Source organism: Carcharhinus amblyrhynchos, chromosome 4, assembly GCF_965287045.1.
Source record: "Carcharhinus amblyrhynchos chromosome 4, sCarAmb.v2.hapA, whole genome shotgun sequence".
NCBI classification, from domain to species: Eukaryota; Metazoa; Chordata; class Chondrichthyes; order Carcharhiniformes; family Carcharhinidae; genus Carcharhinus; species Carcharhinus amblyrhynchos.
The window spans coordinates 9,239,332-9,527,689 of NC_137327.1; the positions used below are offsets into that span (position 1 = coordinate 9,239,332).

Sequence of the window (288,358 nt, forward strand, 5' to 3'; positions counted from 1 at the left end):
TGGATAGGATAGAGGTGGAGAGACTCTTCCCGCTCAAAAAAGACAGTAGGACTAGGGGGCACAGCCTCAAGATAAAAGGGGGGCGGTTTAGAACGGAGTTGAGGAGGAACTTCTTCACTCAAAGGGTGGTGAATCTCTGGAATTCTCTGCCCATTGAAGTGGTGGAGGCTGCCTCGCTAAATATTTTTAAGACGCGGGTTGATGGGTTTTTGTTAAGAGAGGGGATTAAGGGTTATGGGGAGAGGGCGGGAAAGTGGAACTGAGCAGCGACAGATCAGCCATGATCTTATTGAATGGCGGGGCAGGCTCGAAGGGCTAGATGGCCTACTCCTGCTCCTATTTCTTATGTTCTTTCACTTTTGTCATGTTAATTTTAAGCTTTGTTCAACAAAAGAGAATCATTTAAAAAATCATAACAAGTGCTGTCCCATCGTCTATTCGAATGAATGAATGCACCCAATACCATCCCTGTATTATGCGGACCAATCAAGGTGGGCTACAAATTTTATGTGCCTCTCCTGCTGAACAGATGCCAAGTGGGTTCAGCAAATTCAAGCCCACTACGTTTATTGCTGGATTATTCACTGCAGCGCACTATTTAACTAAACTTCTGTTGTTTGTTAAGTACATAGATTCATTGTTTTATGCGCTTAGCTGCTGTCAACTCACTGCCTGACACTTTGTGTCAATGTTCACTTTGATATGGTTTCGTACCTGTGTGAAGTGGGGCACTTACTGTGATGTTTTGTGACTATAAAAAAGAGAAGGAATCAGTAACATAGAACATAGAACATAGAACACTACAGCACAAACAGGCCCTTCGGCCCACGAGTTGCGCCGATCACATCAACACCTATCTATAACCCCCAATCCCATAAAACCCCATATACTCATCCAGAAGTCTTTTAAAAGACCCCAGCGAGTTCGCCTCCACCACCACTGACAGCAGCCGATTCCATTCACTCACCACCCTCTGAGTGAAAAACTTACCCCTAACATCACTTCTGTACTTGCCTCCCCGCACCTTAAACCTGTGTCCTCTCGTAGCGACCATTTCAACCCGGGGAAATAGCCTCTGAGAATCCACCCTATCTATTCCTCTCAACATTTTATAAACCTCTATCAGGTCGCCTCTCAACCTACGTCTCTCCAGGGAAAAGAGACCCAGTTCCCTCAACCTAACTTCATAAGGCATGCCTCCCAGTCCAGGCATTTTCCATTCCTGCTGCTTCTGTGTATAGAACACACTGGATCTGAAGATTGCCAACTTGATTGAAGCCCCAGAGGGCTGATAGAATCATTGTCATCATAAGGACCATGAAAAAATAAACTAAGGTATGGAAGTGTTTATTTTTAAATGTTATAACTAGTATAATGTAAGTTACATGGCAGCCAATTTATTTCTCACTAATGTCAATGTGGCAATTAATAAAGTTTATTTATTATTGTCACAAGTAACCATACCTTAACACTGCAATGAAGTTACTGTGAAGGTCCTCTACTCGCCAGACTCCGGCCCCCATTTGGGTACACTGGGGGAGAATTTAGCATGGCCAATGCACCTAACCAGCATGCCTTTTGGATTGTGGCAGGAAACCAGAACACCCGGAAGAAACCCACACAGACACGGAGAGCATTCAGACTCCATACAGACAGTGATCCAAGCCAGAAATTGAACCAGGGTCCCTGGCGCTGTGAGGCAGTAATGCTAACCACTATGCCACCATGCCAAATAGTTTTTAGTGATGTTGGCTGGAGGGTAAGAGGCCAGGACACCAGGGATAAAAAGAACAAGGAACAAAGAACAAAGAACAAAGAAAATTACAGCACAGGAACAGACCCTTCGGCCCTCCAAGACTGCACCAACCATGCTGCCTGGCTTACCTAAAACCCTCTACTCTTCCAGGGGCCATTTCCCTCTATTCCCATCCCATTCATGTACTTGTCAAAACGCCCCTTAAAACTCACTACTGTATCCGCTTCCACTACCTCCCCCAGCAATGAGTTCCAGGCACCCTCTACTCTCTGTGTAAAAAATCTGCCTCGTACATCTCCTTTAAACCTTGCCCCTCACATCTTAAACATATGCCCCCTAGTAATTGACTATTCCACCCTGGGAAAAAGCTGCACTCACTCTGTTACAACAACACACTTCCTTAGATAAGGAGACCAAAACTGCACACAATATTCCAGATGTGACTTCACCAAGCCCCTGTATAGTTGCAGCAAGACAACCCTGCTCCAGTTCCAGGTGAACCCAGGTTAAACTCCTTGGCACTACTGACAGTGTTCAGAATGCAGCTTTTAAATGAAAGGATATTCGATCCAATAGAGTGGCTTATCTTTGATTTTAGCCCGCACTTGACACAGATTCACATCTAAGAAAATCAATTGATACGTATTGCTAGTTTCTGAGCAAGAATGAGATCAAAGTGGAATTGAACCTGTGTCCCTGGCACTGTGAGGCACTGTGCCACCTTAGCTCCCAATTAGTACTTGGTCAGGTTTAAAACAGGAGTTTTTGTTTTGAACGTTATATCAGGGACCTTTCACACTTAGGTGATAGCGTAGATCTAGGTTCGAAGAATTTTGGTATCGGGGCTCCCTAATCTGAGATGGTGGCATCACTGCTAAAATTTGTGAGGTCCTTTTCTGCATGAGGTCCATACAGTTACCTCAAACAGAATTAGGGTTCCCCTTCATTTGTCAATGAGAGGATTACTAACTACTTCAGGGCCATTTGCTGAACGTTAGTTACCAATGAACCAGGCAAGTCCGGGCTCCAGTTCTGAAGCATATCTGACTGAATGCATTAGAACAAAGAAAATTACAGCACAGGAACAGGCCATTTGGCCCTCAAGTCCTGCACCGACCATGTTGTCTATCTGAATTAAAACCCCCTACTCTTCCGGGGACCATATCTCTCCATTCCCATCCTATTCATGTGCTTGTCCAGACACCCCTTAAAACTCACTATTGTATCTGCTTCCACTACCTTCCCCGGCAGCAAGTTCCAGGCACCCATCACTCTCTGTGTAAAAATCTTGCCTCGTACACTCAGTCCGTAAGCACCTGCCTGTTACTTGCCATTTTAACTCAGCACCTTGCCACATGTCCATCCGGGGCCTGCTGCATTGCCCCAGTGAAGCCCAATGCAAACTGGAGAAGCAACATCTCATCTGTTGGTCACCTTACAGCCAGTGGGGCTCAACGTTGAGTTTGGCAACTTTCGACTGTGATCTTTCTTCTCCTTCTTAAACTGTTTTTTTTTAACTCATAAATGTATCGCCTCAATGCTACCAACTCTCCCCCCATAGCAGGTCATCTGTCTTTTGTTCTTAAAGTTGCTACATATTGTTGAAAAACCTACTGAAAACAAATCTGTTAAAAGTTTACAACAACAGTGTAATGCGTGTCAATAGGGCTGGTGGCAAATTCCAATCTACTGACCACAAGCAAACACATGTGTACGTGGACTGCAGTTTGGGAAGTTGGAGCCAGAATCTCTTGATCATGTTACAATCCAATTAAATGCTTATCCTTATCTTCACACAAGTTGCAGAAGCTTTTAAAAGTAGCACCAGACAAGCCATTAATCATTGGCAAGTGTTCTTAGCTGTAGACAACATAAACCATCAAAGGAGACGTGAGCTTCTGCTGCCCGCATACTGTCGTCAAACTTTTAAATCACTTGGGTTAGTGTTTCTATAACGGGAAGTGGTACAGTACTCTGATATCCTTTTTTAATCTGAAGTATGTGTCTTGCACATAAAGTTTACCGTAACATTAGCTGATTGTCAGTTACAAAGTACACTCCGTTGGTAATGATGGTTGCAGCAGGGAGGTTTATGGAGGCGATTCTCCCAAAAGTGCTGAATTAGTGGGAAAACCGTTCCAGATCACAATTGTTCAACTTCCCACTCGAATCTCCCCTATTCTACACAATGCAGAGGTCCCAGTTGTAAATCTCATAAAAAACCTGGGGCAGTGTTTATTCATGCCTGAATTTGACAGTTCTGGAATTCTGCACATGCGTAGTGGCCCCGATCTGTCGGTCTTCCTGTTTGTTGACCAGCTCGATCACTGGCCAGCCGGGGGCCCCGGCAGTGCTGCCCCTCCAGCCTGTCCCCGCCCCCCCCCCCCAACCTCACACAATCGCAGCTCCCACAACAAATCCCGGGCCAGCCTTGGCCCCCGTCTTCCCTGGAGTGCCCCAGTGTCTAGCCCCCTGCACCCAGCAATCGTAATACTTTCCCTCACTCTGCAGATCCCGCCCCTGCCACTAACCCCCTTGGGGTCAGATCCCACCGTCCCCCCAGGAGGCAAGGTTCCCTTCCCGGCAGACCACCCCCCCCAAGCCTGCCCCGATTGCTGTCCTCCATCCATCCCGGACCGACCCCAATGCAGAGGGCCCCCCACCCCCCCACCACCCACCCCTACCGATTATCACTAAGCCTTGCCCAAATAGGCTCTGCCCCCTTGGCAGTGCCTGATGCCCAAGGGGCAATGCCAAGGTGCCCCCTGGGCATGGGCACTGTGGCTCTTGGGCAGTTCCAGGGGCACAGGCTGGCACTGCCAGGGTGCCCATTCCCAGGGGGCACCCCCCCCAACGCCCGACCCCCTAGGGGGCCCTGATTGCCCTCCTTCATCCGGCAGGGTCTCTCACTAGTTCCCCGAATGTGGGGAGCTAATCTAAACTCGGTTGGAATGAAGTATTCCTGGCGGGGTGGGAGATTCAATTGGGCCCGGCAAGTTCCCAATAATCGCAAGTAAACATACTTGAACTACATTAAAAGAAGATTGAAATGTCGTACCTGCCTTCCCGTTGGTTTCCAGCATGGTCTGGACTCCGACTGTTGTCCGGCTCTGGGGGATGTGCATGCATTTCCCGGTGCAAGCGCAAATCCCGGAAAAAGTCCAGTGGCGCGCTTCTCCTAACCTGACTGCCAGAAAGGTTGCAGGTCATGATGTGAGAATCACCCCCTATATTTCTCAGCCAAGCAAAGATCATGGGAATTCCATATTCGAGGCATTGTGCTTTGTTCGAGAATTCCCTCCTTTCAATGTCTCCACTTCTCTGCCTCCATTTCTCCTTTAAGACACTCCTTGAAGCCACCCTTTTTGACCATCCTGTTCTAATATCTTGATTATGTGATTTGGTGTCAATTTTGCTTAAGAATGTTCCTTCCTGTGGAACAACTTAGAGTCATAGCGGTTTACAGCATGGAAACAGGCCCTTCGGCCCAACTTGTCCACGTCCCCCTTTTTCTAACCATTAAGCTAGTCCTGATTGCCCATGTTTGGTCTATGTCCCTCTATACATATCTTACCCATGTAACTCTTCAAAGGCAAAATTATATCTGCTTCTACTACTACCTCTGGCAGCTTGCTCCAGGCACTCACTACCCTCTGTTAAAAAAAATTGCCCTTTTGGACCTTTTTATACCTCTCCCCCCTCACCTTAAACATATGCCCTCTAGTTTTAGATTCCCCTACCTTTGGGAAAAAGTGTTGACTACCTACCTTATCTATGCCCTCATTATTTTATAGACCTCTGTAGGTTCATCCCTAAGCCTCCTACTCTCCAGAGAAAGAAGTCTCAGTCCATCCAACCTCTCCTTATAACTCAAACCATCAAGTCCCAGTAGCATCCTAGTAAATCTTTTCTGCATTCTTTCTGGTTGAATAATATCCTTTCTATAAGAGGGTGACCAGAAATGTATACAGTCCTCCAGTTGTGGTCTTACCAATGACTTGTACAACTTGTGACATTTTGCTACATTGAAGATTCCCTACAGCTGCATATTCTCATTGTTGGTGAATAAACAAAAGAGCAGAGAATTGCATAGTTAACTTATCGAAGACACAGGGGTAGAATAGTGGTAAAGTCACAAGAAGATTGGCCCCGCTTAAAGTGCTGAGGACATGAGTTCCAACCCCAGCAAGGCAGCTGTTGGAAATTTGATCAGATTAATAAAAATCTGGAATAGAAAGCTAGTCTGAGTAGTAATGACTGTGAAACTACCATCAATGTTGTAAAATCCACCTGGTTCACTAATATCCTTCAGGGGAGGAAATCTGTCATCCTTACTTAGTCTGACCTAGAATATAAGAGCAGGGATGTACTTCTGAGGTTGTATAAGGCTCTGGTCAGACCCCATTTGGAGAACTGTGAGCAGTTTTGGGCCCCATATCTAAGGAAGGATGTGCTTGCCTCGCAAAGGATCCAGAGGAGGTTCACAAGAATGATCCCTGGAATGAACAGCTTGTCATATGAGGAAGAGTTGAAGACTCTGGGTCCGTACTCGTTGCAGTTTTGAAAGATGAAGAGGGAATCTTATTGAAACTTACCGGATACTGTGAGGCCTGGGTAGAGTGGACATGGAGAGGATGTTTCCACTAGTAGGAAAAACTAGAAGTAGCGGGCACAACCTCGGGCTAAAGAGACAACCCTTTAAACAGAGATAAGAAAGAATTACTTCATCCAGAGAGTGGTGAATCTGTGGAACTCTTTGCCGTAGAAGGTTGTGGGGACCAGGTCATTGAGTGTCTTTAAAACAAAGATAGATAGGTTCTTGATTAATAAGGGGATCAGGGATTGGGGGAAAAGGTGATGAGAAAAATATCAGCCATGATTGAATGGCGGAGCAGACTCGATGGGCCGAATTGCCACATTCTGCTCCTATGTCTTATGGTCTCACATGTGACTCCAGACCCACAGCAATGTGGTTCATTATTAAATGCCCTCTGCATTTGCCTAATCACTCATTGAGTTACAGGGCAATTGGGAATGGGCAACAAATGCTGGCTTTGTCAATGATGCTCACATCCCATGAAATAATTAACAATTATTGTGGGGAAATTTCTATATTCAGAGGATTGTGAATTTTTGTAACTGTCCATCCTATATATTCTTGTATATCCCATCCTTGTATATTCACTGAGGTTTTTATCAATTTTTGGACTCATATGTGTTGGAATGGGAAAGTAGAGTTGAGGAAGAAGATTGTCGATGATCTTATTAATTGGCAGCGCAGGCTCTCTGGCTTTTATGGCCCCATGTTGTGAGTTCCTATTGAACCAGATTTGTACAAGAAACTTTCAGGAGAGTTGGAAAAGAACATAACAGTCAAGTTATTCCATGTTTATATTTATATGGAGAAAAGTTGAACAAACTTGGATTGTTTTCATTGGAGCATTGGATGACGGAGGTGGGATCTGATAGAGGTTTACAGGATTGCATAAAGTGGGTAGTCAGAGTCTTTTTCCCAGAGTTGAACGGTCAATTACTCTGGGGCAGAGGTTGAGAGGGAGAGGGGGAATGTTTAAAAGAGATGCAAGAGGCAAATTTTTCACACTAAAAGTGGCTAATACCTGGAATGCGCTGCCAGAGGAGGTGTGTAAGCCATTTCTGTAACAACATTCAAGAGACATCTGGTTAGTTGCAAGAGTAAGCAGAATATGGAGGGATATAGGCCACTTAGAGTCAAGAAAATATTAGATTAGAGATGCATCTGTGTTGGCACAGACTGGGAAGTCCCAAGGGCCCATTCCTGTGTTTACTGCTCTTTGTTCCTGTAAAAAAAAGGAAGGATTGTTTCCACCTTACTCATGGTACAGGTAGTATGGTGGCACAGTGGTTAGTACTGCTGCCTCACAGCACCAGGGACCCGGGTTCGATTCCCAGCTTGGGTCACTGTCTGTGTGGAGTCTGTACATCCTCCCCATGTTTCTGTGGGTTTCCTCCAGGTGCTCCAGTTTCCTCCCAGAATCTGACTGGCCATGCTTAATAGCCCCTTAGTGTCCCAGGATGTGTGGGTTAGGGGGAATTAGCAGGATAAATACGTGGGGTTTTGGGGATAAGGCCTGAGTAGTATGCTCTGTAGGAGAGTCGGTGCAAACATGATGGGCCCCCTTCTGCACTGTAGGGATTCTATGGCAGATTTCCTTCCCTTTAAGGACATTAGTGAACCAGATGGGTTTTTCTGACAATCGACAATGGCTTCATGGTCATTAATAGATTCTTAATCCCAGATATTATTTACTGAATTCAAATTGTATCAGCTGCCGTGGCAGGATTTGAACCCAGGTCCCCAGAAAATTAGTTGAGTTTCTGGATTAAGTCTAGCGATAATACCACTAGGCTATCACCTAGTTATTGTGTAGACTCACCCTTTGCACCTGCGGTCCCATGCCAGTCAAATAGTATTTAATGCCCTCCTTTAAGGTTTGGAGGTGGGGGGGGGCATTTAATTGGGCAAAAGTGTGCCAAGTGAGGACCTTTCCCACCTCTACCCCAATTAAGTCCAGGGTGGGAAAGCTCATGGGTAGCCTGCCCACCCTGTTCCCAATTAAGACCTTCACGTTGGCAATTAACGCCTACACAAGGGCCTCACCGGTGCTGCTTGCAGGCTCTCGGGGTGAGCACTTTTCAGCCACTCAGCGCCTGATCAAGGGATAAGGCATTGGCAAGTGGGCACAGACAGGGGGCCGCCCCCTGCCCTTGTTGCCGACACCCCTCCATTTTCTATCTCACAACCCTCACCACGTGACCCCCATCCCATCCTCACTCACATATGGCCTGCGTCCCGTGGTGATCAAGGGCACCTTCAATGGCATTGCCGCTTTTCTGCTGGCTCTGCCTCCAACGTAGCTGCTGGCCTTTGATTGGCTGACAGCTCTTGAGGAGGTGGGATTTCCACCCAGTCAGATTCCAATACCGGAATTTTACCACCTCGCCCGCCCGAGGCTCGTAGAATCCCGCCCGAGGCCAATGGAGAATGCCGCTCTGCGAGCCTCACCCGCCCCGATTCTGGAGCAGGCACGGCGGTGAAATTCCGGCCTATTTTCCTGGGGAAAGCCCACTCGGATCCCTGTCATCGAGCCTACCATGAAAGAGGCGATGGTGGGGTTGTGGGGGGGAGGGGGCCTCTTGTGGCTCTCTGGCTAACAGGCGAAACCTCTGTCATCTGAATTAAAGGTTGCTCTTGAATTTCCGACTTCTGTCTGGCAAAATAATTAAAACAAAATAATTAATTGGTGTGATGATGAAAGAAAGCCTTCACAGATAAATTGGTGCATTATTTCGAATAGTAGCACACTCGTTGACTCATTTATAGAAAAAAAATGTAGTGAATGATTGCAACAGATTCATAGTTCCATTAAATGAGATGTTGGCTAGCGTAATGTAGCCCACAAAGGAATTTTTACACAACAATATCAGTCAATCTTCTCCTGAGGAAAGGAAATCCTGAATGTTATGAAGCTTTTAAACCCTTCTACAGATGGATTCTATTATGAATTCAGACCTATAACCTTCTGACTCAATGATAAGAAGAATGTGTGAAGGCACGGTGGCACAGCACAGTAGTTAGCACTGCTGCCTCACAGTGCCAACGATACTGGATCAATTCCCAGCTTTGGTCTCAAAGGCTTTTAAAGGCTATTTATTAGTCAGAAGTAAGGCCTGCGTTAACACTGCAATGAAGTTACTGTGTAATTCCCCTAGCCGCCGCCTGTTTGGGTACACCGAGGGAGAATTTAGCATGGTCAATGGCCAATGCGCCTAACCAGCATGCCTTTCAGACTGTGGGAAGAAACTAGAGCACCTGGAGGAAACCCACACTGACACGGGGAGAATGTGCAACTCCATACAGACAGTGACCCAAGCTGGTGATCGACCCTGGGTCTCTGGCGCTGTGAGGCAGCAGTGCTAACCACTGTGCCTGGGGAAGGTTACAGAGGTAGGGAGGGAGAGACACGCAAGAACTTGTAAACAAGGATGTCAGAACTGAGGCATTGTCAAAGAAGTGGTGATGGTCAGACAGTACGAGGGGTGAGATTGGAAGAAGTTTGTATGAAGACAGCGGGGCTTTTAATGTCTGCAAAGTTTATATAGAGGGAATATTTACATTTGTTGCATAGAATGCAATGTGGGAACGTCCAGATTGTCCATTTTAGGTTGGGAGATAAATACTGGCCAAGACATTGGGTATCTCTACCTGTGCCTTCTTCAAAATAGTGCTATGGCATCTTTAATGTCCACCTGAGAGGGCCTTAGTTTAACATCTCACCTGGAAGATAGTGCAGCACTTCCTCAGTCATGCGCGGGAAGGCTGGAATTTTCATTGTCGAGGAACCCACAGAGGAGGGGCTGGAAAATCCCAACCAAAATGTCAACTTGAGTTTTGTTCTCAAGTTTCTGGAGTCAAACATGTGAACTGGGTGTTACTGCATTGTATCTTCAGTGGAAGTAAATAACGAAGGTGGACTTTATCCATCTCTTATTGTTTTAGAGTCATAGATGTTTACAGCATGGAAACAGGCTCTTCAGCCCAACTTGTCCATGTCGCCCTTCTTTTTAACCACCAAGCTAGCCCTAATTGCTCGCATTTGGCCCATACCCATCCTACCCATGTAACTGTCTAAATGCTTTTTAAAAGACAAAAATTGTACCTGCTTCTACTCCTAGCTCTGACAGCTTGCACCAGACTCTCACCACCCTTTGCGTGAAAAAATTGCCCCCTAGACCCTTTTGTGTCTCTCCCCTCTCACCCTAAACCTATGCGCTTTAGTTTTAGATTCCCTTATCTCTCTATTGTCCCTTGGTTGTACAATAGAGAGTGATATTGAGAATGGACACTAATAATCATGTTGTCTGCATAATATTATTATTTATCAGTAAACTGCTGAGAAAGAGTACATGCTCACGCTCAAGCTACAGGACTGGAGGCAATATAATCCTCCTAACATAGCGGGAAAGTTATGCAAACATTTTTTCCAGAAATCGTTTTTATTCTGTTACTGCTCTACGTCTCCATGGAGACCTGCTATTTTTGGTCTGACAGTCAACAAGTCTCTCAATTGATGTCATTGGATGGTTGTTACTGAGTCGGCAGTGATTTGAGCCCTGATTAAAACCCAGCTTGCTTGACTGCTGTGGATCCAATAAACCCCAGAACATGGGGTGATTTTCATCATTAATCCTTGTAGCTGCTGTTTGATGTGGTAGAGAATCGTCAGACAGCCTCACGTGGCCTAACCTCCCACTCTCGTTAATATGAGCGTTGAGCGATGGGTGACACGGTGGCACAGTGGTTAGCACTGCTGCCTCCCAACACCAGGGATCAGGGTTTGATTCCTGGCTTGGGTCACTGCCTGTGTGGAGTTTGCACATTCTCCCCGTGTCCGTGCGGGTTTGCTCCGGGTGCTCCGGTTTCCTCCCATGCTTCAAAGGTGTGCGGGTTAAGTTGATTGGCCATGCGAAATTCTCCCTTATAGTCAGGGGGACTGAGAGGATAAATATATGGGGTTACGGGGATAGCACCTTGGTGGGATTGTTGTCGATGCAGGCTTAATGGGCCAAATGGCCTCCTTCTGCATTATAAATTCCATTCTATAATTCATGAACATGCTATCCGTCTAGGGGCAACATGCTGGCAGAGTGGTTAACATTGCTGCCTCACAGCGCCAAGGACCCTTGGTTCGAATCCCAACTCAGGTCACTGCCTGTGCGAAGTTTGCACATTCTCCCCGTGTCTGCGTGGGTTTCTTGCATGTGCTCCAGTTTCCTCTCACAGTCTGCTGGAAAGGTGTATTGGCCACGCTAAATTCTCCCTCCGTGTACCTGAACAAGAATCGGAATATGCCGACTTACGGATTTTCACAGTAACTTCATTGCAGTGTTAATGCAAGCACACTCGTGACACGAATAAACAAACTTTTGAAAAAAAACACCCGCGCCAAGAACAGGTGTTTCTGTAGAATTTAAAAGAAAATCTCTTCTGTGTCAATGAGGAAACTGTTGGCAGGGCTGGGGGAAATGTGTGGGGCTAATGATAGGCTCTTTTAGAAGATCTGGCACAGACAGTGCCACTAGGCTGACACCGGAGATGAGGGGATTGGACTATGAAGAGAGACTAAATAGACTGGGTCTGTACTCGTTAGAGTTCAGAAGGATGAGGGGGGATCTTATAGAGATGTACAAGGTAATGAAGGGGATGGATAGGGTAGAGGTAGAGAGATCCTTCCCGCTCAGAAAGGACAGCAGGACTAGAGGGCACAGCCTCAAGATAAGGGGGGAGGGCAGTTTAGAACGGAGTTGAGGAGGAACTTCTTCACTCAAAGGGTGGTGAATCTCTGGAATTCTCTGCCCGTTGAAGTGGTGGCGGCTGCCTCGCTAAATATATTTAAGTTATGGGTAGATAGGTTTTTGGTAGGCAAGGGGATTAAGGGTTATGGGGAGAAAGCGGGAAAGTGGAACTGAGCCACTTTGGATCAGCCATGATCTTATTGAATGGCGGGGCAGGCTCGAAGGGCTAGATGGCCTACTCCTGCTCCTATTTCTTATGTTCTTATGTTCTGGGTTCTACAGAGCGAAGCTGCCTCTGCCGCCAGCTAAAAAATCGAGGCAGACCCCACCCACGATCCCAGTGAATGCCCCACAATGATTGAACAACGGGAGCAGATTCATCACTTTGAAGCAATACTTTGGCAGAATTTTAGAGCCTTGCTCATCCTAAGACCGTCAAATCCCACCCAAGGCCAATGGATCTTTCCATGGTTTGCCCCCTGCCTGCTTCAATTCCTGCAGTGGGCTAGGCAGTAAAATTTTGGCCTTTGTCTCTTTCTTGGACAATCTCATGGGTGGACTGTAGCTCTATAATCCATGGAACCCCCACTGTTCACCACTGCCGGGAGTGCTAACAATTCCCAACTCTGAGGACACCAGACTGACGGTCCCCGAAGGTGCCTTCCCAACTCTTTATCCATCTCAGTGCCTGATTGAGGAATGTGGCACTGGGATATGGAGTGTGCCTTGAGAGTCACCCCACTGCCCTTGCCACTGACAGCTCCTTTCAAGCACTCGCATTCCACATCCTCACACTTCGGTAGCCTGGGCTCCTTGGTGACCATGATGTGGAGATGCCGGCTTTGGACTGGGGTAAACACAGTAAGAAGTCTCACCACACCAGGTTAAAGTCCAACAGGTTTATTTGGTAACAAAACCCCCTAGCTTTCGGAGCGCTGCCCCTTCATCAGGTGAGTGGGAGTTCTATTCACAAACAGGGTATATAACGACACAAACTCAATTTACAAAATAATGGTTGGAATGCGAGTCTTTACAGGTAATCAAGTCTTAAAGGTACAGACAATGTGAGTGGAGAGAGGGTTAAACACTGGTTAAAAAAATATGCATTGTCTCCAGCTAGGATAGTTAGTGAGATTTTGCAAGCCCAGGCAATTTGTGGGGATTATGGATAGTGTGACATGAACCCAAGAACCCGGTTGAGGCTGTCCACTCACATTGTCTGCATCTTTGAGATTTGATTACTTGTAAAGACTCACATTCACTTTCCATTCACTTTGGGTGGGACTTTACAGCTTTGGGACGAACGAGGCAATAAAATCCCACCCTAGGGTCATATAGCACAGCAAAGGCCCTTTGGCCCTTCGACAATAACTCCCACTAAAGTCACAATCCACCGTCATTTCTCCCTTGTAAATCCAAAAGCTTTTGTCAACACCCCCAATGATATTACAATGTTCTTCAACTAACTCAGCAACAGCAAAAGGAAGTCAAAAGCATCTCACCTGAAAGTTGAATGATCTGTTTAAATAGTGTTAATGGAGGGAGGGGATGCAGGAGAATGGTCCTTAATGTAACAGAACCAATACTCAGCTCGGAGTGTATAACAGGGCTTCCAAAGTTCAGACTGAGGGATCGGGTGCCAGATCAGTGTTCAGCACTGATGGTCTCGGTCATTGCTCACTCTGTGTGTTTCCAGTATACACATGACACGGCCGCACCCTCCACTTTACAGTTATCATATGGCCTAGGCCAGAAGTGACAGGCAGCCTCTCGGCAGGTACTTTGATAGTTTTGGCTTTGTACAGCATCAGCACCAGTGGTAATATCAACCCAAATTTTGCAGTCTGCGAATCTAACAACTTGGAATGAACAAAGAAAATTACAGCACAGGAATAGGCTCTTTGGCTCTCCAAGTCTGAACATGTGAACTAAAACCCCCTATTCTTCTGGGGACCATATCCCTCCATTCCCATCCTATTCCTGTATTTGTCCAAACGCCTTTTAAAAGCCACTGTCATATCCGCTTCCACTACCTCTCCCGACAGTGAGTTCCAAGCACCCACCAAACTGTGTAAAAAACTTGTACTCGTACATCTTCTTTAAACCTTGCCCCTTGCATCTTAAACCTATGCTCCCTAGTAATTGACTCTAACACCCTGAGAAAAAGCTTCTGACTATCCATTCTGTCCATGGCCTTCATCACTTTGTAGACTTCTATCAGGTCGTCCCTCAACCTCCATCATTCCAGTGAGAACAAACTGAGTTTCTCCAATTCCTCCTCATAACTTATGCCCTCCATACCAGGCAACATCCTGGTTAACCTTTTCTGTACCCTCTCCAAAACCTCCACATCCTTCTGGCGGTGACCAGAATTGAACACTATATTCCAAGAATGAGTCGACAAAGAAATAATTTAAGATAGTGACCTTATCATAATGAGTGATTTCTGTTCAAATTTCAAAAAAACCCATATCCAGGGTTACAACATCCAGAACCAGGACAAGACCAGTCAAATAGAAAGAGGTAGACTGCTATCTTTGAACTTAAATGGATTAAGGTCTATTGTGATGCGTAATTTGATATTTTTGGTATGTTATTTTTGAGACAAATAAATTATAGATTGGAAGTCATGATTGGCCACCCGTATAGAAAGGTTACATTTTTCATTAACCGAGACACAGAAACAGTGTCCTAAGTGACACCATTCAATTTACGCAGGCAACAATTGATTTTTATCTTCCTTTGAATGTTATAAAGTACCCCCAAGTGTTTTGAGAAGTGAACAAATAAATAAGTAACCAGGAACTGAGCAGTGGTTGAGGACAGCTCCTGTGACCAAAGGCAAGATCTAAAAGGAATGTTTTAAGGAGAGATTTGATGGGAAGGGAGAGGAGAAGTAGCCAAACTGATGAGTTTAAAATGCACAGAGCCAAGCAGTTTGCTTCTGAACATAGTGCAAGAGATGCAAAGAAGTCCAGAGTTTTATGACAGGTTGTGTCCTACAACTATCCTTCACATCTCAATCTGTAATTATCATGCAATTGTGTCTTTGCCTATATTTGCTGTGTTTGTGAACTAACTTTCACTCATCTGATAAAGGAGCATTGTTCCAAAAGCTCCTGATGCCAAATAAACCTGTTGGACTTTAACCTGGGTGTTGTGAGACATTTTACTGTACCTACAAAGACACTGGGAAGGATTTTCCAGCTGCATTTGCCTTTGGCTGGAAAATCCCACCCAAGGTCAACCGACATTTACATGGCTGTGTCCCACTCACTACGATTCCTGTGGCGAGTGGGACGGGGAAATTCCACCCATTATGCTGGAGAAGTTTCTAAAAAAGTACTAAAATAAGAAGCCAAGGAACAAGATCTTCTGGCTGATCATGCTAGTGGGATCTTCCTGTCCTGGCAATGGTGCAACCCCTCTGCAGTTTCCTGGTGGCGTAGGGTGGATTCACCCTTGGATCACTAACTTACTGTGCATCACTAACCAATCATCTAACCAATTGAGATAACCAGAAGTCATGAGGTGTACCTTGAATAAAGTGATAACAATTCCTTCACTTAAGAAACATGACTTGACTTTTATAATAAAAACCCATAAGGGTTATTGTCAAAAGGGTAGGTTAATTATAAACTTTTGACCAAATTTTTTTTTGGTATTTTTCTGGAAGATGATTTTATCTGCTTAAGCTCCTTTTTCTTTTGAGTTGCACTCATCCAGGTAAGGGGAGAGTTTTACATCATACTCTTGATTGTCCTTTGTCGATGGTGGACAGGCTTTCTGGAGTCAACATGTGAGTTACTCGCTGCTGGATTCCTGTATCTCCTCAGCATGACAGGAACAAAAGTACCCCTCATCCTTCTCGATCTGCCCTCAACCTTTTGAAAGATTGACCTTACCATTCTACGCAGAACCCACTTTCAATGGCTTCTCTGCCTGCTTCCTCACTGTTATCCATAAACTCTTCCAAGAACTTAACCTTGATCCTCTCCTGTTCTCTGAGACACCCAACTCCAACTCACCACCACTTTTCTCACCTCCTCCACTCTCTCTAACTCACTGACTGCTTGAACCACAACCAGTACTGGGTGAGCAGAAAATTGCTCTAATGAAATGTGGGGAAGGGCGCCGCCATCTTTATTGGGCCTACCATAGAGCCTGCCCTCTAGCCTGTGGCTCCAACCTTCTACCTGGCAACTGTGTGAGACCAAACCACATTTTTCACAATATTGGTGTCAATCCAATATCGTATCCCAGCACTGGAGTGTCAGCCTAAGCTTAAGTTTAGTTTAAAGTTTATTTATTAGTGTCACAAGTAGGCTTACATTAACGTTGCAATGAAGTTACTGTGAAAATCCCCTAATCACCGCACTCCAGCACTTGTTCAGATACATTGAGGGAGAAAGCACGGCCAACGCATCTAACCAGCATGTCTTTCGGAAATTGGGAGGAAACCTAGGCATCTGGAGGAAACCCACGGGGAGAACATACAGATTCCACATGGACAGACCCAAGCCAGGAATCGAACCTGGGTCCCCGGCACTGTGAGGCAGCAGTGCTAATCACTGTGCCATCGTGCCTACATTTATGTACTGGGGAGTGATTTGAAACTGCACACCTATGACTCAGAGGTGAGAGAGCTACTAATAAGGACTACAGTCACTTGATGAATTAAAATTTTTGAGTCCCTTAAGTAAAGAATCCAGATCAGTGTAAAGTTTTTAATGAAAGGGATATTTGTCATTTTGCCTCTTCAATCCCTCTTCCACAGAAGCTGTCTCTCATTGCATCTCTCCTTGTGCCAACGGTTACAAGGAAGTTGTTGTGGAAAATTAACTTTGCTGATGCCTAGTAATCCTGTTACCCGTTCTGTTACTAACAGCTCAGTGTTGGCAGGACACCTCCTTGTCAGGCAGGATTCAAAATGATTTGTGTATGTTGATGTAGGGTTTTTGGAACAGAAATTATAAGGTAACAGATGGAATCTGTCACCATAATATTCCAGAGAGAAAAGAAATGAATATCCCTTGAATGAAAAATAATATTTTTAAAAAGTATTAACTTGAAATTTTTAAATGATAAATTATCGGACATTCAAACTTTATTGCTCTTCTTAATATAGAATTTTTGCCTCATTAGGAAGCTTTGAACAGTCTGAGTGCCTCTGGCCATATCGCCATGTTGGTTGCTAGGATTCATGTTGTGGTATGAAGCATAAGGGACTAGGCCCAAAATAAATATCCCTGTTTAATTAAACGGGCTTCCCTTGAAGCTTATTCCACAAATTTCTTACCATGTTGAAATTCTGTCCATTCTCCTCGGGACAAGTTTTAGTTTCAACCCCATTTTTCTAAAAGAATTTGGGAAAAGGAACTATTTTCCTGGTTCAGGTTCGTCCATTCTGACTGAACTGTCTAAAAGCATCAACCTCCCAGGCACTCTTGTGGTCCACCAAGCAGCCAATGACATGGGTGGAATTAGGAATGATGTTCTACTGAGCTTAAAGAGTTAGGGTCCAAAATAGAACACGGGACATCAAAGGCAATCGTCTCTGGATTGTCCCCTAAGCCACATGCCAACTGGCATTGGGTCAAACTGATCACAGAATGCGTGGTTCAAAGAGTGGCATAGGCAAAACGGGGCTTTGAAAAATGGTGCTGCAGAGAAGTACTCTGGAAACAGAGAGCTGTTCCATCGGGATGGGTTCCACGCGGGTTTTGGCCAGTATTCTGCTGAATAGGGCTCTGGAGATGAGTGGCAGGGGTTGGGGGTGGGGGAGTGGAGTGGGGGGCAGTGTGGGTAAAAGGAAATTTAGAGAGATAGAAATGCTGTTAACAGTTGGCTGTCAAAACATGACAATAATTGATGGCTCGGGGCAGGATTCTGAATTGTATGATGGGAACATAGGCTCAGGAATAGGCTACTTGGCTTGTCAAGTTTTCACTGCCATTCAAACAAATCATGCTCATCATCTATCCCCAGGCCATTTTTCACCACCATCCCAACATCCCAATATGTCATTGATATCCAGAAATCCATCGATTTCAGTCTTGAAAAGCTCCGTGCACAATGTTGAGCTTCCATGGCCATCTGGTAGGGATGTCTAAAGATTCACCATCCTCTGAGTGAAGAAATTGCCCCTTATATCAGTCTTAAGTGGCCTGTCCCTTATTCTAAGACAGTGTTCCCTGGTTCTAGACTCAGCAGCCAGGGGAAATATTCTAACTACATCTACCCTGTATGTATTGTGTAAATTTCAATGAGATTACCTCTCATTCTTCAAAACTTCAGAGAATACAGGCCCAGCTCCTTTAATCTCTTTCCAAACGACAATCGCACCAGCTCAGGGGTTAGTCTGATGAACCTCCATTGCACTGCTTCATGGTCAGTGTATCCCTCCTTAAACACAGGAACCAAAGCTGCAATACTCCAGACAGGACCTCACCAAGGCTCTACACAATTGTACAAGATATCCTCATTCCTGCATTCAAATCTTCTTGTGATAAAGGCCAAAGTATTACTTGCCTTTCTAATTGCTTGCTGCAACTGCATGTTAGTTTGTAGTGATTCATGAACAAAGATCAACATTCATTGGAGTGATGTTGAGCTTCAACGAAGCTCAACATTGGACTTTAACACTTCCCAAACTTTCAACATTGAATAAATATTCTGCCTTTTTTTCCACCAAAGTGAATAACTTCACACTTATTGACATTATATTCCATTTGTCTGTTTTTTTGCCCATTCACTTAGCCTGTCAAAATAATCTTTAAGCCTTTTGCATCCACCTCACAACTTACATTCCCACCTTTTGTTGTGTCATCAGCAAATTTCTAATATTGCAATTGGTCCGCACATCTAAATCATCGATATAAATTATGAACAATTATGGCTCTTGCACAGACACTTGTGCTGCCCCACTGGTAACAGTCTACCATCTAGAGAATGATGCGTTTATTCCTACTTTCTAGTTTCTACCTGTTAACCAATCCTCAATCCATACTAAGATATTACTCCCAACCCCATGTGCTCCAATATCTGATGTAGGACTTTATTAAAAGTATTCTGAAAATCCAAATACACCACATCCACTTCTTTATCTATGCAACAAATAACATTCCAAAACAAAACACTCCAACAGCTTTGGCAAACGTGATTTTGTTGACTCTGTCCAACCATTTATTTTTCATGTATCCAATTATCACAGTTTTACAATTGATTCTAACATTTTCCCTACTACTGACATCAAATTTATAAAGCTCCATTTTCTCTCTCCCTCCCTTCTTAAATAATAGGGTTACATTTGCTGCGCTCCAGTCTAAAGGAACCTTTCCAGAATCTACAGAATTTTGAAAGATAGCCATCGATAAATTCGTTGGGTGGAATTTTCCCATCCCGCTTGCCACAGGAATCATAGCAGTCTGGATAGACCATGCAAAGGTCTGTTGACCTCAGCGAGATTTTCCGGCCTGGAGATGAGTGCGGCTGGAAAATCCCACCCAGGTGAGCATGAAACCATTGTCGATTATCAGAAAAACCCACCTGGTTCACTAATGTCCTTTGGGAAAGAAATCTGCCATCCCTACCTGGTCTGGTCTATGTGTGATTCCAGAGCCACACCAATATGGTTGATTTTCAACTGCCCTCCAAGGGCAATTAGGGATGGGCACTAAATGCTGGCCAGGCAGCGATGCTCATGTCCCACAAATAAATAAATAAAATTATCTCAATAGCAACCTCCTTTACTTCTCTGGAATGTATCTCATCTGGTCCAGGAGATTTATCATTCTTCAATCCAATTCATTTTCATTTACTACTTTTTTTTAAAATTCTAATCGCTTTCTGTTCCTCATTTTCACAAGTACCATGGTTCTCTTATCATGCAATTCCATTGTCAAATTGTCGACATTCATGTATAAATGTCTTATGTTTATTAATAATTTACAGAGATTTTAAAAATGTTTTAGATCATCTCAACCGCTTACTTTACTCCAGAGTTTTTATTTGTACATAACCTTGATCTTTTATATCAAAACTAAGTAAGATTTGAACCCCATGGATTGGATTACTTTGGACAAGGAAGAGGAGAAAAGCTTTTAGCAAGTTCAAAAAGATAAATTCAATTGCGACTCTAGAGGAATATTGAAAGTGCAAGTGGGAACTTAAGAAAGCGATTAGAAGAACAAAAAGGGGGCATGAAAAAGGACTTGCTGACAAGAAAAAGGAGAATTCTAAGATTGTATAATTCTATCAAGATTTTATAATTAAGGAGGAAATTGCGAGACATCTTGAAGGGAATTGCTTGATAGGGCGGACGCAACACGGTTTCATTAAAGGGAAGTCGTGTCTGACAAATTTACTGGAGTTCTATGAGGATGTGTCTAGGGCAGTGGATAGAGGAGAGCCGGTGGATGTGGTCTTTCTGGATTTTCAGAGGGCGTTTGACAAGGTACCTCACAAGAGGTTATTGCAGAAGGTCAGGGGACATGGAGTTGGGGGTAGGGTGTTAGCGTGGATAGAGGATTGGTTGTCAAATAGGAGGCAGAGAGTGGGGGTCAATGGGTGCTATTCGGATTGGCGGTTGGTGACTAGTGGGGTGCCCCAGGGGTCGGTGCTGGGGCCTCAGCTATTTACCATTTATATAGATGATCTGGAGGAGGGAACCGAGTGCAGGGTGTCGAAATTTGCTGATGACACCAAGATTGGGGGAAAGGCAAATTGTGCGGAGGGTGTGGAGAGTCTGCAGAAGGATCTAGATAGGCTGGGCGAATGGGCCAGGAAATGGCAAATGGAATTTAATGTTGGCAAGTGTGAGGTGGTCCACTTTGGTAGGAAGAATGGTAGGAAGGACTATTACTTACGTGGCGAAAAACTGCAGCAGGCGACGGTGCAGAGGGACCTCAGGGTCCTTGTGCATGAGTCGCAAAAACCCAGCTTGCAGGTGCAGCAGGTGGTCAGGAAGGCGAATGGGATGCTGGCCTTCATAGCGAGGGGGATTGAATATAAAAGTAGGGAGGTCTTGCTGCAGCTGTATAGGGCATTGGTGAGGCCGCAGCTGGAGTACTGTGTGCAGTTTTGGGCGCCGCACCTGCGCAAGGATATTTTGGCCCTGGAGGGAGTGCAGAGGAGGTTTACTAGGCTGATACCGGAGTTGAGGGGATTGAGCTATGAGGAGAGGCTGAATAAACTAGGCTTGTACTCATTAGAGTTTAGAAGAATGAGGGGAGATCTCATTGAGACGTATAAGATGATGAATGGGATGGATAGGATAGAGGTGGAGAGACTCTTCCCGCTCAAAAAAGACAGTAGGACTAGGGGGCACAGCCTCAAGATAAAGGGGAGGCGGTTTAGAACGGAGTTGAGGAGGAACTTCTTCACTCAAAGGGTGGTGAATCTCTGGAATTCTCTGCCCGTTGAAGTGGTGGAGGCTGCCTCGCTAAATATTTTTAAGAAGCGGGTTGATGGGTTCTTGATAAGAGAGGGGATTAAGGGTTATGGGGAGAGGGCGGGAAAGTGGAACTGAGCCACGACAGATCAGCCATGATCTTATTGAATGGCGGGGCAGGCTCGAAGGGCTAGATGGCCTACTCCTGCTCCTATTTCTTATGTTCTTAATTTTATCAATATATTAAGGGGAAGACATTCACCAGGGAAAGAGAGTAGCCCATTAGAGATTCAGGGGGGCAATCTGTCATTTAAAGCCACAGGACATTGGAAGGATATCAAATGAAGACTTGTCTTCATTCTGGAGAAGGAGGACGGACGTACATCATTCAGGAAAAGGGATTGTGAGGACCTTGAGCACTTTGACATCAGAAGTGAAGAAGTTTTGGAGGCTTTGACCAGTTTCAAAATGGACAAATCTCCAGGCCCAGATGAATTTCACCCCAGGATGCTATGGGAGGCAAGGCAGGAAACTTCAGGAGCTCTAATACAAATCTTTAATATCTTTCCGGCCACAGGGAAGTGCCAGAGGACAATAGTGTGGTTTCATGTTTCACAAAGGGTGTAGCGATGGACCAGGGAATTACAGACTGGTGGATCTTACATCAGCGGTCGGGAAGGTATTGGAGAAAATTCCATGGGAGAGAATTAATCTCTGCTTGAAAAGGCATGAATTGATTTGGGATAGTTAGCGTGGCTTTGTCAGGGGGAGCACACGGCAAACAAATTTGATAGAATTTTTCGAAAAGTCATCAAGTGTGTAGATACAGGGAGTGCAGTTGATGAAGTTTATATGGACTTTAGCAAAGCCTTTCACTAGGTCCCGCATAGGAGACTGATTAAGAAGGTTGAAAGACATGGAATTCAGGAAAATTTGACAATGTTGGACCCAAATCTGACCTAATAATAGGATGCAAAGGGTGATGGTAGAAGGCTGTTTGAATGACTGGAGTCTGGTGTCCAGTGGTGTATCACAAGGTTCATTGTTGAGGCCCTTATTGTTTGTTATATACATAAATTATACAGTTGAGAATATGCGGGAATGATAAGTAAGTTTGCAGATGGCACCAAGATTGGTAATGTGGTTAATATTAAAGAAGCTCATAGGTTACAGGAAGCTGTAGGTGGGTCAGTTACAGCAGTGACAGATGGTATTTAACTCTGATAAGTAGGAGGTGATGGACTTTGGAAGAAGGAACAGGATAATGGAGTATTTAATGAATGGTGGGACACTTGGAAGTTTAGAGGAACAGAGGATTTTAGAGTACTTATTCACAGATTCCCAAAGGCAATCTTATGCCTTTTTAACTAAATATTCTCCCTCCATTCCCATTGCAGAGAGCATAGCATTTCTCTGCCCATCTCCCATTAGACCCTGCCCCTCTCAGGCTACCCTCCCAGGAGTTCCCATCCCCCTCAGGCCTGCCTACTTGGCACTGCCCGGCACCTAGTGGGCACTACCATGTGCCAGGCAGGCAGTGGCAGGGTGTGCAGTGTGCAGTGGCAGGGTGCCAGACTGGCACTGCCCAAATGGTAGCCCCCTGCCCCTGAGATCCCAGAGCGGCCTCAATGACCTCTGGCCCCACCAGCAAGGCCATCACGACAGATCCTCATTGATGGGTCCATACATGATCCTCACCAGTGAGGACCTTCACCAAAGCTGATAAGGCAAGTGAACTCGGCCAATTGCATCCTGGGCTCACTTACAATATTTAAATTAAATGATAAGTGGAATTTAAATATTATACTGAGCCTCAAACCCTTACCCTGCTAATCCCCTTAACCTGCACATCTTTGGACACTAAGAGGCAATTTAGCATTGCCAATTCACCTAACCTGCATATCTTTGGGCTGTGGGCGGAAACCGGAGCACCCGGAGGAAACCCACACAGATATGGGGAGAATGTTCAAACTCCACACAGACAATGACCCGAGGCTGGAATTGAGGCTAGGTTAGCTCTGCTGTGAGGCAGCAGTGCTAACACACATGCCACCCGGCTGCCCATGCCACATTCAACAAAGAGTTTCCTGCTGAACCATGGTGGGAGGGTCTCAGAAAGTAATCAGAAGCTGGAAATTCAGACGAGAAAGCAGATATCTTCACTATAGATTCTTTAGCTTTTTTCTTCTTTCTGTGCTTTCCTTTCTTTCACTTTTCAAGTGATTTAACGCTGTTTTTAGGATGTGATATTAAACCACTGCACTTGTCCAGCCTCTCAGTCTTACATAAAGGATCCCATGACGCTATTTCATCAAAGTGTAGGAGAGTTCTTACTGATTGTAGCAGTGCTGTTGCATGTGGAAAGGCTGCGGTTTACATTCTGTTCAGTACCCGGGGACATTCTTAAAAACCAATATGCATCGTGTTGCACCATTCAATGTAACAGTATCAATTATACAATAACAATTGGTAAAAAAAGAACTGAGTTATACATTTGAAGATAAAACTACACATAGACAGTTAACCCAAAGGCTTATTATATGCATCTAACTCCTCCTGCTGCTACATCTAGATTGAGTAACAAGTCATGATTATTTTAAAAATTTCATTTGTAGGACTTTGGCATTTATTACCCTTCCCCTATTGCTCCAGGAAGGCAGTTGACAGTCAGCCACATTGCTATAGCTCTGGAGTCACATGTTGGCTAGACCAGGTAAGGATGGCAGATTTCCTTCCCGAATGGACGTCAGTTGCTATATCACATCTTGTTGAGGCAATAGCGATCAAAAACAGATTAAGGCATACCTCTCATAAAACCGTAAGATATAGGAGCAGAATTAGGCCACTCGGCCCATCAATTCTGCTCTGCCGTTCAATCATGGCTGATATTTTTCTCATCCCCATTCTCCTGTCTTTTCCCATAACTCCCGATCTCCTTATTAATCAAGAACCTATCTAGCTCTACCTTAAAGACACTCAGTGACCTGGCCTCCACAGCCTTCTGCGGCAAAGAGTTCCACGGATTCACCACTCTCTGGCTGAAGAAATTCCTCCTCATCTCTGTTCTAAAGGATTGTCCCTTTAGCCTGAGATTGTGCCTTTTTGGTTCATAGGCGCACATACATGATATCTCAATTAACAATATACATGATATCTTAATGCTCGATGAAAATTATTAAAAAAAAATTCTTCATTGTCACATTCCTATTTGTGAAAGTTTTATGTGTTTCCGACAGTGATTATTTCAAAAAATAAGAAGTCTCACAACACCAGGTTAAAGTCCAACAGGTTTATGTGGAATTATAAGCTTTCAGAGCGCAGCTCCTTCATCAAAGGAGTCACCTGAGGAAGGAGCAGTGCTTCAAAAGTTTATGATTCCAAATAGGCCTGTTGGACTTTAACCCGGTGTTGTGAGACTTCTTACTGTGCCCACCCCAGTTCAATGCCGGCATCACCACATCATCTCAAAAAATAATGCATCAGCAATGATGTGGTTGGTCTGTCCTGAGAGTGTGAAAAACACTCTAAAAGTGCACATCTTTCTTTGTTTCCTTTTTCTTAACTTTGTCTCTCATGGAATTTTGCTTTGATTCTGTTTTTAACCCGAGCCAGCAAAGTCCTTTCCGACATTACGGCTTCCAGCGGGTTATTCTTGAAACATTCTCTCTTTATTGAGGTTCGTCACCATCTTCTCAACGGCAGCTCAGAGATGGACAATAAATGACAGCCTTGCAGTGATGGCCGTACCCTGAGAATGATGCTTTTTAAAGTCAGGAACTGATACTTGTTTGGAACGTTCTCTGTTTTCGTTTCCAGCACTCGTTTGGCGAATTTTAAAAATAGATTTTGTTAAAATTGAAATGACATCTTGCTTTCACTAAGTATGTCAGTGTGATGAACATGAATTGACATGTAACGTTCACACTGAGTCATCCCTACGTTGGTGTTTCAATCTCCACTGATATTCATTCAGGCCTCTGACTGTCAGCCTTAGTAATTCCTTTAAATCAGTGTTCCAAATGACATCAACTGCATTCATTAGTTCAACAAAACATTTGCTCAAAGCTGGTGCTAATGGGTTGAAAGTGAATGACATTGATGTTGGTACCAGTTTGAATTTTAAAAGAGTACTTGTTTGGGGGACTTATTCTCTTATAAGTAAGAAAAAATGTCCTATCAAAACCAGTTAGTGCTGTATCAAATTATATATTGCACTGTTAAAACTAAACAGGGGTCTAGTCACACTGACAGTCAAACTGCTCAGTGTCCCGGCCAACTTGCATGTGTTTTTTTTGCACATTCTCTCCGTGTCTGTGTGGGTTTCCTCCAGATGCTCTGGTTTCTTCCCACAGCCAGAAAGATGTGCAGGTTGGGTGGACTGGCCATGTTAAATTAAAGAAGAAAGAACATAAACAATTACAGCACGGGAACAGGCCCTTTTGGCCCTCCAAGCCTGCACCAACCATGCTGTCCGACTGAACTAAAACCCCCTATCCTTCCAGTGATCATATCCCTCTATTCCATCCTATTCATGTATTTGCCCCTTAAAACTCATTATCATCTCTGCTTCCACTATCTCCCCCAGGAACGAGTTCCAGGCACCCACCACCCTCTGTGTTAAAAACTTGCCTTGTACATCCCCTTTAAACCTTTTCCCTTGCTCCTTAAACCTGTCCCCTAATAATTGACTCTGCTGCCCCTTCGTGTCAGGGGGACTAGCTAGCATAAATGCAGAGGGTGATGAGGATATGGCCTGAGTGGGATTGTGGTCGGTGCAGACTCAATGGGCTGAATGGTCTCCTTCTGCACTGTAGGATTCTAGGGTCTCGTTTTCCTGTTAGTCATTAGTTGAGAACAGGATTGGGTTTGACTGTGATGCCAAAATAGTTGAATAGCAAACAGACTCACACATGAGGATTCGTTCCTTGAGCAATCATTTGGAGAAGGGCTGATGCCTGTGGCATTATATCGTGCTCATGATTTGTTTCACGTAATACGAACTGGAAGCCCAGATGTGAGTAGCGGTTTTATCTTCATTACAAAGCATTACTCAGTGTTTAGTGGACACAAACAAGTTGTTTGACCCAGTTCATTCATATTGGTGTATATTGCTATGCACAAGCTTCCTCCTGTTCCTTTACAACTAACTGCTTCAATAAATCCTTCTATTCTCTTCTTCCTCATTTATTTAGCTTCTCTTTATTATTCACCTCAAATTCTGTGATGGCGAGTTCAACAGTCAGAGTCTGGGTAAAGACATTTCTTCTGAATTTCCAGTTGGATTTATTTGTGATTCTCTTCTGGCCTCATCCACAAGTGAAAACATCTTCTCTGTGTCTATATCATACATTCGTTTCCTGAATCCAAATCATTTATGTAAATACAAAGCAACGGTACTACTTCTATACTTCAACACAGTAAGTATTTCAGTCTCTGGGACTTTCTTTTACAAATCTCAGGATTATTTGTATTTTGGCCGAACAAAAAAAGTAAGGAGTTTATTTATTAGTCACAAGTAGGCTTACATTCACACTGCAATGAAGTTACTGTGAAGATCCCCTAGTCGCCACACTCCGGCACCTGTTCGGGTACACTGAGGGAGAATTTAAGCATGGCCAATACACCTAAATTGCACATCGTTTAGACTGTGGGAGTAAACGGGAGCACCCAGAGGAAACCCACGCAAATACGGGAAGAATGTGCAATCTCCAGTGACCTGAGGCCGGAATTGAACCCAGGTCCTTGGTGCTTTGAGACAGCAGTGCTAACCACTGTGCCACCATGGTCGCCCTCCTGATGGAAATGGAACCTGTAATTTTTTATCTAAAAAGCCATGATTCATCTTCTAGATTCACTGATGCATGCAGGCTGTAGCCTATTTAATCAAAGTGCACATCCTGTTACCTAATAGCTTCTCAGACTTTCGTGTGGTAACCTGCCAACGCTCCTTTTTGTAACCCAGATACCCTGTTTTAATTAATAATTCAGTGGAACTCTGTCCAACTTTAGTTTAATATATAGAAGCCCTTATCAAGTAGCTGCTGCTAGTTTATTCTTGCATTGCTGCAGCTAAAAGATTTAAGCTGGGTGATTTTCAGTTACCTGATAGTAGCTGATGTGGACAGCCTGTCAGACTATGGTTGCCTATCTGCTCACGGAATAACAAAATATGCTGGAAAACACCCAGCAGGTCTAACAGCTGCGGAGAGTAAAACAATGCTCTGACGAAATGTCATCCAGACTTGAAACATTGCGTCTTTTCTCTCTCCACAGATGCTGTCAGAGCTGCTGAGATTTTACAGAATTTTCTGTTTTGGTTTCCGCTTCCAGCGTCCACTGTATTTTGCTTGTATCTTAGAGAAAAATCTGGTTAAAGTTGATGCCGTTAAACAGAACCTGAAGAGGTTAGAGATTAAACTGTGTATTGGCAGGTGCAGGTAGGCAGGGGAGAAGGAAAAAAGAGATGTGGACGGGCAAGGAAGATATTCAGTAAGGGCAGTGAGAATGTGGAGTCTGTTAGACAACTGGCTGGCATGGTGGCACAGTGGTTAGCGCTGCTACTTCACAGTGCTAGGGACCCAGGTTCAATTCTGGCCTTGGGTCACTGTCTGTGTGGAGTTTGCACATTCTCCCCGTGTCCGTGCGGGTTTCCTCCGGGTGCTCCAGTTTCCTCCTACAGTCCAAAGATGTGCTGGTTTGGATGATTGGCCATGCTAAATTGCCCTTTAATTTCAGAGGGGATTAGCAGGGTAAATATGTGGGGTTACGGGGAAAGGGGTTGGGTAGGATGGTTGGCAGTGCAGACTCGATGGGTCAAATGGCCTCCTTCTACAAGTTTATTTATTTGTCACAAGTAGACTTACATTAACACTGCAGTGAGGTTACTATTTGGCATTGTAGGGATTCTCTGATTCTAACTCTGACATGGTCCCCCAACTACATTCTAAACAAGCTGTCAGGATCTTTTAAAATTCTCCCCATTTCTGCTGGAAAGTTATGAGAAATAATTCACAAGATTACTTACAGATGGGAAAGTCCAATACATCCATTGAATTCAGTCATCCAGCAAAACCCTACACTGCCTCCAAACATTCGGTGTCCTTTTTGAAATGACATTGAGCACACAAAGATGAGACCACACTGAAACAAGATCCTTTTGTCTTTGCCATTCATTTAAATGGAGCAAGGGAATGCAAATATCAATTGGACTTAAAATCTGCTACACAACTGAATACACAAATCTTAGCCCAAATTGACTGGGTAATATCTCAGAGGCTGGGCTTGTCCTTCTTCCCAATCAGTGCACTAAATACCATACAGATTATTTAAGAGCTAGTCTGCAAATGGCACCATTGCTCTTCCAGTGAATAGCACTGCCTAGGGCTAATATATCCACGGCCAGGAATGTTCTCTACAGCAGTCTTTGCGTAACTTGTGGCGTAAATGAATCAGTGGCACAAGAAAGTGACAATTAAAAGGCAGCAGAAAATGTTAATTAAATATCAAATTCAAGGAATTTCTAATTTAAAATTAAACAGAGCTTTGGAAAGCACATGGAGATGATGAAGGCTAGAGCGAATTCTGTTATGTTTTCCAAATGTAAAATCTTTGATTTGATTTATTCTTGTCACACGTATTAATACACAGTGAAAAGTATTCTTTCTTGCATGCTATGTAGACAAAGCATACTGTTCATACAGAAGGAAAGGAGACAGTGCAGGATGTAGTGTTACAGTCATAGCTGAGATGTAGAGAAAGATCAACTTAATATAAGGTAGGTCCGTTCAAAAGTCTGATGGCAGCAAGAAAGAAGCTGTTCTTGAGTCGGTTGGTATGAGTTCTCAGAGTTGTATCATTTTCCCCGATGGAAGAAGGTGGAAGAGAGTATGTCCGGGATGTGTGGGGTTCTTGATTATGCTGGCTGCTTTTTCGAGGCAGCAGGAGGTATAGATGGTGTCAATGGGTGGGAGGCTGGTTTGCGTGACGAATTGGGTTTCTTGCGGTCTGGTTATCCTTTTTAAAGGTCCAGGGAGTCGTCCTGCCTCTGCCAAAATCCAGCCCTGAGAAACACTGGACAGGATTTTGGCACGTCAGCCCGAGATTCATACGATCCCGCGTGAGGCCAATGAAGAATTCTGTTCTCCGAGCCTTGCCTGCCTCCGGAATCAGGGCAGGTGTGCCAGTAAAATTCCGGCCTCTGTTTCTCTCCCATCATTCCACAGTCAGCCCCAACTTTGTCATTTGCTGCAGAACTCCGGGTTTTTATTGTTCCGGACTTGGCTTTTGGATGAGGTGAAGGCCAGTCTACCTCTGTCACACTCTTTCAATATTGAGTATCCTGAAGGCCACACTACACGATAGCGGAAATAAATTCCTTGCACTTGACTTCAATAGCTAATTCCTCGTCACTATTTTCCAATCCTCATATCAAGAGAGTTTTACTATGCTAGTCATTGAGCGACAGGGGAAATGATGAAACAAACAGCAGATGTTAATTATCATTGAGGACAAAAGGAGGCCATTTGGGTCATTATATCTGTACTTTCCTATTCTTCAAAGCCCTAGAAATTTCCCCCTTTCAAATATTTATCCAATTTCCTTTGGAAAGTTACCCTTGAATCTGCTTCCACCTCTTCTTCAGGCACTGCATTCTTGGTCATAATAAATAGTTGCATTAAAAAAATTCTCCCCTTTCTGCCTTGTTTTTTACTAATTATTTTAAATGTGTGTCCTGTGGTTCCTGGCCCAAGGCTGTTAGAGAAATGGGGACAGTTAACAGAGGAAAAAAACAAAGGAGGAAAAATAAGTTTATTTACTTTTTGCCACAAGTAGGCTTACATCAACACTGCAATGAAGTTACTGTGAAAATCCCCTAGTCGCCACACTCCAGCATCTGTTCTGGTACACTGAGGCAAGACTTAACATGGCCAATAACCAGCACATCTTTCGCACTGTGGGAGGAAACCTGGATGAAACCCTCATAGGTACAGGGAGAAGGTGCAGACAGTGACCCAAGCCGGGAATTGAGGTTTGGAAGATCCTGTAGCAGGCAGGGCCAAGACATTCAGTCCAATGTCTTTAACAGAGCATGTGACACAGCAATAGGAGTTGCGTCGATCCTCGGTAGCACAACATGTATGTTGAACTCTCCAGTAATTATCAAGTCTTCAATAAAAAAGCCCAAAGTATTTGTTACCATTCATCAGTATGTTTATAAATTTGTGCAGAGAAGCCAGTCACTTTTTTTTATTCATAAGAACATAGCATAAGAACATGCCGAGATGATTTTGTTCTGAGTGCAAGTCCTCAGTTTCAGAGTTAATTTATATCTGAAGTTCAGTGTCCAGAAACAGTGTTGAAATAAAAAGTTATCATAGCAACGGTTAGATTTTGAAGATTATAATAGTGGGTGGGGGTTACGCTGCCAACATTCATTACCAGAACATATCATTGGCCAACCTAAATGCCAAGGAAACTTGCTCTATATAAAGTCAGGGTACAATTCTATTTTTGGATGTTATTGGATCATGAAATCTATACATTGGGAATTTTGTGGGAATTCCATATTTGGATGAGCTTTTCTGTGGTCACTACAAAAGAGGTTGAATACGTACTTGCATTTTTTTCATTTGCTTTCTCGGTCTCTGCCATCCTTTTTTGGCAAACGTTGATCTTTACTGCTGTGATTACACACACCCCACTAAACACCCTGGCTGAAGGCAACTAACTCAGTGAAGCCTAGCCTGTCTGTAAAATTATCACATCTGCTTGGCTTTGTGCCAGTCCTTTTCTGCCCCTTTTGGCTGGTTAGCTAGGTGCCAGGATGGCATAATAGTGTGCTTGGTCTTCACCCCAACCCACCTGAAATCTGCACCCTGTAAAACATATAGCCCACTCCTGACTTCCTTCTAGCCCAAAAACAAAATAACAGATTTAAAAATAAATGAGTTGATGTCTTAGCTTTGTTTCTTTAAAATGGATATCAGTTGGAAATCAGTTATTTTAACAGAAGGGTTTCATAAAAGCCTCTTTCATTCACAGGCAAACTATTTGTGTATGGCTTAAGATTCATTTAAAGCATCATGAATATCCTCAAAGTTAACACATTTACTAATAATACTATTAGTCATCAGCTTATGGCAATGTGTTCTTTATTACAGCTGTTATTTCAAAAATGTTGGTGTGATTTGATAACTTTCTCCAAGTTTTACATTTTTTTATGCTTCATTCAAAGTGTACAAGAGCTCAGGGAGACTTGGCTGCTTGTTTTTCCTTCCTGTGAGATGCTTAGTCTCAGTCTATGCATTTCCTCCCTCTAGTCTTCAATCCTGTCCGAGTCTAACCCTCCTCTCCTTTCCCCTTCTCCATTACAGTTTCTTTCTTCCTCCCTTTTCCTCTTCTCACTCACTCTTCTCCATCTCTCCTCTTGCTTCCCTTTCTTCTTTTCTCTTCTCCCTCCATCCTACCAATATTACCACAGTTTTTTGCTCCTCTCCTGCTCCCCCTGAGCTCAAGACAGAGTGGCGCAGTGGCACAGTGATTAGCACTGTCTCACAGCACCAGGGACCTGGGTTCAATTCCAGCCTTGGGTTTGCACACTCGCCCCGTGTCTGCATGGGTTTCATGTGGTTTGCTCCCACAGTCCAAAGATGTGCGAGTTAAGGGGAGACACACCAAAATTGCACACAACACTCCAGCTGCGGCCTCACCAACGCCCTACACATGATACATCTGACAATGCAGCAATCCTTCACCACTTGTCTGAAGCGTCAGCGTGCAGTTTGTACTCAGGTTTCTGAAGTAGAATACAGATGTTACCCATTGAGAGACTGCTGTCAGGGTGGTCCAAAGTCTAGCCCTGAGTGAGCTGAACTTTGTAAGACACGACAATTGTTTCATTTTCTTCAGGGTTACAGCAGGGAAAGGTCAGCCAAGGATTCATAATCCTCACCACTGCCTGTTAACGCCTGACGTGAAATATGAGCAGATCAGGTGAAGTTGCGATTTGGGTTCGTTGCAATGCCCTATTCCCCATGTCCTCCAGCGCCACTCCATGTTCCAATTGTACACCCCAGGAAATGACATGAAAAGGGAACAGAAAGGGCGAACAATTATTTTTAGTGGACGTCATTCCATTAAGTATCCAGTTACATTACAGCAAGGGATGGGCAGCTGTGTAAATAACACCTGATCAATTGGGTACGGTAAAAGGCTTGTCCTAATGCAAACTGCTAATGCGAGCTTGCAGCTAAAAAGTAATAATTGTCGAATATAAATGGAGTTTTTTGTCATCACAGACTAACCTCTCTCCATCTTGGAAGTTTGGACTTTGATTCCTTGGTAATTAAGAGAAAGAGTCACACTTGTCCGGTTGCCAGGCATTGCCACACGTATCAGCAAGAACTAATTAGGTGATTTATGCTGCCACTATCCCTCTCACAGGCAGCATTGTTGATCGACATGTGAACAACAAACCAGACACTGTCTATGCAACTGGCCTTCTGTTTATTCTCTTTCACCCTGTGAAGCAAAGATAACTATGTTCATCATCTGGTGTATTGGCTGCGTAAACTTTTGTTTTGTATCCGGCATAGGGCAACACGGTGGCACAGTGGTTAGCACTGCTATTTAACAGTGCCAGGGAACTGTGTTCGATTCCCGGCTTGGGTTGCTGTCTGTGCTAAGTCTGCACGTTCTCCCCTGTCTGTGTGGGTTTCCTCCTGGAGCTCCGGTTTCCTCCCATACTCCAAACACATGCAGGTCAGGTTGATTGGCCATGCTAAGTTGCCGCTTAGTGTTAGGAGGACTAGCAGGGTAAATACATGGGGCTACAGGGATAGGGACTGGGTGGTGTTGTGATCAGCGCAGACTCAAAGGGCTAAATGGCCTTCTTCTGCACTGTAGCAATTCTATGGAGTGACTGCACATCCTCAGTGTATAGTCTAAATGTCGAAATCAGTGGCCTGGACTGAGACTCTTGAGCAAAGTGTATCCAGCAACATTTACATTGAGATGTGTAGGGTCAATACCTATGCATGATAAACAAAGTCATTTTACCCGTGTCATGACAGCAAAGGTATGTCACATTATGAACCTTTGGTCAATACTTCTAAGAATTAGACACAAACAAGATGTTATGATAGCTGCCACAAATTATGTGACTTTTGGCATTTGGACTCTAGGCAGTATCAAGTCTTTTTAAATTAATTCATGGGACGTGGTTGTCGCTGGCTGGACCAGAATTTGTTGCCCATCCCTAATTGCCCTTGAGCTGAGTGGCTTGCTCGGCCATTTCAGAGGGCATTTAAGAGTCAATCATATTGCTGTGGATCTGCAGTCATGAGTAGGCCAGAGCAGGCAAGGACAGCGGATTTCCTTCCCTAACAATATTAGTGAACCAGATGGAGGTTCCAGACTGCCTTTCTCCATGTTTTATATTGGACAAAAAGGAAGAATGAAATGCACACCATCAACTTTCCATTGTATCACAATGGCCTCCTCTATCCAAACTGGACTGGTTGGGCCTCAGAAGCGTTAATCCAGTAGTCTTATGTCTAAAACTGGTTTTGGGGACTGCACCCTTATTACTCCAGGACCATCAGTTGTCAGCTAAACTGAACCAGATACAAGCCAGCAAGCAGCCAGAGTACCCAAATCTATTCCAATTTCAGAAATCATCTGAGAACCTCCTAAGTTTTTGACTATAGGCCATCTTGTGATCTACTATGGAACCTTTGCTTTATAGGATCTTTGCCCTAAATATAAATTCATCCAAGAAGCTACGGGCCTGCAATGTCAGAGACAGGAAATCATAAATCAGAAACTGAATGAACTGTAATCTATTGTCAGTGCACTAACTTTCTCACTATCCAATCTTTGTTGTTCTGCAATAAGATGGTGAATCAGTGGAATTCTGTATCACAGAAGACTGTGGAGGTTAGTTTATTGAGTGTATTTAAAACAGAGGTAGACAGGTTCTTGATTGGTAAGGGGATCAAAGGTTACAGGCAAAAGGCAAGGAAATGGGGTTGAGAAACTTATCAGCCATGACTGAATGGCAGAGCAGACTTGATGGGCTGAATGGCCTACTTCTGCATCTATATCTTATTGGTGTGAGTGTGAGTGTAAGTGAGTGTAAGTGAGTGTGAGTGTGAGTGAGTGTGAGTGAATGTGAGTGTGTGCGTGCGTGTATGCATGTAAGACTGATTGAGTGATGTGTTAATTCATGGGGAGTGTGTGAGGATAAATTGCTTGCTTTATTTTTAACTTACAAAAGCTTGGTATTGAATTATTTGACTGGAATACACCCTCCAAGTTAAGAAAATACACAGTTCTTTCCATACAAAACATACTAATGAAGATCAGCAAGACAGCAGATACACTCTGCCTGTGGCACTAGCCTGGTGACTGTGGGGCAGCACGGTGGCACAGTGGTTAGCGCTGCTGCCTCACAGCACCAGGGACCCGTGTTCAATTCCAGTCTCGGGTCACTGTCTGGGGCGAGTTTGCACATTCTCCCTGTATCTGTGTGGTTTTCTTCGTGTTCTTCAGTTTCCTCCCACTGTCCAAAGATATGCGGGTTAGGTTGATTGGCCATGTTAAATTTTCCCTAGTGTCGGGGGGAATTCTCAGGATAAATATGCGGGATTACAGGAATAGGGCCTGAGTGGGAGTGTGGCCAGTGCAGAGTCAATGGGCTGAATGGACTCCTTCCGCACTGTGGGATTGGATGGACTCAGACAGCCCTTTTTAGTGTTTCCATGCATCACACCATTTGAAATTCGCATTGGTTGGCATGTTGAACTCTGCTGGGAGTAACAAAGGCAATAACAGTCCAAAGACATGCAGGTTAGGTGGATTGGCCGTGCTAAATTACCCCTTAGTGTCTCAGCATTGTGTAGGTTAGGGTGTGAGGTTACAGGGATAAGTCAGGGGGTAAGTGCCTGGGTAAGATACACTGTCGGAGAGTTGGTGCAGACTCGATGGGCCGAATGGCTTCCTTCTGCACTGTAGGGATTCTATATTAAACTTATCCAAACCTAGAAACCACTGATTGAATTATGGAGAAAGACAATTCAAGCCGGTAAAGGTCATCACACAAATAAAGAAAAGACAGAGATAAACAAGGACAAACAGGAAATGTTTTGAATGATTGGAATCCAGGTGACACGATTAGCCAGACTAGCTCAGAACTGGCAACAGTGGAGCAGTGAATTGTCAGTATATTTATGTACAACAGCTGTTGGCCCCCCCAAGTATGAGTTATTTTCTCGGAATGATTGTACTTTGGTTTTTGTGAAGATTTCCACCCTAGGCTGGTAAATCCTGACTGTCTTGAGTGGTTGCCTCCTTAAAGCACTTTTTATTTTGAAATAAGCTTTGCTCCATTTGTAATAAACGCGCCTTTAACATAAGAACATAAGAAATAGGAGCAGGAGTAGGCCATCTAGCCCTTCGAGCCTGCCCCGCCATTCAATAAGATCATGGCTGATCTGTTGTGGCTCAGTTCCACTTTCCCGCCCTCTCCCCATAACCCTTAATCTCCTCTCTTATCAAAAACCCATCAACCCGCTTCTTAAAAATATTTAGCGAGGCAGCCTCCACCACTTCAACGGGCAGAGAATTCCAGAGATTCACCACCCTTTGAGTGAAGAAGTTCCTCCTCAACTCCGTTCTAAACCGCCTCCCCTTTATCTTGAGGCTGTGCCCCCTAGTCCTACTGTCTTTTTTGAGCGGGAAGAGTCTCTCCACCTCTATCCTATCCATCCCATTCATCATCTTATACGTCTCAATGAGATCTCCCCTCATTCTTCTAAACTCTAGCGAGTACAAGCCTAGTTTATTCAGCCTCTCCTCATAGCTCAACCCCCTCAACTCCGGTATCAGCCTAGTAAACCTCCTCTGCACTCCCTCCAGGGCCAAAATATCCTTGCGCAGGTGCGGCGCCCAAAACTGCACACAGTACTCCAGCTGCGGCCTCACCAATGCCCTATACAGCTGCAGCAAGACCTCCCTACTTTTATATTCAATCCCCCTCGCTATGAAGGCCAGCATCCCATTCGCCTTCCTGACCACCTGCTGCACCTGCAGGCTGGGTTTTTGCGACTCATGCACAAGGACCCCGAGGTCCCTCTGCACCGTCGCCTGCTGCAGTTTTTCGCCACGTAAGTAATAGTCCTTCCTACCATTCTTCCTACCAAAGTGGATCTTCAACCTGCTTCACACCAGCTGATGCTATACTTACGTAAAAAGAGGAGGCAGTGGTGTAGTGGTATTAACACTGGACAATGGCATAGTGGTATTATTACTGGACAGTGGTGCAGTGGTATTATTACTGGACTGATAATTCAGCAACTACTAGGTAGTAGCTCTGAGGACCCAGGTTCAAATACCACCATTGGTGAAAATTGAATTCATTGTTTTTATTATTAGAAGTCTATTGGACAAATGTCTTGAAAACCCATCTGGTTCACCAGTATCCTTTAGGGGAGGATATCTACCAGCTTTACCTGGTCTGTTTGACTCCAAAACCCACAGCAATGCAGTTGTGGTTGACTCTTAAATACCCCCTGAATGGTCACTCATGCAATTCGGGATGGGCAATAAATACTGGCCCAGCCAGTGATGCTCACATCTCGTGAACGGTTAGGATTATATTCACTGAAGTTCAGAAGAGTGAGAGGGGATCTCACAGAAACTTGTAAAATTTTAACAGGGATAGACAGGGTAGATTCAGAAAGAATATTCCCAATGGTGGGGGATTCCAGAACTAGGGGGTCATATTTTGAGGATAAGGGGAAAACCTTTTAGAACTGAGGTGAGGAGAAGTTTCTTCACCCAGAGGGTGGAATTCACCACCACAGAAATTAGTTGAAGCCAAAATGTTGTCTGATTTCAAGAAGAAATGAGATATAGCTCTTGATTTTAAAGGAATCAAAGGATATTGGGGGCAGGAGGGGATCAGGATATTGAACTTGATGATCAGCCATGATTGAACGAATGGTGGAGCAGGCATGAAGGACCAAGTGGCCTACTCCGGCTTCTAGTTTCTATGTTTCTAAAAATATTGAGGCAAACTGGAGTTAGGCAGTTTCCCCCAACTCCTGTATTCCACAGTCAGATTAAATTCTGACAGCATGGTTATAATGTGACTTTAGGGTTTCTGCAAAGGAGCTGGAATTAGTTGTGTTCATATGGCATTGTTAATGCTGTCTCCTGAGGGCATCTCTCCCTCTGCACCAGCAATGAGTCTAGTACTACTTCAGGGCCTATGGACTCCTCAATCTGCCCTGTTTCTTTTTATTTGTTCATGCAATTATTGTAATAAAAAGTTCACAATTTATTGGCCATCTCCGATTACCCTTAAGAAGGTTGTGGCGAGGGAGGGAGTTCCAGGATTTTGCCCATTAGCAGTGAAGGAATGGTATTTTTCTTAGTCAGGATGGAGTGTGGCTTGGAGAGAAACTTGCAGGTAATAGTGTCCCCACGCGTGTGTAGTCCTTGTCCTAGAGGTTGTGTGTTTGTGGAAGAAGTGAATATTCAAGGCGGTAGATGGGGCATCAGTCAAGCAGATAGATTCAGTGAGGATAGTGCCAAGCACCACTCTTCCAGACAAGTGGAGAGTACTGCATCATACATGTGGCATTGTCTTCTACATGGTGGACAGGCTTTGGGAGGGCTCAAGGGATATGTTACTCACAGCAAAGTTCCCAGCCTCTGACCTCCTTCTGTAAGCCACAAATTATGATAAACAAATTTTGTGTGATTGGAGACTCAATCAGAATGGGTGCAGACAGGCCATGAATGAAGCTCTCGTACCAAAAATCGGACAACACAATTTCTAGCCCACACAATATTCACCACAGAACGAGGCCATTCAGCCCATCGTATCTGGGGATTGAAAGGGATTGATAAAATAAATGTAGACCAGCTGTTTCCTCCTATGGGCCAATCTGGATCCAGAGGTCACAGGTATAGGTTGAGAGGTGGCCGTATGAAAAATTGAGATGAGGAGGAACGACTTTTCACAGAAGATGGCGAATTTATGGACCTTGCTGCCCCATAGTGCGATGGAGTCTGAATCATTAAATGGTTTCAAGAGAGAGATCGACATATGTCGAATAAAAAAGGGATAAAGAGATATGAGGAATGGGTGGGGAGGTGGATTTGAGGCCAGGAAGAGATTAGCCATGATCTGATTGAATGGCAGAGCAGGCTCGAGGAGTTGAATTTTACAAGGATGTTGCCTGGATTGGGAGGCATGCCTTATGAGGGTAGGTTGAGGGAGATAGGTCTTTTTTCCCTGGAGAGACGAAGGTTAAGAGGCGACCTGATGGAGGGTTATAAGATGTTGAGAGGGATAGATAGGGTGGATTCCCAGAGGCTATTTCCCAGGGCTGAAATGGTCACCAAGAGAGGACACAGGTTTAAGGTGCTGGGGAGCAGGTACAGAGGAGATGTCGGGGTAAGTTTTTCACTCAGAGGGTGGTGAGTGAGTGGAATCGACTGCTGTCAGTGGTGGTGGAGGCGAACTCATTGGGGTCTTATAAGAGACTTCTGGATGAGTACATGGGATTTAATGGGATTGAGAGTTGTAGATAGGCATGGTAGGTAGGGATATGATCGGTGCAACTTGTGGGCCGAAGGGCCTGTTTGTGCTGTAGTGTTCTATGTTCTATGTACTTCTGCTCCTAATTTCTATGTTCTTCTGTTCCTGCTAGCTACTTGAAAGGATTATCCAATTAGAGTGTCTCCCGCTTTGTCGACATGACTCTTTAGGTTTTTGGGGAGAGAGGGGAAGCAAATTTGGCCTCTGTTCATGGGTGGGGAAATTGTTCAAATCAGTCACTCAAATTCTTCTATTTTAATTTTACTGAATTGTTGAGTGGCCAATTAACTCCACTATGAAACAAATGGCTGATTTTTATCTGGAGCTGAATACAGATCCTGAAACATGATGTAATTTATTTCCAGGATAAAAAAAAATATTTTGGCAAACTGCTTCTTGTGTTTATCTGAATTGAACCTTCCCGTGCCAGGATTTCACTGAGGTATTGGGCCACAGAACCAGATACCGGGGAAAGTCACACACCCCTCAGTAAAAAAAAATACACGGAACTATTAACAAAGCAGAAACAGGAGTGGCCATTCAACCTCTCGAGCTCCTTACATTAAAAATGTTGCCTTAGTCCCAGAGGTTGCTGGGAGGCCTATGAGAGGGAGAGCTGACTGGCAGTGATTTAACTTGAGGATCGTCACACCTCAAGATTGAGAACATGGGGTCTTCATAAATAACCTCAGCCAGTACGGGAATTGAAACTGCGCTGTTACTCTGCACCACAACCTAGGCAACTGAGCTAGTGGGCCCCCTTCCTTAGATTATAGCTGATCTGTATCCTTTGATTCGATTTGATTTGATTTATTATTGTCACATGTCTTGGAATGCTATGAAAAGTATTGTTTCTTGTGCACTATACAGACAAAACTTAGTATTCACAGATTTCAAAGGGAAGAAAGAACGGAGATGATATAGGATAAAGGGTGGGATTCTTTGGCCGCAGTGGCCCATTCCGGAGGATTCCTCCTGAGGTCAATGGACCTTTGAGTGGTTCCTCCATCCCCGGTCCATGACGATTCCCATGGTGGGTGGGATGGGAAAATTCCCCCCATAGTGTTGCAGTTACAGAGAGGGTGAAAAGAAAGATCAGCTTAATATATGATAGAACCATTGAAAAGTCTGATGGCAGCATAGAAGAAGTTGTTTTTGAGTCAGTTGGGATGTGTTTTCAGACTCTTGTATCTTTTTCCCAACAGAAGAAGGTGGAAGAGAGTTTGTCCGGGGTTCGTTGTTCTTGATTAAGCTGGCTATTTTTCTGAGGTGAGAAATGGAGACAGAATCAATAGATAAGGAGCTGGTTTGCATGATGGACTGGGTTACATTCACAAGAAAGTAGAGGCTTTCTTAAATATACCATTAACTGTAAGACCATAAAGAAAAAGAGCAGAATTAGGCCATTCAGCCCATCAAGTCTGCTCTATCATTCAATTATGATTGATATGATTCTCAGCCCCATTCTCCTGCTTTCTCCCCGTAACCCTTGATTCCCTTATTGATCAAGAACCTAACTATCTAACGTGTCTTAAAGATACTCAAAGACCTGGCTTCCACAGCCATTGCAGCAATGAGTTCCACAAATTCACCACCCTCTGGCTGCAGAAATTCCTCCTCAGTTCAGTTTTAAAGGAGTGTCCCTTAACTTTGAGGTTGTGCCCTCAAATTCTAGTCTCTGCCACTAATGATAACATGCTCTCCATGCCCACTCTAACTAGGCCTCTCAGTATCCTGTAAATTTCAATTAGATTCTACCCCCCCTTCACCCTCCTAAACTCCATTGAGTATAGACCCAGACTCCTAAGCTGCTTCTCATATGGCAAACCCTTCCTTCCTGGAATCATTCTTGTTAGCCTCCCCTACGTTTCTGCTTTGGTTCCACAATCCTTTACTTGTCTGTCTCAAAGTTACATTTTTAATTGACTTCCAGCCTCCACAGCTTTCCGGGGGAGGGAGTTCCAGATTCCTTCTACCCTCTGTATGAAAAGTTTCTTCCTGACATCTCTGTGGCATGGTCTAGTTCTAATTGTAAGAATTTGCCACCTGGCTCTGGACTCTACTGTAGAATTTGTGCCCATAATACTACGTTGTGTGGACTTGATGGGACAATTTTATTTTCCTGTTTTCCTTGAAGAACCATTGTTTCAACTTTATTCTCATTGAAATAGTATTTACTTTCCAGCCAACTTATTATATTTATGCACTTGTACATACTTCAGTATAGTAAATCAAAGCTTCTGCAAATGTGAAACATCTGTCCCATTATTGCCAGGGACACACTGCCAACCATATGCTCCCAATGAGATATTTCAAAGAAGCTAGCCTGGAAATAGTAATTTTTCAAGGACCCATTGGTGGATGTTGAATTGTACAAGACCCATTATTTGGAATGGGTTAGTTTGTACACTGAACTTGACAAATCCTTGCTGTTGGCACCTTGGGGCTTCTCCTCAGGTCTTTCGTCACAGAAAATGAAATCTCTTCGGGTAAGATGGGTATAAAGGGATATGGGCCAAACCCGGGCAATTGGGACTAACTTAGTGGTTAAAAGAGAAAGGGCGGCATGGACAAGTTGAACCAAAGGGCTTGTTTCCTTGCCGTAAACCTCTATGACTATGACTCACCCGGCAAGAATGAAACAGGAGCAAAAGAATCCTGCCCACACAACTGGAAACTGGATAGGTTGGAGAGAATAGAATAAAAAAAAACAGAAGGTGTCCATTCAACCCTTCAGGCCTGTTCTGCCATCTTATTAATCATGTTTGAGCTGGACCTTAACTCCATCTTTGGTTTGGCCACCCTTCATATCATTTCCTGACAAAAATCGATCAATCTCCATTTTAAAGTGTGCAATTGACCCACGGTTTCAACTTTTCCCCTGGGGCAGGGTGGGGGTGAGGGAGGAAGATTTGAGCAATGGGTCAAGTTTTTCATTGCAGAAGTGTTTCCTGACATGACTCGTACAGTTGCCTGGGTGTGGACCCAGAGAAAAGTAAACAAAGCAGCTGGAAGTAGCTGGAAAATGGAGCTGGAACAAAGAACAAGACAGCACAGGAACAGGCCCTTCAGCCCTCCGTGCCTACACCCTTCATGATGCACGCCTAAACATTTCCACATCCTTCCATTTCCATCACATTCATGTATTGATCAGAATCCCGACGTAGATATTTTAATTCACTGTAAATTAAACTTGTAAACCTAGGAGCTAGTGTGGGACAGGTTTTGCCCAAAGTGCTTTAAAATATCTCCTCTATGTTTCAGCTTCAGCTTTTCTCTGAGTCAATCACCAGACTTGCCAATGAAGCCACAGTGAATCATCTCACAACATCAGGTTGAAGTCCAACAGGTTTATTTTGGGTGTTTTGGAGCTCCACTCCTTCACCAGATGTGCGCACTCACCTGATGAAGGGGCAGCACTCTGAAAGCTCGTGCTACCAAATAAACCTGTTGGACTTTAACCTGGTGTTGTGAGATTACTTACTGTGCTTACCCCAGTCCAACGCTGGCAACTCCACATCATGGTTACAATGAAGCACAGTGAGCAGCAATAGTAAACAGACATGCACAATAAAACGCTGAACAATTAAACACTACACCCTTAAAAGGACTGTCCAATTTTTAGGCTATTAGGACCCACCTGCCAGCAAAAATATTTTCTCTTCATCTGTCCTATTAACTCCTTCTAAAAGATAACAGAAAGATTTGTGGAGCATTCTCAGTGACCTCGGGACATTTGAAAGTGCTTTATAATTGTTGAAGCATGTTTGAAGTGTAGCAACTGTAGCAACATAGAAAACATTTTAAACACCTCGATTAAACATGCTAATGTTTGTTGGCTCAACACTTGGTGGACTAACTCTGTCTCCATCTCCAGGGTAACACACTGTGGGTGGACTCCCAACATTGCAAACCCACGTGATTGAGAATGTTTCCTGAGCCCCATAACTTGGAGCAGTCACTGAGGGTTATTAGAGCAGCATACTAGAAATGCCAATCGATTGGTCACATGTATTTAGTCTGGCCAGCTCTCATTGCACTCCTGTCCATGCCGGAGTGTTTAACATTCCAGTTGCAACTGCACGGAACAGGGGCCTCACCCCTCCCTACCATAATCTCACACTGACTTAACATCCCCTGAAGCCATTGTTTGAAAATATGTAGCCCAGCGTGTCAGCTATTAGCACAGCAGCACACCTGTATTTAACAACCAGCTTGCCCCGAAGACTACAACAAAATCCTTAAGTCCAGAAGCGATGCTGGGGGTAAAAAGCAGACAAAATCACCAAGCATGATTAATCCATAGTCGGTCAAAGAGGAGCAGTGTCCAGAACAGCAATATCCTGTCCTGGTCCCTCCATGCCAATGCTATAATTAAGAAAGCCCACCAATGCCTCTACTTTCTCAGGAGGCTAAGGATATTTAGCATGTCTGCTACAACTCTCATCAACTTTTACAGATGCACCACAGAAAGCATTCTTTCTGGTTGTATCACAGCTTGGAATCTATCCTGCTCTACCCAAGACAGCAAGAAATTGCAAAGGGTCATAAATAAAGCCCAGTCCATTATTCAAACCAGCCTCCCATCCATCGACTCTGTCTACGCTTACCGCTGCCTCGGGAAAGCAGCCGGCATAACCGAGGACCCCACGCACCTCGAACTTAGTAAGATAGAGAGTTATAGGTATGCCTAGTAGGTAGGGACATGTTTGGTGCAGCTTGTGGGCCAAAGGGCCTGTTTGTGCTGTAGTTTTTCTATGTTTCTATATTTCTATACTCTCTTCCACATTCTTCTGCTGGGAAAAAGTTACAAAAGTCTGAGGTCACGTACAAACCGACTCAAGGACAGCTTCTTCCCTGCTACCATCAGACTTTTGAACGGACCTATCTCAAATTAAGTTGATCTTTCTCTGCACCCTAACTATGACTGTAACACTACATTCTGCACTCTCTCCTTGCCTTCCCTATGTATGGTATGCTTTGTCTGTATAGTGCGCAAGAGACAATACTTTTTACTGTATACTAATACATGTGACAATAATAAATCAAATCAAATCAAAAGCAAGTAAACCGTGTGCTGCCTGCTACTTACAGTGACTCATAGAGTCATAGACGTTTACAGCATGGAAACAGGCCCTTCGGCCCAACTTGTCCATGTCACCTTGTCAACTTGTCCATGTTTTTCTTTAAACCCTTAAGTTAATCTCAGTTGCCCACATTTGGCCCATTTCCCTCTATACTCATCATACCCATGTAACTATTTAAATGCTTTTTAAAAGATAAAATTGTACTCATCTCTATTACTACCTCTGGCAGCTTGTTCCAGGCAACCACTACCCTCTGTGTGAAAAAATTGCCCCCTCTGAACACTTTTGTATCTCCCCTCTCTCACCTTAAACCTACGCCCTCCAGTTTTAGACTCCCCTATCTGTGGGAAAAGATATTGACTATATACTTTGTCTATGCACCTCATAATTTTATAAACTTTTATAAGGTCACCCCTCAGTCTCCTACGCTCCAGAGAAAAAAGTTCCAGTCAATTCAGCCTCTCCTTATAACTCAATCCATCAAGCCTCGGTAGCATCCAAGTAAATCCTTTCTGCACTCTTTCTAGTTTAATAATATCCTTTCTATAATAGGGTGACCAGAATTTCGCACAGTATTCCATGTGTGGCCTCAACAAGACATCCCGACTTAGCCCAGCGTCGTTTTATCATGGCTTTTACTTCAGAATTGCAGCCAAGAGGATAAAGATACGTGAAGTCAGTAACAGAAGAATGGTAACATTGGGCACTATTGTCCAATGATCATCAGCAGTTCTATTCATAGGAACCACAAGTTGAATGATGTTCTCACAACAGACAACCCACGCAGAACATGGATGTGTTGGCTGCTCCCACTCTTTCTCCTGCTCTTTCTCTTCTTTTCTCCTCTTCATTTATATGTCACTGCATCTGTTTTTAATTGATGTCCTTAATGTTACAATTGTAAAGTACAGAATGGTAGAATGATGGGACACAGTGACTCAATTTTGTCCAATTCAGCTGGTGCCAGCTCCTCAATCATGTCATTTAATGAATTCCACACCTCCCCTCTTCCCTGTTCACCCTGTAATTTTTGTCCCTTGGAAAATTTATCTAATCTTCTTTTGTTAATTACTACTGAATAAGGTTATTCAAGGGAGTCAGTGGCATAGTGGTATTGTTGCTGGACTAGTAATCCAGGCAGATGCTCCGGGGGCCCGGGTTCAAATCCTGCTACATCAGTTGGTGAAATAAAAATTAAAAGTCTAATGGTGTCCATGAAAGGATTGTCATTAAAAACCTATTTGGTTCATTCATGCACTTTAGGGAAAGAAATCTGTTGTCCTTACCTGGTCTGGCCTACATATGACTCCAGACCTATAGCAATGTGGTTGACGCTTAAAATGTCCTCAGTAATGCCCACATCCCATGAAAGAATAAGATAAAAAATTATACAACAGTGTTCTGAAGTGCAACTTTGATTGGCCTTTTACTTGGAAGATCTTCATGGCAAGATGGATTGAGTTAAAACATTGCATTTGCTGATGGGGATTAAAAATTCAGTTGTATTATCTAGTGCGTAGTCACAAAAGTTAAAAACCCTTTAAGTGGAAGTCTTTCCAACTTGGATAGATGTTATCATAGTGTGAGGAAGGTGAGAACCACATAGGTAGAATTTAACAGCCCATGGACCTGGGGGAAGCATCCCGCTCTGTAAAATTGTCCAGTACCCTCGGACTGATGCCAGCTGTCCAGGAGAATGGGGGGGACATATATATTTGAGCAAAAGCAAAATAGTGTTATGGATTTCTTCTTCACTGATAAACAGCTAATTGGCTTATGTTGCTAACACCCTAAGTGGTAACCTGGAGCAAGCCCAAAGCATGAAAGTACCAGTAACTTTGACAGCATGCAGCTGCAGACAAATGACATAAAAATTGTAACACAGGGAACAGTGAGCAGTTTATTCTCTACATGTAGTCTTCATGTTATGTGCCTTTATTTTCCTTTCTTCTGGCCATCCACTTACAAAAACAACCATTTGTCTTTTTCTAATGCCTTTCACGCAATCAACAAGTGCTTCTCATGTGTGTTAGGGAACAGAAATTCAACACTGATCCACCTAGAGCAAGAAACTTGTTAGAGAGGCTTAACCAGGTAGGCACTGAGAGGTCGTTTTCCTTGGCTGAGGAATCTAGAATATGGGGGCACAGTCTCAGGATACGACGTTGATTATTTCAGACTGAGATGAAGTGAAATGTCTTTACTTAAGGGATTGGAGGCTTATGGTTGCTCTTTCATTGAGTATATTCAAGGTTGAGACAAGCAGATTTTTGGACAGTGAGGGAGTCAAATGATATGGGGAATCAGGAGATGATCATTTGCCACAGATCTCCCAGACTCTAGCCTGGTCTTGCTCCCACAGTATCTATGTGACTGATTAAGTTTCTGGTCAATGGTGACTTCCACATATTGTTAGAGGAGCATTTAATTATGGTAATACAGTTGAATGTCACAGGGAGGTAGTTTGACTCATGCTTGGCAGAGATTATCATTGGTTGGTACTTGTATGGCATAAAAGTTAGTTGACAGTTGTCAGGCCAAGTCCAGACATTGTGCCAGAGCTGCTGCATGCAGGCACAAACTGCTTCATTCTCTGAGGGATTGAAAATGGAACTGAACTTTGCAGCCATCAGTAGACTAACTTTATGATGGAATACAGTTCTGGTTGTCCCACTACCAGAAGGGTGTGGAAACATTGGAGAGAGTACAGGAAATGTTTACCAGGGTATTGCCTGGTGTGGACGGTATTAACTATGAGGAGAGGTTGGACAAACTTGGTTTGTTTTCAACTTCAACATTGGAGGTTGAGGGGCGATCTGATAGAAGTTCACAAAATTAAAAGGAGCATAAAGAGAATGGATAATCAGAGTCCTTTTACAAGGCTAGAAATTTCAATTACTAGGGGGTGTACATTTAAGGTAAAAGGGGGAAAGTTTAAAGGAGATGCATGTGGCAGGTTTTTTTCATAGAGGGTGGAAAGTGCCTGGAATGCGCTACCAGATGAGGTAGTAGAAGTACATACAATAGCAATATTTAAGGGACAGATACATGAATAGTCAGAAAATAGAAGGATACGGGCCCCATAGAGGCAAAAGGTCTTTAGTTTAGAAAGGTGTCATGTGTCGGTGCAGGTTGGTGAGTCAAATGGCCTGTCCCTGTGCTGTGCTGTTCTTTGAAGGTCTTCAATGAAGGAGATTGAGACGGATGCACCAATGACATTGTCCTGAGGAACTCCTGTGGTTTATTATGCTCCACCTCAATCTGTAACCATCTCCAATACGGAAGCTTGTCAAAGACTTGTTAAAAATCCATGTGTACCACTTTTATTGCATTTCAATCATGCCTCTCAACAAGGAATACTCTCAGTTTGTTTTAACACAGTGCTTCTTGCTAAGCTTTGTATTGGCTGCCCCTAATTATTTGTCTCTTCGTTTCGATATTTACTAATTTCATCTTTAGTTTTGTTCCAAGATTTACTCTCCCACAGAATTTAAACAAATTGGCCTGCAATTTCCCAAATTAATCCCCTCTCCTTTCGATAATGAGCCTTTCATTGGCCTGTCTCCAATTTTCTGACACAAATCTATTCTCAGTAAAACCCTGACATATCATTTCTTAGTTCTCCGCTATTTCTTCGTCCATTTCCCTCTGGGCCATTGCTTATATTCCATCACATCTTGGCACTTTGTCCTGCTTTAGGTTAATTTGTTACTCATACTTTCCTGTGATTTATTATAATATCTCCCAACTGGCTTTCAGCCAATTCCAGATTTACCACCTCTTCCATATCCTTTTCTTCTGTAAATGCAAATTAAGTACTTGCTAAGGATGCCCATCAATTCCTGTTTAGCCTCCACTAACTCATCCTCTCAAAGAACAGTACAGTGCTGGAACAGGCACTTAGAGCCCACCGAGCCTGTGCCAATCACTAGACCAACCACCAGTATCCCTCTATTCCCCGCCTGTTCATGTGTCTATCCAGATAAGTCTTAAATGTCACTAACGTGTCTGCCTCAAGCACCTCGCGTGACAGTGCATTCCAGGCACCAACCACCCTCTATGTAAAAAGCTTCCTCTGCACATCTCCACTGAACATCTCCCCCGCTTACCTTGAACTTGTGCCTCCTTGTAATTGTCATTTCTGCCCTAGGAAAAGAGCTTCCAGCTGTTCACCTTATCTCTCCCCTCAAGGGAACAGCATCTTGCAGCTGACAACACTTAGCTTACTGATACATTTGTATAATCTTTGACAGCCCTCAGCTCGGAGAATTAAGCTGAACACAATGGCTAACTAGTGCAGTTTGAGAGTGTGCCACTCTGAAGCAAACACTATCTGACAGGATAATGGAAGCATGGGCTGATGAGGTCTCCTTTTCTCCGTCAACACCTTGCCACTCTGCCTGGGATTATCCTATGCACTTTTTCTTATCACTAATGCGTGACAACATTTGTTTCTCAGACTTTGCATGACCTTTATTACATTTGACTTGTGCTCCCTTGAGTTGAGAGTTGAGATCTTTGAAACATTAAAAGGATTTGATAAAGTAGATACAAAAATCTAAGCCCTATGGTGGGAACGATCGAGAAAGGAGGGTCAGAACAACAGCTCACCAGACATGACTATAGTCCTTGGAGGTGGACAATTTAATTAGACACATGTAACAAGCTAAATGCCTATTTATATCCAATCAGTACAATTATAGATAGTTGGCCGTAACTAATATAGCATTAATACAAAATCCATTGGCATCCTGGGCATTCAGACTGGCTGGCCAATGTGCATACATTCCAGCTGGAGTCCCACCCACTAGAAACATGTAGAGTAACAGGAATTTTTGGAATTGACTTAAAATAAAAACTGGCAATGAGCGCACTCTGATATAACCATCTGTTAATAGTCACAGTGTCAAAATGTAAAGGTTACATTGCGGAATGCATGAGATAGAGTGTTCCTGTCTGGTTACGCAGAGTTGAACCAACCCAAGAAAAGTGTGCCAGGTTGTCTTGCAAGTCTTGGTTAGTGTTGTCACCAGTTGCACCCAACTCAGATATCAGAAATTGACTGCCCAATCCACGACTTGGTAGATATCACTCTAGGTCATGAGTCAGAAAGTTAAGGGTTCATAGTCTAACTCCAGAGACTTGTGCATAAAATCAAGGCTGACTTTGCGATACTGGTCTTCATTGTTACAGATTTGGGTGGCACAGCGGTTAGCATTGCTACCTCACAGTGCCAGGAAACTGGGTTTGATTCCCAGCTTGGGTCACGATCTGTGAGGAGTTTACACATTCTCCCCGTGTCTGTGTGGGTTTCTTCTGGGTGCTCCGGTTTCCTCCCATCCTCCAAAGATGTGTGGGTTAGGTGGATTGGCCATGCTAAATTGCCCCTTAGTGTCAGGGGAACTAGCTAGGATAAATACATAAGGTAATGGGAATAGGCCCTAGGTAGGATTGCAGTCGGTGCAGACTCGATAAGCCGAGTGGCCTCCTTCTGTACTGTAGGGATTCTATGATCTTGGGTGGAGTTTTCCAATGGTCTTTTGTGCCATGATTCATGGCAGTGGAGTCATAAGAACACAAGAAACAGAAGTAGGAGTAGACCACTAGGCCCTCCGAGCCTGCCCATCATTCAGTACGATCAAGGCTGTCCTATTCCAGCCTCAACTCCCTTTCTGTGCCATTTATCCACCTCCAATTTAAGTAAAATTCAGCCCACCCTTTGCTGGCAGTGGGATCTTCTGGTACCAAGGCCATCAGCAGTGTTTCTCAATGTTTACACCCTTGGGGAACTCACAGTGGTGATTCACCATCAGCGGGGCTGGAAGATCTCACTAACAGGAAAACTCTGGCTCTTGCCTTTCAGATGAGATGATTGCCTCCTCGGCTGAATGTAAAAGCTGCCATGAGACTATTTCAAAGATGGGCAGATGAGCTCTCCCCAGTGTTCTGGCCAATATTTACCACTCAACCAACATTACTTAAAAAGGCAGACGATCTGGTGATTGTCGTTTGTGGGATCTTGCTGTGCACAGATTGGCTGCCGCTTTTTCTGCATCGCAGAGGCTACAATACAAAATGCACTCCATTGGGTTTAAAGCAAATTGGGACATTCTGGGGTCATGAAAGGCGCTGTACAAGTCTTTCTTTGTCAATTGTGCTGTTTACATGCAAATTAAATCATTAATTTCTCAGCAGGGTTGTGACTAATCCAGCACGGTCGCAACCCTTCCTAAAATTAATACATCTGTGGGCTTTTTGGCAACAAATTTGTGATGCACAGGACAACATGTTCTGTGCTTGTAAAGCCTTAACAAGGGTTCAAAATCATTATTAGACATTATTGGTTATAGCTTGAATCTTAAGGAGGCTCAGTACCAATACTTGCTGATATTTGCGTTACAGAATCACAAATAGAAACATAGAAAATAGGAGCACGAGGAGGCCATTTTGAGCCAGCTCCACCATTCGGTATGATCATGGCTGATCAGCCCATTCAACAGCACCTTTTTTTAACATAACTGACTATTAAATGTTGTTGTTCAGAGAGATTTGAATATCCTTGTACAAGAAACATCGAAAGCTAACCCAAAGGGAGACCAAGCAAATAGCAAGGTAACCAGCATGTTGTTACACTTGGCATGCCCTGTACGGTTCTGGACTCCATGCCTATATAAATATATATATGTCTTAGATTCACTAGATTGATTTTGATTTGGTTTAATTTGATTTATTATTGTCACATGTATTAGCATACAGTGAAAAGTATTGTTTCTTGCACGCTATACAGACAAAGCATACCATTCATGGAGAAAGAAACGAGACAATGCAGAATGTAATGTTACAGTCATAGCTCAGGTGTTGAGAAAAATCAACTTAATACAAGTTAAATCCCTTAAAGCCTGACAGCAGCAGGGGAAGAAGTTGTTCTTGAGTCGGTTGGTACATGACCTCAGACTTTTGTATCTTTTTCCCGAAGTTTATTGCAAGGTATATCCATTCAGAAGTTTGATAGCAGCAGGGAAAAAGCTGTTCTTGATAGCTTGGCCCATGACTTATGTATCTATTTCCTGATGGAAGAAGGTGGGAGAGAGAATGCCCAGGGTGTGTGGAGTACTTAATTATGCTAGTTGTTTTGCCAAGGCAGCAGGAACTATAGAGAGAGTCAATGGATGGGAGGCTGATTTGCATGATGGCTACATTCACGATCTTCTTCCAGTCTTGGACAGAGCAGGAGCCATTCCAAGCTGTAAGATAAATAGTGCATCTGTAGAAGTTGCTGAGAGGTGTAGTGACATGCCAAATATCCTTAGTCTTCTGAGAAAGTAGAGGTGTTGGTGGGCTTTTGTAACCATAATGTCAGCATGGGGGACTAGGACAGATTGTTAGTGATCTGGATACCTAAAAACTTGAAGTTCTTGACCATTTCACTGGATTGATTACAGGTGTGAGAGGGTTATCCTATGGGGGGAAATTGAATCAAATGGGCTCTCTATAGTTCAGGATAATGAGGGGAGATCTCAGGAGAATAGAGGTGGCACAGTGGCTAGCACTGCTGCCTCACAGTCCCAGAGATCCGGGTTTCATTCCAGCCTTGGGTGACTGTATGGAGTCTGCATGGTCTCTCCATGTCTGCGTGGGTTTCTTCCAAGTGCTCCAGTTGCCTCTCACAGTCCAAAAGACCGATTAAGTGCATTGGCCATGTTAAATTCTCTCTCGGAGTACCTGAATGGGTGCTGAGGTATGGCGATTTGAAGATTTTCACAGTAATTTCATTGCAGTGTTAATGTAGACATACTTGTGACACTAATAAATAAACATTAAATTTTTCTCCCCAAGCCTGCATGGGTTTCTTCCAGGTGCTCGGGTTTCTTCCCACAGTCCAAAGATGTGCAGGTTAAGTGGATTGGCTATGGTAAACTGCTCCTTAGTGTCCCAAGATGTGTTGGTTAGATAAATTACCCATGGTAAATATGCAGGGCTATAGGGATAAAGCGAGGCGGAGGGTCTGGGTAAGATACCCCAAAGAGTTGGTTCAGGATCAATGGGCTGAATGGCTGCTGTGACATTAGTGTACCTTTAAAAAAGGTGTTATTTTGAAAATTATGATTTCTGAAACTTCAGTGATATCACTGTTGCTGCCTTTCTGGGAATACCCTTTTATTGTTCCTTAAGTGGCTTAAATGAAGTTGTTTCTGTTTACTCTGGGATTAGTTTTATAATCTTGCATTGTCAGGAGCACAGTCATGTGTTTTAGGACAGTTTTCCTTTCCTCATTCAGTTTGGGGTTGAGTTTTTAGTTTTAGGAGGATCAGCAAGCTAAAAAGAAGTGCTTTCCCTCTCTCCCTTGTTGTTCTGAAAATTCTGTTGGTTAGCTGAAAATCTGCTGTTGTTGCTGCCTCTGGTGTTTTGGGAAGCTGTCTTGTCTTCAAACTGTTCAGAGTGAATTCAGAGAACTGCAGACTTCAACCAAAGGACCCAATTTCCATAATCACATGAGCAGTGGTCTGTGCTGTGTTAAACCTGTGAAAAGGGTCTTTTGTCTATGGGATTGATTTATTAGAACACTGTAGGTATCTTTGTTAAGGGTTATAATTATCTTGATTGTTTGTTTCTTGTTTGTAATTGATAAAAGTTCTTGCTAATTTTCCTAGTATTCATGTTAACTATATTTTTAAATAAACTTTGTTTGATAATGGTTATAATTATCTTGATTGTTTGTTTCTTGTTTGTAATGAATAAAAGTTCTTGCTAATTTTACTATACATGTTAGCTATATTCTTAAATAAACTTTGTTTGATAAAAGCTCCCTAGTGGGTCCCTTGAATCATACCTGAAGTGAACAATCTCATGCTTATCCTAGCCAAATTCAAGATGCAAAACTTATGATCCAGGTGGGCTCCATAGAACACTTTGGAGTTTCTGACCTGAACTATAAACTGCCTTCTGCACTGTAGAAATCCTATGAATTCAGGACTGTATGAATTGAAACATATAAATTATATAAACATATAAATAGATGGTGAGTGGCTGTTTGGTCTGGGTGGAGATTCTAAAACTATGAAGTGTAACATCAGGGTAAGGAGTTGGCCGTTTAACACAGAGATAAAGAGACATTTTTTTCACTCTCAAGGGTGTAAATCTTTGACTTTTTGACACCAGAGGGCTCTGGATTCCCAGTCACTGAGGATATTCAAGACTGAAATCAATAGCGACTTTAGCTCCAAGGGAATTGAGGGATATGGGGATCACTTTGAAGGTGGAATTGAGATCAAAGATCAGCTATTATCTTCTTGAAAAGAAAAGCAGAATTGAAGCGTTCTATGACCTTCTCATGCTGTGAGTTCTGATGTATTTAATATTTCCCTCACATGTAGCAGCGGGAACTCTGCCAGAAGGCAAGATTTTTAAAAATTCTCCCAAATATAAACCAATCTTAATCCATTTTCATTGCTTGCTTCAATAATTTCAGTTCAATGCAATAATTAAATACATTTCAAAGTTCACTAATCAGCCCATCACAAGCACCTATCACAGAACTAATCACGGCTAAGCAGCGTTCACTTTGTGCTGGAGAATACCTCTAAAGTTGGCTTGGATCCTACAATAAACCAGATCCTGAGCCTGAACCACCTCATGCTAGATTGTGAGGGGACTGCAAAGTGGAACTGGGGAAGGAATACATTTCTGTAAAATTGTTCACAGCCCCTGAATGACACTTAGATGTTACACTGAGTTGCCAATGAAACCCAGTTCACAGTAATTAACTATGGACGCATTGTCATCCAACCAACCATGTAGGGCATGCGAATAGTTTGGATGCATATACTATTTTACATGTGGATTGTAGATTTGCTTTGAGATTACATTATCACCTATCCTGCTATTTCCTTCGTTGACATGTTGTCAGTCCGATGAGGCTGGAGCCCTATTCCTTAGGGGTTTGGGTCCTCAATAAAGATGTTAAATTATGAAATCTATATGTACTTCAGTGCCCGTAATGCAGGAATGGCGTATTTGTTAGTAATTTTAATATAACAAAGGGTCAATATGACAAAGTTTAAGACAAAGCGTCATCTGGACTCGAAACATCGGCTCTTTTCTCCCCTCATGGATGCTGACAGACCTGCTGAGATTTTCCAGCATTTTCTCTTTTGGTTTCAGATTCCAGCATCTGCAATAATTTGCTTTTATTTAATATAATTTAATTCAGTCTTCCTTATTATTATAATATTCTGTCCACCTCTTCCCTGATACTCGTTGATGTTGCTTAGCTATTCTTATTATTATATGATTGCCACATGATGTGAAGGTGTTTTTAACTTGAGTACTTAGTCTGATATGAATCGTGTGAATTTTTCAATTCAAACAACACTGTAATTTAGTGTGAATGAAATAGCAGTGATAAAGGTGCTGTTTTGATATGGCTATCAGTTGCTTCCCTGTTCAGACTTTTTTTTGCAGTGAGATCGTTACAGTCCTTAGCTCTGGAGCAAATATCGGATTGGCTGTACGATTCATAGAGTTATTTTTTTTCCCTCCAGATACATCAGTTGAGTGCACCAGATGATGTTTCTGCCTTTTGTCTGCAGCAAGGCTCAAATTAGCAATTGAGCGAAACTGACGGAAAATTCGCAGGCTTACAAGTCTGTGTTACAGAAGAGAGAGCTAAGTCTTGACTTCCAATGTGAAACCTTACGCCAGGCTCACAACAACAGAGTTTGTGGTCATTTATTACTTTGCTTTTTGTAGGAGGTGTGCAAATTGTCTGCCACTTTTCCTAGATTACAACAGTTTCTGTGTATGGAAAGTAGTGCACCGGTTCTGGATGCTTTCTAATATCCTGAGGTTGTGAAAGATGCAAATGATTTAGCACTTCCAGCACTGGGCCTTTCCTCGAGCTGTTGTGAGCATTTTTATTCCTCTCCAAAGTTAAGCTTCCAACGTTTCTTTTAAGCTTCTTTCTGTCTCCACAATGTGGTTGATGATCTGAGGTTTGAATAGGGAATTCACTGCATTCAGTGAGCTGGAGTATTTTTCTCCAAATAACCAATATAATGGATGAGAGGCAGGACCTCTGCAGTTTCATATTACGTCAGGAGTGAGTGGAAAATCACCACTGAATTCTCTAGATCAATATTGTTTCTTTTTATGTGTTAGTGTTACAAGTAGGCTTACATCAACACTACAATGAAATTACTGTGAAAATTTCTGAGTCGCCACACTCTGGTGCCTGTTTGGGTACTCTCGGAGAATTTAGCATGGCCAATGAGCTTAATTAGCATGTCTTTCAAACTGTGGGACGAAACCAGAGCGCCCGGAGGAAGCCCATGCAGACACGAGGAGAACGTGCAGACTCCACATGACCCAAGCCGTGAATCGAACCCAGGTCCCTGGCGTTGGGAGGCAGCAGTGCTAACCGCTGTGCCGCCCTTAAGGTGAGAGGCAGTCGAAATAAACCTGACTATTTATAGATGCTTTGCAGATTAGAGTACAAACGGGTTGGAAAGGAATTTTGGACTGTAAAGTGCTATAATGATGTGCAAATGATTATTTTGTCCATTGTTTCAATGGTCACAATAATTTATTTTAAATCAGCCTGTGTTTCCATCAAAATAGTGCATAAGGGTATTCTGGATGAACATGTTGGGTGCTCAGGTCAACAAATTATTTTAGGTTGATACTTTGTGCAATTTCATTGCAGTGGGAATTTTTCAGACAAATTTCTTTTCACCAAACACATCTTTTCTTCCACTGAGCCTTGGAGGTTTACAGCTAGGGGAAGGTCATTCGGTCCAATGAGACTATGCTGGATCCTTGCTACAGCAATCAGAAATAATCCCACTGGGCTGCTCTCTCATGCATATCCTTGTAACTTGTCACAGTCAGTGATGTGAGTTATGTGACAGTATGGTATCACCTATATCGCTACAATGCAAAAGCCACAATGTAGTCAATATCTTCCTAAAGCATCAAAAATGAGAGCTATAGTTTTCCAAATCTTCATATTGATGGCAATAGTCTCTTAAATCTTCACAGTCATTGCCTGTTTAAATCTTCACGATAATCACAGTTACTGTTCTAAATTTTCAGTGATAGCAGTGCCCTCTTAAATCTTTGCCAAAATAAAAGTGTTTCTGTCCACACCTTCCCTTCATTTTCTCTGATGTGGAGCCACATCTTAACCCCCAAAGATGAGTCGGTTGTGTTCAGAGGAGTTGTTAATACTTTACAAATCTCAAACCCAAAGCCAGCCCCACCTGCAACCCACTCACCTCTGAGTTTAACACAGATGGGACAAGAGGCAGGTATCTAACCCACTTCTAGCAAGCGCATGAGCCAATTAAATACTTTGATGAAGTTGGCATCTTTTGTCTTAATCTGAGAAGGTAAATGCTTTTCCCAGTTCCCGACATTCAAACTTCCTGGGGGTGATTCTACCAGCCCACTGCGCTGAAAACACCAACGAGATTCATTCCAGTTTTTACACAAATTCAGCACTTTGACTTTTTTTTGGGATAATCCCACCCCTTCTCTTTATCAGGTCCATCATCTGTGGATCAGGGATCAAAACACCTCCCAATCACCCATGCCTGCCTAAACCCATGCACCCCCCCCCCCCCTCCCCACCCACCCCAAGCCCCCGCCACCATCATCTAGTAGCTGTGACCTGTCAGCATCAAGTCCATTGTTTCTGGAAATGACCAAGTATCTCCCGTGATAATAATTAGTGAGTGTGGGCATTAGCTATATTTAAGCTAAGTGCAGTTTTGGAAGGTAGAAAGAATCAAATGAAAGAAAAATGTTGCCAAAAATCAACATGTACATGCTTGGGCTCTGGACCAGAATCAGAAATTACATTAGGAAGGCAGGCTAAACCCAACTACTTTTCTATTTTATCATAAATGTGAGGGAAGGGTGTTTGATTCCAGTAGCAATTCCGCTGACAAATTAAGGATCTTTTATAGTAAAACAAACTTTAGTTAAAAACACCGTTTAACTATAACTCTAACAAGTGAAACAAAATTCTTCTTGAAGACTTAAAAAGCACTTTAAATGCAGTTAGCAACCATAAATATACTTGCTATAAGGTTGTAAAAAGCCTTGAAGCTTTCAGAGAGATTTTGATTGTAGAGGAGCTTGCAAACCTCTATCTTTAAGCAAAGCCTAGCCAGTACTCAAAAGCTGTTTTGTTTTCTCTATTAAAGACTTAGCTTCTCCCATTAACCACATTATCACATGACCCTATATGCCTAAACCTTCCATTCCTTAATCAAAAACTCCATGGGAACTGTTTTTTTTAAGAAAAATCATTTGCTCTCTCCTTAGCAAACACTACATGGCTAAAACAAGTAATTATCCTGCCTTCCCAGCATCTGAGTTGCATGCTTGCAGACACACTGATTGCCTGTATAATAGAGCTGAACCTGTGAACTGTCTCTTAAACATAAAAAATACATATATAGCAACAGCATATTATCGTCACATACATTAAAAACATATACATAAACACCAAAGATCTCAGCATCACAGCCCCTTCTCTTTTAAAAACAGCAATGCTATTAATTTTGATCTCCTTTCGTATACTTTAAATTCATCTCTGTTAACTGTCTTATGATTGTTTGTTCCCTGCTTTTCTTATGCTTAGGCTTGTTTTCCACAGGCCCAGGGAGCCGTTGGTATGATATGGCCTCAGCTGAGATGATAAATGTTGGCAGACTATTTGACCACAGAGGGCATCAGAAAGTCAAGGATCTACTTTCACCTGAATGCATTTTCCAGCTGGAGTCACTGAACAGCATGCCAGAGAGTGGATCAACCTTAGTCCATTTCATCCCAAATTATTTTCCAATGTAACTCCATTTTAACACAAAGGTAAACATGACCCCAAACACTTAATAATGGCAAGAAAGTAAAATTCAGTATATAATCATTAGAGTTTGCATATTATAAAGAAACACATAACACAAATAATACAATAGGATGCATTATATAAATATGAAAACCTGAGCATTTAGAGTATTTTGTAAAAAGATTAATTTATGTACTCAGGTATGTTCTAGCCAAGCTCGCCATATTCCCTATGAAATCTGTCTCTCCCCCACTGTGTACACACACACACACACACACACACACACACACACACACACACACACACACACACACACACACACACACACACACTCCAAATTGTCATATCCATGAGATCTCACTATTGATTTTAATTGATGTTTTTAATTGATGATTGTGTTGCATCTTTCTCTAATTTTAAGTTATTTATTGTAATTTTATGAAGGCAACTTGTGTGAAATAGCCTGCCTACAAGCTGTAATTAAGGTAAATACATAATTGGACAGCTTCTGAATTCAGGGTAGATTAACACTTTGTCAGATAAGATAAAGATGTTGGAATACTTTACAGTGAGGCAGCCTGACCCTAACAAGTAGAGCATAGCTGCTTTAAGGAAATGCGCATAAATGGACCCACATTCTGTGGTTGCCCTTCCCTTGAATTTGCTTGTCCAGACAAGATCAGCTTTGTTCGTTCTCAGCAAGCATATTGCACCATGTTGGCATCAAGACAGCATTTGACTGAGTGTGGCATCAAGGAGCCCTGGCAAAGCTGGGATCAATAGGAATCAGGGGACAAAATCCCATGTACCTGCTGCCCTTCTCCTTCTAGATGGAAGTAGTCGTGGATTTGGAAGGTGCAGTCTAAGGATCTTTGGTGAATTGCTGGAGTGCACCTTGTAGATAGTACACACTGCTGCTACTGAGCGTCAGTGATGGAGGGAGTGGATGTTTGTGGATGTGGTGCCAATCAAGTGGGCTGCTTTGTCCTGGATGGCGTCAAGCTTTTTGAGTTTTGTTGGAATTGCACCATCCAGGCAAATGGGGAGCACTTCATCACACTCCTGACTTGTGCCTTGTAGATGTGCCTTCTTATTGTAGATGATGGACAGACCTTAGGGAGTCAGGAGCTGAATTACTCGCTGCAGTATTTGTAGTCTCTGATCTGCTCTTGTTGCTTGATTGGCACCACATCCACACCTTCCACCACCAACACTCAGTAGCAGCAGTATATACTATCTACAAGATGCACTGCAGCAATTCACCAAAGATCCTTAGACAGCACCTTCCAAACCCATGGCCACCTCCATCTAGAAGGACAATGGCAGCAGATACATAGGAACACTACCACCTGCAAGTTCCCGTCCAAGTCACTCACCATCCTAATTTGGAAATATACTCCTTCACAGTTGCTGAGTCAAAATCCTGGAGTTCCCTCTCTAACGGCATTGTGGATCAACCCACAGCATGTGGACTGCAGCGATTCAAGAATACAGTTCACCACCACCTTCTCAAGGGCAATTAAGGATGGGCAATAAATGCTGCCAGCCAGCGATGCCAATGAATTAATAAAAAGAAACATCCCTTAGATGGTATGGGTTAGGTGGATTGGCCATGGTAAATTGTCACTTTGTGTTCCAAGATGTGTAGATTAGGTGGGTTAGCCGTGGTAAATGCATGAGGCTACAGGGATAGGGTGGGACAGAGGACCTGGGTAAGATGCTCTACCAGAGAGTCAGTACAAACGTGATGGGCCGAATGGCCTCCTTCTGCACTGTAGGGATTCCGTGAGCTACCAGTAAAGGTGAAGAATTGTCATGGGACATGCTTTTTAATTCCCCCCACCCAGTGTTCCCTTCCCGCAATTCCACACACCTGAAAGGCTGGTGGTATAACTCCAATCCGGTTCATGTGAAAGATGAGGAAGGGCATTGAAATGAATGATTAAATCTGCTGCATGCGGGATGAAAGTAGCTGGTGTCTGTGTGTGTGTGTGTGTGTGTCTTCTTGGTCTTTTAGGTCAAACCAAATAGACAAACTCATAATTAAATTAGGGCAAAGTAAAAGGGGCAGCTCCCCAAAAGGAAGGGGAACGGTGTGTCTTCTTAAGAAACAAAGTCCAGCCGAATTCCGCAGCGAATAGTTCCGAAAAGATTTGCGAGAACAGAGGGTCAAAAAAAAATAAAACGACAAGAGTTTTGTTTCTTTAAATATGAAAGGCAGCAGAATGTTGCATCAAGTGGGGTGATGATGGGAAGCAGGAGATGTGATTAACATTTCTGACTGGTCTCTCTCACAGCTGACGTGGATGGAATGAGAGCAAGCAAAAGGCAATTTTGCAAGTTGATTCGACCCTGCCCCATTCATTGGTGGTTTAAAATGTGTGCATTTTGGTGGCCCGAGTTTGAAAGGGAGGAAGCTCTCTGAAAGTTTGTTCGGACAGAATATGCGTCAGCCAGTGTTTTACATCTCTAGCCAGCAGGGTTGACGTTTAAAGGCAGATGGGGAGAGAGAGAGAGAGAGGGAGAGGGTTTACCTAGCTTCTCCAGTCTCTGAGTTACCTTAGCTAGGCGAGAAATTGGAGCAAATTGAGAGATTCCCGAACACACACACACACACACACTCACACAGAGGTTACACACTGGCAGCCCTGGATCCCCTCCTGATATTGACATGCCATTCAGTGAAACTACCCAGGGCTGCTTCAATGTGACAGCACAGCAGGCAATGGAGGAATACGAGACTCTAGCCTACGACACAGCCCTGAGCACCTTGGTGGCCGTCCTGGTGTACGTGCTGCTCAAAGTCAGCGTGGACGGCTACCGGCAGTGGCGAGCCCGGGCCAAGGTGCTGGTGGTGGGCTCGGGTCCCGTGGGGCTGACCGCCGCCCTGATCGCCGCCCGCTCGGGCAAGGTGCAGCGCCTGGTGCTGCTGGAGGAGCGCTGCCGCACCGCGCTGCTGGCCAGACCCCAGCAGATCGCCCTGGACCCCGGCAGCGTCCGCTTCCTCCTGGCCCTCGGCGTGGACTTCGACAACATGGAAGGGTGCTGGCACAACGAGCACTTCTTCACCAAGGTCGGGGTCTTCCAGGAGTACCTGCTGAGCCTGCTGGAGAAGAAGAAGCAGGAGAGGGACATTCAGATCCACCTGGGCACCAAGGTAAGCGGGGGGGGGGGGGGGCGAGGGGCTGCAGGCTCAGCTCTCCAGCGGGGAGAGGCTCTGAATCTGGGGTCAGTCCTGGGATCTTTCATTGGTAACCAATTCGGTGACTTTCTCTCTCTCACACCCTCGTCTCACTCACTCTATCCCTCACACCCTATCTCTCACACACACTCTGTCTTACTGTTACACATCCTCACATACACTCTATCTCACTCACTCAAACACTCTCTCATACTCATACACACACTCACTCTCTTCTCATTCATTCTCACACCCTCGCGTACACTCTATATGTCTTGCACACTTTCTCGCTCTCTCACACGCACACACTCTCTATCGCACACTATCTCTCTATCACTCTTTTTATCTCTCTCTCTATCACACACTATCCCCCCTCTCTATCGCACACTGTCTCTCTTTCTTTCTATCGCACACGCTCTCTCACAGACACACAAAATGTTGCTGGATGTTTCTGAATGAAAATACTTTCTCTTCACCCCTCTTGTGTTTTTAGAGCGTGCTTCGTATTCTCCGTTAGGGAGCCGAGAGAGTGTTAATGTTCACATGGGGGTCGCCCCAGGAATGTGTTAATTAGCTGTGTTTTCCCTACAGAAAAGTTCAGCTGTCAATGTTTAAGCCATGTTGATGTTTTCTGTTAATCTGAAACAGTTGACTCAATTTTAATACCACTGGCTCTGTAATATGACACACTGGTTTCTGACTCTGTTTTGGGTTTAACTTTTTGTTGCGATTATTCTCCCTCTGCTATCAGCAAGTCATATTTTCACACATTGTGTACTCAGGGAAAATGGCAGTGACATGTGGGTCGTTTCAGAGAGTGTGGTTTTGGCTACTATCTTTTGTGTTTTTGAAGTTATATTCTGTACAACTCACACTTGCCTCATTCATTAATCACTGCCACAAAATACAGAGTTAATTAGAAACCTGTTTTTAAACCGGGAGTTGTTGTGGGATCTGTAAATGTAGAAAATGGATTTTGAGTAATATTTGCCACGAAAGACATTCCATCATCAATGAACCAGTCTATTTAGACAATTCCATTTTTAATTAAATCATATAGTTATTTGTAAAAGTGACCGTGCTTCATACATCCGTGTTCAAGAGCTATTGAATGCAGACTTGGATAAGATAAGACTTTTACAACCCTTGCATACTAAAATCCTGATATCCGTAGGACATATGGTGATTGGTTGTGTTTACCCCACCCTCCCGCCTTTTATGTGATCTGGTTTATAACTGTCTTTCCTGTAACACAAACCAAACGCCTTTGATGTCCTGTGACAGTACAAGATTTTCCTGCTGGTAAATATGATGCCCTGCTTTCATGCCGATGTTTCACTTTTTACAACAGCTAATTCCAAGCTTCTCTATGCTACAAGCCCATTTAACACCTACAGTTTTTCTCTGATTATAAGGCTACATTTAAAGCACGGTTTTCTACCTGGTTACAGAGTGACAGTCTGCATTCATCTTGATCTATTCAAATTGCATCACCATATCTTCACCGTCACTGTCTCCCAACCTTAACAACACGGTGGGTGTACTAACACCAGGAAAATGACAGTAGTTCAAGACGTTGGCTACCGATCACCTTCCCAAGGGCAACTAGGGGTGGGCAACAAAAGTTGGCTCTGCCAGAAACATCCATATCCCACAAATGAAGAGTGGCATTATGGTTTGCTGTCTCACAGCGCCAGGGACCCAGTTTCAATTCCAGCCTCGGGTGACTGCCTATCAGGAGTTTGCACTTTCTCTCCATGTCTGAACGGGTTTCCTCCCACACTGTGGGTTAGGCTGATTGGCCATGCTAAATTGCCCCTTAGTGTCAGGGGGCTAGCAGGATAAACACATGGGGTTAAAGGGCTAGGTGGTCGAGTTGTTGTAGGTGCAGGCTCGATGGGCTGAATGGCCTCCTTTAGTACTCTAGGATCTTGATGCATGTGATTCTGAATCAATATGCCTGATTGTATTTGCTGAGGTTTCAGTTTGTGTATTGTTTTTAATGTCACTGCATTCTGGTTGAACAATTTTTGATTGTTTTCATAATCAATTAACCCCTCCGCAGTGGAGAAAACAAAAGATTGTCAGGGAAGAGGAGGACAAATGCTTGAACCATAAGAGAATTGTGATGTAGGAGTTGTTGGGAAAATAATGTGGATTTAGCTGGTGTCAACATGAAAGAAAAACAGCAGTTTGTGATGAGGGTAAATTGACCCAGTGATATACAAATTGCCACAATTTGCTGGACTCCACCATTAGCCTTGCGAAAGGGGGAGCCTTTGTCCACCTCCCCATGTTTTTTGAAAAGTTGCTGCATTGGCAAAGGAAGCGCATTAAACTCATTTCAGAAAGCTAGGTGGCAAGGTGGCACTGTTGCTTCACAACTCCAGGCACCTGGGTTCGATCCCTGGCTGAGGTCACTATCTGTGCGGAGTCTGCACTTTCTCCCTGTGTCTGGGTCGGTTTCCCCTGGGTGCTCCAGTTTCCTCCAAAGATGTGTGGGTCAGGTTGATTAGCCGTGCTATATTGCCCCTTAGTGTCCCAGGATGTGTAGGTTAGAGGGATTAGCAGGATAAATGAGAGAGGTTATGGGGATAGGGCCTGAGTGGGATTGTTGGTGCAGATTTGATGGGCTGAATGGCTTCCTTCTGCACTGTAAGGATTTCGTGATGTGACATTATAAGAATCCTTTTTAATACCATTTGAGTTCCAGCAATGCCACTCAGCTTCCACAGCCTGGATTTTATTTGTATAAAAGCAAAATACTGTGGCTGGAAATCTGGAAAGAAAAACATAAAATGCTGGATAAGCTCAGCAGGTCTGGCAGCATCTGTGGAGAGAGAAAGAGTGGAGTCAAAATGTGAACTTGCTGATGCTGTCAGACCTGTTGAGTTTATCCAGCATTTATTTTCTTTCTCATTCCTTCATGGGATGTGGATGTCACTGACTGGGCCAGCATTTATTGCCCATCACTGAAGGCACTTTTAAGAGTCAACCACATTGCTGTGTCTATGGAGTCACATGTAGACCAGGCCAGGTAAAGGTGACAGATTTCCTTCCCTAAAGGATATTAGTGAATCAGGTGGGTTTTTACTACAAATGACAATGGTTTCATGGCCATTATTTGACTTTTTTTAATTTCAGATTTCATTTACTGCTGTGGTGGGATTTGAACCTGGGTCATAGAATCATAGAAACCCTACAGTGCAGAAGGAGGCCATTTGGCCCATCGAGTCTGCACTGACAACAATCCCACCCAGGCTCTATCCCTGCTTAATTGCCCTGCTAATCCCTCTAACCTATCACATCCTTGAGTTAATTTAGCACGTCCAATCAACCTAATCTGCACATCTTTGGACCGTGGGATGAAACCAGTGCAACAGGAGGAAACTTGCGCAGACACAGGGAGAACATGCAAACTTCACACAGTTACCCAACCTGGGAATCGAACCCAGGTCCCTGGAGCTGTGAGGCAACAGTGCTAAAATCACCAGAGCATTACCCTGGGTCTCTGAATTATTAGTCCAGCGACAATTTCACTATCTTTACCGCAATATTTACATAGTGCCTTTACTACAATAAGCCCCAGACACTCCACAGAAGCACTAATAAACAAAATATGTCACTGAGTCACATAGAGGTCTTTAATCAGTGTAACGATTTTAATCAGGCAATTGAGGTCAGCCTACTTGAATAATAACTCCCTGATTCAAGTCTACAGTTTATTTATTAGTATTACAAGTAGGCTTACATTAACACTACAATGAAGTTGCTGTGAAAATCCCCTTGTCATCACGCTCCGGCACCTGCTCAGGTACACTGAGGGAGAATTTAGTATGGCTAGTGCACCTCACCAGCATGTCTTTCGGACAGTGGGAGGAAACCAGAGCACCCGGAAGAAACCCATGCAGACATGGGGAGAACGTGCAAACTCCGTACAGACAGTCACTCAAGCCAGGAATTCAACCCGGGACTCCTGGCACTGAGAGTCATCAGTGCTAATCACTGTGCCACCGTGCTGTCAATTAAGGGCCAAATGGCGGTTCATTCAGGGAGCCCCATGCTTTATACTTAAACAGGCGTTTCAGTTCTCTTGGCATTCGGGATGGGGACTGCAGATGAGAGCGCTCTGCATAGTGTTGCTGGATTTTGTAAATAAAAGAATTTTGGTGTAGGGACTTCCCGTTCCGAGGATCACAGCCAGATGCTAAATAGCTTGGTCCAAGAGAATAACTTTGAGAAATGTTTAAAGCAGAAATGTTGGGATGGCGATGTGTAAGGAGGGAATTCCAGAGATTAGGACCTTGGCAACTGAGACCATAGCTCCACAGTAGTGGAGATAAAAATTGGGGATGTTCAAGAGACCAGAATTAGATGAGCACAAATATTTTACAGGGATGTGGCCCTGGAAAAGATTAAAAGATAAGGAGGGATGAGGACAGGGAGGAATTTGAAAAATGAATGTGAATTTTGAAATCGGAAAAGGAAACAATTTAATTTCTTGAGTCTTAATTGTATTGTCTTCAGCGTTACAAATTATTCCCTATAATTTCCATTCCCCCTCTTAATTGAATCTATCTTTTCCTTTTTGTAGCTAATTTGAGATTTGATTTGCCCATCCCTTTTTGTTCCTGCGTCTTTTATTCTTAAACCTCGTATTGGTTAAGGAGATCGCCTGTTGATTTGGACATTTGATAAGGTCCCAGAAGACTCATTGAGCTTGCTGTGTTGTTGTCGGGTTGCACTTCCTGCAATTGGTAGTACAGAAACTTTGAGCTGGAGTTTAAGGAAAAATATCTAATGACAAAGGGGTGTGCTGTGAGATGTCCTACTCTAATGCAATGGGCCAGTTTAAGCTTTCATGTTTATGCTGTGACTAAGCATCTCCAGCCATAATATTAGCCACACTTTTTTTTTACTTGCTTTGAACTCCCAATGTTTTGATTGGATAACCCTCAAGTTCTGCCTTGTAAAACAAAAGGGTGCAACTTATCGAGATTGAGCCTCCTGTTATGTTCATTATTAGTTATCAACGCTTCTTTCCAGCACCCAAAACATTTACATTTTATGCAGCTATGATTAACACATCTGAAATGGGCTCCACGAAGGAATTTGCATTTATGTAGTGCCTGCCACATTGTCAGAATGACTGTGAAGCACTGAGACAATGAAATATTGTTGGCGCATAGCTACAGTTACGTTAGCAAGACTTGACAATCAGTAACTGAGATAAAAGGTCGGTTACTATTTGGAAGGCGATGGCTTAGTGATATTATCACTAGACTATTAATCCTGAAACTCAGCTGATGTTTTGGGACCTGGGTTCAAATCCTCGCGTGGTGGCACAATGGTTAGCACTGCTGCCTCAGGGCAGGGATCTGGGTTCGATTGCCAGTTCGGGTCACTGTCTGTGTGGAGTTTGCACATTGCCCTCGTGTCTGTGTGGGTTTCCTCCAGGTGCTCCAGTTTTCTCCTACAGTCCAAAGATGGTGGGTTAGGTGGATTGGCCACGATAAATTGCCCCTAAGTATCAAGGAGACTAGCTGGAGTAAATACACGGGGTTGTGGGGATGGGGCCAGGGTAGGATTATGGTCGGTGCAGACTCGATGGGTTGATTGGCCTCCTTTTTCATGGAGGATTTTCACAATAACTTCATTACAGTGTGAATATTAGCCTACTTGTGACTGATAAATAACTTTCTTCCTGCACTACAGGATTTTATGATTATCGCTAGATTATTAATCCAGAAACTTAATGTTCTGGGGACTCAGGTTCGAATCCTGCCATGGCAGATGGTGGAATTTGAATTCAGTAAAAAAAAAAAAATCTGGAATTAAGAATCACCATGACCATGACCATGGAACCATTGTCAATTGTTGGAAAACACCAACTGGTTCACTAATGTCCTTTAGGGAAGGAAATCTGCCATCCTTACCTAGTCTGGCCTATGCTATGGCTCTGGAGTCACAACGTGGCTGATTCTCAGCTGCCCGCCAAGGGCAACTAGGGATTGTGACGCCCATGCCCCACGAATGAATTAAAAAAAAATGTTACTCCATTTTCTCATTGAGAAGAGGAATGTGGAACAGGTGACTGAGATCTCTGGCCTGCTCCACGTAACATCTTTCTAATCAGACTTTGGTTTAACATCTCATCTTCAGTGCAGTTCCTCTCAACTGATTCAGTGCTTGGTTGATTCTCAAGTGTCTGGTGTTGGATTTGAACCCAGCACCTGCTGACTCAGATACATCCTACCACTCTGCCAAGGCTGACACTTAATACATACATTGGTGTGTATGAAATGCAGCTGAAGTGTTTTGCAACATTTATGTTCTCTTTTTGAATTTCCTTTCTGGGATTTCACAAGAGTGGAACACTTTTTTTTCAACTGTGTTTAGCCTTCTATTCCCATCTAAAATGTACACGCTTCTTAAAATTCCAGCTTTGCAATATTTGGCACCACTTTGTCTGTCCTTGTTAGTATCCCATATCAGTTTCTCAATAATTTAAAGTTGCCTCTGCTAAAATAAGACACTTGGATTCTATTTTTTTCTCAGCATTAGTGCTGGCTTGGAATGTACTATTGAACCTTAACTGTGTGTTTGTTCTAGGAATGTACTGGTTAATAGTTCCCCCCCCCCCCCCCCCCCGCCCCCACCTCCACCTCCAAGGATCAGGAGGAATGACTTAATTAGGATTGACTCAAAACATTGGCTGTATTCTTTCTCCACATATATTGTCAGACTTGCTGAGATTTTCCAGCACTTCTTGTGTTCCTTGAATTAACTATATACTAATGTATTTCTCATGGGCTGAAGATGGAATGTTCATTAATATTTTAATAGACGAGGCAATCATTTTATGTGCAGAGGAAATAACCAGTTTGGGTTTACACAATGTACAATGAAGCTTCCTAAAAAGTTTGGCTCAGTCCGTAGAGAATCTGCTGCACATTTCAACATACTTTCTGGATGCCATCATTTTGACATCGACATATTTTCTGCCGCAGAATTGTGGCTCACTTGGTAGCACTTCATAATCAGAAGTTTGTGGGTTCGCTTCCTCAGCAAGACTTGAGCAAAAACAAAACCCAGGGCTGACACTCGAGTGAGACACTGAAGGAGTGCTGCCTTTTGGAGTGTCCTCCTTTCAGAGAGGCCCTGGCAGTCCTCTCGGGAGAATTTAAAAGATCCAATCTCTCTTTGAGAGAGGAGAATTTTCTCTGGTATCTGGGGCCAATATTTATCTCTCTCAACCAACATCATAAAAACTGATTATCTGAACATGATCACGTTGCTGCTGTGAAAGCTTTCTTTGTCCAAGTTGGCTGCCGTTTCCTATATTAGAAAAGTGAATGTATTTCAAAAGAACTTCATTATCCCTAAAGTACTTTGATAGAGGCTAGGATTGGGATCTGCAAATTCAATGGACTGTAGAAAATTATGAGCCTGTACTTAATCTCTCACCCACTTCTCCTCCCCAATGCTTCACCTCATCCTCTGAAGTAAATTGGTCTCTATTAATAGTTACAGTTCCCTGGTAACTTGTTCAAGCAGATAACAATGATGTGAAAATGCCAGCTTTGGACTGGGGTGGGTACAGTAAGAATCTCACAATGCCAGACTAAAGCCCAACAGGTTTATTAGGAATCACAAACTTTCAGAGCGCTGCTCCTTCATCAGGTGAGTGGAGATTAGTCCGCAAAGACACAATTGCAAGATAATTACAGATTGGATTGTGAAGGATGGTTGGAATATGAGTCTTTACAGGTAATCAGGTCTTTACAAGTACAAACAGTTATCCTGACTTGAGACAATTCACACCTCTAACCTGTGACTATCCCTCTCTACAAGCGCATTGCTTGCACCTGTAAAGACTCTCATTCCAACCATTCTTTACATTCCAGTCTGTAATTATCTTGCAATTGTGTCTTTGCCTATATATGCTGTGTTTGTTAACTAATCTCCACTCACCCAATGAAGGAGCAGTGCTCTGAAAGCTCGTGATTGCAAATAAACCTGTTGGATTTTAACCTGGTGTTGGAGACTCCTTACTGTACTCAAGATGAGGTATGAATTGATGTTCTTTCGTAACATGTAACATTGATAGCATAACCCATAGTAAATTGAAAACTTAACTGAGGGAAGACATGACCCCACTTTTGTCTGTTAAAGGTCCTATGAGAAATAATTTGCAACTTAACACTGACATATTTATTGATAGTGTCTTTATCAGTGAAATATTTCTCAAGCTGCTTCACAGACACTCCAATCCAGTTCTTGGTGATTGGAGTTTGAGTAGGGGAAGTGCTGGCCTAGTGGTATTATTGCTAGTCTATTAATCCAGAAACTTAGCAAATGTTCTGGGACCTGGAACAAATCCTGCCACAGCAGATGGTGGAATTTGAAGTCAATTTTAAAAAAAAAAATCTGGGATTAAGAATCTATTGAAATCATTGTCAGTTGTTAGAAATACCCAGCTGGTTCGCTAATGTCCTTTGGGGGAAGGAAATCTGCTGTCCTTACCTGGTCTGGGCTTGCATGTGACTCCAGAGCCACTGCAATGTGGTTGACTCTCAACTGTCCTCCAAGATGAAGGGACTGGACTTAATTGAATGAGATGTCCACCTATGTTCCCAACACAGTTAAGAGAGCCTGGTAATATTTACAGACTAAGTTCACACATGGACAATTTTTACTTCACTAAGTAGCAGTGGACCATTTTAGATTGTGAAAACACCTCATTGCGTTTGGGGGGGGGGGGGGGTGGGGGGAGGGTGGAATGGTCATTGGGCTCAAAAAGGATTAGGAAGGAAGAAAGGTGGAGGTAAAGAAGCAGAATTGTGTGTTTCCTGATGTGACAAATAAACAATTGTTCAAATGAATAATAGGCCTTTCCTTGACTTTCAAGCAAAATGAAGAGTGATGAATGGACCTCCCAGGGGTGACATTTCAGATAAAAATAGCTCAAACAAAATCGGAAAGTGGACACGCTGGGTCACAAGCAAAGATTCTTGTTTGGAGAAAATATAATTGCTCAGCAGGAATTGACTGTGCAGTAAAGAAATCTCTCAGGCCTGAGAGCAAATTCACAGGGGCGCAGGAGCTAAAAGCTGAAATAGTTGAAGAATACATGAAATATTGACTCCTAAATGTGACATAGGATGTTGCAATACTCCAATCGCAAGATGTTTCCAAGGGAGGGGGATTTTTCTTTTTTTAGATGAGCTGCAGTTGAGGGATGAAATATAAGTTGATCAGTTTTGCCACCCAGTTTTAGCACAAACTAAAATGTAAATGCAGAATGCTGGGATCTGAAACAAAAGCTTCTAAAGAAGAGTCATCCAGACACAAAACATTGGCTCTATTCTCTCCCCACAGATGCTGTCAGACTTGCTGAGACTTTCCAGCATTTTCTGTTTTTGCTTCTGCACTAATTAGTTCAGGCACTAACCCATCCAACAATGTATGTTATTATCAGGGATAATAAATGCTGGCCTGCCAGCGACACCCGTGTCCTATGAATGATTAAATACAAATCTCCATATTCAACCCCAGAGCTGAAAACCCTTGCCATAAAGGATAGGAAAGATTGTGGCTTTCAGAAATGCGGGGAGAAAAATTCCATTGCAGCATGGGGTTGGCCATCTAAGATCAGGACCAAGTGCATTGTTATGTTGAAAACTAACAATTATAATAATAATATACATTGTTGGATGGGTTAGTGCCTGAACCAGTTAGTGTGGAAACAAAGCAGAGAATGCTGGAAAATCTCAGCAGGTTTGACAGCATCTGAGAGGAGAGAATGCAGTAAGAAGTCTCAACACCAGGTTAGAGTCCAACCAATTTATTTGATAGTAATCTTAAGATTACTATCAAATCTTAAGATTACTATCAAATAAATTGGTTGGACTCTAACCTGGTGTGGTGAGACTTCTTACTGTGTTTACCCCAATCCAATGCCAGCATCTCCACATTGGGAGAGAATAGAGCCAACGTTTCATGTCTGGATGGCCCTTCTTTGAGCTTTTGTTTCATATCCCAGCAGCCACAACATTTTGCTTTTACGTCTTAGTTAGTGTTGAAACTGGGTGGCAAAATCGAACAACTTATGTTCCATCCCTCAACTGTCTAAAAGAACAACCCCCTCCCTTGCAAACATCTTAGGATGTTGCGATGCTCCAATCACATGTCACATTTATGAATCAATATTTCATGTATTCTTGAACTAATAAACTGTTAGCTGTTGCCCACCACCATGAATTTTCTCTCGGGCCTGAGAAAGTGAGAGATTTCTTTACTGTACAGTCAAGTCCTGCTAAGTAATCATATTTTCTCCAAACAAGTATCTTTGCTTGTGACCCAGCGTGTCCACTTTTTTTTTTCTGTTTTTGAGCTATTTTTATCTGAAATGTCACCCCAGAGAGGTTCGTTCGTTCATTTTCCTTTGTGCGTGAAAGTCAAGGAGAGATCTATCATTTGTTCAAACAATTGTTTCTTAGTCGCATTGGTAAGCACACAATCCTACTTTGTTACCTCCAACTGTCTTCCTTCTCGATCCTTTTTGAGCCCAATGACCGACTCTGCAACGAGATGGTTTCATAATCTGAAAAGGTCCAGTGCTACTTAGTGAAGTAAAAAATTGCTCCTGTGTGAACTTAGTCTGTACATATTACCAGGCGCTCTCTAAACTAAAAATAGATTAACACCTCACTCAATCAAGCCCAGTCCTTTCGCCTTCTGATGTTCACATCCGCCCAGGCCTTCACTCAGCGTAAACAATCTCTCTGTCTTTTGAATTAGACGTGCATAACCTGGGAAGACAGCAGTGTTGAGGATAAATATCCCACTGCACTATTTTGAAGAGATATTTGAGAGCTCACCCTTGTGTCCTGACCAACATTCATCCCTTGACCAATGTCACTCAGTCAGCTGATCGAGTTGATGGTTTTGGGACCTTGCTGCCTGTAGATTAGCTGCTGGGATTCCTGCATCACAACAGTGACTGCGCTTCAGGCAAAACATTGCAGATGTTGCAATTCAGAAATTAGAAGAAGTGCCTCTGAGAAATAAATGTTTATATCAACCTTTTCTGTTTTGACTATTTAGTTTGCATTAAGACAGCCTGGAGCTTTGAAAGGTATTTACGTTTAAAGTTTATTAGTGTTGCAAGTAGGCTTGCGTTAACACTGCAATGAAGTTATTGTGAAAATCCCCGAGTCGCCACACTCCAGCACCTGTTTGGGCACACCGAGAGAGAATTTTGTTAATGCACTTCCAAAGATGTGCAGGTTAGATTGGCCATGCTAAATTGACCCTTGGGGGAACTCGCTAAGGTAAATGCAGGGGTTATGGGGATAGGGCCTGGGCGGGATTGTGGTTGATGCAGACTTGATGGGCCAAATGGCTTCCTTCTGCACTGCAGGATTCTGTTAGCATAGCCAATGCGCCTAACCAGCACCTCTTTCAGACTGTGGGGGGAAAAAACCGGAGCACCCTGAGGAAATCTACGCAGAGACAGGGAGAACGTGCAATCTCCACAAGACAGTAACTCAAGTCGGGAATCAAATCTGGGTCCCTGGCATTGTGAAGAAGCAGAGCTAACCACTGTGCAGCCTGTAAATGCTGCATAAATGCAATTTTATTTCCTCTTCAGAAATGAGGAGATGGTTGGTCTGGGCTGCAGGGAGGTGTGGGGTGGGTGCAGATTTTCTATGGGTGACAGTGCATAGGAGAGCCTTCTTTCTGAGCCCACCTAGTGCCGCTAGATGGGTCTCCCCATGTGGCAGAAGGCTGACCTGTGAGTGGGAAGTGACCCACTGCTGGTATAATGGCATGGTGGAGGAATGGTAATGGGCACCAGCACTGCCACCCCACCACCCTCTCCCCAACTCTGACCACCTCCATTCCCAGCAGGCTGATGAAATCCAGCCATCATGTCTGATGGATGCATCTTCTGTACGATGGAATATGAGGAAATTGGGTGGAGAATGGATAAGCCACTAGCATTTAACCACCAGGATCTGGGTTCAAGTCAGTCACGTTATGATCTGTCTCCAGTGCCTTTTGCAGAGTGGTGCGAGTGTGATCTGTCTTTAATCCACTTCATGGAGATGCTGCCATTGGACTGGGGTGGACACAGTAAGAAGTCTGTCAACACCAGGTTAAAGTCCAACAGGTTTATTTGGAATGACGAGCTTTCGGAGCATTACCCCTTCATTTGGGTCAGTCCACTCAAGACTCTAAGCTCAAGATTCCAAATAAAACTGTTGGACTTTAACCTGGCGTTAGGAGACTTCTTATTGAATCCATTTCATTCAGATAAATGTGAGGATTATCTGGGTGAGGTTCATGTAGTTATTTGGTTTTGGATGAGCAGATTAGACTGGACCTGGTTGTGATATATCGGAGAGTGCTTGAGGCTGACTGGCAGGAATAGACAAAGACTTTGGAAGATAGATTTTTCTATCAGGAGGTATCCGATGTGTCTCTCCACAATGTCTGTGCATTGATCTTTGTACAACACATTGGGCCAATTCACAGTGATCGACTTTTCGAGGTCCTTACAGATCGTCACATTATTGATCTTAGTTGAGAATATTAAGTGGTCACTATTGAATTAAATGTCTATGTTGATCTTTTTTAAATCACAGATTGTGCTGGATGCGCAAGTACTGATGTTTTTCTTTACTTCCGGCTAGTTAGATTTTCTTGCCTTTTGAAATTAAGGTTCAGGAGCTAATGTTAAAGGAGTAACGAACATTCAATTCTGCCTGCCAGTAGGATGTCGTGTAAAACTGTGCTCCTAATACACTGACTGGGACACATTCATGTGCATGAGTCGCTGTCAGGATGGAATGAGAATACTAACTGTTGCGTGTTGGACTGAGTGTGGAAATGTTCGTGGATTCTGATTCAGCCAGATTTTTCCTTTTATCGTTGAGCATTATCATTTTGGAATTCCTAAGTTTCTACGTAAACAACATTACTTCCTTCTTAGTAATTAAGGTAGATAAGAATCAGGAGCTTTCTGTAGTTTGAATCTGAACAAGCCGCTGACAAGCTTTAACCTTGTTGCTCAGTTGGCTGATGGCTGGTTAGTGATGTAGAGCCAGAAATAGAAAATGCTGGAAAATCTCAGGTCTGACAGTATCTGTGGGGAGACACCACAGCCAACGTTTTGAGTCTAGCTAACCCTTCATCAGAGCTCGGAGGGGCGACCTGATCGAGGTGTGCAAGATTATGGGGAACATGGATGTAGTGGGTATAGAACAGCTGTCCCCCTTAGTTGGAGGGTCAGTCCTGAGAGGATATAGGTTCAGAGTGAGAGGCAGGAGTTTTAGGGGGGATGTGAGGAAGAACTTTGTCAAAGCTCTGAATGGTCATTTAGACTCAACATTGGCTCTATTCTCTCTCCTCAGATGCTGTCAGACCTGCTGAGATTTTCCAGCAATTTCTGTGTTTGTTTCAGATTCCAGCATCCACAGCATTTTGCTTTCTTCATAGTGATGCAGAGCCAACAGCGTGGGTTCAATTCCTGAACCAGCTGAGGTTATTCATGAAGGCACCATCATCTCACCCTTGCCCCTCACCTGAAGTGTGATGATCCTCAGGTTAAATTGCCTGCTGTCAGTCAAAGGGGAAGAGCAGCCTATGGTCCTCTGGGTCTTTGGCGACTTTATTCATTGACTTCATGTAGTAGCTTTAAAGTTTATTTATTTATTAGTGTCACAAGTAGGCTTATGTTAATACTGCAATGAAGTTACTGAGAAAATCCCTGATCGCCACACTCCAGTACTTGTTCGGGTACACGGAGGGAGAATTTAGCATGGTTAATGTACCTAACCAGCACGTGTCTCAGACTGTGTGGGAGGAACCGGAGCACCTGGAGGAAATCCATGCAGACACGGGGAGAATGTGCAAACTTCACAGTGACGCAAGCCAGGAATTGAACCTAGGTTCCTGGTGCTGTGAGGCAGCAGTGCTAGTCACTGTGCCTCCCACGTGGTAGAGGGATGCAGGGGAGATTCACCAGAATGCTGTTTGGGATGGAATATTTAAGTTATGAAGAGGGATGGGATAGGCTTGGTTTATTTCTGTTGAAGTAGAGAAGACTGAGGGGCAACCTGATCGAGGTGTGCAAGACTTTGAGGGACATGGACAGAGTGGATAAGGGGAAGTTGTCCCCATATTTTAAATGGTCAGTCATGAGGGGACTTGGATTCAAGGTGAGGGGCAGGAGGTTTTGGAGATGTGAGGAAAAACCTTTTTACCCCGAGGTTAGTGGACAGTCTGGGAGGTTGGTGGGGGTGGGTTGCCTCACATCCTTTAAAAAATACCTAGATGAGCACTTGATATGCAAAATATTCAGGACTATGGGCCAAGTATTGGCAGATAGGATGAGGTGGGATTTGTGTGTTGGTGCAAACTCAATGGACCAAAGAGCCCCTTCTGCACTGTACGATTCTGAGTGTTGGAACTCTCCACTCACCAAGGAACAACATTCCAAAAGCTTGTGGTGTTTACTATCAAATAAACCTGTTGGACTTAACCTTGGTGTTGTGAGACTTCTTACCCGATTCTGAGTAGGCATGATATGGTTGTATCCTGAAAGACTGTTGTAAGGGGTACAAGTGAGCACCAATATTCCTTTTAAAATTTAGTATGGCTAGCTTTTACCAATGCATCGTACCTTTAAAAAATTCTGCATGACCATAGACATGGTACTTGGCGTGGAACAAGGCATGTTGGTATCTTCCAGGCTGATGCTTATGTGCGCAGCTCAGTGGGAGCTTTGGTGAGCAGCTTAGGAGAAATGTTTGCAGTTGTGGTTGTATTTTAAAATGTACAGTGGTGAAATTTTAGTTTTCCCAGCACACAGTGGGATCACATGCTGCACCCCAGCCTGCCTTTCCCTTCCTGATATTGAATTGTAAATTATGACCTGGGGGGTGCACAGATTCCCAATATGCACACAATTATTTTGTCAGGAGTGGGGAGATGGAAAGTGAGTCCTTTGGTTGACTTGTGTTTTATCTGTCTAATACTGTTCACTCCTGCACTTGTGTTAATAAAATGAATTTTATTCAGAAAATGAATTATTCAACTCCTCCAAAATAAATATTTCTCTCAGAGCACCACATGTCTGGTCAGTTTTCAAAACCCTTATCCAGCTATCAAAATTATTTTGTTTCATCCTTTCAAATTCTATGCATGTTTGACCAGGTTGTTTCCTTGGATTTTTAAACCATTTTCTGTCAGCTTCGGCATGAGTTCATATGCACTTAAAATGGATTTTTTCGCCTCATCATAATCCCTATGTTTTACGATGTACAAATTTGGTTTTTGCATGTCATTCCCCCTGCCCCACTCCAGCCCCAACAATTAATTTGAGATTCCACTAATATGCATTTCACCACAACCTAATCTTTGAGTGTCAACAATGAAGTCTCCCTTGGCAACCCCTTATTCCTAAAATCCCTTTGCTCTGTTGCTGGGGCCCCAATGTTTTACAATTCATATATTTTTCTTATTCGTCCATGGGACATATGCTGGCCAGCCAGTGACACCTTTATTATGGGGAGATGCTGGCATTGGACTGGGGTGAACACAGTAAGAAGTCTCACAACACCAGGTTAAAGTCCAACAGGTTTATTTGGTGGCAAAAGCCACTAGCTTTCGGAGCACTGCTCCTTCATCAGGTAAGTGGGAGTTCTGTTCACAAACAGGGCATATAAAGACACAAACTCAGTTTGTTATCTGTGTTTAAAAACTGTGTTTAAAATTTGTCTTTTTATGCCCTGTTTGTGAACAGAACTCCCACTTACCTGATGAAGGAGCAGAGCTCCGAAAGCTAGTTGCTTTTGCTACCAAATAAACCTGTTGGACTTTAACCTGGTGTTGTGAGGCTTCTTATAGCATTTATTACTCACCCCTTGTTGCCCGACAGCAGCTGAGAGTCAACCACGTTGCTGTGGCTCTGGAGTCATGTGTAGGCCAGACCAGGTAAGGACAGCACATTTCTTTCCCTAAAAGACATTAGTGAACCAAATGGTTTTTCCTGACAATGGTTTCATGGTCATGAGTAGTTTCTTAATTCCAGATATTTTTATTGAGTCTAACTTCCACTATTTACCATGGCAGGATTCGAACCCTGGTCCCCAGAACATTGAGTTTCAGGATTAATAGTCTAGTGGTAATTGTAGAATCCTACAGTGCAGGAGGAGGCTATTTGGTCCATCAAGTCTGCACCATTTGCAGTCCCACCCAGGGCCTACGTATTTACTCTAGCTAGTCCCCCGACACTTAAGGGGCAATTTAGTATGTCCAGTCCACATAACCCGCACATCTTTTGACTGTGGGTGGAAACCAGAGCAGCTGGAGGAAATCCACGCAGACGTGGGGAGATTGTGCAAACTTCACACAGACAGTGACCCAAATTGGAATCAAACCCAGGTCCCTGGCGCTGTAAGGCAGCATTTTTCACTACTGTGCTGCCCCGCTAGGCCATCGCCTCCCCAAATGAAGGGACCAAAGGTATGATTGCAAAATCTGCTCATGATGCAAAGGTGGGTAGGGAAGTTGTGAAGAAAATGAGGCTGCAAAGAGTCACAGGTTAAGGAAGTGGGCTATAAAATGGAGAATAATGTAGCCAAATGTGAAATTCTTCATTTTTTTGCAGGAAAAATAAAAGAGAAGCATAGGATCTTAGGTTTGCAGCATAGAATCAGGCCCTTTGGCCCAACTTGTCAATGCTGCCCTTTTTTTAGAAAACCCCTAAGTTAATCCCATTTGCCCACATCCCTCTACACCCATCATACCCATGTAACTATCTAAATGCTTTTTAAAAAACAAAATTGTATCAGCATGTTATCTAAATGGGGAGAGATTACAGATCTGAGATGCAGAGGGATCCTGGTGGACGAATAACAAAAGGCCAATATTCAGATACAGCCAATAATTAAGAAAACTCAATAAGCATTATTGTTTATTGCAAGGAGAATTAAATATAAAAGCAGGGAAACGAAACTTCCATTTATACAGGTCATCAGTGAAACCACATCCGGAGGACTGTTTTGGTCTCCTTATTTATGAAAAAATGTAATTGGAAGCAATTCAGAAAAGGTTTACCAGACTAATACAAGGAATGGGCATGTTGTCTCCTGAGGAAAGGTTAGATAGACAGGGTATATATCCCCTGCAGTTTAGATGAGTACAAGGTGACTTGATTGAAACATTTAAGCTCCTGAGGGGTCATAAGGGGGTGAATGTGGAAAGGGTGTTTCCTCCTTTTGGGAGAATCTAGAACTATATGTCTCTGTTTACAATATAAAAAAAATTTAAGACAGTGATGGGTGAAATGCTGTTCTGAGGAGAACTCTTGCCCTCAAAGGACAGTGGAAATAGAGCCTTTGAAAGTTTTTAAGGTATAAGGAAATATATTAAGAACGGGATTATTGTGAGTAGGTATGAGGTTATAATCAGATCAGTCGTAATCTTATTGAATGGTGGAGTAAGCTCAAAGGGCTGATTGGGGTGGGCAGTAAATGCTGGCTAGCCAGCAATGTCCATGTCCCACGGATGAATAAAAAAACTCCCTCTAATTTGTTTGTATGTTTTTGAGAATTTTGCCCTATATATGTTGTTTTTTTGTTGCAAATTGTTGTGATTATAATAATGCAATTGATATGGATATATTAGATATATCTTTGTGTGCTTGAGGGGACTGTTTAAAAATTCAGCTTGATGCTATAGGCAGTGGGTATGTTTGGGAGGAATGCAACTCAGGTTTTTGGAAGAGCAGAATAATTATTCATTTTAGTCCAGCAAATTATTACGTTAGGTAGAGTTAATAGACTTTAATCAGAAATCCCAGGGGAACTTAGAGTGATTGACAGGATGATGTGGTGATGTGCAGGTAGGCGTTTCTGTGGACGCGAAAGACGCTCCAGGATGGTATATTTTCTCCTTGTTGCCAGGGTCCTGGATGTCGTTGAATGGGCAGAAAGCATTCTGAAGGGACAAGGTGAGCAGTCAGCAGCCGTGGTACGTATTGGTACACTCAACACAGGTACGAAGAGTGATGAGGCCCTGCAGCAGCAGTTTAGGGAATAAGGTAGAAAGTTAAAAAGCAGAACCTCTTGTGTTGTAATCTCAGGATTAATCCCTGTGTCACATGCCAGTGAGGCTAGAAATAGGGAGATAGTACAGCTCAACATGTGGCTAAGCAGCTAATGTAGGAGGAAAGGTTTCCGACATCTGTTCCATTTGGGATCTCTTCCAGGGCAAGTAGGACCTGTACAAAAAGGGCAGGTTGCATCTAAACTGAAAGGGCATAAATATTCTGGCCAGGAGGTTTGCTAGTGTTACACGGGAAGAATTAAACTAGTTTAATTAGCAGGGAGGTCTTGCTGCAACTGTACAGGGTACTGGTGAGGCCGCAACTGGAGTACTGGGTGCAGTTTTGGTCATCGCATTTGTGGAAGGATATACTGGCCTTGGTTCACTAGGCTGATACCGGAGATGAGGGAGTTAGCCTGTGAGGAGAGATTGAATAGACTGGGTCTGTACTCGTTGGAGTTTAGAAGGCTGAGGGGGGATCTTATAGAGACATAAGACAATGAAGGGGATAGATAGGGTAGAGGTAGAGAGATTCTTCCCGCTTAGAAAGGATAGCAGAACTAGAGGGCACAGCCTCAAAATAATGGGTGTGGGGGGGGTGGCAGTTTAGATTGGAGTTGAGGAGGAACTTCTTCACTCAAAGGGTGGTGAATCTCTGGAATTCTCTGCCCGTTGAAGTGGTGGAGGCTACCTTGTTGGATATATTTGTCACAGGTAGATAGGTTTCTGATAGACAAGGGAATTAAGGGTTATGGGGAGAAAGCGGGAAAGTGGAACGGATCCACTTCGGATCAGCCACGATCTTATTGAATGGGGGGGCAGGCTCGAAGGGCTAGATGGCCTACTCCTGCTCCTATTTCTTGTTTTTGGCAGGTGGATGGGAACCAAAGCAAAGGTGATTTAACTGAAGGGGTATCGGAGAGTAGGGCCAGTAAGACTCAGGGGGAGAGCAGGCAGTGTGTGATTGCTGATCACAGAGGGTCTAGAGAAGTGCATTTGTTTCAATGTGAGAAGTGTACCAGGTAAGGCAGATGAACTTAGAGCTTGAATTATACTTGGAACAATGATGTCATTGCCACTAGAGACTCGGTTAAAGGAAGGACATGATTGACAGCTTAACGTTCCAGGATACAGATGTTTCCAGGCGGGATAGAGGGGGATTAAAAGGGGAGAAGGGAGGGGGTGAAAGTTGCACTACTGGTTAAGGAGAATATCACAGCTGTACTGCAGGAAGATGCCTTGGAGGACTCATACAGTGAAGCAATATGGGTAGAGCTCTGGAATAGGAAGGGTGTAGTCGCAATGTTGGGGGTTTACTATAGGCCACTTAACAGCCAGTGGGAGATACAGGAACAGATATGTAGGCAGATTTTAATAAGATGTAAAAGTAACAGGGCTGTTGTGGTGGGAGATTTTAACTTCCCCTACATTGACTGGGACTCACTAGTGCTATGGATGTAGATGCGGCAGAGTTTGTAGGCAGCAACCAGGAGGACTTCTTGAAGCAGTATGTAGATAGTCCAACTAGGGAAGGGGCCATACTGGACCTGGTATTGGGGAATGAAGCCAGCTTAGGTGGTCGGTGTTTCAGTAGGGGAGCAGTTCAGGAACAGTGACCACAACTTTAGCTTTAAAGTACTAATGATAAAGATAGGTGTTGTTCTCAGGTGAAGGTGCTAAAATTGGGGAAGTCTAATTACAACAATATTAGACAGGAACTGAAAAATATAGATTGGGGCCAGATGTTTGAGGGCAAGTGTAAGTTGACAGGGATTCAGGACAAGCACATTGCTGTAAGGATGAAAGATAAGTATGGCAAGTTTTGGGAACCTTGGATAATGAGATATATTGTGAGAATAGTCAAAGAAAAAGGAAGTATTTGTCAAAGCTAGGAGGCTGAGAACACGGAGCAAATTTGGAGCACAAGGAAAGTAGAGGAAGTACTTGAGCGAGGAGTAAGGAGGGGTAAAAGGGATTATGAAGAGTCATTGGCCAGCAGGATTAAGGAAAATCCCAAGGCTTTTTGTACATACATATAAAGAGGGAGAGGTTGGGCACACTCAAGGACATGGGAGGGGGATCTATGCATGGAACCAGGGGAAATGGGCGAGACTTGATGAGTCTGGGGAAGGGTGTGTAGATAGTTTTGAGTCATGTTGAGATCAAAAAGGAGGTATTGGGGTTCTTGGAAAAACATTAAGGTAGACAAGTTCCCAAGGCTGGTGGGATATATCCCAGAATATTGAAAGAAACAAGGGTGGAAATTATTGGGGCCTTGAGAGAAATCTTTGTATCCTCACTGGCTACAGGGTCGGTCCCAGAGGATTGGAGAATGTTGTTCCTTTATCTAAAAAGAATAGCAAAAACAATCCATGTAATTACAGGCCAGAGAGCCTGATGTCAGTGGTAGGGAAATTATTGGAGAGGATTCTTCGGGGCACAATTTACTCCCATTCAGAAATAACTGGAAGTATTAGCGAGGGGCAACATGGTCTTGCGAAAGAGAGGACGAGCTTCACTAACTTGATTGAGTTTTTTCGAGGAAATGACGAAGATGATTGAGGGTAGGACAGTGGATGTTGTCTACATGGAGTTCATTAAGGCCTTTGACAAGGCCTATCATGGCAGGCTGGTGCAGATGGTGAAGTCACATGGGATCAGAGGTGAGCTGGCAAGGTGGATACAGAACTGGCTTGGTCATAGAAGAGAGAGGATAGCAGTGGAATGGTGCATTTTTGAATGAAGGGCTGTGACAAGTGGTGTTCCTCAGGGATCAGCGCTGGGGCCTTTGCTGTACATAAATGATTTGAAGGAATATAAACTGGTTTGATTAGTAAGTTTGCAGACGAGAAAAAGGTTGGTGGAGTTGCAGATAATGATGAGGACCTTCAGAGGATACAGCAGTTGGAGACTTGGGTGGAGAGATGGAGTTTAATCCAGAACAAATGTGAGGTGATGCATTTTGGAAAGTCTAATACAGATAGGAAATACACAGTAAATGGCAGGACTTTAAGAGTATTGATAGACAAAGAATCTGGGTGTATAGGTACACAGGTCACAAAGTGGCAACAGAGGTGAAAAGGATCATCAAGAAGGCATATGGCATGCTTGTCTTCATCGGCCGGGGCACTGAGTTTAAAAATTGTCAAGTTGCAGCTGTATAGAACCTTAGGCCGCACCTGGAATACAGTGTTCAATTCTGGTCGCCACACTACCAGAAGAATGTGGAGGCCTTGGAGACGGCACAGAAAAGATTTACCAGGATGTTTCCTGGTATGAGGGCATTAGGAGAGGTTGGAGAAACTTTTTGTTCTCACTGGAATGACAGAGGTTGAAGGCGACCTGATAGCCTACAAGATTGAGAGGCATGGACATAGTGGATAGTCAGAAGCTTTTTCCCAGGATGGAAGAGTCAATTACTAGGGGGTATAGGTTTGAGGTGCGAGGGACAAGGTTTAAAGGAGATGTACAAGGCACATTTTTTTTTTTTTACACAGAAGGTGGTGGGTGCCTGGAACTTGTTGATGGGAGATCTAGTCGTAACAGATATGACAGTGAGTTTTAAGGGGCATCTTGACAAATACATGAAAAGGATGGGAATAGAGGGATATGGTCCCTGGAAGGGTAGAGGGTTTTAGTTCAGTCGGGCAGCACTGCAGGCATGGAGGGCCAAAGGGTCTGTTCCTGTGCTGTAATTTTCTTTTGTGCTTTGTTCTTTGTCAGTGAAGTCATTATTGGAATGAAACAACCTTTTCTCCTTTTTATGCCAAAATAGAAAATTTGTTTCAGTCCAGTCTGGTTTCTAAATGTAACTTGGGGCTCTGGCCTGGGACCTGAACACAATACTTTGCCATTTATTTGTTGAGTAATCACATAGCAGTTGTAACCATTTCTGATCCATCTCGTGGCAAGCAAGTTTTAAAAAAAAAAGTGAGATAAAAGGAAAAAGCAGAAAAAGATGCACATTAACCATGATTCCATCAACACCAAGTATTGGCACGCAATGACTTCAGCTGAATGGCGAGGTTGAGCTGAGTCTAGGGTTACAGCTAATCTGATTACATCTCACTGAGCTCTTGAGGATGTTGACATTATTGTGATTTTTCTTTCATTTTGGTCCAAAATAAACTTGTTTACAACACACAAGGCATCTTCAGAATTAGTTGTCTGAAACTCTGAAAGACAAATGTGTTGATGGCACTTTGTGTCCAAGGAGAATATGTGAAAGATGTATGCATTCATCACATTAGCTGTGGCTTCAGAAAGAAATAGTGGTACAGGTGAAGAGGTCAGGACGCAGATCAAATTGTACCACAAAAATGAAACTGAAGAGACATCTGAAGTCAGGGATTAGTGCATCCAATATGAGAGATTGCAGCACTCTGAAGTTTATTTATTAATCACAAGTAGGCTTACATTAACATTACAATGAAGTTACTGTGAAAATCCCCTAGTCACCACACTGCGGTGCCTGTTTGGGTACATTGAGGGAGGATTTAGCACGGTCAATGACTTTACTAACACGTCTTTCAGACTGTGGGAAGAAATCGGAGCATCCGGAGGAAACCCACACAGATACAGGGAGAACATGCAGGCTCCGTGCAGAATGTAACTGAAGCTGGGAATCAAACCTGGGTCCCTGGTGCTGTGGGACAGCAGTGCTGACCACTGTGGCACCATGCCGCCCCACACATGAATCATAAAAAGTTACAAGTACAGTGAACGCTTGCCATTTGTGAGGATTCCCATTAAATCATGAATGGCGAAGTCACACATGCAGAGTTGGCATGCGCTTTCGACATGGGAATGATGTGGGAAGGCAAGAGTTTAACATTCTAAATGAAGTTTACATGTACATCTATATTCATGTGGGTAAACTTGTTAGATGGGCGTCGTAAAGTGTGGGGGTTGACTGTGTATGCAGGCAGAGCAAGGCAAATGGAATGTTGTTGCTGCCTATTACAAAGAGAATGGAATCTAATAGTAGGGAAGTCTTGTTACAGTTGTACAGGGCTTTGGGGCACCCACATCTGGAGTACGGTGTACAGCTTTGGTCTCCTTATTTGAAAAAGTAAATGTTTGCATTAGAAATAGTCCAGAGAAGGTTCAATCGTCTCACCTAGGAAATGAAGGGCACAGATTATGAGGAAAGGTTCGAATGGGTTGGGCCTGTATCAATTCGAGTTTAGAAGAATGAGAGATGATCTGATGGAATCATATAAGACCCTGAGCTGGATTGATAGGATCAATAGAGGGAGGATGTTGCCCATGGTGGGGGCAACTAAAACGAAGGGACAGGGTTTAAGAACAAGCTGTTTCGCTTTTAAGATGAAGATGAGGAAAATTTGTTGTTTTTTCCTGACAGTCATTAGTCTATAGGATTCTTTCCCCAGAAAGGGTGATTGAGTGTTTTTAAGGTTGAATCAGATGGAGTTAAGGGAGTTAAAGTTTAGGCAGAAGACAGGAAAGTAGAGTTCTGGCCACAATTAGATCAGCTAAGATCGTATCAGATGGCAGTGCAGGCTTGAGGGGCCAGATGGCCACCTCCTGCTCTTAGTTCCAACATTTGTATATAATTAACCTCGCTTTATATTGTTTTTTTTTCTTGTTGTTTTGGCTGGATTGGCAGCTTACTTGTCATTTGTTCAGAACACAATGGTTTTGAGCCCCCACACTAGGTTTGAAATGAAACATTGAAGCTAACACAACTTGATAGTTGGCCAAAGCCCCAGCAGTGACAAAAGGAAACTAATATTTCATGTGGTAAGGTGTTGTGGTTTGTAACGCGCCGCCTGAAATTACTTTCAGTCGATAGCTGAGTAAACATTTTTGGAGGCTGAAGGGGAAAGAGGTGAAGGGTGATAATACTTTGATAATTCTATCAAAGATCTGGAACTAGTCTGCCAAGACTCTGGGTGAGCGCTCTGCTGGCTGAGATGCTGTCCTTTGGACCAAGTAACTATTAGCCTATCGATGTGGCATTTGAAGTATTTTGAAGGATGTTTGCCAAAACAACAATGCTGAGTCAGATGCTAGCATTTCATTTTTTTTTAAATGAGCTGGGTGATTTATCTCATTGCTGCTCCAGGGTCTATGTTATATTGAGGGCTGTTATAGTTGACTAAGGTATACTGGACAAAAGTGTCCAATGGGGCAATTTTTTCACACAAAGGGTGGTGAGTGTCTAGAACAAGCTGCCAGAGGTGGTGGTAGAGGCAGGTACAATTTTTGTCTTTTAAAAAGCAGTTACAGTTACATGAGTATGATGGGTGTAGAGGGATAGGGGCAAAATGTGGGCAATTGGGATTAGTTTAGGGGTTTTAAAAAAACAGGTGGCATGGACAAGTTGGGCTGAAGAGTCAGGTTTCCAGCATGGAAACAGGCCCTAAGATATGGAGATGCCAGCGTTGGACTGGGGTGGGCATAGTAAGAAGTCTATCAATATCAGGTTTGTTTAGAATCCCGAGCTTTCAGAGCAGTACTCCTTCATCAGGTAAAGGCTTGACTACCTGTATGGACTCACATTCCAACCATTATCTTGCAATTGTGTCTTTGCCTATATATGCTTCTATATATGACTCTTCCCGCTCAAAAAAGACAATAGGACTAGGGGGCACAGCCTCAAGATAAAAGGGGGGCGGTTTAGAACGGAGTTGAGGAGGAACTTCTTCACTCAAAGGGTGGTGAATCTCTGGAATTCTCTGCCCGTTGAAGTGGTGGAGGCTGCCTCGCTAAATATTTTTAAGACGCGGGTTGATGGGTTTTTGATAGGAGAGGGGATTAAGGGTTATGGGGAGAGGGCGGGAAAGTGGAACTGAGCAGCGACAGATCAGCCATGATCTTATTGAATGGCGGGGCAGGCTCGAAGGGCTGGATGGCCTACTCCTGCTCCTATTTCTTATGTTCTTATGTTCTTATGCTGTGTTTGTGAACCTACCTCTCCACTCACCTGATGAAGGAACAGTACTCTGAAAGCACATGACTCTACATAAACCTGTTGGACTTTAACCTGGAATAATTTGATTAGGGATAGTCAACACAGTTTTGTGAATGGTAGGTTGTACCTCACAAACCTTATTTACCTCTGAGAAGATGACCAAAGAGGTGGATGAGGGTAAAGCAGTTGATGTGGTATATATGGATTTCAGTAAAGTGTTTGATAAGGTTCCCCACGGTAAGCTATTGTAGAAGATACTGAGGCATGGGATTGAGGGCGGTTTAGCAGTTTGGATCAGAAATTAGCTAGTTGTAAGAAGACAGAGGGTGGTGGTTGATGGGAAATGTTCATCCCGGAGTTCAGTAACTAATGGTGTATGGCAAGGATCTGTTTTGGGGCCACTGTGATTTGTCATTTTTATAAATGACCTAGATGAAGGCGTAGAAGGACGGGTTAGTAAATTTACAGATGACACTAAAGTCGGTGGAGTTATGGACAGTGTGGAAGGATGTTGCAGGTTACAGAGGGACATTGATAAATTGCAGAGCTGGGCTGAAAGGTGGCAAATGGAGTTTAATGTGGAAAAGTGTGGAGTGATTCACTTTGGAAGGAGTATCAGGAATACAGAGCACTGGGCTAATGGTAAGATACTTGGTGGTGTGGATGAGCAGAAAGATCTCGGTGTCCATGTGCATAGATCCCTGAAAGTTGGCACCCAGGTTGCTAGGGTTGTTAAGAAGGCATGCAATGTGCTAGCTTTTATTAGTAGAGGGATTGAGTTTCAGAGCCATGAGGTCATGTTGCAGCTGTACAAAATTCTGGTGCGGCCGCACTTGGTATATTGTGTACAGTTCTGGTCACCACGTTATAGGAAGGATGTGGAAGCATTGGAAAGGGTGTGGAGGAGATTTACCAGGATGTTGCTTGGTATGGTGGGAAGTTCTTATGAGGTATGACTGAGGGAATTGTGGTTGTTCTCATTGGAGAGAAGAAGGTTAAGAGGTGACTGAATGGAGCCATTTAAGATGATCAGAGGATTGATAGGGTGGACAGCGAGGGCCTTTTTTCCTCAGATGGAGATAGCTAGCATGAGGGGACATAGCTTTAAATTGAGGGGTGATAGATATAGGACAGATGTCAGAGGTAGGTTCTTTACTCAGAGTAGTAGGGGCATGGAATACCCTGCCTGCAACAGTAGTGGACTTGCCAACATTAAGGGCATTTAATAAATGGTCATTGGATAAGCATACGGATGATATTGGAATATTGTAGGTTAATTAGGCTTTAGATTTGGTTTCACAGGTAGGCACAACATCGAGGGCCGAAGGGCTTGTACAGCGCTGTAATGTTCAATGGTGTTGTGAGACTTCTTGCTATACTTGACTAAATGTCAATTGCTAATAGCAATTCCTTGTACCCACCTCCTGAGTTTTGAGATGGCAAACACATTTCTTGGTACGCTGATTTATTCACGATAACTGGAGATCCCCATTCCTCTCTCCTAGACCCTGGATGGCAGAAGACTGATGGAAAAATTCAAAATAAAATATTTTCTTCTCCAGATGTCCCAAAGTACTTTACAGCTAAACGTGAATGACAAGTTTATCTGTGTTTAAGTGATGCGGCATGTGGGTTTTAAGCCTGTGCAATGATGTGGGTAGAAAGGATAATCGAGTGAGGTGAGGAGATTGACGGAAAGAATGAGTTGGAGTGGGAGACCATGTGACACAGCCCTTAAATCCAAGATGTTACTATGGTTACAAAGGGTCATAATGACAAACACTGTCATTTAATTTTAGTAACTTTGTATTTGCTTCCCCATCAAATCGATCCTTTTGCAGTTTCTAATCCTTGCAAATAAACAGTCGGGAGCTGATGGCATTGTCCAACAAATTGACTTTGAGGTGCTCCAGATTCTGATGGGGAGTTGAAGTGTCAGCTGTGTGTGTGTGTATATAACTCTTAACCCTAATAATGTTTGCTATTTAAACTGCCTGTTAATTCAGGCATCTCCCATCAATAGATTTAGACCGGATATTTCTCCCAACTCTTACCTCCTCCAAAGATAACTTCTATTTGTCTAAACCAAAATCAATTAACCTCCCCTCAATGACTTGGCAAATTTAGTGAGCAGTGAGGGATTAGGAAGCTTTCAAGGTTGCTGCCCGGGTTAGTTGACTCTGAGCCACTCCCCAGCTACAACAATAACCCTGTTCTTGGAATTTGGTAAAAAGTCTCAACACCCGGTTAAAGTCCAACCAATTTATTTGATAGTAAACTCATATGCTTTCGGGGTTTGCCCCTTCGCAGGTGAATGGAGAACATAAGAAATAGGAGCAGGAGTAGGCCATCTAGCCCTTCGAGCCTGTCCCGCCATTCAATAAGATCATGGCTGATCTGTCGTGGCTCAGTTCCACATTCCCGCCCTCTCCCCATAACCCTTAATCCCCTCTCATCAAAAACCCATCAACCCGCGTCTTAAAAATATTTAGCGAGGTAGCCTCCACCACTTCAACGGGCAGAGAATTCCAGAGATTCACCACCCTTTGAGTGAAAAAGTTCTTCCTCAACTCTATTCTAAACCGCCCCCCCTTTATCTTGAGGCTGTGCCCCCTAGTCCCACTGTCCTTTCTGAGCGGGAAGAGTCTCTCCATCTCTATCCTTTCCATCCCATTCATTATCTTATATGTCTCAATGAGATCTCCCCTCATTCTTCTAAACTCTAACGAGTACAGGCCTAGTTTATTCAGCCTCTCCTCGTAGCTCAACCCCTTCAACTCCGGCATCAGCCTAATAAACCTCCTCTGCACTCCCTCCAAGACCAAAATATCCTTGCGTAAGTACGGCGCCCAAAACTGCACACAGTACTCCAACTGTGGCCTCACCAATGCCCTATACAGCCGCAGCAAGACCTCCCTACTTTTATATTCAATCCCCCTCGCGATGAAGGCCAGCATCCCATTCGCCTTCCTGACCACCTGCTGCACCTGCAGGCTGGGTTTTTGCGACTCATGCACAAGGACCCCGAGGTCCCTCTGCACCGTCGCCTGCTGCAGTTTTTCGCCACGTAAGTAATAATCCTTCCTACCGTTATTCCTACCAAAGTGGACCACCTCGCACTTGCCAACATTAAATTCCATTTGCCATTTCCTGGCCCATTCACCCAGCCTATCTAGATCCTTCTGCAGACTCTCCACACCCTCCGCACAATTTGCCGTTCCACCAATCTTGGTGTCATCAGCAAATTTCGCCACCATATACTCGGTTCCCTCCTCCAGGTCATCTATATAAATGGTAAATAGCTGAGGCCCCAGCACCGACCCCTGGGGCACTCCACTAGTCACCAACCGCCAATCTGAATAGCACCCATTGACCCCCACTCTCTGCCTCCTATTTGACAACCAATCCTCTATCCACGCTAACACCCTACCCCCAACTCCATGTCCCCTGACCTTCCGCAATAACCTCTTGAGGTACCTTGTCAAACGCCTTCTGAAAATCAAGAAAGACCACATCCACTGGCTCTCCTCTATCCACCGCCCTAGACACATCCTCATAGAACTCCAGTAAATTTGTCAGACACGACTTCCCCTTAATGAAACCGTGCTGCGTCTGCTCTATCAAGCAATTCCCCTCAAGATGCCTCGCTATTTCCTCCTTGATGACGGATTCTAACATTTTACCTGCAACAGACGTTAAACTAACTGGCCTATAATTCCCCGCCTTTTGCCTGGCACCCTTCTTAAACAACAGCGTAACATTAGCTGTTTTCCAATCTTCCGACACTTCCCCGGAATCCAGCGACGTTTGGAAAATAACCACCAAGGCATCCACTATCACCTCCGCCATTTCTTTCGGAACCCTTGGATGCATTCCATCCGGTCCTGGGGACTTGTCCACAATCAGCCCCTCCAGTCTGTCGAGCACCGCCTCTCTAGTAACAGTAATGTCATTGAGACCCTCCAGTCCTACAACCTTTCCATCTCTAACACCCGGCAAATTATTCACATCCTCCTCCGTGAAGACCGAAACAAAAAAGTTATTCAAGACCTCAGCCATTTCCCCATCCCCTACCACTAAGTCCCCCTTCTCATCCCGTAAGGGTCCAACGTTCACCCTAGCCAGCCTCTTCCTTTTATATTTATAAAAGAGTTCTGGCCTCAGACAGAGCATATAAAAGGCACACATAGGTTACAGAATAGTGATACTCTGAGTATTCTCTACACTGTGTGTGCCTTTTATATACTCTGTCTGAGGCCAGAACTCTCCATTCACCTGATCAAGGGGCAAACCCCGAAAGCTTGTGGGTTTACTATCAAGTTGGTTGGACTTTAAACTGGTGTTGTGAGACTTCTTATTGTTTTTACCCCAGTCCAACGCCGGCATCTCCACATCTTGGAATTTGGAACAGGCCTTCAGCTTGAGACGGGAACAGCTGGGGATTCCGACCCATCACCCCTACAGTGGCAAAAGTGGAGGGGGATTTTAAAAAAAGCCTCTAAGCCTCGGTCTCAATTCAAATTCCCTCATCATTTTCTGGATGTTAAACATGTCATATGATTTTTTAAAAAACTTTATTAGGCTTATATTAACACTGCGATGAAGTCATGGTGAAAATCCTGTAGTTGTCACACTCCGGTACCTGTTTGGGTACACCAAGGGAAAATTTAGCATGGCCAATGCATCTAATCAGCATGGAGGAAGCCAGAGCACCCATAGGAATCCCATGCAGACACAGGGAGAACATGCAAACTCCACACTGATCCAAACCAGGAATTGAACCTGGGTTCTGGTGCTGTGAGGGATTGGCACAGTGCCAACCACTTATGGGCAGGATTCTCCCATCCTGCTCGCGACGGGTTTGGTGGCAAGCAAGTGCAGTGAATCTGGTGGGAGCCAAAATGTCAGCAACTCACCAGCGTAAAATCCCATTGCAATCCTCCCGATGGCTGGCCGATCTTCCCACTGGCAGATAGCACAAACTACATTTCCATTCACTTACATCTCATGAATGCTCATTAAAAGTGCTGCCCGCTGGAATCCTGTCGGGCCTTTCAACCTTGTGCCATGCCAACAGGAAATCATGTTGAAGCCAAACTAGATTGCTGATGTGTGGCGTGTACCAAATGGTACTCAAGTCACCTCCGAGACCTCAGGGTGAGTCGTACAGCTTTGTGCCATAGTGCTGCACTGCTCCTGATGTACTGTTCACCACTCTGCCAGGGCAGTCCAGTTGCTGCGTCCAACTCCATGCTGAGCTGGTATGGTTATGGGACCTTTGAACCTGCTAGCTGAGGACATGTGAATGAAAGTGCCAGGAGAGTCAGAGGGAAAGTCACCACGCCAAATCTGGTGCGGGATCTTGCTATTCTGGTTGGTGCAACAGACCACCACACGCAGTCTCAGAATGGGAGAATACTCCTCTATGTATTTTTTTCCTGTGCCGCCTTATGCCCAAGGTAGGGTGCTGTCATTGATTTTTGGCAGGTGAGTTTCTGCCTTGGTTAAGGTTAGTTAGCTCACCGCAAGCCAAGGATCAGAATGGGCACCTGCTTATCCACATGGTACGGTGGCACAGTGGCTAGCACTGCTGCCTCACAGCTCCAGGGACCCGAGTTCAATTCCCAGCTTGGGTCACCTGTCTGTGAGGAGTCTGCATGTTCTCCCTGTGCCTGCATGGGTTTCCTCTGGGTGCTCTGGTTTCCTCCCATTGCTGAAAGTTGTGTGGGTTAGATGGATTGGCCGTGCTAAATTGACCCTTAGTGTGAGGGGGATTAGCAAGGTGAATATGTGGGGTTACTGGTATAGGGTCTGGGTGAGACTGTTGTCGGTGCAGACGCAATGGTCTGTACCGTAAGGATTCTACGACACACATCTCGGTGCATCATTTACCAGATGAGAATCGCGTCAAAATTTGATTAATAAATAAAATGCTTTGTTTTGGAATGTTCCAGATCCTTCTAGATTTTGCATTGTTCTGTCAGTTCATTTCTGTATCTTTCCAAGTGGAATTTTGGCACCAGTGTGATAAATTTCAACTGATATTTATGAACATTTTTGTTTGAGAAGAAGGGGAAAGGATTTGGCATTCCATCTGGATTCACTTGTGTTAAATCCTAAAAATGTTTACTGCTGTGATCTGATCTCTTGGCTCACCAGTTTATGGACTCCATGAAGGACATTGTTGAGCTTAGTTTTGGTCTTGGCTCAGTGGTAGCACTTTTTTGCCTGGGAGTTGAAGGTGATGGGTTCAAGTCTCACTCCAGGGATCTATCTGCCAACACTCCAGTATAGTATTGAGTAAAAGCGTTGTTTTGGTCCCATTGTATTTTCACAAGGACTGCTAGATGCAAATTAAATCCTCTAAAACATGGTTCTAGTGCTGGGTGTTAATGTTAACAGTGAACTGTGTGATCTCCCACTATGATTTGCCTCGATTATTTGATTTATTACTGTCATGCATTAATACACCATGGAAAATATTGTTTCTTGTGTGCTATACGGAGAAAGATACTGTTCATAGAGAAGGAAAAAAGAGAATGAAGAATATAGTGTTACAGTCATAGCTAGGGTGAAGCGAAAGGTCAACTTAATATAAAGTAGGTCCACTCAAAAGTCTGATGGCAGCAGGGAAGAAGCCGCTCTTGAGTCAGTGAACCTCAGACTTTTGTATTTTTTTTCCTGATGGAAGAAGGTGGAAGAGAGAATGTCCGGGGTGCGTGGGGTCCTCAATTATGCTGGCTGTTTTCCCAAGGCAGCAGGAAGTTTTGATGGAGTCCATGCATGGGAACTGGTTTGCTTGATGGACTGGGCTACATTCACAACCCAAAGTAAAGCAAAGTTTATTTATTAGTCACAAGTAAGGCTTACATTAATAATGCAGTGAAGTTACTGTGATATCCCCCTAGTCGCCACAGTTCCGGCTGTTCAGGTCAATGCAACTATCCAGCACGTCTTTCAGAATGAGTGGAAACCGGAGCATCCAGAGGAAACCCATGCAAACATGGGGAGAACATGCAAATGCCACACAAAGTGACCAAGGCAGGAATCAAACCTAGGTCCCTGGAGTTGTGAAGCAACAGTGCTAACCGTTTTGCTACTGTACCACCTTTGTAGTTTCTTATGGTCTTAGACAGAGCAACAGCCATACCAAGCTGTGATACAATCAGAAACAATGCTTCCTGTGGTGCACCTATAAAAATTGCTGAGTTGTTGCAGGTATGCTTAATTTCCTTAGCCTCCTGTTCCAGCTGCAGGATCCTATTTGGATTTTTTAAGACCTGAAACATTGATTAGCACTGCTGCCTCACAGTGCCAGGGACCCGAGTTCAATTTCCGGCTCGGGTCACTGTCCGTGTGAAGTTTGCACGTTCTCCCCGTGTCTGCATGGGTTTCCTCCGGGTGCTCCGGATTCCTTCCACAGTCCAAAGATGTGCGAATTAGGTGCATTGGCTATGCTAAATTGACCCTTAATGTCAGTGAGGGTAAATACAAGGGGTTATGAGATAGGGGCCTGGGTGGAATTGTAGTTAGTGCAGACTTGATGGGCTGAATGGCCTCCTTCTGCAACTGTAGGGATTCTAGGATGCTGCTCTTCCTGGATTCATGATGTGGAGATGCTGGTGTTGGACTGGGGTAAACACAGTAAGAAGTCTCAGAACACCAGGTTAAAGTCCAACAGGTTTATTTGATAGTAAATGGCATTAACTTTCGGAACACTGTTCCTTTGGCAGGTTAGTGGAGAGTTCTGATCAGAAACCGGGCGTATAAAGGCACACACAGTTTACAGAATACTGATTGCAGCAGGCGACGGTGCAGAGGGACCTCGGGGTCCTTGTGCATGAGTCGCAAAAACCCAGCCTGCAGGTGCAGCAGGTGGTCAGGAAGGCGAATGGGATGCTGGCCTTCATAGCGAGGGGGATTGAATATAAAAGCAGGGAGGTCTTGCTGCAGCTGTATAGGGCATTGGTGAGGCCGCAGCTGGAGTACTGTGTGCAGTTTTGGGCGCCGCACCTGCGCAAGGATATTTTGGCCTTGGAGGGAGTGCAGAGGAGGTTTACTAGGCTGATACCGGAGTTGAGGGGGTTGAGCTATGAGGAGAGGCTGAATAAACTAGGCTTGTACTCGTTAGAGTTTAGAAGAATGAGGGGAGATCTCATTGAGACGTATAAGATGATGAATGGGATGGATAGGATAGAGGTGGAGAGACTCTTCCCGCTCAAAAAAGACAGTAGGACTAGGGGGCACAGCCTCAAGATAAAGGGGGGGCGGTTTATAACGGAGTTGAGGAGGAACTTCTTCACTCAAAGGGTGGTGAATCTCTGGAATTCTCTGCCCGTTGAAGTGGTGGAGGCTGCCTCGCTAAATATTTTTAAGAAGCGGGTTGATGGGTTTTTGATAAGAGAGGGGATTAAGGGTTATGGGGAGAGGGCGGGAAAGTGGAACTGAGCCACGACAGATCAGCCATGATCTTATTGAATGGCGGGGCAGGCTCGAAGGGCCAGATGGCCTACTCCTGCTCCTATTTCTTATGTTCTTATGATTCTCACTACTGACTCGCATTCTAATCAGTATTCTGTAAACTGTGTGTGCCTGACAAAGGAACAGCGTTCTGAAAACTAGTGGTGTTTACTATCAAATAAACCTGTTGGACTTTTAACCTGGTGTTGTGAGACTTCTTCCCGGATTCCCTGTGATCTGGCCTTTGCTCTTGTTGGTTTTCCTTTTACTTTCCAGCATCTGCATTTCTCTTTTGTTTAAAAACACTTTTTTTTTATTGTGTTGTATCTTTTAGTTCACTGTTGCCGGATTAGTGTTCTACCTGGTGTTGAGGCAAGGCTCTGTGGAGTCTAAATGTTCATATTATATTTCTGTAAAAGTCAGCAAGAAGTACCATTTGGAAATGTTTTTGTTTTGGCTGTTAGAAAGTGTTTAGTCCTGTAGAACATTGGTAAAGATAAAGCACTTTTGTATTAGCTCATCATGGCCTGGAGATAGACTGCTGCGTTTTCATTTCTACTGCTGCTTTAATTGCTGTAGTTTTGTCAGGGGCTGGCTGAGGGAGCAGCTCCTTATTTGGGCTAATTAGGTCCCTTTGGAGCCTGACAAATCTTTCTTGTACATGTTGACCAGGAAACAATTCCAGGATGCCAATCCCATTGGCACCTCTACATGAGCTTTCTTGCCTGGGTGTACGTTGCAACCACTCCACCTCAGTGAACACATTCCGCACAATGAGAGTTGAAGTCAACCCAATGAGGATGCAGAGAACAGGCTTTCCTTGTTCTATCTTGCTGGAGCAGGCAGATTTGTTGCCACACAGTTTCAGAATCCAGACTGCCACCAGCTTTCTGTGGGAGTTGTGGCTTATTCTTGGGAGCGATAGTGAGGGCTGGAGCATAGTTTATAAACTCTTTGAGAGCAACACATTCTCCAGCTTTGAAATCCTGAAAGGAATACTCCCTGGGCAGCACTGCTGCCACACACAGCACCAGGGACCTGGGTTTTTGGATGAATGTCTGTGAGTTTGCATGGTCTCTGGACTATGGGAGGGAACCCACACAGACACAAAGATGTGCAGGTTAGGTAGGTTGATTGCCCATACTAAATTGCCCTTTAGTGTTCCACGATGTGTGGGTTAGAGGGGCAACTATATGGGTTTATGGGGATAGAGTGTGGGTGTGAATGCTGTGTTGGAACAGAACAAAGAGGTCTTGGGGTACATGTTCATAGCTCCTTGAAAGTGGAGTCACAGGTGGACAGAATGGCAAAGAAGGCATTCGAATACAGGAGTTGGGACATCTTGTTGAAGTTGTACAAGACATTGGTAAAGCCACACTTGGAATACTGTGTGCAATTCTGGTCACCCTATTATAGAAAGGATATTATTAAACTAGAAAGAGTGCAGAATGCTACCATACAGATATGCCCTGATATCTGTAATTACTGGTGGCAAACGGATCACTCTTAATCTGCTGCCAGTGTTAGAACCAACCTTTAGTGGGACTTGATGGGTTGAGTAATAAGAAGAGGCTGGATAGACTGGGACTTTTTTCTTTGGTGCGTAGGAGGCTGAGGGGTGATCTTAAAGGTCCATAAAATAATCAGGGGCACAGATCAGCTAGATAGTCAATATATTTTCCCAAGGGTAGGGGAGCATAAAACTAGAGGGCATAGGTTTAAGGGGAGAGATACAAAAGTGTCCAGAGGGGCAATTTTTGTCACTCAGAGTGGTGAGTGTCTGGAACAAGCTGCCAGAGGTAGTAGTAGAGGTGGGTACAGTTTTGCCTTTAAAAAGCATTTAGATGGGTATGATGGGCCAAATGTGGGCAATTGGGATTAGCTTATGGGGCTTAAAAGATAAGAACATAAGAAATAGGAGCAGGAGTAGACCATCTAGCCCTTCGAGCCTGCCCCGCCATTCAATAAGATCATGGCTGATCTGTCGTGGCTCAGTTCCACATTCCCGCCCTCTCCCCATAACCCTTAATCCCCTCGCTTATCAAAAACCCATCAACCCCCGTCTTAAAAATATTTAGCGAGGCAGCCTCCACCACTTCAACGGGCAGAGAATTCCAGAGATTCACCACCCTTTGAGTGAAGAAGTTCCTCCTCAACTCTGTTCTAAACCGCCCCCCCCTTTATCTTGAGGCTGTGCCCCCTAGTCCTACTGTCCTTTCTGAGCGGGAAGAGTCTCTCCACCTCTATCCTATCCATCCCATTCATCATATATGTCTCAATGAGATCTCCCCTCATTCTTCTAAACTCTAACGAGTACAAGCCTAGTTTATTCAGCCTCTCCTCATAGCTCAACCCCCTCAACTCCGGTATCAGCCTAGCCTCATTTGGAGTATTGTGCGCAGTTCTGGTCGCCTCACTATAGGAAGGATGTAGAAGCTATTGAAAGGGTGCAGAGGAGATTTACAAGGATGTTGCCTGGACTGGGAGGCATGCCTTATGAAGTTAGGTTGAGGGAGCTGGGACTCTTTTCCCTGGAGAGACGAAGGTTGAGAGGCGACCTGATAGAAGTTTACAAAATGTTGAGAGGAATAGATAGGGTGGACTCTCAGAGGCTATTTCCCCGGTTTGAAATGGTCGCTACGAGAGGACGCAGATTTAAGGTGCGGGGAGGGAGGTTCAGAAGTGATGTTAGGGGTAAGTTTTTCACTCAGAGGGTGGTGAGTGAATGGAATCGGCTGCCGTCAGTGGTGGTGGAGGCGAACTCGCTGGGGTCTTTTAAAAGGCTTCTGGATGAGTATATGGGGTTTAATGAGATTGAGGGTTATAGATAGGTCTGTAGGTTGGTAGGTGATGATGTGATCGGCGCAACTTGTTGGCCGAAGGGCCTGTTTGTGCTGTAGTGTTCTATGTTCTATGTTCTATAAACGAAGAAAGGGCAGAGTAGCCAAGTTGGGCCAAAGGACTGTAAACTCTCGAGTCTGCATTGACTCTCTATAGAGTCAATGGGCTGAATGGCCTCCTTCTGCAATAGGGATTCAAAGACTGGAAACATTTGTGTAATTGGGTTACGAAACAAAGGATAACCAAGATTTTACATGTGACCAAAACAAATCTCCCTCTTTAAGACAGAAGACTTTCTAGTCAACATTTATTAGTGCCAGTATCGTATGTTAGAATTAAATGCTGAAATAGCCAGTCATGCTGTTGAGGGATTTGGGCTGACTAGACATCTTGTAGTTGGATATCTTGTGATGCATGCTGAACTGGAGAATATCTAATAGTTTGTTTTAAGATGCGAGGGGATATAGGAGAATACCTTGGCATTTGTGTGGTGGTAGTTCATTACAGACCTGGACATGATCATTTTGAGTGCCACATCCCTGGGGAGGGGGTGAGAATCTGGGTTGTGTTAAGATGCTGTTTTGGAGAATCAGTGCAGACTCCATTGGTCAAATGGCTGCCTCCTGCACTGTAGAAATTCTATTCTATGGTTTTCTGATTCCTCAACTGATGCCTGTTTACATGAGTTGGAAGAATAAACTTAGCAGAGAACCTGCTTCTGAGTTCTTTCCTCTCCCAAACGTCAAGTCCTTTTTAGCAGCACCCCCCCAACACCCCCCAATTTCCTTCACCACCTCATCCTGAAAAATAGTGAGTTTATAGCATCCAATGGCCCTTTCCCCCAAAGTTAGATTTTTCCTTTACGAAGGTGAAAATGATTGATCTGTTGAATAAGCTATTGACAGACAAATGCATTGTCCAGTTGTTCTCCTCCCATGGCCAAATGCTTGCTTTTGGAATGCAAGTGTCACTGGCAAAGCTATATTTAGTTCCTAACTGTCCTGAAGGCACACTCTGTAGTGTGGGACCAGGGTCTTGTAGGTCACACTGTGTAATGATGGCAGCTTTCCGTCCCTGAAGGACGCAAGTAACGTTCTTTCATAGCTACTTTTACACAACCACTGGTTTCTAATGAATTCAGTTTCCCAATGATCCATGTTTAAGGCAGAGAATTATAGACTTCTGAGTAACAATAACGTAAAAGGTCAGAGGATAGTGGGAAGTATCTAATCAGCCATGGTTATATTGATTGGTGGAACAGGCTTGACGGGCTGAATGTTCTACTCCTGTTTAGAACTCATGACCTTTAAGCTACCAGTCCAATTCAGTCAACACTACATGCACAATGGAGTCCCTACAGTGCAGAAGGAGGCCATTCGACCCATTGAGTCTGCACTGACACTCAGAGCATCTTACCCCCAAGCTATCTCTGTAACCCCATGCATTTAGCATGGCCAATCCACCTAACCCGCACATCTTTGAACTGTGGGAGGAAACTGGAGCAGCCAGAGGAAACCCACGCAGACACAGAGAACATGCAGTCGCTCAAGGCCAGTATCAAACCTGGGTCCCTGCGTTGTGAGGCAGCAGTGTTAACCACTGTGCCACCATGCTGCTCTATTTCCTTATACCCATTTCTGATGCACCGCTTCTCTGGGTATGCAGTTATAGCAGACATTGGAAATCAATGAGGAATCTTAAAGCTATCTGCTGCTGCCCTCCCCTTCTGAACTCATCTGCTCGGATAAGAGACCGATTCCATTTGTAAATTCACGGAGCAGGAGAGCACCTGCTCTACACCCTGAATCTAATCAAAATAAGCACCAGTGGAAAACAATGCAACTGTACTGCTTCTTTCATTTAACAAGCACTCATGATTTGCTAATGACCATGGACAATGCGCTGGTATCTGTAATTACTGCTGGCAAACGGATCACTCTTAATCTGCTGCCAGTGTTAGAACCAACCTTTAGTGGGAACAGCAGAGATGGAGGTCAGAGCTGTGGCGAGAAAAGCAGAGTTAACATTTCTGGGCTGTGACCCTTCGTCAGAGTCGAAAGCTGTCAGTGGAGTGAGAAGCAGTTGACTTTATTCATTCGTGGGACATGGGCGTCGCTGGCTGGGCCAGTGTGTATTGCCCACCCTGGTCACCCTTAAACCGAAAGTGACCAAAGAGGTGGATGGGGGTAAGGCAGTGGACGTGGTGTATATGGATTTTAGTAAGGCGTTTGATAAGGTTCACCATGGTAGGCTTCTGCAGAAAATGCAGATGTATGGGATTGGGGGTGATCTAGGGAATTGGATCAGGAATTGGCTAGCAGATAGGAGACAGAGGGTGGTGGTTGATGGTAAATATTCGTCATGGAGTTCGGTTACGAGTGGTGTGCCTCAGGGATCTGTTTTAGGGCCACTGCTGTTTGTAATTTTTATTAATGATCTGGATGAGGGTACAGTTGGGTGGATTAGTAAATTTGCTGATGACACCAAAGTCGGAGGTGTGGTAGATAGTGATGAAGGCTGTCATAGTTTGCAGGAAGACTTAGACAGGTTGCAGAGCTGGGCCGAGAGGTGGCGGATGGAGTTTAATGCGGAGAAGTGTGAGGTAATTCACTTTGGTAGGAATAACAGATGTGTCGAGTATAGGGCTAACGGGAGGACTTTGAATAGTGTGGATGAGCAGAGGGATCTAGGTGTATGTGTACATAGATCCCTGAAAGTTGGGAGTCAAGTAGATAAGGTTGTTAAGAAGGCATACGGTGTCTTGGCGTTTATTGGCAGGGGGATTGAATTTAGGAGTCGCAGCGTCATGTTGCAACTGTACACAACTCTGGTGCGGCTGCACTTGGAGTACTGTGTGCAGTTCTGGTCCCCACATTACAGGAAGGATGTGGAGGCTTTGGAGAGGGTGCAGAGGAGTTTTACCAGGATGTTGCCTGGTATGGAGGGGAGGTCCTATGAGGAGAGGCTGAGGGATTTGGGGTTGTTTTCGCTGGAAAGAAGGCGGCTAAGAGGGGATCTTATTGAAACATGTAAGATGATTAGAGGTTTAGATAGGGTGGACAGTGATAGCCTTTTTCCTCTGATGGAGAAATCTAGCACGAGGGGGCATGGCTTTAAATTAAGGGGTGGTAGTTATAGGACGGATGTCAGGGGTAGGTTCTTTACCCAGCGGGTGGTGAGGGATTGGAATGCCCTGCCTGCTGCAGTTGTAAATGCGCCTAGTTTGGGGGCGTTTAAGAGATCCGTGGATAGGTTTATGGACGAAAAGGGATTGGTTTAGGTTAGTGGGTCATTGTTTTGTAACTGGTCGGCGCAACATCGTGGGCCGAAGGGCATGTTCTATGTTCTATGTTCTATGTTCTATGTTCTATGTTCTATGTTCTATGTTCTATGTTCTATGTTCTATGTTCTATGTTCTATGTTCTATGTTCTATGTTCTATGTTCTATGTTCTATGTTCTATGTTCTATGTTCTATGTTCTATGTTCTATGTTCTATGTTCTATGTTCTATGTTCTATGTTCTACGCATTGCTGTGGCTCTGGAGTCGCATGTAAGCCAGACCAGGCCGTGTAAGGATGGCAGATTTCCTTCTTAAAAGACATTAGTGAACCTGAAGGGTTTTTCCGACAATCGACAATGGTTTCGTGGTCATTAGTAGATTCTTAATTCCAGATAATTTTATTGAATTCAAAGTCCACCATCTACAGGATTTGAAGACAGGCCCTCAGAACATTAGCTGAGTTTCCAGAAAAATAGCCTAGCAATAAAGCCACTAGGCCATTGCCTCCCCTGCTGAATTTTTTAAACTTGCAGTATGCGAAGACAGTTTTGTTGCACAACTTTGCACGTTCAAAATTTAAGGAGGAAAAACCAGATGTTTCTTTCATTTCATTGCATTTTGGGTGCTTGAGTTTTCAAAGATGGTATCTCCCAACCGTGCTGGGATAGCCTCAAGATGCGCTCTCACTGTGTAACGAGAGCGCAGAGTTGTTCAAAGGTTAGTGGCAATGTGTAAATGTGCATTCAGTTGAGATCTTCTGGTCAGAAGCAAATTGCAATTGCATCTTTGGGTCTCCTGCCAAATGCAGCAGGTAGCTGAGTGCTGAACCTGTACACCTGAACCGTAAGGTGAGGCTGGACAAACTAGGACTGTTTTCTCTGGAGTGGTGGAGGCTGAGAGGAGGCCTGATAGAAGTCTATAAAATTATGAGAGGCTCAGATAGTATTGTCTGTCAGAATCTCTTTTTCCACCCCAGAGTCTAATACTGGGGGCATGCACTTAAGGTGACGGTGGAGTGGGGGGGGGAGATCAAAGGAGATGTAAGGGGCAATTTTTTTTTGAAGAGTGTGGTAGGTAGAATTAAGAATCTACTGATGACCATGAAACCATTGATTGTTGTAAAAGCCCATCTGGTTCACTAATGTCCTTTTAAGGGGGGGGAAATCTGCCGTCCTTAGCTGGTCTGGCCTTCATGTGACTCCAGAGCCACAGCAATGTGGTTGACTCTCAAATGCTCTTGAGTAACTAGGGATAGGCAATAAATGCTGGCCAGCCAGTGATGCCCATGTCCCTTGACTGAATGTAAAAAATGTGTGGAATACACTGCCATGGGTGGAGGTGCAGCCAGATATGATGGGGGAAGCTGTTTGATAAGCATATGAATATGCAAGGAATGAAGGATATGGACCAAGGGCAGGCAGAAGGGACTAGTTTAATTTGGCATCCTGTTTGGCACAACATCATAGGCTGAAGGGCTGTCCCTGTGCTGTACTGTTCTATGTACTTCACAGTGGAAGATGGTCGCATGCATGGTGTTGAGCAAAAATACCTAAAACGCAGAGGTTTCTATATTTAAAACTGTATGGGTCCCTAATCATGCTGGGGAAATGGAGCTGCAGCATCTGAGAATGAAATGTACAAGAATCTAAATTAGTGCAGCTTTATTAACCCTGGATTCTGGCTTTAATGTTGCCAGCTGTTTGAAATTCACCAAGTTCAAGATGAGAGCACAGCAGAGATTGATGGGGCTGAGTAATTAACAGACTGGAACACTGCTAAATACAGAGCAATGACAGCTGCTGCTTTTCTTAAGTGAACGGTTTTGGCTCAGTGGACTGATTCTGAGCATGGGTTTTCACTTTTCTGGAAGTGATCTCCAACACTTTGGGTATCATTTCTGTTTACTTTCCAGCTCTCTCTTGCTTTCAGAAGCACTGGAGAAACTAATTAATCTCCATCTCGAACCTCTGTAAAGGAGCAGAAACACCAGGAGCCATCATCTTGGGCACCTACTGTGCTACAGGCTAGAAGATGATACCCCAACTCGGGGCATACACATGGAGGATCTCTGGACATGGTTGCACACCAGTGCTGAGGAATTCTTATCGGGTCATAGAGGTTTACAGCATGGAAACAGGCCCTTTGGCCCAACTTATTCAACAAGACCTTCTTCCAAGGTGGACACAATAGGAACATGAGAACTAGGAGCAGGAGTAGGCCCCTCGCGTCTGCTCTGTCATTCAATAGGTCCATGCCTGATCTTTTCATGGACTCAGTTCCACCGTTCATCATAACCCTGAATTCTTTTACTGTTCAAAAATCTATCTTTGCCTTATAAACACTCAATGAGGTAGCTTCAACTGATTCGCCTGGCAAGAAATTCGAGATTCACAAATCTTTGGGTGAAGAAGTTCCTCCTCCACTCAGTCCTAAATTTGCCCCCCTCACTTTTAGGCCATGCCCCCTAGTCCTAGTCTCGCCTGCCAATGGAAACAACCACCCCTGCTTTTATCTTATCTAATGCCTTCATAATTTAATGTTTCTATAAGATTCCCCTCTCATTCATCTAAATTCCAATGATAGTCTCAGTCTCTCGAATTAGCAACAACAACAATGGCTGTCAAGCTCATCGTAGCCCTGGAGTGTTCAATCTCCTGGCTGTGAGAATCATAGAAGCCCTACAGAGCACAAGGAGTCCATTTGGCCCATCGAGCCTTCAACGACAACAATCCCACCCAGTAACCTTACATATTTACCCCGCTAATTCTTCTAACCTATACTTCCCAAAACACTAATGGGCCATTTAGCATGGCCAGTGCACCTCACCTACATATCTTTGGATGGTCTTTCCACGGATTTGCCGGTGGCATTTTCAGGCTTTTACCATCTGCTGTGGAAATGCAAATTTCCCAGTAATGTGTCCATTGCCATGACTGTCAGTCACATTTTGATGTGATTTGATTTATTATTGGTACATGTATTAACATACAGTGAAAAGTATTATTTGCGCACTATACAGACAAAGCATACCATTCATAGAGGAGGAAACGAGAGTGCAGAATGTAGTGTTACAGTCATAGCTAGGGTGCAGAGAAAGATCAACTTAATGCAAGGCAGGTTCATTCAAAAGTCTGACAGCAGCAGGGAAGAAACTGTCCTTGACTTGCTGGGTATGTGACCTTAGACTTTTGTATCTTTTCCCTGATGGAAGAAGGTGGAAGAGAGAATGTCCAGGGTGCATGGGATCCTTAATTATGCTGGCTGCCTTTGTAGAGGCGGTGGGAAGTGTAGACCGTCAATGGATGGGAGGCTGGTTTGCGTGATGGATTGGGCTACGTTCACGACCTTTTGTAGTTTCTTGTGGAATTGGGCAGAGCAGGAGCCATTGCAGGCTGTGATACAACCAGAAAGAATGCTTTCTATTGTACATCTATAAAAGATGGTGAGAGTCGTAGCTGACATGCCAAATTTCCTTAATTACCTGAGAAAGTAGAGGCATTGGTGGGCTTTCTTAATTATAGCGTCGGTATGGGGGGACCAGGACAGGTTGTTGATCTAGGTACCTAAAAACTTGAGGCTCTCGACCATTTCTACTTCATCTCCATTGATGTAGACAGGCATGTTTTCCTTAATGCTTCCTGAAGTCGATGACAATCTCCTTTGTTTTGTGACATTGAGGGAGAGATTATTGTTATCGCACCAGTTCACCAGATTCTCTAACTCATACACCCACCTTGTTGCTGGTAAGGTCAGTCAGAATGACAGGGGCTCTGAGTTGCTGCAGTAGCTGAATTCACCCAGACCCAGAGAGTCATTGATCGCCACGTGAGTGCTTTCTATGTGATCTCTAGTCACCTGGCAACATTTGTCACTGAGAAAGGATTCCACTGCGGCCCTGTCCAGCTGGCACCATAAGATGCTCCAAAATCAGGAGGGAGGACTGAACAGGGTAGACAGGGAGAAACCCTGGTCCCACTCGTCAAAGGATCAAGAACGAGAGGGCACAGATTTTAGGTGGCTTTCAAAAGAAGCAAATGTGATGCGAGGAAAAAGCTCATTCACGCAGTGGGTGGGATTTTATGACCTCGCTCGAGCAAGACAGGAAATTTCTGGCCAAGTTTTAACAGGGATCTGCATTGTTGGACCCTCGCCTGCTCCGATTCTGTGGCAAGTGAGGTGGTAGAGATCTGGCCGGTGAATATTTCGGGTCTGGAGTGCACTCCCTGGAAGGGTGGTGGAGGCAGATTCAATTGATGCATTCAAGAGGGCATTGGATGATTACTTGAGCTGAAACAATACTCAGGGTACGGGAGAAAGGCGGAAAAACAACACAGCCATGATGCGCATTTGGAGAGACAGTGCAGACACAATGGGCCAAATGGCCTCCTTCTGCACCGTAACTATTCTGTGAGACTATTACACATTGTAAGCAAGATACCCTGGAATTTGCTTTGGTGTCTTCATACTGTGCCAGTTAAGCCCACCACAGATCTTTGTACCTGCCACAGCATCCATAGATCGTTCCTCTAAGTATTCTCCCCATGTCTGTGTGGGTTTCCTCCCACAGCCCAACAATGTGCAGGTTAGGTTGATTGGCCATACTAAATTGATCCTAGTGTCAGGGGGATTAGCAGGATTAATATGTGGCGTTATAGGAATGGGGCCTGGATGGGATTGTGGTTGGTGCAGACTCGATGGGCTGAATGGCCTCCTGCACTGTAGGGATTCTATGTGGTGGATGACACCCCTGGGAATTTTTGTCACAAATGTGCAGGAAGTGTACAATATTTGTGGAACTCCAATTGAAGGGCTTTGAAGGGAGAAGTGGGTACACCTTGAATAGTGACAAAATGGAGAAAGGCCACATGGAATTGGCCTTTCTCCATTATGCCCCACTCACACTTCTCTCTCAATTTTGGAGAGCTTTCTGATGCAGTTCAATGAAGTGCTAAACACTTGAGTGAGGTCTTCCTTCATCCTCAATAAGGTGACAAGTTTTGAGTAGGCAGGTCCTAAGTAAAGGCCAGCAGGTTCAGTTGGCAGCTCCATTTGAAGCTTCAAGCAAGTAATCACTCTTTCCATGGACAAAGACATCAACATGAAGACCCGAGACATTATGGCACTCGAGTTAGAGACAGACTCCTCCAGCTGTGTGCAGTACCTCTGAAAATGACACAATATTCTATTTTCTGCTGTTTCCCAAGAACATTCTGCTCTGTCAATGACGCCTGAAGCAGTGTGCAGCTGAACAGAGGCTTCTGCATCCTCCAATGGTGGGGTCTCTGCGTTGATGTCCCTATTTCCAGCACCTACTCTCGCTTGCTTGTCACGTGTAGCTCATGTGACAGCCCCACTACATGTACGGGTGTGCAGAATCATGAGGGGTGTGTGACCTCCTCTGAGCAGAGTACCTGTTTCTGCGGCGCTAGTCAGTGTCTCTCTGACGCTCGAGGGACCTGTGGGAGATGCAAGACATGAATTAAAACTGACAAGGTGGAAGCGTTCAACGCTCTCATCATCGAGAGGAAAGCCATCTTGGGCAACAACTCAATTGCGTGTAAAATTGGTTCAATTGTAAATGAATATTTAAGTATAGAGCATAATCCTAGGTTTCATTGACTCAAGACTCCAGGAGCCAATATCTGTAAACTGGGCAGGAAAGAGGTTGACTCAACTACATTGGTGACTGATATGGGGGATGTAAGCTCTGAGTGTTAATAATCATACACAGCCAGGCTTTTTAATACAGCTTAATATTCAAAGCTCTCAACTTGTCAGTTACTTCTAAGGAATAATATCACATTTTACAGCCTCAGTGACACGGGCTGCCGCTGATGTTCAAGCCTAGCATTTGTTAATGTTGATTTGCAATGGTATTCTGAATTGCTCATGTTACCATTGCTGCTCTGTTTAAATTGCTTGCTCAGTTATTCGATTTTTATGCAGCACTAAAGCCTTACCTATAAATTACAAATTGCAACCAATAAATAGTGCTTAATGTAGGACTTGCGCCTGGCTTTTTCCTTGAAAACTTGGCAAGAAAATTTACTGAGCAGTTTGAGGGTAACCCGATTGGTAAATTTCAGTTAATTAATTTTGATATAAATTGGATCAAGTTTTATAAAACTATTTAGGAGTCAAGTCAGGGTGATCATTTATCTATTTCATAGAAACTCTACAGTGCAGAAGGAGAGCATTTGGCCCATTTGAATCCGCACCGACTCTCTGGGGGGGAAAAAAAACATCTTGTCCAGCCCCAACTCCCCCCCAATCCTTTGTAATCCTCAGCATTTACCAGGCCTAATCCAACCTACCAACTTTCAACGCTAAGGGGCAATTTAATATGGCCAATCCGCCTAACTTGCACATCTTTGCAGTCTGGGAGGAGACTGGAGCACCCGGAGGAAACCCACATGGACACGGGGAGAACATGCAGACTCCTCACAGACGGTAACCCAAAGCCAGAATCAAACTTGCGTTCCTGGTGCCATGAGGCAGCCATGCTAATCACTGTGCCACCATGTTGTCCTTGCACTCATTAGGAAAATCAGCTGAAGGAGTTATTTGGTTCGAGGGTTCATATTCATGGGGTGGGATGGGGATGTCTGGCCTCCTACAATCCTGAGAGTGGAAGATCTGGAACACAGAGTTTGTGAAAGTTATCTTTTAAAGATTATTTTTGACACAGTTGGGAACAATTTTTTCATGGACAGCTAGTGTGTGTTGGCATTTGTTTTTTTAGTTAACATGACCTTCATTATTTAACTAGAGACTCAAAATGATTTAGTTGAAGTTTAATAAATTTCATCAGCTCTTCATTCTTTTGAAGCTGTGAAGATTGCACATTCTGAAAGGTACAAACCCAGCTAGAATTCATTCAGAGTTCATGGGCATTGATCCCAGGTGTCTGATTCACAAAAGTGCATTCATGCCCATTGTAATGGAAATACGTAGCAGCTTCTGAATGACGCAACTGCTCTGAATGCAGTTATGTGAGCAATATGTGGACAGAATCAATAAGTCGCCCTTCTGACGTTGCAGCACTTTACTGCAGTCTGTTTTCGGAAGTGAGTGTAAGAGTGGATGGTACGCAGAAGGAGGTAGATCATGTTAGACCTCCAACAAACTCACAGGATTGCAGCAGGCAGAACTCAACTGTGGTTCTAAAAGCTACAAATTCTAGTTCTGACAGAAGGGTGCAGACCAGACTGTTCCATCCTCCATCCCCTACAGGACCAGTAACTTGGATAGTCTCTCTGTGTCCAACCCTGTCGCTCTCTAGAGTCATTTCAGGGTTGGTGTTGACAGAGGGTGAGAATGAAACATTTGTCAGACCCCGCTGAGTCAGATTAAACTGTACGAGGTGGGGTGACACAGCACACCTGGTATTAGGTTAAAAGGAGCTATATATTACATCCCAATGTGTCAGAGAGTCAAAGAACTTTACAGTACAGAAAGAGGCCCTTCAGCCCATCATTTCTGCACTTGGCCATCAAGGACCGATCTATCCTAATCTCATTTTCCAGCAGTCAGTCCATAGTCTTGTATGCTATTTTGTTTCGAGTGATTTTGCTACAGAGGGAGTGCAGCAAAAGGTTTACCAGACTGATTCCTGGGATGGCAGGACTGACTAGTTGGTTAGGATTGTACTCATTGGAGTTCAGAAGAATGAGTTCAGAATTAGAAACCCATAAGGTTTTACCAAAACTGGACAGTGTAAATGCACAAAGGATGTTCCTGATGGTCAGGGGGTCCAGAACCAAGGGTCACAGTTGAAGGATATGGGGTAAACCTTTTAAGACTGAGATGAAAATTTATTCATCCAGAGAATGATAGAATTCACTACCACATCAAGCGCTCAGTTCGAAGTCAATAAGGATGGCAATAAGTACTGGCCCAGTCAGCAACATCCACGTCCCATAAACAAATTTAAAAAAAAACCTCCCTGTTTTGGAGCTTGTTCATAAAAATGCACATTTTTTTGACTAACAGTGAAGAGACATTTCTAATGCCCTAAGTGAGTGCCCACACAAATGTTGGGCACCCCTTGTGTCAAACTTTCATTATAATGTGGGAGCTGGTCCAGCTGCTGAACGCAACATAAGAACTAAGAGCAGGAGTAGGCCATTTGGTTCCTCGAGCCTGCCCCACCATTCAATAAGATCATGGCTGATCTTTTTGCGGGTCTTTTTATGGTCGCTCATCATAACCCTTAATGCCTTTACTGTTCAAAAATTTATCTACCCTTGCCTTAAAAACATTCAATGAGGTAGCCTCAATTGCTTCAGTGAACAAGGAATTCCACAGATTCACAACACTTTGGGTGAAGAAGTTTCTCCTCAATTCAATCCTCAATCTGCTCCCCCTTATTTTGAGGCCATGCCTCCTAATTCTAGTTTCACCTGCCAATGGAAACCACCTCCCTGTTTCTATCTTATCTATTCCCTGCATAATCTTGTATGTTTCTAGAAGATCTCCTCTGATTCTTCCAAATGCCAATGAGTATAGCCCGTCTATTCAGTCTCTCCTCACAAGCCAACCCTCTCAACTCTGGAATCGATCTAACAAATCTCCTCTGCACCCCCTCCAGTGCCAGAGTATCTTTTCTCAGGTAAGGAGACCAAAACTGTACACCACACTCCAGGTGTGGCCTCACCAGCACCTTTATATAGATGCAACATGATCTCACTGTTTTTAAAGTCCATCCCTCTAGCAATGAAGGACAAAATTCCATTTGCCGCCTTAATTATCTACTGCACCTGCAAACCAGCTTTGTGTGATTCATGCACAAGGACACCCAGATCCCTCTGCACAGCTGCATGCTGCAATTTTTTACCATTTAAATAACAGTTCATTTTGCTGTTATTCCTACCAAAATGGATGACCTCACATTTACCAACATGGTACTCCATCTGCTGAACCCTTGCCCCACTCACTTAGACTATCTATATCCCTTTGCAGACTTTCAACATCCTCTGCACACTTTGCCACTCATCTTAGGGTCATCTGCGAATTTTGACACACTACACTTGGTCCCCAGCTCCAAATAATCTATGTAAATCGTAAACAATTGCGGTCCCAACACTGATACCTGAGGCACACCATTAGTCTTAGCCTCCGTTGAAAGCTGGAAAAGCAAAGATAATTATTCCGTGGCTTGGTGTGTACCTATGGGTTACACCAGTGGGATTTATTTGATTTTGCTTCAAATTTGGGAGAGATGTTTGAAGGATTTGGAGGTGAATCTAAATGAGAATTGTGGCTCAGATGACCAATATGCAATATATATATTTATCAATGAATTATAAATCAGAACATTGCAAAAAAAGATGGCTGGTCAGTTCTGCCATGTTATCAACCGGGACGTCTGATCTCTGTCGCCTGTGGACTCCACCCCCACCCTCTCACACCATGTCTCTGTTTACCCTCCGAATCGGCCTTTTCAATTATCACCTTTCATTTCATCCCTGTCCTCTTGTACTCTTTGCAAAACAGGCCTAGTGCTGTTGGGTGAGCCTGCTATACTCAGTGAAAAGCAGTGACATCTCCACAGGATACCAAAAGAGCAAGTGTTACTTTAAAAAAAATCCTCAGAAGATTGAATTGAGCGCTGTATGAAGCCATGGAAAAATGAATAAAGTAAGGAAATCAATGTTAAACTTGTGTACATGAACGAGGAAAAAATTAAATACTCTTAATATATCATGAAACATATAAGATGATTAGAGGTTTAGATAGGGTGGATAGTAATAGCCTTTTTCCTCTGATGGAGAAATCTAGCACGAGGGGGCATGGCTTTAAATTAAGGGGTGGTAGTTATAGGACAGATGTCAGGGGTAGGTTCTTTACCCAGAGGGTGGTGAGGGATTGGAATGCCCTGCCTGCTGCAGTTGTAAATGCGCCTAGTTTGGGGGCGTTTAAGAGATCCGTGGATAGGTTTATGGACGAGAAGGGATTGGTTTAGGTTAGTGGGTCATTGTTTTGTAACTGGTCGGCGCAACATCGTGGGCCGAAGGGCCTGTTCTGCGCTGTAATGTTCTATGTTCTATATCAGTCAATCTTTCCTTCACAAAAACATTAAATGAAGACTAAAATCACCTTTTCTAGGCTAATTTCCCTAATCCGACCCTGCCCCTGCGCAGATGTTTCAAACATTGCGAGTTATTGAAGTCATTGTCAGATGTTGTGCCTTTAGTAACACCCACTTTTCTATGTCAGAAGTTTGTTGATTCAAGTCCCACTCCAGATGCTGGAGTACAAAATGGGGGCTGGCCCTCCTGTGTTGCACTGATGGGACGCTGCACTGTTGGAGATGCTGCTGCCTTTCAGATGCAGCATGAAGTTGTGTAGAGCCTCAACAAGTGGTTTGGGGACTGGAATGTACTGCCTGGAGGTGTGGTCGAGGCAGTCTAACTGAGGCTGCCTGATTACTTGAATAACAACAAAGTGCAGGGGCCCGGGGAAAAGCAAGGGTTGGAGAGCCAGTACAGATATATTGTGCTGAACATGTCCCTACCTAATAGGCTTACCTATAACCCTCTATTTTACTAATCCAGAAGTCTCTTGAAAGACCCTATCAAGTCTGCCTCCACCACCACTGCCAGCAGCTGATTCCACACACCCACCACCCTCTGAATGAAAAACCTAACCCTGACATTCCTCTGTACCTACTCTCCAGCACCTTAAACCCGTGTCCTCTTGTGGCAGCCATTTCAGCCCTGGGAAAAAGCCTCTGAGAATCCACTCAATCAATACCTGTCAACATCTTGTACACCTCTATCAGGTCATCTCTCATCCTTCGTCTCTCTAAGAAGAAAAGACCGAGCTCTCTCAACCTATCCTCATAAGGCATGCCACCTAATCCAGCAAACATCCTTGTAAATCTCCTCTGCACCCTTTCTATGGCTTCCACATCCTTCCTGTAATGAGGTGACCAGAACTGAGCACAGTATGGCCTCTTTCGGCGCTGTAACAGTTCTGTGATTCAGCTCTTTTAAGTGGATGTAAATCCTGTCTCCTGGGCACAGTGCATCTTTTGGTTTCAACTCTGAGCACGTAATAACCCACGCAAGTTGAGGGAAAAATAGGCAAAATTCTCCCACTAATGCGCTTTAAGCATCTGAATGCTAGGATAATAATAAGTCAAATCAATGTGAGATCGTCAGTTGTGGCGCATTGTAATGGACTCCACTTCTGACGATCTCACTTTAATGGGATTCATTATTGTCACAATTATTGCAATTCAGTGAAAAAATATTGTGTCTTGCGGTATTCAGGCAAAACATACTGCTCCTAAAATACATAGGGGAGAAGGAAAAGATCGGGTGTGGAATATGGTGTTGCAGTCACAAGTAGGGTAAAGAGAGAAATCAGCTTAATATATGTTCGGACCATTCAAAAATTTGGCAGCAGGGAAGAAGCTGTTCTTGAGTTGGTTGGTACATGATCTCAGACTTTTCCATATTTTTCTTGATAGAAGGAAGAGTATTTCATTTAATTTATTATTGTCACATATTAGTATACAATGAAAAGTATTCTTGTGCATTATACAGGCAAAGCATACTGTTCGAAGAGTAGAACATGGAACACTACAGCACAAACAGGCCCTTCGGCCCACAAGTTGCGCCGATCATATCCCTACCTACCAGGCCTATCTATACCTCTCAATCCCACTAAATCCCATATACTCATCCAGAAGTCTCTTAAAAGACCCCAGCGAGTTCACCTCTACCACCACTGACGGCAGCTGATTCCACTCACTCACCACTCTGAGTGAAAAACTTACGCCTGACGTCTCCTCTGTACCAGCTCCCCAGCACCTTAAACCTGTGTCCTCTTGTAGCGACCATGTCAGCCCTAGGAAATAGCCTCTGAGAATCCACCCTATCTGTACCTCTCAACATTTTATAAACCTCTATCAGGTCGCCTCTCAATCTCCGTCTCTCCAGGGAGAGGAGAGCTAGCTCCCTCAACCTATCCTCATAAGGCATGCCACCCAATCCAGGCAACATCCCTTGTAAATCTCCTCTGCACCCTCTCAATAGCTTCCACATCCTCCTTATAGTGAGGCGACCAGAACTGCGCACAGTAGTCCAAGGAAAGAAGAGTGCAGAATATAATGTAATAGTTATAGCTAGAGTGCATAGAAAGAAGATCAACTTGATACAAGTTAGGTCCATTCAAAAGTCTGATAGCAGCAGGGAAGAAGCTGTTCTTGAGTTGGATCGTACGTGACCTCAGACTTTTGTATTGTTTTTTCCCGACAGAAAAAGACGGGAGAGAGAATGTCCAGAGTGCGAGGGGTCCTTGATTATGATTGCTACTCTTCCAAAGCAGCAGGAAGTGTGGGCAGAGTCAATAGATGGGTGGCTGGTTTGCGTGATGGACTGGGCTTTGTTCACTACCCGTTGTAGTTTCTTGTGGTTTTGTTCATAACAGGAGCCATACCAAGCTGGTATGGGAAAAGAAAATCTAGGGTAATAGTTTTAATACTTCAATAGACTGGCTTGGATCTCACACTCACACTTCCTGGTGTTTTGAAGATGTTTGTGATATGAGTGTTGCTGACATTTTGCTAACTATTCAGGGTCAAGGACTAGGAGCAAGCACATTGTAGCAATTCCACTTAAATTCCCTCCTGTATCAATTCGTTACACGTTGACAGGAATGTTCCAGAGGGTCTGGAGATGAAGACTATTAGTTATCAACTCAGCAGTACGGGTACTTATCTAGAGATAGGGTTTTGCACGTGTTATCAGTCCCTCTCAGAGGGAGGTTTGAGACGATGTCGAGGCAGCGGGATTTTAACAAACATTAAATGAGAGTTGGAAGGGCCCATATCCTGCGTTTACTCTGAAGGCAATTTATTGGCAAAGAAAAGTTGTTCTCTTCTCAAATGAGGTGAACCACTGCAGACTGTTTTCAGCTGAATAAACAAACAAGGGGGCATGGCTGAGGTTCAACAATGTCAGCCTGGCTCCACTGGTAACTTGTGTTTCTGACCAAGCAGGGTGAGCACTTCATTTTAATCTTGGTGAATGTTGTCATTCAAAGAGAGAGAATTGTGTTTCTGACCAGCACCCCATCCTCGGGAAATATTGCTTTAAGTGCTCGCTTGTCTCATTGCTTATTCTCAGATCTTGCTGGGCACAAACTAGCAACTGTTTCCTTTAACAGAATAGGCAATACAGTCCAGTGATAAGTGCAGTGCAGTAGGAGGCCATTCAGCCCATCATGTCTGCACTGGCTCACTGGGGCAGCATGTTGGCGCAATGGCTGGCACTGCTGCCTCACTGCGCCAGGGAACTGGATTCAATTCTGGCCTCAGGTCACTGTATGTGTGGAGCTTACCTGTTCTCCCTGTGTCTACATGGGTTTCTTCTGGGTGTGCCAGTTCCCTTCCACAGTCTGGAAGATGTGTGCTAGGTGCATTGGCCATGCTAAATTCTTCCTCCAGTGTACCTGAAGGGTGTCACAGTGGTTAACACCGCAGCTTCACGGTGCCAGGGACCTGGGCTTGATTCCCGACTTCAGTCCCTGTCTGTGTGGAGTCTGCACGTTCTCTCTGTGTCTGAGTGGCTTTCCTCTGGGTGCTCTGGTTTCCTCCCACTGTCTGAAAGACGTACTGCTTAGGTGCATTGGCCATGCTAAATTCTCCCCCAGTGTACCCGAACAGGCGCTGAGAGTGTGGCGACATTGCAGTGTTAATGTAAGCCTATTTGTGACAATAAATAAACTTTAAAACTTTGCACATTATTTCTGCTCAAACAGAAATCCAGTTCCTCTCTGAATACCTCAATTGAACCTGCCTTCATCGCCCTCTCAGGAAGTTTGTTCAAGGCTCCAACCACACTCTGGGTCAAAATATATTTCGTTCCATCACTTCTACTCCATTTGCCCATTATTTTGAGTCTGTGTCCTCTGGCTCTGGATTTATTTCTCAGACAGAGCAGTTTCCAGCTATTTACCCTGTCCACACTCTATCAGTCCTGAATACCTCTATCAAACCTCCTCTCACACAGGAAAACAAACCCAACCTCCCAAACCTATCCCCATAGTTACAGTTCTTCCCCTGAATCATACTTGTGAATCTCTGTACTCTCTCCAGTGCTTTCCTCAAGCCCAGAATTGTGCAGTACTTCAGATGAGGCTTATACAAGTTCAACTTGTATAAGTTACTCTTGTATTAATGCCCCTAATAATAAAACCTAGGACATGTTTTCTTAACTGCTGTCTCAAACTGCCTTTCATGGTGGCCCATTGGTTAGCACTGCTGTCTTACAGGGATGCGGGTTCAATTCTGACCTCAGGTCATTGTCTGTGTGGAGTTTGCACATTCTTCTTGTATCTGTGTGGGTTTTCTTTGAATGCTCCTGTTTCCCGTGGTCCAAAGATATGTAGGTTAGGTTGATTGGCCCGTGTGAAATTGACCCAAGTGTCAGAGGGATTAGCAGGGTGAATAGGTGGGGTTATGGGCATAGGGCTTGGGTATGATTGGTGCAGACTCAATGGACTGAATGGCCTCCTTCTGCACTGTAGGATTTTATGATTCAAAAATCCATTTATATCATATCAACAGCATTTCCATTATCAACTTTTTCTGTTACCGTCACAAAAAAAAGCCAATGACTTGAGCATGACTTTCCTCTTTTTTTTTTGGGCTGCACTGAGCAATTCGTGACAACTCATTTTGGAAAGCTAAGAAATATAAACAGAAATACAACAACATTATTGAGGCTGGAGTGGGCCTGGGAGTGTTGTCACTCAGCCTCATGCCAGGCTGGACGTGGCTGTCATCCACAATTGCAGGAGCATAACTGATCAATTGCTAAAATGTTTGTTTTTAATCTGGACTAAAGCAGGTTTGCATAACCAGCGGTGTATCTTGCATTGTGTCTGAACCTGCTGTAGACTCATTGATTTAGGGATTTGTTGCCATTAAGTCAACAATTCCATAATCACTGCACAGATACGAAACACAGTGGACGGCTGTAGTAGCGAAGATCCTCTTAGGCACGTGGTTTTCATAGAATCCCTACAGCACGGAAGGAGTCCATTCAGCACATCAAGCCTGCACCAACAACAATCCCACCCTATCCCTGTAAACCCACATATTTACCCTGCTAATTCCCCTGAAACTAGGGTCAATTTAGCATGGCCAATGCACCTAACCCACACATCTTGGGACTGTGGGAGGAAACTGGAGCACCCAGAGGAAACCCATGCAGACACAATGTGCAAGCTCCACACAGTCAGTGACTGAAGCTCAGGATCGAACCTGGGTCCCTGGAGCTGTGAGACAGCAATGCTAACCACTGTGGCGTGTAGATGAGGTAGTGCTCATTCTGTCCTTGGCCTGTGGTGAGTGTCCAACACTCCTGTGCCTGTTCAGGGTACACTGAGGGAGGATTTAGCATGACCAATGCACCGAGCCGCGTCTTTTGGACTGTGGGAGGAAACCAGAGCACTTGGAGCAAACCCATGCAAACATGGGGAGAACGTGCAAACGTCACATAGTCAGTGACCTGAGGCTGGAATTGAACCTGGGTCCCTGGTGCTAATAGCCAAAAATGGGAAACTTACTCTATATTGTCCAATTTTTATTGTTGGATGGCTAGGTTATTCAGTGATTGATCACATTAATCTGGAAAGACTTGACATTTAATGGAGAAATGTGAGAAGCTGCCAGCAAAACTGTGCTGATGAGGATGGTTCCTCCTTCATATTTCAGAATGCTTTTTTTAAACAAACGATTGGTTTCACTCACTGAGAGAAATATTTTAAACACAGCTATCCTAATGTAAATCATCCTCAGAAGATAAATTTGCATTTGCTGGGGAAGAGTTGCTTTTCATGTTTTCAGTAACAAAATTATAAATCCTTAAACAAAGCACTTTTCTGCTACATAACACTGAGCTAATTTCTTCCTGTGATTTTTGAATGACATATCCTGGCTTTTGCTGAAATCTCACTCCTTCCCTGCACTATGCAGTAAACTTCCACTTTTCTTCTGAGACTGTTTTAATTTCATTTTCTCTGTCCTCCTTTCTCGCTAGAAAGCATAAAAGATTTAAATGTTGCCATTTACAACCTTGAGCCATCCAAAAGAGATTAACAAATAACAACGTCCTATTGAAGCTTTGTTCTTTGGCGAACACTCGCTAACAAGGATATTTGTTCATTTAAGAAACTGTGTCACTGGTCATGGGTTCTGTGAGCCCGATCCTAAAATCATAGAATCTCACAGTGCAGAAGGAGGCCATTTGGCCCATCGAGTTTGCACCAACAACAATCCCACCCAAATTCTATCACCATAACCCCACACATTTACCCTCCTAGTCCCCTGACACTAAAGGTCAATTTAGCATGGCCAATCAACCTAACCACCACGTCTTTGGAGTGTGGGAGGAAACCCATGCAGACACAGGGAGAATGTGCAGACTCCACACAGGCAGTGACCCGAGGCTGGAACCGAACCAGAGTCCCTGGCTCTGTGAAGCAGCAGTGCTAACCACTTTGCCATTGTGCTGCTCTGAAGCCACTCTAGAGCCCTATCTCTCCCCACATGCTTGGCAGCTGTTTCTGGGAGGTGAGTTCGCTCCTTGAGCTCTAGTCCTCTGTTGCTTTCTCCTATTCCCAGCCTTCTCTTGCCGTCAGGTGTTCTCGAAGACTTGTGTCCCTTCAAATTGGGAAGTTTCTCCAAGTAGCTCTCTGCTGAGTATGGATCTCTCGGGCATTGATATCTATGTTGAATTTCTTGCTGTGAGCCTTCAGGGCAACAAAGATTTGCTTGGGCAGTTGGGCTTCTGACATTCTAAGCTGACCTAAGGGTTAGTGTCAGATGATCATGGTGTCCTTGGCTCCTTCAGAGAGGCTGATGTTAGTCTGTCTGTCCTCCCAGCTGATGCAGAAAGTCCATCTCAGCTAGCTTTCATGGTACGTCCTCAAAGCCCCGAGGTGGTGGCTGTATGTAGTCCAAGTTTCTGCACCATGTTGAAGAGATATGGACATCTACCTTGTAACAGCATGAATGTCACTGTTTTCATTGACCCCTGTCCTTGGGCATTACAAACCCCCACAAAGAGCAATGCGATAATCAGTTTTCTTTACTGATATTAGTTGAGGGATAACTAGTGATCAGTACATGGGAGGGAAAAGCTGCCCTGCTCTCTAAATAGTGTCATTTTTTTTTATAGTTGATCTGAGACTCGTTTTCGACTTTTAACTCGGGTGCAAAAGATGGAGACATTTATAAAATTGCTTAGTTTTAAGAACGTCTTCAAACCCAGATTAGTTTTTCTGATTCTAAACCTAATCCCCTTTAAGTGATGGGCCGGCCTTGTTTGAGATGGTAACCCCGATGGTAAAAGACAATGCTAAATTTCTTTGCTTGTCCTCCTTTTATTACCACAACAAATTAATTTTTAATAATACATGTCTCCGGTATGGTTGCCACGGCAATTTGGATCCAAATTTGACCGCCAATTTCAAGAGGCTGCGGTGAAGTCTGATGATTTTAATTCATTTTGATGGCTAACTAGATCGTAAAGCATTTCTACATTTTGTTAACAGATCGGCACATTTTAATCCAGTTGGTTTGGTGGAACAGTGCAGGTAACATCTATCTTTTCCTTTCTTCCCCCCTCCCCTCCCCAGTTCACTGAGGAATACCTGAAGAAGATCCCAGCCTGTGACTTGCCCCGTGTGATCGTAGTTTGTGACGGTTCGTGTGGTGGGTCGAGTTCTGTGCTTGGAGTCAGCTCAGACTACATTGTGGAGTCCTGCAATGCTTATGGTGCTAACGCTGCCATAGAACGAGCAGACCAGCGACAGGTACTGTTTAATTTTCTTACCATTTTATTTGCACCTCGTTCGTATGAACTTCTGCCTTCTGCACAGATTGTCACTCACACAGATGTCCCTTGATGTTTTTTGGCTATTGTCTGATGTATTGGATCACCCATGGCATTGCTCAGCTTGTCAGAAGAGACAATGATAAAGCGTGCTGTCAATAAAGTGTGAAGATGCAAGGGTTGCAGAAATTAAAGGGTGGCACAGTGGTTAGCATTGCTTTACAGCGCAAGAGACCCGGGTTCAATTCCAGCCTCACGTCACTGCCTGTATGGAGTCTGCACATTCTCCCATGTGTCTGTGTACGCTTCCTCCCACAGCCCAAAGATGTGTGGGTTAGGTTGATTGGCCATGCTAAATTGACGCTAGTGTCAGGGGGATTAGCAGGGTAAATATGTAGGGTTACGGGAATGGGGCCTGGGTGGGATTGTGGCTGATGCAGACTTGATGGGCCAAATGGCAGCCTCCTGTACTGTAGGGATTCTATGATTAAGTGGTAGCTAGCTCTAAAGGATGGAAGATTCAGAGGTGATTTGAGAAATAACACGTTCATTCACAGGGTGGTGAGAATCTGGAACACATTGCCTGGGAAGGTAGTGGAGGCAGGAAATCTTACAACCTTTAAAAAGTATTTGGATGAGCACTTCAAATATCAGAATATTGATAGATATGGGACAAGTGCTGGAAATTGAGATTAGCATGATTTTAATTGTCGGTGCAGACTCGATGGGCCAAAGGCCCTTTTTATGTGCAGTATGCTTCTGTTACAAGGCACTTCTGAAATGGCTTGTACTCTTTCCCTGATCCATTCATTCGCCTTATTTTTAAATAAACTGAAGCCACTTGTTTGCAAATGAGGCAGCTTCTGCAAGCAAGCACAAGCTCTGCCTCTCTTTTAAATGCTGTGGAGATGCTGGCGTTGGACTGGGGTGGGCACGATAAGAAGCGAATGTCACTGCTCTCTCTCTGCAGCCCCTTTTTGACATGCCAAGAAACAGGCCATCTGGTTCTGGGGACTTGTTAGCCTTTGAGTCTAATCGTTTTTCCAGTGTTTTGTTCCTGGAGATGTTGAATGTTTTAAGCTCCTCCTGCCCTCTCACCTCCTTGATTTTCAAATATCTTTGAGAAGTTTTCTAAATCCAGTGCAGACACAACCCGTTCAACACATCTGTCATTTCCTTGTTTTCCATTATTAATTATCCATACTCACTCCTGAGGATTAACACTCAGTTGGGTTACCCCTTTTTATACTTGTTGAAACACTTTTTTTATTTTCTGTTTTTCTATTTCTAGCTAGCTTTCTCCACATGCTGTAAGATAATAAAATATTTCCTTGAATATTGAGTGACCCAAAAGAACTGGGAGAGTTGTGCATTCCTTCTGGAACAGCAATGCTGACTATGTGTATTCCTTTGTCTAAATCTATCTCCTCCCCCGCTTCATTTTTTTAAAATCTTCTTCTTTGAAACTGAACACTTGAGCAAGGTTTTGGTGGAAAACTCTTCCAAATGCCTTCCTTTTTTTTTCCACAGAATCATAGAAACCCTACAGTGCAGAAGGAGGCTGTTCAGCCCATCGAGCCTGCACTGACAACAATCCCACCCCAGCCCTATCCCGCAACCCCACATATTTACCCTGCTTGTCCCACTGACATGAAGGGATAATTTAGCATGGCTGATCATCCCAACCCGCACGTCTTTGGACTGTGCGAAGAAACCAGAGCCCGAGAAGGAAACCCATGCAGACACGGGGAGAACATGCAACTCCACACAGACAGTCATCTGCGGGCATAGTTGAACCCAGTCCCTGGCGCTGTGAGGCAGCAGTGCTAACCACTATGCCACCATGTCACCCCGTGCGGAGATTTTTTGGGAAATGTGAATGCCCTATGCATCATATTGAATAAAAGTGAAGTGAATCATAACAATAAATGTGATTTTCATTATAGCTTCAAATATTTTTAAACCAATGAATAAAAATGTAGCTTACGCAATTTTTTTTTTGCGAGATGACTGTTACCCTTTAAGGAAAAGCTTGGCTCTTAAGTTTATCCTGGGTAACATTTAATATTATTATTGATATTGGCAGATGCTGTAACTTCACATGTATTTATATAGCCCGGGTCTGCATGCTAAATTCTATTTGAGCTAGCTGTGCCCACCCCAGCCTGTGTTTCTCCTCTACACGAGCCTCTTCCCAGCCTCCTTCATTAAGTTTTTAAAGTTTATTTTATTAGTGTCACAAGTAAGTTTACATTAACACTGCAATGAAATTAATGTGAAAAATCCCCTAGTTGCTACACTCCAGCACCTGTTCAGGTACACTGAGAGAATTTAGCATGACCACTGCACCAAACCAGTTCATCTTTTGGACTGTGGGAGGAAATCGGAGCACCTGGAGGATTCCCATGAAGACACGGAGAACATGCGAACTCCACACACGATGTGGAGATGTCGGTGTTGGACTGGGGTAGGCACCTAATGAAGGAGCAGTGCCCCGAAAGTTTGCGCTACCAAACAAACCTGTTGGACTTTAAGCTGGTGTTGTGTGGAGTTTCACAGTGACCCAAGGCTGGAATTGAACCTGGGTCCTTGGCACTGCAAGGCAGCAGTGCTAACCATTGTGCCATCCCCATCTGATATTATTGGCATTTTGTTTCTTTTCTCTTACTCATAAATTAGATCCTTAATTGCATTTATGCCAATTGTCTCAACTATCCCTTGTGGTCTTTGTAGGGAAATAGGATCTGGCCTAACTGGTGACACCTTTAGCCTGGGAAATAATGAGTTTGACGCAAGTTGATAGTCAGTGGTTGTGTAGTAATGAAATGTTATCTGCTACTTAAATGTTTTTTTGCTGTACCTATTAATCATTTGAAACTAAAATACAAATCTAGATCAGTATAGCATGGAGTCATGCAGTGTGGAAAAGTCCCTTTGGCCCATCGAGTCTGCGCTGACAAATACTATCTCTCAAACCATAGACTACAGTACAGAAAGAGGCCAGTCAGCCCATCGAATCTGCACAGACCACAATCCCAGCCAGGCCCCACCCCCATATCTACCCACTAATCCCTCTAACCTACGCCACTCAGATAACTAAAGGGCAATTTTAGCATGGCCAATCAACCTAACCCGCACATCTTTGGACTGTGGGAGGAAACCAGAGTACCTGACGGAAACCCATGCGGACACAAGAGGAACGTGCAAAGTCCACACAGACAGTGACTCGAGCCAGGAATCGAACCCAGGTCCCTGGAGCTCTGAAGCAGCAGTGCTAATCACTGTGCTACCGTGCCACCCCTTTTTGTTTGTCTCACTATTTTTAGAAACCCTACAGTACAGGAGGAGGCCATTTGGCCCATCGACTAAAAGTGACTAAAATTCCATTTTCCAGCAATTGTTCCATATCCTTGAATGTTATGATATTTCAAGTGCTCATCCAAATGTTTTTGTTAAAGATTGTAAGGCTTCCAACTTTCTTTATTTTCCCAGGCAGTGCATTCCAGATTCCCAACACTGAGTGAAAAAGTTTTTTTCTCAAATCCCCTCTGAATCTCCTGCCCCTCGCTCTAAAACTATATCCTTTCGTGATCGACCCCCTCAACCAAAGGGAACAGCTGCTCCCTACTCTCTCTCTTTTTGGAAAAAGCTCCAAAAGCTTGTGATAACAAATAAACCTGTTGCACTTCAACCTTGTCTTGTAAGATTTCTTACTGTGCCCACCCCAGTCCAACACCGACATCTCCACATCCTGAAGAAAATAGTCCAAGCCTATCTAGTCTCTCTCGTATCTCAATGCAATGATGTAATTGATGTCAGTTTCAATGTAGGGGTAGAGAAAAAATTGCCCAAGGATCCACTTCCCTGCTGTGCTGGGATCTTGGCTGCAAAATACAGCAAACTGCATGTTAAGGCCAGGATGGGCCTCCTTGTTGATGGCAACCCATTGACATGGTGTTGGACCATGGGAGGATATTATGGTGAGTTGCCATTTGGGTAAGATCCAGTATAGTGGCTGACAGCTGTGGAATTATAAACCCAGTTAGCTAGAGAGAATATTAAATGAAGAGAAAGGAATGTAATGAGAGAATCTGCGATATATTTTTTTAAAATCTGCATTGCTGCTCTTTACTGCTAATCCCCTAATTGTTCCAAGAAGATTGGTTCAGTATTAAAGGGAGGAATCAATGTTTTATTATAACCATCACCACTCCCTGTGGCTTTTGTTCCAGGATGTTTAATCTCTCTAACCCACTAGTGTGCACCCTGCGGCCCAGAGTCCACATGTGGTCCATCAGGGTTCTGCCCGCAAAACATTTTGTTGATTGTTGCCACATTCTGCTGGTTTCCTGCCGCACACTACTTTCCCTATCAATATGACTGAAGTAATACACACAAAGCGAGGGCAAGCGAAATGAGATGCACGCTGACGGCTCACAACATTGACTGTGAAAGCCGTGCACTCCCTCTGTGTCTGTTCTTTTGTCTCATCATTCAATGTTAATAGTTCACGGTGGCACAGTGGTTAGCACCGCTGCCTCCACAGTGTCAGGGACCTGGGTTCAATTCTGGTCTGGGGTGACTGTGTCTGTCTGTGTGGAGTTTGCATATTCTCCGTGTCTGTGTGGGTTTTCTCGGGTTCTCCCCCCCCGCCCCCAACCACAGTCCAAAGATGTGCGGGTTAGGTTGATTGACCATGTTAGATTGCCCCTATGTGTCAGAGAGATAAGCAGGCTAAATATATGGAGTGACAGGGTCCGGGTGGAACTGTTGTCGTTGCAGACTGAATGGTCTGGTCTCTTTCTGGACAATAGGGTTTCTATCTGGCCTTCATTAATCGAGGGATTGAGTTGAGGAATCGGGAGGTAATGCTGCAACTTTATAAGACCCTTGTCAGGCCCCACTTGGAGTACTGTGCGCAGTTCTGGTTGCCTCACTATAGGAAGGACGTAGAAGCTATTGAAAGGGTACAGAGGAGATTTACAAGGATGTTGCCTGGACTGGGAGGCATGCCTTATGAAGTTAGGTTGAGGGAGCTGGGTCTCTTTTCCCTGGAGAGACGAAGGTTGAGAGGCGACGTGATAGAGGTTTATAAAATGTTGAGAGGAATAGATAGGGCGGATTCTCAGAGGCTATTTCCCTGGGTTGAAATGGTCACTACAAGAGGACACAGATTGAAGGTGCGGGGAGGCAAGTACAGAAGTGATGTTAGGGGTAAGTTTTTCACTCAGAGGGTGGTGAGTGAATGGAATCGGCTGCCATCAGTAGTGGTGGAGGCGAACTCGCTGGGGTCTTTTAAAAGACTTCTGGATGAGTATATGGGATTGGGGGTTATAGATAGGTCTATGGATTGGTAGGTGTTGATGTGATCGGCGCAACTTGTGGGCCGAAGGGCCTGTTTGTGCTGTAGTGTTCTATGTTCTATGACACTTCTATATAAATTGAGCATTTTCTACAACTTGTAATGAAATATTTGGCCCGTATTAAATGCATTTCATCTTATTCATGGGGTCACAGTTAGTGAACAAACCTGATTTCAATCTTGCGGTACACTGAGATGGAGGAGGGCCACTCATGCCCATTCACCAGCCTCAGTTACCCATCGCCGCTCTAACCTATCCTAAACCTACCTTTTTTTGTTCCACTTCCCCCATTCGGCAGCATTAAAACCCATCACATTTTCTCCTTCGGTTCCGAAGGAGAGTCATTTTGACTCAGAACATTAGCTAACTCTGCTTTGTTCTGTCACGGAGGCTGCCAGATCTGTCTGGGTTTCTCAAACGCTTTGTTTTTATTTCAGATTTCCTATACCTGCAGGAAATCTAATAATTTGACTGACCAGTTATTAAAATTTGATCACGTGACCAAAAGCAAAATACTGCAGATGCTGAATAATGGAAATAAAGGCAGAAAATGCAACAGATTGTCAGCAAATGTGACAGTATTGTTGAGAGAGGGATATGGTGAACGTTTCAAGTCATTGACCTTTCATCTGAACTATTCTAGACAAATAAGGTTGATACAAGACTATATGGAGGTGGGAGCTGCACTGCCAGAGGTGCTGTCTCTTGGGGTGAAATGCAAACCTAGCCTTGGCATGCTGGGATGATCATAAAGAAATTACTTGACACTATCTCACTTAAGAAGCAAGTTCCTTCCTTAATATTATTAAAATGGGTTGTTATCACATTGCTCTTTGCAGATCTTTGGGCTGGGTTATACACTGAGCCCCCCCACCAATATAAATGTTGGGACAAAACTGCCTCTGGTTGGCTGGCTCATCCCTGCTTTAGTACACCAGCCAATGAGGTTTCCTCTCCAGGAGGAAGTCCTGTCTTGTAGAGCTGTTGGCCAATTAGAGACCAGCAAGTCTGCCATACTGATAGCACCACAGTGGACACTGCCGGTACTGCAGCTAGGCCAAGGCAGAGACCCTCAGCGATGAACCCTGGCCAACACACAAGTCTGGGATCTTGCTGCAGCCAAAATGACAAGTCCCAGAAAGGGTGTTTTGGGCAAGGGGAGGGGAGGGGTTGGATGTGGAGAAGGGAAACTTTCAGGGGAATGCAAAATTGCAATCTGGAATTATTTTGGTCTCTCTCATAGCTGGTCTGTAGTTTCTTAAATAAATTTAGTTGGAGTGGGGTAAAAGCAACAAATTCAATTTGCTGCAGGGTTTACAGCAGTTAAATGGCCAGGAAGTCAGCTAGGTGAACTTGAAGTTGGCACAGTTTGAAGTGGTGGGAAGAGTCCTCCTTCCATTTTCAAGTTGTAGCAATGCATTACTTTGGCTGCATAGTTGGGTTGCAGCTGGTTTGATGGTGGTGTTTCTGATGGTATCTCAGAACAGCTTCTGCTGTTATTTTTAAAAGTGGGTAACAAACGTGGTGGCCTTGTGACCTGTTCCTCCTTCAGATATGGATAGTGTGTAATGCCAGTTAACATCCTGCGTATTGGCTTTTTGCATTGAGAGCTTGAGACATTCAAGTTTTTTTTGTGTTTGGGATGTGAAGCCATCTCAATGCAATTAACGATCATTGGAATTCATCTTATTATTACACACAAACAGGCAGGGGATAGAGGGATGCAGGCGCTTGGTCTAGATCGGACAATGTGATCGGCATAGGCTTAGCCAAAGGGCCTGTATCTATGCTGTAGTGTTCCTTGGTTGTTTTTATCTCCAAGTTGTCTGCCACCCATGAAATTTGTGTCTTTTTGGCCATGGTGAACAATGGAGATGGATTTTCTACAAACTTCATTTGTCTGTAGGTTTTGACCTATTTTTAAACAAAAGGGTGTGTGAATTTCACACGTGCTTGTGAGGTTCCTTTGTTCAGGTCCATACTCAATCAGGTATTGGCTACCGGCATGTGTTGTCTATAGTTCAAATGCCAAGGATGTCACATGATACGCCAAAGTCATTTTGTAATTTATAGCTGTAAAATTTCTTCCCGCCTTTATCGGGCATAGTAAGAAGTCTCTCAACCCCAGGTTAAACTACAACAGGTTTATTTGGTAGCACAAGCCACTAGCTTTCGGAGCGCAGCTCCTTCATCAGGTGAATGGGATACCAGTTCACAAACAGGGCATACTGAAATCCCATTCACCTGATGAAGGAGCAGCGCTCTGAAAGCTCATGGCTTGTGCTACCAAATAAATCTGTTGGACTTTAACCTGGTGTTGTGAGAGTTCTTACTGTGTTCACCCCAGTCCAACGCCGACATCTCCACTTTATTGGGCATGACGCATGGATCTTTAAGTTGTCTCCTGGTGAGCAATGCTCTGATGGCAGATGCTGGTTGAATGGGGCTGGTGCAGGAGAAGGTGGTGCAGTAGAATTTTGGAAGTGTTCACATTTGAGTGGGAAATGGGAGGTTGACCAGGAGAGCATTGGAGTAAGTTACGTCTCGAGGTAACAAAGGCATGGCTGAGAGTATTCAAGGAATTAATGTTTTCCTTGGTGGTGCACGTGAACATATAATTAGTCTTTCAGCCCTTTTTGAGCCAAACATGCCATTTAGTAAGATCATGGCTTGTCTGATTATAGCTTCATCTCTATTTGCCTTTCCAGCCCATGTAACTTTGATTGGCAAGGGAACCTTACAAATAGCCAATGATCCAGCCTCTACTGCTCTCCTACAGTGTCATTCCCCTTAGCTCTATAAACTACTCCCTCAGACTTCTCCCTTGGGCTAGTTATCACATCATTATCCAAACTGATTTGTCATCTTGACACCCAGAAGGACAATGGTAGCAGACACATGGAAACACCAGCAATTGCAAACTTGCCTCTAGGCAACACACACCATTCTGATTTGGAACTATATCGTTGCCCCTTCACTGTCTCTGGGTTAAAACCCTAAAGTAGTCATGATGTAGAATTCCTACAGTGCTGAAGGAAGTCAATTGGCCGATGAGTTTGCACCAACTGTCCGAAGGAACATCTTTCCTGGACCCGTGCTCCAGGCTTATCCCTGTAACCCTGCACATTTACCACAACTAATCACTTAGAACCAAAGATAATTCTCCACTGTTGTATTAATGGCATCCTGCACCACACGCAAGTTGACCATGTTCAGACTAGATTTGCTTTTAATGCAGCTATTAACTGAAGAAAAATGGAATTCTCCCAGAGCCCACATGCAGAGCATTACAATTAAAGCGCAGCAGCGTCACACTGATGTGAACTTGGCAGAACTTTGGGCGGTTTTGAGTAATGTAAAATCAGACTCTGCGGCAAATCTAAGATTGTTTGCTTTGCTGAGTTTGAATTGAATGGTTGACGCATTAGAAACTGTCCATGAAGCTTAATTTGTGTGACAGGAGTTCAAGTTTACTTAACTTGTTGGAAATGGATATAGACCAATGACTAAATATAAACTGAAACATTCTTATCCTTCCCTGGTACTGAATTACAAAGTAGTTTCATTTAGATTTTTGTTACTTAATTTCTACGTATTTTTTCAATTATTGAATAGTCTGAAATTTTCAGAAGGTACTACACAACAATTGCTTTCCAGTTCAATATATAATCTAGCTAATCTGACATCAACATTGAAGAAGCTTGATACCATCCAAGAAGATGAACCATGTTTGACTGGCACCCCATACACCACCACCACTGTCGATGCACATCGATAGTGTATACTGTCGACACGAGGCACTGCAACAATTCTGCAAACCTGCAGCCACCCAGAAGGACAATGGTAGCAGACACATGGAAACACCAGCAATTGCAAACTTGCCTCTAGGCAACACACACCATTCTGATTTGGAACTATATCGTTGCCCCTTCACTGTCTCTGGGTTAAAACCCTAAAGTAGTCATGATGTGGAGATGCTGGTGTTGGACTGGGGTAAACAAAGTAAGAAGTCTGACAACACCAGGTTTAAGTCCAACCAATTTATTTGATAGTTAAACTCATAAGCTTTCGGGGTTTGCCCTTCATCAGGTGAATGGAGAGTTCTGGCCTCAGGAGTTGTATGCTCTGTCTGAGGCCAGAACACTCCATTCACCTGATGAAGGGGCAAACCCCGAAAGCTTGTGAGTTTACTATCAAATAAATCAGTTGGACTTAAACCTGGAGTTGTCAGACTTCTTACTGTGTTAAAACCCGAAAAACATTGTGGGTACACTACACCACATGGACAGCAATGATTAAGGGTGTCACAGTGGCACAGCATTTAGCACTGTTGTCTCAGCACCAGGGACCTGGGTTCAATTCCTGTCTCAGATCCCTGTCTGTGGAGTTTGCACTTCCACCGCCACCCCTGCCCCCCCCCCGCCCCCCAAGCATGGGTTTCCTCCCACAGTCCAAAGATTAGGTTGGATTGGCCATGCTAAATTGACTCTAGTGTCAGGGGGATCAGCAGGGTAAATGCGTGGGGTTACAGGAATGGGGGGCTTGGGTGGGATTGTGGTCGGTACAGACTCGATGGGCTGAATGGCCTCCTCCTGTTCTGTAGGGGTTCTATGATTCTATGAAGATGGCTCAGTACCACCTTGAGGGCAATTAGGGATGGGCAATAAAAACACTGGCCTAACCACTGACACTCGCGTCCTATGAATTTTCTTTTAAAGTTTGCTTTGAAATATTTGGCCAGAATTTTCCACACCCGCCCGCCACTGGAATTTTAGTGGGGGAGTTGCGGAGAATCTGAAACACCATTGACAATAGGCTGGGAATTTTTGGCTTTTAGGCCAGTGCAGCCGGAGAATTCCACCCTTGGATTTGATTTGATTTGATTTTATTATTGTCACAGGAATTAACATACAGTGAACACTATACAGACAAAACATACTGTTCATAGAGAAGGAAATGAGAGTGTGCAGAATGTAGTGTTACAATCATAGCTAGGGTGTAGAGAAAAATCAACTTAATACAAGGTAAATCCCTTAAAGTCTGACAGCAGCAGGGGAAGAAGTTGTTCTTGAGTCGGTTGGTACGTGACCTCAGACTTTTGTATCTTTTTCCCGAAGGAAAAAAGAATGTCTGGGGTGCGTGGGGTCCTTTTAATTATGGTGGCTGCTTTACCGAGGCAGCAGGAAGTGTAGACAGAGTCAATGGATAGAAGGCTGGTTTGCCTGATGGACTGGGCTACATTTCATGACCTTCTGTAGTCCTAGTTTCTATTTTTGTGTGATTATTTCTGATTTGGAGATGTTCTATATAGCTGTCAGCAATGACTAATTGGTAGCTCTTCTTCTTTGAGTTCATGTTCAAGGGCTTGAGCACAAAATCTAGGCTTAAAATATATTTCCATTTCTATTGTACTTCAGATGACTACAGGGTATTGCAAATGTTTTGCAACCAATGCAGTACACTCAGTGTGATTGCTCTTGCAATGACAGCCAATTTGTTCACAGGAAACTCCTAAAAATAACTCCTACTTGATCAGGTAATCTGTTGATTGAAGGACAGAACTGAGCATGGCACCATTAAGAATATTGCTGCTTGTCTTTGAAATAGTGTCATGGGACCTTTTGCATCCACCAAGGATGGGGCTTCTATTTAACATCTCAACTGAAGAACAGCAACAGGGCAGCATTCCCTCGGTATGACATTGGAGTGTTGGCTTTGATTTTGGTACAAACCCTATGGAGGGGAACTCGAGCCCAGAGCTTTGTGGCTCCAGAGACAAGTAAGCAACCAACAAAGCCACCCCATTGCCATGCTGAGTGAATGCTGCATGATCAGATGTGCTGTCTTTTCAACGAGAGATTAATCTGAAGTCCCTTTATCTTTTTCGGGTGACATTAAATAAGGTTCCATAACACTACTTCAAAGAGCAGGGGAGTTCTTAATGTCCTGGCCAATGTTTCTCCCGCAAGCAATATCATTTAAAAACCGATTACCTAGTCAGTGTATCATTGTTGTTTCTGGGAGCTTCCTGTGTACACTCTGACTGTCATTTTGCTCTGTTATAACAATGACTTCATTGGCAGTTAATGGATTTGGGATCTCAGAAGAGAAACTCACCAATCCAACATCATTAATTTTATGTTGCGCAAAATTAAACTTGCTTGTTTCTCCATCAAAACTTTGTGTAGCTATTAGAAGATGTGTTTATTATTAAATTAAACTTTAGAGTACAGGGATTTCAGAGAGGGGGGAATAAAGGAGCAGCTCACTTGAAAGGTAGATTTTGTCTCTATTAATACAGCAGTGAGGGGTTAATGAATTGTGTGACATTGGCAAACAAACCAGTCAGATTTAGGTTGGGTGCTTGTGCTATTCGGTTATGATTTGTGGCCTCCCCAGCATTGATTTGGGGGGCTACTCGAGGGAAAATCCCTCTTGGATATTCCCAGGTAAGGACTTGCATTGCAATTATCCAGATGTGTTAACTTCCTCTGGGCAATTATGCTGTCCTGGGAACCATCTGAAAAGGCAATATAAATCGTTAACTTCAGATGGTTCCACCAGTGTTATACTAAAAGTTACTTCCGAGAAAAGTTAGAAGAAACAAAACCTCTTCTGATTTCTGCATAACTACAAATACCCAAACCAATTCTTAGAAACCTTCTTCCCATGAGAGTATCCCCAGTCCTTGGTCCCCCACGTACATGGGACTCCCAACCCACAGACCTGACTTTCACCCGACTGGACACCTTAATCCCAATGTCTCACCCTTGCAAACTCCTATCTGCCTATCCACTTAATTTTGAAAATGATAGGCCAGGGAGGAGAAAGTTTCAATCAGACCTTTAAACTGACCTGCTTTGTGACAGCTCGGCAGTAAAAGAGGGACATGTCCTTCACTTCAACTTTGGGCTTCAAGAATAGGTGCACTGCCTGGATCTCACCTGGCCTGAATCAGGTCGAGACAGGCACCAAAGAAATTTGTTCAGGTGACTACAGCACTGATTGCCACTTTGAGGCTGTCATGGCCCTGTTGTGTACACTCCCATCTCTGAAGGGATGGCTGGAATGTTACTTTGGGATAAAGAAGGATAATGAATAAATGGACACTTGGCCTCACTGCCACTATTGTTTGAAGAAGCTGGGATTGGTAACGGTCTTTGAGAGAGAGGCTATGGGGAAAGGATCCGATTAAAACAGGGCGGCATGGTAGCACAGTGGTTAGCACTGCTGCTTCCCAGCTCCAGGGACCTGGGTTCGATTCCCGGCTTGGGTCACTGTCTGTGTGGAGTTTGCACGTTCTCCTCGTGTCTGCGTGGGTTTCCTCCTGGTGTGGGTTAGATTGATTGGCCATACTAAAATTGCCCCTTAGTGTGCTAGGATGCTTAGGTTAGAGGGATTAGTGGGTAAAATATATTAGGGATATGAGGGTAGGGCCTGGGTAGGATTGTGGTCGGTGCAGACTCGATGGGCCGAAAGGCCTCTTTTTGCACTGTAGGGTTCTATGATAGATAAAAGGATAAGAACTGCTGGAGGGAATCAACCTTATCGGAGAATCTGAATCAGAAAGAGGCATTAGTTTTGAGCTGTGTATACACATTCCTTCAGATAGGAATAATGGCCAGAGGCTAATTCATCTTTAGTGTGCATCTATGATGCTTGTTTCAAGGACTCAGACTGCAGCTGATCTTGATTGAGTTGAAAGATTAGTGTTTATAATTAGAATCGCGTTCTGAGCCTGACTGGAGCTGAAAGATTATTGTTTGCAATCAGCCGAATCTCTCAGTTTATTTAGGGCTTTTACACACAACTGCCCTCCCCTCTGCACCACCCCCAACCCCCTGCCACCACTGCTCTAGAAAAGCTGGATAGTTCATTGGGATGCACTGTTCCATATTGCAAATTAGAACAATGAAGAGAAGTTGAAGCTTTTCGTCTTCCACACATCAGAGTTTCAGGGATGTCAGCAAGATATCTTTAAAAGGCAGTTGTCATGTGATGCAGTCTTTGTTTCACTTTTGCTTTAAGCATAGCATGCTCACATAGCTCTAAACCAATGTATAGCAGTTCCTTTTGTGCCTGAATCTTAATAATTGAACCAACAACCTGTTTACCCAATTGCTTTTCAGCGATTAACATCTGGCAGAGTAAATAAGCTCAAGGTGTTAGATAATAACATGACAAACTCCAAAATGGAAAATTTCAAATGATCACAATGTATACTGTCCAGCAGCATAAATTGTTGTGATTGTTTGTAAGTTATAAGACGAAAAGCTTTGGCTGTAATAGTCAAGTTCTGTAAAAACAAGCAACTGAACAAGTTACAACATGTTACCACTGAAGGCATGAACTCAAAGGCCTATTATTGAAAATTTCTTCCATTACAACAGGGAAGCGCACTTCAAAAATAGAAGTACTTAAATTGGATGGAAAGTACTTTGGGACACCACAATGTTTTGAAAGTATAAGCTTAAGACCTTCCAATCTTTTCAGTTTTGATCAACCATCACAATGTCAACTAAAGTCTCCTGCCGTCATGTATTCTGACTACCAAAGTTTAATTGAAATCTACAGTGATTTCTTCAGGATATTGTGTTGGAAGTTTCTGCTTCTGGTACCCCCTGTTAATTTGATTTGGCAGTATTCTATTCTGACTTTTTTAATCATTCAATTTAAGACTGAGATAAGGATAAATTTCTTGAAGGGTTGTGAGCCTTGTTTGGAACTCCTTGTCACAGAGAATAGTGGGGGCAGAGTCATTGAGCATACGAAAGGCTGAGATAGATCAATTTTTGATCTTATGGGGAAAGGGCAGAAGAGTGGACTTGAGGAATGATAGATTAGCCAAGATCCTATTGAATGATGGAAAGGCTCGAAGAACTGAATGGCCTACCCCTGTTCCTGTTTCTTCTGGTCTTATAGGACCTGTAGCTTGTTTTTTTTTTTGATACCTTTCTTCAAGTTCAAATAGAGCTTATGGGGTCTGACACAAACTGTTTTCTTCACCATTATTTTCTGCGTAACATCTGGATTCTGAGAGTTGTGCTTTGTACCAGGGTGTGGCTATAATCTGTGTCCCTGGAAATGCTAGTCTCCACTTTGGGTAACAAAGTAAGTAGTCTCTCAACATCAGGTTAAAGTCCAACAGGTTTATTTGGTAGCACGAGCTTTTGGAACGCTGCTCCGTCAAGTGATGAAGCAGTAGCGCTCCGAAAGATTGTGCTACCAAATAAACCTATTGGACTTTAAACTATTGTTGTGAGACTACTTACTGTGCCCACCCCAGTCTAACATCAGCAACTCCACATCTTGGGTAACAAAGTATCTGTTTCACCTTACTAATGTCCATCTCGAGTATTCAGTGCAGCTGAATCCCTATCAATTTATTTTGCATCTTCCTAACTAACATACTGGATCAAAATATTTCCATTCCTTAATAGCACTGTGGGTCTACCTGGGCCGCATGATGTGGCTTAAGAAAATGGCTTGCCACAAGCTTCTCAAAGGAAATTAAGGATGAGCAGCAAGTGTTGGCTTTGTCTGTGATGCCTCCATCCCATGAATGAGCTTTAAACAAAAGAGCAGCATGTCATTTCCAACATTTTACGCGCTGGCGACCCGGGTTTGATTTTGGCCTTCGGTGACCGAATGGAGTTTGCATGTTTTGAAGTTTTTGAGAAGTTTATTTATTAGCGTCATGAGTAGGCTTATATTAACACTGCAATGAAGTTACTGTGAAAATCCCCTAGTCGCCACACTCTAGTGCCTGTGTGGACACAGTGAGGGAGAATTTACCAGAGTCAGTGCGTGTAACCAGCACATCTTTTGGACGGTTGGAGGAAACCCATACAGACATAGGGAGGATGTGCAGATTCCTCACAGACAGTGACCCAAGCTGGGAATTGAACCTGGGTCCCTGGCGCAGTGAGGCAACAGTGCTAACCACCGTGCCACTGAGTACCAATTTAGAGCAGCATTTCTTCCATTACAACAGTGAAGTGCTGTTCAAAAATAGAAGTACTTAAATTGGATGGAAAGTGCTTTGGGACACCACAACGTTTTGAAGTATAACTTAAGACCTTCCAATCTTTTCAGTTTTGATCAACCATCTCAATGTCAACCGAACTCTCCTGCCGTCATACGTTCTGACTACCAAAGTTTAATTGAAATCTACAGTGATTTCTTCAGGATTTTTTTTGTTGGAAGTTTCTGCTTCCATGGGCCCCTGGCAGAACTGAGGTGAAAAGCAAACCATTTAGCTCCCAAGATTCAATTAAGAATAAATGATTACCCACCATCCATTCATGCCAGCTGCTGCTACTGTAACCTTTTCAAAGTGCACATGAATCGGGCAATGGTAACCAGAGGAACCCAGCCTTTTAATAAAAGTATAAACTTTAGTCTAACTTTAGCAAACCACTTGGTATTCATATTGCCCTTTCTCTTGGCTGATTACTGCTGTGTTTCAGGGGAGCATCAGACAGTGGCGTATGTCAAAGTATCCAGAGTTCTCTAATACTGGGGTGGGCACGGTAAAAAGTCTCAATGCCAGGTTCAAGTCCAACAGGTTTATTTGGAATCAGGAGCTTTCGGAGAGCTGCTCCTTCATCAGTTGAGTGGAGAGGTAGGTTTCACAAACACAACGTATGTAGTCTTGGTGGTACTACTCTACTGTGCGAAACTCCACATCCCTAATACAAGACCCATGGGGAGATCTATTGATCATTTCCCCATGGCCGTCATAATATCATTATCTGATGACTCTCTGGCAAATAGAGATCAAGTTGCCAGCCAACCCTCAGCGCTAAAGCTATATATTTGGATTTGTTGCTGGACTTTCCCATAACCCCTGACTGAAATTGACCCACAGTCTGGCGATTCCTTAGCTGTTCTTGTATTTTCATCCTTGTTTTCAAATCCCTCCATGGCTTTGCTTTCATTAACTCTAATCTCCTCCAGCACCAACTCTGAGTTCTGCACTCCTTCCAGAACTGGCTTGCCTGCAGAAGGCAGAGAATGGTTGTGGATGGGTCTTTTTCTGCATGGAGGTCGGTCACCAGTGGAGTGCCCCAGGGATCTGTTCTAGGACCCTTGCTGTTTGTCATTTTCATAAATGACCTGGATGAGGAAGTGGAGGGATGGGTTAGTAAGTTCGCCAACAATACAAAGGTTGGTGGTATTGTGGATAGTCTGGAGGGATGTCAGAAGTTGCAGCGTGACATAGATAGGATGCAAGACTGGGCGGAGAAGTGGCAGATGGACTTCAACACGGATAAATGTGTAGTGGTCCATTTTGTCAGGACCAATGGTGTGAAGGAGTACAGTATCAAGGGTAGGAGTCTTAGCAGTGTTGAGGAGCAGAAGGATCTTGGGGTCCGGGTCCATCTGACTCTCAAATCAGCCTTGCAAGTGGAGGATGTGGTCAAGAAGGTGTATGGTGTACTGGCCTTCATTAATCAAGGGATTGAGTTTAGGAGTCGGGAGCTAATGCTGCAACTTTGTAAGACCCTTGTCAGACCCCACTTGGAGTACTGTGTGTAGTTCTGATCGCGTCTCTACAGGAAGGATGTGGAAGCTATTGAGAGGGTGCAGAGGAGATTTACAAGGATGTTGCCTGGATTGGGAGGTATGCCATAGTTTGAGGGAGCTAGGTCTCTTTCCCCTGGACAGACAAAGGTTGAGAGGCGACCTGATAAAGGATTATAAAATGTTGAGAGGAATAGATGGGGTGGATTCTCAGACCCCATTTCCCAAGGCTGAAATGGTCGCTATGAGAGGACACAAGTTTAAGGTGCTGGGAAGCAAGTACAGAGGAGATGTTAGGGGTAAGTTTTTCACTCAGAGGGTGGTGAGTGAGTGAAATAAGCTGCCGTCAGTGGTGGTAGAGGCGAACTCACTGGGGTCTTTTAAAAGACTTCTGGATGAGTATATGGGATTGGGAGTTACAGATAGTTCTATATCCTGGTCGATATGGATGTGATCGGTGCAACTTGTGGGCCGAAGGTCCTGTTTGTGCTGTAGTGTTCTATGTTCAATTCTAGTCTCTTGGCACTTCTGATTTTAATTGTTTCACCTTCAATGACCATGCCTTCAATTCTTGGGTCCCAAATTCAGGGTGACTTTTCCATGTACTTCTGAGACTTTTCTCTCTCCTTAAAACTTACATCTTTGACTAAGTTTTTACAAGACTTTGGACTTTACCGTTTAACGGCATTGGGCTTTAACCTGGTATTGTGAGACTTCTTATTGTGCCCATCCCAGTCCAACGCCGGCACCTCCGCACACAGTTTTTAGTCGCTTGTCCTGATGGTCCCTTTAGGTGGCACAGTGTAATTATAACCCTCATGACAACGCTCTATGAAGCATTAAAAGTATTACGTATAAGCACATCGTTGATGGCAATGCCTAGGGGACACTCCTTTTCGAGAGCTGTTAGCTTTGGAAGAGCAAGAGAGAGCAGCTGGGGAGAGAAACTTGTCAGACTGCTTCCTCAGTGGACTGTGCAAAAAGTATAATGACCAAGAGTGTCTTTAAGTTTGAAGCAACTTGCTCTTTTGCCAAAACTGTAACATTTTGCCCTGCTGAAATGGGTCAGGCAGTTCTGACTGAAATCCGTCGAGTACTTTGCGTCCTCTGCAGCTTCCAACATTATGCTTTCGCACTCAGTCCCGTGACACGCCTGTCACTGGAGGTTGGACGGTGATGCTTGGAGAACAACGTAGCTGTCCTTACGGTTCATGGAATTCTTGTGACAAACAGAAGGGGACCTAGTCACAGTCTGCTTTCAGCACTTGAGACTGATGCTAACACTCCCAGCGAAGTGGATTGCAGTCCCTTTGATCTTCCACCACAGCTGCTGCAAGATCAAAGACAACATGGGATATTAACCAGCTAGCAACACTGAGTCATGTTTCCGAGCTGTCTCGGCAATTAACTCTCTCTACGCACAGATACTCACATGGACACTTCTTTCTGCAATGCACAAAAGTGGCTTGTGTATGAAAGCTTTTATTTTTGTGAATTCTTTTTTCTCTAATGCATACCATCAATCTTTGAAATATTTTCTGACCCTTTCTTCAATATCAAACTCCCAGGCCATTGTCAAACATACTAGTTACCCCCTTCTAGTACAATTGACCATATTTTCGGTATTGTTAGACCAATGTAAAGTACTTGAGTGTGTAGCTGCTGTCAATTTGCACCCAGCCAGGTGCACATTCCAATATATTTTTTTAAATCTTAGCTTAGGTTTAAGTTTGTTTGTTTATTAGTGTCACAAGTAGACTTGCATTAACAATGAAGTCATTGTGAAAATTCCCCAGTCATCACACTCCGGCACCTGTTTGGGTACACCGAGGGAGATTTTGGCATAGCCAATGCACCTAACCAGCATGTCTTTTGGGCTGTGGGAGGAAACCGGAGCACCCGGAGAAAACCCACGCAGACATGGGGAGAATGTGCAGACTCCACACGGGGCAGTGACCCAAACCGGGAATCGAACCTCGGCCCTCCGACGCTGTGTAAGCAGCAGTGCTAACCACTGTGCCACCCGTTGTTAGTAGCAGTGATCAAAGGTCTAATTTTCAGAAGACATAATAATAAATCTTACTGTTTGGTAATGATCTTGGAGGTACAGGAGCCATCAGTTATATCAGTAATCGTCTACCCTCGCTTTACAGAAACATTTTTGTCCTTTTTCCAGTATAGTGCACACTGCACCATTGGTTGGGAATATTACATACCTCCTGCCTGTCACGTTGTGGGTTTAACAAACCTGTTAGCCACCTGGAAGCCATGAAGCTGGAGTTATAAGGTGGAATTTTCCAGCCACGCATGCCCCAAAACTGGAAAATCCTGCCCGAGGTCAACCTTTGCATGGACCACCTCTTATCCACTCCAATTCCCACGGTGGCTGGGATGGTAAAATTCCAATCTTAGTGTTTTTTAATTTTAATTTGCAATTTTCTGATGTGCGAGACCAACTCTGAAAATGCGCTTCCTTGGGATAGATAATCAGTTGGGGTGAATATGTGCTACACAAGGTTGACCAGCATTGTGAGAGTTAACGTGACCCAACTGATGCTATATGAAGGTATGACATGGAAGTTCAAGAGAAAGTTGGTCAAAACTGGAGCAAATCTGACATGGGCAGCACGGTGGCACAGTGGTTAGCACTACTGCTTCACAGCTCCAGGGACCTGGGTTTGATTCCTGGCTTGGGTCACTGTCTGTGTGGAATTTATAAGTTCTCTCGTGTCTGCGTGGGTTTGCTCTGGTTTCCTCCCATAGTCTGAAAGATGTGCTGGTTAGGTGCATTGACTCGAATCGGTGCCAGAGTGTGGCGACTAGGGGAATTTCACAGTAACTTCATTGCAGTGTTAATATAAGCCTTACTTGTGGCTAATAAAAACTTTTTTTAAATTTTTAAATTAAAGCACACCTGTCCACAACCCCAAACCTCTAAGTTGTTGACTGTGGCGGAGAAAGGTGGGATACAATTATGCTTTGAAAAGGTATTTTAATTTAAGCATGTGATTGTTTTGGCTGGTTTCTCAGCTGTCAAGTCCCGCTTCGAGCCACACACCATCCCAATTTGGAAATACATCGCAGTTGCTTTGGTTGTCGATGGGTCAAAATCCGGTAGCTCCCTCCCTAACTGTACCCACAACTGCAGTGGTTCTAGAAGTCAGTTCGCCATCGTCTTCTTGAGGGCAATTAGCAATGGGCAATTAGGCCTAGACGGTGATGCCCACATGCTGCAGAAGAATGAAAAGTTAATCATAGAAAAAGGTCACAAACAAGAACAAATTGACCATGATTAATCCTGAGCATTTTGATTTGCGTCAAATGACTATACTCTCTCTTGACTGAGAATTAATGGTGCCTTTACCCTGAGTGGAGACTCATCTTCATTGACGTAATGAGCATCACATAATCAATTCCGTCATTTGGTGGAAGCAGGGACAATGCAAATTGATGAATAATAAACTCCAAAAGATATCATGCACTGTCTGGAAAAAAAAAGTATTAATAGTCAGAAGGAATAGAGAGAGAGAGAGAGATTTCAGTAACCTGACGGTCAGAATTCACAGAGACTGGAGACTGTAGAAGAATGAAAGAGTTTTTTTTAAATCATCACCCATTGTGGTAGCAAAATAATGCGAGACATTTGACATGCGTGCAGAGTGAAGATAGTGCTCAACACAAGTTATCTCAAATGAACAGTTTGTGTTCTTGGTCCAAAGCAAAATTTTGAATGCGGGAGTTTGGGGGGAAAATATAGAAACTGGTGTTGACCATTCGGCTCCTTAAGATTGCTTTGACATTTAATTAGACCATGGCTGATCTATAACCTAACTCCATCTATTTGCCTTTGTACCATATCACTTAAAAAGAACTATCACTTGCCCATTTTGAAATTTTCAATTGATATCCATCTCAATACTTTCTTGGAGGGGGAAAAGGTCCCAAAATTCCACTCAGTAAAGGTATGCTTCTTAAGGTGTGGATGTGAGGCGGCAGATAACTGCAGGAAGGGATGATGGTGATACATGACAGTATATGATGGTGATACAAGATCAGATCCACCTTTATTACATCCATGGATATTTTAAGGATATGTGCAGCAGGAATTTAGCACTGGGTAGACCCCATGGGACTTGGACATTCAGAGATCCGAAGGCACTCCCATATTGTTGGAGAGGGTCAAATTCCAAGGGACAAACTTCCATTGAACATACAATGGGACGGCACAGCGGTTAGCACTGCTGCTTCACAGTGCCAGGGATCCGGGTTCAATTCTCGGTTTGGGTCCCTGCCTGTGTGCAGTTTGCACATTCTCCATGTGCCTGCATGGATTTCCTCCCACAGTCCAAAGATGTGCAGGTTAGGTTGATTGGCCTTGCTAAATTGCCCCTTGGTGTCAAGGGGAATTAGCCAGGGTAAATGCTTGGCGTTATGGAGATGGGGTGGGATTGTGGTCGGTGTAGACTCGATGGGCCGAATGGCCTCTTTCTGCACTGTAGGATTTTATGATTCAATGAAATGATCTATTTTGGTGTAAATATCTCTGCTGGTTTTCCATGTTCAGACTCCACCTGGGTTTGCCTTCCAGAGCCACATTTAGGTGTGCAGCTCTCAAATGTCTACCCCTCCTCAGCAGAATGGACGACACATATATGGTACTGATTGCTTAAATAACCTCCATCTCCGACATTTGGAAAAGGATCACAAGCCGGTCAGTGTTGTTTTGCATTACCATTCCAACAAAAGAGCCCTTTTATTTAAATTAACGTTCACTATTCTTCTCATGGATTCCTTGGGGAAGGTGCTACATTAGTTCAGAAACTCCTCCAGTTTGGCCACCGGTCTGTTCTGAGAAAAGTACCTTCAGCTTTGCCCTAACAATGGCCGCATCTTCTCAGCAGCATCCTGTGCTATCGCCGTGTGGCGCATCCATTTCCCACATCAGCCACCCTGAATGTTTGAATTCACCAGTTTTGCTCTAGGAGTGGACTGGTTAGCTCAGTTTGTTTATTTATTATTGTCGCAAGTAGGCTTACATGGACACTGCAATGAAGTTACTGTGGAAAATCCACTAGTTGCCACACTCTGGTGCCTGTTCAGGTTCACTGAGGGAGAATTTAGCATGGTCAATGCACCTAGCCAGCACGTCTTTCAGATTGTGGGAAGAAACCAGAGCACCCGGAGGAAACCCGCATAGACACGGGGAGTATGTGCAGACTCTGCACAGATAGTGATGCAAGCTGGGAATCGAACTCAGGTCCCTGGTGCTGTGAGGCAGCAGTGCTAATCACTGTGCAACCACGCTACCCCTAGATGGACAGCATGTTCATGAATTATAGAATCATAGGATCTATAGTGCAGAAGAAGGCCATTTTGCCCATTGAGCCTGCACTGATAACAATCCCACCCAGACCCAATCCTTGTAATCCTGCATATTTACACTCCTAGTCCCCTTGACACTAAGGGGCAATTTAGCATAGCCAATCAACCTAACCCACGTATCTTTGGAGTGTGGGAGGAAACCGGAGGAAACCCATGCAGACACAGCAAGAACGTGCAAACTCCATACAGACAGTGACCCGAGGCTGGAATTGAACCCAGGTCCCTGGCACTGTGAGGCAGCAGTGCTAACCACTGTGAATCAAATTAATGCCAAAAGCAAGGAATTTGGTCCTTGTTCATGCTGAAGAATACTCCAGTCCTGCTTCTTCACCCTATCCAGAGTGAAAACAAATCACACACAGCTCTGCCATTGTTCGGTGAATCATCCTCAAAGGACGTGCCTTGAGGCAGAGAGCTGACAAAGAAGTAAGTTTGTGTTTTGGACCAATGTTTTCAACAACTAAACATTGAGTCAGGCAGAGGAATTCAAAAGATGATGTTCTTCTCTCCCCACTCACTGCTGTGCTTGCTGCCAGATCGGTGCAGCATTTGCCAATGGTACTTAAATTGTGAAGAGTACAAATTGCCCAGTTTCTTGTCCAGTTGTGTGGAATTGCATTGAGAATTGGGTCATGGAACAGGAGCTCACCTGGAGGCCCGAGTGAGCAGCGACTGAGAAGACCCGCTGCTAACAGCTCGTGGCGGTAATATATACGGTCAAATAATCTGTAACGATGACCTCTGTGGTTTGCCATAGGCCCAATTAGTATGGCTTGCTCAGTCAAATATCTCACTGTCAGCTTTCATCCTCACAGAGCCAGGGGACTGAGGACAGTACTGAATGATTTACCTGGTTAACGCTTGATGATAAGGTCTGACAACTTATCAATGTTCACCGTGTTGACTGGTTAACCACAGTTTCAGCAAAGTAAATAGACTCCACAGAGTGTATGAGAAACTAAGCTGTAAGCGTGAGGCCAACATTTTCTGACTGAAGCGATATTTTAAATTCTTTTTGCACAATTAGAAACTACAAATTGAATTTGATGATCAGCCATGACTAAAATGAATGGTATAGCAGGCTCAAAGGGCTGAATGGCCTACTCCTATTTTCTATGTTTCTAGTGTTATCTCTATACTCAAAACTGAGCAAACCTTAAATATCGGAGAGAGAGAGAGACGTCCATCTCATCATTAAGAACTGGGTAATAAGATCTTTCCTCCATGTGTTTTCTCGTTGCTGACCTCAGTTGCTCCTGGAGCCATCGCTGGCCCCAACTCAGTGTTGCAGAGTATTTTTGATCAATGGTATGGAATTAATTGAAGCAGAATAAAGTACAGGGCTGTGGCTGAGAGAGCAAGAATGTGAAATTATCGCTGAAAAGCGGGACACGTGACCAAAGATCTTCCCCTTGCACGCATCAGGACAAATGCAAGAATACCAAATTTCAAATGGTGGCAACAACTTTTAAGGCAAGAGAAAACTATGCTGATTGGTAAGCAAGTGAACCCTGATTTGTGAAGACATTGCTAAAGAGGAAGCAACAGAAGCTAACAGCCTCTCCAATTTCCCCGTTAATTCAAAATTGCAGGTCACTTCCAGCAAGTTTAAATGGACCATGTTATGAGCCCAACTGATTGCTTAAATTAAATCTTTGCATCACTATCTAAATATTTTTTACTGTAGCTGTTTACACATTCAGGATTGTTCAGCAGGTGCTACCTATACAGTTTTGTATTGTTGTAAACATAAAGCATAGAAAATAGGAGTAGGCCATTCGGCCCTTTGAGCTTGCACCATCACTCAATATGATCATGGGCTGATCGTGCACTTTCAGTATCCCACTCCTGCTTTCTCTCCATACCCCTTGACCCTTTTAGCCCCAAGAGCCATGTCCAGTTCCCTTTTGAGCATATCTAATGAACTGGCCCCAAAAGTTTTCTGTGGTACAGAGTTCCACAGGTTCACAACTGAGTGAAGGAGTTATTCCTCATCTTAGTCTTGAATGGCTTACCTCTTATTCTTAGACTGTGACCCTTAGTTCTGAACTTCCCCAACGTGGGAACATTCTTCCCACATCTAGCCTGCTCAGTCCCATCAGGATTTTATATGTTTCTATGAGATCTCCTCTCGTTCTCCTAAATTCCAGTGAACACAAGCCCAGTCGATTCAGATTCTCTTCCTATATCAGTCCTGCCGTTCTAGGGATCAGTCTTTGCTGGATTCTCTCAATAGCAAGAATGTCCTTCGTCAGACCAAAATTACACCAATACTCCAAGATGTGGCCTCACCAAGGCCTGTCTAACTGCAGCAAGACATCTTTACTCCTGTACTCGAATCCTCTTGCTGTGAAGGCCAGCATGCCATCAGCTTTCCCCACCACCTGCTGTACCTGGCACGCCAACTTTCAGGGACTGTTCCATGATGACACCCAGGTCATGTTGCTTTTCCCTTTTCCTAAACTGCCACCATTCAGATAATCTTCTTTCCTGCTTTTATCACCAAAGTGGATAACCACCCGTTAATCCACATTATGTTGTATTTGCCCACTCTGCCAGCCTGTCCAAGTCACCCTGCCATTTTTTAGCATCCTCCTCACAGCACATACTGCCACCCAACTTAAACGTCATCTGCAAATTTGGAGATATTGCATTCAATCCCTTCATCGAGATCATTAATGTGTATTGTGAACAGTTGGGGTCCCAGCACTGAAACCTGCGGTACCTCACTAGTCACTGCCTGCCACACTCTGCTTTCTGTCTACCAATAGTTCTCTATCCATGAGCTTTAGTTTTGCTCACTAATCTCTGGTGTGGGACATTATCAAAAGCCTTTTAAAAGCCCAAATACACAACATCCACTGGTTCACCCTTGTCCGCTCCACTGGTCACATCTTCAAAAAATTCCGGAAGATGTAACCAGCATGATTTCCCTTTAGTGAATCCATAGGCAGGATCAGTCTGGCAGTCAGAATGGGCCAAAATACCTTTTGTGTTGGAAAATTCTGCTGCTCCCCTCTTCCTAACAAGTAATAGTTTATCCAGCTACACTTAAGAGCATTTAACCAATATAGCAATCATTATGTGGGGGGAAAAATACTTGGAATCTTTAATTACATTTGAAGCTCGCCAATTTTGCTTTCAGCCAAATTTAAGTAACCTCTTGTATCCCAAAAATAAATATCCATTTTTTAAATCCTGCAAAAATTTGCATTACAAGATCTTTTCCATGCTTATTCCCTCTTTGGCTTAATTAGACTGTTTCCCAAATGCACACGCTTGCTGGTGCTCCCTATATCATTCCTTTGACGTTATTTCGTATTATTGTCTCTTCTCCACACCTGCAACTGCTTGACTCAATATATCTTCTGCATCCCAGTCAATGCTGTGATAATCTTGGCAACCCATTCGTTCACATGTGCCAAACAAGATAGCGCTTGTAAGAGGAGACATTATTACTTGTTTCTGATCTATAAATAGTCCTCGCGACAAATAGATCCTACTTATGGAACATTGCACAGACCTGAAAGCAACATAATATTTACACAAAGAGCCAACTGTTGATCTTGCCAAGTCCCATTTGTAACGATGATCACTTTAAACTCGTGATACCCTGTGCTTCTGAATGGGCCGATTTCTTTGACACAAGTGGTGCATTGTTTCCCTTATCAGAAATCTTCAAAAGTAACATGGCTACGGACATTCTAACTGAATAACTGACAATGGCCCCAATCAGTTGTTTGGGACTACGTCTCCTGCTGGCTTTAATTCATCCATGGGATGTGGTCATTGCAGGCAAGTCCAATGTCTATTGTCCCATGAGGAGAGGTTGGGTTAACAGAACCTGTCTTAACTGGGATTTAGAAGAGCGAGAGGAAATCTCAAAAACATATAAAATTCTGGCAAGACTGGCCAGACTGGATGGAGGGATATTGTTTCCTCTGGCTGGAGGGATGGTGGGGAGTGGGGTGCTAGAACAAGGTGTCAGGTTATGGAGTAGACTACTTAGGACAGAGATTTGTATTGCCAATCACTAATTGCTCTTTGCAATCATGCCTTTGAGCCATTTTCTTCAGCCACTGCCCTCCCGCGTGAAGCCACTCCCGTGGCGGTGTTAGGTAGAAGTCTTCCAAGACTTCAACCCAGTGACTATGACAAATGGTGTGTGACTTGGAGAGGAACTTGGAGGGGATGGCACATTAGCACTGCTACTTCACACCGCCAGGGACCTGGGTTCGACTCCCGGCTTGGGTTACTGTCTGTGTGGAGTTTGCACGTTCTCCCTGTGTCTGCATGGGTTTCCTCCAGGTGCTCCGGTTTCCTCTACATTCTGAAAGACGTACTGATTAAGTTCATTGACCCGAATAGGTACCAGACTGTGGCGAGTTAGGGGAATTTCACAGTAACGTCACTGCAGTGTTAATGTAAACCTTACTTGTGATTAATAAGTAAACTTTAACTTGCTGGTGTTCCCATGCACATGCAACCCCATTTAAGGTAGTAGAGGTCGCAGGCTTGTGTTGCAAGAACACAGTAAGAAGTCTCACAACATCCGGTTAAAATCCAACAGGTTTATTTGGTAGCAAGAGTCACTAACTTTTGGAGTGCTGCCCCTTCGTCAGGTGAGTGGAGTTCTATTCAGAAACAGGACATAGAGACAAAATCAATTTACGAAATAATGACTGGAATGTGAGTCTTTACAGGTAATCAAGTCTTAAAAGTACAGACAATGTGAGTGGAGAGAGTGTTATTTACCTGGCTTTTGCTACCAAATAAATCTGTTGGACTTCAACCCGGTGTTGTGAGACTTCTTACTGTGTTTATCCCAGTCCAATGCCGGCATCTCCATGTCTTGGAAGAAAATGGCAGACAACATTTTAGTCATCCTTTTCCTGATCTGGCTGGACCACATAGACTATAACGGGGTCCTGCTTTTGTTTGCTAAAACTGCTCATTATTCCAGGTGCTTCCTGGAATGCAAAGATAACCAGTTACAGCCAACCCCTGTCTCCTCCACCTTCACTTTTATTTCATTCTTTCATGTGATCTGGATGTCACTGGCTAGGCCAGCATTTATTGCCCCTGAAATGTTGGTGATGGGCTGACTTGAACCGCTACAGTCCGTGTGTTGTAGGTTAGGGATGGATTTTGACCCAGAGATGGTGAAGGACCAGTGCAAACTCCACACAGACGGTGACCCAAGCTAGGAATCGAACCTGGGCCCCTGGCGCTGTGAGGCAGCAGTGCTAACCACTGTGCCGTCTTGTAGCTATGGTATTTAAATGGCTGGTGCAGATCAAATTATGGCCCATGGAAGCTCCAAACATGAACGAGCTGTGTGGAGTTTGCCATCTTGTCCACCTGGCTGGAATAAGATGTACAGCAGTGAATGAGAGTTGAAACCTATTCTTTCAAATGTAAGAGCTCAAGAGTGATCCTTGATGAAGATAATTCATCAGCTGGATTTGATTTCATGTCTGGTTCAGATGGAGTAAATATTCCTATCGGTTTTTAGAGGTGTACTGATAGTTTAGAGGTTTTGTAAGGTACAGTAGTCAGCATCCATGCCTCTGAGCCAAATTATCTGGGGTCGACTCCCACCCCAGGAAGTGATGGCCATGGAAGGTGGGTTCATAATGCAGCCAATGGAGTTGAGTATTGAATCAAATGTTTTTCAACATATGCAAGCTTAAAGTTTTGAAGTTTATTTATTATTATCATAAGCAGGCTTACATTAACACTACAATGAAGTTACTGTGAAAATCCCCTAGTCGCCACACCCCGGCACCTGCTCTGGGACGCTGAGAGAGAATTTAACATGGGCAATGCACCGAACCAGCACTTTTTTTTTGGACGGTGGGTAAAAATCGGAGCATGGGGAGAATGTGCAGAGTCTGCACAGACAATGACCCAAGCCAGAAATCAAACACAGGTCCCTGGCACTGTGAAGCAGCAGTGCTGCCCACTGTGCCACCATGCGGTAAGAGTGGGAGGGATTCCAAATCAGCCCTATGATGGAGAGGAAGCTGGACTCAGTATCCATAGCTCCAGAGTAAACATGCATGTAAAAAGTGCAAGTTGCTACAGCAACCCTGACTCCCGGAATAAACTGTAACACAACCGCTGGCAATTCAGTTGGGAGAGACAGTTATTCATATATTGCGGAATAAATGGGTAAGTTAATGGACCAGATTACACAATTTGTGCATATTATGTCAATGTTATCAGAAGACATTTACTCAGGGAGGTTTATTATTTTGCTAGCAATGCTTCTACCATGTTTTCACGTTCAATAAGTACTTCATGATATTTTAATGCCGATATTATCCAGTTTGCCGCCTTAATAGATTCAGCTCAATCACTTGATCGCTTCATAAAGAGCGAGTATAAAAAGTACCAAGTCTGTAAATAACTCTCATCTGAACATCTGCGATTAAGACATGGAGGAAAACTAAATGTAACTCGTGAAGCAGATTGTGATCATGACACTTTGGTGTTTTAGTGCAAAAGTACAATTTTCAGTGATTAAGATGTGGAGCTTTACTAGTCATAGGAACAGAAGTTGGCCATTCAGCCCCTTGTGCCTATCCCATCATTCAAGACCCAATCAATGCTACGTGGGCTGAAGTTCATATTGACCTCTGTTGACACTCACCCTTTGGCACTCACCTGATGAAGGAGCAACACTCCGAAAGCTCGTGCTTCCAAATAAACCTGTTGGACTTTAATCTGATGGTGTGAGACTTCTTACTGTGCCCACCCCAGTCCAACGCTGGCATTTCCAAATCATATTGACTTCTGCTCAACCCAAAATGAGATATGGAGCTGAACTTCTAGACACTGACACTGTTGGGTGGCTGCATAATTCTGTTCTGCCAATTAGCTTGTCAGGCTTCCAGTGCCATCCTGCACCAGACCTTTTCCTGGAAGTTGGGGATTGAGAAGCATTTGGAGATTTTGGGGGTGGGGGGGTGGTGCTGAGGGGTGGGCTTGGTGGCAGCCAGGGTACGAGCCCACAAGTGACAGGTAGTTAATTTATTTAAGATCTGTTGCCATGGGTTCACAGAGACAGTGGAAAAAAAAGTGTAGCTGCCTGGAAGCGGCCTCTGAGATAGGCCAACACTCCAGGCCTACCTAATGGCTTCAGTGAAGCCACAGACCCCACTGTGGGGGGACTTTGCTTCCACGTGGCATGGTTGCTAAAGGGATTTTTAAAAAATTTTAAACTTAAAGTGGTTTGAGAGAACACTTCCATCACGGGGTGCCCTCTCCCTCACTTACCCGCAGAGATGGCTGACTGCTGCTTCTGATCTGTAACGCCTCCGACAGATCAGAAGCAGCAGTCGGCCATCTTTGTGAGTAAGTGAGGGAGAGGGCACCCCAAGACGGCTTTCTCACTTCAAGATCCATCCGCCATTCTTAATTGGATAGGGACCCTACCCTGTGGGCACTAATTGGTCAATTCCGAGAAAACCACAGCCAGGTGAGTGTTCGGTTTGATCTTGATGACAGAGTCTTGGAGCCAGTGTGCCTGTGATTCCTGGCCCTCATTACCATCGAGTAACTCACTGTTGGAAAGTACACATGTATCGGTGTTAAAGAATTTATAGAATTGTTCGACAGCCTCAAGATTTCTCAAAGGACTTTTTGAGTCTCTTGTTATAATGTTGGAAGTGCAGCAGCTAATTTTCATACAGCAAAGCTCCACAAATGTGATGAGATATTGTTCAGAATATCTTTATTTTTCAGTGCAGATTGAGGGATTAAAATTGGCCAAAAGGAAACTCCTTTGATCTGCTGTGGAAGAGTGCTATAGCTACGGTGGCATGGTGGTTAGCACTGCTGCCTCACAGCACCAGGGACTCGAGTTAGATTCCATGCTTGGGTCACTGTCTGCGTGGAGTCTGCACATTCTCCCTGTGTCTGTGTGGGTTTCCTCTGGGTGCTCTGGTTTCCTCCTCCATTTCTGGTTAGGAGCATTGACCATGCTAAATTCTCCCTCAGTATACCTGAACAGATGCCAGAGTGTGGTGACTAAGGGATTTTCACAATAACTTCATTACAGTGATGATGTAAGCCGACTTGTGACACTAATAAATAAACTTAAAGAGTCTTTTATATGCATCTGAGGACATAAACAGGACCTCATTTTAACTTCTCATCTGACGGCACGCTACAGCATTCCTACAGTAATGCATTAAAGTATCAGTTTAAATTTTGCGCCCAAATCTCTAGAGTGAGACTTTAACCTTTTGACCTTTTTACTCTGAGGTGAGTGTGCTACCTGGTTTAAGGCTAGTGGAATGGCGATTTGAACTTAGCCATGATGTCTCTCTCCTGTCTTATTGACCCAGCAGTTCACTGACACGTTCCAGCAGGCATTTACACATCGAGGTGAGGAAACTTCGGAAATAATTTATGGAGGAACTCCTGAGGCATAGTACGTGTTAATCAATCCTTCTCAAAGATTTCCAAGAGCTTAATGGTTCACATTCAAAACTGGGAAAGAAAAGTTGTGTATGATTATTCTATCATGGTTTTCCATCTCTATCACCTGTTGGTCAAATACCTTAAAGTCACTAAGTTCCTGCCCACCCCTCCCTCTGAGAAAGATTAAGCTGACAGATTGTGGGTGGCAGAGTGACACAGTATTAGCACTGCTGCCTCTCTTTACCAGGGACCCAGGTTCAATTCAGACCTTGGGTCAGCATCTGTGTAGAGTTTGTGCTTCCACCCCCCCTCTGTCTACGTGGGTTTGCTCCAGTTTCCTCCCACTCCAAAGATGTGTGGGTTAGGTTGATTGACCGTGCTAAATTACCCCTTAGTATCAGGATAAATACATGGGCTACGGGAACAGGGCCTGGGTGGGATTGTGGTCGGTGCAGACTCGATGGGCCAAATGGCTGCCTTCTGTGCTGGAGGGATTCTACGATTAAGAATCCATTATTCCTTCGTCTGCCTCAACAGATATTGATCCACTCCAGATGTTATCCCGATCTCTTTACAAGATGCAAATGTTATATCTATTTCATTATAGTTCACATTGTTGTAATAGAGCAGACCTTTTGTCTGGCAAATAAACATAGTGAACTGATTCAATTTTGCAGATGTCTGGAGCACAAAATGTCACTGAGTAGACTTGGAGAAAGCTGAGGGCAACAATATGTGTGCTTACAACATTCTTTTGAAGAGACAGAAATCTTGGACTAAAACATTATTTTTGTACAAAAGTGCTGCAAGAAACTTCCACAAGCGAATCGCAGTTCTAACGTTATTTTTCTTTGTTATGCAGGTTCCCACACCGGAAATCCGTGCTCACAGCTTGTACTTTGACCTTTCCGCTTACGGGATCGAGTTCTCCTCCACCAACAAGGAAAGCTCGGAGCCCTCGGCCTTGAGACCAGGATCACACTTAAAGATTTATGGTACTTTCCGCAACCGTTACATGGCTCTCGCTTGCCCAATGTCCGACTCCAAAGTGGTCAAGTTTCTCCGTCATACACCTAACTCATCGGTGAGTGGAATGCCAAAAAGCTCATTTCAAACTTGGCCAAACCTTTGCACAAGTCTCCTCGTTTGTTCATTCTGCTACTTTGTGTCTTCCAAAAGCCTTTTGCCAACCCTTTATTTTGTGTTAATCAATTTTTTCAGTTTGTGTTTCCTATGTCCAAATCTGAATTGCGTGTCTGTATTGAACTAAAGTCAATTATGGCATTAATCCAGGCTGCACCATTTGCAACCCTTCTCCAGTTTGACCACTGGCAATTTATCCTAACGCTGGCTTTCCGTTGCATACTGTTACAACCCACGTAATACCATATACTTGAAGATTCCCGAAGTATTTTTGTAACACAGAATACACTAACTCTACACTGTGCTAGCTACCCTTGATTATCCATTCAACTCCAAATATTCACCACAAGTAATTCTCTCTTTGCTTCCCTCTTTCCCTCCCGCTCGCTGGAAAAATTGAGGCCACAACCTGCTACTATTTCTTTTGTTGAAAGTGTGTTTAAAAAGGTTCACTTGAAGTTTGAGTTGCTGTTGCAATGTGCATTGTTTGATGCCAAATGGACAATCTGAAATCAGTCAGAATAATCCTGTACAATTTTGGCAACTGGGAGAAACAATGGTGTTCCTGTGGCCTGAAAGAAGATCGATGATGGCCATGGAATTTAAGCTCCATTTTTCAATTAAAGGAGGCAAAATGGGGAAGGTTGTTTGAATGGAAATTACTGGGGATAATTCAAAATGATGGACAGCAGGAAGCCTAAGTTCGAATCCCACCATTCTATCCATGCTGCCTCGACAACGTTAATGGGAAGCTGGAAGTAAGATGTTACTTCCTTGTCTACAGAAATATATATCATTGCACCAACCCTCTTCTCTGTTTCCTTCACTGCAACACTCAACTCCAGCAAATTAGAACAGAAAGGGGACCTCACTCTGCCTTCAATCCAAAATCCCTCCAACCTCAGTCACTGAGCTTCAATGTGCCGATGACATTTGTGGGTGTGTGCTCAAACCTCATCCGCAGGTCACTGTGTCTTCCAAAAGAAAGTGGGCTTTTCACTGAACAACCAGAAAACTAAGGTCCCTTTCCTACCAGCTCCTGCTGCATAAGAACCACCTGTCCCACCCAATCGATTAAGATCAGTGACAAGTTCCTGGAAAATGCATATCTTTTGCCATATCTTGAGAGCCTCCTCTTGACAAAGGTAAAGATGTACAGTGAAATTCACCATTGTCTTCAGTGTGTTGGCTCAGCCTTTCAGCCAGCTGAAGAATAGAATATTGGAGCGATTTGGCCAGAAGAAAAGAAAACTTAAACACACAATATTACACTTACATTCTGTAAGACTAATTTTAATGTAATCTCTGCCAGGCTTGCAAATAAACCCCCTTTAAGATATTTAATTTATAAATAATATTACCACAAATACTTTAAAAGAAAACCCTGCTTTCTGAAAGCATCAACACTTTTCTGTGTTGATTTTTGGTTCTTCATAGTTCTGACCCAGCACGGAGCACACTCCAGGGGGTCTTACCTGGCCTCCCCTCAAACACAATTAAACTAACATTTAATGACATTGATTTATTTATTTATGATCTTTTCCTAGTTGTAAACCCTTTTTACTTCATTTTTAAACTGAACACAACAAACTCTCATTATCTCTTAATGCAAATGTCTTCCCGTATGTTATTTACTTAGAGAAAATTTGGCTTGGCTGTAGCTATATGTCTTCGACACCTACACACACACACACACACACACACACACACACACACACACACACACACACACACACACACACACACACAATGGGCTGCAAATCCCCACAACTCTGAGTCAACCATGTTGGACTCCACATGTAGCACCTTGAAAATGATGGAAATCTTGCCCAGCATTTCCATTAATGAAGAGAATCATTGGCAAAATTGTACAGTCGGTGGAATCATTGTCAAGGCTTGTAACATTCTGGCTGCTATATCCTTCTATTTTCGGAAGAATATAAAGACTTTAGAGAGGGTGCAGACTTGGATGTATACGACACAATTTCAGTTTTACGACATGAAACCTGGAGAGTGGTGACAGACAATAAGAGAATAGAAACTAGAGGAATAGTTGAAATGGTGGCAGATCATGTTTCATACAAGGAATGACCAAATTATATATCTTGGGAGGGAGAATGGGGAGAGGCAATGTAAAATTATGGGTACAATTCTGAAGGAGGTGCATGAACAGTGACAATGGAGATGTATATGCATGATGTGGACAAGCATTGGACTGGGGTAATCACAGTAAGAAGTCTCTCAACACCAGATTAAAGTCCAACAAGTTTTTGGTTGCACAAGCTTTGAGTGCTGCTCCTTCGTCAGGTGAGTTGTGTTCACAAACAGGGCATACAAAGACACAAACTCAATTTACAAGATAATGGTTGGAATGCAAGTCCTTTCCTGTAGCGCATCAGGTAGGCTGAGTTGCAGGAGTATGTACTGTGTACCTAGTGGATGGTGTTCTCATGTGAGATGATAGTATGCGGGTCGATGATCTGGCACTTCTTGCTGAGGTTACTATGGCAGGGTTGTGTGGTGTCGTGGTGACCATTCTCCTGAAAGCTGGGTAGTTTGCTGTGGACAGTGGTCTTGGGCAACTCAGCCAACGTTGTCTATCTGATACACTGCAGGAAAGGATGTCCCGAGGCATGGTACATTGTGGAGACCATGCAGACTCTACGACAACGGATGAATGAACGCCCCTTGACAATCACCAGGCAAGAGTGTTCTCTTCCTGTTGGGGAACACTTCAGCAGTCATGGGCATTTAGCCTCTGACCTTTGGGTAAGCATTCTCCAAGGCAGCCTTCATGACAGCACAGAATCACTGAGCAGAAACTAAAAGTCAGGTTCCACACACATGAGGACGGCCTCAACCGGGATCTTGGGTTCATGTCAGACTATCTGTAACCCCCACGAGTTGCCTGGGCTTGCAAAATCTCACTAACTGTCCTGGCTGGAGACAATGCACATCTCTTTAACCTGTGCTTAACCCTCCCTCCACTCACGTTATCTGTACCTTTAAGACTTGATTACCTGTAAAGATTTGCGTTCCAACCATTATTTTGTAAATTGAGTTTGTATCTTTATATGTCCTGTTTGTGAACACAACTCCACTTACCTGATGAAGGAGCAGTGCTCTGAAAGCTTGTGGCTTGTGCTACCAAATAAACCTGTTGGACTTTAACCTGCTGTTGTGAGACTTCTTACTGAAATATATGCACACATTGGAGGTGATGGCTGGGCACACTTATAGCTCTAAAGCAGCTTAAAAAGCATAAAAGTTCCTGGGCTTTATAAATAGTGGCACGGTACTCAACAACAAGGCCGTTAAGTTCAACATGGATAGAATACCTGTTCAGCCTCAACTAGACTATTATGTCCAGTTTTCAATATTACTCTTCAAGAAAGATGTGAAGGATATATAATATATTTCTGATTATGGTTCCAGGGATGAGTTATGTGGATTGGAGATGGACAGCATTGTTCTCATTAGAGTAGAGAAGGTTAGGAAGAGTAAAATCAGAGCAGAAAATGCTGGGATTATTGAATTACCCTAACTGGAGTACTTGTAAGTGATGGCCTGGTGATATTGTTGCTGGACTATTAATCCAGAAACTAAGCTAATGTCCTGGGGACCCGGGTTTGAATCCCACCACAGCAGGTGGTGGAATTTGAATTCCATATAAAAAATCCGAAATTAAGAACCATTGTTGATTGTTGGAAAAACCTATTTGGTTCACTAATGTCCTTTTTAGGGAAGAAAATCTGGCCTACATGTGGGGCAGCACAGTGGTTAGCTCCTCTCAGCGCCAGGGACCCAGGTTCAATTCCAGACTCAGGTCACTGTCTGTGTAGAGTTTGCACATTCTCCCTGTGTCTGCCTGAGTTTCCTCTGGGTGCTCCGATTTCCTCCCACAGTCCAAAGATGTGCGAGTTAGGTTGATTGGCCATGCTAAATTGCCCCTCAGTGTCAGTGGATTAGCAAGGTAAATATAAGGAGTTGAGAGTGGGGCCAGGGTGGGATTGTGGTTGCTGCAGACTCGATGGGCCGAATGGCTTCCTTTTTGCTCTGTAGGGATTCTGTGACTCCAGAGCCACAGCAGTGTAGTTGATGCTCAACTGCCATTGGGCAACTAGGGATGGGTAATAAATGCACAAAAAAAAAACCTTACAAAGAGAGGATCAGAGTTCTGATGAAATTTCAGGTCTGTGATCTGTGAACTCTTTTTCTCTCTCTCTCCACGGATACTGCCAGACCTGCAGAGTACATTATTTTTGTCTTACCCGTTTCCAGCGACTGCAATAAGGTTGAGAGAGGATTTGAAAGAGGTGTTCAAAATCACGAGGGGTTGGGACAGATTAGAGGGAGAGATGCTGTTCTCACTGGTGGAAGGGTAGTGGTCAGATAATATTGATTCAAGGTGTTTAGCAAAAAGCTCAAAGGTAACATAGGGAAAATCTTTGAAGTTGTTATTGATCTCGATTTGGAAGGCACGACTTGAGAGACCTGGTGGGGGGAAGGCAGTTTCAATCATGGCTTTCTATCGGGAATTGGATAAGCACGTGAAGGGATAGGCTTTGCAAGTTTACATGGTAAAGGATAAGGAAGTGGAACTGGCCAAATCTTGCCGAGAGCCAGCACAGGTTTGGTGGGCTGAATGGCCTTGTTCTGTGTTTGTATGATTCTGTTCTAAGCTATTCTAAGCAACCGGTCTGTGTAAAAATCAGTAAGATGTTTGAAGTTTTACTCCATACCTTCCATTGTGTTCATAACTAGAACATATTAATGATGAGGGAGTGCAATTGTTGATTGTTTTGTCTTATGTGCCTTTCTGTGAATGAGAATCATCTACCCCAGTATGAATATAAACAGGTCAGGCAGTAGTTAAATGGTTGACTTATGCTTGTGTCAACTTTTTGTGCTTCTTTGCCCTTGAGCATATATTAATCTGGAGACAGTTATAGGTGAAGGTCTATTCATTATACACTATTGTGTTCCCTGTCCTTTCGATCCACAAGGCTATTTTTCATTCTGTTCTCCAAGGACTTTGGTGCATATCTTGAATTTGAAGGTAGAAGCAATTTAATGAGAGCATAACACTGCAGATATACTCCATTCAATAAACCAGAATATTGATGCTGGCGATCAGGTGAAGCTTGTCTGACTTTGTAGTTGAGATAGAACATAGAACATTACAGCACAGTTCAGGCCCTTCGGCCCTCAATGTTGTGCCGAGCTATGTCCAATCCCAAGATCAAGCTATCCTCTCCCTATCATTCTGGAGATGCTCTCTTTAGTAGAAAAAAATCACTTGTTACTAAACGTCAGATTATTTTGCCCAGTTGCTCTTTGTATTACAAGTAAGAGCTGATGATAGAGTCATAGAGGTTTACAGCATGGAAATGGGACCCTCGGCCCAACTTGTCCATGCTGCCCAGTTTTTATCACTAAGCTAGTCCCAACTGCCCACATTTGGCCTCTGTATCCCTCTATTCCCATTGTACCCATGTCTATATGGTTTTTAAAAGGTACTACTACCTCTGACAGCTCATTCCACACACTCACCACTCTGTATGAAAAATTTGCCTTTTGTATCTCTCCTCTCTCACCTTAAATCTATGCCCTCTAGTTTTAGACTCCCCTCCTTTGATAATGTTGACTATCTACTTATCTTTTATTCATTCATGGGACATGGGTTTTGCTGGCTGCCCATCCCTAGTTACCCAAGGGCAGTTGAGAGTCAACCACATTGCTGTGGCTCTGGAGTCACATGTAGGCCAGACCAGATCAGGACAGCAGATTCCTTTCCGTACAGGGCATTAGTGAATCAGATGGGTTTTTCCAAAAATCGACAATGGTTTCATGGTCATCAGTAGATTCTTAATTCCAGGTTTTTTTTTATTGAATTCAAATTCCATCATTTGCCGTGGCAGGATTTGAACCCTGATTCCCAGGGCATTAGCTGAGTTTCTGGATTAATAGCCTAGTGGTAATAACACTAGGCCACCGCCTCCCCATCTATGCCCCTTGTTATTTTATAGACCCTATAAGATCATCCCTAAGCCTCCTATGCTCCAGGGAGAAAAGTCCCAGTCTATCCAGTCTCTCCTTATAACTCAAACCATCAAGTTCTGGTGGCATCCTAGTAAATCCTTTCTGCACTCTTTCTGGTTTCATAATATCACCCTATTATGACCAGAACTGTTCACAGTATTTCAAGTGTGGCCTTACCTATGTCTTGTACAACTTCAGCAAGACATCCCAACTCCTGTATTCAATGTTCTGACCAATGATACTAAGCATACTGAATGCCCTCTTCACCACTTTGTCCAAATGTGACTCCACTTTCAAGGAGCTGTGATTCTGTGTTCCTAGATCTCTTTGTTCTGTAACTCTCCCCAACACCCTACCATTAACTGAGTAGTCCTGCCCTGGTTCGATCTACCAAAATGTATCATCTCACATTTATTTGTTGGCCCAATTGATCAAGATCCCTTTGCAATCTTTATAACCTTCTTCACTGTCTACTATGTAACTATATCTTGGATACCATCCCCTGAGTTTTCCCAACATTGTCCTCTATGAATTGCCATTTTATAGTTGAGTTGGTACTAAGATGGAGTCAGCAGCATAATGTTTAATATCAGCTGAAATGCTCTTCTAGAATAAAGATTCTATCATTCTATGGTACTACACCCGAAAAGGGGATTGCCAACCATAGACTTCCAGTAGGTTGGTCCATGATTCTGCTTGGCAAAGGATTGCGGTGGTTTGCAGTTGCCTTCTGCAATATGGCTGAGCAGGACACACTCCCACTCTTATTGTCTGCCATCAGGCACGCTGGAAAGATGTACAAGTTGAGAATCAACCTATTTGGCAATATTATGAACGCATCTTCCGTGGCCATCAAATCCTGAAGTGGGACTTGAACCTGGAGCTTCTGACCCAGATGTGGGGGAATACTACCACTGCATCACAAGACTTACATTTGGTCTGTCCACTTTGAGATGTAGAAAAAGCAGATCAGAGAGAGAGAGACTAAGTTTTCGTTTTAGGTAAATCAAAATCAAAAGATTTTGGATTTTCTAATTTTCACTCCATCAGCTCATCAATTAATCCAAAAAGTCACATCCCAAGTCCTCTCTTGTACACCCATCAGCTCTGTTGTTCTTGACTTCCATTGCTCGGTGGATCAAGTCTAGATTTTTATCTCCACTCTCTACCCCGGCCTCCATTCACTTTGGCACTGGACGATGGCTGAGCCAGTCTGCTGCCCCTACTCTAGCATTTCTGGTTTCTGCCTCATCTACACTCCCAACTCAATGTTTCATCTCGCTGCCTTTCTTTCCTGCAAAAACAACTTTGCATGTCGCTTTCTTTGACCCTGCACCATCGAGCACACCCTATCCCCTGCCTTACCCTGGCCTCGCTCTCTTCTAGAACACTTGAAGCGAAGGGGTGCCATAAAACAGTAGCAGTTGTTGTTGTCACTGCAAGGTGGATATTGTCTTCACATAAGTTTAACACTACTTTCCTGCTGCCTTTCTCTATTTATGTGTTGAAAATTGAACTGCTGCACCCACTGCCATAGAAACAGCTTGGTGTCTGGTGTTGTAATACCAATGTCATAGAGATTTACAGCATGGAAACAGGACCTTTGACTCAACTTGTCCGTGCTGCCCTTTTCTTTTAACCACTAAGCTAGTCCCAATTGCCTGCATTTGGCCCATATCCCTCTGTACCCATCTTACCCATGTAACTGTGGAAATGCTTTTTAAAAGGCAAAATTGTACCCGCCTCTACCACTACCTCTGGCAGCTTGTTCCAGACACACTCCACCTCCTGGGCAGAAAAAATTACCCCACTAGACCCTTATGTATCTCTCCCCTCTCACCTTAAACCTAAGCCCTTGTGTCAAGCTTTGATGTGGTTTGGAGAATACTTAGTTCTTGTGGGCAATCGCAGGAACAGAAAGTGACTGACGGGAACTAACAGAATATCTCCTTTCCGCACAATAAACACGACAGCCGCAACTGGGTTTCCGTTGGATGCGTGCCTAATTTTAATTTAATTTCGCTACTGAACTAATGTGATGCTAATGCATAATGAATTGATTAAAGACTGGATCCTTTTCATTTTACTCATTGATGCACATAAAAGCTAAACTCAGCTTATCTCCATCCATCCAATTTGACAAAGTTGCTATTTATTTGAAGTATTGATGATGATACCTTTCAGCCTATTCAGTGCTAAGTTATTGATACATCAGTTACCGCTCAGCAATTAATCATCGGAAAATGATCCTGCCAGCGAAGGGTGAAGCAATCAATGGTCAAAATGTTGGTGGGCTTTGTCCTGTTGCAAACGATGAGAATTGTCTTTCATTTGATCGACTGCTCCAAAAACCCATTCTCAGTCACCTTCAGAGAGGGGCTCGGTGCTTTATGATACAGCCCTTTAGGCATCTGAGATATACCCAATAAATTAACCACTGGCCTTCCATTCCAAAGGTGTGTGCTGTGATCCCAACATTGATATTGTTCCCAGTCTTCTCTCAAGAGCGTCAGTGATTGATGTTCTTCATGTCCCACGCTGGTTTATTTTCTACGTGCTTGAGTCTAAGCTTGACAGCAAGGGGGAGTGACGTACATGGCTTAGCGATCACAGTGCTCAAGTTCAAACAAGCAGTCCGCAATGGTTTTATGCATCATGTGAGCATGTTACACCGCGGTAATTCCATTAATTGCAATGAGCAACGCCAGTGAAGGGGTAGTAATGCAGGTCATAAAATTAAAGTTTATTTATTTGAACACAAGTAGGCTTACATTTACACTGCAATGAATTTACTGTGAAAATCTCCGAGTCACCTCACTCTGGTGCCTCTTCGGGTACACTGAGGGAGATTTTACCATGATCAATTCACCTAACCTGCATATCTTTGGGCTGTGGGGAGAAACCAGAGCACCCAGAGGAAATCTGTGCAGACATGGGAAGAATGTGCAGACTCCACACAGACAGTGATCCAAGCCGGGAATCGAACCCGGATCCATGGCATTGTGAGGCAACAGTGCTAGCCACTGTGCCACCTTGTCGCTCCATAAAAATATTGAAAGCAGGAGTAGGCCATTCAGACCTTCGAGCCTGCTCCACCATTCATTTTGATCATGGCTGATATACCTTGATCCATTTAGCCCCAAGAGCAATGTCTAATTTTCTCTTGAAATCGCACAACGTTTTGGCCTCCACTACATTTTGTGGGAGTGAATGCCATACATTCACCAACCTCTGGGTGAAGAAATTTCTCCCCACCTCAGCTCTAAAAGGTTTACCCCTTACCCTCAAATTATGATCCCTAGAGAGGAAACCCGCACAGACACAGGGAGAATGTGCAAATTCCACACAGACAATCATCTGAGGCTGGAATTGAACCTGGCACTGAGGCAGCAGTGCTAAGCACTGGGCTACCCTATTTTACTGAATTCAAATTCCACCAACTGCTGTGGTGGGATTGGAACCTGGGTCCCCAGAGCATTAGCTGTGTTTCTCGATTAATAGGTTAGCAACAATACCACTGGGCTACCGCCTCCTGCACACGATGCCTAGATCTTAAAAGACCTTTTTTGCGTAGGGTGAAAGGTCAGGAACAAATGCCTGGTCCACAAATAGTTGTGTAAATCCTAAGGGTCATAAAATTTGGAGGACAGCTACCCATGTGGAAAATATGTTATATGATCCTTCATTGCAGGCCCTGTTAATTTAGTGATTGAACTCCTCTCGGCCTTTATCCCAGATCATGTGGTTTCAGCCTCATTTGAGTTAATTATTTGATCCTAATGAGTTGTAACATCCAGTTTTGGCCTCCTTAGTTAGGAAGGGATACACTTGCACTGGAGAAAGTTCAAAGAAAGTTCTCAAGGCTGATTCCTGAGATGAAGGGACAGTCTTGTTTTCAGGGCTCCGTAGAATCCCATAGGGCGTAAGGAGGCCATTCAGCCCATCGGGTCTGCACCTATCGCAATCTCATCCAGGCCCTACCCCCATGCATTTACCCTGGCTAGTCCCCCTAAGGGGCAATTTAGCGCGGCCAATCCACCTAACCTGCAGACCTTAGGACATCATCTTGTGATGAAAGGTTGACCAGATCTGTCTAATCCCTCCCTGCTAGGTCATGATGTTCAGTTTATGCCTGGGCCTAACTGACTTGATCTGACAGCAGAGAGGATTGTACAGAGGATTTTCTTGAACTGGCTAATGATCATAGAATCCCTGCAGTGTAGAAGGAGACCATTTGGCCCAGCAAGCCCACACTGACAATAATCCCACACTGGCTTGAGCAGGGTGGCATGATGACAGTGGTTGGTGCTGCTGCCTCACAGCAATGTTGTATTCCAGATAGTTCCATTGTACGCTGGCATAATGAATTCAGTGTGACCCATGAGGTTGGGCTGGTGGGACCTCCTCGTGAACCTGCTCCTGGGCTTGCAAAGTTTGCCAGAAACAGGTCCAGGCGACCGAGGGGGTCATCAGACCTGACTGTCTGCCCCTCTACTGTGGCCATAATAGCGGCCGGGTGCTCCTGGGGAGGGAGTATGCGGTGTCCGAGGGCACAGTTGATGCCTTCCATGCCTGCTGGGCATCGCAGAGATGGGGTGCATTATTAACCCTTTTAATCACGTTTTGATTTGATGTTTTAAGTTTGCTTTCCACTTTGTCCTTTGTTCCAGGTGGTTCCTTTCCTTTTGGGAGCTGCCCCTTTTGAGTTGTACCTAAGTTAATTTGATATAGTTGACTTGTTTGGCCAAAAAGCTTGGTCATTATTGCCTGTCCAATCAGGGAGCCTCATCTCTATAGAAATATGGGAGTGTCAGGCCCCCTGGCATTCCTGAGTCTGACTTTGTACCAGACATGTTCTTGGTATAGAATATAGTTTGTAAATAAAGGGAATCTGGCCTCTAAGGAGTTATTTCAGTTGGGAAAGAAGACCTCCCTGTTTCCAATTTATTTCTAATATTACACAGTTTGAATTAGTGTCCTTTTTAACTGCTGAACTGGATTAATCTATCAACTGACACACTTCTTATGGAGACCACTATCAGGTAACCTCTCACTGTGCTTCACAATGAATAGAAGAAATAAAGAAACTTTAAATACCAATGGAAAGGTTGAAATTTAAGAGGAGCCATGGGTAGCATAGAAGTGGCATAATATACTATTAGTCTTAACACACTGTGCAATTCTCATGTGAATTAACTTATCAATTAATTAGTGCATTTTCCTGATCTGGAGCTATATGAGGTAGAGGACCAGAAACCAGTCTTCTGATTCCCTCCACTAGAACGACGTGATTATATCAGGGGTTACGGGGAAAAGGCAGGAGAATGGGGATGAGAAAAATATCAGCTGTGATTGAATGGTGGAGCAGACTCGATGGGCCGAGTGGCCTAATCCTATGTCACCTGGTCTTACAGACATGACAATGAGAAGACTAGGGAAGAGCTTTATTTGCTAAAAGATTCCTTCTGTTATTGAACAAGCAATGCTAGTTTCATCATCACTGAGATACCACGAGATAATCTATCACATAACACATGGCCTGAGGCCATTGCAATAAATAGATACTGCCTATTAAATATTGCAGACCTATTTTTATCACTGTGCTTGCTACATAGTTCAGCCATGAAATAACCCATCCATGAACATTGACTAGTCAATCCATTGTAAATACTTTTATATTAGAAACAGGAATGGATTATGAAGCCTAATCTTAATAGGATAGTTGTCACATATCCCCTCCCCCTTTTTGTCAGGATTTTATTGGCTTCAATCTGCTCTCCTTGGTTCAAAGCAACCACAAAGATTTCTTGTATTAACCAGACACCTTTTAATTCTCAACACAGCTTTTATACTTGATATTACACAGAAATGCTTAGCAATTTCAACACAGAAATGGGTGGCACAGTGGTTAGCACTGCTGCTTCATTGTGACAGGGACCCAGGTTCAACTCCAGCTTTGGGTCATTGTCTGTGTGGAGTTTGCACATTCTGCGTGGGTTTCCTCCGGGTGCTCTGGTTTTCTCCCACAGTCCAAAGATGTACAGGTTAGGTGTGTTGACCACGCTAAATTGTCCCTTAATGTCCCGGGATGTGTAGGTTAGAGGGATTAGCGGGCTAAATATGTGGGGTTATGGGGATAGGGCTGAGATGGCATTGTTCTCGATACAGACTTGATGGGCTGAATGGCCTCCTTCTCCTTCATGATTCTATGAAACAGGCCATTTGACCCAACTGGTTTTGGGCTTAGTTTTATACTTGACATCAGCCTCATCCTACCATACTTCATCACAGTCTATCAGTGCAGACTCGATGGGCCAAAGGGCATTGTCTGTTGCCATGATCCTTCTGTTCATTTCTCCATCGTATTTACCGAGCCTTCCTTTGAATGCATTTATTCTGTTCCCCTCAACTGGTTCATCTGGTGGCATTTTCAACATTCGAACTGCCCTGGAGACAAAAAGGTTTCTTTTGAATTTCCTGCTGGGTTTAATAGTGAGTGCTTTCGAATTGTGACTCCCAAGTTTTGATCTCTTGCATGTGAGGAGACATCACCTCCCTCTCACTTCTTGTTGCGCCACTTCATAATTCCATCTTCATCTCAAAAGATACTTCAAATTTTCATTTCACTGAGTCTTTAATCGTGCACTGTGACTTTTCCCAGGCCACCCACTCGCGTGATTGTGTATCGATGTGTGTGCATGCGTGCACATGTATAATTTAGAAAATCAACAGTGGAGTGAAAAAAGGTCATGAGAAAATTTATTCCCCAAATATTTTGGAACTTTGGGAAAACATTCAACAAAGTGTCACAGAAAAGACTTATTGAGATGGTAGCCCATGCCATTAAGCGGAAAGTGGCAGCAGAGATAACAAAATTGGGTCTGCGATTAGAAGGAAAGACCATAAGGTATAGGAGCAAAATTAGGCCACTCGGGCCATCGAGTCTGTTCTGCCATGCAATCGTGGCTGATATTTTTCTCATCTCCATACTCTTGTCTTTTCCCCATAACCCCTGGTCCCCTTATTAATCAAGAACCTATCTATCTCTGTCTTAAAGACACTCAATGATTTGGCCTCCACAGTCTTCTGCAGTAAAGAATTCCACAGATTCACCAATCTCTGGCTAAAGAAATTACTCCTCATCTCTGTTCTAAAGGATCGTCACTTTAGCCTGAGTTTGTGCCTTCTGGTTCTAGTTTCTCCTACTTGTAGAAACATCCTCTTCACGTCTACTCTATCCAGGCCTCGCAGGGTCCTGTAAGTTTCAATAAGATTCCTCATCCTTCTGAACTCCAATGAATACAGACTGAGTATCCTCATCCATCCCTCATACGACAAGCTCTTCATTCCAGGGATCATTCTTGCGAACCTCCTTTGGACCCTTTCCAAGGCCAGCACATCCTCCCGTAGATACAGGGCCAAAACTGCTCAAAATACCCCAAATGAGATCTGACCAGAGCCTTATACAGCCTCAGAAGAGTATCCCTGCTCTTGTATTCTAGCCCTCGTGACATGAATACTAACATTGCATTCGCCTTCCTGACTGTCGACTGAACCTGCACGTTAATCTTAAGAGAATCTTGAACAAGGACTCCCAAGTCCATTTGTGCTTCTGATTTCCTAAGCGTTTCCCCATTTAGAAAATAGTTTATGCATAACCTCACACTTTTCCACATTGTATTCCATCCGCCACTACTTTGCCCACCCTCCTAACCCGTCCAATTCCTTCTGCAGCCCCTCTGCTTCCCCGCTACCTGTCCCTCTACATATCTTTGTATCATCTCCAAACTTAGCAACAGTGTCTCCAGTTCCTTTTTCCAAATCATCAATGTATATTGTGAAAAGCTGTGGTCCCAGCACTGACCCCTGAGGCACACCACTAGTCATTGGCTGCCATCCTGAAACCGACCCCTTTATCCCCCCCTTCTGCCAGTCAGCCAATCCTCTACCCATGTCAAGATCTTACCCTTAACACCATGGGCTCTTAACTTATTTAATAGTCTCCTATGCGGCATCTTGTCAAAGGCCTTTTGGAAATTTAACTAAATCATGTCCACTGGTTCTCCTTTATCTAACTTTCTTGTTACCTTCTCAAAGAACTCTAACAGGTTTATTTGACATGACCTCCCCTTGACGAAGCCATGCTGACTCAGTCCTATTTTATCATGCACTTCCAAGTACTCCACGATTTCACCTTTAATAATGGACTGTAAAATCTTGCCACTGACTAAAGCCTGGCTAACTGGCCAATAATTTCCCATCCGTTGCCTCCCTCCCTCCTTAAACAGTGGTGTTACTTTCCAATCCTCTGGGACCTCCCTACCTCCAGTGATTCCTGAAAGATCACCACCAATGCCTCCACAATCTCCTCTTTTAGCTATCTCTTTTAAAGTCTTTTAAAGATGTAGTCCATCTGGTCCAGGTGATTTATCCACCTTTAAACCTTTTAGCTTCCCCAGAAATTTCTCTGGCCATGACACACACTTGTACCCCTTGATTCTCCTGGAGCTCTGGTATCCCACTGATGTCTTCACTGTGAAGACTGATGCAAAGTAACTATTCAGTTCCTCTGCTATTTCTTTGTTTCCTATTGTTATTGCTCCAGCCTCATTTTCCAGTGGTCCAATGTCTATTTTTGCCCCTCTCTTACCTTTTATCTATTGAAAAAAACTTCCTATCTTTTATATTACTAGCTAGCATACAATCATATTTCATCTTCTCCTTCCTTATTGCTTTTTTAGTTGCCCTTTTCTCATTTTTAAAGGCTTCCCAATCCTTTGGCTTCCCACTAATCCTTGCCACTTTGTATGCTTTTTCTTTTGCTTTTATGCTGTCCTTGACTTCCCTCATCAGCCATGGATGCTTCATCCTCCCCTTGGTATGTTTCCTCCTCCTCCTTGGGATGACTTTCTGTTGTGCCTCCTGAATAACCTTCCAAAAACTCCTGCTGTCCCACTGTCCTGCTAGGCTCCCTTTCCAATCAACTCTGGCCAGTTCCTCCCTCATGTCTTTGTAGTTATCTTTATTTAATTGTAATACAGTCACATCTGATTCCAGCTTCTCCCTCTCAAACTGCAGGGTAAATTCTATCATATTGTGGTCCCTGCTCCCTAAGGGTTCCTTCACCTTGAGTTCCCTAATCAAGTCTGAAAGGGTGGGAGTGTATAGAAACGCTTCAGACTTGGAAGTGGTTTGCAGTTTTTTTAGTCCCACCCAGGCACTGTGAGGCAGCAGGGCTAAACCCTGTGCCATCATGCTGCCTGCCAGATGTTCCCTGATGTTTGGTTCACCACCTGCCAGTTGTGTTCCCTAAGGTTTGGTTCATTGTTCTTTGCAATTATTATGAATGGCCTGTACTCTGGTGCAGGAACCAACATGATAAATATTGCAGATGATACAAAAGTGCAGCAGATGTATATTTATAGCCTTTAGAATGACTGATGAACATATAGATCTTCTTGTTCATATCCTTATTGGGAAACACCCAGCTGGTTAAAAAGGCATTTTAACTGCTTTGGACAATGGAGTCATATTAACATTTTCTCAAAGACTGAATGTCCTCAGCTGGTGTAATACCGAAAATTCTGGGCACCAGGGTTTTTATATTTGTTCACAGGTTGTGGGCTTTGCTAGCTAGGTCAACGTTTATAATCCATCCTGAATTGCCCTCGAGAAGATAGCTACCTTCTTGCTGGAGTCAGTGTGGTGTAGGTATACCTACAGTGCTGTTAGGAGGGAAATTGCAGGCTTTTGACCCAGCGACCGAAATAGTGATATAATTCCAACTCAGAGTGGTGAGTGGCCTGCAGGGGATGTTGAAGGTGATGATGTTGTCATCTTGTCATTCTAGGTAGTAGAGGTTGTGGGTTTGGAAGGTGCTGTTGAAGGAGCCTTGTTGAATTGCTGCAGTGTATCATGTGTGATACACATTACTGCCACTGTGTGCCAGTGATGGAAGGGAATGGGGGGGGCACTGAATGAGGGGTAGATGTGAGTGCCAATCAAGTGTCCTAGATTGGGTGGTGTTGGAGCTGCGCACGTAAACATAGAACGTTACAGCGCAGTACAGGCCCTTCGGCCCTCGATGTTGCGCCGACCAGTGGAACCAATCTAATGACCGTCTAACCTAAACTATTCCAATGTTATCCTTATGCCTATCCACTGACCATTTGAACACCCTTAAAGTTGGTGAGTCCACAACTGCTGCAGGCAGGGCATTCCACGGCCTTACTAAAGGCAATTGGAGAGTATTCCATGCCACTCCTGACTTGTCTTGTTGATGGCGAACAGGCTTTAGAGAGTCTGGAGATTACTTCCCCTCCCCAGCATTCACAGAAATGACTCTGGAGAAAGATGCCCTGTTATAATTTGCAACAAGTGCTGTTAGGGAAAGAATTGCTGGATTTTGACCTAGGAATGATCAAGGAATGGCAATCAATGTTCAAGTCAAAGTGACTTTTGTCTTGGAAAGAAACGTAGAGGTGCTGTTTGAGTCCTGAAGAAGAGTCAGTAAGGACACAACGTTAACTGTTCCTTTCACCAAAGGTGCTACCAGACCCGCTGAACTCTTTCCAGCATTTTGCTTTTATTCCAGATTTCCAGCATTTTCTTTTGAGATGTCCTTCTAGATGACAGTGCTTTCCGCTGGCATCACGTTTTAAAAGGACACCTTTAACCTGTTCTGCAAAGTATAACATTTGTTCAAAAGATGACAGTGATGAAAACTGAAATACTATACATGATTCACCCATTGTCATGGCAACTCGCCAAATCAAGTAGCAGCTTTTGACCTATGAGTGAAATGTTAGGTTTTCCATCCAGCAATGTGCTGGACTTCGGTTATACAATTGGTGCCTGTTTATTTATTAGTTAGCTACTCATTAGAATCTCCATATTATGCCATAACTATCTTCCATTACAGCCCCATTTCAATAAAATTCCTTGGCTATAGCTGAGGAGTGCTAAGTTGCCCAAGTGTGATAATATTGCTGCTCTAAGATTTGGGGTAATATGATTGTGCACAGGGTGATTCAGAAATTCTTTGAGACCATTTATAGGAAGCAAACTTTTTAAAGCAATTTCGTGTCATTTGCTTGGTTGGGTCTTTGGAATACTTTTTTAGATGAAGATCATTCATTATGAAACACTTCCTCTGTACGGGTAATTGACATTAAGTCTTAAATTCATCCCTTTCTCTCTCTCTCTCTCTCAAAATATTTGCTTGCCAATCCAAAGAGGATGTTGCAATCTGACCTTAATCTGAACTGTGTTTGACAAGTTACTTTACGATCCCAGGATTGAGAGATGGATTGCTTCCTCTACCTAATTAAATACCCGCAGCTAACCACAGGGACAAGTAGCTTGCCTGCGGGGTGCCAATCAGTTTATTCATCTGTTGAGACACAGGCACAATGGGCTGAATGGCCTCCCTCTATTGCTATATCATGCTGTGATTTTACCATCTGTTACTTGTTTGATGTGCAAAAAAAAAACAATGTTTGACTTGGTCACGGTGACCATGTCAAACTTCAGGTCTATGAGTTCCAAGCACGCAGTTTGTTTGGTGCTAGAGTTAGTATGATATTCCTGTAATAACTTAATGTTTCATGAAGTGCATTCAGGTGAATTGACGCATCAAATGGTGAAAATGTTTAATGAGGAAAGCAATGTTAGTAAAGGGCTGACTTGATACACCATGGCATGGTTACAGTACAGCAAGTGGCCATTCAACCTGTATTGTCAAAGCTGTCTCTCTGAAGGAACAGTTCACCCAGTAACTTACTGCCTATGAGTAAGAAGTCTCACAATCCCAAGGTAAAGTCCAACAGGTTTATTTGGAATCACGAGCTTCCAGAATGCTGCTCCTTCATCAGGTGAGTAGAGATTAGTTCACAAACATGTCATACATAGATAAAAGTACAACTGCAAGATAATTACAGATTAGAATTGCAATTGTCATTGCCTACGTATGCCGTGTTTGTGAACTAACCTCCACTCACCTGATGAAGGAACAGCAATCTAAAAGCTTGTGATTCCAAATAAATCTGTTGGGCTTTAACCTGGTGTTGTGAGACTTTTTGCTGTGCCCACCCCAGTCCAACACCGGCACCTCCACATCATGGCCACTGAGGAAATGATTGCTCAGAGGGTCATGAGTTTTTGGAACTCTCTTCCTGAAAGGGTAGTAGAAGGTGAGTCTTTGAATGTTTTTTAAGGCAGTGCTAAATAGATCCTTAATTAACAAAGGTTCGGGGGGGGGTGGGGGTGGACGTGGACAATGATTATCGAGGTTAGGTGAAAATGTGGAGTTGAGGTTAGAATCAGGTTAGCCATGACCTTATCGAGTGACAGTGCAGGCTCAAGAGGCTGAATGGCCTCCTACTGCTTCCAATTCATTTGTTTTTGATCTGGGAAAGTAGGCTGGCTCTCATTAGCTTCGCATCTTTACAGTGACATGTCAATGAGGGGAATAAGTGACCAATTAATATAAGTCATGTGGAAAAAGTAATTTGTTGAGGTGCTCACATGTGAAACGAAGCACAGCTCTCGTCCTCAACAAAAGTTGGCTAAGTACGTTTTAGTGAAAACACTGCACCTTCAATAAATGAAATAGCAGGAACTCTATTTACATTCAGAAGATAAATGACAAAGTAATGGTGATAACTGAAGCTGGGGCTCATTTTTCACTGCACAATGACAAAAGCTCAGCTTCACTAATGAGGTTTGTTGAATCTAGATGATTTTTCAGTCTGACCTGTTCCAGGACAGGAGTGCATGTTGCCTGCCATGTGAGGTTAATGTACTTCTCATTATGGAGAGACACTAAACATGATTGATTGCGTGATTATATTGTCACTGCAAGTTATCATTGACACCATTTGTTTAGTCATTATGTAGAAGTGATGAGTTGCAGAGGATGTGCTCGCATGAATATCTGATACTTACTTACAAATTTGACTTTTCCTTCCTAGAGCATTTCATGTTGCCACAGTTGCGGCTTTTTACAATAGCATTTGCCTGCTGTCAGTTTCTGTAAGAGCATTTCATCCTGTATGATCTCAAATTGATGCCTTTTGCTCCTTTTAAAATTCTGCTGCAGAACCAAAAGTAATTAATTCCCATTGCTATTATAACTTGCAATTTTCTCTGGGATTCCAATTTCAATTTCCAATCCAAAAGTACAGAACTTGAATATTGCTAAAAAAATTTTGTCTTGCCCTAGAGTACCAGATATAAAGAAATAACATGTACACATACTCTGCTTGTTTCAGTTGAATAATCCAGGCCATGTTCTGCTTCATTTCCCACAGCAATGCATTGACCAATCATAGTCAGCCCGTTTGATTTGAATCGAAACAAAGCTTGGCAGTTAACTGATTGTCAATTAACTGGTGCATTCTTCACAGCAATGCCTCTACCAATTTGAGTCCACTTGACAACTAATTAGTACTCTTTTCTCTTGAAATACAAGTTGTTGTTTCCTTTGCATTTGGTATTCCTGCAAATGTTCTGATGAGTGCAAAACAAAAAGCTTCGACATGTCTTTTTTTTCTTAACACTGTTTGACATCCCTCCTAAATATTTATTCCAGTTAACAGGCTGTGAACTCATTTGTTGTCTGTTTGACATGACCTCAATCGTTAAGATCTACCCCTCTCAATGGCCCTTTGAGCTGGACGTATGGTTCTTCCTTACAAACCCAGCAGCAAGGTTTAATAAAACCAAGTGCAAGATTTGTATTCTATTAAAAAATAGCATGTAAATACCTGCTTTACAAACAAAATTGGAGTTACTTTCTCCATTTTAGTTTTGAAAGCTCCAGTGTAGGATTTTTAATCAGGTTTCATACTTGCCATCGCTGCGGTCTGCTTGAGTGGATCTGCCACTTGGAGGTAACTTTATGCAGTGAGCCCATTGCACGCAAGGAACTGCATTAAGAATGTAAAGTGCTTCATGATCATACTAAATAATCTTTCACTCCACTTGATGTGCTAAAGAACAAGCTTGGCATATTGAAGAGTCTGCAGTTTGAACTGGAATGGTGATTGTCCCTGCAGTGCGTGGCACAGTGGTTAGCACTGCTACCTCGCAGCGCCAGGGACCCAGGTTCAATTCCCGGCTTGGGTCACTGTCTGTGCGGAGTCTGCACCTTCTTCCCGTGTCCACGTGGGTTTCCTCCGGGCGCTCCGGTTTCCTCCCACAGTCTGAAAGACGTGCTGGTTGGGTGCATTGGCCAGGTTAAATTCTCCCTCAGTGTACCCGAACAGGAGCCGGAGTTGGTAACTGGGGGATTTTCACAGTAACTTCTTTGCAGTGTTAATGTAAGCTGACTTAAAATCATAGAATCCCTACAGTGCAGAAGGAGGCCATTCAGCCCATCGAGTCTGTCCTGAACTCAATCCCACCCAGACTCTATTCCCGTAACCTCTCATATTTACCCTGCTAATTCCCCTGACACTTGGGTCAATTTAACATGGCCAGCCAACCAACCTAACCCACACATCTTTGGACTGTGGAAGGAAATCGGAGCACCCAGAGGAAACTCACGCGGACACAGGGAGAATGTTCAAATTCCACACAGACATTCACCTGGGTCCTTGGCACTGTGAGGCAGCAGTGCCAACGACTGTGTCACCATGCCACCCCGACTTGTGATAATAAATAAACTTAAATTCATAATTGCTGGCTTATCTCGATTAGTTCCAGTTTAAGCAATATTCCTCAACAAATGTAAACTCCTCGCCAATATTAGTTAGCAAAAATTGGGAATCGGTGGGGGGGAATCCTTCAACTAGTTGGTGCTATACCTGGCTCAAAGAAGGATTGTTGTTGTTGGAGGCTAATCATCTCAGCATCAGAACATCACTGCAGGACTCCCTCGGAGTAGCATCCTCGGTCTAACCATTTTCAGCTGCTTCATCAATTGCCTTCCATCCATCAGGTCAGAAATGGGGATGTTCCCTGATAATTGTTTCATTCCATTAGCAATTCCTCAGATACTGACCATGACCATATGTAACAAGACCGGGACCATACTCGGGCTTGAGCTGATAAGTGGCAAGTGACATACATGCCATATAAGTACTGGGCAATGATCATTATAACAAGAGAGAATCCAATCATCTCCTCTTGGGATTCAATAGCATTTCCTTTTACTGAACCCTCACTATCAACAACCTGGGGAGGGGTGAACAATTGAGCAGAAACTGAAATGGACTAGCTATATAAATGCTGTGGTGACAGGAACAGGATCAGAAACTGGGAATTCTGCAGAGGGTAACTCACCTCCCATCTCACCATCTACTTGTCACACTGTGTGTCTACCATCTACGAGGCATAAGTGAGGAATTGATGGAATACTCACCATTTGCCTGGGTCATAAATGACTACAGCATGGAAAAAGACCCTTTGGCCCAACTTGTCCGTGTCGCCCTTTCTGTTTTTAAACCCCTAAGCTAATCCTAATTGCCCGCATTTGGCCCATATCCCTCCACACACATCGTACCCATGTAACTATCTAAATGCTTTTTAAAAGACAAAATTGTACCCCTTCTACAACAACTGCTGGCAGCTTGTGCCAGACACTCACCACCCTCTGTGTGAAAAAATTGCCCCTCTGGACTCTTTTGTATCTCTTCCCTCTCACCTTAAATCTATGCCCTCTAGTTTTAGACTCCCTACCTTTGGGAAAAGATATTGACTATCTAGATGATCTATGCCCCTCATTATTTTATAGACCTCTTATGATCACCCCTCAGATCCCAAAACTCCAGAGGAAAAAAATCCTAGTCTACGCAGCCTCTCCTTATAACTCAATCCATCAAGTCTCGATAACATCCTAGTAAATCTTTTCTGCACTCCTTCTAGTTTAATAATATCTTTTCTATGATAGGGTGACCAGAATTGCAGTATTCTAAGTGTGGCCTTACTAATGTCTTGTACAACTTCAACAAGACATTCCAACTGGGTGAGTGTAGTCAAGTTTGAAGTTTATTTATTAGTCACAAGTAAGGCTTGCATTAACACTGCAATGAAGTTACTGTGAAAATCCTCTAGTCACCACACTCCGGCACCTGTTCAGTCAATGCACTTAATGAGCATGTCTTTCGGAATGTGGCAGGAAACCGGAGTACCCGGAGAAAACCCACACGGATACAGGGCAGACATGCAAACTCCACACAGAAAGTGACCCAGGCCGGAATTGAACCTGGGCCCCGGCGCTGAGAGGCAGCAATGCTAACCACTATGCCACCCACAGTTCCAACAAACTCAAGAGGCTCAACATCATCCAGGACAAAGCAGCCTGCTTGGTTGGCACCCTGACCACCACATTAAGCACTCGTTCCCTCCACCATCGACGCAAGATGCACTGCAAACTCCTTCAACATCACCTTCCATATCCACTACCTATACCAGCTAGAAGCAGCAGCTGCACGGGAACACCACCATGTTCCATCTGTGGTCACTGCCCCTTTAACACCCAATCTGCACAGTAATAATGTACTGGGGAACCAATCAGGGAGTGGGATGGTGGAATCACACAGGTAAACACTTGTTTCTATAGATACAGCTCTTGGGAGTAAAGGGATATGGGAGGAAGGGTGGGAATCAGGATACTGAATTCGATGATCAGCCATGATCATGATGAATGGCTTAGCAGGCGCAAAGGACCGAATGGCCTACTCCTGCTTCTAGTTTCTATGTAAACACGGGCTCCTGTGCTCAGAAGCCTCTGTATAGTTTTAAATAAACATGTTGTTTCCCTAAACTGCTGAATGAGCATTTTTACGCCCTCCAAGCCACCTGCCATCCTGACTTGGAAGTATATCGGCAGTTCCTTCACTATCACTGTGTAAAAATCCTGGAACTATCTCCCCAGCAGTACTGGCGATGTACCTACACCTCGTGAACTGAGCAGTTCAAGAAGGCAGCATACCCCCACCTTCTCGAGGGCAGCTGGAGGTGGGCAGGAAAAGTGCTGGCCTAGCCCGCAGTACCCACATCCTGTGAAAGAATTTTTAAAAAGACCCAAAGTGTACTGAGGCTAAGCGTGGTGGTGTTCGAGGGTGAAAGTTCAATGCTGGTGCAAACCAGCTACTGTTGAGTCTGGAAGAGTGTTTAGGCCCAGCAATGTGCTCACTCAATTGTCACATGGCTATATTGGATTTGGATTAGCATTAGGCAAAGCATGTCTTGTAAATTAAAATATAAAGCTGCATCCTTCTGAAAAATGACTGTGCTTAAAATTCATACCTTCATTTTGCGAAATAATTAATCTTCATAGTTTCCTTTCAGAATTTGATTAATTACTTTAGTCTTGAGGTTTGCAAATTTTAATCTGGTAATGGATTGCTTAAGTGAGCCATTATTCAGCCATGGTTAATATTGAAGCATTTAAAGGAATTGTTTTGTAAAATGGGCAGGAATAGTAATCAAAATTAATTTTCCAGCTCCTTTTTTAAATTTGTAGGAGCATGCCCAGACAATTGCAAAGACCACAAGGGATTTCCTTATGGGAAGGACATTTCATTCGGCAGGGTCACTTTAACCCCACTGCTTTCCCGTCTCCGCCAGAGTTGAGTACTAGGTAGGGAGTTGACCTTCGCCCCACTGCCAACTGAGGCATTTGGAGGCCAATTATTGACCGGTTAAGGGCCTCATTCCACTATCACTGGTATTAACTCAGCTCCAGGTGGGCCTGTCCTCATGCATGAGAAAAAATTGGCCAGACTTCTCTTCCCTAGTTAATTATACTTTCTGATCCTCGTGAATACTAAAAAAAATTATTCATTAGCGTACCTTATTCCATCAACGATCATCTTACCCAGGCCTTATTCCCATAACATTTACCCCATTATCTCCCCTAACCTATAAGCTTGGGACACTAAGGGACAGTTCAACTAACCTGCACATCTTTGGACTGTGGATAGCTTTGAACCAGAGCACCCAGAGAAAACCCATGCAGACAAAGGGAGAACGTGTAAACTCCACACAAACAGTGACCCAAGGCTGACTTGAACTGGGGTCCCTGGTGCTGGGAGGCAGCAGTGCTAACCACTGTGCCACTGTTAGCACAGTGTGCTATCTGTACACCATATTGTGTTCTTTTTGGCTTCTAGGTATGTAACAAAGAGCGATCCTAAGTTAAATATTCCTCCTCTTGTTCCTACTGCAGAGCCTAAATCAGTCCACAGTTTACCAATTTCTGCTTCAAATACATTATTATTTCTTTCTATTGTGTTTTACAAGATCCATTAAATGTGACGACTTGTTAAGCTCAAAATTCTAAATGGATGCACTCCATTACTTAAGTTTACTTAAGAAACTTCAATAATGAATTTCTGTTGCTTGGAATGTATCCTTTGGTATATATTTGATTGCAAATTTCTGATATCACCTCAAATTCTGTTTCTCCAAAGGCATTTAGTAGTTGTGTTGTTCATCAATGAAGGTTTTCCTGTACTCATAAACTTGATAGCATTTTTCACCTCTAATATCAAAATGTTTGGCCCATCATTTGCCTCTGTATTTTGAGGACTCCCTCAGTTTGGATCATTATGCAATTCACCAATATATTCTCTCGATCCATTTGCTACTGTATCCCTTTCAAACAATTTTGACAAAGGGTCATCCAGACTCAAAACATTGGCTCTACTCTCTCTCCACAGGTGCTACCAGACCTGCTGAGATTTTGCAGCTTTTTCTGTTTCAGATTCCAACATCTGCAGTAATTTGCTTTTAATTTTTTTTTTAACCAGTGTTATCTTTCAAATGACAACAGGAAGTAGAGAGTAGGCATAAATGGGTCTTTTTCTGTTTGGCAGGATGTGCTGAGTGGTGTGTCACAGGGATCAGTGCTGGGTTCTCAAGTTTTTACAGTTTACATAAGTGACTTGGATAAAGGGATTGCTAAATTTGCTGACGACACAAAAATAAATTGTGAAAAAGATGCAAGCGAGGCTACAAAAGAACATGGGTTAAGTGAGTGACCAAAATTTGACAATTGGAGTATAATATGGGCAAATGTGAAATTGTTCATTTTGGCAGGAAGTATAAAAGAGGACAGTTATTATCTGAATAGTGATCATCTCTATTCATGAATCTCAAAACCTGGTTTTCAGGTAGTAAGGGAAATGAATAGAATGTTATCTTTTACTGTGAGGGGAATTGGTTACAAAAGTTGAGAGGTTTTGTTTCAGTGTACAGAGTATTGGTGAGACCACATTTGGCGTTTTGCATACACTATGGGCATTTTCATTTAAGGAAAGATGCGAATGCTCGGGAGAATTTCAAAGACCGTATGTAGACTAATTCCGGGAAATGGTGGGTTGCCTTATGAGGAAAGATTGCAGAGATTAGATTTGTATCCACTGGAGTTTAGAAAACTAAGGGTGACTTGGTCAAAACCTTTAAGATCGTGTGGGGTATTGACAGGGTAGATGTGAAGAGGATGTTCCCTCTTGTCAGAAAATCTAGAACTGGGGGTCATGTTTTAAAAATAAGGAGTCGCTCATTTAAGAAAGATGACAAGAAATGTTTTTTTCTGAGGGCTGAGTGTCTCTGGAACTCCCTTCCAAAAAAGACCATAGGAACAGAATTTTTGAATATTTTTAAGGCAGAGCAAGATAGATTGTTGATTAACAAGGGGGTAAAAGGTTATCGGGGTAGGCAGGAATTTAGAGTTGAAGTTACAAGCAAATCAAACATTATCTTATTGAATGGCGGAGCAGGCCCAAGGGGCCAAGTGGCCTTTGCCTGCTCTTAGTAACTGTCATTGCAGATAGCCCTTACTTCAGTGTCAGTTTTACTCGGTACAGATATTTGCACCAGCTTCAATACAACTTATTAATTAAACATTGTTTTAACCAATTGTTTTTGGCAGATTGTTCTAGGCTAATACAGAGAGGATGAAGCTGATTGGCTGAACAACTGCATACGATGGTTTTTAAGATCAACTTTTCCATCCAACATTTCTACAAGTATTATACAAAGAACACCAAACTAATAGCTTTAATCTTGCAAGCTTTCATGCAACAAAGAAAGCCTTGCACTTGTACTGCACTTTTGTGACCCTGAGCAGTTCCAAAGTGCTTTGCAGACAATGAAGCACTTCTGAAGTGTAACAATTGTCGTTCAGTAGAGAAATGTGACCACAGCATGGTCCCAGAAAACTGCAGTATGAAAAGATCTGTTTGTGATGTTGATTGATTGAAGGATAAATGTTGGTGAGAACACCCAGGGATCAACCTCCCCCCAACTCCTCCCTGCTAGCCAACACCACCCACCCCCACCCCCCCATCCCCTGCCCCCCGCCAACCTTCCACCTGCACTTGGCAACTTTCCAGCAACGCTGTCTACATTGGAGATGCCATATTGGACTGGGGTGAACATAGTAAGAAGCCTCACAACACCAGATTAAAGTCCAACAGGTTTATGTGAAATCACAAGCTTTTGGAATGCTGCTCCTCCTCACCTGATGAAGGAACAGCACTTTGAAAGATCGTGATTACAGAAATAAACCTGTTGGACTTTAGCCTGGTCTTGTGAGAGTTCTGACTGATTAAATTGATTTTCTTCCTCCCACTACCTCCCTCCCTCGGCACCTTTCTCTGGCATGTGGACACTGAGACCAGTTCCTGCACCTCTACTGCCACTCTGTCCATTGACTTCAGTAAAACCCAGAAACTTAGACTGGGGTCTTCCTGATTTATAGAGTCATTGTGCTATAGAGGTTTAGATGTTTACAACATGTAAACAGGCCCTTCAGACCAACTTGTCCATGCCACCCCTTTTTTTTAAACCCCTAAGCTAATCCCAATTGCCCACATTTGGCCCATATCCCTTTATACCACCTTATTCATGTAACTGTCTAAATGCTTTTTTAAGGACAAAATTATACCTGCCTTTACTACCTCTGGTAGCTTGTTCCAGACACTCACCCCCCTCTGTGTGAAAAAATTACCCCTCTGAATACTTTTGCATCTCTCCCCTCTCAGCTTAAACCTATGCCCTCTAGTTTTCGACTCCCCTAACTATTTATTATTTTATAGACCTCTATAAGATCACCCCTTAGCCTTCTAAGGTCCAGAGGAAAAAGTCCCAGTCTATCCAACCCCTCCCTGTAACTCAAACTTTCAAACCCTGATAGTATTCCAGTAAATATTTTCTGCACTCTTTCTAGTTTAATAACATCCTTTTTATAATAGGGTGACCAGAACTGTAAACAGTATTCCAGGTGTGGCCTTATCAATGTCTTGTACAACTTCAACAAGATGTCCCAATTCCTGTATTCAGTGTTCTGACCAATGAAACCAAGCATGCCTTCTTCACCATTCTGTCCACCTGTGACTCCACTTTCAAGGAGCTATGAACTGGTACCCCTTTTTGTTCTGTAACTCTCCCCAGTGCCCTACCATTAACTGACTAAGTCTGCCCTGGTTCAATCTACTAAAATGCATCACCTCGCATTTATCTAAATTAAACTCCACCTGCCATTTGTCAGCTCACTGGTCCAATTGATCAAGATCCTGTTGCAATCAGAGAGAGCTTTCTTCATTGTCCACTATGCCACCAATCTTGGTGTCGTCTGCAAACTTACTAACCATGCCTCCTAAATTCTCATCAAATCATTCATATAAATGATAAATAACAGTCTCAGCACTGATCCCTGAGGCACACCGTTGGTCACAGGCCTCAGGTTGAAAAACAATCCTCTACAACCACCTGTCAAGAAGTCAATTTTGTATCCACTTAGATATCTCACCCTGGATCCTATGAGATTTAACCTTATGCAACAATCTACCATGCGGTACCTTGTCAAGGGCCTTGCTATAGTCCATGTAGACAACATCAACTGCACTGCCCTCATCTACCTTCTTGGTTATCTCTTCAACAAAACTATATTCAGAGGGAGACAGTGGCACAGTGATACTGGCATTGGACTAGTAATCCAGAGATTCAGGGTATTGCCTCATGGGCTCTGGTTCGAATACCACCATGGCCGATGGTGAAATTTGAATTAAAAGTCTCATGATGACCATGAAACCATTGTCAATTGTCATAGAATTCCATCTGGCTCACTAATGTCCTGTGAGGATAATGTCCACATGTGACTCCAGATCTCTTAAAATGCCCTTTGAAATGGCCTAGCAAGCCACTCAGTCTGAGGGCAATTGGGGACAGACAACAAGTTCTGGCCCAATCAGTGATGCCTACATCCCATGAACGAATTTAAAAAAAAGTGTCAATGTGCGTGTTTGCCTGCAGAGTAAATTTAAATTTATTTTTCAAAGGTGTCTCTTAAATGGCCATTATTGTTAAATATGCTGGTAATCTGTTTAATGGTCATTGGGATAAAGCAGAAATATTCACTGCTGAAGTTTTCTCTGTAGAAATAACCTGATGATGCACTAAATGAAATGTCCCAGTTACAGTGACTTCCATTTCATTAGAGGACAAGTATTAAATCACCTTAGTGATAGTTTTACAACACAGAAAAAGGTCTTTGACCCATTGTGTCTGCACCCTGACCTTCAACTAATGTATCAAACCATCTTCATGTCTTCCCAGAAGATGCTACTTGATGAGGAGCTGGGTAGTTCTCTGTTGTGTTTTTCCAGTAGTTATCCCTCTATCAGAATGGGACCAAATGACTAAGTTTATCCGTTAATGGCCAATTTATCCAGTCGTTACCTTGTTGCTGTGTGTGACAGCCTGCTGTGCTCAAATTGTCTCCCACTTTTCCTACTTTATAACAATGCCTACACTTCAAAAAAATATTGATTATATAGGCTGTAAAAATGCTTTGGTGTATCCAGAAATTAGGAAGGGAGCCTTGCAAACACAAGTTATTTATCGTCAATTCCGATGATATTTCACTAAAGGCCTGCATTTTGTCACCAGCGTGAATATCATTAAATTTCAGGGGCTGGGGCCTATCATCGCTCGATTGCTGGCCAGACCCCTGACGTTCCCCTCCCTCCACCCCCCCCTGTCCACAGTGCTGGCTCTCACCTCACTATCACAGCTCATTCTCTAGCCCCCCCCAACCATTCCTGGGCCCAACCCCATGCACCCGCCCCCCCCCCCGGATCACTGCTTCCCCTGCCAATCCCTACACAGAGTGGCAGCGGGCACCCCACCCTCACCTATCGCCCCCAAGACCTTGCCTCTCCCATACGCTCCACCCCTTTGCACTGACTCATACCTGATGGGCAGTGCCAAGGAGGCACAGGCTGGCACTTCCACTGGCCAGGGTGGTTTCCTCCCACAGTCCAAAAGATGTGCTGGTTAGGTGCATTGGCATTGCTAACATAGTCTTCTTCTGCATTCTTCTCCAGCATTGGCACAAATTGCCAAAAGCAGGAATGGTGGTGAGGATCCTGGAATAGTGATCCCCTTTCAATTTTTTCCAAGGGCCCCCCACATCAGCCCAAATTAGCAAACAGTCTGGCCATAACATGATACCTGCATCACAAATCTTAAACACCGCTGTTGGCCCAAGTTGAGGGTCCACAAGGGCTGGGAGTGACCTGGAAGTGTACCTTGAGGCATTCTATGAGAGTCAGTACTGTGAACATCTACTGCTGGGGAAATCATGCAAGTTGGCCTCGTGGTACCATCACTGGACTATTAATCCAGAAACTCAGCTAATATTTTGGGGACTTGGTTTCAAATCCCGCCACAGCAGATGGTGGAATTTGAATTCATTAAATAGAAGTCTGGAATTAAGAATCTATTGATGAGCAGGAATCCATTGTCAATTGTCAGAAAAAACCTATCTGGTTCATTAATTCCCTTCAGGGAAAGAAAGACACTGTCCTAACCTGGTCTGGCCTACATGTGACTCCAGAGCCACAGCAATGTGGTCGATTCTCAACTATCCTCTGAAACAGTCTAGCGAGCTACTCAGTTATATCACCACTACCTGGTCAAGGGCAACCAGGGATGAGCAATAAATGTGGGCCAGCCAGCCACATCCATGTCCCACAAATGAATAAGTTCATCAGCTTTGGGAACAGAATTAGGCCATTCGGCCCATTTGTGTTTGCTCCACCATTCGATCATGGCTGATATGCCTCTGCCTTCTCCCCATAACCCTTCAACCCATTACCAATTAAAAATCAGCCTAACTGCTCTTTAAATTTACTCACTGTCGCAACATCCATTCTACTTTGGGATAGCAAATTCCACAGATTCACAACCCTTTGGGAGAAGTAGCTTCTTCTCATCTCAGTTTTAAATTTGCTACCCCTTATCCTAAGACCATGATCTCTCGTTCTAGAATGCCCCATAAGAGGAAGCATCCGCTCCACGTCTGCTATATCCATACCTTTTATCATCTTGTATACCTCGATTTGGTCTCTCCTCATTCCTCTCAATTTCAGAGAGTGTAGGCCTAAACTGTTCAATCTCTCTTCATATGACAAAAGTTGTCCTGGTATGGACTCACATTATCACTTGTGGATCTATGAAAGGTGCTAGTGAGAGATGATCTCACAAACAAAATGTTCTTTTCCTTCATGCAGATAATGAAGAATATATTCCATCAATCTTTCAATGCATACAAAACAGATATCGAGCCCAGGATGAATGACCTGACAGTCCACCTCCTGCAATGCAGCCGAAGACTCTTCGAGATCATGCTGTCACATAGAAGGGTCACAGCAGCTTACATCGAAGGGGACAATATTGCGGTCACCATAGAGGGAGAGGCAGCAAGAGTGTTAAACTTTGACACAGGTAAGGAGATAACTGTCCAATGAATGGAGAAACATAATTTTCCTGTCATGTTTTCCCAAAAATCCTGCTGATAAACACAGAGCCAAAATATTCCAGGAACAATCCAGGAGTCTCTGAGTTAATGTACCTCAGCTAGAGATGGAATTCTATAGTTAGCTCAGGTAACGGATAATTTAAACCCCTCCCCACCACCCCAGTCCCCCCACCCCACCCCACCCAACCTTCTACTGTCCAGGTTTCATTTAGTTATTCTTCTTTTTGGGAACTGTGGATCTTACTTTGGCTTTTTTCTCAAAAAATCAAAGAGTGCAAATGACTTGCAGCAGCCTTGATCCGCACATGAAGAGAACAAAAAAATTCTATTTGAGTACAAGGAGTCGGTGGGGACATTTTTTTTAATTTAAAGTTTATTTATGAGTGTCATAAGTAGACTTGCATTAACACTGCAGTGAAGTTGCTGTGAAAATCCCCTGGTCGCCACGCTCCACCGCCTGGCTGGGTACACTGAAGGAGGGAGGTTTCAGGGCGTCTGGGAAGCTTATACTTCTGAGTTTTCAGTTCTGAATTCCTCCCTCCACGCAGATCTGTGGTCTACAGCACCTAAGTATGAGATGGTTAGCTCCTTAACAGTGGAGGATGTGTTTGTGTTACAGAGATAATTAGGAACAGTGCATTGAGACGACGACAAAATAAAAACCCAACCCATTTTTAAGCTGTGTTGTTGGACTGACATCTCATTAGGTGTTCCAAATAACCCTGTGAGCACCCATTGTGATTTGTGAAGGAGATCAGGGATTTTCCCTTGGGTTCTTGGCTAATAGTTAGGTAACATCACTAAAGCAGATCGCTTGGACATTTATTTCACCGCTGTTAATGGGACTTTACTTAGCAGATGTTGTCCACCACACTTCAACTCATACCCGTGACCATACATTTAAAACAGCAATTGGGGTGATTCTCCCATTCCGACTGCTAATTTTTTGGCAGATTGGGTGGGGAGATGTGTGCGTTTGCCGATTCACAGAATTCATGCATGCGTTCCTGTCACACGCGCATCTCCCACCTCCAGATATCTGGTGTGGTCGGGATCACACAGAAAACTGGCAGAAGCACCAGGTAAGTCATTTTAATATATTTTTAATGTAATTTAAATGTGATTATCGGGCCCAGAACTGAATTCATTGGGCTTGATAGCATCTCCCACCCCGCCAGTACAATTTCACTCTGTGGGGGTTCAGCCGAGCTCCCCACTTTCAGAGAACCACTGGGCGACCCTGCTGGAGTGAAGGGGGGTCAATTAGAGCCTCACAGGGAGTCGGGGGATACACTGGCAGTGCCAGCCGGTGCCCCTGGCACTGCCCAAGAGACAGTGGCCATGCCTGGGGGTAGCTTGGCACTGCCCACCAGACATCAGACAGTGCCAAGGGGGTGGGGCTTAGGGGGGGTTGCAAGGGGGCTTAGGTGCAGTGCCAAGGGGGTAGGGCCAATTGGGGGCGAGACCTAAGAGGTGATGGGTGGGGGCTGCTACTGCCACTGGGCATTGGGTTGAGGCTGGAGGGAGTGGGGAGGTCTGCTGGTGGGGGGAAATCATCGCTGCTGGGGGAATGGGGGCTGGAATTTGGGGCTGGTCGTGGGGGCCGCAATTGGGCCATGGGGGAGTGGGGGACAGCACTGGGGGGGTCCTGGGCTGGCTAGTGATCAAGCTGGCCAGCAAGCTGACAGCTCGGGGCCATTGCACATGTGTGGAGTTCCAGAACTGTCAGACGCCCTTCCTAAGCTTTTAATGATTTGTGCACAAAGTGTGAGAGCTTCTAGTTTGAACTCCCACTGAAAAGATAATTTTGATTTATGCCATTTTTTCTGGGAATTCAGCACTTTGAACTTTTTTGGGAGAATTGCCCCCACTGTGAAGTAAATTGGGCCTTTCCTAAGGATAAGTCAGGGCTATATTAATTTTACAGAATGCAATGAATAAAATCTGGATTAAAATAAAGTTTTGATCTAAACATCTTGATGAATTGTCTTTATGCTCCTGGATATTGCCATGAACTTCATGTACCTGATTGTTAACTGGTGTTATTTTGGTTTTGATTCGATGTAGACATGCATCTTTCTGTTTTCTTGCAGGTTGTGGGGTTAACCTTGGGCTGAAAGGCCTGGAGTCCTTGGATGAATTTATTTACAAAATGGCTACAGCAGTTGACCAAAGTGATGTTTTTGAAGCACTTTCTGAAAAGATAAGACACTCGAAGCAAATTGCGGAGGATTTCCGCCTGAATGGATTGACTATGACCATGTTCCAATGAGACTGCAGGGAGTGAAATGTCTCTGGAAATATCGCGCTGACTCAGACGGACCAAGAATGAGTGACACACAAGAATCCTTCGAGCTTGTTGCCGGGTGGCACGTGCCGGACTGTTGGTAGAGGGCATTCGCTCCATCAACAGAGGTGGTTACAGTAGAGTGGGCAGGGTTTGGTTAAAAAGAAGTTTGGAGATTTCATTTTGGGTAAAGAACACCAAACTGAGGAAATAATCATTGGAAACCCAAATAATTATTCACATCTATAATCGGTCGCAGTAGAGTATTCGTCATCAAGTGCTTGAGCTTGAAAAAAATTCAGTTTACGTTATAACTCCACTTGCCAATAAAATAGATTCTTCAGACACAGGGATCGGTTCCCAATGATTAGTTCATGAAATATCTGTCCACAGTGTTTGAGAATTTCTGAATCATCATTTCTGATGTTCATCAGTCAGTGATAGCCGCTAGCTCTCACTCTAACCATCTGTACATCTGTGTATTTATCGTGTGGTCCTGTCAACCATGTGTAAGGCACTGATGTAAAAGGAACGTAAACATTCCAAGATGTAGATCTGTAGTATATGCAAGCAAATCTAACTCATAGTCTAGCCAGTGTGAATTGAGGCTAAAGAGTTGTGTGGTGTATTGATCAAACTCAAGGGTAGGGATAAGCATTGTGGGGCTAAGGTGTGGACAAGAACATGGAGTTTACAGTGCCATAAGACCACAAGATATAGGAGCCAAATTAGGTCACGCAGCCCATCGAATCTGCTCTGCCACTCAATCATGGCTGATATTTTTCTCATCCCCTTTCTCCTGTCTTTTCCCCATAACCCCTAATCCCCTTATTAATCAAGAACCTATCCATCTCTGTATAAAGTTATGGATCAGGGTACACTAGTTCCTGAGATTCTACGCTTATTCAAGTGGTCCCCTATATGCTTGTCTATGGAGGTTGCTCATTCAGAATGTGTGATATTTTTCTATTTCACAAATGCTGCACAGCACAAATATAGTTTGCATTTATGTAGCACCAGTCAAAGGAGAAATTGGGAGCCATACAGTCACATGGGAAATAGGAGCAGAATTGGCCATTTGACTCTTCCACCATGCTCCATTTAATTAGATCATTTTGATTTGATTTTGATTTCTTGACACATTAGTGTGCAGTGAAAAGTATTGTTTTTTGTGTGCTATACAGGCAAAGCATAACATTCATAGAGAAGGAAAGGAGAGAGTGAAGAATGTAGTGTTACATCATAGCTGGGGTGTAGAGAAAGAACAACTTAGTGTGAGGTAGTTCCATTCAAAAGTCTGATGGCAGCAGGGAAGAAGCTGTTCTTCAGTTGGTTGGTATGTGACCTCAAACTTCTGTACTTTTTTTCCTGGTGGAAGAAGGTGGAATAGAGCATATGCGTGGAGTCCTTAATTATGCTGGCTTTTCCCAAGGCAGTGGGAAATGTAGACAGAATCAATGGTTGGGAGGCTGGTTTCTGTGATGGACTGGGCTACATTCACAACTCTTTGTAGTTCCTTGTGGTCTTGGGCAGAACAGGAACCATACTGAGCTGTGATACAACCAGATGCTTTCTATGGTGCATCTGTAAAACTTGGTGAGAGTCGTAGCTGACGTGCCAAATTTCCTTTGTCTTCTGAGAAAGTAGAGACATTGTGGGCTTTCTTAACTATAGTGTTGGCATGGAGGCTGATTTTTTTTTTCGTCCTCCAATGCCATTTTTCTGCACTATCTCCAAAATATCTTTTAAAAAAAAGTATTGATCCCTACCTTGAATATACTCAATGACTGAGCCTCCACATCTCTCCTGGTGGGATAATCTCACCACACCAGGAATATGTCTGGTGAACCTTCATTGCACTCCCTCTATGGCAAGTACATCTTGCCTTGGATAAGGAGACCAAAACTGTACTCAATGCTCCATATATGGTCTCAACAGGGCTCTTTATTATTGCTTCTTGTTTAAATTTGTAATTAATTACTAAGAAATCTCTGTTTAGAATAGGATTTCAAGATTTCAGCAATATAAAAAAAATTAGGTAGTCACTGCCATAACATCACCGTCAGCAGTATGTCAATATTTGGTTTAATTCCGATCATTTGTACCTTTTCAACATTTAACATTCAGTTCTCAACTCCATCTGCACTCTCGCTCTGAAAATAAGCAACAGCTTAAATTCACTCTAATACCTCCTTTTCACTTCATATCATGATCACATGAAATGAGTAAGATTTATTATAAATCATTTAGAGTCTAGTTTATTTTGTGGGAATGCTTCTGGCTTAATGTTTGCTTAGCTAAGAAAAGGTCAGACCACACCCACTTTTAAAGTATGCTCTATATTTGTAGATGAACTTCATCCAACGTGCATTTCAGTGGCTCTTTTTGTTGGATCTGTGTCTAGCTTTTGACCCTCCATTCACCACAGGAATGCTGCATCTACTCACCAACCCCTGCAGCTCCACTTACGTGCTCTTAAACATCTCCCAGCCGAGCCAATCACCCTGGGATGGCCCCTGTTTCCGCTCCTTCAATTTCAGTGTGTTTAGACTTGTGTATATCTGATGCTCAATGTAGCTCACCCATCTCCAGGTCAGATGCTCCACGCACCATTATGCGTTCCTCTCCCCTGCTGTTATTCCAAGATTATCCCTCTGGGTTCTGAATCCAGCGATCCAAATTCAAATATTGGTGGATCATTGGTTTTCTTTTCGGGCGGCGCAGTAGTTAGCACTGCTGCCTTACTGTGTCAAGGACCCGAGTTCAATTCCGGCCTCGGGTCATTGTCTATGTGGAGTTTTCTCTCCTTGTTTGTGTGCGTTTCCTCTGGATGCTCCGGTTTCCTTCCACAGTCCAAAGATGTGCGGGCTAGGTTGAGTGGCTATGGTAATTTGACCTTGTGTCAGGGGATTAGCAGGGTAAATATGTGGGATTATGGGAATGGACTTGGGTGGGATCAGTCAGACTCAATGGGCCAAATGGCCTCCTTCTGCACTGTAGGGATTCTAAGATTCTATCCTGGAAAGCAAAGGTAACCAAATGTGGTATGAATGTTGCTTGCTACTTGTCAGCCCATGTCTGGATATTGTTCGGGTCTTGTTGCATTTGAACATGTACTGATTCGGTATCTGAGGAGTCGCGAATGGTGCTGAACATTGTGCAATCATCAGCAAATATCCCCACTTACATCCTTATAATGGAAGGAAAGTCATTAATGAAGCAGCTGAAGCTGGTTGTGCCAAGGACACTCTCCTGAGGAGCTCCTGTAGTGATTCCTAGAACTGAGATGATTGACCTCCAACCTTGACAACCATCTTCTTCTGTGCCAGGTATGACTTCAACCTGTGGAGGTTTTCCCCTGATGCCCATTGAGTTTTGCTAGGGGTTGCTTGATGCAACACTTGGTCAAATGCTGTATTGATGTCAAGGGCAGTTACTGTCAGCTCCGGAGTTTAACTCTTTTGTCCACGTTTTAACCAACTCGGGAGCTGAATGACCTGGTAGAACTCAAACTGAGTGTCGTGAGCAGGTTATTCCTGAGTAAGTGCTGCTTGGTAACACTGTTGATGACTCCTTCCACCACTTTACTGATGATTGAAAGTAGATTAATGGGGCGGCAATTGGTTGGATTGGATTTGCTCTGTTTCTTGTTTACAGGACATACCTGGGTAATTTTTCACACTGCCGGGAGATACCAGCATTGTAGCTGTATTAGAACAGCTTGGCAAGTTGTGGGGCACAAGTACTATTGCCAGAACATTGTCGAGGCGCATAGCCTTACAATATCCAGTGCTTTCAGCCCTTTGTTGATATCACGTGTCGTGAACCGAATTGGCCGCAAGTTGACATCTTGATGCTGGTGACCTCCAGAGATGGATCATCCACTCAACACTTCTCGCTGAAGGTTGCTGCGAATGCTTCATTCTTATCTTTTGCACTGATGTGTTGGTCTCCTCCATCATGACTTGATAGTGATAGGGTAGTTGCTTAAATAAAAATCAACTTTTATGATGTGATTATGGAATTTTTACTTGGCATCTTGTGAATTCTTCCTTTGCTGTGAATCACTGACCTGTTGCATGACCTTCCTTCACTAGGGAATCACTTGGTTCTGAGTTTTGAGACATCAGTTAACATGCGCGTGACACAATATATTAATCAGCATTTCCTGGCTAACAGCACTGTGGGTGTACCTACATCACATGGACTTCAGTGGTTCAAGAAGGTGGCTCACCATCACCATCTCGAGGTTGGTCATGCCAGTGATGCCCACATCTCGTGAAGAAAACAAAAATATACAGATCACTCATTGCTGCTTAACAAAACCTCCAGGTGTCTTTGAGTGCCTTTTATGTTTTAGATCTGGACGTGGGTAAAGAGCTAAATGTAGGATATTCTTATAAAATAAAAAAAAGACGAGAAAATAGAAAGAAAAATCGGGTGGCACGGTGGTTAGCACAGCTGCCTCACAGTGCCAGGGACCCGGGTTCAATTCCAGGTCACTGTCTGTGTGGAGTCTGCACCTCCTCCCAGTGTCTGCGTGGGTTTCCCCAGGTGCTCTGATTTCCTCTGACAGCCCAAAGATGGGCTAGGTTGTTTGGCCATGTTAAATTGACCCTTGTGTCAGGGGAGTTAGCAAGGTAGATATGAGGTGTTACGGGAATAGAGCCTGGGTGGGATGGTGGTCGTTGCATACATGATGGGCCGAATGGCCTCCTTCTGCACTGTAGGGATTCTATGACATTCTGGCTAGCTTTCACTGGCAGATTGTAGTCATAAATGTAGATATAAATTGGCCTTTATGTCTTTGCCATAGAAGTTTTTAAGATGATCCAGGATGTTTCTGTACGGAGTTAAATGTTGCTGTGTTAGGAAAGAAAACATTTTCCAGCATTACTGATCACGAGTCAGGATTTCCTGCTCCAAATACAAACAGGAAGGCATCCGAAATGGGCTCGGTTAGCAGGCCCCACAGAGTTGAATATCCTTATCGGTGCTCGCTTGCGAGGCTTGCATCAGCACAAAAGCCATGGGCGTAGATGAAAGACGGTGACAACTGACGATAGCACTGCGCTTTGGAAAAGGACAGTAAGTAGTCTCAAAGCACCAGGTTAAAGTCCAACAGGTTTATTTGGAAGCAAACACCACAAAAAGGAGTCAAGCTCTTTGGGTATTCACAAGGTCATTGACTCTTAACGAAGCTATACATTCACTCGGCTTACATGGCAAGGTTCACTTGTCAGATGATACATCAAAGAATTCCTGAAATATCCAATTGAAATACTAGTGCATAATAAGCCTACATCAAAGCACTTTGGTTATATTTTCCTAGTTACACTTCATGCTGTATTATCAGCTGCAACTATATTCCAATGAGAACTGGTTCAATATTAGTCATCAGCACATGGCAATTTTTAAGCAAAGTTTCTTTTGCATGGGCCTTTCTCCTGCTATGCGGTGGTTGAGTTTTATTACCAGCTGGGTGGGTGGTCATTTAGTTTCCAGTTGTCGGGTATCCGTAATTCACTTGAGTGGGGACTGAAAAAGTGAGATGTCTAACCCATGGCAATTTGAAAGTGTTTTTTGCAAAATTTATGACATTAATAATGTTGCCTTTTGCTTATTTATTCATGATACAAGTAAGCTTACATTAACACTGCAATGAAGTTATTGTGCAAATCCCCTCGTCCCCACACTCAATGCATGTTTGGGTACACTGAGGGAGAATTTAGCATAGCTAATGCGCCAAACCAGCACATCTTTTGGAGTGTAGGAGGAAACTCATGCAGACACAGGGAGAATGTCAGTGCAGACTCTGCACAATGACCCAAGCCTGGAATCGAACCCAGGTCCTTGTTTCTATGAGGCAGCAGAGCCAGCTGTCAATTTATCATTTATACTGTTATTGAAATTAAAGGGTTAAATATAATAGCTTTCCAGTTAACAGTTATCCATTCTCGAGAACATTTGTTTCCTTTTTATTTGGATCAGTGGTAGATTAAGTAACCAAAATTGTGTTGTCCAATAGCAATGGCTACCTAGTGCTTTGGGTGAAGAGTGGTAGAACCGTTCCCCTCTTCTCCCTCTCCTCGTTTCACCACAACAGATTTTTCTTTTGGAAATAATATACTTTCCACTTCAGTGAGTGTTGAAATACTGAGACTGTAAAAGGTACACACACACACATTTCATTGTGACTTTTTTTTAGAAGATAAGAGAATGGTAAGTATTGTACCTAACACCTTGTCTAAATAAGAATAATAACACTTGCTGCAACTCAGCTGCATTTAAGGGTACTCACGCACATGTATCAGTTACAAAGTGGGAGGATAGATTAAGCAGCTTTTTAAAAGTCTAATGAAAGTCAGCTTTGTTTTTATTGTAGATTGATGTCATGGCTAGGTTTGAGGCTAGGTTTGATGGTCCCTCTGGATTTGGCATCAAAATGCTTAAATGTTTTGATAGATGATTGACCAATTCTTGCAGCCAACAGCTGCTGAGTTGATTCTTAAAAAGTGAGTAATCAAAAAATAGGGAGGATTACAGCTTGCGGGATGGATGGGAAGAGAAAGATTTTGTGTACTACTACTACTTCAGTGTCACTGTACTCTTGGGTGGAGAAAAATCAGTGTCTTAAAGCAATTAGAGCACTGGGCGGCACAGTATCAATGTTGCTTCGCAGCTCCAGGGTCCTGGGTTCGATTCCTGACTCGGGTCACTGTCTGTGTGGAGTTTGCACATTCTCCTCATGTCTGCGTTGGTTTCTTCCGGGTGCTCTGGTTCCTCCCACAGTCCAAAGATGTGCAGGTTAGGTTGACTGGCCATGCTAAGAAATTGCCCCTTAGCGTCCAGGGATGCGTAGGTTAGAGGGATTAGTGGTATGATATGGGGGTAGGGCCTGGGTGGGATTGTTTTCGGTGCAGACTCGATGGGCCGAAGGGCCTCTTTCTGCACTGTAGGGTTCTATGATTCTAATTAAGAGGGTTACTTGGCTCATCACATGACCTCCTCTCAACCGCCTGACCAATTACTCAAATATGGTCCCAGTAATTTAATTGCAGGCTTAGACATAATTTAGATTATGTCTGAACATGTTCCTTTCTCGGCCAGAGTTCATTGTCCAAAATGGTTATGTCTAAAGGTTTATTCCCTATCTAGCTGGGATGTTTTGCAAATGGGTCAGTAGATATGATCACTAACATCAACAGAAAATGCTGGAAAATCTCAGCAGGTCTGACAGTATCTGTGGATGATGTGGAGATGCTGGCGTTGGACTGGGGTAAACACAGTAAGAAGGCTCACAACACCAGGTTAAAATCCAACAGGTTTATTTGGTAGCAAAAAGCACTAGCTTTTGGAGCGCTGCTCCTTCATCAGGTAAGCAGAAGCATTCCACAAGCATCTGTGGAGGCAGAATAGAGCCAATGTTTTGAATCAGGATGACCCTTTGTCAGAGCTGATTCAGATTCTAGCATCCACAGTATTTTGCCTTTATCTTATGATCTGATCATTAACATTCCTCCAAGGTGATTATCTTTGATAGTCTGATTCTATTTTAATGGCTTTGAAACGTAAGGTACAATAATGCAAATATTCAGCCATTTTGGAAGCTATTGATTTCAGTCTCTGGAATGCTGTTTCAAAAGTCTCTGTGGTTCCATCCCAATAGTTAAATAAAGTCATATCCACCATAAAGCATAGCTTTATAACACCAGCCTCAGATGTGGCTACATCAATAGTGCTTTAGCCACACATAGGGGAAGCCATCTTGCACTCCCACACAATATGAGCAACTGTGGTTCGCATGCCACCATTTAGTAACCAAGTAAAACAGTTGCAATGATCAAATAAATATTCCCACTCTGCTTTGTGCCTAATTATACCAACAAACACACAAACTGTTAACGTGTGTGTGTGCATATAACATTTAAATGAGTCATGAAACCACAGGTCCAATAACGGTTACTCATCTTTTTAGTGGCTAATCAGGAATGTACTTAACCATATATGGCTAGTAGCTGAGGCAGCCAGAAAATAACTCTCATAGTGCAGAAGGTCACTCAGCCCATTGTGCTTGTGCTAACCCTTCCACAGAGCTATCCAATGGACCTCACTCTTCTGCTCTTTCTTCATTCTTTTCAATTTGACTTTTGAACTTGCTCCCACGATTCTTTCTGTTAATGCAATCCAGGTCATGATTAGCCGTGCAAAAAAATAAATTTCTTCCTGTTGTCTCGGGTTCTTATCTCCATCACCTGGGATTTGAGCCCCCTCTGATCACGGAGCCTCCTTACACTGGAGGCAGTTCCTCCTTATTTATTCTATCAAGAGTTTTCATGATTTTGAAAATCTCCATTGAGCTGCTTCTTAACCTTCTCTAAGGAGAACGAGTCGACCACTTTGAATTAAACAGAGATTTCGTTACAGCCTTATGGCTGCTAAAACACATGTAGATTGCCAAACGACTGAGTGTGGGACACATTGGCCAAGTACTGCTCTGCAAATTGCAAACCCAGAAACTAGACTGAGCAGCCAGCTGCTAATGACATTAGCATAGTGTAAAAGGACATATCTCATCAACAGTTACCATGCACAGGTATAGCCCCAACAATGCATTCACCAAACATGGAGGAATACGTATTTTCAACCAAATAATTGGACAGGTAAGATCCTTTGACATTTAAAAGGTTGAGATTGATCTTATTGAAATATATATCCTGATGGACTTGACTGGGTTGATTGGGGTGGAGACTAGAATTAAGGGACAGAACTATAAAAATAAGGGGTTTCCCATTTAAGTTCAAGATGAGTGTTAGCCTGTGGAATTCTTTCCCCCAGAGAACACTGGAGGCTTGTTCATTGAATATTTTTTAAGTTCGATTATTAATTGACGAGGGAGTCAAACATAAGAAATAGGAGCAGGAGTAGGCCATCTAGTTCTTCAAGCCTGCCCCGCCATTCGATAAGATTATGACTGATCTGAAGTAGATCAGTTCCACTTTCCCCCCATAACCCTTAATTCCCTTGTCTATCAGAAATCTATCTACCCGTGACTTAAATATATTCAGCGAGGTAGCTTCCACCACTTCAATGGGCAGAGGATTCCAGAGATTCACCACCCTTTGAGTGAAGAAGTTCCTCCTCAACTCTGTTCTAAACTGCCCCCCCCCCCCCCCCTTATGTTGAGGCTGTGCCTCAAAAGGGAATAGGGAGTACACAAGGAAGTAGTGTTGAGGCCGCAATCAGATTAAGCATGATGTGCAGTCCAAAGATATGCGGGTTAGCTGTCTAAATTGCCCATTGGTGACCCGGGATGCGTAGATTAGAGGGATTAGCAGGGCAAATATGTGGGGTTACGGGGATAGGGACTAGGGATGGGACTGTTGTTGGTGCATACATGATGGACTGAATAGCTTCCTTCTGCACTGTCGGGTTTCTATGATCTTATCAAATGGCCTATACCCACTCTGAATTTGTATGTTCATATGCATCACAAATGTACATAGTTCAGAAAACGTTATTAAAAAACAAACTTTCTACAAGCCAAGGAGACAATTGAGGCTTTGGCCTTTTACCCAAAAAAACAGTTCTAAATGAAGTTCAGGAAACCTTAAAAATGCCAAATAGGATTGACATTGTTCAACTTGGGAGGAGGAGGAATGGTGGGAACGGGCCGAATAAACCTAATCTTCATGAGAAAAAAATTGAGGTTATTCAAATGGAATTCCATGAGAGGCATATAATACCACTGAATGTCAACGTACATTGTTTATACCAAGGACTCTGCTTGATTTCTCACTACCTTAAACTGGCCTAATGTATCCAAAATTTGACTGTTCACTCTGGAGAGATGTCAAATTGTGGTTAGAACTCTCATGGTTGACATAAAATGAGTGAACTTTTCAAGACCTTCCAGTAAAGAAAGAAAATAATATTTGGACATTATGAATGTTCATGGAGGTCAGCATGTTCTCAATGGTGTCTACAAAGCTTTGTCAGTTTTACAGTTGACATGTGATGTGTGTTCTACATCGGTCAATTGGTACCGTGTTAGCAATGTTTTTGATGAAACTCGAATAAATAGTATGGATTTCTCTTTTTTGTCTTTGAGGTCCAAAATCCTTTTCACTTCCAAACAAGAATGAAATAAAAACAGTCCCACTTATTTTGGACTAACCTCCTGTTCAGAATTTAATGGTTCAGAGATGATCTTTGTGTTCATCATTGTTTTCTCAGGTTCTCCAAACACAGGAGCTGGAATCAAACCTGGTTAAGTCATAGAGCAGAATCTTGTGGCTCTCTGTGGTGAGTTTGATGGGACGGTGGGGGAGGGGAGGGTGGTTTGTAGTGCATTTAATCAAGTGGGAGGGTGACAGCTGATGACCACCCCCAAGCTTCCCGCCTCAAACCCGCTTCAGTTTGTGGTGGACAAGGCCCATGGACAGCCTTCCCATTCTGCCGTCAATTGAGGTGTTTAAATGGAGACTTAATGTCCAACTTAAGCACCCGGTGTCCTGCCGCCACTGACATTAACCCAGTGGTGGGCCAGGGACTCTCCTCGAGCAAATCCTGGTGGGTGAGGCTCCTGTGATGGAGGACAGGTGGTGGGGAACCCTCATTTTAACGGCTCTAAGTGCATGATCAAAGGACTGAGCGTTGGAAAGGGGAGTCTGAAAAACGATGCCCCTACCTGTGCTGGCAAACCTCTCCGCCCACCCTGTGACCGTCACCCCATGACTCTCATTCCACAACCACTCACACATGGGTTTCTTCCTCCATCCAAACGCTCGGGTGGGTATAGCATCTACAGTAGCCGTCACTTCTCCCATGGCATTGCTAAGTACAGAAGAACTGTTGGCCTCTGATTGACCAGTCCCTCTTGGCTCAGGGAAATTTATCTTGATGTCTTTGATGCAAGGGGAAGACCTGCCTTGGGCATAGGATGTAACATGCCTTCCCAGAGGAACCTTCTCCTGCTGATGGCAGTAACTCCTGTAACATTCGCAAAATTTCTCCCATTTATAATAGGCCATCTGTCAACCATATCAACACAGACAGATGGCCAGACATCTGTCTCTGCAGGTGGCCTTATTATGAATGATTGGCTGAGCTGTATGACTCACTGTTTGATTAGCTCAACATGGATCTGTTTTCACAGGTGGAAGTGGAGAGTTGATCGGTTCTATACCGGATAAGTGGGACTGGAGAATGCAGGGGTATTAATGCCCAGGGAAACCAAGGAGGGAGCAGCAGAGTTATCAAGGAGCCAGGTGGGAGGCATGGGTGGGGCATGAGTAAGACATTTTAAACATAAATGTCAAAAGATTTCCAAACCCAAACTATAGCTCGGAATTGCCTGAAGGGCCTTGAACTTCATGTCCTCAAGAAGTTGGGACAATTCCATTAAAATCCCAATCGGATGAGGAGTGGCAGGAGAGTGGTTGGGGGAAGGGGTTTCAGACGCTTATCCTCTAGAATGAGGGTGCAGTTTTGCTACCCACACCTCATATCCTCCACCAGAAAATGTTGCCAGTGCCACGAATTGGGTGCGGGGATCCCAGGGTCGGGTTTCACCTTCCTTTCAAAAGGTTTCTGGAATCTGCCTGACTCCCAGTAAATGCGGCCCTCACACAATTTAAACAACATTATTCCAATGTTTCACTGATGGCCAATCGGGACTATGCAGCTGGCTTTTAACCTTCCTCAGGTACAACAAGTCACACTGATATTGCTCTAAGTGTTCCAGTCGTCTACAATGACACACAGCTGTTTGTCCTCACACTGATCTCAGTAAAAACACACAGCCACATTGAATCAATTTGTGTTTTTTTTTCCCAGGGTATACACTGAGGACTGTGCAGATAGCTCACACTAACAGCTGCTTTTCCGACTCAGTCCTGTCTTGGCAATTCTTCATGTCTCCCCACTCCACAAGGCACCAATGCCTGGGCCGAGAATAAAAACAGAGGCAGGCTCACTGAGGGTGAACTTAAATTTGATGAATGTAATAACGTGAGAGCAACTCATAAGAACATAAGAAATAGGAGCAGGAGTAGGCCATCTAGCCCTTCGAGCCTGCCCCGCCATTCAATAAGATCATGGCTGATCTGTCGTGGCTCAGTTCCACATTCCCTCCCTCTCCCCATAACTCTTAATCCCCTCGCTTATCAAAAACCCATCAACTCGCGTCTTAAAAATATTTAGCGAGGTAGCCTCCACCACTTCAATGGGCAGAGAATTCTAGAGATTCACCACCCCTTGAGTGAAGAAGTTCTTCCCCAACTCCGTTCTAAACCGCACCCCCCCCCCCCCCCTTATCTTGAGGCTGTGCCCCCTAGTCCTACTGTCCTTTCTGAGCGGGAAGAGTCTCTCCACCTCTATCCTATCCATCCCATTCATCATCTTATATGTCTCAATGAGATCTCCCCTCATTCTTCTAAACTCTAACGAGTACAAGCCTAGTTTATTCAACCTCTCCTCATAGCTCAACCCCCTCAACTCCGGTATCAGCCTAGTAAACCTCCTCTGCACTCCCTCCAAGGCCAAAATATCCTTGCGTAAGTGCGGCGACCAAAACTGCACACAGTACTCCATCTGCGGCCTCACCAATGCCCTATACAGCCGCAGCAAGACCTCCCTACTTTTATATTCAATCCCCCTCGCTATGAAGGCCAGCATCCCATTCGCCTTCCTGACCACCTGCTGCACCTGCAGGCTGGGTTTTTGCGACTCATGCACAAGGACCCCGAGGTCCCTCTGCACCGTCGCCTGCTGCAGTTTTTCGCCACGTAAGTAATAATCCTTCCTACCATTATTCCGACCAAAGTGGACCACCTCGCTACCCGATGAGACTTCAGAACAAAAAGGCTTGAGATATAGGAGTAGAATTAGGCCGTTCGGCCCAGTGAGTCTGCTCTGCCATTCAATCATGGCTGATACGATTTTGATCTCCATTCACCCGCCTTTTCCTGTAACTCTTGATTCCACTATTGATCAAGGACATAACTATCTATCTTAAAGACACTCAATGACCCGGCCTCCACTGCCTTCTGTGGTAATGAATTCCACAGATTCACCACCCTCTAGCTGAAGAACCTTCTCCAGTTTTAAAGGAGCATCCCTTTATTCTGAGGTTGTGCCCTCGAGTTTTAGTCTCTCCCACTAGTGGAAACATCCTTTCCACGTCCACTCTATCTAGGCCTCTCAGTATTTTGTAAGCTTCAGTTAGATTCCCCCTCACCCTTCCAGACTCCATTGAGTACAGACCCAGACTCCTCAACTGCTCCTCAAATGACAAGTTTAAAATTTATTTGTTAGTCACAACTAGGCTTACATTCACTCTGCAATGAAGTTAGTGTGAAAATCCCTTAGTCGCTGCACTCCGGTGCCTGTTCGGTACACTGAGGTAGAATTTAGCATGGCCAATTCACCTAGCCTGCACATCTTTGGACTGTGGGAGGAAACTGGAGCACCCAGAGGAAACTCACGCAAGCACAGGGAGAACGTGCAAACTCCGCACAAACAGTGACCCAAACTAGGATTCGAATCTGGTGCCTGGGTGCTGAAAAGCAGCCGTGCTAACCACTGTGCCACCATGCAGCCCAACGTCCTTCACTCCTAGAATCATTCTTATGAATCTCCACTGGACCCCCTCCAAGGCCAGCACATCTTTGTTTAGGTATGGAGCCCAAAACTGCCCTTAATATGCCAAATGGGGCCTGAGCAGAGCCTTATACAGCGTCAGCAATACATCTCTGCTCGTGTATTCTAGCCCTCTAGAAGTGAATGCCAATACAACAATTAACTATTACGTACAATAGTGTCTGACAGAATAACTAAGTGACTGTATACTGCTCTTCTCTGGCTTCAACTGCTGATCCTTCCTGACCCAGGATACCTGCCCTCTCACTTGATTGGCTCAGTTTCCCTCCTTGATGCTCAAAGAATGGAATTTTCCCATCCTGCCCACCATGGGAATCATCGCAGGCAGGACACGGACCATGCTAAGGTCTGTTGACCTGGGGCAAATGCAGCCGGAAAATCCGGAATATCCCCTTAAAAGGATCATCACAATGAATTGTGTAAAATTTGCAAATTCCAAACAGCTGCCTATCTCTCCCGATTTTAAATATCCAATAAAGTCAATGGAAAAATTTCCAGGAAAGGTGCATCAAGGGGGAATAGTGAAGTAGTTGTATTGTCACTGGACTAGTAATCTAGAGACCTCGGGAATGGAGCTTAGGGCACTGAATTGTATCATAAATGGCAAATGGAATTTAATGTTGGCAAGTGCGAGGTGGTCCACTTTGGTAGGAATAATGGTAGGAAGGATTATTACTTGCGTGGAGAAAAACTGCAGCAGGCGACGATGCAGAGGGACCTCGGGGTCCTTGTGCATGAGTCGCAAAAACCCAGCTTGCAGGTGCAGCAGGTGGTCAGGAAGGCGAATGGGATGCTGGCCTTCATAGTGAGGGGGATTGAATATAAAAGTAGGGAGGTCTTGCCGCAGCTGTATAGGGCATTGGTGAGGCCGCAGCTGGAGTACTGTGTGCAGTTTTGGTCGCCGTACTTACGCAAGGATATTTTGGCCTTGGAGGGAGTGCAGAGGAGGTTTACTAGGATGATGCCGGAGTTGAGGGGGTTGAGCTATGAGGAGAGGCTGAATAAATTAGGCTTGTACTCGTTAGAGTTTAGAAGAATGAGGGGAGATCTCATTGAGACGTATAAGATGATGAATGGGATGGATAGGATAGAGGTGGAGAGACTCTTCCCGCTCAGAAAGGATAGTAGGACTAGGGGGCACAGCCTCAAGATAGAGGGGGGGGGGCGGTTTAGAACGGAGTTGAGGAGGAACTTCTTCACTCAAAGGGTGGTGAATCTCTGGAATTCTCTACCCGTTGAAGTGGTGGAGGCTACCTCGCTAAATATTTTTAAGACGCGGGTTGATGGGTTTTTGATGAGAGAGGGGATTAAGGGTTATGGGGAGAGGGCGGGAATGTGGAACTGAGCCACGACAGATCAGCCATGATCTTATTGAATGGCGGGGCAGGCTCGAAGGGCTAGTTGGCCTACTCCTGCTCCTATTTCTCATGTTCTTATGTTCTTAGATGGTGAAATAAAAATCTGAAATTTAGTATCTACGGATGACCATGAAACCATCGTCTATTATAAAAACCCATCTGGTTCACTAATGTCCTATAGGAAGGGGAATCTGCCAGGCCTTACCCGGTCTGGCCTACATGCGACTCCAAAGCCACAGCATTGTGGTTAACTCCTAAATGCCCTCTGAAATGGCTTGATAAGCCAAGCCACTCAGTTCAAGGGCAATGAGGGGTGGGCAACAAATGCGCAACTTGTTAGCAATGCCCATATCCCTTGAAAGAATAAGGAAAACGGGTTATATTGTATTGATGGTGCTAAATACTTAGATCCCAGTTAGCTAGACAGCTAATGTGTGGGTCAAAATAATGCTAACATTGTGTGGAGTTTTCCATTCTGTGTGCTTGCTGTCACTTGGAAACCCATAATGTGGCTTCACTGTCCAATGGACCAGAAGATCCCACTGGCACGAATGACCAGAAAAGTCTGGCCCTGGTCTCTATTGGAATTTGGAAGATGTGTTGTAAATTGTGCAGCCAGTTTTGTCTGCGAGCTCAAGTCACTTGAAATGTGTTTGTTTTAAAAAGTTTCCACCCATAGACTCAACAATCATTATTCGGTATAAAGCATGTTTCATGACAACTTTATTGTTACTTGAATGGGTGTAAATTGAGAGAGGTGGAGTCCTCGTGCATCAGTTGCTGGAAGTAAGTGTGCCCGTATAACAGGCAGTAAAGAAGGCAAATGGATGTTGGCTTCACAACGAGAGGATTTGAGCACAGAGATAGGGATGTTTTGCTGCAATTGTATAGGAGATTGGTGAGGCCACACCTGGAGCATTGTATGCAGTTTTATCTGAGGAAGGATGTCCTTGCTATAGAGGGAATACAGCGATGGTTTACCAGGCTGATTCTTGGGATGGCAGATCTGTCATATGACGAGAGACTAAGGCAGCAAGCATTATATTCATTGGCGTTTTGAAGAGGAGGAGATCTCATACAAACTTATAAAATTCTAACAGGGTTAGACAGGGTAGATTCAGAAAGAATGGTCCCAGTGGTGGGGGAGTCCAGAACTAGGGGTCATAGTTTGAGGATAAGGGGTAAACCTTTTCGACCTGAGGTGAGGAGAAATTTCTTCACCCAGAGGGTGGTGAATGTGTGGAATTCACTGCCACAGAAAGTAGTTGAGGCCAAAACGTTGTCTGATTTCAAGAAGAAATTAGATATCGCTCTGGGGCTAAAGGGATCAAGAGATGTGGAGGGAAGGGGGGATCAGGATATTGAATTTGATGATCAGCCATGATCAAAATGAATAGCGGAGCAGGCTCGAAGGGCCGAATGATCTCCTCCTGCTTCTAGTTTCTATGTTTCTGTTTTACGATTAGTGCAGCATTTATTGGAAAGATTTCCTCACAAAAGTGATCTCTACTTTTTATATTTAGTTGCCAAATAGGCAGTTGGTGACTTGGAATTAATTTAGGTCTGGTTTGAACAACCCTTTCAAAACTCACCCATTACTTTGTTCCTCGATTATAATCATTAAAATGTCATGACTTTCTTAATTTCCCTTTAATGATTTAATCCATCGTGATTTCTTCAAAGGGACTTTTCTAACAGCTAAAGCATGGAACTAACCGCAAGAGGTTCTAGAAAAGCCAATTTGTGTCCCAGATATTTGTTTCATGCTGGCTTGTTACCATGGGGATAATTTTACTGGTTCTTGGAAGTGGATTTGGAGGGTGAACAAAATGCGAGAGTGAGCGGCTGGGCTAGTTTGCCGATGTAATCCAGCCTGGCTCCAGTTCTCCCAGGATGGGGAAGCCCGAGGTGGATCATCTGGTAATTAATTGCAATCTTTCACTCACAATGCAATTCTCCTCACGTGCTCTGTCAGCCTATCCACAGCTTAGAAGGGCCAGTATCACTACAGCAGATCAGAGATTTCAAGAGTTTAATGGAAAACAATAGCAATACTGATGCCTTCTGCTGGCAGAGGCTTGTTCCCGGAGACTGATGCCTCTGATAATGCTGCAGTGGCAATGGCTCCCATCATACTGATGATTCTACCTTGCTCTTGTTACACACCCCATGGCTGCCCGTCACCCTTGAAATGAGATGCGCTGAACCAAACTCAATGTGGAGCAAAGACTTGGTAGCTAAATTTATAGATAACAGAAAAATAGTCAGGAAAGTATGTTGTGATGAAGACATTGAATCATAGAGTCATAGAGGTTTATAGCATGGAAACAGGACCTTCGGCCTAACTTGTCTATGCTGCCCTTTTTTTGAAGCCCATAAGTTAACCCCAATAGCCCGCATTTGGCCCATATCCCTCTTTATCCATCTTAGCCATGTAACTGTCTAAATGCTTTTTAAAAGACAACATTGTACCTGCCTCTATTACTATCTCTGGCAGCTTGTTCTAGACACTCACCACCCTCTGAGTGAAAAAATTGTCCCTCTGGACTCTTTGTATCTCTCCCCTCTCACCTTAAACCTATGCTCCCTAGTTTTAGACTCTCCTACCTTTGGGAAAAGATATTGACTATCTAGCTGATCTGTGCTCCTCATTATTTTATAGACCTCTATAAGTTCACCCCTCAGCCTCCTAAGCTCCAGAGAAAAAAGTCCCAGTCTATCTAGCCTGTCCTTAAAGCTCAAACCATCAAATCCCAGTAGCATTGTAGTAAATCTTTTCTGCTCTCTTTCTCATTTAATAATATCGTTTCTATAATAGACGACCAGAACCGCACACAGTATTCCAGGCGTGGCCTTACCAATGTCTTGTACAACTTCAACAAAACGTTCCAATCCTGTATTCAATGTCTGGCCGATGAAACCAAGCATGCCTTCTTCACCACTCTGTCCACCTGTGACTCCACTTTCAAGGAGATATGAACATTTAGCCCTAGATCTCTTTGTTCTGTAACTCTCCCCAACGCCCCACCATTAACTAAGTCCTGCCCTGGTTCAATCTACAAAAATGCATCACCTCGCATTTGTCTAAGCTAAACTCCATCTGCCATTCCTCAGCCCACTGGCCCAATTGATCGAGATCCTGTTGCAATCGGAGATAACTTTCTTTACTGTCCAGTATGCCACCAATCGTGGTGTCATCTGCAGACTTACTAACCATGCCTCCTATATTCTCATCCAAATCATTAATATAAATGACAAATAATAATGGACCCAGCACTGATCCCTGAGGCACACCGCTGGTCATATATGAAGTTTGTAGATGGATATAAATAATACAATCATAGAATCCCTATAGTACAGAAGGAGGTCATTCGGCCCATCGAGCTGCAGCTTTCTGACAGAGTATCTTACCCAGGACCCCCACCCTATCCCCATAATATCGAATCATAGATTCATAGAATTCCATTTGGCCCATTGAGTCTGCATCGACCACAATCCCACCCAGGCCCTATTTCCACAACCACATGCACTTACCTTAGCTAGCCCCCCTGACACTAAGGGCAAGTTCAAAGATGTGCTGGTTGGGTGGATTGGCCATGGTGAATTGCCCCTTAGTGTCAGGGAGACTAACCAGGGTGGATGTATGAGTTTATGGGGATAAGGTCTGGGTGGGATTGTGGTCGGTGCTGTCTCAATGGGCCGATTGGCCTCCTTCGGCACTGTAGGGTTCTATGATTCTCTGATACTATAATTTAGCATGGCCAAACCACCTAACACCCGCACACTTTTGGACTGTGGGAGGAAACCGGTACACCCGAAGAAAACCCACGCAGATACGGGGAAAACATGCAAACATCACACAGGCAGTGACCCAAGTCAGGAATCGAACCTAGGTCCTTGGCGCTGTGAGGCAGCAGTGCTAACCATTGTGCCACCATGTTGAGTGAGTGGGTAAAAATCTGGCAGATGGAATACAATGTAGGAAAATGAGAAGTTGTTGACTTTGGCACAAAGGATAAAAAAAAAACTGAGTATTACTGAGAATGGCTGCAGAATTCCAAGGTGCAGAGGGATTTAGGCAGATTTGTGCTTGAGTCAGAAAAGGTTAATATGTAGGTGTAGCAAATAATCAGGAAGGTGATTGGAATGACATTTTTTTTTCCCCAGAGTAATTGAACATAAAAAAAAGGATGTTATGCTCCAGTTAGCACAATAAGAAGTCCCGCAACACCAGATTCAACAGGTATATTTGGTAGTAAATGCCACTAGCTTTTGGAGCGCTAGTGACTCACCTGACGAAGGAACAGTGTTCCAAAAGCTGGTGGCGTTTACTACTAAATAAACCTGTTGGACTTTAACCTGGTGTCGTGGGACTTCTTACTATGTTTACCCCAGTCCAATGCCGGCATCTCCACATCATGCTTCAGTTACACAGGGCATTAGTGAGACCACATCACGAATACCGTGTGCTGTTTTGGTCTCCTTACAGAGGAAAGGATGTAAATGTGTTTGAGACGTTAAGAGGAGTTTACTGTATTGATACCTGGAGTAAGTGGGTTACCTTTTGAGGGAAGGTTGGACAGACTGGGCGTGTTTCCATTGGAGTTCAGATGAGTGAGGGGTGACTTGTTTGAAATATATAAGATCCGGAATGATCTTTACAAGGTGAATGTGGAAAGCATGTTTCCACATGCTGATGAGTCCAGAGCAAGAGGGCACTGTTTTAAAATTAGGGGTGGCTCTTGTTGGACAAGTTGGGCCAAAGGGCCTGTTTCCATGCTATAAACCTCTATGACAGGGATGAGGAGGTTTTCTTTTGTCTCAGAGGATTGTGAGATTGTGATTTGATTGTAATTTGCTTTGATTTACCATTGTCACATGACATGCACTAGACAGACAAAGCATACCATACATAGAGAAGGAAAGGAGAGAGTGCAGAATGTAGTGTTACAGTCATAGCTAGGGTGTAGAGAAAGATCAACTTAGTATGAGGTAGGCCTATTCAAAAGCCTGACTGCAGCAGGGAAGAAGCTGTTCTTGAGTCGGTTGCTATGTGACCTCAGAATTTTTATATCTATTTCCTAACGAAAGAAGGTGAAAGAGGGAATATCCGGGGTACGTGGAGTCTTTGATTGTGCTGACTGCTTATTCGAAGAAGTGGGAAGTGCAGAGGAAAGGCTGAGGGACTTGAGGTTATTTTCATTAGAGAGAAGAAGGTTAAGAGGTGACCTAATTGAGGCATACAAGATGATCAGAGGGTTAGATAGGGTGGACAGTGAGAGCCTTTTTCCTTGGATGGTGATGGCTAACACGAGAGGACATAGCTTTAAATTAGGGGGTGGTAATTATAGGACGGATGTTAGAGGTAGGTTCTTTACTGAGGGTAGTAAGGGCATGGAATGCCCTGCCTGCAGCAGTTGAGGACTCGCCAACTTTAAGGGCGTTCAAATGGTCAGTGGATAGACGTATGGATAACATTGGAATAGTTTAGGTTGGAGGGTCATTAGATTGGTTCCACTAGTCGGCGTAACATCGAGGGCCGAAGTGCCTATACTGCGCTGTAATGTTCTATGTTCTAAGTGTAGACAGCGTCAATGGATGGGAGGCTGGTTTGCGTGATGGACTGGGCTTTGTTCATGACCCTTTGTAGTTCCTTGCAGTCTTGGACAGAGCAGGAGCCATACCAAACTGTGATACAACCAGAAAGGTTGCATTCTGAGGTACATCTGTAAAAATTGGTAAAAGTCATAGCAGTCATGCCAAATTTCCTTCGTCTCGTGAGAAAGTAGAGGCCCTGGTGGGCTTTCAGGGTCACTGAATATTTTTAAGGCAGAGGTAGATAGATTCTTGATAAGTAAGGGAATCAAAAGTCATCAGGGGTAGATGGGAATGAGGAACTGAAAATACGAAGAGATCTTAATGAATGGATGAACAGGCTCACGGGGCTGAGTAGCCTACCAATTTCATATGCTCATACATTCGTACTGTTCAGCTGGTAGAGTGAGATGAAGTTGGGTAAGAGGAGGCTGGCATGGAACGTAAACATCAACAAAGGTTAGTTGGGCCGAATGGCCTGTTTCTGCTCTAGTTTTGGAGTTTTGAGTGATGTAACAAATCCAGTAACCCAAGTCCATGTCAGCTGAACCACAGAGCTAACTGCAAACTGGGCCAGATAGATCATCCAAGTTAATATTGCAGAACCAACCACGGGCTGAACCTTATTTCAGCTAATTTAATGGAGCCAGCTGTAGGTTAGGCCAGCGTGTGAGGAATAAATGCACAGAGCCAAGTGCAGACATCTGTGTTTGTCAATTTAGCGTGGCATGGGTGTATCATGAAGCACTTTCAACACGTTCTACAGCCCACAGTATTTTAAACACTGATTTAGTTTTGAAGATATGCACTGCTGGCCTGATCATCGAATTGTAAAATAGTCTAGAGTTTCATTTTGGCTGTGACACCAATCGGCTATTTAGAATCCTACAACACTGAAGATTTCTGATAGACAGGGGAATTAAGGTTTATGGGGAGCAGGCAGGAAAGTGGAACTGATTCACTTCAGATCAGCCATGGTCTTATTGAATGGCGGGGCAGGCTCGAAGGGCTAGATGGCCTACTCCTGCTCCTATTTCTTATGTTCTTAAGCCATTTGGCCTATTTTTGAAAGAGCTATGAAAACTCACCTCCTCTTTCGAATCATAGAATCCTACAGTGGAGAAAGAGACCATTCAGTCCATCGGGTCTGCACCAATCACACCCAAGCCCCTATCCCCGTAACCCCATGTATTTATCCCACTAATCCTGACACTAATGGTCAATTTAGCATGACCAATCCAACTTCCGTGCACATCTTTGGACTGGAGCATCCAGAGGAAGCCCACGTGGACACACATGCAGACTCCACACAGTCACCCAAGGCCTGAATTCAACCCGGGTCCCTGGCGCTGTGAGGCAGCAGTGCTAACCACTGTGCCACCGTGCCACCCTCTTTAGTGTTCTATAAAATAATTTCTTCTCAAGTACATATCTAATTCCCTTTTGAAAGTTATCCAATTGACTTTTGCCACCATTTCACATTAAGAAGTCCCACAACACCAGGTTAAAGTCCAACAGGTTTGTTTGGAATCACGAGCTTTCGGAGTGCTGCTCCTTCCTCACCTAATGAGGGAGCAGTGCTCCGAAAGCTGGTGATTCCAAATTAACCTGTTGGACTTTAATCTGGGGTTGTGAGACTTCTTACTGTGCCCACCCCAGTCCAACGCTGGCATCTCCACATCATGGCTAACACCATTTCAGACAGTGGGCGAGATTCTCTGGCCTTCCTTCAATGTTTTTCTTGGCGGCGCTGGTGATGGGTTCTGGTGACGGCGCTGTGTGCTGGTGATGGGATCCTCTGGTCCCTCTGCTGTCGATGGGAACTCCCATTGAAACCTTCCCTCTTTGTAGGGAAACAGGTGACCTTTTAGAAAGCTGCAGGACCAGAGAATCCCACTTGGGGGAATGGCCGGAGAATTCCAGCGGTGTATTTCCAGATCTTAATGATTCACTCTGTGACAAATACTTTCCCCACCTCCCCTCTGCCACATTTGCTTATTATTTTATCGCATCCCCCCCCACCATACCGCCCCCCCCCCGCCAATCTAAACAGTTTCTCCATATTGATTCGTAATGGTGACAGCCTCTATATAAATCTCCCCTTATCCTCCTTTTCTCCAGATAACTCCCTCAAGATTTGGGATTATTCCTGTAAATCCTCTTTGTTTTATGGTGACCAGTGTCAATTCTGGGAAAACCGTGAAATGGTTCCTAAAGTGGGAGCATGGACAGTGGATGGGGAATTAATGTTACAGACACATTTCTGTTGGCTAATAGTCACTGCGTCTCCTACCAATGCGAGATGGCCATGCAAGGTGACCACTGGTGCCTGTTTGCAAATGCACACTTGTCCCATGATATAAGTTGATGTCTTATTGAAGTTGTATAAGACATTGGTAAGGCCACACTTGGAAATGCTGTGTACAGATCTGGTGACCCTATTATAGAGAAGATATTATTAAGCTAGAAAGAATGCAGAACGCAGCTCTCATTATACACTGACAATGGCTGTTTGACAGCGGGTACACGCAAGTGCATGACTTGTTCCACCTGCTTGTTTCAGCAATTGTGAATGACTATCAGGAAAATAACAATTTAGGGAAAAAATATTTGAGAAGTCATTCCAAGAATTTACAACCGAATGGATTTTTCAATTGGCTGTACTCACAATCCCATGTAAAAGCTCCCTGTTGTCATTATATCTATTTTTATATTTGAGCAATAGCATTAGACCAAAAGTACAAAGCACAGTGTGTAATGTTGGGTTCCCTGCGTAGTTTTTGTCCTATTGAATTTGCGTAAGAGATCTGAAATTGCTGAAGGTGTACAGATATATATGAGTTTATTTATGAGTCATAAATAGGCTTACATTAACACTGTAATGAAGCTACTGTGAAAATCCCTGGATCTCCACACTCTGGTGCCTATTCGGGTACACTAAGGGAGAAGTTAGCGTGGCCAATTCATCTAACCAGCATGTATTTCAGACGGTGGGAGGAAACTGGAGCACCCGGAGGAAACCCACGCAGACACGGGCAGAATGTGCAAACTCCACACAGACAGTGGCCCGAACCAGGAATCGAACCTGGGTCTCTGGTTCAGTGAAGCAGCAGTGCTAACCACTTAGATTCTCCTAAGTCCATCCTCCAACCCCCCTCCCTCCCAACCAGAGATCCATCTGAGCCTGCCCACCCCCCCTCCTCCGGCAGATGCCAGCGGAAGGCCTGGAAGGTGCTGCAGGCTGTCCAAAAACTGCAGGTCAGAAGGATGGCAGAGGGAGAGCAGCGATTGAGGTAGGTTGGGGATGTGCTCTGCCAAGGGGGCCTGCCTCCTGGGGGTGTCTAATCGCAGCGTGGGGAGGGGGTGGGGGGGGTTGCCTCCCGGGTGGTCTGTCCCCTGGGGGTGTCTATTCACGACAAGGGGGAGGGGCTGCCTCCTGGGGGGTCTGACCAGTGGGTGGTCTGCCGGGGGTGCCTGCCTCCCAGGGGTGGGTCCGATCCGGGACACGGTGGGGGGGGGTGGGTGGGGAGCGGTCTGCCAGGGTGGTGAGCGAGGGTTCTGCGAAGGACGTTCGAGGAGGATGGGCTTCGGAGTTCCCCTGCAGAATAGGAATCAGCTTTGGAATTTTATTCTCCGGGTTGATAAGAGTGCGGATCCGGAACGGATCCGAAGATGGTAAAGTGGGATTTGATGTTAGAGTTGGGTGCGCGGTTCATTAAGTCGATTTAAATGCATGCTAAATGTATTTAAATCATCGGACCGCCCGATTGGGGTGCGGACTGGATCCACGCCCAAATCGGGTGTCGGTAAAGGTACGATCTGCTCGGATTCGGGTGCAGATCGCGTTACAGGCCCGACGCCTGAATTTACCACAATTTAGTGCCCATCGTTTGGTAAAATCGGGCCCTGATGTCTGACCGTTGGTGCATCTGTTTCTCAAAGTTCCAGAGACGGTGTGAAAGGAGAAGAAGTTGTAACACCTAGACACTTCACTCCCTCAATTAACGTCATACAAACAGATTAGCCAGTCATGTCCCAGTGCTCTTCCCAATAAGAAGTCAGCTCAGCCCTTTCCAGAGAAGACCAGATCTTGAGAATGTGTAACATGGACGCATGCACTTTGTCCCTTGCTTCCTGCCTTAGACCAACTGATCACATTACCATAACGGGCAGGGTTCTGATGACTGACCTCTCTCTTGTGATTACTTCAATGTCATTATTGTTATTTGCCCAGCTCAGTGGTCAGCACAGCTGCCTCTCACCGCCAGGGACCCGGGTTCGATTCCGATCTTGGGTGACTGTGTGGAGTTTGCATGTTCATAGAATAGAACCGTGGGGTGGGATTTTAGGGCCTCGCTCGCCCCAAAACTGTAAAATCCCACCCGAGGTCAATAGATCTTCCCATTGCCCCCTGTTTGCCTGCTCCTTTCCCGAGGCGGGCAAGATGGTAAATTTCTGGCCATAGAATCCATAGTGTGCAGAAGGAATGCGTTTGGCCCATTGAGCCTGCACCAACAATCTCACCTCAGTCCTATCAATATGCCACAATGTATTTACCCTGCTAATCCCCCTGTTACCAAGGGGCAATTTTGCTTGGTTAATCAACCTAAACCGCACGTCTTTGGAGTGTGGGAGGAAATCGCATCCCCCAAAGGAAACCCATGCAGACAAGGGAGAATGTGCAAACTCCACACAGATAGTGACCCATGGCTGGAACTGAACCCAGTCCCTGGCGCAGTGAGGCAGCAGTGCTAATCACTATGCCACCATGCCACTCTTGTCTCTGCGAGTTTCCTCCCACAGTCCAAAGATGTGCAGGTTAGGTAGATTGCCCATGCTAAATTGCCCCTTAGTGTCCCGAGATGTTGTAGGTCTGGAGGATTAGCGGGGTAAATACATGGGGTTACAGTAATAGGATGTGGGTAAGTAAAAAGATGGGAATTGCTAACTTGATGGGCTGAATGGCTTCCTTCTGCATTAAAGAGATTCTATGATTCTATAAGTATTACAGGAGCAAGACATTGCATTTGAAAAGGCAGCTTCCTGTTGTTGGAAAATTAATTTGCAGTAACCACAGGCACCTGGATGATTTGAAGCTCTTAACAATAAGATAATCAATAGATTTGCAAAGCTCAAAAAACCTAGTGTTCAGCTTGGACAAAAATCTAACAGGAATTTCAGTTAAGGGTTACCAAGAGGAATAATACAATGTAATGGTTATTTTACTAGAAATATAATGCCAAACATAAGAGTTCAAATCCCATCATGATAGTTTTGGGATTTGAATTTAGCTTAATAAAAGAATCCAGAATTAAAATGTGGTTTCAGTTAAAACAAAACATGCAGCTATGCAATTGTTGTAAGAGGAAACATAATACTTCACTCATTGCACCAGGGAAGGAAATCTACTGCCTTTACGACAAAAGACTGACAAGCACGTATCCTAAGCAATGTTCCCTCTAAGTTGTGTTGGTATATCACTGTGCAGCAGTTTGGAATGTCCCATTCAGTGCAAGAAACAAACCACACACAACCACCATCGCCTCTCAGATGTGTGAGGCCGTGTAGTGATCTTGAATGTGTTGTACCATGCCACTACAACGGAGAAAAATGAGAAGGAACGTTGCTCTCAATTGTGCAAATAATTAACTCGTTGCAAGCTATAGTTAAGAAAGCCCACCAACATCACTACTTTCTCAGGAGGCAAAGGAAATTTGGCATGTCCGCTACAATTCTTACCAATTTTTACAGATGCACCATAGAAAGCATTCTTTATGAATGTATCACAACTTGGTATGGCTCCAGCTCTGACCAAGACCAGAAGAAACTACAAAGGGTCGTGAACGAAGCCCAGTCCATCACACAAACCAACTTCCCATCCGTTGACTCTGTCTAAACTTCTCAGAGAAACAGCCAGCAGAATCAAGGGCCCCATGCACTCTGGACATATCCTCTTCCACCTTCTTCCATTGGGAAATAGTCTGACGTCATGCACCAACCAACTGACCCCAGAACAGCTTCTTCCCTGTTGCCATCAGACCTTTGAATGGACCTACTTTAGATTAAGCTGATCTTTCCCTACACCCTAGCTATGACTGTAACACTACATTCTGCACTCTCTCCTTTCCTTCTCTATGAACAGTATGCTTTGTCTGTATAGTGCACAAGAAACAATACTTTTCACTGTATATTAATATATGTGACAATAATAAATCAAATCAAAACAAGGAATTTTCAAGACATGGGAGTTTGGTTTTGTATAAGTCAACTAAAATTCAGTTGGTCATGTCCCAATTTAGTGTTTTGATCTTGTAGCTGAAATGGTTCCCTGGATGTGAGGCTCCTGTTAGGATTTACCTGCAGTCGGTTCCGATATTTGACTTCAAATTGATATCATCATCAGTGGCCAGGTCTTTGAGTCAAGAAGAACAACCAGATTAACAAAGCATAAATTAGGTTATGTTAGAATTCAGTGTACTATTTTCAGTGTTCCTGTGTTAAAGGCACAGAGAACATATGTCAAAGATTCACCAGGGTGATGCCAAGGTTAAGAAGCTACGCTGTTGAGGAATTACATGGGGGAATTGGTGGAGGCGAAGAGGGTTGAACTGAAACAAAGATTCAGAAGGGATTTAATGCTGCTATTTTCTCAGGAAGCTAAGGAAATTTGGCATGTTTTGAGGCTGGGGCAGTGATTGGCCGGGTTGGATTTGTCCTTTTTTTTTGTGGGCAGTATATGCCCGGGCAGGGTTCCACATTGCCAGGTAGATGCCAGTGTTGTCGCTGTATAGGAACAGTTTGGTTAAGGGCACAGCTAGTTCTGGAGCACAAGTCTTCTGTATTTTTGCTGTAATAGTGTCAGAGCCTACAGCCTTTGCGGTATCTAATGCCTTTAGCCATATCACGTGGAGTGAATCAAGTTGGCTGAAGACTGGAAGGGGAGGAAATCATGAAATAAATTATATAAATGCAAGATTTGTTTTATTCATATCTCAAGTTACTGACCCGTCTTGTTATGCTGGTCAGGAATTGTGCTGAATGACCATACTCAAGGGAAGATATTCAAGTGGAGAAACTAACAAATAAGAAATCTAGGCCCACATGTATTCAATTATCTAAGCTTCGACCAGGGCCTGGGAGTGCACATGGCCAGACCTTGCAATCCCACATTAGCTGATTTTAAAACATCCTTCCTTGTGTTAAAATCCCTCATGGCCTCATTTCTCACCTTCACGCTGGAACTTCCAAGCTTCCACGATCTCCCCATTTCTCCAACTCTGGCTTCCAGTGTGGCCCTGATTTCTTTCGCTTCACCATTGGTGGCCGTGCCTTCAGCTGCCTGGGTCCCAAGCTCTGGAAGTCCCTCCTTAAACCTTTCCGCCTCTTTCTCTGTCTTTTAAGCTGTTTCTTAAAATGTATCTCCTGGAAAATGTTGGTCCCCTGTCGTATTAGCATGGTTTACAATGTTAAAGGTGCTATCTAGATGCAATTTGTTGTTGCTTGGAACTGAGTTGCAAGAAAATTGGATTTTTATTGCACTACAAGAAAGAGAAGGAACAGCCCAGGTATGGTTTATGTTTGTTACTTGAATCCATTTGCCTTGCCTGAGTGAACAAGTCAATGATACAGCAGGACATAATATTCCTTTTTTGAGGTATTAAAACACTACATTGATGGGAATAGTATGCTAATTATATTGTTAAAGATACACAGGTAAAGAACATTGTTTAATTAATTACCTAGAGTTTTTATAAAACGATATTGCTGAGAAATGTGTTAGCGATAGAAGGTATACATACATTATGCTGCATTCTGTGAATAAACCTATTATCAAGAAAAACATTGGTGTCCAGTACATCATGTACCAGCTGATTTTGGATCAAATCAACATTGTTCTTTATATTTCACCGTTGTTAAACTGTAAATCTAAAAAAAAATGATGCGGAGATGTCGATATTGGACTGGGGTGGGCACAGTAAGAAGTCTCACAACGCCAAGTTAAAGTTCAACAGGTTTATTTATTTATTTACCTCTCTATTCACCTGATGAAGGAGCGGCACTCCGAAAGCTCGTAATTCCAAACAAACCTGTTGGACTTTAACCTGGTGTTGTGAGGCTTCTTACTAAAAAAATTGGAAAAGGTGACATTCGAATTTCAACAGATCAAGGAGAAAATTACATCCTCCAGTGACACTCTCACTATTCCCACACAGCTGAAAAATAAACTTCCCTTACAGCTTACCCCCTCCCTTTCTCTGTGTTCATCTTTCTCTTCCTCTCCCCACTCTTTCTCTCTCCAAGTCTACCTCAGCTGACCACTAAGTTCTTTCGCTCCTGAAGATCACGTTTGAATTAGTCCTCTCCCCGCTATCTCCATCCTTCGTTTTCCTTCTCACACCCAGTTTCACGTTAGCAGAATCTTCAATTTCTTCCTTAGTGCTGTTCCCACCATAGGCTGAACAGAAGTTCCGAGCTCCTGTCTTGGGCATAGTTGCATAGAATCATAGAAACTAGGAGCGAGAGTAGGCCACTCAGCCCCTCGAGCCTGCTTTGCTGTTCATTTTGACCTTGACTGACCATCAAATTCAATATCTTGATCCGCACTTCCCTCCATATCCCTTGATTCCTTTAGCCCCAGGAGTTATATCTAATTTCTGCTTGTATTCACACAACATTATGGCCTCAACTACATTTGGTGATAATGAATTCCACACATTCATCACTCTCTGGGTGAAGAAATTTCTCCTCACTTCAGCCCTAAAAGGTTGACCACTTATCCTCAAACCCGTAGTTCTGGACTCCAACACCATTAAGTCAGTAGTTCTCCGATCCACTTCCGTGTTCAGCCTCCTTCCTCCTGTACCTTCTCCAAGAGACTGAAACTCTCGACAAAACAGGAATAAAATTCTGGAGTGAAAAGGAATTTTTTCTCATGGGGGCAGGTGTGGCCAACAGTGTAAAATGGGCAGCATCGATTTGATCGGGAGAGAATTGTGAAGCTGACTGTTCCAGCATTGCTTTTTGTTCAGTGTTCGGCATAATTACAATTACCCCCCCAGTGGGTAATGAAAAAGATTGAATTATTTATTAGTTACAAGTAGGCTTCCATGAACACTGCAATGAACTTACTGTGCAAATCCCCTAGTCGCCACACTCTGGCACCTGTTTGGGTACACTGAGGAGAATGTAGCTTGGCCAATGCACCTAACCAGCACGTCTTTCGGGCTGTGGGAGGAAATCTGAGCACCTGGAGGAAACCCACGCAGATACGGGGAGAACGTGTAACGTCCACACAGCCAGTGAGTGACCCAAGCCAGGAATCGAACCTGGGTTCCTGGCGCTGTGAGGCAGCAGTGGGGCCAGGGGGGAGATCTTCCCCCATATCTTCATTTTTCACACCTTACCCTCCGATTTTAGTTTCTCTGCTGTTTGGCCATTCACATCTTCTATTCTATCTATGGACTGCCATCAGCAGCCTTTTTCCTTGCTTCAATGGCTATGACTCATCTTTCATTCCCTCATCCTGCAGTATAAATATCTCCCACCTTCTTTGACAAAGTGTCACCTGGACTCGAAATGTCAGCTTTTTTTCTCTCCTTACAGAAGTTGCCAAGCCTGCCGAGGCTTTCTAGCATTTTCTCTTTTGGTTTCAGACTCCAGCATCCACAGTAATTTGATTTCATCAAGGATTCTGGAATGGTCTGTTGGGGAAGGTTAGAGGCAAGGAAGGAATGTAATGTTTTGTAAAAGTTGTAGACCAACAGTTAGAGGTGATTCAGAGGAGCAAGCCTGGTTTATGGCACAGTGATTAGCAGCACCAGGGACGCGGGTTCAATTCCTGGTTTGGGTCACTGTCTGTAAGGAGTTTGCATGTTCTCCGTGTCTGCATGGGTTTCCTCCGGGTGCTCCGGTTTCCTCCCACAGTCCGAAAGACGTGCTGTTTAGGTGCATTGGGCTAAATTCTCTCTGTGTACCTGAACAGGCACCGGAGTGTGGCGACTAGGGGATTTTCACAGTAACTTCTTTGCGGTGTTAATGTAAGCCTACTTGTGACACTAATAAATAAACTTTAAACTTTGTACATAGTTTCTTCATTGACCAAGCGTGATTAGCCAGCAGAGGGGCAATGGGTCAAATGGCCTCCGGTGATGCAGCACTTTCCCTCCACACTTTTCCATCTTCACATACGAATAAAAACGTTTCTATTGCAGCCTACAGAATCAATCCAAAAGAAATGCAAGATAATTTGCTCCGGACCCGATTACAGGCCAGATGGGTCATCCTAGGTGATTTGCAACTTGGTTCACGGGCAGTCAATGGAACATGCAAAGGGTTAAAATAAAAATGCATTGCTCTGACACACAATGGGTTATTTGAATAGTCTGCCAGAATTTCATGCATTCAAAAAATAAAGTCAACTTCTCCAAGCAATTTAAGTTCACATTAATTTGTAATATTCAATACACGGTGGACTACTTCAAGCACTAATTAAGGTAAGGAGAAAGAGTCAAACGTGATGGAGCAATTTAGCAGCAAGGTAATTTATAGGCAACATTTTAGTACATAATCAGTCCTTAATGTAACACCGGCAATCTCTAGTGTGTCACTGTTTGATGTCAACTGCATCAGGCGAGGCCACTCCAAGCGTACGCTAAGGGATTGAAAAGTGCTGCTGACTTAACTAGACTCAAAATCGTGGATGAGTGGAAACATATTTGCTGAAGTGTTTTCAGTGTCACGGGGAAATGTGTGCCAGCTGTGATTAATGTATATTTCCTTAATCCACTGTTAAGGCTCTTCCTACTCACTTGGTGGTGGGGGTGGGGGTGGGAGTGGGGGTGGGGGGAGGGGGTGAATGTGAGGTGGAGGAGGGGATGATGGGGTGTTCCGAATGAGAGATCCAGGCTAAACAACCAGGAGCTTCTGTTAACGTGCACTATGCACAGCACATTCCTTTCTGTCTGACGGCAGATCCACAGAAAGAAAGGACAAAGAGGAACAAAGAACAGTGCAGGACAGGAACAGGCCCTTCAGCCCTCCTGCGCCAATCATGATGCCTGCCTAACCTAAAACCGCATGCACTTAACGAGGTCTGTACCCTTCCATTCCCGTCCTATTCATGTATTCATCTAGATGCCCCTTAAATGCCACTATTATACCTACTCCAACCACCTCCCTGGGCAACGCCAGACATTCATCCACCCTCTTTGTAAAAAGACCTGCCTCTCACATCTCCTCTAAATTTTTCCCCACGCACCTTAAACCTATGCCTCCTAGTGCTTGATCTTTCTACCCTAGGAAAGAGCATCTGACTATCCACTCTGTCCATGCTACTTGAAGACAAACAGAGAGGGTCTCGGGCCTTTTCTCAAAGTCAACCTCTTTGTAAACCTGCTATCATTTTCAAAATAAAAGAGACGTCCCTCTGATGAGTAGACTTTTCCAACAGCTGTTCAGCCTGTCTCTTGACCAGAGTGAATTGTGCCTTGTGTTTAATTCCAATCTAATGAGGTCCAGCTGACATAATCATAATATCTTGTTAGATCTCTGTGCAGTCAGTCAGAATGTGTTAGCTCTATGTTGTTAATTCTGGAATAAAGTGGGGAAATTGATGATGCCTTATGGATACGTGGCACACACAACACCCGAATCTGCAGTTTCTGCAACATTTGGTTTATCCTGCTTGAACTATCCTACTCCTCGATCTTTTGAGGAAGACATTCTAAACCACCAGCCAACTCAATGAATTCTCAAGCCGATTTCTCAGCAGTCACCTACATTTCCGTCTGTTGCTGTCTCTCGTGTTCTGGTCTGATAAAAGACACACCGGGTGGGATTTCACGGCCTCGCTCATCCCAAAACCGTAAATCCCACCCAAGGTCATTGTCCATTGTCCAACCCTCGCCTGCTCCGATTCCCGTGACAGGTGGGGCAGTAAAATTCCAGCCACCTTTTTTCAGGCGAAAGAGCGGCATTAGCTTCCCTGAGCTCACTCGCCCAATTCTTCCAATATCCCCTCATCACAGCCAACAGAATGCCCATAAGGTATAGGAGCAGAATTAGGCCATTCAGCCCATCGGGTCTGCTTCGTCATTCAACCATGGCTGATATATTTCTCAACCCCATTCTCCTGCCTTTTCCCCGTAACCTTTGATGCCCTAACCAATCAAGAACCGATCTATCTCTGTCTTAAGGACATTGGGTGACCTGGCCTCCATAGTCTTCTGTGGCAACGAATCCATAGATTCACCACTCTCTGGCTGAAGAAATTCCTCCTCATCTCGATTCTAAAGGGTTGTCCCTTTACTGTGATGTAATGAAAGTCAAAGATATCACTGATCGACTGCAGAGAACCCTGAGGGAGGACGGTGAACAGCCAGTGTCACAGTCTAGATTGGTACCAATGAGATAGGTAGGTTGAGCGATGAGGTCCTTTACACAGTATTTCAGATAGCAGAGGAAATTAATTCAAGCAGCCCTGATTTCTCCTCACACTACCAGTGTATCAACAGAAAGGTATTTGATTTGTTTCCCCCTTTTACTAGAAGTGATATATTTCCCCAACTTCTCAGCTTTGGCATGATCCAATTCATGTTAAATATCCTACAGCAAACTCATTCTAGGACAAATGCAAAGGGTTAGTTTAATTGCACACACTCAAAATGCAGGAGCAGGACTCACATAGCCCTTGTGCAACCATTTGGTAAAAGAAGGATAATGAAACAAATGATATACAGGACAAAGACAATGGCAAAAAGACCAATTATGTCACATGAGCCTAGAGTTCAGAATCAAAGTCCAATGAGGTATTCCTTCATGGAGGTTGGTAGGTTGAAAACTGATGCTGTATATTTTTTCTAGTGGAGTTGAAGCCAGGAGGTAGGCATGTAGAGATGGACTGGTTTTATAGGTGATGGCGCAAAAGTTCCAGTAGGAACAGTATAGATGGGATCTGGTATTCAGTATGGGCGATCCACATTCCTGTGCTGATGCTTGAAGATGTTAAAATAACAAACTGAGCTTTGCAATATTGCTAGTTCCATTAGTGTGGTCTATGTCACATGACTGCATGCTTACCAATCTGGCTTTGACATAGGATGTGTATACTTTGTCTGAGTCCCAGACATTGTGACCTGAAAGGGAGGTTAGTGGGGGTCTTTGACCTAGCATGTGAATAGGCTCCAGTCGGCTGGACATAGCTGATTGAGTACAAATGGCTTTTGTATAGTTCTCTATGAATTTGGTTTCTGCATCCCACAGGGATCCTTCAGAGATAATGAAATATAAGTTTCTATGATTCATGCTAGCTTCTTTAGTTCAGGGTTACAGGGAAACATAGCTTCAGCCATTTTAAATCTGTCCCATTTCTAAAATTTTAGAAATTAGTCAAGAGGATTTTTTTTTAGATTATTATAAGAGATGTGAAGATTGCTGATTAGGCCAGAATTTATTCCCCATGCCTAATTGTCTTTACAAAGGTGGAGTTGAGCTGCATTCTTCAACTGCTGCTGTCCCTGTGGTGTAGGTGCACACATTGTGAAGTTAGGGAGGGAGTTCCAAAGCTCTGATCCGGCGAAGGGGAAAGAATGGCAATATATATTCAACTCAGGATAGTTTGTGACATGGAGGGGAATCGGCAGATAGTGGTGTCCCCATGCATCAGCTGCCCTTGTCCTTCCAGATGGTAGTGGTTGTAGAGGTTAGAAGAAGCTGCCTAAGGATCTTTGGTGAGTTGTTATGATGCATTTTCTAAATAATTCACACTGCTGCTGCAGTTTGTCAGTGGTGGAGGAAATGAATGTTTCTGGAGAGGATGTCAATCATGCTAGCTGCTTTGTCCTGGATAGTGTCAAGCTTCTTAAGTGTTGTTGTAGCTTCACTCATGCAGGCAAGGAGTAAGTAATCTATCAAACTCCTGATTTGTGCCTTAGGTGGACAGGCTTTGGAGAGCCAGGAGCTGAGTTAGTCTCTGCAGAATTCTCAGCCTCTGACCAGCTTTTGTAGCCACAGTATTTATATGGCTGGTCTCTTCAGTTTCTGGTCAATGGTAGCCCCCCAAGATGTTCATAATTGGAGGATTCAGCGGCGATAATATCAGACCACGATCAGTAAGGATAGGCAGCAACACCCCCTCCATGATCATCCTCAACACCGCTGCCCCACAAGGCTGTGCCCTTAGCCCCCTACTATACTCATTAAAGACCTACATGTGAGCAAATTCCACTCCAATTTGATTTTCAAGTTTGTTGACGACATCATCCTAGTGGGTCAGATCTCAAACAATGATGAGATGGAGTACAGGAAAGAGATAGAGAATCTGATGAACTGGTGTGATGACAATAATCTTTCCCTCAATGTCACTAAAACGAAAGAGATAATCATCGACTTCAGGAAGTGTAGTGGAGAACATGCCCCTGTCTACATCAATGGGGTTGAAGGGGAAATGGTTGAGGGCTTCAAGTTTCTAGGTGTCAACATCACCAACAATAATATGATCTCCATATAAATGTTAAGTCCTTTGTTAGAATGTAACCAGTGACAACTTTGTATTGGATGTAATGTGACCAATGGTAACAAGCTGTAAGGGTCAGCTGATCTAGTAAACCATGGAACCAATTACAGAATGATGTGATGGTCAGCTGACTCACTATAAATAAGAACCTGTTGGGAATTGTGGGGAGCTTGGATTGGCTCAGGGTAAGGCCCCAGTTTAGAGTAATTAGGTTTATTTATTAAACCCTTTCTTTGATTTATAAGTTAAACTAAATTTTGTTTTGTTTTTATTGTCTGCATTTGAAGAGTTCCTCCTGAAGAAACATTCTTATCTTTCCTTTATAACTCAGTCAGTGGGTGTGGTGCTATAGCCATAGTGCCCTGTCTACAACCTGCAAGTAAAAGGTTAACCTGAAAAGAAAGATATGAAATGAAATGTAGTTTGTTATGAACTGGAATCTATGAATCTCTTGTTATATAATGTTACAAGTGCATAATATAGTTTTGTAAAATTTATTGCTTAGCAAAGCCACAACAAATGTTGACAGATGTTCCTGGCAAAGGGAGATTTAGTGCAAACATATAATGTCAAAAATAGATATTGGAATATAGGTTCAAGTTGTAATCCAATTTAGTCTCATGGTTTTGATAAACCACTTTAGTTCTTTCTCATGTTTGCTCATCACATTACCTAATCTTCTTCAGGTAGATTACAACCTTGGAATACAGCCCTGTTGATTAGTCCCGTAATGAGCTCCATCAATCTGCTTTTCTTTAGCCCAATCAAACTGTGTTAAATTCTTAACACTCTGGAAAAATGTAATAATTTTTTCAAAAATAAAATAAGTCATGATGAACAGGGAGAAGAAGTATCATTTTTGTCTGAACTTGCGTCGGAGGTGCTTTTGAAAAGCTTTTGAATACTGCCACCTTGTGATCACATAGATACAACAGCAATAACTGTACTGTAGCTTTTTACAAAACACATAGGAACAAATCACAGAATTGTTACACTGCAGAAGGAGGCCATTTGGCCCATCATGTCTGCACTGGCTTCCCCCAATGAGCAATTCACTCTGTGCCATCCCCTTGCTTTCTCCCCTTAACCCCGCACACTCTTCCTTTCCAACAGTCCAATTCCTTCTTGAATGCCCCAATTGATCCACCACACTCCCGTAGCACATTCCCTACCCCAACCACTTGCTGCACAAAAATATTTCTTCTCACATTGCTCCCACCACCCCTCCTGTCAACTACTTCAAATTGGGTCACAATCCTTTAATGAGTGTGAGTAGTTCTCCAGTATTTACTCTGCTCAGAATCTTGAACGCCACCACCACCAACAATCCTGCACCTCAGGAACCCCCCCTCCCAACATCTCCTCCAAGGAAAACAGTCTCAATCCCTCCAATCCATTCCCACAAGTGAAGGTCCCCCTCCCCAGAACCATATCCAGAAACCCTCTCTGTATTCTGGGCAATGCCTACACACTTCTCCGAAGGTTTGGCATCCAGGACCCAACACAACATCTTAGCTGAGGCCAAACCAGCGTCTGACTTAAGTTCAACATAACATCCCTGCTTCTGTACCCCAGTCCCCCGTTAACAAATTCTGTTTTAAAATTTGAATCCCAATATTCATAGTGATTTCAGGATTGTCTCGAATGTTGGCTTATTGATGGGTTAATTCTATATTGCTTTGGACATTGAGTTTGATAACATTACGGCTTCAGAATAAGTGGAAAGAGGTTTCATTGGAATGATACTCTGGATGAGCACCTTTAGAGAGATTGTGGAAGACAAGGTTTGTCTCTTTAAATTGGTGTAATTTCAGGGGTGATTTAATATAAGGATTGAAAATTATGAAGTATTTTGATACAGTAATTAGATTACAAGGATTGAAAATTATGAAGTATTTTGATACCGTAATTAGGGTCATGGTGATTCCACCCTGGCTGGTCATCAGAGGACATAATTAGGCAAAGAACCAGGGGAGGAGACATTTTTATGCAGCAAATTAATCTGATCCAGAAAGTTCCGAAATGTCTGAAAGTGAAGTAGAACCAGATTGAACAGCAACTTTCAAAAAGGAATTTGATACATGTTTGTAAATAAAGAACATAAGAAAAGTACAAAGGTAGACGGGGGGGAGCGAGCAGCAGAAGGGGGCTAAATGGACAAATCTTTCAAACAACAGGTACAGGGCTGAATGGCCACTTTCCAATGCTGTGAGACGCTAAGATGATTTTCGACTGCTTTGCTGATTGATTTACTGGCGTTTTTCTGCTGGAAGGACTGGTTTGAGTGTAATATCGAAACATATAAACTAGAAGCAAAAGTAGGCCACATTGTCCCTTCAAACCTGCTCCGCCATTCATTTTGATCATGGCTAATCATAGAATTCAATATCCTGAAGCCCCCCTCCAATGCCCATCACCCTACCCCGCCGCCCCCACCCCCCACCCGCCATATCCCTTGATCCCTTTAGCTCCAAGAGCTATATCTAATTTCTTCTTGAAATCAGACAATGTTTTGGCCTCAACTACTTTCTGTGGTAGTGAATTCCACCACCAACTGGGTGAAGAAATTTCTCCTCACCTCAGTTCTAAAGCATTTACCCCCTTATCCTCAAACTATGACCCCTAGTTCTGGACTCCCCCACCATTGGGAACATTCTTTCTGAATCTACCCTGTCTAACCTGTTAGAATTGTATGAGTTTCTATGAGATCCCGTCTCACTCTTCTAAACTCCAGTGAACATAGCCCTAACTGATTTAGTCTCTTCTCATATGACAGACCTGCCATCCCAGGAGTCAGCCTGGTAAGCCTTCACTGTTCTCCCTCTATAACAAGGGCATCCTTCTTCAGATAAGGGCACCAAAACTGCACACAATACTCCAGATGTGATCTCACCAACACCCTATACAATTGCAGCAAAACATCTCTATGTGTATATATTCAACAGGATAAGCGTATACCAGTGTATATTGTCAGTCTGTCATTGCTCCTGCTCATTACATCCAGGAATTTTAAATCTAACATCATCAAAGGAGCAAGATCACCACAAGGAATTTGAGGGTTCACCACCTACCACCTTCTCAGGAGATAAGAGATCTAAGGGATCATATCATTTCTATTATCGCTTTGAATCTCTCATGTTCCTCCCCCTTCACACCTGCACCACCCCCAAACAGGATGAAATTTACCCAATCCACCTCCAAGAGCTTTCAACAAGGTGTTGCTACCAGATTTCCAGAGTGGGGATGGAAGGATGTGGGTGTGGGTAGTAGGGGTGAGAGTCTAGAGTGTGATGGTGTATAGGAGGGGATTGGCTAAGTCAAATGATTTGATTTGATTTATAATTGTCAGACGTATCAGTATACAGTGAGAAGTATTGTTTCCTGTGTGCTATACAGACAAAGCATACTGTTCATAGAGAAGGAAAGGAGAGGGCGCAGAATGTAGCGTTACAGTCATAGCTAGGGTGTAGAGAAAGGTCAACTTAATGCAAGGTAAGTACAATCAAAAACCTGACAGCAGCAGGGAAGAAGCTGTTCTTCAGTCAGTTAGTACGTGACCTCAGACTCCTCTTTCTTTTTCCTGATGGAAGAAGGTAGGAGAGAGTAAGTCCGGGCTGTGTGGGATCCTTAATTATGCTGGCTGCTTTCCCGAGGTAGTGGGAAGTGTGGACAGAGTTAATGGATGGGAAGCTGGTTTGTGTGATGGATTGGGCTACATTAACAACCATTTGTAGTTTTTTTGCGGTGTTGGGCAGAGCAGGAGCCATACCCAGCTGTGATACAAACAGAAAAAAATGCTTTCTATGGTGCACCTTTAAAAGTTGGTGAGAGCTTGTAGCTGACATACCAAATTTCCTTAGTCTCCTGAGAAAGTTGAGACGTTGGTGGGCTTTCTTAACTATAGTGTCAGCATGGGGGTACCAGGACAGTTGTTGGTGATCTGGACACCAGTTTGTGGGGTGGTAGGGAGAGATGGGTTAAAGGGCAAGGCGGGGGTTGGAAGGTAGAGGGATAGCTTTTGTGTTGGGGGGTTGGATGGAGGTAGAGGCAGGGGGTAGGCAGGCAGAGAGGATAGATAGTTAGGGTAAGGAGTAATTTGGTGGGTCAGGAGGATAATCACCAGTTGAGATCTACTCCAAGGTAGTATCACTGACAACTTTACTCGATCCCGATGTTTAAAATCTGCGAAGTTACAATGCATTATGGACACAAAAGGTTGCCCGGTTAGAACACCAAGTGTATGTTGCCATATCACCAGACAGGACCTTGCTGTAAAGCTAATTTAATTGTTGACACAACCCTAGAATCTATAAATTATTTATGGAACACTATTATACCAGATAATCTATTAACTGTAAATAGAACACAAGCCAAACAGTAAAATTACTTATTTACAACTTCATTTCACCACTAAGCTCATTTACAGTTTCTGGTATTTGCCCAGTAATTGGGAATTGTTAATAATTGATCAAAGTATTTCAATATCTTTTCCACTCTACTAATATTAAATAAGGTTTGAGTACAGTGTGGAACATTAATAAGCACCTAATTGGTGATTAAAGGGGCAATAGCATGTGCAGAAGGGATCTGAAGGCACATTGACAAGAGGTTGGGTTTACATATCCTTCATTGTCAATGTGCTAAAGTAACGATATCATGGACAAAAGTTGAAGAGACAGATGAGATGAAAATACGCTACACTGTGGGAAAGTGTGCAGATACTCACTTTGGAAGGAGAATGGACAAGTAGAGCACTTGTGAATGGATGAGAAATGAGGAAATGTTGGTATTCCAGCGAGAATTGGGTGTCATTATTTAACAGATAGGCACAGCAAACAGTAAAACATAGAAACTAGAAGCAGCAGTAGGCCATTCAGCTCTTAGCCTGCTCCACCATTCATTTTGATCATGGCTGATCATATTCAATACTCTGATTCCCCCTTTCCCCACATATCCCTCGATCCCTTTAGCAGCTAAACCTATATCTAATTTCTTCTTGAAATGAGACAACCTTCTGGCCCCAACCACGTTTTGTGATAGTGAATTCCACAAATGGATGTTAACCTTTATTGCAAACAGATTGGTGTATAGAATCCATAGGATCCCAACAGTTCAGAAGGAGGCCATTCAGCCCATTGAACCTGCACTGACAACAACCCCACCCAGGGTCTATTCCTGTAAACCCACATATGTACCCTGCTTATCCCCCTGAAATTAAGGGGCAATATAGCATGGCCAATTCACCTGACCTGCACATCTTTGGAGAGTCTTATAAGAATACTCCCTGCAATTGTACAAGACCATGGTGATGGATTAATTTGTAACATTTTGGTCTACTTATCTAAAGAAAGATGTACAAGACCAATGAAAGTCCACTTGAATAATTGTTGGGATAATGGGATTGTTTTACGGAGAGAGTTTATGTCAACTTAGGTCTGTATTCCCTAGAATTTTGAAGAATGAGAGATGATGCCATTGAAAGGTGAATCTTTTCAGGTGCTTCTTAAAGCTTTTAAAGTTTATTTATTAGTGTCACAAATAGGCTTACCTTAACACTGCAGTGAAGTTACTGTGAAAATCCCCTAGTCGCCACACTCCAGCACCTGTTTGGGTACGCTGAGGGAGAATTTAGCCTGGCCAATGCACCTAACCAGCACACTTTTGGACTGTGGGAGGAAACTGGAGCACCTGGAGGAAACGCACACAGACACAGGAAGAAAGTGTAAGGAATGTGTAAAAATTTATTTTGAATTTTCTATTTGAAGTTGATGATAGTTCTATTAATATATGAATGATTAAACATTTTTTATAACTCGTTATGAAATATTTGGAGTGTATTAAATGCATTTAATCTTATTCATGGGGTCAAAATTCCTGTCTGCCTCAGGAGAAAGTGCTCACAACGACAGGGTGTTTATGGCCAGGGACCAGGTTTGGGCTTCAATTGAGCCAACTGATCTGGGTGCTGAGGGGGGGCTGTTTAAAAGTTAAACAATTAAAATTAAAACAGAAAGACTCTGCAGCCCTCAAACACCTCACCCTGCACACTCTCCATACCCTATCCATGTCACGTCATGCCTTCCACCGACTCCCGTTGGCTCCTCATACCCTGCATGCTAAGCTCTGCTCCTCCACCCCTCATGACTTCATTGCTGAAGTATACACCCTTCAGCTACTCCCATCGGTCACTAATGCCTCACTATCAAGATATGTTCCCCCACCCTCTTCCTATGGCCCCTCATGTCACCGTGAGAAAAAATGGCATTTTCCGTCCACCCACTGCGCGCTGTATAGAACCAATGGAACCTATACATGAGGAATAAAAAGAGCAGAGTTTTCTGTTGATGATTTTCCATTTTCCTAAAAAAAAACTCTTTTTAACTACAGGCCAATACAAGTGTCAAACATCCACAATCTTTAAAGTATCAATAGCAGGAATTGCAAGCACTTGAAATCCTCTTGCGTAAATAAATATTGTGCAATTGACAGCATAGATCAGGGTGCCAGAAGCAATGTTTTCCTTATGCATAATGAGTTCAAAGTGAGGTTTTCTTGAGAGCCCAGAAATTCATTCGAGTAGAGAAACAGCGCAGCCCCAGAGACTGAAGGGCATACCTTGGCATGGGAGGCACACGGAGGACTTTTAAACTTAATTTTCAAAAGGATCTTTGATGCAAACTATACTTCATGTCACCACTATAAACCGTGATTCGTTGAAAAGCTGGCCCGTCTCCATGAAAGTTGTAGGGGTCCAAGGAACATATGCATACCCTGCGACGGAGCTAGCGAGGCCAGGAGTGCGGGGGGTTGGCTCATGACCTGAACCTGAAACATGGGAATGAGGTTGGGAATCCAGGAATGTGGTCACAGTTGCCATTTTTAAAGGTCAATGGAATTTCACCAACTCTAGGATAAGTCAGCCTATAATACGTGACTATAACTGTTGTCAACGCTGTCATTACTTCCGAGGACTTCCGTCAGGAAAAAGATACAAAAGTCTGAGGTCACGTACCAACCAACTCAAGAACAGCTTCTTCCCTGCTGCCATCAGACTTTTGAATGGACCCACCTTATAATAAGCTGATTGTTCTCTACACCCTAGCTATGTCTGTAATACTACATTCTGTACTCTCTCGTTTCCTTCTCCCCTTTGTACTCCATGTACGGTATGCTTTATCCGTATAGTGTGCAGAAACAATACTTTTCACTGTGTCCTAATACTTGTGACAATAATAAATCAAATCAAAAGATTTCAGCAACAGTGCCTTTCCATATTTCCTTTCTTTTACAACTTAAAACCCAAATTTGATGCCACTTGTGCACCCAGTGTCCTGATTCACTGTGTTCCCTTTATTTGAGCTTTGGGAGTGTTTTGCACAATCAGCTTTTGCCGTTCACCCAAATTTCTTCAGTCAAATGCTACCTTTTACGAAAACCAATTTTTTCAGCATTCCAGTGTTGCCGAGAGGACGGGAGTGTTCCTGAGAGACACACTGAGGCATTATGCATCCACAAGTCTGTCTTTCCAGTTCAGTATAGAGTGGTGAAGACAGGACAGGCTTTACCAAAAGAGATTTCCTGCCCCGTAAAATAAATTAGCAAAAAAAACCTGTGGATTTGTAGACACCAAAACAAACAGTACCTCTTCAGGAGAGACACAGGATTTGAATCACCTGTTTCATTTGCATAAAGATCAGAAGATGTTTTACATCAAAGCAGTTCTTGGCTTATTCCTGAGAATTAATTAGCCACGATATTCCTTTGAAAAGAAAAGTATCTTTAACGTGCCTTTTTTCTTATATCTCCCATGATGACCCTGATGTTTGGGATTGATATCTGATTTCCAATTTTAATGAATTAATGTGTGTGGTTTGTGTCGTTTACCACAAGGAGTTAATGCAACTGTTATTTTTAACAGCTAAGGTGATCATTTTTAACAGCAAAGGAGCTACTTTCGAAAGGCCTGACCGCATTGAGGGAGGTCAATCTGCCCATTGTGTCTGTACTGGCCCTTTTAAAAGTGCTATCCACTTAGACCCACCCCACCTCTTTACCTATCACCCTGCACGATTTTCTTTTTGAAACGCATATCCAGTTTTCATTTGAGCTTTCACATGAATCTTCTTCCGCCGTTCTTTTATCAATAAATCACAGATTAGAAACGTAGAAAATGGGTAGGCCATTCAGCCCTTCAAGCCTGTTCCACCATTCATTTTGATCATTGCGGATTATCAGATTTAATATCCCGATCCAGCCTTCCCCTCTTTAGCCCCAAGAGCTATTTCTAATTTCCTCTTGAAATTACATAGCATTTTGGCATCAACTACTTTCTGTCGTAGTGAATTCCAGCGATTCACCGTCCTCTCAGATTATTAGGACTTACTGCGTAAAAACACATTCTCACCTCCCTCTTATTCTTTTCTCAATTCTCTGGGAAGCAGGAGGCACAGTTACCAGCGAGCTCCTTTTACGTGGAAGTAACTCCACGTGGTAATTCAGGTATTTGCGATTGGTCATTTTACTATGTTCTAATTAGTAAAACATCGTTTCGGGGATAAAACCTTCTCTGTTTGGAAAGTGATCATTTGAACTGTCCAAGAATTCTGTTTGAAGCAAGAATGAGGCCAAGACTGCTGAAACCAACTGACCCAGCTTCCTCAGGGTAGTGACCTACGCCCAACTGTCTTTTGATTTGATTTGATTTATTATTGTCACATGTATTAACATCCAGTGAAAGGTATTGTTTCTTGCGCGCTATACAGATAAAACATACCGTTCGTAGAGAAGGAAACGAGAGAGAGTGCAGAATGTAGTGTTACAGTCAGGGTGTAGAAAAAGATCAACTTAATGCAAGGTAAATCCATTCAAATGTCTGACAGCAGCAGGGAAGAAGCTTGGTGCGTGCCCTCAGACTTTTGTATCTTTTTCCCGAAGGAAGAAGGTGGAAGAGAATATCAGGAGTACATGGGGTCCTTAATTATGCTGGCTGCTTCACCGAGGCAGCAGGAAGTGTAGACAGAGTCAATGGATGGGAGGCTGGTTTGCCTGATGGATTGGGCTACATTCACGACCTTTTGTAGTTCCTTGTGGTCTTGGGCAGAGCAGAAGCCATACCAAGCTGTGATACAACCAGAAAGAATGCTTTCTATGGTGCATCTGTAAAAGTTGGTGAGAGTTGTAGCTAACATGCTAAATTTCCTTAGTCGTCTGAGAAAGTAGAGAAATGGTGATAATAGAGAAATTTAAAAAAATGGTGTTTTTAAAAGAGATGTCGGTACAAAAATGCAAGTACACAGAGAGCATAGAGTGAAACATTGCATCACGAGGCTAGACAATGGTACTGCCAAGACAACAGGTTGTTTTTGAATTTTAACCAATTGGTTTAAACTATGCATTTGAATAACAGCAGACTATCAGATTTGAATTTGATGTTTTGGCAACCTCTAAACCAATCCTATTGTGGAAATTTTGGTAGGTTATCAGGGATATAAGAGCTCCAGAGAGCTAGACATCAGCTGCCTCTGCCAGCCAGCCTCTGCCATAGCTCACTGCTAGAGAGAGAGAGAGAGCCACATTTATGTCTTAAAAGAAAGACTCATCTCGATAGTGAAAACAGAAGAAATCAGCAAAGAGGACAAAAGATTCCAGAAGACAACAAACCTGGCTGAAATTTGAGAGTGAATAAAAAAATCTTTTTTTTCTGAATAAGTGGGAATTATAATTATCTAAACAGCATTCCTTTAGAATAGTGCTTTATTCAGTTTGTTAATAGTTTAGTAAATCCATTCAGTGCTGGTTAAATAAATGAAGTGTTTCTTGTTGTTTTTACAGAGAGAGTCTCAGATAGTGGGGCAGCATGGTGGTACTATGGTTAGCACTGCTGCTTCACAATGCCAGGGACCCGGGTTCAATTCCCAGCTTGGTCACTGTTTATGTGGAGTCTGCACATTCTCCATGTCTCTGCATGGGTTTCCTCCCACAGTCCAAAAGACATGCTGGTTAGGTGCATTGATCCAAACAGGTGCCAGAGTGTGGCAACTATGGGAATTTCACAGAAACTTCAATGCGGTGATAATGTAAGCCTTACTTGTGACTAATAAATAAACTTTAACTTTAGTTATTTTGATTTAACCACTCAAAGTTGCTGAAGTGTAGATAATCCTCCTTCTCACACACTCTTTAACAGATTACAAAGGGAGATGCTTCTTTTTGAATGTTAGTTCTCAGAGAAGAGATCAACCTCCCTCTTCATAACAATTGTCCATCTCTAGTTAGCCTTGAGAAGATGAAAAAGCCACCTTTCTGAACTGTCATTTTTGCGGGTGAAGGTATTTCCACATTGCCATTACAGAGAGAGATCTAGGTTTGTGACCAATGTATATGTTTCTATGTCAGGATGGGGTGTGACGTGACTTGGAGGGGATCTGGGAGATGATACCTCCTTGGACCTGTTGCTCTTGTCTTTCTAAGTGATACGGGGGTTGCTGGTGAAGGAATCCCAGTGACTTTCTGTAGATAAATAATATGATGTGAAACAATCGTATAAAGTGGCTGTGGTGTATAAATGGTGCGGCGTATACTTTGCTCAAAGTGTCATGCTCACTGGAGATGGAGTCAGTGGCTCATGTGTTTGAACCTGGGGCAAAACGCTGCTGGAACGTGTCATCACTGGTGGTGGATATAATGTCGCATTGCCCCGACAAATAGACTCAAAATTCACATCAGAACAGCACGCTGCAACATTGCTAATGCCCATGACTCTATATTTCATCAAGTGATCTCAGGGTAGGAGCTGCCAACCCTCATAGAAAATAAGAGTAAGAGTAGGCCATTCGGCCCTTCGAGTCTGCACCACCATTCATTATGATTATGGCTGACCATTCAACTCAATAGCTTGATCCCATTTCCCCCCTGCCCGATATCCTTTGCTCCCTTTCACCCCGTGTTCTTGAAAACATGCAATGTTTTGGCCTCAACTGCTTTCTGTGGTAAAGAATTCCACACATTCACCACTCTCAGGGTGAAGACATCTCTCCTCATCTCAATCCTAAAACTTTACCACATATCCTCAGACTCGTTATTCTCAGTGACTCCAGGAACAAGTGGTTAATCTCCAGGAATCAAAGATTAATATCCAAGACATTACGACAAGCAATCCAAGCACAAATGTCTTGGAGACATTGAAATAATTTGTGTGCGTGTTTGTGTACTTTTTAATTTCTCATGGGATATGGGTTTCACTGGCCAGGCTAGCATTTATTGCCCATCCTTAATTGCCCTTGAGAAGGTGGGCCACTGCCTTGAAACGCTAGTCCATGTGGTGTAGGTACATCCACAGTGCTGTTAGGAGGGGGATTCCAGGATTTTGGCCCAGTGAAAGAATGGTGATATAGTTTTGCATCAGGATGGTGTGTGGCTTTGGGGGAAACTTGCAGATTGTGGATTCCCACACATCACTCTTGATTGTCGAGATGATCGATATCGTGGGTTTGGAAGGTGCCATCAAAGGAGCCTCATTGAATTTATTTAAATTGATTTTACATGGCCTGTATTTAGCACCCGTCTCGAACTGCCCTCCATTTTCAGAGGCCATTTTGTATCAGGCATGCTGCTATAGCCCTGGAGTCACATGTAGGCCACACCAGGTAAGGACAGCAGATTTCCTTCCCGAAACGACAGACGTGGTGAACCAAATGGGCTTTTACAACAATAGTTTCATTCTCTTTTTTAATTGAATTCATATTTTGCCATCTGCTGTGACAGGATTTGAACCCACATCCCTGGATAGAGGTTTACAGCATGGAAACAGGCCCTTTGGCCCAACTTGCCCATGCTGCCTTTTTTTTTGAAACCTCTAAGCTAATCCCAATTGCCTGCATTTGGCCCATATCCCTCTATGCCCATCATACCCGTGTAGCAGTCTAAAAGGTTTTCAAAAGACAAAATTGCTCCCGCCTCTACTACTACCTCTGGCAGCTTGTTCCAGACACTCTCCACACTCTGTGTGAAATCTGTGTGGGATCTTGCTTTGGGTCTCTAGATTACTAGCCCAGTGACAATACCACTGTGCCACTGCTCCCCCCATTGCAGCAACACATATTGTCCATGGTACATGCTGATTCCATGTGCGCCAGGGTTGTACGGAGTGAATGTTGCTGATGATGGGTGAGGTGTCGATCAAATGGAATTCTTTGCCCCGCTCTTGAATGCTGTTGCGTGTCTTTATTTAAATTATCTTTGAACATTTGTTTGTTTATTCATGAGAAAAAATATTGGAGTGAGGGGAAAAGGCGAGTTGGATGACCCTGGACTCTCAATCCAGTAATGAAAAATCTGCACAGGCAGACAATTCACCACAATGCTGGAATTAGCAGGTAGCCAAGGCTGTGGGAAGAGAGGAGGAGGCGGCACGGGGGCTGGGGGAGTGGGGAGCGTTGATTTGGGAGATCACGCAATGAATCCCCATGGATTGCACTGAAACAGAATGGCTAATTCTTAATCAGGACATGATTAAGCAACAAAGATCACTTCTTTGTGAAGTTTTGTGGTAGAGCTCTAGAAGCATAGAAACTAGAAGCAAGAGTGGGCCATTTGGCCCTTCTACCCTGCCCTCCCATTCAGTATGGTGATGGATGATCCTCTATCTCAATACCATGTCCTTGCTTTCTCCTCACACCCTTTGATGCCGTTAAAACTAAAAAAAAAACTCTTTCTTCAATGTATCCAGTGACTTGACCTCCAGTTTTCTGTGGTAGAGAATTCCACAGTTTCACCACCTTGTCAGTGAAGAAATTTCCCTCCTCTCAGTCCTAAATAGTCTATCCCATATTCTGAAACTATGTCCCTTGGCTCTAGATTCCCCAACCAGGGAAGACATCCTCTCTCTATCTAGTCTGTCCAGCCCTGTTAGAATTTTATTCATTTCAATCAGATCTTCTCATAGAATCATAGAAACCCTACAGTGCAGAAAGAGGCCATTGGGCCCATCATGTCTGCACCAATCACAATCTCATCCAGGCACTACCCCCATATCCCTACATATTTACCCACTAATCCCAACGCATCTTGGGACACTAAGGGGCAATTTAACCTGGCCAATCAACCTAACCCGCACATCTTTGGGCTGTGGGAGGAAAGCGGAACATCTGGAGAAAACCCACACAGACACAAGGAGAATGTGCAAACTCCACACAGACAGTGACCCAAGCCGGGAATTGAACCCAGGTCCCTGGAGCTGTGAGGCAGCAGTGCTAGCCACTGTGTTACCGTGCCGCCCTCTGTTCCTTCTAAATTCGAGAGGGATGGCACAATGGATGGCACTGCTGTCTCACAGTGCCAGGGACCTGGGTTCAGTTCCCGACTTGGGTCACTCTCTGCTTGGAGTTTGCATGTCCTCCCTCATGTCTGCCTGGGTTTCCTCCAGATGCTCCGGTTTCCTCCCACAGTCCAAAAGGCGCACTGGTTAAGTGCATTGGCCGTGCTAAATGTTCCCTCAGTGTACCCAAAAAGGCACCAGAATGTGGCAACTAGGGGATTTTCACAGTGACTTCTTCGTAACGTTATTGTGAGCCGACAAAATAAAATTGAACACAGAATTCAGTGCATTATGCACTAACAGTAGGAAGGTGGATTGGCCACTAGAGGGGAGCATAGGCCCATTATTACCAGACAATGGTGTTGGCCTTATCAAATTTACTGACAATACGGAGATAACTCACCTCAGAATTTTAGTGAGGAATAAGTATCTTTCAAGAATGATTGAATTTCTCATTTAATTAATTTATTCTGTGAATTATAGGTCTGCTTTTGTGGTGTTGCTTCTGCTCAAAGATTGTCCATTTTGTTTTAATTCATGCTGTGGATGAACTAAACTGGATAAGTTTTAACACTGAGACTCCTGCAGTAAGCAAAATCTATTAAAAGCATCATGCCAAAATAAAATCCAGATTTTTAATGGTGTAGCTTTAAGTCTTCCTTATTTCCAGTTGTGACTGTAGCATTAGTCACTCAAACCAGCCTCCCATCCATTGACTCTGTCTGCACCTCCCGCACTTAACAGGTCAGAGTTTATACAGCAATTGTCCCCCATCCTCTGACCCAATCCGACCTTCACCTTCTGAACTGACCCAACCTGACCCCCACCCCCAAAGTCCGACCTGTCTGTTCTCCCCCAGCAACCCAAATCCATATCTGACCCTGCCTGATGTCCGCACCCCTGCCAAAACGTTCAACATCCCACCCCCCAATGTCTGACCACCCCTCTATGTCCGACTCCCCCCTCGCAGCCCATCCTCATGTCCAACCTTGCCCAATGTCTGCCTCCCCAACCCCCTCCAATGATTGACCTCTGCCCCAATGTTCAACCTCCCACTACCCGCCATAGAACATAGAACATTACAGCGCAGAACAGGCCCTTCGGCCCACGATATTGCGCCGACCAGCTTTTAAAAAAAAAACAACACTAACCCACTAATCTAAACCAATCCCATTTCGTCCATAAACCTATCCACAGATCTCTTAAACGCCCCCAAACTAGGCGCATTTACAACTGCAGCTGGCAGGGCATTCCAGTCCCTCACCACCCTCTGGGTAAAGAACCTACCCCTGACATCAGTCCTATAACTACCCCCCCTTAATTTAAAGCCGTGCCCCCTCGTGCTAGCTTTCTCCATCCTAGGAAAAAGGCTATCACTATCCACCCTGTCTAAACCTCTAATCATCTTATATGTTTCAATAAGGTCCCCTCTTAGCCGCCTTCTTTCCAGCGAAAACAACCCCAAATCTCTCAGTCTTTCCTCATAGGATCTCCCCTCCATACCAGGCAACATCCTGGTAAACCTCCTCTGCACCCTCTCCAAAGCCTCTACATCCTTCCTGTAATGTGGGGACCAGAACTGCACACAATACTCCAAGTGCGGCCGCACCAGAGTTGTGTACAGTTGCATCATGACGCTGCGACTCCTAAATTCAATCCCCCTACCAATAAACGCCAAGACACCGTATGCCTTCTTAACAACCTTATCTACTTGATTCCCAACTTTCAGGGATCTATGTACACATACACCTAGATCCCTCTGCTCCTCCACACTATTCAAAGTCCTCCTGTTAGCCCTATACTCAACACATCTGTTATTCCTACCAAAATGAATTACCTCACACTTCTCCAAATTAAACTCCATCCGCCACCTCGCGGCCCAGCTCTGCAACCTTTCTAAGTCACCCTGCAAACTATGACACCCTTCCTCACAATCTACCACACCTCCGACTTTGGTGTCATCAGCAAACTTACTAATCCACCCAACTATACCCTCATCCAGATCATTAATAAAAATTACAAACAGCAGTGGCCCCAAAACCTGAGGCACACCACTCGTAACCGAACTCCATGATGAATATTTACCATCAACCACCACCCTCTGTCTCCTATCTGCTAGCCAATTCCTGATCCAATTACCTAGATCACCCCCAATCCCATACATCTGCATTTTCTGCAGAAGCCTACCATGGTGAACCTTATCAAACGCCTTACTAAAATCCATATACACCACGTCAACTGCCTTACCCCTATCCACCTCTTTGGTCACTTTCTCAAAGAACTCGATAAGGTTAGTAAGGCATGACCTACCCGCTACAAAACCATGCTGACTGTCTCTAATCAATTCATTACTCTCCAAATAACTATAAATCCTGTCTCTAATAATCCTTTCCAAAACCTTACCCACCACAGAAGTAAGACTCACCGGTCTATAATTCCCAGGGAAGTCTCTGCTCCCCTTCTTAAACAATGGGACAACATTTGCTGTCCTCCAATCTTCCGGTACTATACCAGAGACCAACGACGACCTGAAGATCAGAGCCAGAGGCTCCGCAATCACCTCTCTTGCCTCCCAGAGAATCCTAGGGTAAATCCCATCCGGACCAGGGGACTTATCTATTTTCAAACCCTCTAGAATATCCAGCCATGTCTGATCCTCCCCCGCAACGTACCCCATGTCTCCCCCCCAACCCCTGATGTCTGCCCTGCCCCTCCAATCCCCCTTCTCCCTGATGTCTGACATTCCCCCAAACACAAAATCCCATCCAATGATCTTCTCATTGGCCTGCTATTTTCAATGGGACATTTAAACACGCCTGCTTTATTACAGATAGCGCCATAACAAAGGGAGCATGTCCTCCTCCGCTCCAGTAGGACCTTAGCACCGGATCCAGGGGTGCGCTGCTTGAATCCCACCCAGCCTGAGTCGGGAAGGTCAGGCGAGACAGGCACTTTCAACACAGGTAACTGGAGAAGGACCAGCAATGCGCCCGCCTGCCGCTGATTGCCACTCCCAAGAAGTTATGGTCCACATTATGGTTTTCATAATTTCACAAGGTCTTGAAGCACTTCAGAGTCAATGAAGTGCTTTGGATCCTGATCCATGTCCCTCTATCTTAGCATATTCATGCGCTTATCTAAAAGCCCCTCGAATGCCCCTGGCTGTGTATGAGAATCAAGTCAACATTCATCCCTCAACATCACTCAAACAGATTATGTGATTTGATTTGATTTATTATCACATGTATTACTATGTAGTGAAAAGTATTGTTTCTTGCGCGCTATATAGACAAAGCATTCTGTACAAAGAGGAGGAAAGGAGAGAGTACAGAATGTAGTGTTAAAATCATAGCTAGGGTATAGAGAAAGATCAGCTTAATTCGAGGCAGGTCTATTCAAAAGTCTGATGGCAGCAGGGAAGAAGGTGTTCTTGAGTCGGCTGGTATGTGACTCAGATTTTTGTATCTTTATCCTGGCGGAAGAAGGCGCGAGAGAGAATGTCCGGGGTACATGGGGTTCTTGATTCTGCTGGCTGCTTTTCCAAGGCAACAGGAAGTGTAGATAGAGTCAATGGGTGGGAGACTGGTTTGTGTGATGGATTGGGCTACATTTATGACTTTTTGTAGTTCCTTGCAGTCGTGGTCAGAGCAGGAGCCATATCAAGCTGTGATACAACCAGAAAGGATGCTTTCTATGGTGCATCTGTAAAAGTTGGTGAGAGCCATAGCTGAAATGCCAAATTTCCTTTGCCTTCTGAGAAAGTAGAGGCGTTGGTGGGCTTTCTTAACTATAATGTTGGCATGGGGGGACCAGGACAGGTTGTTGGTGACCTAAAAACTTGAAGATCTTCAAGAAGCTGTTGATGATCTTCATTGTGGTGCTATTTGTGGGAGCTTGCTGTGCACATGTTGGCTGCCATACTTCCTGCAGGGTCTACTTAAAATTAAGTTAATTTACATTAGTATTTAATTGGATTCGAAGTGCGTTAGGCTGTTCTGAGGTCATGAAAGATGCTGTGGGAATGCAAGGTGTTTACTTTATCTCATTCCTTCGATAAGTGCCAGATATAAATGGTACTTGATCTGAAGCTGTTTACGACGATGATGCTCTGACTTGTTTTTCATGGGCTTTTGCCGGTGTCACTTGTCAGACTTGGTGCCTGTAAATTTACTTGCCCTGTGCTTCTTTACTTCGCGCCATCCACTTGACAGGTGAAGGCTTTCCAATCATAACTGCTGGAAGGGAAAGGCACCAGTCATCCGACGGGAGCTCCTAAATCAGGCAACAGCCCTCTCTTTGACAGGGGCCCGGCTATTTTTAAAGGGCCGTCCCCTCCACTAGTTCGAACCCGAGGCAGAGGCTCAAGGCATAGTCGGCATTCCGGGGGATTTGTAAGACTGCCCACTAACAGGTGCAGCGTGAAGGGAGAGCGGATTGCTTGCGGGTCAGAGCAAACTACTTGTGTTCAAGATGTCTAATACAGGCTTGTGGAGAGGCCCAATGCACCCTCCGATATTCAATTGCAGCATGCCTTCTGGCCTCTTCATCAATTACTGAGCGGACAGCTTTCGTCTCTTACAGAAGTAGATGCTACAGTGCTCTAAATCCTTTCCTAAGAGTCCAGAGTCACAACCTATCCACTTTGCAGTCAAGGCCTGTTGGTCAATTTGACAAATTCATCCACAACATTGAAATCATATGGTCTTAAAAATTTAGATCGTAAGTCACCTGATACACCGGCAATCTCTGAACATTATTTTCAACTCTAAACACACCCAAAAGTTTTGGATCACCTTAAATCTGTGAAATGTCGCTTGCTGTGTAGTTTGTTGTTTCTTTTTGTTCTTCTGGATCTTGGGCTTTCACTGGATTTATTTTCCCTGTACCTAATTGCCCTTGAGAATGGGGTGTAGAGTTGCTTTCTCTGATATAACTTGAGTGTTTTGTTAAGCCATTTGAGAGGACAGTTAAAAGTCTATAACCTAGGTCTGGAGTCACATATACCAGGCTTGAACTCAATGGGAATCGGGGGGAAAACTCTCTGCCTGGTACGATGGGAGATGGTTGGAGATGTTGAGAGCCAATCACCTCAGGCCTGGAACATCACATGATAGTGACCAAGGCCCAGTCAGTTCAGCTACTTTCTCAGTGACCTCCCCTCCAACAGAGTCAGAAGTGGGGGGTGTTCACTAATGTTCACACAACATTCACCATCATTTGTGCCTCCTCAGACACGAAAGCAACCCATGTCTTTCTACGCAGCAAAGCTTGAAAAACATTCAGGCTGGAGCTGAGAAGTGCCAAATAACGTCTGTCCCACAAACGGGATGTTCCAAGAGACATATATAAAGGTCTATAAAATAATGAGAGGCATAGATCAGTTAGATAGGCAACATCTTAAAGGTAAGGGGATGTAAAACTAGAGGGCATAGGTTTAAGGTGAGAGAAGAGAGATACAAAAGGGTCCCAAGGGGCCATTTTTTCACAGAGAGCGTGGCGAGTGTCTGGAATGAGCTGCCAGAGGTAATAATAGAGGTGGGTACAATTTTGTCTTTTAAAAAGCATCTAGACATTAGATGGGTAAGATGATTATAGAAGGATTTGGGCCAAACGAGGGCAAGTGGGACTAGCCTAGTGGTTAAAAAAAAGAGTGGCATTGGCAAGTTGGGCCGAAGGATCTGTTTCCGTGCTGTAAACCTCTATAAGAGACAACGTAACCATCTCCCGTTGAATTTCAATGGCATTACCGTCACTCAGCCCAATTAACATTTGAGGAGCCGCCCCTGTACAGAAATTGAACTGCACCAGCATAACAAAACTATAGCTACACGAGGGTCAGAGACTGGGAATTCTGTGAAGAATTACTCACCTCCTGAATCCTCAAAATCTGTCCACCATCTACAAGGCAAAGGTCAGGATTGTGATAGGATAGTCTCCACTTGCCTGGATGAGTGCAGCTCCAAAAGGTCTCAATGAGCTTGACACCAAGAAGGACAAGCTTTCACCACCTTCAACATTTACTCCCTCCACACTGACACACAGTGGCAACAGTGAGCATCACTTACAAAATGCCTGGAAGCAATTGGCTGTTTTGGCAGCACCTTCCAAAGCCTGTGATCTCTACCATCTAGAAGGACAAGGGCAGCGGACACATGGGAGCACCACCACCTGCAAGTTCCCCTCCAAGCCATTCACTTATACGGACTTGGAAATATATCAACAGTCCCTTCACTGTTGCTGAATCAAGATCCTGGAACTCCCTTCCTAAAATCGTTGTGAATGTACCTACACCACATGCTCTGTAGCAGTTCAAGGGGGCAGCTTAACTCTACCTTAAGGACAGATAGCGAGGGAAAACAATCATTGGCCTTGCCCGCCACACTCATATGGCAAAAATGAATAAAAAAGTAAAGAGGTCAGGTGAGACAAAGGTAAGAGGCTTCTTTCATAGAACCATAGAATCCCTACAGTGCAGAAGGAGGCCATTCGGCCCATCAGTCTATACCAACAACAATCCCACCTCGGCCCTATCCCTGTAACCTTAAACATTTACCCAGCTAATCTCTCTAACCTATGCATTCCAGACACTAAGGGCCAATTTAACACGGCCAATGCACCTAAGCTGCACATTTTTGGACGGTGGGAGGAAACCAGAGCACCTGGAAGAAACCACACAGACACGAGGAGAATGTCTGCACAGACAGTGACCTGAGACAGGAATCAAACCCAGGTTCCTGGAGCTGTGAGGGAGCAGTGCTAACCACTGTGCCACCCTAAAAGGCATTAGTGAACCAGATGGGGTTTTACAACAACTTGTTAATTTGATTGAGTCCATTACCGCTACTCACTTCTTATTCAATTAATTAAATATAAATTTCCCAGCTGCCACATTGGGATTTGTAACCACATGTCCAATCATTAGTTTAGACCTTTGGATTATTAGTCCAAAAACCTAATCACTACATTACTGCACCCTATAAGTGTTTAGTTTATGATTCCCTGGCTATTAGACTGACTGAATGAGCTATTCCTTTCCTTAACTGCATGTTTAAATGTTCCTGCTCAGGAACTGCGACTCTCACCAATTTTTACACATGCATCATAGAAAGCATTCTTTCTGGTTGTATTACAGCTTGGTCTGGCTCCTGCTCTGCCCAAGACCGCAAGAAACTACAAAGAGTCGTGAACAATGCCCAGTCCGTCGCTCAAACCAGCCTCCCACCATCTACATTTCCCTCTGCCTTGGAAACGCAGCCAGCATAATTAAGAACCCCGTGTACCCCGGACATGCTCTCTTCCACCTTCTTCAGTCAGGAAAAGGATACAAAGGTCTGAGGTCACGAACCAACCGACTCAAGAACAGCCTCTTCCCTGCTGCTGTCAGGCCTCTGAATGGACCTACTTTGCATTAAGTTGATCTTTCCCTACACCCTACTATGAATGTAACGTTACATTCTGCACTCTCTCCTTCCTTTCTCTATGAACGGCATGCTTCTTCTGGATAGTGAGCAAGAAACATTTTTCATCTTACACCAATACAAGTGACAATAATAAATCAATGAAATAAAAAAGAAAATGGAACTTGGGGAGTCTGTGTCGTGAAAACAGGGAATGCATTTAGTTCCTTACCAGTGTTTCCATAACCAAGATCCAGTCGGGTATTTTTTAAAAAAGAGGGAGGGAGAAAGCAGGGAATTACAGACCAATTAGCCTAACATCAGTAGCAGGGAAAATGCTCAAGTCTACTATCAAAGGATGTGGCAACCGAATACTTCAAAAATATCAATGGTTGCAACTGCCATGTAATTGCCCACTTGTTCAAAATGATAGACGTCATTTTGACGCACTGACAGGCGAGAAACACCTGAACTCCTACCTAATCCCATTTACCAGGAGTTGGCCCATTGCCCTGAATGTCACGCCAAGTGCAGGTACTTTTTAAAGGGTGCGAGGCATTCAACCTCTATTTCCCTCCCAGACAGCGCATTCCAGACTGTCACCACCCTCTGGGCAAAAAGGTTTTTCCTCTCAATCCCTCTTAAACCCCGTGCCCCTCACCTTGAACCTTTGTCCCCTCGTGACTGACCCTTCAACTAAAGGGAACAGCTGCTCCCTGGCTTTTGTGTTGCTGGAGATGATGGAGGTGTAGAGGCAAATAGAGGGTTGGCCAAATCGATTTTTCTGCAATGGTAACAAGGACCAGTAGCAGCCAGAGAGATGACCGTTTTTGGCCTGGAGCCGCCGGTATCATCTGCATTCTTCATTATTACAGGGGCCTTGCCAGCATTGTAAGATGACCCCCTCGTAACACGAGTCCAACCACTCATGATGTCACTTTGACTCTGATTGGGTGTCCTGGTACTAAAATAAGGAATTCACACGAAGGGAATAAGCTGTAAGTGATACGATCAGGATTCACATCGCAATCAGTACAACATCCACCGCAAAGCAAGCTCTGTCTTTCTCACTTTGAGTGACCAGTTTTAGAGTTTCAGAGTTCTCCATCTAGATCAGTTTGCCCTGGGATTCGAACCAATCCGAACATTTCACTGGAGGTGATGATGGCCCTTTATACAAAGCAGAGAACCAATTGATTCGAAGACTGAGGGCCATGTGGAACCCCTGGAGTTGAGGTTCAAATTGTGACTAATCAAACTCAATCATAGAATCCCTACAGTGCAGAAGGAGACCATTCAGCCCATCGATTCTGCACTGATTCTCTGTAAGAGCATTCCGCCCAGGTCCTCTCCTCCAGCCTATCCCCACTACCCCATGCATTTACCATGGGTAATCCAACTAACCTGCACATCTTTGGATTGTGGGAGGAAACCGGAACACCCGGAGGAGCAGACACAGGGAGAATTATAGAATCCCTACAGTGTAGAAGGAGGCCATTCAGCCCATCAAATCTACACCGACAAGAACTCCCCCCAGGCCCTAACCTTGTAACCCCACGTAATCCCCCTGACACGAAGGGGCATTCCACCCAGACCTGTTCCCCGCAACCCCAAATAGTTACCCTATTAATCCCCCTAACCTGCACATCTTTGGACACTAAAGGTTAATTTAGTACGGCCAATCCACCTAACCTGCACATCTTTGGGCTGCGGGAGGAAACCTGAGTACCCGGAGGAAACCCACACAGTCACGGGGAGAATGTGCAGACTCCGCACTTCCAGACAGGTGGTTGAGTGGCAAGGTACCCTTGCTGTGTCCTGGGATGAAGTCTGTGAGATGTCTGGTTGGTGCCCTCCTCCCGTGGGTGCTGAATGGCACCTCTCACACTCATTTCGGAGAAGGGGTACAGGGAGGGAGGTTGAGTTGCCCTGTCCTCCTGCTGGACAGCACCCATTGCTGGTGCCATGAATTGCAGGTTTGAGTCCATATCCAGCAAGCATTGATTTGATGTGATTTAATTTATTATTATCACATGTATTAGTACAAGTGAGAAGTATTGTTTCTTGTGGGCAATGCAGACATAGCAAAGCATTCATAGAGAAGGAAACGAGAGAGCACAGAATGTAGCGTTGCTGTTGCAAGTAGGGTGAAGAGAAAGTTCAGATTAATATGTGGTAGTCCATTCAAAAGTCTGATGGCAGCAGGGAAGAAGTTGTTTTCAAGTTGGTTGATACATGACCTCAGATTTTGCACATTTTTCTCAATGGAAGAAGATGGAAGAGAGAATTTCCAGGGTGTGTTGGGGTCCTTAATCATGCTGGCTGCTTTGCCGAGGCAGCGGAAATTATCGCCAGAGTCAATGGATGGGAGGCTGGTTTGAAAGGCTAAGCAGGCTGCTTAGTGTAACTTTGTGGGTGCAGCTGACAATCGCAGGCTGGATGCATCCTTACTGGTTTCCTGGAATAGGCAGTGTAAAAAGTCTCATAACATCAGGTTAAAGTCCGACAGATTAATCACCTGATGAAGGAGCAGCGCTCTGAAAGCTCATGGTACCAAATAAACCTGTTGGACTTTAACCTGGTGTTGTGAGACTTCAGTCCAGCACCATCATCTCTATTCCTGGGTTAGGAGCTAGGATTCCTACCTCGCCGTCAGCACAGGCACAGCCTTGCTCCTCTCCCGCTATCTCAGCGGCCTGCTTCTCCAAAGGGGTGAGAACTTGAATATCTGAATGCTGCCTCTGGTCTTGGCCCCACTCCTGTTTATTGGGAGTGTTTTTATCATGATGTGGAGATGCTGGCGTTGGACTGGGGTGAACACAGTAAGAAGTCCCACAACACCAGGTTAAAGTCCAACAGGTTTATTTGGTAGCGAAAGCCACTAGTTTTTGGAGCGCTCGCTGCTCCTTTGTCAGGTGAGTGGGATTTCAGTTCACAAACAGGGCATATAAAGCACCTGATTACCTGTAAAGACTCACATTCCAACCGTTGTTTTGCAAGTTGAGTTTGTGTCTTTGTATGCCCTGTTTGTGGACTGAAATCCCACTCACCTGAGAAAGGAGCAGCGAGGGCTCTGAAAGCTAGTGGTGTTTGCTACCAAATAAACCTGTTGGGCTTTAACCTGGTGTTGTGAGATTTCTTACTGTGTTTTCATCAGGCAGGCAGACAGAAGGATTGGTTCTCATTCTGGTGGTTAGTTCAGCAGTTCAGGGGCACGCGTGCCCATGGCAGCTGCTGAGCCCTCCCCGCTAGGAGACTTCTAAAAATCTTTTAATGGGGTGTAGACATCGCTAGCTAAGCCAACACTTATTGCCTATCCCTAATTGCCCTTGAAATGGTGAACAAGCAGGGTACCCTGCATCTAATAAAAGGTTGAGAAGGTGAAATGGCCACCATACATTGAGTTCACATGTCCCGTCCGCTCGTGAGTCCTGCAACCCAACACCGGTCTGATATCCCCATGTACTCGCACACTTAGCTTCCCCGATGCCCTGTTCACAGTGAGTGAGATGCTTCCATTTAAATTGACAGGGTTTAGCAGATTATTCATCCTCTTCCTGCACTGCTGGCCATTTTTTTGGTGGATCCCACAAGTGCTAACCTCCACCATGACCTCCGCCCAGGTCACTTGTGCACAGACAGGAGCACCTCCTGCTGCCATCTCGAGGAAACAGCGTCTCTCGCCTTTCCTGGACAGCCTGGAGGAGAGTTTCCAGGGAATCTTTGCTGAATCATGGGGGGGGGACATATGTCTCCTCTGGGACATGTTGTTGATGCAGAGTCAGGAGCGAGCACCAGTCTGAACCTCCAGGCCTGCAGTGACTGAATGGCTACCCACGTGCTCCGAACTTTGACCCCCTGTGGCAACAGTGCCGATAGCAACTTCCTGCCTGTTTCCACCATGAGATGAGCCAAACTCCTCATAGACGTATAATTAATGAGCTGAACAGTCCCGCTCCCATTCTCACCCCCCAACTCATCCCCACCCCAGTGAATATCATTCCCACTTCTGCTCCCACCAGAAAACTTTGACTCCACAATGGAAGATTTTGCCTTCAGGCTCCACGTCTCTTGCTCTCTGTTTCTCTTTCTTCCTCTCTATCTCACTCTCTTGGTGGGGTACTCCAGAAGCACTCGTCTCAAAACCAGAAAATCCCACCCAAGGTCAACAGACCTTTGCATGCTTCCCCTCCCACCCTCTCCACCCCGCCCGCTACAATTCCCGTGGCAGGTGGGATGGGAAAATTCCGTCCTCTCTCTCTCTCTACCTTCCTATCTCTCTCTCTATCTCTTTCTGTTTCTGTTTCTCTCTCTGTTTTTCTCTCCCTCTCTCTATCTATCTCTCTCCCTCTTTCTCTCTCTACCTCTCTCTCTCCATCTCTTTCTCTCTCTCTCACTCTCTCTGTCTCTATCTCTCTTTCTCTGTCTTTCTCTGTCTTTCTCTGTCTGTCTGTCTCTCCCTCTATCTCTCTCTCTATCTATCTCTCTGCCTCTCTCTCTCTCCCTTTCTCTGTCTCTCTCTGTCTCCCTCTCTGTCTCTCTCTCTCTGTCTCTCTCTCTATCTATCTATCTCTGTATCTCACTCTCTCTGTATCTCTCTGTCTCTCTCTCTCTGTCTCTTTCTCTCTCTCTGTCTCAGTCTTTTTCTCTCTCTACAATTCTCTCTCTCTCATTATTCTTCAATAAAAGTATGAAGTGTCCCCTTTTCAATTCTCAATAACATTCAGAGTCAATTTTAGATGATGTCTATCCTTATAATAAGGACAGGTACCTGGTAATAATAGGACCTTAAAATAGCAGACAAAGAAATTTCCTACCTAAGTGTTAATATCGTATGAACAATGTGCAGCAAAATTTCAACCGATGCCTGCCTCACAGGTTAGGTTCACTAATGAAACTCTAATGCTGCTGATTAGCCTTTTAGTGCGTGACTTTTACACAGCAGTTAGGCTGACCTTTCTACTTAATCAAAGGCCTGGACTAAGTTACCCACTGAATCTCACCAGTAACACTGTATGATATCTGGATTTAGATATTGAATGTTGTTGCAAGCACTCACTTGTTTTCCAACTGTTTTTATGTGCTGCTGGGAGATTGGCCTACAGTGTGAAGGCAAGTGTACAGGGGTGGCATGGTAGCACAGTGGTTAGCACTGCTGCTTCACAGCTCCAGGGTCCTGGGTTCGACTCAGGTCACTGTCTCTGTGGAGTTTGCACATTCTCCTTGTGTCTGTGTGGGTTTCCTCCAGGTACTCTGGTTTCCTCCCACAGTCCAAAGATGTGTAGGTTAGGTTGATTGGCCATGCTAAAATTGCCCCTTAGTGTCCAGGGATACGTAGGTTAGAGGGATTAAAAGGGATAATATATGGGGGTAGGGCATGGGTGGAATTGTTTTCAGTGCAGACTCGATGGGTTGAAGGGCCTCTTTCTGCACTGTAGGGTTCTATGAAAAGTCGCTACCATTTAAACCAAAACAGTATCTGTTTTACAGTTGCTGCATTGTTAAATATATCCATGGTTTGTACTGGCTGTGATAGTTCATGGAGGCCCGACCTTCTCATCTTGTTCCACATTCGCAGAGAGTCCTTTGTGGATTATTGCTAATTGCTCAGTCTCTCCATATTTGGACAGGGTTCCCGGTCTTAACACGTGCCCTTGTACATGGAGTCTGCCCTGGGTCAATGACACACAACAGGGATAACATTGCAAGCACCATCCAGAAGCAGAACACTGAAGATCCTGGAAATACCCAGGCAATGTCACTGAAGAGAAGCAGAGAGAGAATCTGGTGAACTGGTATGATGACAATAATCTCTCCCTTAATATCAACAAAACAAAGAAAGTAGTCATCAACTTCAGGAAGTGTAGCAGAGCTCATGCCCCTGACTATACCTACGGGGGATAAAGTAGACATGGTCGAGAGCTTTAAGTTCTTGGGTATCCAGGTCACCAACAACCTGTCCTGGTCTTCTCAAGCTGACATTATAGTTAAGAAAGTCCACCAATGCCTCTACTTTCTCAGAAGGCTAAGGAAATTTGGTATGTAAGAACATAAGAAATAGGAGCAGGAGTAGGCCATCTAGCCCTTCGAGCCTGCCCTGCCATTCAATAAGATCATGGCTGATCTGAAGTGGATCAGTTCCACTTTCCCGCTTTCTCCCCATAACTCTTAATCCCCCTGTCTATCAGAAACCTATCTACCCGTGGCTTAAATATATTTAGCGAGGCAGCCTCCACCACTTCAACAGGCAGAGAATTCCAGAGATTCACCACCCTTTGGGTGAAGCCATTCCTCCTCAACTCCGATCTAAACTGCCTCCCCCCCTTATCTTGAGGCTGTGCCCTCTAGTCCACTACGTCCGCAATGAATCTCACCACATTTTACAGATGCAGCATAAGAAGCATTCTTTCTAGTTGTATCACAGCTTGGTGTGGCTCCTGCTCTGTCCAAGATCGCAAGACACTACAAAGGGTCGTGAATGAAGCCCAGTCCATCACTCAAACCAGCCTCCCACCCATTGACACTATCTACATTTCTCACTGCCTCGGAAAAGCAGCCAGCATAATCAAGGACCCACACACCTCGGACATTTTCTCTTCCATCTTCTTCTGTCAGGAAAAAAATGCAGAACTCTGAGATCACATACCAACTGACTCAAGAACAGCTTCTTCTCTGTTGCTGTCAGACTTCTGAATGGACCTACCTCACATTAAGTCGATCTTTCTCTACACCCTGACAGTAACACAACATTCTGCACTGTCTCCTTTCCTTATCTATGAACGGTGTGCTTTGTCTGTATAGTGCACAAGAAACAGTACTTTTCACTGTATACCACAACATATGACAGTAAATGAAATGACATTAAAATCAGAGTTAACATTCCAAGCCAATACTTCTTCAACCTGATCATAAGCCAACATCCCCACATCTGACCTTACAATAGCAGGGAAGTCATTGATGAAGCAGTTGGAGATGGGGCTTGGACACTATTCAGTGGAAATCTTGCAGTGATGTCATGTGACTGAGATAATTAGCATCCAACAACCTCAGCCATCTTCCTTTGTGCCAGGTATGACTGCAGCCAGTGGGGAGGTTTCCTCCTGATACCCGTTTTCTCGAAGTCTGCCTAAGAAGGGGATAAGTCTCTCACCGAGAGGCTTCTATGGCGCTGGGTTTCTGAGCAAGCCTGATAAGTAACTCAATGGAGTTGGCCATCGAATAGCAATTAAAGTCTAACAAACACATTCATTGTCTCAGTCAGAATATTATTCAGACTCAATAAGCAGGGGTGGTGAAAGACAACAATCACTGCCTGATCAGTTAGAGTATAATTATATTAAAAGGTTATTGACTCATCCAATGTTTGACCACAGAAACATGGTAGGTCTATGCTCAAGGTCCATTGATTTTGTTAATTCAGTAATCATTAAACTATCAGGCCTGCAGCAAAACTCTGCACCAAATCAGAAAAGGTTCCTTTTCTGTTGAGTCAAATACAAAGACAAGAGGTTCTTCAATGAGGTCTATCTGTTGACAATTATGTCATAACTAATCATTGTTTCTGTACCTATCTACCTGGTAACTCGTCAATATTAGAGTATGGGATTTTCATTTTGTTCCCAGTAGCAGCATTGAGCAAGGTGGTTGAGCTAAATAGAACAGTCTGTAATCTCTTCCATTTCAATGAGATTTGAGTCTAGATCTTGGTGTTCTGAGCCACCTTATTTTTCATCAAGTCTCTTCCCTTATGGACTCCAAACAAACTCAAAGCAGTTTGATCCCACTATGAGGTTTCAGGTAAAGATTGCTGAGGTGAGAAGATGTCACATTGAGTTGGGTGGAATTTCTCAATTTTCCACCAAGTGGCGAAGGCGCAAAAGCCAACGTGCAGCTCACCTGGCCAGGTAATGGAACAGTGGGAAACACGGCTGGCTGCTTCTCAAGCCCCAGATCCTTTGGGCACATTGAGCAGGATGTTCAATGAGGTAGTGGGATCCAGCGTGCAGGATTTGCTTCCTTTGCGGCTGTTACTGCTGTGACTCATGGTTAAGGTGTTTGGATTGGAAGTGTGGAGCAGCTTGATGGGCAAGTTGCCGCCGTTTTGAAAGTCTAAGCTCAGAATAGTTACAATTTCCACATTCCTGAAGTTGTGGGAGTTTTTTTTTCCCCTGGCAAGAGTGGAAGAAAGAAATGGTTGAGTTATTGCTGAACAATGGGTGGGGGGGACAATTCTCCCAGCTCTAGAAGCATAACGGGATGGGAGACATCAGCAGAGGTCGTTTAGCAGACTTCCTGTTGGACGCCTCTGGCTCCAAGTATTTTGGAGTCATCAACTCCAAGCTGGAAAACAACGTGATTCAGAGGGCCTGAGAGATTCAGTGTGAATCTCGCTCGGGTACTCTGCAGTGCTCAGAGTGTGGGATGTTCATTCTGAAAATCATGCGAAAAAATCAGTAGGAGTTAACTCCAGTTTTTATGCGAATTCGGTACTTGGAATTTTTTGGGAGAAAATCGCCCCCAGAGTTTGTTGAAAAGGATTACACAGTACCCCAACTGCACGTCAGTATAGAATGCACATTCTCTTCATGTCTGCATGGGTTTCCTCCGGGTGCTCCGGTTTCCTCCCACAGTCCAAAGACGTGCGGGTTAGGTTGATTGCTAAATTGACTTTAGTGTCAGAGGGTTTAGCAGGGTAAATATGTAGGGTTGTGGGAATAGGGCCTGGGTGGATTGTGGTCGGTGCAGACTCGATGGGCCGAATTGCCTCCTTCTACACTAGGGATTCTATGAATGAAAAGATTCATAATCTTGTAAAATGATTTGAAAACAATAAAGCAAACAAATATTTGACTGCGATAGTGAAGGGGTGCAAATGAAGGTTCCATTTGCGCAATGTATACGCCCAATGAAAACATGAGAAACACCACAGAAAGAGGAAATTTAAGTCTACTCTTGGAATGAGTGGAATGTATATTCCCTTTGGAAGGAACAAGGCAAGCCCACAATGTCTGGGGAAAAAAGAAGACAAGTTGTTAACAAAGAGGAATGTAACTTGATGGAGCGCAAAAGGTGAATCAAATGGAGATAGCCAAGTACCAGGAACACAGGTTACTGTTACCATTCCTCCAAATGTGGAAGGACAAGATGTGGAAGAGCTGTAAAGCCACAAGACCATCTGAATTCATAAAATGAAAGTCTTGAGGTGGGAGGGTGGGCAGGGGGGCAGGTGGGAGGTGGCGGAAGGGATAGCAAATAAAGATTGCATTGCATTAGCCCATTGGAAGGGGAAAAAAGTTTCCGATTGTGAAGAAAGAGGAAGTTTTATGTGCCTGCAGGCCACGGTAATGAAAAGGTGCTCAGCAGAGCAAGAGTTAATGTGGGACTGGAGAATAGCACCATCCAGTGTATGATGTATGGAGTCACATGGTAATAGACACAGGAAAAACACTCTGGAAGCATACCTGCATGGGAAAGGCAATTCCATGTATGACGGTAGCCTGGGAGCTGTAACTTGTTAAAAATTAACAACAAATGGCTCATTTTCAAACATACTAGTCTTAAGCTTGTCAAAACTGAGACACCACAGGTGAACCTGTAAAGACGTGATGCACAGCAGTGACACAATATATTACGACAGTCTTGGCTAATATTTATCCATAAACCAACACTATTAAAAGAGATTACTAGGTCATTTTTCATTGCTGTTGGTGTGAAAATTGCCTGCTGCGTTTCCTACATAAGAAGGAAGGGGCAACACAGTGGAACAGTGGTTAGCACTGCTGTCTCACAGCACCAGAGACCTGGATTCAATTCACAGCTTGGGTCACTGTCTGTGTGGAGTCTGTCCATTCTCCCCATGTCCGCGTGGGTTTCCTCTGGATGGCCCGGTTTCCTTCCACAGTATGATTTAACATGCTAAATTGCCTCTTAGAGTCAGGGGGGTTAGCAGGGTAAATATGTGGGGCTATGGGGATAGGGCTTGGGTGGATTGTAGTCAGTGCAGACGCAGTGGGCCAAATGGCCTCTTGCACTGTAAAGATTCTATGTGTGGGTTAGATTCATTGGCCATGCTAAATTGTCCCTTACTGTCAGGTGGATTAGTAAGGTAAGTGCATAGGGATAGGGCATTGTTGGGGTTGTTGTCAGTGCAGACTTGATGGGCCAAATGGCCTCTATCTGTACCATAGGGATTCTATGAATAGGGGCTTTCAAAAGCACTTCTAGATCTTTGGCACGTCCCGAGTTTGTGAAAAATACGATATAATTGCAAATGTTTCTTATTTTAGTTTTTCAGCAGATCAGTTCAGTGTTCCATTTCGTTCCAGGTATTTAATGTGCTTGAGAAATAGAAGGAGTCCAAAGTCAATATGTGTAAAATAGCAATTAGTTGGCAGCCAGTAATTATTGAAGATCCTTTTTCATGACTGCATTGTTTACAGAAAGGACCTTTCATTGATACTTTGATTTGGTTTTTAAAAAAAGAATCAGCTGCATTTGACAAATAATTCAATGGTGCTGTGCGGAACAGGCCACCCAGCTGGAGACAGTGTCAGGTTCAGTCGCTAGTGACTGCTGAGCTCACAGAGTTCGGCAACAGTAAGGGCTGGGCCACTGCAATTTGTTCCAACACTTGAAATTGGACAACGAGGGGACAAATGTTTCCAGCTCCGATTACTGGTCAATCCACTCAACTGGAATGTATGTCTCAGTAAGGAGAGAATCAAACTCAGCTTTGATTTTTTACCCCTGCGCCTCATCTCAACCCACTTTGCCATTGTGATGGAGCCATGAGTATTGGCATGGTCCTAACATAGCCGTAATGTCTCTGGACTAGCAATCCAAAGGATCCAGCTGTCAGGAACCATGTCGATCTTACCAGTGAGAGTATTTCTTTTTGGAATATTATGAGGACTCATAATAAACCCAGCGAGGAACTGTTCTAGTCATCTTCTAAACAATTACTAAATAATATTTCACAACACCAGGTTAAAAGCCCACCAGGTTTATTTGGAATCACGAGCTCTCAGAGCACTGTTCCTTCATCAGATGAGAAAGCCAATGAAGGAGCAGTGCTCCGAAAGCTCGTGATTACACTGTAACCTGGTGTTGTGAGACTTCTTACTGTGCCCACCCCAGTCCAATGCTGGCATCTCCAAATTAAAGAATATTTATTAACTCAAAAGAAAGGAGAAATACACAATGAAAAAGGATCATAATACTCTAAGACATACCTAAGCACAGGAATAACTCAACAAACACACACTGTTTATATCGAAATTACCCCTTATTCCAAAAGATATCCATGAACTCACTAAGATTTCCCTTCCCCAAACAACATCGAAATTAAATAACCCAATAAGTCAAATTCAGCTTATAGTTACCACACAATACAGAGCTGATGATTAAATCTTAGAAATGTCTATTCACAGTCTGGTAAAGATATCTAAACTACCTTTATAAAGGTTTCCCGAAATGCCTTGGCTCTAAGACTTCGACACAATGCTATAGCATCTCTGGGAAGTATGTGTTGTTACAGGACCCCTTGGCTGTGAAATGGGTCTTAGCCTCCTGGCTGCGAGTTGTGGATTGGCTTCTGGGTGTGAGTTATGGACTGGCCTGTCTGCTTCTGAGGGTGAGGCGGTTAATAGTTATCCTGTTTGCCCTTTTGTTATTTCAAACTCAAGAGTGGCTGTCTACAGAACTTGAGTTCTTTCCTTTTGTGGGGCTTAGCATTGATATACAATACAATATACAATCCCGATCTGCAAAAGGAGGCCATTTGGCCCATTGACCCTGCACCAATCACAATCCCACCCAAGTCCTTTCCCTATAACCCTACATATTTACCCTGCTAGTCCCCCTGACACTAAGGGTCAAATTAGCATGAAAATCCACTTAACATGCACATCTTTGGACTATAGTCTAATGTATTTTTATAGTCCTGAATCACCCAGTCATTTAGATAAACTGTCTCTGCTTGTGAAACTTAACATTTCCATAGCAGTCATCGAAGTCAGTAATGTACTACTAGACCTGGGTTTAGTACGTAACTTTGGTCACCTTTAGATGCCCTCATGCCTTTGGAATGCCCTAATAACTTTTAGAGGCAAATCTACCCCTGGAAATGTTGGCTGCCACTGTTGCTAGGCAGATTTCTAACTTTGAGGCCTTTAAGAATTCTTGTGATTGTTGCATGCACAGCAAACACAGCATGCACTGGCTAATTCGCAGGGGGTACAGATTCGAATCCTACCATAGCGATTAGTGAAATTCAGATGCAATTAATTAGTAAATCTGGAAGTTAGTCTCAGTAATGATCACTATGGAATTGCTATTAATGGTTGTAAAGACCCCTTTGTTCATTAACATCCTTTTGGGAAAGAAGTTGTGGGGCAGCACAGTGGCACAGTGGTTAGCACTGCTGCCTCACAATGCCAGAGGCACAGGTTCAATTCTCAGCTTGGATCACTGTCTGTGTGGAGTTTGCACTTTCTCTCCGTGTCTGACTGGGTTTCCTCCAGGTGCTCCGGCTTCCTCTCAGAGCCTGAAAGACGTGCTGGTTAGGGGTATTGGTCATGCTAGATTCCCCCCCAGTGTACCCAGAATGTGGTGATTAGGTAATTTTCACAGTAACTTCATTGCAGTTTTAATGTAAGCCTACTAGTGGCACTAATAAAAAAACTATAAAAACTTTAAATCTGCTATCCTTACTTAACCTGGCCTACACGTGACTCCAGTCCCACAGAAATGTGGTTGAGTTTTGACTGCCCTCTAAGATGGCCCAGCAAACGAGTCAGTTCAAGATCAATTAGGCATGGACAATACATACTTCCCTTGCTGGTGACATGCACATCCCATGACAGTACTGTTTTAAAAATTCCACAATATTCCACTTTCAAACCACTGCTCATGCCTCTTTATTTCATGCCACTTGCCCGCATCTTCTTCAGATAAACTGTTAAACCTCTAATGGCACTTAGCTCAGACTCAGAGTAACACAGTGGCATAGTGGTTAGCGTTGCTGCTTCACAGCGCCAGGGACCCGGGTTGAATTCTGGCCTCGGCAAAGATAAAGACCCCTTTGGTTCACTAACATCCTTTTGGGGAAGCAATCATGGGGTGGCACGGTGGTGCAGTGGTTAGCACTGCTGCCTCACAATGGCAGGAAACCAGGTTCGATTCCCAGCTTGGGTCACTGCCTGTGTGGAGTTTGCACACTCTCCCTGTGTCTGTGCGGATTTCCTCCGGGTGCTCCGGTTTCCTCCCACAGTCCAAAAGATGAGCGGGTTGGGTGGATTGGCCATGCTAAATTGACCCGAGTGTTAGGACATTAGCAGGGTAAATGTGTGGGGATTGGGCTTGGGTGGGATTGTGTTCAGTGCGGACTCGATGGGCTGAGTGGCCTTCTTCTGCACAGTAGGGATCCTATGAAAAGTCAGGTCCCGAAATTGAAACTTTAACTACCTTTCTCCGCATTTACTGCCTGACCTTCTGAGTATCTGCGTCATTTTTTATTTCAGATTTCTGCAATATTTTGCCTTTGCTCCAGTCAGCCGGCAGGTTGAAAATCTGAGCGGAGGAATCTCTCTCTCTCTCTCAGCGTCAGCACCTTTACAAGAGGAGGAGTGAAATCTGTACAGTGCAAATCAATCAGTCTCTTTTTTATCCTTCTTTTATCCATCAACTGTATATAAAAAAGCTCATCATTTAATTCTCTTAGGCTTTGAAATTACACTGCAGGATTCTAGTGAATGCACACTTAGTGATTGCCTGAATTTCTTTCCTGCTGTTTCAGCAAAGGCATTAGCCCATTTAAAATTAATAGGTCTAGTTTGTCTGCTAAAATAGCAGACAAAGGAATTTTGAACAAATGTGATATGCATTTGTATACAATTACTTCAAAGTATCATTCCAAGGCCTTTTATTTAAAACAATGTTAAAGGAGATTTGAAATTCCCTGCTGGGAACCCATTGCTAAATGCTGTGTTTCTTATTTTTGTCTTTTACTGAGGCTAAATGGGTTTGTAATTTGTTTACCCCTTAAGGGAAGAAAGGGAGACCTCATGTTCATATAATACCTCACAAGACATCACAAATCATTTTATAAGGAATTAAGTGAATCATAGAATCCCTACAGTGGCCATTCAGCCCAGGTCAACCTAGTCCCTATTTCCGTAACCTCTCATATTTGCCCTGCTCGTCCGCCTGACACTAAGGGCCAGTTTAGCATGGCCAATCAACCTAACTCGTACATCTTTGGACACTGAGGGGCAATTTAACATGGCCAATCAACCTAACTCACACATCTTTGGACTGTGGGAGGAAACCGGAGCACCCAGACAAAACCCACACAGACACGGGGAAAACATGCAGACTCCGCGTGGAAAGCGACCCAAGCCAGGAACTGAACCCAGGTCCCTGGCGCTATGAGATGCAGTGCTAACCACTGTGTTATCGTGCCACCTCCGCTTGAGTGCTTTTAATTTGTACCACTGGGTGTACTGTCATAGTAAGAAGTCTCACGACACCAGGTTAAAGTCCAACAGGTTTATTTGGTAGCAAACGCCACTGGCTTTCAGGGCTCTGCCCCTTTGTCAGTGAGGAGCTCACCTGACGAAGGGGCAAAGCCCTGAAAGTTGTGACGTTTGCTACCAAATAAACCTGTTGGACTTATGTTGTGAGACTTCTTTCTGTGTTTACCCCAGTCCAACGCCGGCATCTCCACATCATGTACTCTGGTAAACATGGTAGCCAATTTGTGCACAGCAAGCTCCTACAAATAGCAATGTGACAATTGTTATAACATAGCCAATGGTAACATGCTGTGGTGGTCAGCTGACCACCGGTATAACTAAAAAGCAGGTGAGGATTGTGGGAAACATTTGTGACCCAGGATGCGACCCAAGTGGTGGTGTAATGCATTTTCTTTATTAAACCTCTACTTGGAGTTGCTTTGTGAAGTTGATTTTTTTATTGCTTGCTACTGAGGCATCCCTGACTGCTGGATGAATAATAATAAGTCTGATAATCTGTTTCGTTAATGGTGGTTGAGGAATAAAAAGTGGCCAGAAAGCCAGGTGAACTCTTGTATGCACTTTCGAAAGAGTGGCCTCCTTCAGTGCTGCGCTGGAGTGTTGGAGGGAATGTTGAGCCATATTTCTGGAGCAGTCTTGCAACCCACAACCTCCTGCCTTAGACACAAATAGGTAACAACTGAACTGACGCTTGCAAATTGCCATGATGGTGCCATTGAATTCAGGAATTTTGACTGTCCCTTTGAAGATGCTTTTCACATATATGGGTGGCATGGTGGCACTGCTGCCTCACAGCACCAAGGATCCTGGTTCAATTCCCGGCTTGGGCCACTGTCTATATGGAGTTTGCACATTCTTACTGTGTGTGTGTGAGTTTCCTCCGGTTCCCTCCAACAGTCCAAACATGTATGGGTAAGGTTGATTGGATATAGTAAATTGCCCCTTTGTGTCGGGGGGGACCAGCAGGGTAAATAAGTGGGGTTATGGGGATAGAGTCTGGGTGGGATTGTGGTTGTGCAGACTCGATGGGCCAAATGGCCTCCTTCTGCATTGTAGGGATTCTATGACCAACAAAAAAAATACTGTTACGCTCTTGTCAAGGGCATTGCTACAGGATTTGCTTAGAAAACAGACATTATTGCAGAATGTAAGGGTAAAATACTGTGGATGCTGGAAGCTGAAACAAAAACAGAAAAAGCTGGGGGAACTCAGCAGGCCTGACAACATCTGTGGGGACAGAATAAAGCTAATCCTGACTTGAAACATTGGCTCCATTCTCTCTGCACAGATGCTGTCCGACCTGCTGAGTTTCTCTTGCTTTTTCTGTTATTATTACAGAAAGTGATCTTTGAGGTGCTGCGAACATTCCCCTCAACAACAAAAGCAGGATTTGACTTGCTTGGCCACTGCTGCAGACTGTTACATAGCACTTTCATCTGATTCTAAGCTAGTTAAATTTCAGTTATTTCCACTGACATCTATTGTGTTCTTTCTGTGAGTTATTGCAGCTACATTCTAAGAGTTCAGTGTGTTAAAAAGAACGGATTTATTTTTCTGGCTTTACCATTTATCAAATTCTGAAGGCTTTGACTTCTTCCGCTGTTGCATTGGTTAGCTCCAGACTCCTTCGGGCATTATCTTAACATAGACATTAACCTGTTTACTTTATTTCAAGTGGGTTAATGACTGTTAAAGTAGTGCACAGTAAAATCCTGCGCAGATGTCTCTGTTAATGAGTGTGTTACCAGCAGAAGTTAAGCCTTCCTTCCAAATCTCCTTGAACTCCATTCATGATCTCTGAATAGTGGGTGAAAGGAAATCCTCAGTAAGCGGTTACTTCAGGGTCAATGTTAGCTTTTTTTAAATTCGTTTGTGTGGACATGAGCGTCGATGGCTGGCCAGCATTTATTGCCCATCCCCAGTTGTCCTTGGAGAGCAATTGAGAGTCAACCACATTGCTGTGTTCCCGGTGTCACATGTAAGCCAGATCAGGGAAGACAGCATTTTCTTCCCTGAAGGATATTGGTGAACCAGATGGGTTTTTTGAACAATCAACAATGGTTTCATGGTCATCAGAAGAATCATAATTCCAGATTTTTATTTATTGAATTCAAATTCCACCATCTGTTATGGCAGGACTTGAACTCAGGTCCCCAAAATAATAGCTGAGTTTCTGGATTGCTAGTCTCGTTATAATATCACTAGGAAATCGCCTAGGCTATTTAGTGCTCTCAGAATATCTGGGGTAGATCTTCAGCCCATTTTCAAGGTTTCAAGCAGGCACAATGATTTCCAATTTCAGGAGCTGTCATAAGTCCCCAGAGGCAGAATTCCGTTCACAAAAATCCTTTTATTTACAAGTCTGACGACAGCATACAGAGTGTTTTCAGTTAACAGTCTACACTCAGTGTCCCAGAGGAACTGACATGCCTGGTTAAATACAAAGCAAGAGGATCCCTGATTGACTCATCAATTTGGCCCTTAACCAAGGAGTTAAAGTCATTACGGGAGCCAAAACGAATGCCTAGGGAATCAACGATCCCCAAATTGGGTTCAGGTTGTACTCAGGCACCAGTGACAGGCACCTAAAACCGATGTTAGGTCCCTCATTTGCCACATCAGGGACCTAGTGCCTGGTTTTGTTTTCTCAGCTGAAATAAATCTAGAATTAGCTGGGTAGCTGTTGGATTTTCCATATCAGGATTGCTTCACCCTTGCTGCAGTGATTATGGTAAAAATCCTTCTGGTTCACTCAGCCTTTTAAGCAGGAGAAACTGTCATCCTTCACTACTCTGGCCTACACATGATTCCACACCCACAGCAATCTGGGTTGACAGCCCTCTAAATTACCTAAGCAGAGCTATACCACACTGCTGGAAAAAACTCAGAAAGGAATAAAACTGGACAGACCACCTGGCATCGACTGAGACCCAAAAATGCCAACAGTGTACCCAGTCCTGTCAGCTCTGCAATATTTTTGTTACTAATGCTTGGTGGTTTGTGCCAAAATTGGGGGAAAGGTTCGACAAACTAGCCAAGTACCAGCCAGTACATGGTCATACATATGAAACCCTATCTTATCAGGAGAGGCGACGGCCTAATGGTATTGTCACTGGACTTTTAACCCAGAAACTCAGCTAATGTTCTGGGGACCTGGGTTCAAGTCCTGCCACAGCAGATGGTGGAATTTCAATTCAATAAAAATTACTTGCAATTAAGAATCTGCTGACGAACATGGGAAAAATCCATCTGGTTCACGATGCCCTTCAGGGAAGGAAATCTGCAGTTCTTACCCGGTCTGGCCTACATGTGACTCCAGACCCACAGCAATGTGGTTGACTCTCAACTACCCTCCATTGGCAAAAAAATGTTGGCCCAACCAATGATGCCCATGTCCCATGAATGAACAAAAAACACAACCAATGACCTAGACAGCGCCATCATCATTTCTTGGTATAGCCTGCCATGCTGGCAAGATAGACACATCAGATGTGGCAGTAGCATGTTGAAAGACGTGACATAGGAGTCCTCAACATTCACTCCAGGTCCTATGAAGGATCGAGCTATCTGATCCAGCATGGGCGAGGAACATCTACCATCCTCACTCGGCTGGTGGATCAGTACTTCATTTGGAAGGAGCATTGAGAGTGCCTCTTACTGCCTGCTACTTGCAAATGTTGGAAGTCTTACAGATTGACCACCTATTTGGCCACATTATGAATGCATCTTCCATGGCCATCAAGTCCTGGAGCAGGATTTAAATCCAACGGTTTAAGGTTTGAACTCTGGCAATGAGGTTGTGTTGTCACTCTCTGTGCTACAATATGACCACAATTCTAACATTTTTCCTGACCGGAACCTTCTGGCTATTTAGGCTGACAGGGTCTTCTGGTGTCGCTGAAGGCACCAGGGTGGATTTCCCAGCAGTGAAGGGTGGAGTCAATAGGAAATCTCATTGACAGCAACAGGACCATAATGTCCCACCACTTGCCAACAGCAAGCCGTCTCTCACTACCGAGAAACATCCCATGGGGAAGCCAGAGAATCCTGTAGAAGCCAAATATATGTAAATAAACAAAATGTTAACATTATATATTGCCAAATGTATATTTTGTATTCAAGATCCTACACATAAATCTAGCCATTGAAAGTAATTTGTTGCAATATGCACATTACTGATGGATGTGGTAAATGTTTATTACTAGAGTCATATGTTTTGCATCATGTAGTCCTGAAAGAAAGTCAAAGGGTGATAGCGGAGGATTTTTTCACAGATATCTCCTGCTATCTCTGTAGAATACTTGTCTGAAAAAGATTAGAACCATACACTGATGGAGTTAAATCGATTATAAAATAAAATTCTAAGTATCTATCAAAGTCTTCGCTCTATAAAGACTAATTTGATAAAAATCCATTCAATACATTTAACTCCCTTCAAGTACGTAATCCATTACATAAGCAAACATTTGTACTCATAACCGCCATATAAACGACAGCCAATTCCTTCATAATCACTTGGAGCTGTCAATAAAACTGTGAACTTACAAGCCCCAGAAGCACTAATACTGTAATGATAACCCGCAGGTTTATATGAACAAATATTTGGTGAAATAGCAAGCACTGATTTTTTTTCTCTGTTTTTCTTTCAAAGTGTAAGAATTCAATGACTTTACAGCTTGACAACTCGGAAGATCTTATCCATTTTTGATGTACATCATGTCTACTGTTAACAATCCCAAAGGGATACATGATCTCTAAAAGGGTACATAACCTTTCCAAAGAGCTTCAACAAGTTTAGACCTTTTCCTTCAACTGGTAAATCTTATAGATTCTGTTTTGATGGCAGGAATTGCTTCCGAACAAAGCAGCTGAAATTTGAAATAGATCACTGCCTCTGTGAACAGCAGATGTGTGGAGTGAATCCAGGCCCCCATTACCTTGAGTCTAACAGCAGGGTGGGTGCTGGGTTCGGGGGATGGGACTTCTGGAATTGGGTCTCCAGGGTAATTTTGCTAAAGTGTGGAGGCCTACAATCTTTGTGAAAATCTGAGGCCTCTTCATTCCGTGAACAAGATCCATAACTGGTGCATGAGAATGCAGTGGAGCTTTTGCATAAGACTTCAGTAAGGGATGGGAGTATGGGAGTAACAAGCCCACACGTGTGAATAATCTGGGTCGCCTGTTGGGGCAGCACGGTGGCACAGTGGTTAGCACTGCTGCCTCCCAGCATCAGGGACCCGAATTCAATTCCCGGCTTGGGTCACTGTCTGTGTGGAGTCTGCACATTCTCCTCATGTTTGCGTAGGTTTCCTGCGGGAGCTCCAATTTCCTCCCACAGTCCAAAGATGCGCAGGTTAGATTGATTGGACATGCTAGATTGACACTTAATGTCAGGGGGACTAAGTAGGGTAAATGTGTGGGGTTACAGGGATAGGGGCTGGGAGGGATTGCGAGACTGGAAAATCCTGGGTGAGGTCATTTCCATTGTTGGATCCTTGCCTGCTCCATTCCATGGCAGGCAAGCTGGTAGAGTTCTGGTCAAAGTATTTGGATTTTGAGATTAGCCATGATAATTTAGTTAGGGGGATAGAGCAGAGGGGAAGGAGGAGGCAAGTTGCTCTTTTGGAGAGTCAGTGCAGACTTGATGGGCTGAATAGCCTCTTCCTGCACCTTCGGGATTCTATGATTCTCCCAACACTTTATTGTCAATAGAACATTCCTTTATTGTTCAAACATTGATGGAAAAAGACTACAGATCATTGGCAGGAATCATTTTGGTTGGTAATTGTTAACTTTTCTTGCAGCTGAGAAGCACAATGTAATCCCTCACTCCTTGAGGTTCTTGGAAGTAAAAGCTTTAATGCGAGGATTTCAATAACATTTTCTTTTGCCAACGCACGCATGAAATCGTTTACCACTCTTTTTCTTTCCTGCTTCGCCCGATGAATAGCTGGCACCATTTGAACAAACCACTGCAGTTCTTTTTATGACAGATGCGATTCATTATTGAGGCAGCCAAGATAATCCAGGCGATAGTGGATTCGCGCAAGATTTATAGCTAAATTGATCAGTCCTACAACTGCATCCCATTTACAAGATATCTCGCTAATCAGGAAAGTGGAGACGTAAATTTAATATGACGGTCGCCTTTGCAGTGAGGGAAGTAGAAGGGTGGCCTCGTGAAGGATGTTCCCACAACTTTCCTGCCCAAATATTTTAAAGTGTCAAACAGCAGCCGATTAGTTAGCACATATTTCAGTTAAAGTTTTTTTTTAGATGAGATGAAGAATTCGGAAGTTTCTCCCTGGTGTTTCCTTGGTCAATCCCTATCCTGGAACAAACATCACTCAAACATATAACTTGGTCATTTATCTCACTGGTGGCATGGTGGCACAGTGGGTTAGCACTGCTACCTCACAGCAACAGGGACCTGGGTGCAATTCCCAATTTCGGTCCCTGCCTGTGTGGAATCTGCACGTTCTTCCCATGTCTGCATGGGTTTTCTCCAGTTGCTCCCATCTAAAAGACATGCTGGTTAGGTGCATTGGCCATGCTAAATTCTCCCTCAGTGTAACCGAACAGGTGTTGGACTGTGGCGACAAGGGGATTTTCACAGTAGCTTCATTGCAGTGTTAATGTAAGCCTACTTGTGCCACTAGTCAAATAAACTTCAAACACTGCTGTTTGAGGGAGCTTGCTGTGCGTAACTTGGCTGCCACACTTCCCACATTACATCAGTGACTTCAGGCGGGTTTATCCAGCCCCCTCATGGTGAGTTCACTCACAGTGGGCCAGGCAAAAGCCCATTGATATCAACGGGACGCAGTGGGTGGAGTTGTACTGGTATGTCCATCCGACGACATTCATACAATCCCACCCGAGGCTAACAGAGAATGCTGCTCTGCAATTTCGGGGGCAGACTTGCTGGTTAAATTCCAGCCAATATCTCCAGTCTTCAGTTCAAAAGGTATTTCATTAGCTTTGCAAAAAACACTTTGCTGAAATAAATAGGACTCATGCTTTCCAATCAGAAGGTTGCGTTTGAAGTTCTTCTCCAGAGACCTTAATATAAAAAAGACAGAGGGAATCAGTGGAAGGGTGCATTTCTGAATGGAGGGCTGTGACAAATGGTATTCCGCAGAGATCAGAGCTGGGACCTTTGCTGTTTGTCATATATATAAATGATTTGGAGGAAAATGTAACTGGATTGATTAGTAAGTTTGCAGATGTCACAAAGGTTGGTGGATTTGCAGATAGCAATGAGGACCATCAGAGGGTACAGCAGGATATACATCAGTTGGAGACTTGGGTGGAGAGATGGCAGATAGAGTTTAATCTGGACAAATGTGAGTAATGCATTTTGTAAGGTTTAATAAAGATAAGAAATATACAGTAAATGGCAGAACCCTTTAGAGTATTGATAGGCAGGTACACAGGTCACTGAAAGTGGCAATGCAGGTGGAGAAGTAGTCAAGAAGGCATAAGGCATTCTTACCTTCATCAGCCAGGGTATTGAGTCTAAAAATTGACAAGTCATGTTGCAGTTCCAAGGCCACACTTGGAATATAGTGTTCAATTCTGGTTGCCGCACTACCAGAAAGATGTGGAGGCTTTGGAGAAGGTACAGAAAAGACTTACCAGGATGTTGCCTGGTACGGAGGGCATTAGCTATGAGGAGAGGTTGGAGAAACTTGGTTTGTTCTCACTGGAGTGACAGAGGTTGAGGGGAGACCTGATAGAAGTCTGCAAGATTATGAGAGGCATGGTCAGAGTGGATAGTCAGAAGCTTTTTCCCAGGGTGGAAGAGTCAATTACAAGGGGGCTTAGGTTGAAGCTGCAAGGGGCAAGGTTTAAAGGTGATGTATGAGGCAGATTTTTTAGTAAGAAGTCTGACAACACCAGGTTTAAGTCCAACCGATTTATTTGATCGTAAACTCATAAGCTTTCTTACAGTGTTTACCCCAGTCCAACGCCGGCATCTCCACAGCAGATTTTTTTTACACAAAGAGTAATGGGTGCCTGGAACTCGTTGCCAGGGGAGGTAGTGGAAGTGGATAAGGGGTATCCTGACAAGTACATGAATAGGATGAGAATAGAGAGATATGGTCCCTGGAAGGGTAGGGGTTTTAGTTAAGTCGGGCAGCATGGTTGGTGCAGGCCTGGAAGGCCAAAGGGCCTGTTCCTGGGCTGTAATTTTCTTTGCCCTTTGTCCTTCATATCAGCACTCTTAGAACTACTATCTTTCAGATTAACTGTTAAAACTCGCTGCTCTCTCTGGGGTGGATGTAAATGATCTCATTTTCTTTATCAAAGAGGAGGAACAGAATTCTCCCCATTCACCTGGTCAATACTGATCCCTCAACCAGTTAGCATGGCTTCGATTTCAGCCTTGGGTGACTGTCTGTTAGGAGTTTGCACATTCTCCCCATGTCTGCGTGGGTTTCCTTCAGGTGCTCCGGTTCCCTTCCACACTCCAAAGTTGTGCAGATTAGTTGGATTGGCCGTGGCAAGTAGCTCCTTAGCGTCCCAAGATGTGTAGGTTATATGTAATTAGGTGGGATTACGGGCATAGGGCCAGAATAAGTTGCTCTGCTGCAGAGTCAGTGCAGACTCAATGGGCCGAATGGCCTCCTTCTGCACTTTAGTGATTCTATAACATCACTAAAACTCATGATCAAATCTTTATCAAATTGCCATTTCAAGGAGCTTTCCATATACAAACTGCCTGCTCTGATTCCTACTTTACAAAGTACATAAGAACATAAGAAATAGGAGCAGGAGTAGGCCATCTAGCCCTTCGAGCCTGCCCCGCCATTCAATAAGATCATGGCTGATCTGTCGTGGCTCAGTTCCACTTTCCCGCCCTCTCCCCATAACCCTTAATCCCTTCTCTTATCAAAAACCCATCAACCCGCTTCTTAAAAATATTTAGCGAGGCAGCCTCCACCACTTCAACGGGCAGAGAATTCCAGAGATTCACCACCCTTTGAGTGAAGAAGTTCCTCCTCAACTCCGTTCTAAACCGCCTCCCCTTTATCTTGAGGCTGTGCCCCCTAGTCCTACTGTCTTTTTTGAGCGGGAAGAGTCTCTCCACCTCTATCCTATCCATCCCATTCATCATCTTATACGTCCCAATGAGATCTCCCCTCATTCTTCTAAACTCTAACGAGTACAAGCCTAGTTTATTCAGCCTCTCCTCATAGCTCAATCCCCTCAACTCCGGTATCAGCCTAGTAAACCTCCTCTGCACTCCCTCCAGGGCCAAAATATCCTTGCGCAGGACTGTTTAAAGCATTTATTTATTGTATTTACTGCTTTAAGAATTCTGAGGGTGTGGTGAAAAGGCATTTGTGGACCAGCCTGCTTAATTATCAAGGGGCCACACGGTGAAGCCTTCCATTGTTTGCTGGAGCTGAGAGAGAGAGAGACAGAGCTAAGATTTTACCTGTTAAAAACCTGTTTAAAATAAGTTTAAAGCACTTTACTCTTTGTAGAACTGTTTAAAGCATTTATTTATTGTATTTACTGCTTTAAGAATTCTGAGGGTGTGGTGAAAAGGCATTTGTGGACCAGCCTGCTTAATTATCAAGGGGCCACACGGTGAAGCCTTCCATTGTTTGCTGGAGCTGAGAGAGAGAGAGACAGAGCTAAGATTTTACCTGTTAAAAACCTGTTTAAAATAAGTTTAAAGCACTTTACTCTTTGTAGAACTGTTTAAAGCATTTATTTATTGTATTTACTGCTTTAAGAATTCTGAGGGTGTGGTGAAAAGGCATTTGTGGACCAGCCTGCTTAATTATCAAGGGGCCACACGGTGAAGCCTTCCATTGTTTGCTGGAGCTGAGAGAGAGAGAGACAGAGCTAAGATTTTACCTGTTAAAAACCTGTTTAAAATAAGTTTAAAGCACTTTACTCTTTGTAGAACTGTTTAAAGCATTTATTTATTGTATTTACTGCTTTAAGAATTCTGAGGGTGTGGTGAAAAGGCATTTGTGGACCAGCCTGCTTAATTATCAAGGGGCCACACGGTGAAGCCTTCCATTGTTTGCTGGAGCTGAGAGAGAGAGAGACAGAGCTAAGATTTTACCTGTTAAAAACCTGTTTAAAATAAGTTTAAAGCACTTTACTCTTTGTAGAACTGTTTAAAGCATTTATTTATTGTATTTACTGCTTTAAGAATTCTGAGGGTGTGGTGAAAAGGCATTTGTGGACCAGCCTGCTTTAAATCAGCGCCAGGTTTAAAAGGAGGCCTGGTGTAGACAGCGGGCAGCGTCTGAGCGGGCAGCGGAGTGAGGGGGAAGCAGAGTGAGTTAATAGGGCTTAATATCAAAAAGGGCTGGAGGGAAAAAAGGCCAGGTGAGTTTGTTTGAAAAAAAACAAGGAGAAAAAAAATTTTTCAAAACTACTACAGCAAGAAACAAGGAAAAAAAATTTTTCCCCATAAAAAATTACAGTGAATAATGGAGGGGCATGTGATGTGTGGTTTGTGTATGATGTGGGAACTGGCAGACCCCAGGGTCCTTCCCAGTGACCATGTCTGCAGTAAGTGCAGGTTGCTGGAGGAGCTCCAGCTCAAGGTGGATGAGCTGGCCTCTGAGCTACAGACACTGAGGCTCATCAGGGGGAGAGAGGGTGCCCCTAGACTGGCTAAATCTAAGGGTCAGGGACAAAAGGGGGCTGCTGGGAGGAGGAGGAAGGGGGGTGAGGAGCGGAGGCCTCAGCCTCTTAATCTGCATAACAGGTTTGAGGTTCTTGCTTCCAGTCTGGAAGAGGACGAGGCAGGTGAGGTTGGTGAGCAAACTGCACACGGTACAGTGATGCAGCAGGACATAGGCAAAGAGAAGGGGAAAAGGAACGTAGTAGTGATTGGAGATAGTGGGGTGAAGAGTATTGACACTGTCCTTTGTCACAATGACAAAGTGCACAGAAGGGTGTGTTGTCTGCCTGGTGCTCGGGTACAGGATGTCACAGCTGGGCTGCAGAGGAACCTGGAGTGGGAGGGTGAGAACCCGGTCGTTGTAGTACATGTGGGTGCCGGCGACGTAGGCAAAGTGCGGACTGAGGATCTGCGGAGGGAGTATGAGAAGCTGGGAATGGAATTAAAAAGTAGAACCGACAAGGTGGTCGTCTCTGGGCTACTGCCTGAACTGAGTGCAGACGGGCGTAGGGTTGACAGGATAAAGGAAGTGAATGGGTGGCTCAGGGATTGGTGTGGGAGGAATAGGTTCGAATTTATGGGGCATTGGCACCAGTATTGGGGTAGGTGGGACTTGTTCGGGCGGGATGGGGTTGGTCTGAATCGTGCTGGGACCAGAGTGTTGGCGAATCGAGTAAAGAGGACTGTAGACAGGGCTTTAAACTAATTAGGGGGGGGGAGGGTGCGAGGGTAGGTGACGCTACGAGGTCTAAAGTTAAGGATAGGGTACAGGTAAGGGAAGAGGCCGAGGATGTCCCAATTGGTGGCGTTACGGCAAATAGGGTCCAGGTGAAGGCTGGGATGAAAGCGCTTTATCTGAATGCACGAAGCATTCGGAATAAAGTGGATGAGCTGGTGGCGCAGATCGACACAAATGGATACGATCTGGTGGCCATTACAGAGACGTGGCTGCAAGGTGACAGGGACTGGGAGATGAATGTACAGGGCTATCAAGTGTTTAGGAAGGATAGGCAGGAGGAAAGAGGGGGTGGCGTAGCTCTGCTGATTAAGGATAGTATCAAGGTGGTAGCAAGGGATGATATCGGAGCCAAAGAGCAGAACGTGGAATCGTTGTGGGTGGAGATTAGGAACAGCAAAGGGAGGAAGACGCTGGTGGGTGTCGTCTATAGGCCCCCGAATAATGATCTGGAGGTGGGGCGGGCTGTTAACACGCAAATAAGTGCGGCGTGCAGGAATGGGACGGCAGTAGTTATGGGAGATTTCAATCTGCATATTGATTGGTCGACCCATGTTGGACGAGGTGGGCTCGAGGAGGAGTTCTTGGAATGCTGCCGGGATAATTTCCTTGAACAGTGTGTGTTGGAGCCGACGAGGGAGCAAGCTATCTTGGATCTGGTGCTATGTAATGAGGCGGGTAGAATTAGGGACCTTGCGGTGAAGGATCCTCTTGGAGAGAGTGATCATTGTATGGTGGAGTTTCTGGTGCAGATGGAGGAGGAGAAAGTGGGTTCCCGGACACGCGTCCTTTGTTTGAATAGAGGGGAGTATGGTAGGATGAGAGAAGAATTGGCGAATGTGGACTGGGGGAATGTGTTGGAAGGTAGGTCTGCTGAGGAGCAGTGGAGGATCTTTAAGGAGATCTTTCTTGGTGCTCAGCAGAAATTTATTCCGATGGTTAAAAAGGACAGTAGGAAGAGAGGTAATAAGCCGTGGATAACGAAGGAGGTGAAGGGAAGTGTTAAATTAAAAGCGGAGGAATTTAGAGTAGCTAAGAGCAGTGGGCGAGAAGAGGATTGGGAAAGGTTTAAATGTCAACAAAGATTGACAAAGTAACCACATATCAAACTTATTTCATTAGTTTGGAGGCAGTGGTGTAGTGGTATTGTTATTGGGCTACTAATTCAGCGAGCCACGGTAACACCCAAGGGATCCCGGTTCAATTCCCTCCGTGACAGATTGTGAAATTGAAATTCGGGGAAAAAAATCTGGAATTCTAAGTCCAATGAAACCATAGTCGATTGTTATAAAAACCCATCTGGTCATTAATGTTCTTCAGGGAAGGAAAGGTGCTGTCCTTACCTGCTTGGGCCTGCAAGTGACTTCAGAGCCACAACAACGTGGTAGACTCTTCCCTGTCCTCTGAAATGGCCAAGCAAACCATTCAGTTCAAGGACAATGAGGAATGGGCAATAAATACTGACTGAGCCAGTGACTTATATTTCCCATGAGTAAATAAAACGCAGAGTTTTGGAACATCCCAAAAAATTTTTGAAAGGCACTATGTAAATGCAAGTTTTTCTTTTTTCCTTGCAACAAATTGCACCCAAAGGTGTTGGGGCTCCCACTGGCCAGGTGTTGTGTACACTCTTAGGATATGGATGTTCAAGAAGGTGTCACATTTCTCACAAACTTTGTGTTGAGTTAGAAAATCTCTTGTCGCTATGGTAGGTCAGGGTTCTGTATTTGATCTCTTGATTTCCAGTGAGTCCTGCTGCATATGAGGGCACCTCTGACAATGCAGCACACCCTCACTACTAAGCAGGGTGCGTTTAGATTTTACTGTTCAATCCTCTGGAGTGGGATTATGACCAAAATTCTAAAGCCATTAATTGTATGTGAAGTACTCTGGGATAACTTGTGGACTCGATAAAATATTAGATAAATGTTAAAGGGGGTTGGTTATTTCAGTTGGCTGGAGGGCTGGTTTGTGATGCAGAGCGAGGGCAACAGCGTGGGTTCATTTCCCGTACTAGCTGATGTTATTCATGAAGGTCCTCCCTTCTCATCCTTGCCCCTCACGAAGGTGTGGTGATCCTCAGGTTAAATCACCACCAGTTACCTCTCCCACTCAAAGGGGAGAACAGCCTATGGTTATCTGGCATAATGACAACTTTACCTTACCGAGATAAACGTAAGTTCACTCTGATTTCAGTTTCTCCTTGAGTCACAGTAGAGCTAAATTTAGTCTAATATGAACTTTTACATCTCAATCTATAATCCTCTGAGAATTACTACACTTCCTTGCCATGATACTTTATGAAGCCAAAGAGTATCTTGTGTGTGCATACAAATGTAATTTAATTACCAAAGTTTGACAAGCTGTCGAATAACATATGCCTTGTGGGTTCCAAGATTAGAAATTATCTAATGCAGTACACAGGAGCATAGTGCTTTACATCATTAGCAAATTATATTAAGCTTTCTGCACAATACCGAGTTTGCATCAGGGAACGACTACCGTACCATGTTGGTCCAGCAAGCTCATGCTTAAGTCCTGGGTGATTGTCTTCAACTGCGAGTCATAAAATTCAACTTGGCAGACGCTTTCCAGTGTGTGTGTCCAGAAACACTTGAAGGAAGAAGCAAAATGAAAGAAGGAATGACTCAGTTATTTTTTTGCTCAAGAGCGCCTCATCTTGATGCTGTTGAAAAGCAACGGCCTTCCTGGCCATGTCTCATCGTTGGGCCATCCTGCCCTACATTGCAAGCATATTCATGGAGAACTAGTTTGGAGGATGTCAGTGACTAAAGAAGAGTGAGAGAGAGAGGTCAGTGAGGTAAGATTAACTCTTAACTCTATACTCTATCATGTGATTGTACTTTTAAAGAGAGGATCACAGAAAGTAGGCAGATGTATGTCGATTTTCCAGAATGTAAAGCTTCTCAGTCCTGCCTCTGCAGTGCAAGAAGGTGATGGCCAAGTGATTTTATCACCAGGCTCTTTATTCAGAAACTCAATTAATGTCCTGGGGCCTTGGGTTCGAATCCCACCATGACAGGCGGTGGAATTTGAGTTCAATTAAAAATATTTGGAATTAAGAATCAACTGATGACCATGAAACCATTGTCAATTGTCCAAAAAACCCATCTAATTCACTAATGTCTTTTGTGGAAGTAAATCTACCATTCTTCCTGGTCTGGCCTACATGTGAGTCCAGAGCCACAGCAATGTGGTTGACTCTGAAGTGCCCTTGGGTACTTACGGATGGACAATAAATGCTGGCCAGCCAGTGACATCCATGACCCACGAATGAAAGAAAAAGGCTTATCTGAACTTCCAAATGGTCTGGGAAATATCCCTGATCTCTAATGCCTTCCCTTACAAACTGTAGTTACTTAAGAATTCCAACGCCATATCAAATTCGATTGCTGATGCCCAATAAACCAAATTCAAGAGTCTCCTCCTCATTTTTAAATGTTTTCCAATCTATTTAGCAAATCTTCTCTGGCTGTGTGTCCCAACCTGTGTGCTCTATCTCTGGATTACCGCTTATCAATATCACACCATGTGCTCCAACACCAGAAATCCGTGGTTAACCATTGTGTCCTTGCCCTCTGGAGAATTTATCCAAAACCCCATCATCATGCTACCTCTCTATCCACATTCACAAAGTGGGAAAAAGTGTGAGGGAAGTTATGGTGGAGTGACCATAACTTCTTGATAGGTCTCTCTCCTTAATTGCTTTGCAACATTCCTCATGAGAAAGAACTTTGAGACGTTCTGGAAGAATAAGGTGGATCGAATCCTTTGTCACTGCCATTTGTCTTCAATTTTTCTTTTGGCTCTTCTCTATCTTCACTTCTGTAAAAGCGAGGGTATCTTTCCTTCAGTTACACTCACAACATTGACACTTCTTCAGAAAGAACAGAATGTCTATGGTTGTGCACAGAAGATCATTGCTACTTTTCATAGAATCATAGAATAGAGACAGATAATCCCTCCAGTGCAGAAGGAGGCCATTTGGCCCATCAAGCCCGCACAGACAGCAATCCTACCAGGACCCCATCTCCATAACCTCAGATATATGCCCTGCTAACCCCCTTAACACTAAGGGACAATTTATCATGGCTAATTAACCTAACCTGCACACCTTTGGAGCATGGGAGGAAACCAGAGCACCCGGAAGAAACCGTGCAGAGACGGGGAGAATGTGCAAACTCCACAAGGTCACCCAAGACTGGAATCGAACCTGGGTCACTGGCACTGTGAGGCAGCAGTACTAACCATTGTGCACCGTGCCACTCATTGTGAATGCAGCTCAATGTCAGCATCCTTTTCAATGGGATTTGATCTTGACTTAGTGGGAGAGGGAAGGGGGGGTTATGGCAAATGGTGGGTGGCGTCAAGAATCTGAACTCTTGCCTTTAATGTTTTGTTTAAGGCAAGACTCTGGGATTAAATATTTATGTTCTTGCTTTCTGCATTTGTTGGAGATAGCTATTCTGCAGTAGATGGGTTAAGCTGACATTGTGACCCTGGAGTTCAGACCATAGCCCCAGGCTAAGTTGACCCTGATGCTCGGACCTGGAAGTCACATTTTCAGCTGCGTTCTTGAGTTCCTGACCAAGCCATTTGGCTTGTTGCCAGGGCTTAGCTGCACATCACACTTCAAGCACATTATGCGCTTCATCCAACACCCAAGGGCATGCATGCTTATTAAGGTTAGACAAATGGCAACTGTGATATCTTCAGCGAAAGACTGCGATTAAAATGAATGGAGCTGCTTCTATTTCTAGTGAACATTAAAACCAGTCACTTTGGCTCAGCAGAAATCAGTGCATCTCACTGAAAAGAATCATAGAATCCCCACAGTGCAGAAGCAGGCCATTTGGCCCATTGAGTCTGTACCGACTCTCTGAAGGAACATCCCACCCAGACCCTATTCCTGTAACCCCGCATGTTTACCCCAATTTTCCTGTCTAACCGACATTAAAGGTCAATTTAGCATGGCCAATCTACCTAACTTGCACATCTTTGGGCTGTGGGAAGAAGCTGGAGCACCCGGAGGAAACCCACGTAGACACGGGGAGAACATGCAAACTCCCCACGGACAGTCATCCAAGGACAGAATTGAACCCGGGTCCCTGGCACTTTGAGGCAGCAGTGCTAGCCATTGTGCCACTGTGCCACTTGCTGCCATCAAAGCTAAGAATGTTGTCGCTGTTGGATGAGGAGATATCTGCCCCAGTAGACCCTCACTGTACCACATTGTGTTGACACAAGTCTCACAGTCCTGACTTCTTTGGACATTTACCGTTCTTTTTCAAGGTGATTACCTAACTTTGACCCAGTGAATGGTATTTTGTGTCAGTTTTGTCTCAGTGGGGAGCACCCACATGTCTGAGTCAGGAGGTTGAGGGTTCAAGTCCCACTTCAGAAGCTTCAACGCATAAACCTAGGCCAACATTTTGGTGCAGTGTCGAGAGAGTGCTGCACTGTCTCTGGCATTGAGGATACCACAGCTCTCTGCAGCGGCAGAACAGGGGACTTCTCCCTGTGATCAGACGAATACTTATCCCTCAAACAACATCAGTTATGAATCGGGTTATCTGGTCATTGACACTCATTGTTTTCAATGCAGCTCCGCAATTCATTGTCAGCATCCTTATCAATGGGATTTGAGCTTGACGTGTTAGAGGAGGAAAGGACAGGTGGTGGGTGGTGTCAAGAATCTGAACTCTTGTCTTTAATGTTTTGTTTCAGGCAAGACTCTGTGATTAAATATTTCTGTTCACACTTTCTGCATTTGTTGAATCAGGTGTAGAAATCATAGAAACCCTATAGTACAGAAAGAGGCCATTCAGCCCATCGAGTCTACACTGACCACAAACCCATCCAGGCCATACCCCCATATCCCTACATATATTTTGCCCATTAACCCTCTAACTTACGTATCTCAGCTCACTAAGGGGCAATCTTAGCATGGCCAATCAACTTAACCGCACATCTTTGGAATGTGGGAGGAAATCGGAACATCCAGAGGAAACCCACACAAACATGAGGAGAATGTGCAAACTCCACACAGACTGTGACCCTAGCTGGGAATCGAACTCAGGTCCCTGGAGCTGTGAAGCAGCAGTGCTAACCACTGCGCTACCGTGCTGCCCAATGAATCAGGTTACCTGGTCATTGACACATGGGGTGCAATTTTCCTGTCCTGTCCGCCACGGGAATTGGAGCGGGGGTGACGGGGGGACCATGCAAAGCTCTGTTGACCTCGGACAGGATTTCCGGTCTCGGGGTGAGCACAACCGGAAAATCCTGCTTTTTGGAACTTGCTTTGTGTAAATTTGCTTCTCCATTGCAATAATGATTGCATCTCTAAAAAGCTCCATTGGCTACAAAACATTTTGGGACCGTACCAGGCTATAGATGGTGCCATAGAGAGGCAAGTTCACCTTATTCATCATGATATTTAGTGCGGGTGTTCAGAAGGGATGAATTATCCTTAATTGTAATTGTAGAAGGGAACCTAAAAGTTGACACTGCTGCAAATTGCCCCAGAAGTGACCTCCTAAAGATCCCAATACAATGATGGTACAAAGCGAAACAGGAGACATTGCAACCCCCCGCCCCACCCCTCTCCACAACCCCATGCCGCAACAGCAGAAGTATTGCAAGATATGAAATCAATGACCTCTAGCTCCATCCTAATGTTATCTGTCAATATTCTCTGTGATTTGCTTTAAATTCTTTGAATCATAGAACCCTACAGTACAGAAAGAGGCCCTTCGGCTCATCGAGTCTGCACCGAACACAATCCCACCCAGGCCCTACACACTACACCCACTAATCCCTCCTGCCTATGCATCCCTGGACACTAAGAAGCAATTTCTTGGCATGGCCAATCAACCTAACCCGCACACCTTTGGACTGTGGGAGGAAACCAGAGCACCCAGAGGAAACCCACGCAGATACGAGGATAACGTGCAAACTTCACACAGACAGCAACCCGAGCCGGGAATCGAACCCAGGACCCTGGAGCTGTGAAGCAACAGTGCTAACCACGGTGCTACCATGCTGCCCATGCTGTGCTGTACCCTGTGCTTTGACCTGGACAAGCAGCCTCTCATGAATGCATTAAGGTGCAGAGGAGGTGTGAGACCTGCACTATAATATATAATGTACAACTTGTGTATGTCTGCACTCCCTGTCCAATTTCCTGTGGTCGCAATTTTTAATCATTTGTCAACATTTAACTTGCTTGCCTGTGTAAACAGCTTGAATGGAAATTCTGTATGTAAACTCCAGTGTGTAACATATTGCAAGCTCTGTTTAACGTGTGCTGCTCTATTGCATCTTGCACATAAGGGCATTCATATTAATCAACTGACTGAAGACCAAGCCAATTTACTGACAATGTATTAACATTGCGATAGTTAATATCACAACTATTGTTGATAGTATAGCTCTGTGTGCCTATGATGCATAGATATCAGTGAGTGATGCTTATTCCATTGAAATACTCTATTGGTGATGCATGCCACCAAACGTACTCCAGAGATATTGCTGTCATGTTTTCCCTGAAAGAGAAACAATATTACAAGGGTAAAATCAGAAAATACTGAAACACTCAGCAAGCCAGGCAGCACCTGTGGACAGGGGAACAGATTTCATGTTTCAGATCGATCTCCACAGGAGACTCCTGAAATTCTGAGCGTTTCCCACATTTCATTTGCATTTCCGATTTCTAGCATATAGAGCCATAACGTGGGATTTTCCAGCCACGTCTTCCCCAAAACCACAAAAGGTCAAGGGACATTTGCATTGTCCACTACACATCCCCCCCTCCCCTGCTATAATTTCCGTGGCAGGTGGGACGGAAAAACACCAGTCGTAGAGTCACAAAGCAATACAGCATGGAAACAGGCCCTTCGGCCCAACCAACCCATGCTGACCATGGTGCCCTACCAGCTTGTCCCAATTGCCCACGTTTGGCCCAAATCCCTCTAATCCTTTCCCATCCATGTACTTGAAATGCTTTTTAAATGTTGCTATTGAACCTGCCTCAACTACTTCCTCTGGCAGCTCACTCCATATCCGCACCACACTCTGCATGAAGAGGTTGCTCCTCAGGTTCCTTTTAACTCTTTCCTTTCTCACTTTAAACCTATGCCTTCTAATTTTCAATTCCCCTTTCCTGGGAAAAAATATGTGTGTTCATCCTATCTATGTCCCTCACGATTTTACACACCTCATTAAGGTCACCTCATTCTCCTATGTTCCTTGAAGAACAAAACCCTAGCCTGGGCAAACTCTCCCTATAATGCAGATCCACTAGTCTTAGCAACATCCTCGTAGATATTCTTCGCATTCTTTCCAGTTTTTCAATGTCTTTCCTATAACAGGGTGAGCAAAACTGTGCACAATACTCCAAACGCAGCCTCTCCAATAACCCATACAACTGTAACATAATGTCCTGACTCCTACACTCAATGTCCTGATTGATGAAAGCCAGTGTGCTAAATGCCTTCTTCACCACCCTGTCTACTGTGACCTATCTTCCTCGGCCATCTAATATGTATTATCTTGCTTTAGTAGAACAGGAATTCTTGAAAAGAAAATGTTAGTGACTCACAAAGTGTCTGTGGACAGAAGAAGATCAGTTAATCATTGCATTTTCAGTTCATAATAATTTATCTGCTCTCTCTCAATAGGCATTTACTGTCTTGCTAAGTATCTCCGTCCTTTTACGATTTTGCATCAGATTTAGAGCAATTTCTGTGCTTTTTATTATTTTTACTCCTGGTATGGTCTGCCGTTCTGGCCTGCTCCAGAGGCAGTGCTGTAACATTTTTCAACACACCTCCTACTTGTTATAGGAAAATGAAAAAAAGCACCCTTTCTTTGATCCATTTGTTCAGGGAATCTGGTCATTTTTATCAAGGCCATTGTTTATTGCTTATCCCTAATTGCCCTTGACTCTGATCGCCAGCCATTGAAAATGCAATCATTCAGGTAAAGTGCTGAATGGGGGAAAAAGATTTGGACATTACAGAGCAGTACCCACATGTACCAGCAGAGTGAGTCTGCTAAGAAAAGAATAATAATAAAGAGGGAGTCATGCTTAAAGAAAATGTAATTCTAATTTTAAATGTCCTAACAACTTCACAATTGTGAGCCAGAACAAACATTTTGGTATTCCAGCCAAAACATCATTAACTTACAGTGGCACTGGAAAATCCCAATTATGAATAAGGATGGAAGATTGGGTGGAATCTTGCAATCTGTGCTGGGGCGAGAAAACTGATGTGTATCTCTCCAGCTGTACAACTGAGTTTTCTCTTCAGATTCTCTGGCACACTGCACAGAGCATTTGGGGTGTGGTTTGCGCCATTACAATGGAGGGGCGAGGCCTGACAGAGCTGGCATCCACAGAGATTGGGGAATCATCTGCAAATTGTGCAAATCTGCCTTAGAAAGAAACTTATCCCAAGCACCAAGTACATAGCTGAACCCTCCACAAGCAACAGGGCAATTTCGTCCCCAGCACACAAGCACTGGAGCATGGCATCCCCCCACACTCCCACTCCTCCAGACAAGCATCGAGGCATCACTACTCCTACATGAGAACTGGGGCAACCCTCTGCTCCATATAAACATCAAGGAAACCCCATGCCACACATGCACTGGAGAACTCTCTCCATCGGGGCTCTCCGGAGAGCCTGACACTGGCACAGCCCTCCTAGCGCAGCCCTCTGGCAATGCCATCCAGGCAGTGCTAACTTGACTGTGCCATGGATCTGGTGGGCAGGGCCAGGGCACTGTCGGGCATGTCTCTTCCCCAGCCAGGGGCTACACTTACCATTGTGCCCCTGGTAGTTCTCCCTTGACATTCTCATATTGTTCAGTAATCATAGTATCTACGGCACAGGGAGAGGCCCTTCAGCCCAAACTGCTCCATGACAACCAAAATGCCCATCTGAGCTAACCCCAAATTGCCCTGTTGCTTGTGAAGGAATTCTCCATGTCCTTGGGGCTTGAGGGGAGCTTCTTTATAACGCAAATCGGAGCATCTTTCAAAGATAGTGCCCCAATCTCTGTGGATGCCAGTTCTGATGTAGAACATAGAACATTACAACGCAGTACAGGCCCTTCGGCCCTTGATGTTGCACCGACCTGTGAAACCTATCTAAAGTTCATCTAACCTATGCTATTCCAATATCATCCATATGTTTATCAAATGACCATTTAAATGCCCTAAATGTTGACAAATCCACTATTGTTGATGGCAGGGCATTCCATGCTCTTACTACTTTCTGAGTAAAGATCTACTCTCTGTGGAGATGTTTGCTACCAAATAAACCTGTTGGACTTTAACCTGGTGTTGTAAGACTTCTTACTGTGGATACCAGCTCTGTCAGGCCCTATTACACCAGGACCAGTGTAATGGTGCAAACCACACCCCAAAGTTTCTGTTGTAAATCTCACTGAGTTGAGGGAATTCCTTAGCTTGGGGGATGATATTGTGGGGAAGTTCTCTAAATAAATGTAAATTTATTTAAATGTATTTAAATGTAGTTCCCTCAGTCTCTGGTCAAATGCCCTGTTTGAAAGGGTGCCACATCACTGAAACAAAACTAAAACAAATAAAAAGTAAGGAAATTTTAAAAATCACAACTTAAAATGGCATTTTTTATTCCCTAATGTAGGTAGGATGTGACAGCCTCAATGTTGATAAGACACACTAGTGCACCTCCAGCCATCATCCATCTCCCTCTCTATTCCTACCTATTGTGGAAGATTGCTCCTATATATAGAATCATAAGTGAATTTCTGGTTTGTGACCAACATGTGAATATAATTAACATCCTGCATTTGCTGGAGTTGAGGGTGTAGGGCAGAGGTAAGTAGAACATTAAAAATAAAATTTATTAGTGTCACTAGTAGGCTTACATTAACACTGCAATGAAGTTACTATGAAAATCCCGAATTCGCCACTCTCCGGCACCTGTTCGGGTACACTGAGGAAGAATTGAACATGGCCAATGTACCTAACCAGCATGTCTTTCAGCCTGAGGGAGGAAACCAGAGCACCTGGAGGAAAACCACACAGACACAGGGAGAATGCTTGATTCTAAACAGACAGTCACTCAAGCCAGGAATCAAATTCGGGTCCCTGGCGCTGTGAGTGCCTTTGCCACTGTGCCACCCTGGGGAAGGGGTTCAAAGAGATGTTTGCTTTAGAGTGAAAGGAGCTGTAGCCTATCATTCTTCTCTGGGATGGCCCTGGAGCAATGTGCAAGAAAGTAAAGTAATTTTTACTTATTAGTGTCGCAAGTAAACTTACATTAACAATGTAATTATTGTGAAAATCCCCTAGTTGCCACACTCCGGCACCTGTTTGGGTACGCTGAGGCGGAATTTAGCATGGCCAATGCACGTAACCAGCACACCTTTCAGACTGTGGGAAGAAACCGCAGCACCCAGAGGAAACTCACGCAGACACGGGGAGAACGGACAGTGAGCCAAACCGGGAATCGAACCCAGGTCCCTGGCACTGTGAAGCAGTAATGCTTGCCACTGTGTGCCACCCTGGGAAAAAGGTTCAAAGTGTGTTGCTTTGGAGTAAAAGAATTCTGGCCTATCACTCATCTCTGGGATGGCCCTGGAGCAGTGTGCAACATTGGGGAGGGAAGAGTTGATCATGTCAAATAAAGGTAGATATGGTTCAGCAAAGAATTGTATGAGGATATAAATTATCTGGGTGCAGGGTAAAGTGTAGCACCAGCGAGTGGAAGCAGCGAGTAGGTTGGGCACAGAGAAATATTCCCTCTTCGTTATTGCTACAAAGTGCCTTTTTCCTTGTAAGTTATATGAGTGAAACTCTGCCAAACTAAACAGTTTTCCCCGAGGAATCGCACAGACTGGGAACTGAACTCGGGCCATCCAAGCTCGGTTCACTTATAAGTGTGAGAGAGAGGAGACTTTCATTCAAATATTCTGGGTAGGAGTCAAACCAGAATCCCTGAGGTGAAAGTGGGGTGGGTTTAAAATCTATTGCATCACTCAGTGCCCACACATTTACGCTCAACGACCAATGTTATTCCAGGTTAAATGTGATTCATTCCCAGTGCAAATATTTATTAAAAGAAATGTTCTGTTAATAACATGGGAAAGGTTAAAAAAAATCGCCTCATTGATTTTGGTCGCTTTGCTGTCCCGGAGCAAACTGGTTTGTTGGTCGTCATGAGAGTGACTTGCAGATGGCGTGAAAGAAAGGTGTCACGGCTGAAGTATTGGACTGGATGGCAGTACAGAGTGTACAACCTTAAAACACTTAATTCTCCGTGTCAATAAACATGTTTGGCTAAAATTTAGGAGCAGGGACTGCGTTTCAGCTTGATATCAGGGCAATCCAAGCTAGGTTGAGTCAGGGTAGGAAGATTACAAAATTTTAAATACGAGCCATTAGCACTGAAACCAAAAGAGAAAATACTGGAAAATCTCAGCAGATCTGGTAGCGTTTGTAAGGAGAGAAAAGAGCTGATGTTTCGAGTCCATATTTTCCAGCATTTTCTCTTTTTGTTTAAGGTCCCAGTATCCGCAGTAATTTGCTTTTAACCATTAGCACTGAAAACCAGTTAAGTTTGCCTAAGTTTTGGTGATGGGGGGAGATGGAGGCGTAGTGGGAATGCCATTGGACTCCTAATCCAGAAACACGGGTTCAAATCCACCCCAGCAGCTGTGGGGAATTTAAATTCCATTAACACAATCCAGAATTGAAAACTGGTTTTAGTAACCATGACAACTGTCATCGATTGTCATATTTGAGAAAAAACATCTGGTTCACTAATGTCTTTTAGGGAAGGAAACCTGACCTCCTTTTACATCTGGCCTGCACGTGACTCCAGACCCACAGCAACATGGTTGACTCTTAATTACCTTCTGAAACGGCCCAGCAACCACTCAGCTCAAGGGCAATTAGAGATGGGCAACACATGCTGGCCTTTCTGGTGATGCCCTCATCCCTGCCCAGAAACTAACCCTACAACCCACAACTTCCTCTCACCTCCCAATACCATCACCTACAGTAAAATGTAAGAGTGAAAGGTCAGGGTGCCCTTTGCCATGTAGCATTATGCCTGTGCACTGCTCCGCCTGTCAGATAGAAACATAGAAACCCCACAGAACCGAAAAACGCCATTTGGCCCATCAAGTCTACACCGGCCACGATCCCACCCAGGCCCGACCCCCAATCCATACATATTTTACCCACTAATCCTCTCTATCCTACGCATCTACAGTCAATTTAGTATGGCCAATCAACGTAACCCGCATATCTTTGGACTGTGGGAGAAAACCGGAGCACCCAGAGGAAACCCACGCAGGCACGAGGAGAATGTGCAAACTCCACACAGACAGTGACCCAAGCCGGGAATTGAACCCAGGTCCCTGGAGCTGTGAAGCAGCAGTGCTATCCACTGTGCTACTGTGCCGCCCCCTTGCTGTGATGGCATGGCAACAAAAGCATAGAATTCATAGAATCCCTTAAGTGCAGAAGGAGGCCATTTAGCCCATCAAGTCTACACTGACTCTCCGAAAGAGCAACTTATTTAGACTCTCCCCTCCAGTCTATTCCCCTGACCCTGTGCATTTACCATGGTTAAACTGTAAATCCAAATACATTGGCCGGAACTCTACTGTCTCACCTGCTATAGATTCGGAACGGGCAAGGGTCCAACAACAGAAATGTCCGTTGACCTCGAGTGGGAATTTTTTGCCTGAACAAGACTGTAAAATCCTGCCCTTTATCATCCATTGGTGCCCCCTTACCTATTCTGCTAGTTATATCCTCAAGAAACTCCAATAGGTTTACCAATAATGATTTCCCTTTCATAAATCCATGTTAACTTTATCTAATCCCGTTGATGTATTCTAATTGTTTTGTTATCACATCCTTTGTAATAGATTCTAGCTTTTTCCCTACTACTGAAGTTAGGCTAAACACTGTTATCTGTGTTACCCTGTTTTTCTTCCTCCTACATTTTGTAAATAGTGGGGTTATATCCTCAATCCTCCAATCTGCCAAGACCGTTCCAGAATCAAAGTGTGGTTCAGAAGGAGAAACGAGGTGCGTGTGGGAGAGTGACACAAGGAAATGATCAGAGATGTGATTCCGTGATGTTGTGATTACAACAGAAAAGAAGATGGTGGGAAAATAAGGGAAGCAGCTAGAAAGAAGAAAAATACATATTTTTATTGAACTCTATCACAACATTGGCATGTCCTAAACATAGCTTTGCAGTCAATGACATACCTTTTGAAGTGTAGTCATTGTAATAATGCAAGGAATTTGGCAACCAATTTATACACAGCAAGGGCCCATAAACAGCAACTAGATAAACAGACTAATTAAGGATAACAAGGAAGGAGGGAGGAACAGGTCAGAGATCATAGACAACCTATTTTTACAAGGAGACAACTGGCTGATTAGATAGCCTATAACTAGATTTTAATCTGTTGAGTAATAGAACAAAGGGTCAGACAAAACAGATTATCTCCGTATTTCCAGAATATTTTTCCTTTTATCTTTTACTCTAATCTTTTTAAAAAATTTCTTACTTTGATTTCTATGATAATATTTTTGAATTTATTTTCTCCCAAAAACATGAGTTTTTATTAAACACAAGTGTTGTCATATCAAGAACCTAGCTCACTCCTTTAAAAGAAATTCTCATAAATTTACAGCTCCTTTTGAAGATTTCTGGATTATCTCATCTAAAATCAAAGTTTTAAAGTTCATTTATTAGTGTCACAAGTAGCATGCATTAACACTGCAATGAAGTTACTGTGAAAATCCCCTAGGAGCCACACTCCGGTGCCTGCTCAGGTACATTGAGGGAGACTTTAGCATGACCAATGCACTTAACCTGCATGCTTTTTGGAGTGTGGAAGGAAACTGGAGCACCCAGAGAAAACCCACATAGACACGGGGAGGAGTTGCAGACTCCACATAGACAGTGACCCAATCTAGGAATCAAATCCGGATCCCTGACTCTGTGAGGCAGCAGTGCAAACCGCTGTGTCACCGTGACATCCCTTTCAATTATAACAGCAAATGTAAACTTGCCTGATGTAAAAGAGTCTGCAAGAATTTGTGAAGTCTTTGTGAGGGATCTAGAACCCCTTCTTCAGCAAGATGATCTGAGGTTAGAATTTATTTTTTTGAGCAGGATCCGAAAATTGCACCTAAATAGTTTTGGTTAGATCAGATTTGTAGTTTCTGACAAAATTAGTCCACACGATCACAAATGGAGAACTTCCTATGTCCCAACACAATTGGATAGCACAATAAAATGTCATTGTTTCTCTATTTATTTCCTTTAAGAGGTATTCCTTGGTCTCTTAACCAAATGCATTTTTATTAACATGACTGAAAACTAGCAAGGCTAGTATTAGTTACCCATTCCTGATTGCCTTGATCTGAGTGGTGTGCTGGGCCATTTTCAGGGGGAGTTAGGAGACCATCACATTGCTGTGGATCTGGAGTCACATGTAGGCCTGACTGCGTAAGGATTGAAGATTTCCTCCCCTAAAGGACATTAGGGTACAAGATGGATTTTTATCACAATTGACAATGGTTCCATAGTCGCTATTACTGATTCTAATCTTTAACCCTCAAGCTATCTCCTGAGCTGGTTCCTTGTAGGCCCCGGACATCAGAGCTTAGAAGTGCCAATCTGGTACCAAATCTTTAAACGTAACAGGAGGCCAACCCCATCTCAAAAGAAGGAGAATGGGGTCACAATGAATGTGCCATGTAGTTTACTGGAGTGGGCAGTCAGACCTGGCATAGGTTTTCAATTTGTCTCCCAGGCGCGCAAGTGCCATTACTGACTGGCAAGGCATTATAGAATCTAGCTGAGCTTGAATTCGCCAGAGATTAAAATCTGACGGCCTCGATGATGAGTGATAATTTGCACAGGCCCATTTCACACAAGGTAACAAGGTGAAAATCTAGCCTAAGAATGGAATTATTGAAGGATATGGAGTCATGGAAGATTCTAACCTTTTTTTATTTTGACTATGATCTACCAAGATCAAAGGTCATTTCTGGCAAAGAAATTGGGCCAATTCTGCAAGAGCATCAAAATGCATTGTAAATGAATATATCACCTGATGGATGTAGTTTATCCTTTGAGGTGAATAGGACCATGTTCATCATCTGGAGTAGGATTCCATTAGGTGCCATCTGATAAATGACCTTTCTTCAAAAACACTTTCCAACAAGAAGGGCAAGGACAGATCTGGCATTGAGATACACCACTTCCAAGTTTCCGTCCAATTTGCACACCATCCTCACGTGGACATGTATTGGCTTTTCATAATCCTTGCTGAGACAATATCCTAGAAGACCCTAACTATCCGTACAGTGGGAGCACCCTTCTCATACAGACTGCAAGGGACATCAAGTAGACAACACATCACTGCCTTCTCAAGGGCAATCAGAGGTGTGCAATAAAGCCCACATCCCATAAATGGTTACGTGACGTGAAAAATCATTGAATACAAGAAAATAGCAGAATGATCTCCAACAGGTTTTGGAACTGATAGAAAAAGGCAGTGAGCCACAATTGGAGCTTCCTCCAGAATCTGAAGCAAATATGTAGTGGAAATGTCTTTTTTTTGTTTACATTTTCTTAGAATCATAGTATCCCTATCGTGCAGAAGGAGGCCATTCGGCCCATTGAGACTGCACTGACAACATCTCACCCAAGTCCTATCTCCATAACCCCATGTATTTGCTCTACTAATTCTCCTGACACTAAAGGGGGGACGTCCAATCAACCTAACCTACCCAACTTTGGACTATGGGAGGAAACCGGAGCGCCTGGAAGAAATCCGCACAGACATGGGGAGAACATGCAAACTCCACCCAGACAGCCACCCACAGCTGGAATTGAATCCAGGTTCTTGGTGCTGTGAGGCAACAGAGTTTACCACTGTGCCACCCTGCTGCCCCTCTGCCCCTGTCCCTCTAGGGCATTTTCATTGCAGTGTTAATGTAAGCCTGTAATGTAAGTCAGGTGAGTGGAGTGTTCTGAGAGAACTGGAGAGAACTCTCTGTTCACCTGATGAAGGGGCAAACCCTGAAAGCTTGTGGGTTTACTATCAAATAAACTGGTTGGACTTTAACCAGGTGTTGTGAGACTTCTTACTGTGTTTACCCCAGTCCAACGCCGGCATCTCCACAGTAAATCCTCACAATGGGTGGCAGGGTCCAAGAGATGGCTGCATCACAGCAGGCCACAACAGAGTCCCAGAGGGTCACGGCCAAATGCTAGAACTCAGAGTCAGCGCTAAGACCTGAGGTCAGTGCTTTGATCCCAGTCCATGCTGAGAGGCCAAAGTCAGACCCCGTGAACAACACCCGGCTCCCCCAGACACTCGCAGGCTCCCAACATGACCACCACATAACAACCCCCACCCCATCCCTGCCCTCCCAACAAATAGCACAGAGGGTTTGAAAGCAGAGATTTACCTCCTCACTCACCCTCTCTGTTCAAGCGTCTGGATGCGACTCTGACACTCGAGATGCTTTCCTGATCGATCCGGCTGCAGCGAACAAGGTGGTTAAGGCAGGTGAGCTGGGATGATTGGGAGTGACTATGACATCGTAATGAATGCTAAAAAATACAAATTGACATTTAATCAGTTCTGGGCGAAGTCCTGATTGCATTGGTTGTTTTTGTGGTAAAATGGAAATGGGCGTCAAAATGGGCACCATTCCCGTTAATCGCATCACGCCCGATTTTATAGCATTTTCCTGCCGCAAAACAAGGTTGTAAAACACCACCCGTTCCATCACTAGCTCATTGGATGGTGGACACATGCACAAGTTAGGGGCTGACAGCATGTCAGGACCACCTAGAGGAATCCCACATTGGGAGATGATCTCCTGGGTGTAGGCATTTGGGTTCACGTTCCTCAGTCTGACTAAATTTGGGTATCTTTCATTTGCCTCTTAGTTTGGATTATTTAACAGCCCCAGGCCTGTGGCACCTGTGGTTTCTTTGCCGCTACACTGAGAGATTGACTGTGAGTTTCTGGTAACTGGCAAGGTGACAATTTGAATGTGTTACTATCACTAACGATAATGTTTGCTTTACTTTGGAAGAAAATCACATGTTGACAGAAACTTTTTACAACTTGGGTGTTAGGAGAGAGAGGAAAACAGGGAGTTGGAGAGCTTTAGAGACAGTGAGTGCTAAAATATTGACATTTCTTCAGCACTTCTGGACAGGTTACAAGGGAAAGCGATTACTGTAGTCTTATAAGCAATCTGCACCCAGCTTCCCTGTTTCTCCACCTCTGTTGATAGAACTTCTTTGAATGTTCCTCGCCTGTTCCTCCAAAGTTCCAGGCGAGATAATGAGACAAACAAAAAATCTTAAAAAATTGACCTTGAGAAACAATTTCGGGGATCAGCTAGCTTCAATAAATAAAACATGGATGTAAACATGCTCTCTACCTCCTTTCCCTCGCCTCTGAATTCAATGGTTGTACGTTCAAAAACCACTCCAATTTCATAGAAACATGCAATCCCTACAGTGCAGAAGGAGGCCATTCAGCCCATTGTGTCCGCACAGCCTTATTCCTGTAGCCCCACATATTTACCCTGCTAATCCCCCTGACACTAAGAGTCAATTTAAATGGCCAATCAATCTGACCCACACATCTTTTGACTGTGGGAGGAAACCGAAGCACCTGAAGGAAACCTGTGCAGACATGGGGAGAATGTGCAAACTCCACACAGACAGTGACCCAAGGCCAGAATTGAACCTGGGTCTCTAGCGCTGTGAGGCAGCAGTGTTAACCACTGTGCCACCGTGCTGCCTGAGGCGAGTTCAGAGCAGGCATGTGGCGAGATGGGACATAAACTCAGATACAAGCTTAAGGCAGCCAGGAGACTGACAGGGGTTTTGATTTGGGAGTGGGTGGGGGAAGGTGTTAGGGCGAGGGTAAGGATGGGAGAAATATTAAAGACATGACTGACCCAGAGAGATAACTGACTGCCTAATCTGCTTTGGCGATTGAAGATTGGGTGTGCAATGTTAGTCAGAATAGTGTGAGAAATCTTTGTGTGTAACTTTAACACCCATTCACACTGCATTCCCACTGCAAATCTGGGCCCAGCCAAATCTCCATTCACTGTAACGGGATGGGAAAATCCCGCTGGCATGATTGGCCTGACATTCCTTCAAGAAGTACCATGATATTTTGAAAGCCCATCTGACTTACAGGATCTCAAGTAATATCTCACTATAAGGCACAACATTCTCTCAACATTGCAATGGGCTGGAGGCGTTACCACCCATTCACAAATAGGTTTAAACTCAACAGTCACAGGGAGATGTAAACAATCTTTCATTGAACTTTACGATCCTGCTCGTCTTTGCTTTTTCATTCTGCTTGACACTTATTTGGAATGTTTGGAACTCTTTCAGGACAGTGATTAGCACTGCTGCCTCACAGCTCCAGGAACCCGGGTTCGATTCCAGCCTCGGGTGATTTTCAGTGCAGAGTCTTCACATTCTCCCCATGTCTACGTGGGGTTCCTCTGGGATCCTCCCACAGTCAAAGGTGTGCAGGTTGGGTAAATTGGCCCTGCTAAATAGTCCCTTAGTGTCTCAAGATGTATAGGTTAGGGGGATTAATGGGGTAAATATGTGGGGTTCACGGGATAGGGGCTGGATGGGATTGTTGTCAGTGCAGGCTCAATGGGCCAAATGGCCTCCTTCTGTACTGTAAGGGTTCGATGAGATTTTTAATATGGAACACGATATGTATGTGACATCTCTGGCATATGATACTGAAGGAATTTCTGAAACTTGAGATGTTCAGAAATATAGCAGAATGATTAATGTGCTCTTACATCAGAATGCATTGGTTAGCATTATTTTGTTTTAGAAAATACAAAGGGTAGATTATACTGTCTAGATTTAGAAAAGGATATTTCATTGTTGAAAGCCGCTTGAAGCCACTAAAAGTACAATCCACTAACCATTAGTAATTACCTCCATGTTTTATTTATTGAAGCTAGCTGATCTCCTCCGATGTTGCTCAAGATCAGTTTTGTTTGTAATTTTCTGTTTGTCTCTGTGTCTCAAAGGTGTCCCTTTGCTTATGTTCTGCCCTGTTATTCACGCGACCTCCCTCTCTGTGGCTGGACTTCTCCGATCCCGTTCGCCCTACTGGCACTGCCAGTCAGAACGGAGGATTTGGTGCTGAGCCGAAACTCCATTCACTGCAGCGGGACTGGAGAATCCCACCACGGATAAAGTCGAGGAATTCTGATCTTTGTGCTGCTATTTGACGACAGTTGTTGCCACACCTTATGGTTTCACTTTATTAATATTGTTGTCTCTTAATTGCTCTCTCTTCCTCCCTCTCTTTCTTTCCGACTCAGGCTATTCTTCATTCCTTTCCTCTTTATACGGGTCTCTTCTTCCTCAGCTCCTCTCTCTCTTGCTTCTATGTCTCGCTTTCCCCATAGGCCTCTTTCCTCTCTCTCTTGCTTCTATGTCCCACACTCTCCACAGGACTCTGTGCTAAGTTATTTCTGCATCTTCCACTCTTCCATTTTGACAAACAGATTGGGAGATCTTGAGTGAGATTAGTATAGGGTGTTTGTTGTTGGAGTGTGGAGGCAGGCAGAGAAGGATGGGCCATTTCAGCTAAACTGGTCATTTTTTTAAGTTCATTCATGGTCATGGCTGGCTGGGTCAGCATTTATTGCCCATCCCTGATTACCCTTGAAGCTGTGTAGGTTTGCTGGGCTATGTCACAGGGCAGTTGAGAGTCAACCGCGTTGCTGTGGTTCTGGAGTCACATGTAGGCCAGACCAGATAAGGACGGCAGATTTCCTTCCCTAAAGGACATTAGTGAATCAGATGGATTTTTCCAAAAATCAATAATGGTTTTATGGTCATCAGTAGATTCTTAATTCCAGATATATGCCTGGCTTGGGTCACTGTTTATGCAGAGTTTGTATGTTCTCCCCATGTCTGCGTGGGTTTACTCCGGGTGCTTCAGTTTCCTCCCATAGCCTGAAAGACGTGCTGGTTGGTGCATTGACCCGAACAGGCACTGGAGTGTGGCGACTAGGGAAATTTCAAAGTAACTTCATTGCAGTGTTAATGTAAGGCTATTTATGACTAATTAATAAACTTCATTGAATTCAAATTCCACCATCTACCATGGCGGGTTTCGAACCCGGGTTTAATGAACATTAGCTGGACTATGAGTGTCGCGATAATGCCACTAGGCCATCGCCTCCCCTGTCAGCAAGAGAAACAGCTGTGGTACAGCAACTATGCTAGCACTGATATGGAAGAGAAAAACTGAAAGATTTCTACCCCTGGTTATTATCCAATTATTCATTTCTGGACATGCACACATGTACATATATCAGGTGAGTATGGAAAGCAACTGGACTGAGATAGTCCCTGTCAAAGAGCCTTTTGACACTCCCTGGCCAGAATTTTGCTGGCACGCCTGCCCCGATTCTGGAGGCGGGCGAGGCTCAGAGAAAGGCATTCTCCGTTGGTCTTGGGCGGAATCGTACAAAACTCGGGCGGCGGACGTGCTGGTAAAATTCCGCCCGCTGTCGCGATTTAGCCTTTGATGACAATTACAGAGAACATCCAGCGCACAAACAGACCATTCATCCCAACCATTCCATTGCAACGTTCATACTTTACTCCAACCTCCTCCCATCTTTCCTCATCTAACTCTCTAAGGTGATCATTGAATAGAGTATGTCTGGTGCACATAGATGGAGCTATTGACTGGAGTGCTGGGGTGTGTGTGTGTGTGTGGGGGAGGGGGGGAGGGGGGCGTGGATTGGCCAAGGAAAACAAAAATACTGCATGTGATTTGTAACGTTGCTATCTCGGACTGTGTGTGATACTTGGAGAAGCATATCATCAGTCACTTCGGAGTTACCTCTGTTTTCCTCTGTATATTTGATAAACATGAAACATACAGTCTCCATTCATAGCAGCCGCAATGTGGTCGCAGCCCATGTCATTTCCACCACACACCACCTCCTCCTCTCCCAGCTAGTTACCACTGTTGCTCTTTGGTTTTCAGGTTAGCAAAACAGTACACAGCCTTGTTTTTTAGAGCCACTCAAATGATTACTCCTTCCTGTCAATGAAGGAAAGAGAACCTTACAATCAGAAAGGTTGGTCAGAGTCCTTAACCATTACCCTGCTATTCAAGAAATTCCTGTCTCCTTGGATTGACTGGTGATGCTGAAATATATATCAGAGTCATGAAACTCCTATAATATTTGAATTGCTACTACTAATGTGTACAACATTTAAGATAGTATTGGAAAAAAGTGGAAATAGTCAAGCTTGCAGACAATACTCGGGCATGATTCCACAGTTAAAAAAATAAGATTTGCATTCTCTCTTTCATGAAGAGTCAATTTAGCATGGCCGATCACCCTAACCTGGAGTGTGGGAGGAAACCGGAGCACCCGGGGGAAACCCAAGTAGACATGGGGAAATGTACAAACTCCACACTGTCACCCAAGCCCAGAATTGAACCCGAGTCCCTGTTGCTGTGAGGCAGCAGTGCTATTCACTGTGCCCCTGTGCCGCCCAAGAGTACTTCAACACCGACAATGAATCCTGGTAGAAACTGCACGAGTCCTGTATTTCTTGGAGCGAGACTTGTATAGAAGGTGAAACAAGTGATTGATTGTCTCCGAGTAATTTTTATTTTTTTATTTTCATTTAATGAAATGGAAATGATAAAAAGAATGTTGGAGAGATTTATTGAGCTCTTAAAAACTGTTTAAGTGAAGCTGTTATTATAGTATTTGCTGTATAATGAAATGATATTTTCCGCATCAACACTTAATTATAAGAGTTTGACATATTAGA

At 43.9% G+C, this 288,358-nt stretch overlaps 1 protein-coding gene across 1 annotated transcript; it reads left to right on the forward strand.

The window, feature by feature from the left end:
• The first annotated feature begins 60,385 nt into the window (after nt 1–60,385).
• On the forward strand, nt 60,386–187,706 carry LOC145341777 (uncharacterized). The gene is made up of 5 exons (XM_080186702.1): nt 60,386–61,183; nt 118,502–118,678; nt 150,262–150,483; nt 181,112–181,325; nt 183,453–187,706. The coding sequence occupies exons 1-5, from the start codon at nt 60,698–60,700 to the stop codon at nt 183,629–183,631; spliced, it is 1,278 nt and encodes a 425-aa protein (XP_080042828.1). The 5' UTR covers nt 60,386–60,697; the 3' UTR covers nt 183,632–187,706.
• Nucleotides 187,707–288,358: the final 100,652 nt, after the last annotated feature.

Coding starts and splice junctions, on each gene's coding strand:
- LOC145341777 (XM_080186702.1), top strand. CDS start 60,698: ATGCCATTCAGTGAAACTACCCAGGGCTGCTTCAATGTGACAGCACAG. Junction 150,484..181,111: donor GTCATACACCTAACTCATCG/GTGAGTGGAATG, acceptor TCCTTCATGCAG/ATAATGAAGAATATATTCCA. Junction 181,326..183,452: donor AGTGTTAAACTTTGACACAG/GTAAGGAGATAA, acceptor GTTTTCTTGCAG/GTTGTGGGGTTAACCTTGGG.